This window comes from Hippoglossus hippoglossus, chromosome 6 (assembly GCF_009819705.1).
Source record: "Hippoglossus hippoglossus isolate fHipHip1 chromosome 6, fHipHip1.pri, whole genome shotgun sequence".
In the NCBI taxonomy this organism is placed as follows: domain Eukaryota; kingdom Metazoa; phylum Chordata; class Actinopteri; order Pleuronectiformes; family Pleuronectidae; genus Hippoglossus; species Hippoglossus hippoglossus.
Genome location: NC_047156.1, coordinates 17,386,450 through 17,628,919, shown reverse-complemented (window position 1 = coordinate 17,628,919; position 242,470 = coordinate 17,386,450). Strand labels below are relative to the sequence as shown.

Genomic DNA, 242,470 nt, shown 5'->3' with positions numbered 1-242,470 from the left:
AGAGGAGATGCACAATCACTGTGTTTTAAAATCCACAGAGAAAACAAAGGGGCCTCTTGCAAAGTGTCAGCTGGTGAGCAGCTGCAGTATTTATAGCTCATGGTATCTCACCAACACTAACAACTAAAGTGAAGCATTGTTGAAACCATCTTCCTCACATTTAGTTTTTTACTGAAATACAGTAAAACAGTATTGAATGTGTAGTTTGAAGAAGCCAATTGCAGAGCTCCATGCGGTTTCTCTGTTTGGTTTGAGTAAAACTAAAAGCTACGCTGCCAGTATAACAGGTATTTGTCTCCACTGTCCCTTTACCATGGCCCCTTATGCTTCCTCTGAGTGGAGTAGCCGGTTTCAAGACAGCCACCTTTTACATTCCCACCATTTTATTACCTCAGTTAACTTTTCAATTCTCAAACTTTTTTATGTCCCAATGTGACCGTTCGAATATTGTTGTATGTTTCAATGCATGTGACTCAGCAGGTAGAGCAGGTTGTACATTTATCCCAGGATTTGACCTCTGGCTCCTCCTGTCCACATGTCTACATGTCCTTGAGGAGGACATTGAGTTCCCTTTACATTGCACAATCATGGGCTGAGACGTAAGTTTACAGTTGTAAGAAAAACGTGGAAAGATCTTTGGCTGTCAATCAAAAGGGTGGATGTTCATCTCTGCACTGATTATAGACAGTGTCAGAAATGGAGGGTCAAATTCTCATAAATTTTAAATACCGTTTTAAATAAAGTCTAGGAGAAAACAAAACTCACTCGAGTTTGACTAAAGCCACACGTCCACTTCCTCCTTCTGCTACTCTGGAGTGTCATCACCATGGCTAAGGCCTGTATATACTTTTTGGTATGACTCATTATGGGTTTCTTCCATTATGATATAATCTACATCCTAGCTAGTGCTGTAACGAACAAGGCCTTCATTGCACAATCTGACATCAGATTTACACAATCGTTGTCTGGGAGAGAAACTTGGGTTCAGCTTTTCACTGACAAAGTTTTCCAACAAATTCCCATAAAAACAAATTCCAATGTGTTTATAGGACATACACACACTTCAGTCTAACTCCATAGAATCTTCACTGATGTCTCCTGACTCTGTAAAGTAAACCATGGACAGAGACACCTTTAGGACGGTAAGAAAATACAAACTTATTGGTCTGCGTGACATTAATGGTACAAAAGATTATTGCTAAAAAAGGTCCCTTTGTCTCCTTTTATATATTTTTGGTAAACTTGAGATACACACAAATGGCCTATAAATGCATTCTTATGCTCATGTCTTCCTCTGTTAAGGTAAAAATGTAAAAAAAAAAAAAAAACATAATTTACAAAACAAACATGTAATATGATAAACATTTCAAAATAAAAGGTACACAATCACTGTTTTGCACAGTCTAATAAGGTGACTTAATAAATTCTTAATGTTAAACACACCTTCTCTGGCATCACAATGGTTCTCTACATACCAATAACAACCTGTCAGACTTTTAAGCAGCGGCCCAGGCTGAGACACGTTTTCAAATGAGTCAGACTGAATGAATGTATCTACTTTCCCTGCTTACATCTGACAATCATGCCAGACTGTAGCGGCAGATTTCTCTCCTCTAAACTTCAGTATATATTTTTTTTTTCCTTTGTACCAGGCCACCCTGATGGCTCTATGTCGGGGCTCGGTCATGTGATGAGAACTTCTGTCTGTGAGGACTGTAAAAAGGCTGCTGTGCAGATTTCTCATCAGTTTTGATCAGACCAAAAGGTTTAAGTGACGTTTATTTTTTACTCCTGAACTGAACACTCTCACTTGCTGTTAACATCACAGCCCAGATTAGAACAATAACTCAGCTCAGATTACTGTTCACCTACATCTCATTGTTTAATGATATCAGTGGTGTGCAAATCATCTCCCCATTATTTGAAATGTCTTTCTTCGCATTGCAACCCTTGGTTAGACTCATAATGTAATTGATTGCTTTTTAACTACTTTGTCCCAACAATTATTTACAGTAATTTTGACACTTTGTTCCTGACATTTTCTTTCCAAGGCTCCCTAATTAAGGTCTTGATATCATTTTAAATGAATGAGATACAGTCTTTGTATTTACCTATGTCCCACGTCAGTTTCCAGGTAGAAGGTTGCTTGGAGACCGCATACCTCAACATCCGATCCAACCATGTTAAATAAAATGGGGGGGAAATCCCTGATCTTCCTGTTTATCCAGATCCGCTCCAATCAGTTTTAATAGGTTCTTCCTTAGTTCAAGCCCCAGCCATCCACAAAGGTTCATGTAAACCGGTTCAGATCAAAAAGACAGAATAACAAACAAACAAACATAGAAAATATAACCTCCTTAGTGAAGGTAATCATTTCAATACAAGATGAAAATTAATCAGCAGAAAATTAACTAATTTTAAATTCTAAATCTATAAGTTGAAATACATTAAAATACACACAATAAAAATAGTTTTGTTCTGTTTATTTACACAAATTGAATAAAGGTAAAACCACATTATTTACAAATTTCCATGAAAAATAAATACTCCCTGAATATATACAAATAAATACAATCCTAGTGAGACCACTTCAAGTTCCCTTAAGGTGGAACAAAGTTTTACAGGATCTATGTGGACTTACATTCAAGTTTACTTGGTCATGATGAGCAAGACAAGTACATGTTGATTTACTTCAACCTCCATTAGGCAATATTATATACTTAGATCAAAAGCTGCCCAACATGTGCTCCTTCGTTGTGGCTGATTTTTACACAGCTTAGTTTGTAGGTGAGCTGATCTATGATGGGACAGATCTGAGGTTAACACAGTGTTCTATTAAAGGTGTAGTTTGTTCCGGCGTAACAAGTACGAAGAGCTGACGTTGGTGTGCATGGCCTTTACCGGCCAGTTGTTATGATCTGTCAGCCGTTAAACTGGCCTTACCTCTCGAAACCACCATTAGCAGCCAGTTTACAACTACTTGGCAAGCATGATACTTGATGTAAATAAGTGGTGAGGAGTTGTTAGACCAGAGGTGAAAGGTGAAAAAGTATGAGACTTCACATTAACTTGGTGGACAGATAACTCGACTCCAGTGAAATGTTAAGTGTAGCTAAGGCGTTAATTTAGTCTCGAAATTCGCTGTGGATGTGGGAACAGTGGCTGATGCTCCCCTCCTTGGATTGGTCCCTTTGAAGACGCAAGGCCTCCACCCTATCGCTGATCTTCCCCCCTGCCCTTTCTGCAGCACCTGTAAAATTCGTGGTTCATGTATACCGTTGCTGTCGACACAAAAATTCTACATCTTGTCTATGCACTATTTACTTATGTTAAGGGCATTATAGAAGTGGCTTGCTCATTGCACCTCTTTTTTCTCAAACTGCGACATTTCCCGGACATACAGTATTATTGATGATTCTGCCGCCAAGAGAGGCGTTAGAAGATCAGAGATAGGCTGATCACTGGAGTATTGAAAGTGACCAATCAAAGGAGGTGAGTAACTGCCACTGTCCCCGCCTCCAAAGAAAAAAAATTCAGCTTGACGAGTCAGCGACCGTCGGGTGATGTTGAGAGGTTGCGAGGAACCACATTTCTGCACGTGGAGCAGAAATACTTTCAGCTCGTGGATACTGTTCCTTCCCCTCCTATCATATGCAGGGGTGTGGTTTTTACTTGTGTGAATGTTGAGTCTCTTGTGTTAGTTGGCAGTGGTTTGCATACAGATTTGTCATAATATTGGATCTTGATGAGCTGATGGTGTATCATGGCTCTACTTTCCTTTACCATTAACACATCTGCTAATGTAACATTATTACTGATAGTTAGCATGGATCAACAGCCTAATGACTTCTCTATGCACCTACAAGTCTGGCAGTGTTCAGATATTTCATCTGTGCTGCTCTTCAGCCAGCGCCAACATCCTGTCATATGACTTCCTTTAGAGAGAGATCCACAGCACACGTAACAGGTCTGTATTTAACCTCTTCAGAGCTGCATCCCAAGTTTCTCAAAGTGATAAAAGTTCAATAACTGGAGGTGGTGTGTAAGAAAGAAATCTTATGATGCGATTGGGCAGGCCCAGCTGGGAAACCACCTCACGGGCTCTTGTGCCGAGAGTCCTCCTCACTGTCACTCTGCTGATCTGCTGGAGACTGAGGGGAGTATCTAAGGCAGAGAAAACAAGAGAGGCCATTTAATTTTACTGCTGCTCTTAGGCCCTGTGCATTATCATCCTGGGTATCATCATCCTGTACCCAGAACACACTGAGAAGTGGCCTGGGACACATGTGGCCACATTTTTTCTACTGTGTGAACCCAAATGAGTCATAGTCAGTTGACTTCCTCTGTTGTGACGTCCACTGCAGTTTCAAAAGGAACCAAAAGTAGAGTTGGTAAAAGTAGAGTTTTCCACACACTGAAATATATGTGACCACCACCACTATATTAACATGAACTTCAACCATATATTGATATTATACCTTTTCTCTGGCGCCCCGGGCCACACTGGGTGTAGAGTATGAACGGCGCTTGTGTGTCACAGAAAGTCTTGCTTTTCATTTCGGCGCCCATGTTATCAGTTTAGAGCCACGTGTCTCAGGCGTGTGAGCAGTGCTGCTCTTCTAGGGGTCTCACCTATTTTTCTATATTTACTCTAATGTTTCTGTAAACTGAATCCATTCATTTGTTTAACAAGGGTTTTATTGTTATTGTAAGACCAGAACATCTTCATACCTTAATGTCCTGGCATTTCGTTGAGCACATAGGCTACTTTTAATGTAGGAAATACAGTAGTAGCAACAGAAACCTCACGCAGCAGATCAGCAACGCAGTCGTCACACGCTGCACACGCACTCAGTGTGGCCCAGGCCTCAGCCTCTCCTGGCCCCGCTTTCCCTCTCTCTCTCCCTTTCACACTGACTCACACTAACTCACAGATACACTGACGGAGCCATCTGTATAGTTGAACTGGTGAAAAACAACATCGATGCTCTTTGTAAACAGAAATAATGTGTGTTTGCATGTAGAGCAGGGAGGTGAGATCTGATCACATGTGGTCTCTGAAGTCACATGTGGAGAAACATTGTAATGCCATGTGTGAAGTGACAAACTTCAAACTGTGTACTTGTGATCGTGTCTCTGGAGACGGATGTTAATACCAGTTCTGAACAGGGCCACTGATGATACCGTACATAGAGACATTAAGATATGCAGACTGTGTGTAAACAAACTTACTCTCATAGAACTCAATGCAGAGGTAACAGGGAGATCCCAGACTGGTGTAGTGGATGGGTTTTTTGTTCAGGTTGTCCCTGGCATACACGTTCCCCCCAAATTCCACAAGTAGCTCAACTAAGTCAACATTCTTTGCTTTGGCTGCATGATGAAGGGCAGTCTCATGTAGCTTGGCAGCATTAACGTTTGCCCCTAAGGGAAAGAAAAAAACAGAACGGCATGAGTGAGAAGTACATGAACTATGAATGTCATAATAACTTTATATCATTTAAGGTACAGATGAAAACAAACCTGCTGTTAAACTAAATCTCCCTCATGTGAAATATAAACGTGATGAGACATGTTAACAAGCTGAGCAAGAGCAGGCTCTCAGTTTGTATAACTGTGACAAATAACAGGCACAAAAAACAGTCATATCGAAAGTAAACAACAAACATGCTCCATCACTTCACCGTCCTACTATGAATCTCTACACAATAAGATAACAATAAGATTTTGATATAAACATATTGTTACATTTAATTTAACTCACTTGTGGTTTGCAGAGAATAAAAAAATGGACTCACCTGCACTGAGGAGAACTTTGGCGCAGTCGTAGTGTTGCCTGGCACAGGCTACATGAAGCGGTGTCCCGTAGTGGCAGTCGTGGGCCTCCATGAAAGCTCCTTGATCAATCATGAGCTGAACACAATCTGAATTACCTTTCGTGAGAGAAAGGACAAATTTATTTATTTAGAACAAAATGAAATGTCTCTCTGAGCACAGAAAGGTTAGGAGATACTTATTTCCTGTGGGCTTGAAAGGTGGCTGTGAAATGATTTGTCCTTTAAAGAGCACAGGAGCTGTTGTTTAGCTTGAATAGATTTTGGCTGAAGTTTCACCTTAGTGGATTCTCCTTACCAGTCCATAGCCTGTACACTTTGTTCCATAGTTTTTTCTAATTTCCACATCCACAAATTATTTTAAATATGAATCAAGAGCTCAATAGTCAATCGCTTTTGATCACAGGGACACGTTTTCATATTGTACTGAGCTTCCTCTGTTCAGCTTTGTCTCTACCTCTGGGTAAATTTTCTAAATTTGCGATTAAATCAAATTGTTTAAACTGGAAATCATGAGTAAAATTTATCAAAAATCAATGGGTAACTTTGTGTGATTAAGACCTACCTTAACTATTCTAATTTATTTCAGAACGTTATGAAAGTTTTCCACAAACAAAGGAAAACAATTTTTCCTGATGTTTCTCCTGCACTAACACATTATAAACTCTGGTAAAGTGACACCAGTGAGGCAAATACATCTTGATGCACAGATTCGTGCTTCAAAGTACATTCTTGTCTGATGTTGTACATAACATGACGCACCTCCCATGCACGCCTCGTGAAGAGGTGAGAAGGTAAACAGCTGAGGGTTAACTGTGGCTCCATACTCCAACAATAGCTTGACACATTCAAGGCTTCCAGCAGCACAGGCATCACACAGTGGAGTGCTACCGTCGATGTTGCGGGCATCCACCTGTCGGACACAGAGGTATAACAAAGTCGTACATACAATCAGTCTATCATGCTCTGATGAGCTAAGACATTCACTTGACTCAATTCTGGTGGAACTGTTCACCTGTGCACCAGCGCCCAGCAGCAGTCGGACACATTGGGTCTGGCCCTGTATGCATGCCTCATGCAGCGGCGTGATAGAGTCAATAGCCACGATGTTTACTGCTGCACCTCCCTCGATCAGCTGCTGCAGCTGCAGCGCCCTGCCCTGTGCGGCGGCCTCATGCACAGCTGACCGGTCCGTCCAGAATCCAAGGCCGTGAGCTGCAAACATGTGACACCAAACAAAAACTCTGTCTGTCTGTTTATGTGAATTAACCTTTCTAGGTTTGTGAGTGTTGATTTAAGATTAATTCAATCTGCTCTCCAAGTTCCAGTTTATTTAGTCACTTCAATGTTAAAAAACACAGTAGAAATATTTGTTTGTTTCTCATTTTGGCTCAAACACAAAGTGATATTTGAGAGCCGCAGAAGTTTTTTAACCAATTCTTAACCAAAACAAGAGACAAAAATCCCTTGAATAGGTCTTGATCCTGTTGTACTGCAGTTGAATTTATCAGTATATACATATATTACATTGTCAGGAGTATGTTATTGTTTTATATTACATTGTAAGAGGTTGACTAATGTGTTTTATTACATTGTAAGAAAACACAATGGCTGCTTTACAATTTACAGCTCAAATGAGCTCAGACAAGTCATAAGACCTTCTTGGTCAGAATTGTGACATTTCCTGTAACCATGTAAACATTGAGGTGCAGCGAAGGTTGATCCTTCACCAAAGGAGACGAAGTTGTCACAACTCCACTGTGCATTGTCCAATCAGCACCACAACTCTGTCACATGATCAGTGTCCCGGCCTGAACAGCTCCATGTCAATATTAACTCACGGTCATAGCGTCACCTACTGATTGCCTGTGAAAACAACTTTTTTTTAAAGACTCCACTGTGCATTGTCCAATCAGCACCAAAATAATCACCTATGATCAGAGCTCTGGCCTGAACAGCTCCATATGGGAATATTAACTCAGGGTCATAGCGCCACTTACTGATTTGTCATGAAACGGGAAGTATTTTTTAACTTCACTGCACATTGTCCAATTGGCCCCAAATTGCTCAGGCTTCATCAGAGCCCCAACCTGAACAGAGCTATTAGTCTGTATGTAGCGATAGCGCCACCCACTGGCAACAGGAAGTAAGCCTCCTTTTACAACTTTAATTTGATTTAAAATTGTCACTGTGTGGTCTGAACTTGATGGTTTAGACTGTAATAGTTAGTGTTTGTTTGAGTCTCTCTAGAGTTTGTAAGACACATGTAACGTAACGTGACGCACAAAGTCAGGACTTCAGTGTTAAAGTGACCGAACAATCCGGAGTCATGATCCGACATCATCGATTAATAACTAAATACATGTGATTATCAGTTTGTGTGAAGAGTGACGCCCTGTTTATCCAGCAACATAAATATGAATTCAGCAGGTTTTTATAAAGTTAGTGAAAACATTAGAACAGACAGATTTTATTAAATTATGAAAAAGCAGCCATGTGCAGTAATAGAGAAATTGTGGATATGATACATTGAAATGCATTGCGATGCATTGCGATACATCTTTGTAAATCGAATCGTTGAATGCTGGATCGTAATCGATTCGAATAGTGAGGCTAGTGAAGATGCACACCTTTAGTGTTAAATGGCCAAAATGGACACTAAATCCAAAATGGCTTCCTGTTGCGTTAATCAAATTAGTGGCAGGCCTTTTTTTTTCGTCCGGTCATGTTACACGAGTGTACCGAATTTTGTGAAGATTGGTTAAACCAGACAGATTTGCTGCGTTTTAGGGGGCGCTGTTGAGCCATTTTGCCACAACCATTTCCAATTACTCCAGAATACGTAAATTTTAACCAGGCCTGACGCACCCGCAAAGTTTGGTGAGTTTTCGAGTATGTTCAAGCCGTCGAAAAAGCCGTCAGCTTTGCTTTGACCTCATTGTATCTCTCCGGAGTCATCTTTGTTTCGCAGAGCTAGATATTGAGGTCATTACTGAAACTCTTCTCTTGTACCAGCAATTCAAAGAGCTCCAGATTTTGATTTAGCAGATTCTCTTTCTCCTGAGTTCTGATTCCCGCTCACTTGGCTCTAGAACTATAGTGTCATCTGCCACCTTTTCCTAATTTTTCATTGTCGCCACTTCCTCACTGGGCTCCTGATAGTCATCGTACATGATGAACATTTCTTTCATCTTTTGCAGTTCTTGTCTGCTCTTCTCTTTATTCTCCATTGCCCTCAGTTCTGCAAGGTACAGCAGAAACATATACTTATATAAACATATATAAAATCTGTCAAAAATTACCTGTATTCATTTCCTGTGTTATTTCATGCATGGCTGGGTGTTTCTTTGCTATATTCTCTTATAGCTTATTCTTTCTTCTTCATTTAGGAGAAGGCTCCTTTGATGACATGAAGATGAGTCTTCTAAGTCATCAAAAGAGCCTTCTCCGTTTAGGAGAGCTAAATTCCAAGACACACCCACAACTCCAGCTTGATCCTGTAGAACATTGTCTAGGTCCTCAGCATCTGAGATTTCAGACTCAGAATCAAGACCAAGTATTGCCTCCAAATTTTCCTCATCCTGTTCTTCATGCAGCATCTTTATGGCCATTCAACTCAACCGTAAGTCTGACGTGTTCCGTAGTGAATACAGTATGTGGATGGTTCATTTTTGACCCATGTGTGTCAAAGTGATGTACAAATACAAAATGTACGTTTGTTTATAAAGTAAGGAAGGAAAAAGGAAGATAATGATTTGTGGTAATCAAAAACAAGATATTTAATGAATACTTAGAATATTAAATGATAAAATACATTTATTTCAAACATATAGCGAAGAAACACTCATACATGAAATAAAACAGGAAATGAATACGGGTCATTGTTTACCCATGTTGTGCATTAGAAAGGTCTTTTTTCGCAAAAATATTTTTATTCAAAAAGGAAAAAAGGAAAAATTAAAATAAGGATTTGTGATGATCATAAACAAGTTAATTTGGGAATACCTGAAATACTGAATGATGAAATTCATTCACTGCAAAGATATAGGAAATAAAAACTGAGCCGGGTCAATTTTGACCCATGTTGTGTAAGCCTCGTTTTACAACATTAATTTGCTTTACGTTAAATTTTTACCGTGTGGTCTACACTTGATGTTTTTTTACCGTAATGCGTGATTAGTGGGCGTGGTCCAGCGCCGAGTAACTGACGCAGGAAGTGACGTGTTTATCATTCCATTTGTGTTGTATTGTATTGTAAGGAGTGTGTTATTGTGTTGTATTACTTTGTAAGGATAATTTGTTATTGTGTTGAATCATAATATAAGGATCATTTGTTATTGTGTTGTATTATAATGTAAGGATAATTTGTTATAGCGTTGTAGTATAATATAAGGATCATTTGTTAATGTTTTGTAGTATAATATAAGGATCATTTGTTAATGTGTTGTATTATAATATAAGGATCATTTGTTATTGTGTTGTAGTATAATATAAGGATCATTTGTTATTGTGTTGTAGTATAATATAAGGATCATTTGTTATTGTGTTGTAATACACGTTATTGGCTCCATTGCCCTGTGATATCAATCTCTGTATAAATGAAGTCTGCAACTTTTGCTGTTAAAACTAGAAACTATGTGAAAAATGGTGCAACAGGTACTTCAGAGCCCACTGGCCTCACTCACGAGCTTCCAGCTTTGTGCCCTGCTCTCCATTTATTTACCAACACTTGTTTCTGGCGTTGAGCTCGATATCTACAGTGACTTGCAGCTACTCACCATGAAATGAAAGCTACATGAACCGGCTGATATCACAGCTACCAACTGTTAGCCTTCGTTCGCTGTTTCGCACAGTTGTCCCGGGTTAGTGTTGGTCACCAGCTCTAAGCTACTTACCGATTTCTCCGTACAAGGACGGTCTGGCCCGGGTGACATCCATTTCATGTTACTGCTCCTCTCCTCCGCGAACCACGTAGATTACGCTAAAAGTGAAAGTCATGTCGGAGCAGATCAATAATGACAGAGGGGATATCACCACTACAATAACACGGTAGGCAGACGAGGGGCTGAGGTGTAGTCCTGAAAGAGACAAACAGTGGTGTGGAACTCTGGGTAATGTAGGCGACTGACAAGCAGGAAGTCTCCTCGTTAAATAATTGATTTAAAGAATAGAAAATACACAGAAATATCTCCCAGCCAGGAATAAGAAAATTAATTCAACTTATAAAACTAATTTGCTTATTTATTGACTTTTTTTCTATTCAGCTTGTTCATACTAACACAGATTATATTATAGTTTACGCTAGCTTGTTAACCTGTAACAATAAAGCTCTTAAAATACACAATATAAAATTATGAAAATGCATCTACATGCAGTTTGTGTTCCAGCAGTAACATTTGATTTCATGGTGAGGAGAAGCCATTTTTAAAGTAAGCTAGTATTATTAGATTTGGCTGAGGAAAGTTAGCCAGGGCTCACAATAAATAGACTAACTTTGCATTATCTTACTCTTGCCCAAGTATCCTTGTTTTTGGTGTAATGTGCAATTGGTTAATTCAGAAACAGAAACAATCACATTTTCATGTGTAAGTTTAAAACCTTAACAATAACATTGCTGTGGACATTGTTTCCACAATTATATCACATATTGAAAATGTTCCCACACCACAAAAGATTTTAGAACTATTGATGAACTTTAAAAAATGTTTGTGGTTTGGGTTAAATGCCTGGTTAAGTGATGGGTGTGTTGTCACTGTTAAAATAAACATTTGGTTAAGATTATACGACTGTGCTCAAAACCTCTTTAATGTTGACTCAACAGTCAAACATTAAAGTCAACTGGTTGGAAGTGAGAAACAAAGTTATCTATCCTGTTGCGCAATATTTATCAGAGATGACACCAATTTATGATGAGTCACTGTCCAACATTTCAATTTACAGCTTACTACTGAGTATTGGTGTTCTATTTTACAGGGAGTAGTAAATGAGTGAACAAGGAAGTGATTGTGGGTACAGCAATGGATTGCATACTTTGGTGGTGAGAGCAAAGAGACGCAACCATTTTGAATTTTGTCCCCAGTTTCCATGGTGGCCCCATAAGTTTCAGTTGCTTTGTGAATTTGCCTAGATGGGTTGATGATGGAACCCAGCTAGGTCTTATCCGGTTCTTATGGGTAAAAACAAGTGTATATATTGGGCTACTGTGTTAGGATCCAGAAAGCAGCTTGACGTTGAGTTGATTTGGATAGTTAGGGATTTGTTGACACTTTTGACACTATAGTAACCATAGACTAAAAAAATGGTCAATACTTGATACTTTATTTTGTCATTAACCTCTGATCAGGTCAGTGAAACATAAAAAATGACAGTAAAAACACAAATAAATGACAGTGACAGCATGGGCAGTAATTCATATCCGGTCACAAAAACACACTAATAGGAATAAATAGACCTCATGTTGGTTCTGCTACTGTTCTAGTAGTTAAATATTGACAACCTGAAGTTTGTGGTTTATCTCAACTTTCTCTTCATGGCAGAATCCAGTGTTTAATCCTCCAAGTCGTGACACGTGTTGTGGCACGTCAGTGTAAAACGACAGTTCAGATAGTCTTGCTTATGATGATTCAGTCGTTGAGGCAGGCGAAGCACACACCCGCCTCACCGCCGCCGCAGTCCTGCGTTGACTTTCAAAATGGAGGCTTTCTCCTCCGTAGGTTTCTGTTTCTTTTTCGAGAAGGACTCTACCAGAGCCGATCAGCGGAACAACGAAGCACGTCGGACACCGAGGAGATTCCTCCATTAGCCGAACATCTAACCTGGGAAACGATATGAAATGTCAACCTAAGCGGATATATTCGGTCCTTCGTGGGTTTGACTGGGCTCAATTCTGTAACTTCCTGGTTTTTTCGCATTAATATGTCAGTCGAAACTGCGGCGAAAGCTCGCGTGACTCTGAGAGGTTTAGTGGACACAACAGCACGCTCAGGACCTTTTAACACGTCTGTGGTTATGTGTAAAAGAAGAGACAAGAGTTTTCAGCGAATGGCAAAGGGAGAGCGACAGATTTCCTAAATCCAGCGATGGAAAGTGGACATGTCGGTGCTGCGCGTAAGGGTGACAAACACTTTCTCCTCCTGAAACTTTAACTTTGACTATTGATGTGACTTGAGTGTGTGGACCCCCACTATACCTCACCTGTATTGTTATATATTAAATATATATATGATTAGATATACTATAAATGTCGTTGGATTCCACGGGGAAGGACGTGGCGCTTCTGTCGTGTCTCTCAGGACAAATAGTCCCAGCCTGGTGGAACTTTTCTCGCTCGCAGAAAGCGAAAACGCAACTTAATGTAAATTCGCTCAGTAGCTTGTAGTTTACACGCTGTTGTGGTTTGTGTTCACTTTTAGGTGTTTTAGTCCCTGTGTCAGACTCTTCAGACGTCTTTCAAAGCAGGATTTTGGCTCCCCTTCAAAGTGCGTACTTGTACGAAGAGTCAAAGCAGTCTTTCAAGTATAAGTCCGCAGTGTTGATCAAGAATGAGCAACTGGAGGAGAAGGTTAGTCCAAATCTGATCCCACCATTTCAATGTCATGGAATACTCTGACTTCAATTCATTCACATTACAGCACCGTACAACATTTGATGGAATGCTATTTAAAACAATTGTCAAACTATTTATATTTTGTAAAATAATTGATATTTTTGTCATTGCGTCATCTGTTTTTAATTAAAAAGTTAAGGCAACATTGTTTTTTAAAAATCTTGTAGTATAATGCGTTCCGAGAAAAGAGAAGACAAGCAGGATATTCAGAAGAGGATGTGAAGGAAACCTTTGGGTTTTTGCTGTTTGATGACGTCAACCAGGTACAGATTTGCTACAACGACTCATCTGAGACAGTACATGTTCCAGAGCTCGCTGATTTTCTCATTTTTATTTGCTTAAAGGCTCATTTGTTCGGAGAAACAGGCCTTCTCACAGGAAAGAGTGCTTGCACAACTCTGGGAGATCCCATCAAAGGTAAGTTCTGATTTGCTTCACTTCGTCATACTGACACTTGGTCACCCAGTGGTAAACTCACCACTTCGTATTGAAGAGCTCAGCTATGAATGAACAAGCAATCCGGTTTTTATGCAGATGACGCTCTTGTAAGATTTGTAAACAATGATCATCGGATCATATACAACTAATCCATTAAATCTTTCTTATAGATTTAAATTATTTTATGGAGTTATTACCTTGATCGCCGTGTCCAGGTTATTATCCATGCATCTATGCTGTTCAGAGTGTTTGTAGTGCAGATGAGGCTAAAAAAAATGGTCCAAGTTGAGTGCATGGGGATCCACTGCCTTTAAAAGTGAAAGCAAGTGGAGGAGCTTTATGAATGTTTTGAAATGAAAGTGGAAGAATAGGTGTTGTGAAACAGAAACTGTAATTTGGTGTATAGAAGTGTGTTGGAAGGAGGGGGAGAGACGGTATGTGTTGCCAGTTTCACTGCTTAGTGCAACTTTTTTTTTAAATCTCATTTAACTGTGACATGTTTTGTTAATATATCAAGTTTTGCCTCTTAACTTCCATTTAGAAATGTTGCCAGTCAAAGATTTGCCGTGTTAGACCTGTGCAAATACTCCCACCTGGTCAGACATGTGTACACCAGCATCTCTGCACATCTACATGTGTTTATATTTTCAGAAGACCCCTGCCTGCCCCAGGCTGTTTGAAGTGTGGATGTTGTAAATTGTAAACACGGGTCAAAGTCCCTTTTAATGACTCTGTTTTTCAGCGAACAGTAGTATAATATTACGACCATGAAAACAAGAGCCCTGCTGTGTCACGTGTAATTAAATGTAGCAACGTTGCACTGTTACCGAACATCCGTTTCTGTTTGGATCTGTTTGAGTTCTTGTCCAGATCCCAAACGTGATGTAACAGATTTCCTCTTCTACATTTTCATAACCAAGATGTGAATTCCTAATGCTAGGACCACAAATTTGCTTTATTGATTTTCAGAGACATTTGGACAGGTTATACTTTTAGTATTTTTTATTGTCATGTTACTTACAGCACTTTGACAGGATACTTAAGGTGAGGGTGTATAATAGACCCACCAAATCTGCCAAACTAGTCATTGCCTGTTTCTTCTACCTCTTCTTTTGTAGATCTAATTAACTCTACGTTTTAATATCTGTAAGTTTATTGAGTGGCTTTGTAGAAAATAAGAATTAAGTGTATGGCCCTGATCAGTGTGAAGCAATATGTGTTCTTACTTGTACAGTGAAGCTTAAAGTATCTATAATATTCAACACTTTCCAGATGTAAATTGTTCTTTTAAAGTTTCTTATTGTTAACGATTGAGGATAAAATGATGTCGCATGTAAATGATCTGTCATTCAGTGGGTGAGGTAATTCAGATAGCTGTTAAACATGTGGTGTGTCCTTGACAGTTGAGGCATTCATTTTTAAAGGTGTGTGCTGTTCAGTTGTTTTTGAAAGTCACTGCAAAGTTATGTGTAGTTACATTGTAGTTTGTTATAATGTATTCAAATCTTAGTGTGTCCCTGTGTTTATTTCTACCGGAAAACACATCAAGTGAAAGTTTCCTGTGTCTACTCAGGTGTTTACATATCAATGTACTCTGACTGTTTGGATCTGAATCGCTGGTATCAAGGAAAATCCGGATACGTTGCCATCATCAAGCTGACAAAGGTATTCAAAAAAAATGGGAACTTTGAAATGTATTTATTATTATAACATAATATTTTACGAGCTAAATCATTGTCCTTTGTTGTTTCCACCAGGGCAGAGTTAAGAAGGTTCCAGAGAACTACACCCAGAATTTCACAGCACCCACAGTTGGGTTTGACTGCCATGAGTCAGAAGAGTTGTCCTCAGTATCTTCCAAAACCAGTTCCTTTCTTGCTTTTGAGAGAACCCAGGTAAGCAGAGGCATGTGACTGAGTGTTGAAATGTCAACAGATAGTTTAACTTGGAGATGTGCTTAACTCAGGAGATGATTTGATTCCAGAGATAAGTTGTTCTGTAAGAGATTGCCCACGTCTTTATTTTCCACTTAATTAAAATGGAAAGGAAATGTAAATGCATGCAAGTAACATCGTAACACAGTCTTCTGATTCTTCGATCAGACTCATTCACAACAACAGAAAGATCTCAAAGGGATGGCACAGCATGCACGTATAAATTCCTATATGGATATCACATGTTTTTGTTCACAGCACATCGACACCAGTGTCTGCCCTTATCACCAAAAGCTCTTAAATCTCGTTTTGTACTTCCAAGTTGACACCTTTTTCTGCTTCCGCTCATCGGACATTATTGTGGACATTATCTGGAGTTTTTACGAGGGGGCTGGCGAACTCTGGAGAGTGTCCGCAGCAACTGACTCGGACATTTGCAGTTGAAATTATCCGGAGTTCAGTGCATGTCTGAAAGCAGCTCAAGTGTCTTTATCTCTTCGTCTATATGCATCCTTGTTAGCACAGTATTGCTGAGCACCTTAATATTTGACAAAGTGTGTGAAGAAAGAAAGAATGAAGGTAGCTCAGAAGTCTTTTGTTTTGTATTTGCAGTATTACTTATATGAGCTGTTGGACGAGGAAAGCAGTGAAACAGCTCTATCTCCCAGTGCTGCCGTTCCTTTTGCTATTGTATCATTTTCATATACGGACACAAAAGCAATACGAACACCACAGGCTACAAGGTACTGTAACATGATGGCAGCACAAATTCTGCTCTGCCTATATCAACACCATTTAATACAAGTCAAGAATATTTGATAACTGGTTTCCTGATTTCTCTTTTCAGTGAGAAGAAAAAACTGGGTAAGTAAAATCCAGCAAATCTAGCAAATTCAGTACAATAGCAATTCCATAAGGTTTATTACTTGGTAATTCAGCCGCAGCCCAAGTGTGCCAGTCTTGAAATATATTGTTCATGTAAATAATTTTACACCTTCAAATTTAAATAATGGCAGTCATTTCTTTTGCGATCATTTGCATGTCCAGTAAAACAGCTTTGTCATGGTTTACATGCACAACTTCATGTATAATTTCCCAGGTATACCTGATAAGTGCCCCATGAGTGTATTTAATTTATTAATAAACTGAAATGAGCATGCATATAGCTTTTTAATAGTTGTTGTATGTGATTTTATTTCAGTTCGTGATTACATGGCCTGGAGGGGTCAGCTTCAGATAGGCACCCAGTCCTATGATGTTGGGTTGAGGTCCACCAAAGGGGCACTGATTCCTACAAAACTGTAAGTTAAACGTGCAAAGAGAAGTATATACTGCTCTCTTTATTACCTTAGACTTGAATTTAATGACTATTTTTCTCTCTGTCTTTGTTTTCTGTTTAAGGCCTCCAGTGGTCAAAGTTGAGAGAGCCATTTCCATGATAGATCTGATGCAGCTGTTGCCAAAGGCTGCCTTTGAAACCTGCTTCTCTGCTGAAGGTGGGTTTTCCCGATATCAGAAAAAATGTCTTTATTGTCCAGGAGTTACATTGCAAAGGAATGTTCAACAAAATGCTTGGATTTAATTCATGTATAGTAATGATTTTGGCTCTTTTGCTGTCTTTCAGTCTTTCTTGGTGGCTTATACTGCAGTCTGTATGAGCTGGTTCCTTCTGAGGCGAAAGATACAAACTCACTCTCTCAGCTTCTGCAGGAGATCAAGGAGAAAGATATTGTGAGTCTTTTTATTACAGATCTTTCAGACATTAAAATGCTTTGTCTTTCATTCCAAAAATGTTAAAGGAATATATAACATTGTTTATTCAGTTTGGCGAAAGAACCATACTTATACCAATTGAATTTGTCAAGCAATGTAGAATCCTCCTGTCAATTGACTAAATCAGTGAATGGACTGCATTTATGTTGCGCTTTCAAGTCATGGTTTTATCTCTGGAACTTTCCTGCCTGTCATAAAACATAGTTAAACGATCAAACGATAAACGATCAAACAAACCAACTGAAAGGGCACTCAGAGAGAGCGGAGCTCTCGCCATGTTAAAGAAATCCTGAATCTGCCCGTTTATCTGGATCCTCTCCAAAATTGAATGGGTTCTGTCTCGGGTCATGCCCCATCCCTCCACATAGTTTAATGGAAATGGTTTTAATAGTTTTTGCTTCATACTGCTAAGTATCAAACAGACATGGATGAAAACACAACCTCCTTGGCAGAGGTAACAATTAAATTAAGTAACTGACTTTGTTTTTTTTATTTGCTCAGGCTCTCACTGTTCCACTGAATGATGGTGGTTTTCTTATCCTGTTGCACTCATCCCATTTTTCCCCAATCGATGGTAAGATAAGAAAATTATGATGATGAACAGGGACATATATGATGCAATCTTTTATCAACTACATAATTCAACTAATCCTTTTTTTTTTTTTAGATAATGCTTTGAATGCATCTGAGGTCCTGCAAGGCATGTTTATTTTTCCAGGCTCACGGGTCATAAAGAGAGGTACAGCATGCATTCACTTTCATCTTGTGTTTTTCACACCCCTTAAATTCAATGACAATAACCCAAATCAGTGACAGTTGTAGTTTGTTTTGTTATAAGGCCAAACCAGAGATTTAGAAGTATTCTTTCCTCTTTTTTTTTCATCACAGGCACAAAATCTGGACAGATAAAGGCAACCATTTCATCTGAAATCCTTCAGGTTCTACCAGTGCTAAGTTATGCAGAGGGTGTAGTTGAGAAAACACCCCTCAACTCAACTGAAGAACTGTGTGACGTGTTGAGGCAGCACATGCAGAGCTACGCAGAACTGATAAACCCTGGGTTGGACTTATGTCCATCAAGAGAAGTCAGCCTCTTTCCAGATCAGTATGATGTGCTGGATGACCACACAAACCTCTACTCGTCCCCCGAATGGACTGACAAAGCACAACAAAGCTTCAGGTCATACATGAGCAAACCAGTCTCCTTTCAACTACCAGTGTCCATGGCTTCAGAAATTCTGGCAGCTGACGAGGGGGAGCAAAGGGAAGACCTCGATGACAATATCTACTGTCTGTCATTTCCTGAGGAGGCACCAACCAATCCTATTGGCATGGGCTCAGAAGACCAGTTGACAGACCAGAAATCTCCTGTAAATGCTGTGACATCTGTGGAGAATTGTCTAATAAGCACTGGAGCACAAGTGGATTTCATAACTGTACCTCAGAATGTTGTACCAAATGATTTGCAAGCAGAAGATGCAACTGAAGACAATTCAAAATCTGACCTGACTGCACTGAGCAAAACATATGATACGGGGGCCAAAACTCCCTTATCCTCCCCAACATCAGATGACATGTCAGCAGAGCTTATTGTCAGCATCACATCAGCAGAGCAAACTGTCACTGATGAAAGTTTAAATGTGATCAGTTCTATGACAGCAACAAAGCATGATGACTTTCAGATTTCTGGTTTTTCCGCAGCCAAATTACAAACAGCAGGAGTCAACTCTCTGCATAAGACGGTCAAAATTAAAACTATAGATTGCCCAGAGGTCACCAACAGCTCAGAAACAAAACGAAGGAAATTGCTTAAGGGGCATTCCAAAATCTGGCCAAGTCTGGAAAAGAAGCCTAAAGCTTGTGTTGAAACTGAATCATCTGGCGACTCACAGTTGAACAATCTATTGGATATTGATGGGAGAAAATTAAGTCGAAAATGCAATTTTGGAAAACTTTTATACAAAAAAAAGGTGAGATGCGTTACAGATGGTTCAGCTGTAGCAGAGGAGAAAAAAACTGACCCTGGACAGCAGAGCTCGGAGGACGCCATTTTAATGGATCTTGAACTTTGTCCCCTGAGAAGGAAAACCGAGCGCTGGGAATTGAAGCCTGTTATCAGTGAATGTGGAAGGATCTTGGTTCCTCATGGCTCTGTGGCTTTTGCTGAACAGATTCAGTCTTTAAAGCATAAGTTTCAATGTACAATAGATGAACAGTGCTCTGAGAAAATGTTGGTTGATGCCTCTGTGAACGATCACAAAAAAGTCGAAATGGAGCAAGAGTCAAACACTGTGCCATTAACAGCAGTGGACAAAACGGATGACATAATATCCACGGATGGAAGGAATCTTTTTGAGAACATTGTGGCCAGTTTTACAAATAATGAAAATAGCCTGTTTAGACAATCAGACAATTGTTCATTGCCTTTGCATCCAGTGAGTAGTGAGCATTCCTCAAAGAATGATGGCACTGACACTCCTCCAACAGAGGTTAAAGGAACTGGTACTCTCCTCCCAGGAAAGTGTGCAAAAAAGGGTGAATTTAGTTTGAGTAAACTAAAATCAGTTCTGTTAAAGGCAAAGAGAAAAAACAATGTCCTTGTGTCCAAGGAAACAACGACAGGTATTGCCCACACCGAGCCTCGTCTCAGTGTGTCCAAGGAAACAACGACAGGTATTGCCCACACCGAGCCTCGTCTCACGAAGGGCAAAGATGATGCGGAGGCATTGGAGGCCTTGACCAGTGTCCAGGACACTAATGTGGATGTCAAGGAAGTGACAAACATGCTATCAGTTGACCCTCGTTTTGCATATGCCCTTGGCCTGACCCCGAAAGAGAACCCAGATAAGGTTCAAAAGAGTGAGGGTCAGGACTCTCAATTTAAGGAAGTCTCATCAGAGACACAAGAACAAGCCCTTTCAAACAAACAGTCTCAAATCCTACAAAATCCTCCATCAATCTTCACAAGAAGGGGTAGGATTAAGATGCTCAAAAAGCATCAAGGCATCTCTGAAGACAATATCAAAAAGAAATGTAAGTCATATTTCAAAATTCTGAGATTTGGAATGCATGTTTTTGGTTTAATTTGTGTAATCCGTTGAATATTGTGAAGGACCTTAAAAATAACTGACATTTTCTTGGCTCTGTGGCTTCTGCAACTGTCCTCACAATGCTATCTGTGCTTTGCTAATTAATTGCTTTTGCTCTTCTCTTGCTTTTTCTGCATATTTGCCAGTCCTATCCATCTGAACCCAAAGTATTGCTTGACAAACACGATTTCAAACAGTAGTTCACATGTTGGTGGCAAGTTCCTTACACTAATATATGTACTTTATTTTTTCTCCTCTGTTTTGTCTTCGTAGGGTGGTTGCATTTTCAAACCCCAACTCATTTTCCCAAACTCAAACACAAAGAGGGTTTTAGGGATAATTCTGTCAGGAAGACTGATACGGAAAAATTGAACAATGCTTGCTCATCTACTGAAGCTTTGAACTTACTTGCTGACTTGGCCCTAAGTGCCAGTATTGACAAGGTTCCACCACAACCAGCGCTTGAGGGAAAACCTGAGACGAGTTTCAAGAAGTGTGGCCTTATAAAAGATGTTCCCAGTGCTGGACAAGAGTCACTTCTTCATTCTCTGCTTCGACAGCCTGCTGCTAGATTCATTCAGCCTCTTGAGACTTCTTCACCAAGCCCCCCTGTGGAAGACAGGGAATTGGTTGGTTTGATATCTAAAGAACATGGTTACTCATTGCCCTCGTCTTTCTCTCTGCTGTTGGGTTTGCCAGGTACAACCTTCCGGGTAGCCCCTTTAAGTGGTTCTACCAGATTGCTGCACCATCAACAACACTTGAGTAGAGATCATACTGTTCGCCCCTCTGTTGGTCAGGAAGACAGACATGAACGCAACCACTGCAGGACTTCAGAATACCAGAACAAATGTTTGGTACGCAGGGAAAAGTTCAGTCACTCACGCACCATTGTTAATAAGGATAAATCTGTCAGTGTCACTAGACAATGGAAGGAAAACTATGACTTCAGCAGAGACAGCAAGTTTGCAAGTGTCTCTAAGGGGAGAGCTATCGTCCGAGCCTTGCATGGGTATGTATGTTCTGTTACTTATTTATACAAAGAATGACTTTTCGCATCATTTAGACATGAAGAGATACTTAACTTGAAGAGCTCATGTTTACACATTTCCCATTTTTGATAGGCCGTGGGATTCCTCAGTTCAAGACATCAGTGATGAGTTACGACTCATCGTCCACATGTGGATTGGTCTGTTTTACAGCCGGTCAACCGCCAGATTCTTTCAAGATGACTCGAACTTTACAAACCTTTGTTCAGAAGAGAGTGATTCTTTGGAAATGTCCTGTGAAATGGTATCACCACCAGCTCAGTCTGAGAACAGGGCAAATTCATTTGGTGCTTTCCCAAGTCCAACAGACTCTCAAGACCCTTCAATTTCAAAGGTTTTGGACCTCAGCAAAAATGACAACTTTGTCTTTGACCAAGGATCTGTGATTTTGGACTTGTCACTGAGAAACTCTTGTGCAGAGACTGTCACTTTAGATCCACAAATCAACAGTGACAAATCTTCTGTGTCCAGTGAACTGAAAGAAGCAAGTGACATATTGAATACGCCCAAGTCATCGGTGGGACTACAGGAAGCAAGAACGTTACAGGTTTGTTTCTAAATTTAATGTTGTACTGAAGGCAAACTATTACACGTCATATTTTAACCATGACAGTGTGTGTGATATTTGAAGGACTAGGGGCCAGATGCGCCAAGTGGTCTTTCTCCTGGTCTTAGGCTAAGTAAATCATAACTTGATCATCTTGAATCCAAACTTATCGTTACGCCAGTTGCACCATTTAGGCTTAGGGGAGACATATTATGCTTGTTCACTTTTTCCCTTTTTTTTGCTAGATCGTTGTTTGGGTTTATGTAAAATGTCTGTAAAGTAAAAAAAACAAAGGTCCATGGTAAAGGCAGATCTTCTCCCCCAAAGAAAACAGTGCTCCTTAAGCTCCTGAAACACCTTGTCAGTAATGCAACTGATACTTCCGGGCATCACGATTCCCCACAACATCACATTTGGCCACATTTGCATTATGCATGCCTAACGGCTAGTCTGGCACTCCTATAATAATGTATATTATAATTTGGCACTATACAAATACAATATACAATTGAATTTAAGCCTTCTTTTCCCTAAAGCTGCTTTCAGATATGCACTGGACTCCGCAGATCCTCCGTATTTTCTTCGGAAGAGGTGCATGTGTGAACGCAAATGTCCCAGTGAGACGCTTCACAGTCCCTGCTGACTTTATCCACCCGGTCACCAAATTTTCTAAATTGTTACCTTAAGCTGTTTTCTTGGGTTGGGCATTTGTAGTTGAGATTATTGTGACTTTTGTTTTCATCATAAAAGATCATTATTGTTTGCTGCGTGTCAGGAAACAATTATTTAGCCTCATACTTCTGTTCGTATTGATACACATTTCCCATTATAATTAGTGTAGCTACCTTTTGTAATTATCTTTTACAAGATTCCTTTTTTTAATTGCAGGTGCATAAATTGCAAAATTGGCCTTTTAAAACATTGAATACTGAATTAGCTAAATGCTCACAGCTTTTACTCAATGAAAAATACAATGGGTGTAACATTTAATTCCTATGTTCTGTTTTCTATTTCTTTTTCCAGTGTTACAAACCGATGGTACACGTGACCGAGACTATCAACGAGGTGAATGATCTCAGAAGCAACTATGCAAATGAAGAAACTAGTAGTCCTTCACAAAAAGCTGACTGCCTGGATTGCATTGATAAACCATCTTTTGAAGATGATGGATCACTCACTCACGCACGAGAAGAGATAAAAAGTGTATCAATCTGGACAGGAAATCTTGTAACCCCATTTTGGATCGGCCATATGTTACATGGATACAACAAAGAGAAGACACATGAGAACAATAATATTGAAAATTCACAAACTACAGGGATATGTTTGGTTAAAAAACAAGCAACGGATTCACTCAAATCCATGACTAATGAGGAGACAGAATCAGACGAAGCAGATGATGTGCTTTGTATAGATGAGAATTATGAAAGTCAACCTAAAGATGGTGAAGAATGGGAAGTGAAAGAGAACCCATGCCAAGAAAAGGATATACAACCTTCTCCTAAAGTGATTCACAAATGGGATGACTCTACAAAGCAGCAATTGGGTATTGGTTGCAATGGATATTGTTTTGAAAATGAAAAGCAGTTACCGAGGGAGGGACCTAAACCAGTATCACCTGGCCAGACTGAAAATGTTGCTGAAGAAGATAACTGTGGAAAAGAGGATGAACTTGATTGCGTATCACATGACAGTGATTTGAGTGATCAGTCGTTACCTATGAAATGCGACGGCCTTGAGTCAGTTCAGGATTGTTTCACAGATTGTAGTCGCCAAGCACCATTTGATGAGCAACCACCTCAAGCCTGCCATGATGCACAGTTGAGAAAACCTTGTGCAAATGACAGTGCTTTGACAGATGAACATGCTATTTCAGAAGAAGCTCCTTGCACTCCACATGAAAATGAACCTTTTTGTGATGAATCTGCAGATGAGGAAAACCCAGTAAAATACACTTGTTTGGCAGAGGAGGCACCGCATGAGGAGGCACCGTGTGAGAAGGCACCGTGTGAGGAGGCACCGTGTCAGAAGGCAGAGTTACTCGTATCGGATGAGAGCACTTGTTCTGTAAATGGTTCCTCCGCAGCTGGGTTTATCCCCCAGACAAAGGACAGTTTGGAGATGAGAGGTAGTAAGGATCCTGATGATCAGAAAACCAAATCAGTTGTGTTGGAGAGAAAGGACAATAACGCATCTCATGAAGAATTATTTCATCACCAGTCTCACTCACCTCCGTCTGAGGTTATTAAAAAAGATGAGGCTGAAGAGGCATCGACTAAAGAAACAAATCTCAAAATGAACATAACAAATGAGGAATTGGAAAAAGCTCACAAGGAGGTTGTAATTCCATTTATTGCAACAGATGTAGTACAACTACATATCTCCAACCCACAAGGCAAGATAGACGTTCAAGGCCAGAAAGGAATACCATTTAACAGTGAAACTGCACACCCTGACAAGCTCACAGAGGTATCAAGTTCTTCTATAATGTACCGTAAAGAAGAGGAAGTGAATGCTGGCACAATATCACTTCTTGATGGAAGCAAAACCAATCAGCCATTAGTCTTTGGAAGTGAGGCTGATAACAGGTCCCCTACTCCAACTTTGGATGAGGTGCCATGCGACTGCATACCTTGTTCTCTACCTGGCGGCAGTACTGAAAAAACCTGCATAAACATTACTGCACGATGTCTTAGCAGAAGCTCAACACCTCTAAATCTTGAGAAGCCTCTTGAGCAAAAACTCTGTTACCCATCTAGAGTTCATCGTGATCCCAGCCCTCACTACGTTCAGCATTCTGATGAACAAAGAACTCTAAATGTTCTGAAATGTCTAGAAACGTTTCTCTCCAATTCAAAACGTACCGACAAATCTAACCAGATTGAAACAACTGATACAAAAAACGGTCTTGATCAAAAGCCTAACCTCAGCAGCAAGCACCTCTCTACTTCTTCAGCTGACATTATGAACAATAAATTAGGCAATTTAAAGCCAGTGGTGGTGTCAACCTCTACCTCACAAGAACTGCCCAAAGAATCTTCAGGTCACCTTGTATCATCTTTAAAAAATAAGCTTGAGGAAGTACTTGGTCCTCAACACAGTTTTGAAAGAACAGATATAACAAAGGACACCTCTATAGGGCAAGATGATTGTCATTCCTATAGATCTACTCCCTCTGCTCAGTGTTTGCAAACCATTAAACCAAATATTGACCAAGACGGGCATAAGACAACATCAGAGTCGAATTTAAATGATGGACCTGGTTCATTCAATCAGCGTCCTGTCATGGCTGTGAAACCCTCTAAGAATGATGAAAGTCAATCAGATCATAGCTCTAAAGATGGACAAATTGAGTACTCTCCCACCAACGCACCACCCACCACCATGCCCTTGGAGAAGACAGAATGTTTCATAGAAAATTCTGGACTAAATGATGAAAATCAAAAGCTCAGTGAGTTTTCTACCAAAGGTTATCGACTGTCGATTGTTAATGACGGTAACTCTAACTCAGATGAAGCTACATTTGCACCTTTAGATCCTCCTGATAAGTACCAAAGAGGGAGTATGATTCTTTCATCAGCTCTGTCCAAGCAGTCAGTTGAATTGGCAAAAAGTGATCAACACCAAGGTTTCTTTACACATAGTTTACTTGAGAAAGTTGGGGAAACAATTAAAGAGAACCCTAAAATGGATCAGAAATATGGCTCAGAAGCATCAACTTTATTTGGGGATGACAACGACACCAGCATTACAGAAGAAAGTCTCATCCCTGGACCGCAAACTTCTCTCACGTGCACAGTTTTTAACACTGGTCGGAAAAGACCATATTCTTTTCTGGAGGAGGTTTCTCGAAGATGCCTACAGGATGACCCCACACAGGCGTCAATGGAACAGGAGTGTCTTATCTTCTCTGACCAAATGAAACAGCTTTTGAAAAGTAGTAAGAGAGGACAGATAAGCAAACAGGATACAGATGACACCTTGACATTGTCTTGTGCTAGTCCTTTGACTGTGCACTTTTCAAGCCTGGAGGAGCAGGAGGATTCAATGGATCTCCTGGACGCACCCTCACTCGCTGGACAAAAAATCAAGGTTGACATGTCTGACAGGAAAAACACAGAGGATGAAAAGGCTATGCATCCTCAAAACCTATCCCAAAAAACAGATAACCTCAAGGAACATGTGGATGTATCTGGTGTCACTGCAAAAAGTGCTAGGCTTTATGAGGCAATGATGGATGACATTTGTGGTGTCCGAAAGGCCCCATTGAGACCCAAGCACTTAATGAACAGAGGTTACAAAAACATTGAACCAAGTAACCCTTTCGACTTCTGTGATCAAATGAAGAGAGAGATGGACGAGAGCTTTCGAAGTAAACTGAATTCAGTTGTGAAGAAATCCTGTAAAACAAAGTACAGATTCTACATATTGGCAACGTCAGACGATGCCGTCTTTGAGGAAACCAAGGTAAGACCAAGTTTTCAAAGAAATAATGAAGCAGTATTTCTGTTAACTATATTGTTCTGGATTGTTTTGTTTTTAGCCGGCATTCCTAGAGCCATTAAAGGTATATGCCACTATAATGTATTCTCTGACAATTTAACATTCATTCCCTGTACAAAAAGGGCCTGTCCTGAGTTGTTGTTTACTCCTTGATGGAGATGGATGGTTGTTTTGAATAAGGAAAAAAAACCTAAATGTCCATGCACGTTTCTCAGCTTCTGCAGAACAATCAATTTCTTGGGTACTTGATTTGTCTACACCTCAAATTTCCAACATGTAGAAAAGATATTGGCGTCTTTCTATAGCTTAAAAACAATTTGTTGATTAATTGATGAGGCATTAAACAGAAAATGTATCAACTATTGATAATTTTCTAATAAACTAATTCGATTTGCTAGAAATTTTGGTCATGTCTCAAGTAATAATGTAAACGATTCCCTTTTCTTTGTCTGTCATGAAATGTCAGTTAAAACAAGACATGTGATGATGGCACCTACCACTTGATGGGGACTTTGCAATGTTTTTTTCAATATTGTATGAACCAAAATGAAAGTAATCATTTGCTACAGTTCTAGTCTTTTACTATACATCTCAAACTGACCAATGGATTTAAGCATGGACACTGATTACAGATACATAAAGCAGCTCAGTGTAGTTTGTCTGATATATCTGAAGTTTGGTGTTTGTAAGTTATATCTCTCAGTATCACTTGACAGCCTGTATGAGGAAATGTTCTTGTTATATATATGACAAGTTAAACATGACCTGTTTGCCTGCAGGTCAGGATATGGTAAAAATAGAACTGACCTTCAAGTTAAGTCCCTCAGCGGGTCTGCAGAGGGGGTTACTTAGTAAATGAAGCAACTAGCTTATTTATATTTATTATAGGACACATCACTGATTGTTTAAAAAGATGGATGACTTGACACCTTCTTTAAAAGTAAAACCAAAACATCTCAATTGTGTCATGGCTGGCTGCAGTTTGGGTCATAAATCCTGCCCACTGCGAGTTAGCGGATGGGACATGAGGCAAACTAATTAGTATACAAAGAGTTTCTGTCATTTTTAGGTTGTTCTGATCCCTCTGACATAGAGTATGTGCAACTGTTCAATTCAGTGATACGCTTGGTTTTGATTAGTGTTTTGACGCTAATGTTCGAGACATCATAATTGACACAGGAGATTGACTCATAATCGGTTGTGTTCTCTATGAGACTTGTTGTTGGAGCCTGTCCCCATCACGCCACAAGGTGCACTGAAATATTAGAGATTTTGTAGAGTTTGATTGTATCACAGAATTTTTTTTTTAAAGAAGATTCAGTTGCCCAGTTATTAGGGAAATGTTGAAATGTTTCAAGTTTTTACTGATTAATGTAAAGATATTTCGACATGTTGGCATAGAAGTTTTGTCTGAAGGTTTAGTCTTGACCATGAAATTAGAAAAATGTGAACACGCTGTTTCCAAGGTCAAGAATAAACAGTTGTTGAGATTAACAGGGCTAACAGCACACTTTACAATGCACACTTGACTGTTCTATACGGTTGCATATGTGGATTAAGACAAAAGCAGTGTTGACTCATAGCTTGTTAAAAGGCTAAGTGGGACTGGGTATGATCAACAGAAGTGGGTAGAAAGGTTTCTATGGTCATCTTGATTTGCTTTTTACTATTGCATTTCATTGTAACCACCTTGAATCCTAAGTGATCACCACCTCTTTCTGTTGTTATAGAAAAACTACTTACATACACTTATGATGCAGAAACTCACTTCATACGCTAAGGTTTACACAATGGATGGATGATATAATGTCTCATTCATTGTACCATTTATTGTATTGGTATCAAGAGGTAAGCAGCAAATAAAAGCTGAATTCACAGCTGAAAACACAGTCTCTTAATTAGCCCTATACATGTTGGCTGTCCTAAAATATATAACAGAAAGTCAAGGGAATGTGTTTATTGCAGTGTAGGACTAAAGGAAATTTGCTTCTAACGTTTTGTGATTTCTCCTTTCTTTTTAAAAGGCACAGTTAGAGTCAGTGGGCCATACTTCCATACAGCCATCCAAGTTCTTCCTTGGTGAAGGCAGTTCTTCATCCCTTCTCATCGTCCTCAGGAATGAAGACATTGCAGAGCACATTTGCAAGGTAACCGATCATCTACTGTTAAAGATCACATCAGGACTTTTGCGATAGATAATGAATTAATGACTCTGCCCTCTTAAATCTAAGGTCCCACATTTGCTGGAGTTAAAGAAGTCACCAGGCGTGCAGTTTGCTGGAATAGATGAACCAGATGATGTTGTGAATCTCACCCACCAGGAGCTCTTCACACGGGGAGGTTTTCTAATGTTTGACAATGCAGCACTGGAGTCCCTCAGTCTTTGTAAGTGGACTAGGTTGTAGTGTGAGATCTTATTATGTGAGCAGTTTATACTAGTGTATCTAGTATATCTGTACATGTGTAATTAATCTTCTTAATTTGTATGAATGTTTAGGCGACATGAAAAAATGCTCCGACATCTTGCAAGAGCTGGGCAGAACAGGGAAGTGGAAATGGATGTTACACTACAGAGACAGTCGTCGGCTGAAGGAAAATGCGAGGTAGGGGCAGCTTTGGAATGAAAAGTATAAAAATAACTTGCTTCTCACTTCCCTATGTGGCAGGACACAGCTGTTCTAGAAGACCTTTTTATTTATTTTATATATTAACTTTTTCCATAATCTAACAAAAGACAAAAAATAAAGCAATAAATTAAATCTTGGATTATAGAAGTAGCTAATATTAATTAGAATTTTTCTTCTTTTATGTACATTATCCTTTATACAAACTTCTTCACATAATCACAGGTACATACTTCACAGTTGTAGATTCAAAAGATGTAATGTCAGTCATAATATTTATTTAATATTAAGAAGGGGAACAGTCCTTTCTTCCAAAATTGATCCTGAAAGTCCAAGTCCAACTTTTTGTCTGTATGAATCCTTTGGTAGGAGACACTTGATAAACACAGCTCAGGAGATTCTGGTAATGGTTTATCCAACCAGTCTCCGATGCTTTTGTTGTGTATGTCGCACTTTGGAGAAACAAAAAAAGGCCATTGTTACATGTTCAAAAGTAATGCTCATCAAAGAGCCCTATTGTACCTGCAGTATTATGGCAACCGCAACTGAGCTGACTTTTATTCTCATTACAACATAACAACATGCACTGTTTGTCTGAATATTATTTTCTTTCTCCCACATTCAGGTTGAATTCAGAGGCCAAAGAAAAGAAGTGCTTCTTAAACTCTTGCCAGGACAGTGGGATACTGGAGTTCTTGCCTTACCACAAGTGTGACCACACATCAAGAGATCAGCCTGACTATCTCACATGTTTGGTTCGCTTGCAGGTCCAGAATATATCAGCCCGTTATCCTTTATTTATAACTGGTGAGATCATATTGAATTAATATTGACATTCAATGAGTCGTGTGCTTTTATTTTTAAGGGATTGTTTGCGAGGAGCATCTGATATTTTATTTAAGTGAATACTTTCAGGATAAACATAACATGAAACAACAAAAAAGTTGAGTTTACCTGTGTTTTGGTTATGTAGCCGTACAAAAGGAATAATGTGGATTTCTTGTTCTTACAGATGCAACAACAGACGGGACATTTGGGATAAACGGAATTTTAACAATGACCGTGAACTCTTTCCTGACAAAGTCTCCAAGTGAAACATTGTTATGATGTTTTCTGACCTGAAAACGTCTGATGGACTTTTCGTTTCATCTAAAGTACACAACAATAAATTACTCACTGGATGTGAGGAAAAACTGGTACTAGGGATTATAAGTGATTTCAGACATACTGCATATATACTCACACATGTACTTATGTTCACCTTAGGGTGTGTGCAGCAATACCTCTTGATCTGTTTTAACAGGCTTTTCTGTATGTTTATTTGTTAAGTCAGTTATCATTCAGTTAATGAATTGAGTGACAATGATGCCAGTGTACTGGCAGGTGTGCTGTACATACTGTAATCATTTTGTATTATATTTATGTTGTAAATTATAAAGTTTCAAAGACATACATTTGATTTAAGTATATATCATCTTCTAGCTTATAACTCTGACTTTATACAATCTGTACTCATGTTTGTACGAAGATAATATTTTTGTTGTCAAAAAGTTCACTACGATTTTATCAAAGACTTTACAATACTTTGCTTAGGCCTGGCAGCAAAGCAAATTTGGCTGTTTGGCAGTTGTGTGTTACTACTACACTGTGAAGGTTACTGACAGTGATTCTTAACTCCTGTTGGAGCAAAAAATAACATTATTATTATTAAATGCTAAATATCTTAGTCCAGTGAACAGTAGAGTTCTCATACATTGTTTTGCTTTGAAAAACATTGTGTTGAATGAAGCATCTGATTGAAAAACGCTGTCAATGAAATGGTCTCAGATCAACAAAGCTGTCTTTACTCAACTAAGTAATGAAATAAAAATATGGATTTAGTTTTTGTAAGGAAACTCCAGTTTGGCTCTATCAGAGTAAAATGGTTCAAATGTTTGGTTTCTCTACATTATGTAATTTCTTTTATCATGGATTTAATACTGTAAAATAAACATTACATTTATTGGTTGATTTATTAAAATGACTGAAGCTCTTCTTTAATTGTTGTGGGCATGAGCCAATAAAAAGGTTATACAACGATAGTGAATGCAATGCAGTGTTTATCTGTTTGAGCGGCCTTCAGTTTCTTATCTGTTGTGTATGTTGCACTGTGGAGAATAACTTTTTTTGCTCCCGTCTGTGTTCGACAGAAGTGACAAAGAACTTAAACTTGTGTTTTACATAATCGGCTTTAATACAAGGCAATATGGCACCATCAGAAAATGTGGTATTTGGAGTTATTTTACAGACATTATGCAATGGGAAATTATAAAAAACTATATTTAACCAGGAGAGGGCCTCGCTGAGAATTAAAATCTTTATCACAGGAGTGTTCTGGCTTGAGCACAGACGCACACAACACTGAGGTTATAAGAAACATTTGATGAAACCGATGAAATATGAAGAGCAGATCCAAAAGTAATGTAAACTTGATAAAATAGAGTATTCCAACATTTTCAAATTATTTATGAAATTGATAAATACAATATAAAAGGTTTGTAATGATACTGCAGAATGAGCAGATCCCCCTCTTATTTGTATATACTTAAAGAGTAATAAAAGGAAGAACCTGATTGTTATGCAAATAAGGCAGCAGACATTTTTATATACTCTAGTCGAAGGGTTTGAAGTGCAATAACAAATGTAATACCCCAATATTCTACAAATATATTACTCATTCATTGACATTATTCTGTTTAGCTTATTTCAAGAGGACATCAAAAGAAGAGTTTTTTTAATGGTTCTCACTGAAAATCATGTGGCTGCATTTTTTGGAAATACAGCGCCACAGTATGGACAGTTAAACTTGAACTAGCCTCTCAATCACACCAAATTTGTGTCAGCTTTGAAAATTATTAGAAAGCTTTAAATTGTATTGAAAATGCTCATACATCTTGAAAATTAAAATCTGACTACTTTAAGATTACTCTGATTTTTAAGTCAAAAACTTTTTGGACAAAATAGACGTAGATAAATATAACTCTTGAGGTGCCTTTGGGCAGCGAGCGGTTGCTGCTATAAACAATATTCATGAACCTTGAATAGAGAAAAATTACTTATAATTACTCATTTTTTTCATCATTGAAACTGACATGAAAATAAAAAAAATTATTGTTCGAAATATATGTCAAAAATAGTGAAATATGCCAATTATTATTTCCTGAGCCACAGGTCAATATTCATACTGAAGCCTGGCTTATTGGTATGAGCCTTTCGCAGGCATATCGGTAACTGTTCATGATTACTCATATGCACTAACATGACAACTTTTATTTCACAGAATCAACAATGCAGATGTGCATTTGTTTTTACTTTTCTACATCAACTTCTACATATTTTGTTGCATTTGGTTTTCTTTTTTGTAAAATATCAAGACATTACATTTCTTTGTCAACAGGGTCTGATGACCTTTGGGGAATTATTGTCAAAGTTTTATATATATATATATATATATATATATATATATGTCGGTCAGCAATTCTTCTTTTACTCCAAAATTAGCAGGTATATACAGGTTTATAAATATACGTACACCAGCTAAATTAGGGCGATTGACTCCTTTCCCATTGCCAGTAGAGTAGGTGGTTTTTTCCACACTGTGTCATGTTTGACGCCACAAACGTGTCAGGAACTGAGGCGCTCTCTCACCTCGCTCATTTGCCAAATTATCATGTTCACCCGGGTGTCATGTTTCCATCAGCGCCGATAAAACCCTACTGCATCTACATCATTTGATTCAGGAGTGGGGTTGTTTACTATTGCAGAAACCCAGAAAATCCCATAAAAAAATTGGTACCACTTAATTTTAAGACATATTTACTTGACGATGAAAATTAATTGATCAGTTATTAAAATTGTCGCCACGTCAGCTCTCTGGCCCCGTAAAAACCTGGTATTAACATGTGGTTTTTGTGATCCGATCACAAGAGGACAGTATTCGGAGGTGGTCTAAGCTACTTGTGTCCATATTCTGTCCATAACAGTGTGAACGTAAATCCGTCCCGGGCCACATATGAAGGACTTCCTACTCAGCTGAGGTCCTCTGAGCCGCTGCAGTTTCACTGTGAATCGAACATATTTTTCTCTTCTCGTTGATTTGTTCTGACCACCAGCACAATATCAACACTGATCACCACATACTGATCGATACTTTCCTTAAATTGGTCAAATCTTTATTCACAGAGCAACTGCACGGTATTCATTCAGCGCCTCTCTCTCTTGCTCGCTGGCTCGTGTGGAGACAGACACAGACAGACAGTGACATCGGTCACACTTGTGTACTCAGACTGGGTAAAAACTGCATGACTTGATCTTCGTGAACAGAAATGATGTACATGTTTATTTGCATATAGGGCGGGGAAGTGAGATCCGCTCACGAGACATATGTGGGGCCGCATGTTAATACCAGGTGTGAATGCACGCACCCAGAGCGGTCCACTTGTGATCGGATCACAAAAACCACATGTGAATACCGGGTGTGTACTGGTACTGATTTTCTGGGTGCTGGCGGAAACACAGAACCTCCCGTGTACAATGGGGGGAACAAGGGTGCCTAACCACAAATGGAGCCCCTCAGCGAGGTAACTGATGATTCCGGCCGTGGTGAGAAACCATTGAAGAAACGTGTTCTCTCATTTCAACGCGCCTCAGTGAAAACGGACACAAAAACTGGTTCCCAGGCGAATGGACAGCGACTCCTCTGAATCCGAACCTTCTCTTTGGAGACTACAGGACATTTCCGCACAGATTTCCCTCCATGTGGCGCACGAGCTGTTGTTCTGCGCATAGTCAGGCGGAAGTGAGCTGCGCGCGCACAGCGGAGCAGCGGAGGCAGACGCTGACCTACTGCGCAGGCGCCGTGTGGATTTCGGGGATGGGTCTATCGATGGAATCAAGATGGCGTCTCTGGCAAAAGCGCCAATATATGTACTGAAGTAGATGTTCCAAACTGACCGCGTTGGCGGCTTTTCTCAAGCCCCTCGGCGGGGTCCGTGAAAACATGCAGACCGGGAGCATGCTTTGGAAGAGGAATTGACCGGGTTCGATACCGCTACAAAGTCAGCGAGATGTGCGAGAGCTATGCCCGCTCGCTGCTGCGTGTGTCGGTGGCGCAGATCTGCCAGGCTCTGGGCTGGGATGCCGTTCAGCTCACTGCGTGCGATCTGCTGTCCGATGTGCTGCATCGGTATATCCAGCAGTTAGCCAGGGTCTGCCATCGCTACTCCGAGCTCTGTAAGTGCCGCATTTGTCGCCTCCATTACTTTTTAACCTGAAGTGGTCGATCACGTTGTTGTTGACTGGGCTCTGGAGCTGGCGCCCCCTAGCAACGGTTGATGTGTCAAAAAGTACAGTAGCTACATAGCTGAGATGCTACTCTGTTTATTTTTGTGACCGTGATGCTCTCCTGCTGTGGTGAACACACGGCGAGTGGCTCATGTCACATGCTTTAGTAACCAGCCTGCTGTGCTATCTGTAGTTGAGTCACTATCGGTGTGAAACCTGTTGAGCTCTACTTCTTGCTGTAGCTCGAATGTCAACATCAGCCAGAGCTCCTCCTTGTGTGTGTGTGTGAAGTCAAACCTCTGTCCCAGGTTATCAGTGTAGTTAAGGGATCTGAGCTTTAACGGCTTGTTCTGATGCTGCATTTCAGATGGAAGAACGGATCCGGTCCTGGATGATGTGAGCCAGGCCTTCAGGCTGCTGGGCGTGAGTCTGAGTGAACTGGAGGACTATGTCCACAACCTGGAGCCCGTGGCCTTCACCCATCAAACGCCACTCTTTCCGGTTAGCAAAAATAACGTCCTCCAGTTTCCCCAGCCCGGAGCCCGAGATGCGGAGGAAAGGAAGGACTACATTCCAGATCACATGCCCCCCCTGGTCTCCTTACAAGAAGGTGCGTACACAAATGGTTTACCAGTGTATGCCTATTGCGTGTGTGTGTTTTTCACAGGTTGAAAGTTTCTTTGTGGTGTTTATACACTATACAGAATACAAATTTACATTCAGTTTGCCAGTATTTGGTACATCTAGCTAATACTAATGTCGTCCTGCAATTTATCGTACATCCATGATGGCGAAAGTATTCTTTAAAATATTTTGTGGTTTATTAGTTAAGTTGAATCAAGACCTCTTTAAACTTTATAACTTCCAACTCCTATTAAACCACTTTCAAACATGCAATGTACTCTGGATATTGTAGCTGCTTACAGACATGCACTGAACTCTGCATAATCTCCTGAAATTATAATCAAATCAGTTGCTGCTGACATTCTCTAGGGTTTCTCCTGCCAGCCCCCTTGTAAAAACTTCAGATAATGTCTGAGTAAACCCATGTGAGAATATAGCAGGAGATTTTTTGCTGAGGATTCACTGGGAGCAAGTGGGTGTGTTGATGACGTTTCTCACATGCGAAAGACGCAGAACTGAAAAAGAGGAGCCATAAACGTAGAAGACGCAGACAAAGATATCAACTTGGAAAGGCGACGAGATTCACTGGTGTTGATGTGCTGTAAACAAAAACGTGATCTCCCAACGTACATCATACATTATGTCCTGCCTTCTGGAGGCTGCACCAGCCCTCGCTTGAGCGCTACAGAGATTTTGTTGTGAACTCGTCTGACCAGAGAATCTCCTGCTTCGTTCTCCAGAGTTCAATGTCTGAAACCTGTTTAGACTGTGTTAGTTCCAGCTAGGCACCTAATAACCGGGCAGCTGTGCATGTATAACTTTATCTTGGGGTGGGTTAGGGTTAATCAGTATGGCTGAACCACAAAAATAACATGTAAATATGTAAAAAAAATAGTAGGTCCTGTGTTTGTGAGAAATCTGGTAGATTAATTGAAAATAATGCCTCACAAATTTGTGTCCCTTTACTCTCCAGAAGAGGAAGAGGAGGAGGTCCTTGCTGACATGGGCACCTCAGCCGAAGCTATGCAGGTGGCACTGGAGGAGGATGAGGATGAAATCGAAGAAGATGAGACCGTCAATGATGAGAACTACCCTCTGAAGAGGCACCTGGACAGCCCCGATGCTGCTGTTGGCATGATGCCTACTTCCAAGAGACCACGGATGTACCCTGGCCTCAGCCCAGAATGGGGGGTTGAGCCCCGGGAGCCCCTGACGTCTCTCAATCCACAACGTGTTCCCCCAGGCATCCTGCCTTCCCATGATAGCCTTGATCCCCTGTCACCTGAAACACCCTCTGGAGCCTTGCCCCCCTTCAGACCTCAGCCGGTAGTACCAAAACACTCTGATCAAAAAGGCCTCACCACTCCAGGGAGAAAGCCTAAGGTCTCATCCCCTGGCAGACAACGGACTAAGTCCCCTAAAGGGGGGATTCCTGTTTCGGTGGGTGGTAGTCCCATCCACTCTCCAAAAGCGTCTAAGGAAAGGAAGAAATCCCCGGGCAGGACGAAGAGTCCTAAAAGCCCCAAGAGCCCAAAAATGAGTTCGGTCAAAGCATCTCAACCCCCAAGCAAGACAGACGTTGTGCATAAATTACCGCTGTCTGCGCTGAGTGAGAGGATGGGTAAGGAGAACATCCATATGCGTCAGAACATAGAGGACCGGGAGTTAGCCGAGGGCCCCTTTAAGAAACTAGAGCCTGATAATACAGCTATCGATGACTCAATCGATGCTGTGATTGCCAGAGCGTGTGCCGAGCGGGAGCCCGATCCTTTTGCCTTCTCATCTGGTTCTGACTCAGACAGCAATGGATTCTCCAGCCCCAGGAGACTGACCATTATGGAGCCATCGACACCTAAAGTCCTGATGGGGGCCAGCAATGCTATAACAGACACGTCAACACCACTTCACCTACAGACACACCCAGGCCTAGGAAACTGGACAATGGATGATTCAATCAATGAGGTGATCCGAAAGGTCAACCAGGGGGGTCCGTCTGCACAGCCGCCAAACCAAGGAGTGTATGTGTCGTCGGGGTCGGCCTCGCCACCCACTCCTGAACCTCTGCTCAAGGTGTTTGAGGAGAAGAACAAGATTGTGTCGTCAATAGATGTCAAGAAAAAGCTGAAGAAGGAGCTCAAAACTAAAATGAAGAAGAAGGAGAAAGACAAGCCGAAAGACAAAGACCGGGAAAAGGATAAGGGCAAGGTAAAAGAGAAGAATAAGGATAAGAACAGGGATAAAAACAAGGAGTTTTCCAAGGAGGCCAAGATGCCCTGGAAGGAGTTTGGGGTGAAGGATGAGGAGCACTTCCTTCAGCGAGACTTTTCTCTGCCCGAGATTTCCATCAAGATGAAATCCAGAGATGGAGATGTTCCTAAGAAGGAGAAGGAAAAACACAAAGACAAAAAGAAGGATAAAGAAAAAAGCAAAAAGGACAAAGACAAGAGGGAGAAGGGCAAAGACAGAAACAAGGAGGACAAACAGAAACAATCTGGCTTAGCTTCTTTTGCTCTGGGTGAAGGCCTACCACTGTTCAGCCCCTCCGCCTGCCTGCGCATGCCCCCCATACTCCCTCCTCTGCCCCCGATGCTCCAGGAGAAAGATGTGAAGAGCAAAGAGAAGGACAAGAAGAAGGACAAGAAAGAGAAGAAGAAAAAGAAGGACAAGGAGAAGGATAAGGAGCGAGAGAAGGCCAAAGAAAAGGAGAGGGAGAAAGAGGAGAAGAGGAAAGAAAAGGAGAGGGAAAAGGAGAAACGAGAAAAGGAGAAGGAGAAAGAGAGAGAGAGGATTCGATTGGAGAAGGTAACTTTTAAATTTTATTGGGTTTATCTTTTAATCTCAGTGTTTGTTTGTTACTTAGATTGATCTTATTCTTCCCGTTTCTTCAGGTGAAAGTAGAAATTCCAGCTGCTCTACCGTCTCCAGTCATCCCCAGACTGACGCTCAGGGTGGGAGCAGGCCAGGACAAAATGTGAGCAACGAATGAATGAACGAATGTTTCCAGTGATATTTCCTCCATCACCTCTTTGTGACGTTCTCCTTCTTGAACTGCTAAAAGCTGAAAGGCAGTTTTACCATGACATACAAGTGGGGTTTAGTATCATACCTCCAATATTTTTTTGGCGTAGTCTGAAACAATAACTTTAATAATATCATTATATTATTTTAGTGCCTTTCAAGCTGCCTGAAGCCGCTTTACTAAGTAAGAATAAAGTGAAATATGCGTATGGCTTAGGCCGGATTTTCTTGTCTGAATCTAACTGGACAGGCATTCTGTATTTTCTGTCCGAATCCAACCCAAACCCGATGCAGTTAATACAAGCTGCATTGAGTTTGTGTTACTCTGTCCCTCACACACATGGTTATTGCTCGATTTCTCTGATTACATGCACAGTGGCAAAAATCAGGGGAAACCTCACCACTACATAAACCTTCCTGCGCTCTGATTGGCTAGCGCTGGCCCAAATCGTCAGCGACTCCGACTACATTTCTAGCAGGTTGGAAATCTGATTGGAGTGAGCAACTCGTTGGTGACCTGTCAGCGAGCCTGTCTATGAGCGTCTATGAACAGTTCACACATCGCGGTTAAATACTGCCAATCTGATTCTTTTGTCTGAGACTTGCAAAACTCACTGGTGACTGGTATATTAGCCTCAAAATCGTGTGGTGTGAACTAGGCTAAAAGCTTGCATCAATGTAAGGTCAGAACTGTGTTATTTATTTATTTTTACTTTTCTTATAATATAATTCCTGATTCAAATCAAAATGATGCCAGTTTTCTTATTATATAATCAGGCAACGTTGCTTTACTCAATATTGGAAAACTGTTTCTTTCTTCCCATGAAAAGGTTTTGTTGAAAAATGTTAGAATTTTTTGGAATTGTTTATATATGAAGAAAGTATTGTTTTAGTATCTATATTTAAATTCAGGTATAGTATTGGCACTGATAATAATTATATCTTCACACTGACGTGTATTTGTCTCTTTTCATCACCAGAGTTATCAGCAAAGTGGTTCCAAATACAGAATCCAAGACGCCAACACCCAAGACCCCCACTGCCAAGTCTGGACCTGGGAATCGCCCTCGGACGCCTCCACCTCCTCCAATACTTGTCCCAGTCGCACCCCCTCTGCCTCCACCCGCTTCCCCGCTCCCACTAGCGCCTGCTCCTTCGTCTTTGCTCTCCCTGGCACCCATGCTCTCTCCCACCACTTCCGTCAAACCACCGGTCCGCAGCGTAGTAACTGAGACCGTCAGTACCTACGTGGTGAGTGTTCATGCTCTGGGATTTTTTAAACTTATAATTAATGCAAATGAGAACAGTATTTACACAAAGGGTGTGGTTTGTCTTAAAGGAATAGTTCACCAAAAATGTAAAAGTCACCACTATGACGATGGAGGGGTGGGTGAAGTGTTTGAGTCCACAAAACACTTTTGGAGTTTCCCGGGGTAAACAGCCAAATCCAATACAATTGAAGTAACTGGGGACCACTTCTTCAAACTTAAAAAAACAACAGACATATAATGCCTGCATACTGCTCCAGTGGTGTCATCCAAGTGTCCGGAAGCCCCGACATTCAAATTCGACTTGAAACGGCATAATTTACACCATGTTTATAGCCTAAATGTCCAGTGTTATCTTCAGCCCGGAGCCACGTTCTCGCGCACACAAGCTCTCGCCTCTGTGCTCTCGACCAAGGGGCAAGTGACGACATCAGCGAAAACTCCAGTAAATGATTTTCCCCTAAGATTGAAGGGACTACATTGTTAGTTTTTCACTCATGTGCTTTGCAGTCAACATTTTGTCATTAAGCGGTTTGTCGCTAATATTTCTCTTATTGTCTGTATCTATTCTTAGATTCGAGATGAATGGGGAAACCAGATCTGGATTTGTCCTGGATGCAACAAACCTGATGATGGCAGTCCCATGATAGGATGTGATGATTGTGATGATTGGTATCATTGGTAAGAGAAAGTTTCTTTTCTGGCCTGTTCACCCATGTTGTGTTTTTATAAAAGATCATAGTTTTGCATAGGGGACAATTTAGGTGCCATTATTTACAACCCTTAACAATTAGGCCACTGAGTTGTTGTATGGTCAGTAAGAAAAAAGGTAAATAAATGTCAGTTTTAAGCCATACTTATTACAAAACAATCAACTATGCATATTTGCTAATGTAAATTAAATGATAAAACGTCCTTTAAGATTAGTTAATCATATTAATAATCAAGCAGTACAGTTTTACTCATTTACTTAACTGTGTTCGATGGTCGTCCAGGAGGACGTCCATGGAACAGCAGTGAGCGTCTAAGTAAAGATGAGGATAATTCCTGGATAATGAAATAAAGCTTGTCTTTCACTGAAATAGACATGTAAAGGAACATTACAGCCTGGCTGTGGTTCCTCGTTTGTGTTTGCCAGCGACAGCGACGGCCAGATTCCTCTGGCTGGAACTCTTTGGAAATGTTCTACATTTACTGAAACATGAAGATAATTTGGCATTATTGAGCTAATTTATATATTTTATGATAGTCCAATTGGTTTTCAAATATTTCACACAGTAAGTAAAGTCACAGATGCAATTCATGTACAAATTTATACACACAAAATCTGAATAAAAGATTGATATATAATAAAGAACAAAATGTATATGGTTTAGTACTAAATCAAACTGTCATAATCCCAAAAGAGCAGAATTAGCTGGGTAACATGGTTTCCAAGTGAGGTGTGAAGCATCCACATATGTTTTGGAACAGAGTATTTGTTCGGGGTCTTAAGAAGCCTATGTCAGCTTTTCAATGACCAGTCAAGTTGACGGATGTAACGATTCTGAAACAGACCAAAACAGAATCTGTATCTCGATACATGACGACCGAGCCACAATCCCCCCCACCGCACCACTACAGCTGCATGTGCTAGTTTTTCATTTTGCAATCAACTGTATAGCACCTGTAAATCACAAAATTAATATTTATTAAAAGTTAGGACACACTGCATTTATTTTAAATACAGTATTACACATAACACATGTTTTACTGTTTTCCAAATGCATGTTTCATGTGATTATTTTGGTCCATTTATAATCAAGTGACCACGCAGTAAAACGCAGACTAGTTTAAGTAACTCAAGATGGACACTACCTCAATAGTAATGTAGGTGTAGTTTTGCAAAACATTTAATTAACATTTATCTTCAAATATATGATTCAACACACATTGTATTTCTTTGAATACACTATCCAGTGGCCTGGGATCCATCATCAAAGTTGTGCATTGATATTTTGTTTGTGTCTGACGATGCACTGATCACTAGATGCGCTGATCACTAAATGGAGTTCAACAACATTGTAAGGAATTAGGGATGAGGCCAATTCAGATAAGAAATGATGTCCCAGCAACGACTCAAAATCTCTGGTCTGGAGGTCTTGACCAGCTTTAAATATATATTTTTTGCAATTCAACTGTAATAGTTATTAACCCTCAAAATGCTCATAATATTTTTTTTATATTGAGGGTAACATACTTTAAAGCTTTAGAACAATATGAGCACCATTTCTCATGTCAAAAAGTCAAAGTCGCAGTTAAACTTCATCACCCCATTCTCCCTTAATTAGGATCAGTGGCACTTACAGTTTAGGTTCCATAGGCTTCTCATATGACCGAATCAGCATGAAAATCTTATGATCAGCGACAGTGCGACCTAAAAGTGTGATGATCTGACACAGCATGACCCTGTTCTGTAATTATTTCTGACTGATGCCTGTGCTGTTTCACCTCTAGTAGAAATGTTAAACCAGCAAACTGAACTGTCTCCTCCTCTTGTCCGCTCAGGCCTTGTGTCGGTGTCATGACAGCGCCTCCCGAGGACCAGCAGTGGTTCTGTGTTAAATGTTCCGGCAAGAAGAAGGACAAAAAACACAAGAAACGGAAACACAAACTGCATTGAGACTATGCAAAAAGCACATATCCTGGACTTTTTTTCGGACTGAAAGCCATCACCGAACACACGTGGCACTGCTGTAAAAGAAAGGAAAAAAAACAAAAAAAAAATAGAAAGTTTAAAATTTTGGCTGATACTAACTTCTGATGATTTTTTAAAATGATGTCAGCCATGATGCATTGTGATTGGGTAAGGAGAAAAAAAGACTTTAACCAGCACATAATCTCGCCTTCGTTCTCATGTGGGCTCTGTGGGTTTCCCTTATACACGTGTACGTTGTTTGATTGTTTTGGATGTCCGCTCCTTAGAGATCAAGACAGTTATGTTTGTATGAGGAGACCAGACCACGACAATTTGCATGAGATGAAAACTCAACAAAGCAGAACTAGAGAACAGCGAACATCCATTGTCTTTATTTCTGTTTCCGTCACGTGACCAGAGAACGACCGATCTCGACGTCAACACCTCCCCCTGGTTTTCTGCAGTGTCATTGCAATGTCATGTATATAATGATGATGGCATCAGGCATGTATAAAAGTGTAAATACCAACTTCCAAGCCAAGTGCATTTTGTTCTTAGGATGATTCTGACTTGTTAAATCCATTTCCAGATATTGGTTTTTAACTCAAATTCTTTTCTGTACATTTTTTAAATTCAAAGTTTGTATTTTTATTTTTTTTCTTTACATTGATTTTTTCCCCCGGGGTTATAATGTAGCCGTGCTTGTAATGTAATTAATTTCTCTGATGCTTCAATATTAAAGATGAACAGTCTGTTTGCTCGCAGACTTTAAGACTTTAAACCTCATTGCCATCGAAACTGTACCTTAAATTGTCTGTCTATTGCTTTTCTGCACCTTTTGTTTTATCTTTTAACACTGACAGAAGTCTCTGCTTTTACCCCACTCCCCTTCTTTTTTCCCCTCAGTAGCTGTTTGTTTGCATTTGCTTTACGAAAATAGATTGAAGATATTTTAACAAACTGAGTTGCGGATGTGGAAATTTGTTCCAGGACAGTTTGTTTTGTGTTGAATCATCTTGATTCTGTGTGCAATTGGTTACAGATCTAGTTCAGGATTCAGTTTGTCCTTCCACACTACACCTACATGAGATATGTGGGACAGTGCATGAGAACTACATTTCAGAGCATGACTTATTTAAAACTGTCTCCCGAGCCGTGTGCAGCTGCTGTTTTTTGCCTTTCCCTGAGCGACCACACGGTGTCATTCTTCCTGCACGGTCACTGTGGCACGCTGCCTCTGACATGTGCCGAGAGCACAGCAGGCTTTCGGAACGTGTTTCCCCCACATGCATGTATGAATGTATGCAAGAAATGTAACAGGTGTCTCAGTTGATGCATGTGGAATCTTAAACCCTGCAGTTAGCCCTGAAGGGAAAGCAGCTTGAGACGTGTTGTCCCTCATGAGGGAACCTATAGATGACTGGGACTGTAAAGATGGTTTACAGCCTCTCAGAAGCCTCTTTTAAAGCTCAGATTTCTACAGAGTGAAGTGTGAGATCGTTAAAACACATTTGTCCGAGTTATCACTTATATTTATCATGCAATCTCTTCCAACGGTTTTCAGAAGGAGGAGTACTTGACTGTTACAGGAGCTTTTATTACCGCTCATCTGCTACTTTACATGCTGAACTCTGTATCAGATTGCCTCGTTTCTCTGGCAACAATCAGCAGCCTAGTAGTGCTCACAGGCCTCACACCAGAAGCACATCAGAAATGTATTTTGGTGCAAAACCATTGAATGATTTATAAACAAGCAGCAGCAGCACCACAACATGAATTCTTTGGTAGAGCAGTGGTGTTCTGAATGAGCTGCTGCTCTCTGACAGAGCAATGAGGAAAAACCTGAGAAACAGCCCATTCATATTTTTATCATTTACTGAGGTTAAAGACACAAAGTAGTTTTAATAGATCTTGTTGGGCCATTAATGTTCTTGAGATGGTGAGGGCTGAGTTCTAATATGCTGTTTAGATTAAGATCTGAACCCAGGATTAGTTCAGTTTGTCGACTAGGGCACTAAAATATATTGTATCTATAATAGATCTATAATGATGATGTTTATTACTCAAACTCGGGGTCTAGATAAAATACAACATAAATTTAAAATACATAAAACCAAGATGACTTCCATTTCATAATCATGTGCCGGCCAATGAATGTATACATGAGATTTCTCAGGACAGATTTGGTAAAATAATATATATTTAAAATAATAATATTTCAGTTATGTCCTGCTAAGATTTAGGAGGATTGTGGCTCACCAGATCAACCATTGTTCAATGCATTTATTTATTGAGCATGGTCATTGTCTAAATAAGAATAATCCTCACACTCTCAGATACAACACATTGAACATATACAGATACCTGATATCATTTTAATTTAGAAAGCTCACTTGACTTATTCGCCTTTTAAACTTAAACTTCAACTCTCTCTCTCTCTCTGTCTCTTTGAGCGTATGTCACCCGTCCATGTGTGTTTATGGGAATCTACTCATTGTCTGTCAATAACCCGACATTAAAGAGGAAGTGGAAAAAGTGATGTGCTACCAGAGAAGAAAGAGGAAGTAAAATGTCTTCTGCCCATGCAAAAGAAACTGTCATTTCAATGTGGTGCAGCTTTTTGCCACATGAAATGCATCCACTCACAAAAAGTAAATTACAGGGGGAAATACAGAATGTTAAATATGTGATAAAGAACTTCATGATAAATTAGGTCAAAATTAAATTAAATCTTTCTTGAGATCATAAGAATATGAATTCAAGATCAAAAAGGTCACAGATCCATTGAATAGTGTATCTTGTAAAAACACAGACTTCACTCCTGGTTGCAGTGGCTCCCTCACTCCCTCTGTAGTCACTCATGCTGGTGTCAGATGTCATCTTGTTGTTAGCATGTGCTGGATCATATATGTTTCTGTGCGGTGGTGGTACACAGAGCTCTGGGACTTGTCACATTAAAGAAAATTAAATCTTTATTATCTTACATTGCCTTTTAAGCATGATATAATGCTCAACATGTGCTGCTTATTTACACATACACGGGTGACATGCTTCAAATTGAAAATGACAAACTACTTCTTTACTTTAATGTTAAAACAGTTCTTGACATTTGAGCACGCTACAGTGCACAATGTGCACCCAGTTGTGACTGTTTCAGTTTTAACCCACAAAAACACAGACTGCATTTGCTCGAGCAGTAAGTCCCCAGGGACCCTAAAAGTGGTAAAAAGGGAAAGCTTTCACTTCTCATGAGACCACCTGCAGGGCTGTTATTTGACTTTTTGCACGACAGGCACAAGTGCAGCATGAGCTAAAAGGCTCCGAGATGTGCACAGGATGTGGCTGCATTCACTTCCTGCTTTTCAGAATCTCCCTGTGTTCTAAGTGCATTTCTTACAGCATTTTCTCACCATGTCTGTTGCACTATTTTACTTCTGTAACCGCTTTTCATATAAATTAACTGTAAAACATTACTGCAGAGGGTTCTCAGTGCTTGTACACAGGCGGATCAGCAGAGAGAGAAACCCCCTCTCTGTTACTCTGTGCTCTACATGACGCCTGTGGCACTGACAGATATATTAAGCAGCAACGCATCATATAGAACTGCATTTCAACATCAGTGTTTTAAAATATTCATGTCAGCAGAAAGAAATGTGGGGCAGAAACCAAGAGGATTTGTGCCACGATCGGAGGAAGTGGAGTCCCTTCTTCGCTCAGGCCCTGTCGACTGTTCTGATACCAGGACGCACTGACATGACCCTGTTTCAGATGACTTTCCTACTTAATGTCAGGTTTGCTCTGAAGGGACACAGCACCTATGGGACAGCGAGGCCTAGATTTGATTTCTCCTGGGTTTTGTGCAAAGAATATCGAGACAAATTGCTCTTTCATTTTTAATCGGATGAGATGATGGTGGTGTTTGAAGCGTGTTGGTTATGAGATGATATGTTCACCAGTGATGAGCACGACGGAAAACTATGTGGCTCATGGGATGTAGGCAAATGAGCTTTGCCTAATGCAAATTAACTTTGTCCAAAGCAAATGAATGTGCCTGTTGTCTTTGCCGTAAAAGCTTCTTCACTGTGAACTGAATCCTGCCTTTGGTTGATGGAACAAATTCCTACCCTACATGTTTCTGCAGAATTATAGAGCTCATGTGAGTGTGTGTGCATGATGCTGTGGGTCTACTCACAGGTGAACATGTACCATTGGAACCACAGGCAGTAAAATTAACCTGCAGGGATTTCAGTCCCAGCGTAGATTGACTGCAGCCTGATGGTGAGCTCCAGCGACAGTACGGTTTATATAAGATGCATTCATGCTGACTGTAATGTTTGCTTATGCCCTGACAGGCTATCTTTATACTCCAGAATAATGATGTCATGAGATTGTCATGGCAAGCTCTGTCCCCGTCACCCACAGGTTTATTATCAGCCGACTCACAGGAGCTGGACAGGGGATGGTAATGTTTACCTACAGTATGAGAGGTTGGCAGTTTATTTAATGAGAATATCAGTTATAATAGGCTCAGTTATGAGGTGATCAGGTTTGGTAAACCAATTTCCAGGAGCGTACCTCACTTTGACCTTTATTTTGTAGCACTGTTGTTAACACCCACAGAGACATGCCACAAAACCAGAACTTGTGGATGAGCTCTTGTGGCAACTGCTTCTAATTTTCCCAAACTCTGACAGTGGGAATAAATCATCTACGTCCAATTTCCCCAAGTTTCCCTAATATGGGTGTCAATTAGCGCAGGGGTGCTACTATAGCCACAGCTTTACAGCCTGCAAACTGGGCTGCCGCAGGCAACACAATGCATTAGCGCATGATGAGCTGTCAGAGAGGATTATTTCAGCCACGCCAGTCAGCAAAGGGGGTGGGCGCCGCTCTGCTGCACTAAACCGAGGAGAAAGAGTGGGCGGGAGGCAGAGAAAGAGAGAGAAACACATAGAGGAAAGAGGGAAAGAGAAGAAAGTGTCCATTACACCGGGTGGATTTTTCCAGAGCACCGATGTTGGAACACTCTTCTGAGCTGGCTCTGGTGCAGAGTTTGTATGCCAACAGCATGCGCTGTCCCCCCTCTGCGGCTGGGATCTCTGTCAGGAATGAGGACCTGCCTATGAGGTACGTCGGGGTTGGCCCCTCACTCAAATCTGGGCTAGCTTTTGTGGAGCAGCCTGTATTTGGACTGCCTCTTTGTCTAGGCTGGATATTGTCATAGGATGTATTGTTCCCAGTGGAGGCATTCTTCCTGCTGTGATTGTGACTGTGGGAAGGGCAGAGGGGTAGGCTTCTCCTGGTGCCCCAATATCTATATACATATATATTTGGAATCCAAAAACCCTGTGTTCAAATCTATTGAGTCAGGCTTTTCAAATCAATGACATCTTCACATGATACAAATAATTCATTCAGGTGGAGCTTTAGTTCTTAAATGGATTTGAAAAGAAAAATCAATCACTTTGTGTGTTTGCATCATTAAATTTACCTTCCTCTTCCCTTCAAAGTTCCACAGGGGCTCCGATGTTTGCATCCCCTATGAATGAAGAAAGAGAGGTGAATGTGTCAGTGATGCAGGTGTTTGTCTCTGGATTGCACAGGCCACTGAAAAACACCAACCTCTGTGATACTGAAACCAGCCCGGGGCCTTCGTCAGTCCAAAAACAGCAACAACAAATGATAAGAATTATCTGTAAAAGAACAAGAAGAAACATTCATATCCACTGTGGAATTTGCATGAATGTAGGAGAACCGGTCATTGATAAGAGGGTGGTATCACATGTGCTCAGTACATCTTGACACAGAAGATTTCTTCTAGAAAACATGATACGATGATGTTCCCTCTCTCCATTTTCTCCATTTGTAGTTGGTCGCCATTCTGCAAACGCTGTCAGGAGAGGCAGAGCTCTCACAAAGCGTGACTCCAGGATGATGTTCAAAAATATACACTGCGTGACCCATTTGGGTTTTGACACTGGCCTATTTTTACACTGCGCAGCTTGACATGAAAGGGTGCAAAATTTAAATGCAGGATAATAACGAGTGACCCGCAGGACCCGGGCTCCACTGCACAAGGGGAAAACATTTGATGTAAACAACAAAAGCATGGTACGTGTGGGGGATTATTATAGGATTACAGTAGTAATAATCTCAGATTAAGAACAGGAGACTAGTATTCAAAGGTGCCGGCAACTAGGTATTGGCCACTGGAATCTGCCCCAGTAAACATCTTTGAAGAAATGACAAGGAGATAGATGCCAAAATATGGAAATAAATACTGTTGCGATGACATTATGCACTTCCCTGTATATATTGTATATACCCACGAGAAAAACAGGGCAGCTCTTTACAAGAATCCTGCTTTACTTCTTAACAAATCTATTCAAGAAGGTCCCCTGAGATCTAATTGAGTCAAAGGAAATATGTGGATGCTGAAGATGGGATGACATTATTGTATTTTTCCTCCATTTTAATGAAACCTGATTCTCCAGAGAGGTTTACACTACCTTTTTATAGCATCCCCTCAAGATAAATGGTAATGCATGTTGCATTGTGGGCTTGTCTGCATGTATATGGCAAAATAGGTCGCATATCTCATTATGCATACAAACCTCTTTTAGGCACCATTTAATAAAGAGCACACTCTGCGCTGATGCCAGGTTGCCTTGAAATTGCTATGGATACAAGGATTAAGTCGGATTTCACAAATGGGATGTTTCTTAACACTCGCCATGAATAATATTTTCGGATTGTGCAGCTGCTGGAGCGGTAATGAATGGTTTGATAATTAGGCGAGTCCCCACCACCACCACCACCACCCTGCCTCTCTGCTAAAGGCAAACAGTACTTGACAATGACCCCCCCACCCCCCCTTCCTCTACCTTTCCCCCGCAAGTGTAGAGGCCTCGCCTGCAAGTCCTGCACAACAAAAGGAGACAGGCTCCCGCTCCCGCTCCCCCAGGGCAACCACAGCCATGCACAAAGGGGAACGTGACCTCTGACCCTGGGGAGAAAGCAAGAAAAACTGTTTCATCCATCTCACTTTTGGATTGGGAGAAATTGAATGTTGTTGCAAAAAATAAGCGCACAATAATCTCATTTCTTTAAACAAAAAGGTCAGGTGCCTAATTTAGATTGCTGAGGAAAGCTGGAAACAGGAGCAACATAATTAGTCTCTGTGCTGATGACCTCGTTACTATATATAGTAGAAGTGGGACAGAATATCGAAAGGGAAATTTATCGTCGTCCTGGCTCATGAGATACAATTATCAATATGCTGGTGCCAAGTATCGATATTTAGTTATTCAGTTTTATATTTTGGACTTTGGCCAGTTTATGGCTTTTTTACAATGGTTTGATGGCACATGTTGAAATGTACAAATTACAGTGTGTTTGTGAAAGACTAAAGAGGCACTGAGAGCTCACAGGTTATGTCAAACTTTGTGAAGCTGACATCAAAATGCAGTGAATAAATGCACTTTGCACTGCACTGTACCTCCTTAGGGGCATTTTGTTGTTTTCTTCAGTCTGACAGATATCGTAAATTAGCATTATACGATTGTGGATTATTGCAGAATCGCTGTATCGTGATATTAAGGTCATCGCTGGCCGTGTATCACGTATCGCATCGTACCGTGAGTCACGCTATAAACGATAAATGTCTCTCTAATCAGGACGATTAGATCCCTGACTCATCCACAGGCTCACCTCCCTTCATAGTGAGGCTCTGTTTCTTCTCATGTGCATTTTGTATTTGTCTGGAAATGACGGAGGGCTCTTTAAAAGGCTGTTGTGGTGATGCTGCAGCACTTTAAACATCATAATCTGCAAATAAATCGGCGTGGATCGCCATGTGCAGGTCCCCGTGGAGACATTACAGTGATTTTACGTGGGAGTAGCAGCTCAGTGAGCAGCAGCAGCAGCAGCGTGGATTCAGACTTTTGTTGGAGGGGCAGACCACGCCTCTGGTTTGCTGCAGCTCGCTGTGCAGTCACACTCGTGTCTCTGCCTGGGTTTATTTCAGTCGGGGGACGGAGAGAGGGAGAAATTAGGAGGAAGGAATAAAGGCGGATACCACCGGCGCACATTCCCACCACCACCACCTCTCAGTGGCTCTCTCATGCAGTTTTGAGGAGGACACCCCCTCCCTCCCTGCACCTGTTCTGCCTCGTCTTCTCGCCGTCTCGCAGGAGTTGTCGAGCCGCCTGAGAGCGAGCGGAGCGCACGTCGCCTTTCATTGTTAGACAGACGGCGTTCGGAGCATGACTTCTGCGTTCAACATGGATTTCCACCCCCTGACGGAGAGTCGGCTAATGGCTTCGAGCGATTCACTGTAAGTAACCCAACCACCGAGCTGTGTTGTGGAGGGCAGCGTTGGTTTTTTCGAGAGGAAGCTAAAACACACGCACGCACGCAGGAGACAGTTCAGGGCGAGTTGGGAGTTAGCTAGCGTTAGCTTAACTGCCTACAGGGATGCTAATGTTGCTAATGATACGATACGCTCACCTGGGAGTTGGGAGTAGTTCGCTTCAACTTACCAAATAACACATGTATCCACATTTGAAGTCGACTACATAATTATCACACAACCCACCAGATACGACCGAGCACCCGCGGTGGGGCTAACCCGTGTTGCTCGCAGCGGTTCCGGGGGGGAAACGCAGTTTGCTCGGCGCTACAATAGTCAAGTGACATGTGCTTCCGGACATCACACGTTTCGGTATCGGGCTCAGAAAAAGCAGCATCGATTAGCTTTCAAACGCCAGCAGCCCGGAGTGTGTTCTCTTCGGTGCTGCACACACACACACAGCTCCGCAGTGTTGTCTAGTTAGTTATTTACAAGTGGGTAAGTTAACATGGGCGTCAAACGGTACGTGTTGTATAGGTGGGTAATGCACGGTTTGAAATAGGAAGTGTGTTGAGAGGAGTTTCCGTGTTAACTTTGCTTGAAGTTTGTTTATAATACACAACGTTGCAGACTAGGCTGTAGTTTGTTTTTCGGCTGTATTTGCTTAAATCAACAGCATGAGTGAAGACAACCGCGCACACACTGCCTGTGCTAGCTGCCGAGCTAGCTCCCCTCGTTAGCCGCAGCTCTCGGCCACTGGTGACCCCCCCTCCATGTTGAATGTGGAGTGCTTACTTAACGGAACCGAGCACGTGGTTTCCTACATTATTGAGCCATTAATGGGAATCTTGTGACAGGGCATGTAAACAAGCGAGGGAAAGACCTAGCACAGAGGTCCATATTGTAGCCTGTGTCCTCTCCACATAACATCAACTCATCCTGATTGACGATAACATTTACAAAACCCACTGCTCGCTTTTTACGAGATTGTTTGAAATTCAAATGTTTGCACTTTGAGGACTCGTGTCTTTATTTGGCCACAAAATGGATCCTTGGTCTGTTAAGATTATTTCCCTAGAGTGGTTCTAACCTGCCGTTTTGGTTGTTAGTTTAATTGATCTATAAAAGTCACCAAACAGTGAAAAATACCCAGGATGACCTCATTTATTATATTGTTTTATTTGACTGACAACTCCTAATTATTACTTTATATTTAATGTAGGACCAAGATGTGTAGCTTATCCTCAACCTCAGGTGGTTGTATTCTTGTATTTATCAACTACTAAAATTAACACTTTAATTGTGAGGATTTGTTGTTTTTCTTTTAAGTGACTGTAAATTGGAAAATTTTAATGCTCATTTTCATTGTTTTCACAAATCAATGACACCAGACAATTAATTAAATCAGAAAATACATGACAGATTAATCAGTAATGTAAATATTTTTTTAGTTGCATGCCTGCCTAATACTACAATATGACATTGCAAATCTTGGGGAAATGTATGCTTGGTTTAAACCTTATTTTAGTAATATTTCACATGTTGATGGGTGTTTTTTGAAAAATATCTCATGTGAAATTTGACAACAGTGAGCTGGTTATAAGATCTTGCCCTCGCTGTACTTGATTGATTTATCCCTCTGATTGTTGACAGTGAGAGTGACTATCAGGGCTTAAGCGGGATCCTTTGGCAGCTAACACGGCCATAGTGCTGTGTCAGTAAGCTAAGCGTCTCGGTGATCCCTTTTGTTGTGGCCGGGGAGCTGTTGATCTGTGTGAAGTGTAGGATCTTGGCACAGTGTCCGGGGGCTGCTCAGACCAGCTGTTCTTTTCCCTCGTGAGGGTGGCAGTGGTGGGAGAGTGCCATACAACCAGATGTTGAAGGCCAAGAGTAGGAGGACTCTGATCTAGCCTGTCACCTGTTTCTCTGCTCCTGCTGCTAGCTTGGCGCTGCTATAATTACGAGACTGGCTGTCCTAGAACTGCAATGTGCTCACAGCCTGGGAAGGCTCCTAATCATGTCCCCTATCTGCAGTGTGGGGTGGTGTGATCGAAGGTTGAGCAAATTCTTTTGCAAGCAAAATAATATTCTAGAACAGGGTTACATAAGACCAGATGCACCCACTATGGCCATAAATTCGTCAGTGCTACTTGACTGTTAAGTTATTAACTTATGTCCAGTTAGCAGGGGTATGTTGACGCAGAATAACCGAGCCTGTCATCCTGAAATTGGATATCAATGGCATAATGTTATCAAGATAATTCACTGACCAGGTCAGTGTGCTTGTGAGCCAGAAGTCTGTGGCTGCAGTTCACATGAGGTGGAATCAGCTGATTGGCTTTAAAAAAGGACTTCTTGAGTGGGCAAGTGAGGAGTGGCAGTAATGGATTAGGGCAGTTGGCCGGACTGACCCCGTTGCTAAAAGGGGTAACACTGCATCATTTTCAGCAGTGGGGGATTATAAAGGAGAAAAATAATTTAATTTTTGCAGACCTACAAAAAAGAGTATCCGTGGCACTGTCCTACAGTGTATGTCCAATTTTTATACATCTGAAAATTTAATTCTAGAGTTAATCTGAATCTAGATTCTTTATTGATCTAGAGTGAAATTTCATGAAAATCATATTCACTGCTCACTTTAGTGGAAACTACTGAGTGTCTTTATAGGAAGTAGGGAATGATGGAGGGATTTTTTTGGACACAACTATAGAGAAATGTAAGGTATTTGTTGACATAAACTGAAAGCAAATAATTATGTTTAGTAAGTGGGGTAGTGTATTATAGATCTTCTGCCCTTAATAGGTTAGGATAATGGATGAGTAAGTGTGCAGTAAGCACTACTGTTAAAGTAAGCAAGTCTAATTGCTGCTTTTAGTGGACTTTGTCTCTTTATTTGAGAAGCCTTGGTAAGGATGTTGGTGAGCTCCACCTGAACAGTTACACTCATGCTCCATCTAATGCTGACAGAGGTGTAAGCAGAGTTTATTTAATTGCCTGTAGACTGTGGATATAAGCCTACCATTGGGTGCCTATTCTGGGCTGTAGTCTCTTTCCCTGTTGCTCTCCGGATACTGAATTTAAAATCCCCTTCTTTATGAGAAACAAGACCAACCCCCAAGCTGGTAACCTACACGCTAAAAATAGACAGATTTGATGAAGCTTGGGATCATGTATGGGGTTGGGCAGTAACATGGTATCCCAGGGTATTTGAAAATAGCAGTGGTGTCCGTTTCATTACCGCCATGAAAGAATTCTGCTGCGTAATGTGTGCATGTATCTAAGAAATGCCTTGAGTGTCTATCCAACGCCACTGTTTGTGTGGTGGAATATGCTATGAAAGTAGCTAGACTAGTTTAATTAGCTCAAAACGAATATTAACCCTGAGATTGCAGACAACTCAGGCACACTGAAGTGATGGGAACATTTTGGTTATTCCTAAAACCAAGGTGTGACACAAACCTTGCCTCAAAAACCAAGGTCTGAACTGAGTTCCACTCGTGCAAATGCTCCACCAAAAGACGTTCCCTCACAACACCATTTTTTTTGCTGGCCAAGACATTTGGAATTGGTTTAAAGAAATACAAGCAAGCCATAGCGTTTTTCCCCTCGCAGAATAATGGGTATAGTCGGACCTATTTCCATACCGCTGATGCTGTGGAGATGCGAGACTACACTGTTCATTCACACAAGCTTAACTTTAGCAACGTCATCTATAATCACCAGGGACACTCGGTTTGATTATGGGGCTAATGGGGCGGACCTCGTCATCAGATGCTGTCTGTCTGTTAACATGCTGCCCATTCAGAGGCTGATTGAACATGTCTGTCTTCATCAAACAGAAAAATTCAATGAGGAAATCAAGCCATATTGAGCTGAGTTGGAGTTAACACCAGGACGAACAAATCTTAATAACTAATGATCAGAACCATAGTGTGCTGATTAGGGCAGACCACTATGTATGGAAATCAAGTAATGTATAGTCTTCTTTTCTCGCCTCAACCGATATCCATTCTTCATCTTTTTTTCCCCCCAAACCTTGACCATGAGTCTCAGTGATTCTTGCTCAAGGTTCCTACAGAAAATCGGTCCTTTTTTCTGTGGCCAGTTTTCAAGTCACAACGTCAGGTCTTTCATGAGGTTTTGTTTATTCCTAGCTTGTGAAACCTTATTTAACTTAACAAATACTGTTTGTGCTGTGAAGAAAATACATGGAGTTAGAAGAGAAAGCCTTTACATCGTGCGTGACAGATGTCAAAGATATTACCAAGGCATTAGAGTCATTCTGTGTCTTGGTGAATCAGATTATAAGGCCATTGGTTTCCTGAAAAAAGAAACATCTCGTTTATTTTTTGAGAGTACTACTAGCAAACAGCTGTTTCATTTGACAGATTTATTTCCCAGAAGCATTACGTGTCCGTGCGATCTTTGACATTTTTTTATCCTCAATAAAGCATTACAGCAGTGTGCTGTTGCAGAAACAGTTCAAAGCAAAGAAGCAAGTTTCACTCTAACTCAAAACAGGAAGCGACTCAGCAATGTGTCAACATTACCCCCAAAAAAGGCTTGTTTGATCAATATTTTAACTAAAGCAACATGTGATAGTTTAGTTCACATTTCATGTGCCATCGTACATTAAAAAGGCAACTGCCCACAAACAGTGTAGAGAATCAAGAAATTGTTTGCCATCAGCAGTGGTGACATAACAAAATCATGTGATGTGTTGTTGGTGTGACGCCTGGAGGTTTAAGGTTGAGTATCGTCCAAGCATACGATGCTGAGCTTTCAAAATCCATGTACATTAGGAGACAAATTAGCTGGCTTTCTATTATGGGCACAGCAAAGGTGTCGCTGACATGCTTGCGCGGTCAGAGCTCAACAGGACAGACACATGGTCCAAATAAATCACCAGTTTTTAATGGATGGTGCAACAGTAAGCATGCAACTGTCGTGGCTCTAAAGAAGTCGTCAGCTGCTGCGGGGTGTCTTTGAGCATGATGAGCTGCCACCTCGCAGGGCTGTTTGTGGAAGCTCAGAAAGAGGACTTCATCAATATTGTCTGTGAGCACCCTGCCGGCTGCTGTAGGGAGCAGAACAGCGCTTTATTGACAATCAGTTGTAGGATTTTGGAGTTGGTACAATCTATTATGTGCAAACATGTACAATGTCTGAGGCGAGTAAAGATTAATTTGTGGAGCCTAAATCTTTAGCGGGAAAAATGAAAAAGCGACCCACACAAACATCTCACTGAACCCACTGTGTTTTCAACAAAACTATCAAGAGTTTCAAACACCTTTTTATACTTGCATAATTCTCTATTGACATAATAATATACTTCCTAAACAGCTCCATAGCTCCACGGATAGATATTACTTCTTGTCTGTCACTGTCATCTTCCTGCTACCTAAGTTAGCAGAACTAGTCATAGGTAATTTTAGGTAAAAGAATCACTTACTTGGTTTCATAACATTTCTTGTGCAGGCTCCATATTTTTCTGAGCTTTAAGATACATGGATTTCATAACCTTCAGAGTTGTGCTCGCCATTACTATTTTGTTTAAAATTCCAGAAATGTTGAACCACTTGTTTTAATTCAAGAGCAGCAGCATTCGCACCTTTTACTTGTCAAGCCTAAGTGTCTTTTTTTACTTTTAACCATCCGGTCACTTTTCTCTTTTGAGGTTCAACTCAATACAGCCTAGAGTGACAGTTCTGTCTGTCCACCTTGTTAGCATTTTAGGCAAGCAATTTAAATAAATGATTTTTTAATTGAAGTTCATTGCATAATGTAAATTTGACTGAGGTAATTTTTTCATTTGTGGGGGTTAAATAGGTAGGCCCAAGAATTTATTATTACCTTCACCGAGGAGGTTTTGTGTGCGTTTGTTAGCAGTATTACACAGAAACTACTCCTTGCGGAGGAGTGGGGCATAACATGAAGAATAATTCATGAAATCAGGCATGTTTGAGGACTTTTATAAATCAGTAATTTTCTGCAGCTCTAAATAAAAATCCAGGTCTAGTGAATTTAAATGTGTTTTCACAAGAGGAATGTTGGTTCTTTGTGGAGTTAATGCGCTCTGAGCACCATTCTAGTTACATTTACATTTGTTTTTAACTAAAGGGACAGGGGGGCTGGGGCACGTTAATTAATGTAAAAGTGGGTTTATTTTGAGCCTTCGTGTTTTTGAATGAATCCAGTTTTTCAAGTGAGATTTGCCATTTTTACTGTGAGCACTCATCAAAGGGCACTCAGCAAAATGGCGTCGGGAGTGTCACTGGCAAAACGGGATAAATGGTCTCACTCAGTACTGTGGCCTTAGCAGATGTAGGCTTCTATCTGTTCCGAAGCATCTCTCTGACTCGGCCCATTGTGTTGTAGAGGAACGGTGAATAGTGTTCTCCAGCATGGGGGAACAATATGTGATTGTTCCCCTGCTGTGCTGAAGAAGCTGTAGGTTACTCTCTGTACCATCGCCAAAGCGCCTGAAGAGAAGATGTACCGCAAAATCGGTTTCTGCTAACCAGCGATTCTTGGAGGTTTAGAGCTCTGCTGTGCCTTTTTTGTGTAGCTGTCGAAGCTTGTGGGAGGAGGGGGCACTCACCCCTTTTTTGGTGGAGAGGCTTTTGTTTCAGTGGAGGGATTTTTCAGTTTATATCATTATTTGAATGTATCGACGGCCTCCAGGAAGAAAAAGCTGAGGAAAGGAGTTGGATTAAAACAAAAAAAAAAAGGAACCGAAGTGTGATTTGTTAGCATGTCATTTAAGTCCCTCAAGGAGTTCGGTGTTTCTGCGGAACGACTGGGATCAATTTGTAAGAGATGGATGGCTCGTGTCCAAAGGTCTGTGTGTTAAATTGTCTCTACCTTAATGTATCTTTAGTGTTATCTTTTTGTCACTGGACTGTGTATTATAGTCGCCACTTTCTGTCTTATACTTGTGAACAGTGGTCCTTCTTGATCCTCTGTGGTACTTCACTGAGTAATGGAGTGATACTTTATCCTTAACATAATTTACATGCATCAATATCTGTCGATGGCTGCTGATGTGGCCTCACTGTTTCCAGCATCTTTACCACTGTCAGGAAATATTTATATGCTTGATTTTGTGTTAGATAAAGATCCTTTAGTCCTAGGTAAACTGGTATTGATTGTCTGTCTCAAAGGCTTCCCTCAATGTTAAATGGCACCATTTAGTATTTTAAACATCATCATTGCTGTACTACCCACCATCACCCAGATTGTTGCTCGATATGTTGTTGACTATGCAATTCAGAGTGGTTTACACCATCCATTTCCGTGAACAATATATTGTTTCAGCATCTACTTGGGTTTAAACATCAAACAGTCACACTGCTAAGGATTTAGAAACCATTGAAAAGCGCTCATAATGATTTTTGGGTTTCCCCTTTTTTGTGCTCGTAAAAGTTGCAATGCGAGTCCTTCTCTCACAGAATATACTGCTCCCGAAGTGCCTCACATGCCTTGTATGCATTCCTGGCTTTTTGCCGTAAATCACCTTCAATATCTAGTATCATGCAACTAGCGTACTGGCTGCTTCAGCTTGAACTGGTATGGTATGTTGCCATTGTTAACGTGCCTACACATGAGTTTACAGGTGATCAGGAAGTCTCTGTAAGGAACTGGGCTTTTTGTGAGGTCACACAAAAAATGAAATGGAGAGACAGAGGGTGAAAAGAGGAACTGTATGGAACAAATAACGCTTGTATTGAACATTACAGCAATGGGAACATATTCTAATCCACCCCCAACTTAAAATTATGGACCTTTTAAGTAGCCATAATATGGGCACAATGACATGTAACGGAACTATCATAGCTTGGTGTTTTTCATTAAAGACAGTCTAACCCATACAATAAATCACTATAGAATGACTCAGTATGTTTTGGTTATTGGTTTCACACACTGCCATTGAAAGATTCATGCCCTATTCGTTCAGCAAATTAGCTAAAACAGTATAAAAATGGGTTTGTGATTAACTTTTGAAAGAATGGTTCTAAAACCATAATTGGCTAATTCCAATGTTTACATTTTTAAGAGAAACAACATGATTGTTGTAACAACAAATCTATCCATTTATTTTGTAAACTGATGAAACGAAAAGACCGAGCTATAGTAGAACCGGTTTTGTGTGTTTGTGATATCTCCTAAGCCTCAGGGTAAAATCTGGAGAATTGGCCACCTTGTTACCTGTAGTCTGCCTTTCACACATGCACAACACGGCGGGAGGTTCTCTGTCACATTAGTCTTTGTTATTGAAGTGTTGGGTCTCCCTGTGGTCCTTATTGATAATTTGTCAGTTTTGAGTGGACTTGATACAACACCACTGATTGATCCCGAAGAAATGAATTTTCTAGAGACTATATTTATTTATTTATTTTATTTATTTATGTATTAACTACAAATGCCTTTTTGCTTGTTTCTCTTAGCAACGGCAGCAAGATGAATGGGTCGCTGGAGCATTTGGACCAGCCAGACCCTGACTCCATCAAGATGTTTGTGGGACAGATTCCACGCTCCTGGTCAGAAACGGAACTTAAAGAGCTTTTTGAGCCCTATGGAGCTGTGCATCAGATCAACATCCTCCGTGATCGTACACAGAATCCCCCTCAAAGCAAAGGTATAGTCAGCAAAAATGTTTCTCCTATAATTCATTTTTTGAATATCTAATTGATTAGTTGGCTGGATATAAGATGTATTGAGTCACAGCAATAATAAATAAGGAACATCTAATTATTGGTTTGTTACCTGCCAAAGTGTCCAGAACTACAGATAAACTTAGGGCTACTTGCATTGCTTTAAGTGGGCAAGCACGATACACAAAACCCTCTTATTGCCACATCGTCTACCATCACATTTCAGCAAATTCCCCTTAGGCAATGTACAGCATTACTCGTCTGCACACGCAACCCAGCTAGATTTGTGCTCACAGATGAGATCATTCAATAGTCTTTTTGTTTCAGGGTTAAATAAATAACACCTTTTTTCATAACCCTGCTTTATAGAAGACGTTGCCATTCGGCTTTAAAAGCAGCGTAGTATGAAGGAAGTGTTACTCAGCTGCAATTTTCCATTAAGCCGTCCATCGATGGGCTCACCTTTAGAAATGGTGCTCGAGTTGAGCAATTCAGTTTAGGTTACAATTAGAGGAGACTGAAGTGGAAGCCTGCTGTCTGCAGAGTGCTGCAAAGTGCCACTGGAAGTGCTCAGTCTCCCGTAGCTAACTGCAGGTGAATAAAGTAAACTGGTTCCCTGATGTAACTGTCCTGGGTTTACAACATCACCCAAATTTCAATTCCCCTGATGGTTGGATGATTCACTATGACTAAAGGCACTAATCCCCTCTTTGGCTTTCATGTGGTGGGACCATGTTTGATGATGAACAACCATTTCATGACCCTGAAATACCACCATATCTGACCATCATTGAAGGTGTCAAGCCAGCCATTGCTATTACTTTTTAAGGTTTGTCCAAAACCATTGGCTCTATTTAGCCCTTATCGGCCTTTAAGTCTAAAATTGGTTTAATAACCAGGTGAATCAATGATTTTACACACCGAATAGTTTATCCTTATTTTAGGTCAGACTGTGGGGCCAGCCCAAAAACATCAATGTCCGTGACTGACTGAGTTCGTGACAAAGTTGCATCATTCGTCAGTGTGCTGAGTGTTGGACTATTCACATTAGCCGTAGAACTTTTAGGTTGATTCGTTTCGAACTCTTACGATTGTGTCGTCAACCGTTGCTGTTAGCCAATCCGACACTTTCAACTCCGGTGTCAGTTGTTTGCCCAGTTTTTCGTGCCTGCAGAGAACTGCGTGCCCATTCCCGTCAGGGGAATGTGTACAGCTATAGCACGAACTATCGGTGATACGCCGAATTAATACCAGCTGACAGCGATGTCAGCAGCCCAGCAGGAGAGACACTAAGCGCTGCGGTAGGATTTTATAACTGAGCTGTGACCAAGATGCCAACTTAATATATATATTAGAAAAGGTACAAACAGTTGAATCTCAAATTTATCTCACCCATGCTCCATGCAGCCATATCCTAGGTTTTTTCCCAGTTTTGTATGTGTGTCACCTGCAACAGACAGACCAACCACAGCACTACTTCTGAGTCATGAGCCTTTCTTGCTTTTATAGTCCCTTTTTAATCACTTATCTCTCATGCCTGCAAACATTGGTTGAACAGCAGCACTTTACATAGATGTATGCAAAGATGGAACTTGTGGTTCCTGGTTTAAATCTCAATGTAGTACCTTTGGTTTTCCACTTCACCATGGCTATTTGACTAAAACAGCCTTTCATTTGTCAGAGCCCGGACAGCAACACACCCTGAGTTCTTTTACCACACCTGCATTAAGACAGCACTTAGATCCACATTATCAGGCTTTTTTTTTTTATCCAAAAATGTAAACATCTGACATCAAACAATCCTGAATGTGTTCAAAGGTATACAAGAAAATCTCCTGGGTGCTTTATATGCAGTGTGTATATAAATATACAGCCAACACTGAGTAGTTCATTGGGAGGCTAAGGAGTTCAAAGCCTCCTTTTTAAAGAAGAGCCCTCCCCTGATCTGTGTGGAGTGTCAGCTGTGATGGCCTATTGACATGTTAATGCATGTTAATGTATTCTAATAGATAATCTGGCCTGATCACAGTGGTCTTTGGCTCTTCCAGCCTGTGTGAGGTGAATTAGTTTCAGTGGCACCCCCACACCCATGAGTTTCACTCCCGTCTACCTTTCCCTTCTAGCCAAACTCCTGCTGGGAGAAGTGATGGCAGGTTTATCAAAGCACAACAACCCAATGCTATCAGGCTTATGTTTATTTGCATGGCAGATAATACAACCTTCACCTGCTTTTTATGTCATCAATCTTGCTTTTGTTAGCTTTGTTCTTTGAAATTGCTGTAATCCCACTTCCGTTTTGGTTGGCTGTTTTTAGGTCGCATCTACTGCAGGTCATGAAAAAATCATCTGATAACTATCACGCCTCTCCGGATGGTTTATTTAGCTCCGGTAAATCGGAGGCAGGGCTAAGCAGCAGCAGAGAGAGAGAGAAACTCAGCTGGTTGAGAGAGAGAAGAGAGCAGCTCGATGCATATTAGAGTTCAGCCCTCCCTGCAGCCTGGGAGCTCCAGTAACAGCATAATACACACTATGTAGGTCAAAGACGCTGCAGTGCTCCACTTCCCCAGCCCAGTGAAACTGACAGGCTGGAACGCCACTGGCAGTCTACTGGGACGGAAGGATGAGAGGCTTTTTTTCCCTCCCCCGCTTTAAAAAAAAAAAAACCCCTCCCCCACTATCTCTTTCTTCCTCTTATTCCTCTTCCTTGCTCTTGCTTCTGCTCCCTCATGTTTCTTTGTGCTGTTTTTAGGGCTCTGATATGTATGTCGAGTGTGATTGGAGCTTTATGCAATGCGGCACGTCTCTCCCTATTGTGTTGGTACTGTGCCCTGACTTGCCCAAGCTGTGTTGACCTGCGGACTGTGCAACAGTATGTCCTGACAGCAATCCAACCTTGTTGTCCTCTCTATGGCCAAGTGACAGAAAAACAATCTCATTACTCCAGTGTCCTCACTGCAAGCTACTACACGAGCGATCAAACTGTTGGCATTAAGAATATCCAGTCACGTTTCTAACGTGATATATGCAGAGAGAATACTTTCATCCATTTAGCTTCTTACCTGCTCTGAAGTAGTTGTCATATTACATTTACTGCCTGTATGGGTTGTGTTTTAATGCTGTTTGCCTCCTTCCCCTCACCTATTGTTTGTAACTGTGCTTTTTCTCCGCAGGATGCTGTTTTGTAACTTTTTATACAAGAAAGGCTGCACTGGAGGCCCAGAATGCAATGCACAACATAAAGACTTTAAGTGGGGTGAGTAAGCACAGTATGGGCTGCTTTTAGCAGCTTGAGCCCCTCTACATCTCCGGTGCAGACTGTGAGCGGTGTGCCGGCCGATAATGAGCTCTCAGCTCACCAAACGCCAGTATGGCCTGTGAAATATCTCAGCTCCCACTATGCACTAACATCACACCCATACACAGGTATCAGGAAAAGGGTGCCTGACCGGGCAGTGGGTTATTCAGGCAAATGACCCAATTGCCACAAAGTAGAGCAAATTATGAATGCTTGTCTGCATGAATCACTGATGCACTTCTACACTTGTTTCCTAAATTCAGAGGTAAAAAGGAGAGTTAAAACCTTTTTTACCAATGGAATCTGGCGTGAGTGAGCATGATCTCTTAATTCCTCACCTGATTTATCTGGTTAGATTAAAGCCCAGTCAACTGGAATAAGTGCAGTTGCTTGTTAAACCTCAACAAATTAGCAATGCCTATACACCACTCTAAATTACTTTCCTTGCAATCAGTTCAATCTATACCAAACAACTGGTGGCATCGATTAAATCAATAGCTCAGTCTATTGGAAAAGGAGCCACAGTCAGTGAGGTCACAGGTAAATATTGAACCAGGTTGATAAATGAGTGTAGCGGGCTGAGTATACAGGCCCAGCGGTCTTCACCGAAGGACTATCAATCAGTCAGACGTTTCAAATAAAGTGTGGTCAAACAGCTCAGCTCTCGAACCCCAATTCCCGCTCATTCCATTACTTGCATCGACTGCAGGTGACCGAGTTTGGTTCGCATGACAGTGGAAAAGCTTGTTTCCCTTTCCCTTTTTTCTCTCCCTTCTGTGCCTCGCTCGCCTTCGTCTGTGACGCTAGCCAGTACCCATACCGAGCAGACCATCTGTCTGCTTCTCTTTAGTGCTTGTCAAAAACAAACCCACCACTTCTCATAAGTACAACCTGCTCAGGCATCTCGCAGCCAGATTTATTTCTTCTTTCACATGGAAGGTAAATGTGCTAAAAATATATTTGCTTGAAGTTGTGTGAATTGCCTTGGACAAAAGTTTTTATCGAACGTCTTGCAGTGACACATCTTTTAAGCATTCTTTATTTTTTTCACATAATGAACACGGCTTTAGAAGCGGCAATGTGCTCAGAGATGTTAAGCTGACTTGAATTAGAATTTTCACAGCTCAGTGTGTACATGTGTGTAATATGATGATTTGTAGGGGGTCATGACAAAAGTATTGCATCAAAATCTGAAAAAAACTCCCTGTTCATTAGAAACCAATACAGGAATAGCTTTCTTGTCAACCATCTCTTCGAACCATTCTAAAGATGATGAGGGATGTTGACCGGAAGAATCGATAAGATCATTCACAGTTCTGCACTACAGCGAGAAGTGAAATTAGATACTAGAGAATTTGATCCCTGCCATCAAGCCAGATACTTGCAGTGGTGAGGGATGATGGTCTTGGAGTGAGAACAAAATAAGAAGCAGAGAGAAATGCTTGAAGATGGGGGGGGGCTAGTGTGAAGGTATGATATTTTAGTGATGAAAAATAACAAGGCCCTGCGTACACGGTGTAGAACGGTAACAGATTTGATGTTAACTATTCCTCTACCCCTTTTTCTTTTTTTTCTCAGATGCATCATCCTATCCAGATGAAACCTGCAGACAGTGAGAAAACAAGTGGTGAGTGGATTCATCTGAAAAGCATGGTGACACCAGCTGAAGGATTCTTAATGTTGAGGCAAAAGTTTAGCCAAGAAAATAGTGGTGAGTTTTTAAAAAGGCAGGGGCTGGATTGTGTCTATTAAATGCCAAAATTAAGACCTGAAAAGGACTTAGTTCTGGGAATGTGCTGCAATACACAATTCCCATATGGTGTAAAGGGTTAGGAGGATTTAAGGATTTTAAAAGGCACTAAGGGTTGAGGGATAGACCAGGCACAGAGGATCTGGAGGACAGCACAAATGGATGATATAGTCATCAGTCTAGAGAAGTGGACACAGGGAAAACAAAGCTGCAAGTTGCAGAGATTTGCTCAAGATCCTTGCACCTTTGGTGAGAGGCAGAAAATGTGTCAGCACGACGAGGAGTGAGCTTGAACATTGAGAGAGGTGCAAGATTTTGCGCTTGACGTAACTGCTGCTTTCATAGCTCCATAATCGTCTGGCTATAACTGAATTTTTTTTTTATCCCTCTGCAGCGGTAGAAGACAGAAAACTCTTCATCGGAATGGTTTCAAAGAAATACGGCGAGAATGAGATCAGAATGATGTTCTCGTCTTTCGGCCAGATTGAAGAGTGCCGAATTCTCCGGGGACCAGATGGTCAGAGCAGAGGTAGGTGTAGGCACTGTGTTCTTGGCTTTGCAGCCGCCACCTTCAGTGTAGCCAAGAACAAATTCTCATCAAGTATTTATACAGGCCCCACCCCGCTTCTTCATTTCAACCCCCTCCGCCCCCAAATCAAGTGCTATTCACCTCCACTAGCACCCATTCCATCCCCACAGTCTTCCCTCCCCTCACTGTGACACTCAGCCTCCACATCTCACAGTGAAGGGCCGCTGCACTCGCGGTCCGGCACAATGGCCCGTTGCCTTGGCAACCGCTGGCTGCTGGTGTTCGTGGGCTCAGCTGGCAGGCGGCTCGGCTCAGCTCCTCCTTTACCGCCTCCTTCATCACACTCCACAAAGGCTGGAATTAGCCTGTCGTCGCATCTCCTACATAATTCTCTGCTGCAGAAAAGCTTAGATAGCGGGCGGCTTCGGGCTCTCGTGTCCATGTGTACACGATAAAACCTCATAGAGACAAGGAGCCATGAATTTAGGCTTTTTTTTTCTGGTAAATTTACGCAGCTTAACCACAATTTGAAAAGGACCATATATGAATGCAGATCTTGCACATTTCAAAAACCTTTCAATGTTTATTTATGTGTGCATTTTATGTGTATATAGTCACTGTTTCACCATGACGCCACATAGTCGAGCCTCTGGGTGGCTATTTAATCCGTCGATCACTGTGCTCATGTGACACGTGTTACTGTTCTCCTTGTTGTGTACCTTCTCTGTGTGCTAACCAGTGAGGGTGATTCTGTGTGCTTGGGAGTTGCCATTCTCTGTACTGTAATGTGTTTTTTTGGGGTTCATAACGAGTTGTCCAAACCTTTTGTCTTGTTTTGTTTCTTCTTGTCCCTCCCTCCCTCCCTCCTCTCCCCCCCCCCTTCCTATTGTTCCCCCCCTACAGGCTGTGCGTTTGTCACATTTGCTACCAGGGCAATGGCACAGAATGCAATCAAAACCATGCATCACTCTCAGACTATGGAGGTACTGTACCCCTTAGCACCTATTTCTCACCCCCCCCCCCCTTTACATTCTGCTGCCCCCTTGTGTTTGAAAGATGAAGAACCTGTCCAAGCAGATGGTTGCCATTCATCACAGAGCACAAGATATTTCCAAAACCACTCTTGTTAATTATAAAATTACATTTTCATCTGCAAAATAATCAAATAAAACCTGAAGCATTGCCTTGCACAAAGTGTTTACAGGACACGACAGGATATGACAAGAATTGCCGTCATCTCTAATTTTGGGCTGGACTAAATGGATCTCATTTATTGATTCTGATAATTGTTGAGAGCCTAGCCATCCGTATGCCATAATCAGTCTATATTTTGGGCCACAGGGAAAATAGCCCACACCATCAAATATAGGTTAACAAAGAATTACTTTAGACTGGAGCAGCCACCCGATTAGATTTCTTCAAAAACTGGGTCCATGTCCTGGTGAAGCCAGTGGAGACTTTTGGAAGTGGAGCAGCAGTAATTTGACAGCTAGCAGGTCAGAGGCTCCCCAGTGAAGCATCAGGCCACATCTAATTAGGAGCCCAACCAAAAACATAACACTCCTCCTCTCATATAAAATGCAGGCCCTAGTGGTGGTACCGCCTATTCCTCCCATATCATAACTTACCCAGTTTTCAGCTGCCATGGGAGGTGCTGCTGGTGCAGAAGCCATTTTCCCTGTCCAGCCTGGTCCCTGTTTGGCTCTCAAGTATCAAAATACTTTTGCACCGCATGCCTCGTGTCCATACGTCTGTCTCTACCGTATGTGACTGTCTGTTTGCGAGATTGTGTGTATTGTAATGCATTTTTCTTGTTAGTGTCTGCTGACATATCTTTGTTTTAAATGTGTATTTTTTATATGTTGTCTCCATCTGTTGTCTGCTTGTCTGTGGACTCTGTTCAGCTAAAAGTGCTAAAAAGATTCACTGACTGCAGCATTGTCCTGTGCCCCGTATTGGAATGTGGCCTGGCTCAGCTATGCATGGCAGATGTCCTGTGTGTTAGTTTTGATATGAAGATTGTCTTGAGGCATAGACGATACCCTCCTTTTTAAACATCCCTTGCAATGACTGCGTCTTTGCATTGGTAAATTAACTGATGAATTCTTCTGTGTGTTTCTGAACCGGTCTGACTCCCTATGTTTTCACTGCTCCAGGGCTGTTCCTCACCTTTGGTAGCGAAGTTTGCCGACACACAGAGAGATAAGGAGCAGAGGCGCCTGCAACAGCAGCTAGTACAGCAGATTCAGCAGCTCAACAATGCCTCCACCTGGGGAAACCTGGCTGGCCTGGGGACCCTCACACCACAGTACCTGGCTGTAAGTGTTACTCAAATTTGCAACCCGGCTGAGCTTCACATTATTCATGTATTATGGTACAAGTTTAGTTTCTTCAATATGTGTTCTTAGATTGGACATATAATGAATTTTCATGGGACTCCCAAAACACCAAGGTAGTAAAAAACTACAGCTACCACTGGACATTTAAACCAATACGTACACATAAGGCAGTGAGTAATAATTGCGGTGCTTGGACTTTTTAATAAATTTGTGTAGATGGAGTCAGATGGAATTTTGAGGTGTCAAGATTCATGTATGAACAGATCTCAACCAAAACCTAACGAAATAAAAAGCTTGACAAAAGCAGGATTCTTCTCAGCGATGTGTATTTAATCATATCATTATTATGTGACCCTGTTCTTGTTTAATGTTGTTTGAATAACAGACTGCACTGGATGGGAATGCAGAAGCCAGTTTGTTTAACAGATACAACCTTGTAGGCTGTAATACTGTAAACTTAGTAAGTATCCAAACTATTAACTTATTTAATAACTAGTACATAAAAAGCACAAACAAGCTACAAAATAATTCAAAATACCTCCTAGTTTTCAGACCTGAATAGATGAATTGTCTCAGTTTGGGTTCTGCCTGAAGAAGCCAGGCATGTGATTCACATGTGGCTTCTCTGTATTGGAGCCTGTAAACATGTGACTTGAGTGTGTTTACAACATAAACAGTTGAACTGTTTGTTTACAGTCAGTGGGTTTTTTTATTTCTCAGTGTCAAAACATGGGAGTTAAAAACCAATCTTCCCCTAAATTGTTGGCGAGCCTTAAAGTAATTATCACCAATATATATCAGTTTGTCAGTCAGATCATTACATATGTTATCAGAAGACTAGATAAAAGTCAACATTAGGATTTTTTTATCTTCTTCCTGCCACAAATGTGCAGTATGCTGTAATGGCAACACAAAATTGTCTGTTCTGAAATTAAATGATAAACTAGTTAATTTGGTAACAAGACCTAATTGTGCATTGCCTGTCTGATTATTGATCTTTCTTTCTTTCTTTCTTTCTTTCTTTATCAACAGTTGCTCCAGCAGGCCACATCTACCAGTAATCAAAGCAGCTTCAATGGTATGCAGAGACTAGGAGGTGAGTTAATTTTTTCAGACTTTGTTCTTAATCTGTTCGCTCGTGTCACAAGCAGACTTTTCATGTCACCAACCATGTGACTTTTAGTACCATAAATCACATTACTGTCTCAGATCAGTGGCACATAAAGAATCAGTGCTGCTAGGTACAGGTCTTTCTAAAGACAAACAGCCTGCACTTCACCATGAAATTAAGTATCAAAATATCTTAGAGCACCATGTTGCTTTAGAAATGTAACATTACATAACAAAATTAGGCTGGCTTAAAATTTTGGGCCTTGAGTAAGGAAACTAGCAAGATCCCTTTCTTATTATAAGGGAGATTTAAGTAATGGAGAAATTCAGTTTTCAGTCATATCGGGTAAAATTGATACAAAATGCTGTTCGGATGTAAATAATGGACTACATTTCCCTACATTAGTCTTCCAAATGAAATAAATAAATGCCTTTTTTCCAACATGTTCCCTACACCTCCTTATTTCCAAGTTTATACTTTATGTTTTGCTTTTTAGCTTTGTTTGTTTATAAATCCAAATGTAATGCAAGTCAAATGACAGAGACCCATGATGTAAAAATTAAATACTGACTAAAAATATTAGTACCAAAAATGTTTTAAATTTCTTGGAAAACAAAAAGGTACTGCACACTACAGCCAGCCTTAGCTCAGGCTAATGTTTCCTTACCTGTTTTCTGTGATTTTACTTGATGTGGCCCTAAAAGTATATCCAATCTTAAACTGTAGCGATATATTCTGGAGTAGCTGGTTCCCTCCAAGTCTGTTTGCAAAGGTGTTTGTGTGCAGGAACATGAGCATACTGTAAATGTGTAAGTCTTTGATAATCACCTGTTGGTTCGTCCTCTCAGCAGGTGTGAATCCCCTTCAGCTGCAGAACTTGGCCACATTAGCTGCTGCGGCGGCTGCAGCTCAGAGCTCTGGCAGCCCGAATTCCAACGCCCTGTCTGCAAGCGCTGGAGCCCTGGGAGCTCTGGGCGGTCAAGGTAATTCATCACCAACTAGAGCTGAATTTATAGTATGTGCATGTGCTGTACATTCAGGGTTAAGCACCCAAGAGTTGAACTCTGTGGCAGCGTTGATGATCATTTGTTATTTCAGTTGAGTGAGATTATTTGTTTATGAATGTGTTCTGCATCCACAGCTTTTGACCTTATTTATTTGTAATTGATAAATTAACCTGTCCGTTTTCTTGGTTTATCTTCACATAATATTTAAATAGAAATTCCTCACCCATTGATATATAAATGTCCTCAAGTCAGTGCTCCTGCTGCTGTAATGGTACCTACCAACTGCTCTTCAAACCTCCCTCATCCGCAGCGGTCATCAGCCATTCCTCATTGATTTTATGGGAGTTAATCACCCTCATATAAAGCTTTATGAGAGGCCCCATTTCCTTTTTAATCTGGAGCCAGTGTATATACATTTGCTCCATCTGTCTGAGTTTAGCATATTGCTGTTGTGCTAATGACCACTCATTAAGAGACAGATTTTTAACTGCCCCTTCACTGCTGTTTCATCCTCTCTTAACTATAACAACTTGTGGCAAAGATGCCAGGGGTTTAAAGTGTTATGGCGTGTTTTGAACAGGAGCTCGTCACGCTTGTAGTAACCCATATTTCCTCTTTTTTTAATTGTCTCTCAACAGTTTGTTCATCAGCCTCCAGCGCTGGTGCTGCTATGAGCACCTTGGCATCGCTGGGCACCCTGCAGGGTCTCACTGGGACCTCTATGGGCCTCAATAGCCTTAACGCTCTCACCGGTGGCGTCAGTGGTGAGAATCTGCTTTATACTAAACAGATAAAATCTACAAAATGTCACCTGTACACTTTTGCTAACCTGAAAGCTGCATTAAATGATTTATGTCACTGCTGGATGTACAAGCAGCAAGTTGTTTGCCAAGGGCATATTCAGATGGATGATAAAACATTTTTAAAACTGTAGCATTTTCTATTCAACCTAAGGCTATATGGCAAAAAGTTAACCTAGCTCAATATTTGCCACAATGCAGTGTCATCTGATTGAAGGTGCTTGATTGAGCATAACCTTCTTGGTAAATAAATGAAGCTGTTTTCGGAATTAGCTACAGACTTTACCCATAGTTTGCCTTTCACACATGCACAACATGGGAGGTTTTCTGCACAGACGAGAGGTGGAGCAGCCGGGTGCAGCAGACAGAGGCAGGAAGTGACGTATTAACTCTGCTGCATGTATATCATGATTTTGTTAACAGCACCCTAACATGATGCCGCTTTTGCACCAGGAGATATTTTTTGGAGTCTGTCGCATTTTAGAGGCATCATCAATCCCCCCACTCGCCCGTGTTGAATCCAGTGGGGGATACCCTGCTGTGTTCACACCGACTTCTCCTGGATTTCTACAGACATTATACTAGGAGGCCAGGCGGATAAAAATCCATAGAAACTGCAGAGCGTCTCACTCAGACATTTGTGTTCACCACCTCCGGAGAAAATACGGAGGAGCTGCAGAGTCCAGTGCATGTCTGAAAGCAGCTTGAGGGAAATGCCTTTTTAGCAAGGCTGCTGACATGTTGAGTTTGGGACAAACCTGACAAACTAGCTAATCCCGACACAGACTGGACAAACCACACTTAGTCCCTATTCAGACCTGGCATTAACTTCCGTCCTGAGAGATCTGATTACAAGTGGACACTTCTAAGTTCATCTGTTCACACCCGTCATAAAATGTGTCCTCTGTGACCACTTGTGATCAGATCCCATTTCCCAGCTCTATATGGGAAATGTGTGAAAAGAATATGGACAAATGAGTCCCAGTCCACCTCCCATTGTGGCGTGAATGATCAGATCTCAGGATGCATTTGGGTGCGCTCAGATCTGAACTTGGCGCTAATCACTTGATCTGATCATGCAGGGCAGATGTTGATACCAGGTCTGAACAGGGTCATAAAGACAAACCAGAATCTAGGTAATAAACACTAAAGGAGCATTGACCTTTGGACTGAGTAAATACATCTGACAAAACATGAACGACAGGTCACTAACAACTGGTGGTCTGGTGTTAGATGACCACACAGATTCTGCGAGAACACCAGTTGTTGTTTTTTCTACTAAAATACGGCAGCGCAGTCAGTACTACAAAGACAGAGAAAAACAGTTTTGGTGAATCCTGTGTTTCTCTTGTCAAGTCTTGGTTGCCTGTCTTCCTCTTTTGTTGATTTACAAGTATTTTCACACATATTCACAACACACAAGTGATTTCTATAGTATCAGATCAATCTTTACATATCACACACTGAGTTTATGTGCCGAATGACAGACAAATAAATTCTACTGTCCTGTGTCCCCTTCTTAAGTCATAACAACTTGAAGGTTATATTTCTGAGTTTGTCTTTCTGCCCCCTTGTGGTCAAAATCATTTAATGCAGCTTAAGTACATGTTAGATATTTTACAACTTGCACCAAACATTTGAGTTGTGATTGTTTATACAACACATTAATTTGATTGCGTTTCACAGGTATGGCGGCCATGAACGGCGGCCTGGGAGCCTCCATGGCTAACGGGTCAGCAGCCAGCTCCATGGACGCTCTGACCCAGGCCTACTCAGGGATGCAGCAGTACACAGCCTCCGCTCTGCCCTCCCTCTACAGCCAGTCCCTCCTGCAGCAGAGCATCGCTGGCAACCAGAAGGAAGGTGAGCAGATCCTCAGCACGTACCAACACACTCTGGCTTCACATATTAACATTGGCTGCGTGAACATATCTTTTTCAGATGTGTTCTACATAATTTGACTTTTGCATTGATAAAAAAAAACTGGTGCATGTGCCTTTTTTAAATGTAATCTAACTTGAGTGTTTGGTTTTCTTACCAAATGGAGTAGGGCCAGAGGGCGCCAACCTGTTCATCTACCACCTGCCCCAGGAGTTTGGGGACCAGGATCTTCTGCAGATGTTCATGCCTTTTGGAAACGTGGTCTCTGCCAAAGTCTTCATCGACAAACAGACCAATCTGAGCAAGTGCTTTGGTAAGTTTTTAGCCTTCTGAACACCTACATATTATGACTGAGAATACAGCCTGGAGCATTGTGTCACGAATATTGTCATGGTAAATTTCTGGATTGTTTTACAGGTCTCCATTTTGAATAATGCAGTGACAGTAATAATGTAGTCCAAGCGACAGCCCTGCACATTTTTCGTAGAAGAAGCAGTGTATTCAAAGTGTGACACACAGCATTAAAGTATCACATCTCGGACATATTTTAAGACTTATAGAAATAATGTTTTTTTTCCTACACGATGTTGCAGACTATATAAATGTGAATATATATATTACTTCAGAAGTAGCTTCTGTCTGGGTGATCCATGCTTGGAAATATGCACAAACAGAAATCAGTTCTCAGTTGAAGAATTACTTTTCTTTCTTTCTCTGGTGGTTATTCAGGAAAAACCCTAGTTGTATCCATAACATTTGTTTGATGTTTTGGTGTAATTTTACAAGAATGTTTGGTTGAGGGCATATTTATGCTAAAGCACGACAATGAAGAGTTTAATGCGTCTTTTACCTTTATGTCCTCAGGGTTCGTCAGCTATGACAATCCAGTGTCTGCGCAGGCTGCCATCCAGGCCATGAATGGTTTCCAGATTGGAATGAAGAGGCTGAAGGTTCAGCTGAAGCGCTCCAAGAACGACAGCAAACCCTACTGATCCTAGCCCCGGGGCCTTACCCCCTTCCCAGCTCTAATGCTAGCACTGCTAGGGTAAGTTCACCCTCCAGCCAAGGTCACCACAGCAGAGACTCAGTGGGGCAGGGGGAAAGGAGCCCACTACAGGAGGGAGACTTGCCCTATTACTAAAAAATGATCGTTCCACTTTTTACTGTTTCATTCCTGCGGTTTTCTCATGTAATTTGAGTCTGATTAAATATTTTAATGTGTATAATTATTTATGACTATCACTGGAGTCAGTGTTCGCTGGAGGTATTTTGTGTCACTGTATTTTAGTGGAGAGCATCAGATGTGTTTCCATGCCATTTCATTGCCTTCAGGTCAAGTTTGACAGGTTGACTAAGGATCAGTTGTTGTGTTGAAGGGCTGAAGCCCCCAGGCCACGTAGACCCCGGGCCCAGAGCTTCACCCTTTGTTTGGCTTGTGTCTCGTTTGTGTCGTGAAAATTTCTTTCACTCTCAATCCTTCAGTCTTTGTCTCCTTCCCTCTATCTGTTGCTCACTCGTTCTCTCCCCTCCCTGTCGTTTCATTATCTAGGCCATGCGGAGCTAGCCTACCTCTCTATCTCTCTATTAACAACCTCTTATAGTCCTTCCATCCATCCTCCACGTCTCTCACAAGGGACTGGCTCTAGATGGATTTCTTTGGGGGCCAAGTATACAGTTTGCATGTTGGAGTCTCTGCCCATGCGTCCCTGGTGGTGTCACTTCCTTAAATCTGTGTATTGTTTTTGTGTGTCGGGCGAGATAGGGGTGGGGTCGTTTACTGCACTGTCCTTTACTGTATGTGGTGATTGTTTTTGTTGGTTTTTGTGCCTCATGGCTAAACGATTCTTGTGCCGTGCCCCTAACTTTCTCTTCTCCCCTCTTTGTCTCCTCTCTCTCTCTTCCTTTCGTGTTTTTGTTCCTTTTTTTTAGAACAAATCTCCATGCCTGTTTGCTCATCATTAGCCTAGCATGTCTTCATGATGTTGAAAGCCAAGCCAAACTCCTGGCCTCATCATCCCACCATTGTCTGTGATGTCTCTCTAAGCTCGCCTGACCAATACCTGGCCACCCACTGACCCTTGACCTTAGCTCAACCTGATTTTTTTTGTTTTTCCTGCATGAATATTTTTTGTTTTTTCTCTGTATCGAAATGTGATAGATGGGAGAGAGGTCAAGCTAATCAATGTGAAAACTTACCTACGTTTAATTCATTTAAGAGAACTTTTTTGTGTTTGCGAATGTTTAAAAAAAACAAACCTGTGGGATTCCTTATTTTAATTTAGCTTTTTTTCTTTGTTTTTTTTTAAGTTGCTTTCGTTTTACCTCTCAGTAAACTTCACTTGAAAGTTGAATACAGGGATTGGCACACAGCTGTGCTATTCGGTGCCATTAGCAATATGTTGGTTTAAAAAAAAAAAAAACTTCAGACAACTTTCCAACACTTTTAAAAGTCTGACCAGTAAAACCCCTCTCAGTGCTCTGTGATGATCTCTACATTTTGCGAGCAGTGTGAAGATTTACACCAAGGCTATTTAAAAATTTATTCTTTTCATTTACAAAAAAATATCCAGTGTATTTACCTTTTTTCTTTTGAACTATCGATGGCACAATAACAGGTACATTTGCTCTGTTTAGAGAAATGACTACCTACATGAGTCAACTTTTTTAGAACTGATTCACAAATAGACAATCTGTGGTTTAAATGCACACTTAGATTACCTATATTTTATACCATTGAATCTATAGAAGTTTAACTAACAGGACCCAGGCAAAACGTTGGGTTTTTTGTAGATTATGTTGTAATGTCATCTGTGTCAGGGGGTTCTTCAGTGTATTACATTTATAAAGAGGACTAAATCAGTTGTAAAATCAGCGTGACCATTTAAGGGTCATTTCTAGAAAATTAAAAACACTGAGTCAATGATTCCTCTGCATTACTTGTAATTTCAACTTCTTGGGGGTGGGGGGAAGTACTTTTTTTTTTTTTTAAATAGTCACATTTTTGAGTATGTAGGCAATTTTCTTTTTTCTGCATTTAAAGAAAACTTAAAAAGAAGTGTTATTCTCCATGGTACGTCTGGTTGACTTTCTGTGAATTTCTCATTAATAATTTAATTAATGGATGTTTCATTTTGGTTTAGTTCGGATGCCTCATGTTGAAAGATGATTTACAATGTCTGTTAATCACACAGATGCCAGACATGTGTTTTTTTTTCTTTGTTTTGTTGTTAAAGTGCCCATGTGTCAAAACTCAGTGTTTTTGATTTCACACATTTCTCTCATGTAATATTTCCTGGTTCTCCTAACACGCACACATGCACACTGCGACACACAAAAACACTTTCTGTCATTGCTAACGTGGGAGCCCCTGAAGGAAGAGATCACCCGGACACAACATGCGACCTGTGGGTCTCTGCACATTTATTTAGACACACACACACACTTGCTTTTATTTTAGTTTTTTGCTGATTATTCTTTTTATGTGACTTCCAGTGTAATGTTTGAGTCGTACACCGCAGTATGCACAGCACATTAACCACTAAACCACTAAATCGACCACAAAAGTGTTGGTTTACAAATACATTCCATTTTTTTCAACACAAAGTTTACAATTTTTTTTATCGGGGTGGTATTTTGTCTCTTGCACCACCATTCTGGTAAAATAACAACCACTTCAGCCCCTAAGGGAAGGGTTCCCTAAAACTGCGTACCTGATGGCGCTTAAGAGTTGTCAACTCAGGGGTTTTTGTGTGTGTGTTTGGGTGAAACTAAGACACACAGGATTTTACGACACAATGCACAATTGTCACGTTTGTCCTTGTTTCAGTTAGGATATTTTTTTTCTCTCAAAATACATAAATGTTCCAAAAAAAGTAATAGAAAGGTACCAAATTTTAAACAGTGCTTGAGGAAAGTGTAGTTTTGTAAGGGAACGTTAAAGCACAATTTGTGGGAGCTAAATCACTTTTTGCAGAATGTTGTGTGTGATTATAATCCCAAAAATGTCACGGTACCACTGATTTCACTTTTGAATAATGGGCATGTGCTTTTTACAGTGTTTTTTCTATCCAAATGCAATACAATATTCAAAGTGCCATATATACGTCTATAGAAACTGCCTACACATCCTTATTAGGCCTTGGTTTAGAGATTGCTGCAGTTTGCCGTTTTTTCTTGTCTATTTATGCCAGTGTCATTAAAGCTCTTGTCACCTGCTCATGTTCCCCCCTCGCCTCCCGCTCCTCCCCCACTCTGTGTTGAGTTACTGGTTAATGTGTATTGTGATGTACTTCAATTTGAACAGTTGGTTTGAAAAACTTGTAGATAAAACAATAAACTTCCCTATACATTTGAAGGTCGAGTGTGAACACATGTATTTTGAGAAACTCAACGATCAGACATTTTCTTTTTGGGGGGGGGTGGTCATAGACGATGACTTTGGGATCCATTTCTAACATCTTATAGTGATTTAAAGTCGTGTAGAAAACGAATGCAGGTCTTTAGGGACATTCAGTGTATGTTGAAGTGTTCCTGTTAATGAATATATATATTTAAAAAAGCACAATGTACAGTCCACAGTGGTCCCGACAAGAACTTGACTCACTTCAGGGGCTTCCATCACAAATCCCGTTCGAGCTCTAACAATCACTTATTTCTTTTGTTTTCATATTCTCAAGTGCTACTTTTATTTTCTTCTTTGACTTTGTGGTAGCTTTGCATCACTAGATATTGTCCTGATCCAAAAGAAGAGAGAGAAATATCTTTTTCCTGTTATTTTCTTGTCTGGTAATCGGTAAGACTTTGTTCATGTTCCACCAATAATTTAATGGATGTTTTTTCTTGTCTTGATGAAAGCCAAAGTGGGTGCATCTTGATGTGATCTGTATCATACACACAGTAGTTATTCTTTTTTTCTGTTTGGTCAATATCAATTTTTTGAAACTGGGGGGGGGATTTGAAAAAGATAAAAAATAAAAGACCTACACAGGCTTTCCAATTTCTACAACTGGTTGTTCATATGTATTTTGTACCAGTGAAGCTTTTTATATTGGAAATTAAAGGATAAAAAAATCTATATTGGGAAAAAAAAAGTTGTCTGGCCTATCTATGTGGCCTCGTCTTGACCATATCTCGAGTTCGGGCTCTTGGTGGCGTCAAGCAATTTTTGTTTTGTTTTTTTGTCTCTAAAAATATAAAGATGCCTGATTTTTGGTTTGACTTGGATCTCCACGTGTTCCTCACACTTCATTGATCAGTTTTTTCGGTGGTGGGGGGCTGGGATCCAATAAATCGTGGTAAGTTTCCTGTTAGTATTTGTGCTGTCCACATAGTTTAATGGTCATCGGGATTTCGACAACTTGTGTGGATAATTGTCTTAGTTGAAGAGTTAACTATCTGTTTAGTTTGGAGCCTTGCTTTTTACCTGTGTAGAGATTTCTGTTTTGTTTTTTCCCCATAGAGGTGTGTAGCAGAAAGACTGTGTTCTTTTTTTGGTCAATGTTTGTTCACGTGTGGTGTGTTTCTTTGCCTCTGTCTCCAAATTAAACCATTTCCCCTAATATGGACTGTGTGTCTTTGTGCGTTGTGCTCGTCCAGTGTTTGTTAAAGACATTTTACAAACCACCCCCCCTCCCCTCCCTAGTGTGTCCTGTCTCACTGACGCATTTCTCTCGTCATGCTTCTCTTTGCTGCTTTCTGAGCAGGGACAGGTGGGTGGGGGGGTGGGAGCAGGTTCATGTTACAGTCCCTGGTGTCTGATGGGCTGGGCGGGGGGGTGACACGTGTTTACTCCTGGGGCTTCAATCATGAAAAATACCGATAGATTTCTTACATGCATCAGAAATTGAAAATAATATAAAATAATGGATTCATAAAAACACCTTAATATGTAACAAAGCCCACTTCAAATGTTTTATATGTTGTAAACTTAAGCTATAACATTTTAAGTTGTACAGTGGAAATACATTATTTTGTTTAGACAAAACAGGCAATTTGAAGACATCACATGGATCTGTGGTAGATGTAATGGGTGTTTTTTATTTTATGCCATTTATTAACAAAATGCCAAACAAATAACCAGCTTGATAAAACCTCCAACCAAACAGTAATCCCAGAAAATCCTCAGTTTTCAAGTAAACTGAAGGCTGTTTAAAATTTGAGCAGAGAATTATGTGAAATCTTTACAATTTGTAGCTCATTCACTTGCCTCAGCCACTTCAGATAGTTAGTTATTTCTACGACCTTCTAGAATTAGCTTTTACCATCTGTTGGTAAAGAGCAGTTAGAAACCTTGGTTATTTCTGTTGGCACAAATATATCCTCACGCCACCCTTTAAACAAGATGAGACATATTACACAACAATGCAACCATGATGGCAGAGGCGGGGCAGGAGTAGCTGCATCTCTGCTCCTTTCATTACACATACACCGTTTCCTCTGTTGTGTAACATTCGTACATGTTAGTGAGAAGCTCGGTGAAGCTGAGGCAGCGAGCCAGGACTGACTGAAGGAAAGATGCTGAGGATGCTGTGTTATCAGAAGACACAGTCGGATGTGACTATTCCCTGTGCTCCTCTACCATGTGTATGTTTCTGTGATGTCCTTTTAGATGAAGTGACTTTGAACGAGAGACCCCATCTCAAAATCAAATTTCAACACATTCTATGTTTTGATTTGTTAATTTGTTGTAATGCTGTATGGATTTTAACTTTCACATCACTTTAACCATTGATGGCTCTATTTTCATTCACAGTTTGATTTAAATTTAGGCAACAAATCAACTTTGTTTGATTTTTAGAAACAATCGTCAGGTTAAAATCACAATGTATTTAAAGATGGACGACATGACTGCACCCCAAAAGTGAAGCCAAAGCATCTCAGTCTCCACCTGGTGGCTGGCTGCAGTATAGGTCACAAATCCTCCGGCCTCCCCCATGTTAGTGGACAGGACACAGAACAAACTACAAGAGTTAAAGTACACATTAGATTCTTCTCAAGTGTGGTTTATGTCAATGTATGTCGTTTTTATCACACTGATTCATTCTTCTGGTTAGTTTGGTTAAAATTAGTTATTTGATGCTATAATAATGGGTTGAATCATCATGATTGAAAGAAGGCTCGAGCTTGTGTATCGGTGGGACCTCGCCATCGCGGAGGAAACCTTGAAGGTGAGATCCACCTTTGTTCGGCCTGCAAACAAATACAAGTAAATGGAGGAGCTGAAGTGTTTCTGGCCCAAAAATATCCACTTTAAAATATAAAAATGGAGAAAAATTTAATTTGGTGTGATTACAGTGTAAGACGTGGAACAGAAACTGTGTTTTCCTCTGGTACAGTTAATAAGTTACGTTCACTGTGAATACAGAAGAGCTGAGTTCAAATTCCCAGTTGAGCAATTCTGACTTACCAACAGTTAAACAAGTTATAAATGGATGTCTCCAAACACTAAATCAAGGTCATTATGAAGTTTTCCTAGGTCACTGCATCAGAAACCTAAATAAATGGATAGTTCACCCAAAAATTTTAATTCACTCATTATCTACTCACCACTATGCCGATGGTAGGGTGGCTGAAGTGTTTGAGTCCACAAAACACTGAATGAGTCTCAGGGGTAAACAGCTTGGAGCCAATGTTCAGACGTAATAAAACAACAGAAAAAAGAAAAACATGCCTCCATACTGCTCGTGTGGTGTCATCCAAGTGTCCTCAAGCCACGACATTCATATTCGACTCGAAACGGCTTCATTGACACCATGTTTTAGGCCTTAAAGTCTCCTACTGGAAGTGGCGATGATAGCGGACGTAGCGATACGAACGTGTACCCCGCGCCTGCCCTTTTGCGAGAGCTCGTGTGCAAGTGTGTGGTTATCCGGTGTGTCCGTGAGGCTTAAGTGACGCCGTTTTGAGTCGAATATGAATGTCGGGTCTTGCGAACACCACACGAGCAGTATGGAGGCATGTTGTTTTTTTTCTCTAGTTTTATTACGTCTGAGAAGAGGTCACCATTGACTTCAACTGTATCGGATTGGGCTGCTACAAAGTTTACTTCTGAGACTCCAGAAGAGTTTTGTGGACTCACACACTTCACCCACCCCTCCATCAGCATAGTGGTGAGTAGATAATGAGTGCATTTAAATTTTTCAGTGAACTATCCCTTTAAATCACAGCTAAAAAATGTTAAAAAAATTTGAATATAATCTAAAATAAGTACTGAAATGTGCACAATTTTAACCAAGGGTGGGGTAATTGTTATTGTTACAATTATATATAACCCACTTTTAAAAACTTGATTTACTGTTGTTTTGAAGCTGTAACATCCTATAAACAGTATTTAATGGATCTATGTTTGGTTGACTTGCCTCCTGCTTTTGAACGTGTTGTTCAATAAAGTTGAGAAGTTAACAAAAAGTATTCAGCCAATAGGATTCCCGCGTTGCGTGTCCTCCCGTCACGTGTCAGCCGGCAGTATGGCCGCCGTCCTGTAGCCGCAGGGAGCCGCTGCTGACACACGGGAGGAAAAGTTTGGTGCAAACATGGCGGCGGTGTTTCTCCTGAGACAGTCTCTGAGCAGACTTCCTCCGGCCGCGGCCCGACAGCTGCTGCGCCGCCACTACCACACGGAGAGAGGGGTCTACGGCTACCGACCCAAACACACCGAGCACGAGCTGCACGGCGCGGCGCTCAACCAAGGTCAGTGAGGAGTTAACTGTCTTCATCACCTGAGAGGAAGAGGAGGCTGCTGCTTCCGTGTGTCTGACTGAAACACGTGTCTTTATTCTTGTTTGTTATGTCCTTTTTAATAAGCACTTTACAGTCTCATTCTTTTGTAAACGTGTCATTCATTCACTCAGATGGAGTTGTTATTGTTAATGTTGTTGTTTTGTTGTTGTTGTCACTTTGACACTGACAGCCTCTCGCTCTGTGCTCAGATCATGGTGTTGCTCGGCTGGTGGAGGCTTACAGAGCACATGGACACAAGGCTGCTAAAATCAACCCCCTACTGCCTGTTTCTGAAAGTGTCCCAGAGATCAACATGCTGAGGGGCAGCATGACAGGACCACTCAACACCTCAGGTACATAACAGCTGTGGATGGACACCTGCAGAAAACACACAACTCACAGTAGGATAATGACAATATCCACAAGTTATGTTTCCTTATACATGCAGAGGCCAAAAGGGTCAAGGGACTCAGGGGACTCTGGGGCCAGTAGTGTATGAGTGTTGTATGATAGAGGTGCTGCACATAGATGCACAATGTGTGACTGGCAAATCTGTACTGGAAAGCCTTTTGAGTGGTCATCAATATTAGAAAGGTGTGATATAAATACAGACCAAGTAAACCTATTGGAAAGCCAACTAAATAGCTTCAGAGAGAAACATAATGAGCATAAGGAGACACAAAACAACCACAAAAAGACACAAGAAGATACAAAGCAACCAGAAAGACAATAGAACCACAAAATGACACAAAACCACCACAAAATACACAAAATTACCAGAAGAAGACATAAATTGACCACAAATACAAACAAAACCACAACACAATGACACAAAGTGACCAGTAAGACACAAGAAGACACAAAGCCACCACCAATATACACTAAATGACTAAAAAATTGAACAAATTGAAAACAAAAAGACGCATTGACTCAAAATAACAACAAACGACCGAATAAACACACAAAATGACCACAAAATAAACACAAAGATGTAAAAAAAAAAAACACATAATAAATATTGAGTACACCTATTGAGTATATTGTGTATGAAAAGTAAAAGTACTCGTCCCTTTGTTATATTGATTGTATGTCGTGTCCTGGTTGTGTTTGAGTAGATGCACTTTCCAGTGCTGCTCGCCCTCTGTATTCTTCTCCCATATTTACTCGTCATGCACAGTTAGAGCCTCACGTGTTGGTGTTACCACAGCTCACTGTGTGTGTCTCTGCAGGTCTGAGGCACTTTGGAAAGGCTGAGGCTTCACTGGAGGAGCTTCAGGCCTATTTAGATGAAGCCTACTGCGGCCACCTGTCAGTGGAGACCAGCCAGCTGAGCACCCTGGAGGAGAGGGAGTGGTTCGCTGACCGCTTCGAGGAGCTCAAGAGGAAAAGTTTCTCCACGGAGGAGAGGAGGCAGCTGGCCGAGATCATGCTGGAGTCTCAGGTCGGTACAAGGACAAAGATGAGAATAAAAAAATCCATTCTCACATTTCATATTGAAGAGTCTTTTGTTTTGTTTTTTGTGGATCAGCTTCTGTCCTTTTCCTCCTACCACCTGTAGGAATTAGACCACTTCCTGGCCACCAAGTTTGCTACTGTGAAACGTTACGGAGGAGAGGGAGCAGAGAGCATGATGGGCTTTTTCTACGAGCTGTTCCACCAGTCAGCCCACTGCGGAGTCACGGACATTGTCATCGGTATGCCCCACAGAGGCCGACTGAACCTCCTGATAGGCCTGCTGAAGTTCCCACCTGAGGTTAGACACTCCCATACAGTACTGTAACCGGCAGCACACGTACAGTGGCAAGAAAAAGTAATCGAGGCTTTTAAAATGATCTGTATTTATGTATAAATGAGTCAGATCTACATCTAAGTTTCACTTATGAACAAACACAATGTATTTTAATCAAGACCATTGATATAGATATATAGATATATATAGATGGAAGACGCGTCTCCACGTCCTCTCAATATGCGGTGGGTTGAAGACGCTTCTTTTTGTTTTTGTTCTCAAGAATAATAACGGAAGACTGGATCAATAATTGTTGATTAGCATGAAGCTGGAAAGGTTAATGCATTGATCTTAAAGAGTGCAGGTACTCATCTGTCAGACAATATGTCTGTACATAGAGAGGCCGGCTGAGATCACTGAGTTTATAAAAGCACATGGTGGTTGTCATACTTTGACTCAGATAAAGATCAGGTCAGATTTTATGGTTAATTAATTCAGAAAACCATTAAAATCCCACAGGGTTCCCATTCTTCCTCTTGCCACTGTAAACACGTCACAGTTCGCAGCTAAAGAGTAAACACGGGTGTGATAACGTCAAACAACAAACTTCTTCCACCCCTTTTATCTCTCCAGCTCATGTTCCGTAAGATGCGTGGCCTCAGCGAGTTCCCCGACAGCTCGCCGGCCATTGGCGACGTGCTCTCCCACCTCACCTCCTCGGTGGAGTTGGATTTCGGAGCTGGACACCCTCTTCACGTGACCATGCTGCCCAACCCTTCTCACCTCGAGGCCATTAACCCGGTGGCTCAGGGCAAAACCCGAGCCAGGCAGCAGCTCAGGAAAGAGGGCGACTACTCCCCGGAAGACAGCGCCCAGCCAGGGGACCAAGTCATCTGTCTGCAGGTACCTGGTCACAACAGCCAATACACACCCACAAGAAGGTGAAGAGTTCTTACTGATCTGTTGTCTGAAACCATGGATCAGGGTTGATCCTATGATCCTACGCTGCTCCATGATGTCATCAAACTAGGTGTTTTGTTAATGTTTTAAATGAGAGACCCCTAGTGGCTGAAGTTACATACTGTAGCTTTCAATGGTATCAAACATGAATCATCATTTTTGTTTATCAAGATCCAGGATATTTCATAACCTTTTGACAACAGTGAAAAAACCTTTTCCCTTTTGAATGGAAAAAGAAATGCACATGTATCCCAACATCACTCCACTATTTTGATGTAGATAAAGATGCTGTGTAGAAAGTTTGTATTTGTGGAGCTCACATGAAATAGGGGGAGATAGATGTGGTTGTGGGACTAGATCCAACAGAGATTCCTGGATTGACACAAATCGTGAATGTTGCAATTGGAAGGTCGTAACTTGAGACCACCAGGAGGCCCACACACATCTTCTGTTGCAGTACACTCCCTCTTGTGATAACCATCTTTTTCCAGCAAATAAACTGATATTCTCTTTAAACACAACTAATCAAATGCAACAGCTGTGAAATATAATTTGAGTCAAAACAACCTATACCTTTCTCGAGCTGTGAACCTCCTACATGACGGCAGTTGAAAGCTTTCTTTATTTCCCACTCCTGATCCAGGGTTCATCTCTGAGTGTAACAACAGACCTCCTTGAACATACTACAGACGTTAAGATTCTCTGTTTCACATTGTTTTATGGCTGAATTAGCACAAATGTAAAGCAGTGGGAGACTTGTGCAAAGCAAGGAACTGTTAAAGACGTTTTCATCAGACTTCCTGTATAATTAAAAGTTGAATTAAAACTTTGAGACCATCTCTGTTGTTCTCTTTTTACAGGTCCACGGCGACGGCTCTGTCTCTGGTCAAGGGATCGTTACAGAAACCTTGACCCTCTCCAACCTGCCTCACTACAGAGTCGGTGGGAGCATCCACCTCATAGTGAACAACCAAGTGGGTTTCACCACTCCATCAGAAAGAGGGAGATCATCTATGTACTGTAGTGATGTCGGTCAGTGACACAGATTCAGTATTCATTAATTATTATTATTATTATTATTTATACACTATTTCTGTGGTTGTCAAATATTATGACATCTCTTTTAAATGTCATGTCACAAGTTTTCGATCTTGGAAGCATCTTACAATCGCAGAATTGTATTTGTATCCCAGGTAAGATGGTGAACTGTGCTGTGATCCATGTAAACGGAGATGATGCAGAGGAGGTGCTGCGAGCCACTCGGCTGGCTGTCGAGTACCAGCGGCGTTACAGGAAAGATGTGATCCTGGACCTCATCTGCTACCGTCAGTGGGGCCACAACGAGCTGGACGAGCCGTTCTTCACCAACCCAGCCATATACAAGATCATCCGGTAAGGTCAATTTCAATTTACCTTCTTTACTTTGCATTATAACTCATTTTAAAAAATGTGTGTAACATACACTGTATTTCTCAGGAGTGGAAAGTTGATCAGGGACTTTTTTTTACACTTCTCATTAAGAGATCTTTAACTTGGGGGTTTGCTCCATTGCTGCGGTGTTCTTGGAATATTATTGGGTAACTGTTGCTTTATTGCAGCTCCCGTAAGAGCATCCCTGACTCCTACTCAGACAAACTGATCTCCGAAGGTCTGATGACCGAAGCCGAGCGCGACCAGATCAAATCAAAGCTCTACGGCATGCTGAACGACAAGCTGGCCAACACGACCCTGTACAGCCCCTCGCCCACCAACCTGCAGGGCCGCTGGGGAGATCTGGTCGAGCCCCAGGAGAGAGTCACCACCTGGGACACGGGCGTCCCCATTCCTCTGCTGCAGTTTGTTGGAGCAAAATCAGTGACCATCTCCGAGCCAATCCAGCTGCACAGTCACCTGGGAAAGACCCACGCACAGGTAAGGCTGTGGTCTCTTTCATATCTGTTGGGTTGTGCTGCTGATGTTGCAGCAGCTGGATGATGCTGGGCTGCTCCTTTTGTGAACTCAGGCTCGGTTGCACAAGTTGGAAGAGGGCACCAAACTGGACTGGTCCACAGCGGAGGCCCTGGCGTTTGGATCTCTCCTCAGTCAAGGTAAGTGTCGAGCAGAAAATAACATCAGATCAAATGAATGAATCATTGAATTTTTATTGCTGGCATTCAACTGATTTCTCTATGTGTTGTTGCTGCAGGTTTTAACATTCGAATCAGTGGGCAGGATGTTGGAAGAGGCACATTCAGTCAGCGTCATGCCATGGTGGTGTGTCAGGAGACCAATGACATGTACATCCCTCTCAATCACATCAGTCCTCAGCAGACTGCTTTCCTGGAGGTAACACTCTTACCCTCTAAATAATGTGTATTTAACACAATATTCTCTAAGTATAACTTTCTTAAATTACCTTTACATACATCTATTGGAGATGTTCCGATACCATTTTCCCCTTCTCGAAACAGACTACATGGATCCCTGTATGGAAGTTATTATTGCTTGTTTGGCCTGACTAAGGTTTAACCCTTTGAAAACTATATATACAGAGAATGAATGGCATATAGCTACTTTTATTATATAGTTTGAACACAAATAAATAGTCCTGGAAAACACAACAATCACTTCCTTTCAATAGCTTGAGACTAAATACTTGCATTCAGTACTTGTATCTATTTTACTTGTTTGACCTTCCACAGAAATATTGCCAAATGGCTGACATTTTAGCTAGCTCTGTCTAAAGCTACACTGCCAGAAATCACTTCTTCCTCACCGCTCTTAAAACAGTACTTAACCGTGGCAGTACAATGCGACTGTTGTTTTGTAGCAGCGAAGAATAGCTAGTGATTTCTCGGAAATGAAAACCGCAGCTTTATCTGGGTGAAACCAATATACTGTAAAGATGTGGTATCTGATTGGTACTTAGATTTGTGTACTCGCAGATGCCCAACCCGGTATTTTCAGCAGTATTTGAGGCATTTCTGCATCTGGTATCGTAATCAGAACATCTCTAACATCTATGATAAGAGTGCTTCCTTTCAAGTAGCATATTGTGGTGTTTTGTGTATCGTCAGGTGTGCAACAGCCCTCTGTCTGAGGAGGCGGTGCTCGGGTTTGAATATGGTATGAGCATCGCACAACCAAAGCTTCTTCCAATCTGGGAGGCTCAGTTTGGAGATTTCTTCAACGGAGCACAGATCATCTTTGACACGTTCATCTCTGGAGGTAAACCTCTGACCATTCTCACACATCTAGTATTAAACTCACATTGTCTAACATCTTAGAAGCATTTAGAATCTTCATACATTTGAAACTATGTCCCCAGGTGAAGCAAAATGGCTGCTGCAGTGTGGGATGGTGATCCTGCTGCCTCACGGCTACGATGGAGCCGGACCAGAACACTCGTCCTGCCATATGGAGCGCTTCCTCCAGGTCTGTGGAAGTGTCATTCTGCCTCCATCTCATATTGAGTAACTATTGAGTAATATTCTGTGTTCACATTAACATCCAAATATCAAATCTTTTGTTTTATTTATATTGGTCAAAATCACAATTTGCCTTTTAGGGCTCAACAATCTGTACAAGGTTCTACATTATCTGTCCAGAAACTCTCGACTAGGATGAGGAAGAATTAACAAAAAACTAAACATTTATGAAATATGAATTATTGAAACCAAACAAACTTGGATGCCTCACATTAACCACAGTATGTCAACCCCACATTTTATGGATACTGTGCTACTGTGAAGGACAATTTCACAATTTGTCAGGTGTGTCTGAAAACGTCAGTCAGGTCAGGTGCTTAGTGTCTTCTCTCCTCTGGCCCACTGGCCATCAACAGATCATCATGCATAATGTGCTTTGAATTGAAGTGACGGTGATAAAATCCACAGTCGTCCTTCAGTGCAAAATACATGCAACAGTTTGACTGCAGATAATCTGAGGCTTCAGCTGATAAATCGAGTGTATCTGCTAAAATTCAATAGTGATGTGATGAGGGACAAAATCTGTAGCTTTGTTCAACACTGTGTTGAATAAATGAGGATAATATGCAGCTTCAGGAGCCTGGTTTAGACAAATCGAGCAGATCTCTGCCACAGCTAGTCTTTTTCCCTCTTTGTGTTTCTTTGTTGAGCTGCAGTAGAAAGATGTTAAATGAGGAGGGAACATTTTAGTGAAAAGGCTTAAGCTGTGGACAATTATCTGCCTGATCTCTTTGACCCAGATGGCCTCATATTATTATATTATCCTCACAATAATGGGAAAAAAAATGTGAAACCTATTTTTGAAGCTGAAATTCCATGGATCTGTGTTCCTTGGTATAAATATTACACTGTGTCCATGTGCTGGTGTGAAGATCTAAATCAGAAAACATGCACCTGTGTATTTGGAATGAGAAATTATATTTAAGAGTCATAATTCAATTTAAAAAGGGTAATTTTAGTCCAGGTCTCCTCTCTTCAGAAATGCAGTGCAGCTCAGATCGTGTTATATACAGGAGTCTAAGCAGGTATAATCAAGAGCAAGTAATGGAGATAATGGGTCTTGATTGGCCACCAGACAAAAGACATCACACGTAGGTTGTGTCCAATTGCACTTCCACCTCCATTTCTTCACTACTGTCACTACAGTGGACACGGTCTTTTACTCTGAAGCGAACAGTAATTTGAGATTTCAGACACTTGTGAATCATCGTCATTTTGTGTCATTACTCAGATGAGGTGTCCCCACAGTGGCCATTTTTGAATCTATAAAATGTGATGCTTGATTTCCTATTGTGGGAGTGTTAATAGTGTACACACCACGGCAACTGTGCTTGTTACTGCATTATGGACATTTTTGTGGACACTAGAGAGCATACATTTCACACAAAAATAGAGTGCACTAATACTCTTAGTGGGTCTTTTTATTAGTTACACCTGCACAATAATAATATAATAATAACTTTATATAGCACCTTTAGAATAAATAAACAGGGTTTACAAAGTGCTTTGACAGACAAAGCAGACACAGGAAACTCAAAAAATACATTCACACCAATAAAAGCAGTTAAACAAAAGCAATAAGAGGACAGGATAATTTAAAAGAACATACAACTAAAAAGAATAGGAACAATAAAAAGAAGACGACATTACCGAAAACCAAATGAGACTTAAGCCTTGACTTTGAAACGACCGTCTGAGGATCTAAGGCTGCGAGTTGGTTCATCAGGGGTCAACATATCTGCTAATGTAGTTTAAGGCCAGCGAGCTTTAAAAGTGATTGGTAAAATATGAAAGTGAACAGCGAGCCAGTGGAGAGAAGCCAGGATTTGGATGATGAAAACCAGTAAGAAGTGGAGCTGCTGCGTTCTGAACTACAAACACTAAAAGCACATCACCAACAATGATCTCAGTGTTGAAAGGTATAATCAACATTTCTATGATGGTGCCAAAAAACAAATAATTTTAGGTTATTATAAAAGTAGACATTTTCCATAATACATCAACATACAGATCCTGTAATTGAAAATTACAGATTCATGCACAATTAGAGCAAGTAGACAGGCAAATCAGGAAATGTTGGATAACAGTCTGTTATTACCATCTTCACCAAGATATTTTCAGGAGGGAGGACCACCAGTCCGTTTGTTGAGTGATGAGGGGGAATGTCAACATCCTATAGTTATTGCAGGTTCTGCAGTTTATTTTTAAAAACTGAATGGCATTGAAAATAGCAGCGCTCCCTCACAGACACACACACCGTCTTTCACAGTCCAGATCAACAAGACCACCGCCCCTGGTAAAAATGATCACCGTCTGGGGAGGTTTATTCAGAAAACTAATTCCCACTTTTATTACTGACCAACACACAGTACCGGATTTTGAAGGAATGTTTATATTAATATTTTAGTGCAGATTTGAAGGCACGACTCTGTCTCTGCTGTTACATGTTAACTGACAGGAAGGTGTTTACATGAGTCTCTGTTGCTGAATCTCATTACATTCATCCCCTGAGACCCCAGATTTACAAGACTGGATGTTTCTTAATCTGCTTTGTACCAGCAGCAGTCACATGTTGGTGTTACACATTACCTGAATTGTAACTCATCCTCTCTTGTACTTTAGTTGTGTGACAGTAAAATGGAGGGTGTGGACAGCGACACCGTGAACATGGCCGTGGTCAACCCCACCACTCCCGCTCAGTACTTCCACCTGCTGAGGCGACAGATGATCCGGAACTTCCGCAAACCTCTCATTGTCGTTGGACCCAAGACACTGCTGAGATTTTCTGTGAGCGTGGAAACCACCGTGAAGAGCATGTTCAACATTTTGTCTCCTACTTCTTTTATTGTTGAAGTGGGTGAACTGTGTATTTTCATTTAACAGGGGGCCGTGTCCAGTCTGACCGAACTGGCACCGGGAACATCTTTCAGACCAGTGATCGGTGACACTTCAGCCTCTGCAGAAAGGTACATTTTTAATAACTGCACAAACTTCAAGGACTCGGCTAAAAATTATTTTTTTCAAATGGTCTTTGATATGTGATTTAAGGTACTTACCTAAGTTAAGATCAGTAAGAGGTCAAAGCTGACAATTGCAGCAGGAATTAGAATGTCTCTTACACCCACTAAGGCCCAACAGTCGCCTTATGTAACCACATTTAAATTCAGTAGATCTTGATTTTTATTTGGATCTGCACCAAATTGCACACACTCATAAATATCAGCCTAAACATGTCTGATTATTTTCAGAAGATCAAGAAAAATCGCACAATGTTACAGATAGTGAAAGAATAAATCCTAGATCCACACTAAAATTGAAAGGGTTTTTCCCTGATCCGTAACGCATGCTTCCATCGATTCTCGTGGAATGCCATCCTGTAATTTATGTGTAATGCTGCTGACTAACAGATGCATTAACAGCTGCTGAAGAAAGCATAACCTTCTTCATCCATGTGCATCACCTCCACAGCTACAACACCATGACAATTAACAATGTCAACTATCAGTAGGTGAGAACATGTTTCAGCTTTTTGGCCCTGAATCGTTATAATTCGATTAACTTAGTGGATCTCGTAACTGTTTATTAGTCTTAACGGTTCAGACCGCTCTGCTGATGAAGACAATGTGGTGACATTCATAAACAGGAAGTTTCCTCTGCAGCAGTGAACACAATACACAGTCGCCTAATACTGTTCTGCTGCATCCTAAGCTCACCTGGACTATTATAAGTCTCTACCTTACTGTGGCTGGCAGCGGTATCATCCAGGTAATCCTCTCTCCAAAACTCAAGTGATATCCACTTCCTGCCGGTCACCCACAAGGTCACCGTCCTCAAACATGAATTAAACTGGGGCTCGAGGATTTTGACTATTTGTTGTTTGACACGGATGCAATAAACCTATGTTGTCTAATCCCCCTCAGTGTCCAGAGGGTGGTGCTGTGCTCAGGGAAGCATTACTACGCCCTGCTGAAACAGAGGGCGGCATCAGCAGCAAACCAGAACACAGCGCTGGTCCGTGTGGAGGAGCTGTGTCCGTTCCCACTGGGGGCTCTGCAGCAGGAGCTCAACAAGTACCCCAACGCCAAAGGTAGAGCTACCTCGCACTGAGCAATACACAGACCTGCTGTCTGACTCACAGAGCTCCACCTTCACACCAGCACACATAGTCAGTATACATGCACCTTTACTCCAGCAGTTTGCTTTGACACAACACTTCTCTAGTTCATTTCTGTAGGTTTTGTTATGGTTTCGCTGCTATCTAATTTAGGTTTCAGGCAGCTATGGGTTAAGAGGGAGAGCGGGTCGTTGACCGACCAGGATGTTGGTGGTTCAATCCCTATCTCCTCTAGTCCACATGTTAAGAACCACAATGTCGTAACAGTTGTGTCATCAGTGTGTGAATAAAATGATTTTTAAAAAAAACACAGCATGCAGAAGTGCTGTGTTAATGGGGGAAAGTGACTTGTGGTGTAAAGCCCTTTGAGTGGTTGTTGAGACTAGAAAAGCTCTAAATAAATACAGTCCATTTATAACAAGTAAGCCCAGGCTTCAGTGTGTGGAGACAGAAACATTTGAGTGTAGCTTCACCTGAGTGATATGATACCATTTTGGACGTCACTTAACCATTATTTAGTTCTTTATATAAAACTAAAGAATCTAAGTGACATTTAAAAGACAGGGGGAAAGAAATTGTTTAATTTAAAGAAAAAAAAACACAAAGCACCAAATAGTAAAAGAGAAATAAGTGTGAACAGAATTAGGATACAAATCTGATGTAGAAGTTTGTTCCGAATATAAATGTAAAGCAGAGAAACAGATTTTTCATGATGGGGTTTATTCCCTCCCCCTTTTTTGGAGAAATCTACAGATATTATTTTAGACGCTTGTCTTTTAATTCTCATTTTTCATTATCTTGAAATCCTAAAATATGTTTTGAATCCAGAACAGAGCCAAAGTGATCAATCACCTTTGAGGAATTATTCTTCAGTATCTTGTTATGAACTGAGAGGAATTTCTGTCTCTTGCTTTTGCCAGCTACAGTTGAGTGTCAGGCAGAAAACCAATTACAAGCAGCTACACAACTAAGTCACACTAAGTTTAATGGCATTTAGGAGAATGTGGCAACTTCAATAGAAAACCACAGTCACCACTATCATTGTGACGAGTCTGGAAGAGGACATTAAATAACCAGAAATACTGGTAGATCATTGTAAGTGACATCTAAACATCTAAAGTATGAGCCAAACTGGTATTAACTGCAGGACGAGTGCTTCTGCTGCTGTACCAGTTATCAGTGGCTGAGTGAGTTTCAGGCCAGACACTTGTTTTGCAGCACATTCCAAGCTTGATGAACCACTGCCATCAACATCCTTCTCTTCTTCACCCACTAATCTTTGTCATTTCTGGGTTCTTTACTGTAGTTTTCTCTTCTAATGAACTCACCACAACCACTCTCCATTAGAAGAGGAGGATGCATTTACAGGCAGTTTTCACAAATCCTGAAACAAGTCCCCTCTGGACCTACCACATGTCTGTCTGGGTTTTACAAGGAAGTAGTTTCTATTTGTGTTGATCAAAATGTTATAATGCTCATCTGAGTCATGTGCTCACAGCAGTTAAGCTTTTAAAACACAAACAGTAGTGAGGGATGTTGAGACTTTTTTTAATGCAGATTTAGCTTCTTGAGTAAAATACAAGCTGTCAGACATGAAGCAGGTTGTGAAGATGTTTGTAAACCCAACTCCGAGCTGAAACGCCAAAATGTCTTTTCTGATTTATTTTTATTAGATGTTTTTATTGACAGTTGATTACCCTAAAAAAGATTGAAGATGAAAGCAACTTAAAAGAGTGTTCTAAAAGTGTTCCTGAATTTGTTTATTTTCTGAAAACCTTTGCTTAAGGTTTTACTTCAGCTTACATTGTTCTCCGATCAGGAAAAATGAAATGTATTCAACATATCACTACATGTTTGGTCTGATCTCCTTCTGTAAAACAGTGAATCACCTCCTTGTTTACTGTGTATTATAATCAGTTTTCCCTTTGTTTCTCCACAGAGTTTGTTTGGAGTCAGGAGGAGCCTCAGAACATGGGCCCCTGGTCTTTTGTGGCTCCCAGGTTTGAGAATCAGCTGGCCTGCAAGGTGAGCAGAGTTTGGAATAACACAATCAACATTGTAAAGCCTGATGGTTTGTAAACAAACCGTGTGTAATAAACTCACAGCTCTTACTCCTCTATCCTTCTCAGCTCCGGTTAGTGAGCCGGCCCGCTCTGCCTGCACCTGCTGTCGGCATCGGGACCCTGCATCACCAGCAGCAGGAGGCCATCCTCACCGCTACCTTCTCCTAAGACTGGGAGCTAAAACAACCAGTACACAAGCTTCAGTACCACACTACACCACACTACTGCTGTGGTTTTTCCGCTTTCATCACCAAATGCATGAAGCTGCTGCACGGCAGATACATCGGACTGTTCGAAAATGTGAATGGCTGTGAAACTAATTGGTCAATAATTTAAGGAACAAATCAAAGTGTTAGAGAGAGGAAGTTTTTGGATTGTTCTATTTGTACACGTAGTCAAACAAAATTTTTAATTGTTGTGGTTTGAAGGCAAGGCCTATTTTCTGTTTACTTCTTTTCCCCTTTCTCTCATTTAACTTGACAGTTTCCTTTATTTGTCCAAAATGTAAGACTCTATGGTAAGAAGAAACACACCTGCTAACTAAGTTTGGATCTGAATCAAGGCCTTGTAGTAAACACACATTTAGCCGACCATGGAGTTTGTAGCACTGGGGATTGTTGTATCGTGCCCGTGTCAAACCTGTAACACCTCAGGAATCTAAACCATTGAATTGTGTCATGCATCTTAGCTTGAGTTGTTAATTTTTTTACTGTTCTGAACAGAAAGATATGAGTGTGACTTGGTAGACATCTCAGAGCATTACCCTTAAACTATTTATATAAGAATGGCAGTATTTTAACTGGATTAAATACTTCAGGAGATGAAATGTTTCTAAAAATAACAAGAAGATTTGTTACCCCTGTGGTTGTTAAATGTTTATTCTATCATGAATTAACATTTGTACATTTTATGGTACAAATTTGGGCTAAGAGGTACTTGATTATTTAAATTATTTAATCACAGTTGAAAGCGGGACTTGAGTTCAAAGTACTGGCATTAAAGGGCTAATGTAAATATACTAAAACAGAATGATCAAATGGAAATATTTTTCAATAAATCTATTTTCATGTTTGTGCATTGTGCTTGAGTTATTTTTGTCTCCACCAGTCTCATAAACCCTTGACCTGAAATAACCGCATATAGTTACAATCGGGGACATACTGAGGGATCAGGGGTGGGAAGTATATGTACTGAAATACTGCAGTTAAATACATTGATGAGGTACATGTTGAATTGAGTATGTCCATTTTCTGCCACTTTATACTTTCACTCCAATACAGTACAGTGTCAAACATATCACTTTTTACTTCTTTATATTTATCTGACATCTCAGTTACTCTGAAAACTCAGATTTATAAATCAAACTATAATCCAAGAGATTTTGAATTAAATCATGATTACACTTATTTTTCATATAAATTAAGACTTAAGTAATCCCCAACTCCACTCACCTGTCTGAATGTGAGAATCTGTAAAAAAAATAAATATATATATAAACGAAGATGTTGAAAAAGGCCTTATCTCACAATGTTAGAGAAAGTTTTTTAAAAAAGTGTTCCATAAAACTTCATAACTGTTGAGTTGTTTTTGCGTAATCCTGCTAATGAAAAAGACAAACAAATGGAAACATAACCTCCTCGGTGGAGCTAATAAGGGCGAAAGAACAATAGCATCACATTAGACTATTGTCAAACCAATTGTGAACATTTATACTGGGTTCGAAGCAGTTTGGCGTCAAGCACCTCTCTTCGGACTACACCTTGGCTAAGAAGGTGGTCTAAGTCAAGTTGCTTTTTTGAAGCTAATGTACTTACATGATTCATTGTTGTTCTTCTGTTTTGGGTTTGCACCCTCATGGTTGAATGCACTTCTTGGAAGTCGCTTTGGATAAAAGCATCAGCTAGATGATATGTAATGTGATGTGAATCTTCAGCCAAAGTCAAACTGAATAAAGTGGAAGGGGGCCGGGGGGACAGGGGGCACCTGCTGCACATGAGCCTCCATAACTCCTGGCTACTCCCCTGCCTGTACATTTCCCCACCTGTTAAAATGAACCCATGTTTGTTTACAACACGTTAAACCAGACCTGGTGTGAACATGTGAACGTGCATGTGAGCAGAGACCGACCCTGACACCGGTGATTTGGCGCAATGCGAACACTTGAGTCGTTCATGTATCTGTCACACACGCACGCACACACACACACACACACACATCCTCATCCTCGTATCGCTATAACAACCACGGGGACGTCCCTGAGGCTCCACGGTGCAGCCCGACCTCAGATCACCGCGTCGCCGCTTGACTCTGACTGAACCCCGGCCGGGAGGAGCTAGGAAGAGGAAGAGGGGGAGGAGGTGGATGAGGAGGAGGAGAGAGGAGAGAGGAGAGGCTGTGTTTCCCTCCCTGTCACAGTGATCTGAGCAGCGGGGAAGCTCAGGCTCGGGATCCGCTACGTCAGGCAGATTAGTCAAATAACCCCTCAGACCTCCCTCCCCTCCCCGGGCTGGGCTGCATGCAGGGGGCCGAGGAAGCGACACGGTCTGACAAAGAGCCAGGAAGTCTGTGAGCTGAGATACACCAGCGCACCACTTCTCCTTCCTCCCGTGGCTTTTGTGTTTCTGGATGAGGGGACTGTGGTGATCGACCCCAGCCAGCGGCGTCTCCTCTCTGCTCATCCCCGCAACCCCCCCCCCCCACCACCACCACCATGGCGAGAGAGAACGGCGAGTGCGGCGATGGATCCTGGAAGAAGAACGTCGACGATATCAAGAACATCTTCGACTTCAAGGAAGTGCTCGGGACGTGAGTAACGCAGAAACTTTGAATGCACCAGACAACACATGACACCACGCTGCAGCGATCCGCGGGAAGGGAAAAGGTTCACTGACAGACAGACAGCTGTTGAATATGTGCAGAAGTAACCGAGCATGGCTCCAAACACAGACTGGGCCTGTTTAAACTTCAAATCACAGCCAGGACCATCATCGGTTGATTGTTCACGGAGGGGGGGGGGGACATTATGCAGCAGTCACAGTTCATTAAAAAAAAACTATACCGCAGATCGGGGGCTGAAGCCACACAGAGACCGGTGCAGGCAGCCATCCATCTCCTCCACAGTTCATCATAACAAGTGTGATAGAGAGAACAGGGCTCATTTGCATGCACACACGATGGAATCAGCTCTGAAGGGCCATCTGTGGTGACTCTTCTTATTCCAACAAGGAAACAATGGGTCTGGGGTTGTGTCTTCATCTTGGATTAAAAACTGTGGTCATGAGAACTGTCCTCCAGCTCCGTCTCATTTGACTTGTGGTTATAGTTTTTAGGGACCACTGTGGTTATAGTCGTTCTCTTGCCCTTGGCCCTCAGAGGAAGTGAATTCCAGAGTTGTTATTGGTCCTCTGTAGGGGCTGTAATACCAGGTTCAACGCTGGTTTGGAGCCAGTGACTAATCTCAAACTGGTTCCTTGTGTTTCTCCGGCCGAGGAACATGGCTCTAGTGCCAGAAAAATTGGTTCGGCTCTGGCACCAACGCTTGTTGATCTAGAAGAAGAATTGCTTACATAAGGGGGTGGGACCATCATGACCAACAAGACCAATAACACAAACCAAAACATTAGCTGCTTTCAGACATGCACTGAACTCCGTTTCTCCGGTCCACATAAAGTCCACAGAAACTCTGGAGGAGCCGATGTGAGAACACAGCAGTAGATCCCCCGCTTGACTCACCGTGAGCTAGTGGGGGGGTTGATGACACACCTCACTTGAATCCTCCGGAGGATTTGTTGCTGTTTGAACGCCTGTGTGAGTGAAGAATCTCCCGCTGCGTTGTGTATGTGTGAAGGAAACCTCTGGAGAAAGTCCAGACCCAGGTCTCCAGAGTTCCAACAGAGGTCATGCCCGAAAACGGCTTAATTGTCTCCTTGTTTTGTAGTCGTCGAGTAATGTGCAAATCGAAGAGCAACTCTAGCAAAGAGAAGCTGTAGTCCACCACTGTCAATGTTGTGCTTGAAGTGTAGTGTTGCCAAGAAATCTGAGATGTCTAGAGTTACGCATTGAGTGACAAAGTGACATGGCTCTAGTATGGCTCTAGCCTTAGCACCAGCCCAGCACTAGCACCAGGTTCACCTTGGTCAAAAAGGGAGCTTTGACTTCATGTCTCGTCTTCTTTGCTGCAGAAAGAGATTCCAAACGTTCCCTGAACAGAAGACCCCTTGGTCTAGATACGGTCAAGCTCTCAGGCTTTCAGACTTGTGATGGATTGCTTGTTGCTATCACACATCTAATGTGCATTTCTCTTTTCCCCCCTCTGGTCTTCGTCCCTTGAAGTCATGTCCCTTCTCCCTAGACTGAGAGTAATTTAATGTGGTGATGTTTGTGTTGTTAGGGATTCAGGGGGGAGGCCCATGTCTCCCTTGGGAAATGTGTGTTTTTCCTTTTTTTAAATTGGCCTCAGAATCTGATGTCAAGCAGGGCCAAAAATGGCCTCCATTAGTCACTATGATATAGCTAAGCCGGGAAGGAGGTATTTCACAAACATTCAAACACACTCGCTGTTGTAAGAAATGCAACCTTATCTTGTGTAAATTTAGAATATTCAACATCCTCTTGGCTTTCCTCCCCATCCCCTGATTCCGTGAAAGTCTACCCTTGCTCAGCAGGACCATGCACCTGTTTTTCCTGAGCGGCAGCGGCATCATAATGTCCTCGGGCAGATTGGTGATTCATGAAGTGCACTCGACACTTCAGCTGTTTCTGCTAAACAGTCAGACATTCCTACCTGGAGGCTCTTCTGATTTCCCCAAGGCTTTCATTTATGTGCGAGGAGCCTCTGAATAACAGCAGTGAATCATCGTGATTTACTGTGTCCACACACAATGGCCAGGTTGGAGGAACACGCATCCCTCGCCCACAACACATCTCTGGGGGCCAGTTAGTCTCAGCTCGGCCCGTATGTTAGATATTGTACAGCGTGTTATCGTGCTGATTGACTCGACCTAAATCCCATTTACTAGTTCCTGTGTGCCTTAATGAGGGAGTTCCTTGTAGCTGCACGCTGGTGTTCGCAACAGGTCACCACGGGTAGAAAATCCCAGCAACTCAGCAGCTTTACCTGAGGATTAAAAATGGATGAGGAAGGACTGTTGGTCAGAGGAAGAGCGATAGATTACCCTCCCCCTCCTCCTCCCTCTTGTCCTCCTCTTCCTCCCACTCTAACTCTCTGTAGATTCCATGTCGGGTTTCCCCTCAGTGTCCAACAGGGACCGACCCTTTGCAGAGGCCTTGAGTTAAAGGAAGCTCTTTCACTGCCTCATTGGAAAGTACATTTAGAAGTGTACCGTGCTTTCAGTTTCATTTATATTCATTTGTACTTGTGCTCCACTACATTTTAGAAGTCTTCACTTCTGTAAACAGATTGTGTTTGTGAATCAGCAGAATCTGTAGGTGAGAGACAGTATTTGCTGGTGTCTGTTTCTAGGTTGACCAATCCTGTTTGAGCAGGCTTTGGTTGCCCGCAGGTAATGGCCCAGTCACACACACATACAAAGACTACTTTGTTTTCATGTGATGGCCGATTGGCTCAGAGATTGCGGAGGTGTATGGGCGATTACATGTTTTACAGCACTGCATTTATCAAACAGATTTTGTCCTCAGTTTTTTTGCTGATACAGTTTTGAGTCACTAAACCTTCAGGTTATTTTATGGGATCTAACACATTAGATGTAAACTACCCAACAGTTTAAAATGGTTCAGTTTAGCTCCAAGTCCTACAACCATTCTGCTGCGTTAAGCTTAATTTACTGATATCATTTATTGATACCGTCACTCTTAATATTTCTGTATTATTGTCTTTTTCCATTTTCCAACACTGCTGCAAACCTCAGCACTGACAAAATAGGGCTGAATAGAAAGTGAGAGGTTCTATTATATTAACTATGATTTTTTTTTTTTCTGAAACATTTCAATTTGTGGTTTTAAAAAAACAAAATGCACGTTGTTGAGAACATTCAGCAAAGAGCAAAGACTGGACTTGGGCAGCAGCTGGAGGCCAGTATCTCTCTCTGTGTGTGTGAACGTTATGACTGATCAGATAATAAGAGGAGCTTGCGAGCTGAACACCTGCAGCGGTGGCGGTAATGCTTCGGCCTCACACCTCCGCCGTGTGTTCTACTTGCTTTAGATGTTGTAAGCTAATGAGATCTTCACCAGTGAAGCCAGTCCTCCCTCCTCACCTGCCACTCGCCCTGCAGCTAATTTCAGACCCGTAAGCTGCTGACACTCTGAAGCAAATTAAGTAACCTGACCACAAGCGCCCTCGCAGATCCCAGTTGGCAAAGTGTTGGAGTTACCAACAGTGGTTGTTGTAATGTGTGTCTCAGGTTACAGCTTGATGCATGATTAAGCATTCATTAATCCAACTTTTTCCAATTCAATACCCATTACAGCCTTACTGATAATTGATTGGTTTGATATATGATATTGATACATTTCTTTCCGTTTATATGCAAAGTGACTCGAGATAATGTTCAACCCTTTTTCATTAAGTCAACCTTTATTTTAACTTTAGTACATACATGTAGACCTCATTTCCAATATAGTACAGAAAATAAATAAATCAAGATACCAAGAAAACACAAAATAGCAAATGCCTTAGGAGTAAATACATTTAGATTTAAAGCTAAGTAAAACAAGAACAACTGGAGGTCAAATAAAGTGAGATAGATAACTTAAATTGCCCTTGGGATAAGAGTTGAGATTTAGATTGTAAAGAATGGTATTCCATGTTTCAGGTGCATGATGACAAAACCTGTAGCTCAGTAAAAACAGTTGGCCCCTGCTGGCTAATCCAGTCATTTGAGTGTGTTGGATGAGACACTTTAAAAGACAGCAGTGAGGTGGTGTTAAGGGGTAAAAGACCAAAAAGGGCCTTATCGATATATGTCGTATAACATATGTTGTGACTTGGCACTATACAAATAAAGATTTAATTGAATTAGCCAATAAAGAAGTAGATGCTGCAGAGAAATGCCAAAGATATGTTTTTAAGCTGATTTAAAAATAGTCTGAGACTCAACCAAAACAGTGAAGTTGCCAACTGGGCAACCAAAAGAATGAGCTAAAGTTGCTAAAACAGGTTCTACTGGCTCATCATTACAAAGCTATGCTCACACTACAAACCTTAGTGCTCAATTTCAGATTTTTTTCTAGGTCTGATTTTTTTTTTTTATGTAGCTGTTCACACTATCTTGTAAAATGTGGCCATTATCAGATTCCAATGTGAACTGGTCATGGCCCTGATGTGCACAAGAACAACAAGACGTCACACGCAGAACACTTTGTATGGAAGTGAACGAGGAGAAGAAGTTGGTAATAAACATGGAGGCCACAGATGTGAGCGTTTACGGTTTCATTTTCTCTTGATACTTTCAAACACAGACCGGTTACGTGATGAACCCCTCAAGTTTTGCTTGTACAGATGTGTCACCCCAAGTACTCATGAGTACTCCCCCCCCCCCCCCACTGGCTACCTCTGTCGCAGCTGTCTTCCATGTTTGTTTTCACCGGGTGACTCCTGCCCGCCCTTGAGCCTGCGCTTATTTATGAGGAATATTGATCTACAGTGACGTAAAAGTTGCTCTGAATTCAGATACGGGTCACATGGCTTTTCAGACTGAGGTCACATTTCAAAAAAGCTGATCTGTGTGTGTATATATATATATATATATATATATATATATATATATATATATATATATATATATATACAGGGTTTTTTTTGTATCTTCCTCAAATTCCAGTTCACTTCACTACTGAGAGGAACAAATAACAGCAGTGGTTTATTTATTAAAATGTAGTAGCTTAAAAGCGATGCTGTCTGATTGCATCCTGTCTAAGTGCTTTTCCATGTATTTGCAGAATCCCACATTTTGAGATTAAAGTGCCAAAGTTGTCTCTGTCAGCTCCGAGCCAAGCAGAGCGGAGCTGCAGCTCACTCATTCATCTCACTGTTTAACCACTGAAGCTACAACCTTTTATCGTTCTTTATTTCTTTTAACCAAGACGTAAATTTCCTTTCCTGAGTTTGATGTTAATGAAAGAAGAGGCCTCTACATCTGATATTAAACCGACCCTGGATGTGACTAGGCCGGGGTCAGCTTTGTCAGATCTGCTCATTCCTTCGAGTGTTGATCATTCTCTGAAACAGTCTGTGCGGAGAATAGTGGGATCCTTGAACGCTGCCTGAAGCGGGCAAAATGGCAGCTAGGCAACAAGGATGGTGGAAGACCTTGGTTGCACCCTTTTGAAGAAGATTCCACACCGACCACTTTGCACCACCACTGTCCTCCAGCTCCATTCACTGTGGGAGGACATGACTGTAATGATGGAAAGTCAAATAATTGTGTGTGTGGTAATTTCCTGAGTTCCCATTTGTATTCATGCCCATTGGTGTGAATGCCTACAGAGAGAAATCTGCTGTACTCTGAGTGTTGAAGTGCACTAGACTGTCCTGTATCAAAGCACAGGAGCCAGTTATCACCCTCATTAACATAATGCAGCCTCTCTCTGACTTACCATGGGTTTCTGCCAAATATCTACCCCCACTGTCTGATATTCCTTTTCTTTCCATTTGTTTATGAGTGATGTCAGCTCTCGCCTGTAAACTGACCATCTTTCTGTGTTTGATCAACAGTCTGGTGAACACAAAGTGCACTATCCTGGAAAGCTGCCATAGGTCCAGAGTGTGTTTAATGGTTGTCAGCTTCAGTCTTTGGAACTGAAGCTAAAATATCCTGGATACGGGAGTCGCCATCTTCCCTTATGATATAATTTGCAGCCTGTGTCTGTGCAGTACTGATCGTGGTGTGGAGCCATGGTATTGAGGAAACATGCTCTCGACCAATCATAAGTCAGTCTCAGCTGTCAGTCATGACGTTTCGCCCCCTTTTTTTAATAGCATCAAATAACTATAAAACCAAATTTACTGGAAATTATAACACTTTTAACAATGACAGACATCATGTGAGAAAATGTTATTTAACATTTATTCAGATTTTCAGTTTGGTCCATGTCCCATCCACTAGCATTTGAGGCAGGGTTTATGACCAATAAGGCAGCCAGCCTTAACATGGTAAATCGACAGATTATATTATAAAATATGATGATGAATTCTTCATGAAACTTCCTGACAGCTAGAACTTTAAAATGCTAATTGTTAACACACCAGCAACAATATTCAGTATTACACAGACAGAAAACATTGTGTCTGCATCATTAGCACTTTTACTGTTTGATACTTTTGACTTCACATTTTTATTAAACATTTTGTATTTAATACTTTACAGCTTTCTGATGATTTAAAGTCGCAACCTTTACTTGAGTGATGGATTGGCCTATGGATCAATACTGATACAAAATTAGCTTATTGCAGGTATATTGGCACTGCATATAAACCAATAAGAAACAGAAATAGCAGGATAGAAAACAAAAGATAGAGATCATATTGTCATAGTTACATGATGTTGTTTTTCCACCAGAGAGGTTTTAACAACAGATTTTTTTAAAAAACGTAATGCTTTTTGATATTGGAATTGGCTTCAATAATCCTGTATCACCGAGGCTACACTGGAGCTTTACTTAAACGTCAAACTTAACTAAAGGATCTAAACAGTTCGTCCGCTGCCGCTAATAATGATTCTTTAGAACCCAGAGAAACCCAATAGTAAACCGAAGGAGCAAAGCCACTATTGCAGTTGAACATCTGGAAGTATTTTCCAGATGTTGCTGATGAGAATAACACTGAAGTTAACTTAGAAGCATTTTGTCCAGCTGACAGTGGAGTTTACAGAACTGAGTAGACAGAGTTGTTTATCACAGCCGAGCAGATGGTGCTGTGACGCCTGTTTAAAAAAAGTGTTTTGTGTAATTGTAAAAACGATCTGCTGCCAGTACAACTTTGTGATGAATCTCAGCTGAAATGTACAAAAGTGTGTGGTTTGTCATTCCAATCATCCAGTATCTGCCTGTAGTCACATTATTCACAAACTTCGTGCATCAGATTATTTTGTATCTTTTCAAAGCACTGATCAAATCATGTTTCAGATTAAAGGGCGACTCTGACCACTCTGGGTCACAGAGGCAGCAGCTCCACCTGGATTCCCACTTTTCCTCTCCATACATTGTGTAATGAGCCGCTGTAATTCATCTTACACAAGATGATTCAGTGTGATTACTCAGCAGCAGCACAATACACACACCGCTGCTGAATGTCAATAAGGCAGCCTCAGTCGCAGACACCCCCACCCCCTAAAAAACACGCTTCCTCCATGGAGAGCACCCTGCATTTCCATAATCTCCAGTGGTGAACAGCTGAGGTCAAAGCCTGAAAAAGTTTTCTGGAGGATTATTCAAAACGAGGCTCCACACTCTTGCATCTGCAGCATCAGTGGCTGTTTTCACAAAGACATCAGCCCACGTTCTCACATGAGTCAGCCCGTTTGGCTCACACACACACACACACAGCGTGGTGCTGGTGTGTGGCGGCAGAGCGACACACGCAGCTCATCCAGGAGCTCTGTGGAAGAACACCATCACCACCATCCAGCTTTTATCATTATTCAGCAGCATGAGTCAGTGTGCTGAATCCTTGGTGCAGCCTGTGACACTGGAAATTTTTTTTTGCAGCCATTCAATCATCTTCACCTTACGTAAGAGAATGAGATGTGCATCAATACAGGTGGAGCCTTCTGTCATTACTTAGCGCTCCCCCAGATCACATCGGGGATTAGTGTGGAGATGAACTGGGTGAGACAGAAGTCAGATAGGTTGTTACCTCTAAGGAGGTCATGTTTTCACCTCTGTTCGTTGGCTTGTAAACAGGATTATGCAAAACAGCTAAACAGATTTCAGCCAAACTCGGGGAAGGATGCGGCCTGTTTCTGGGAAGAACCCATTTCATTTTGGTGTGGATGTAGATTAAGAAATGGATACAAGAATCCTTTTTTTCATTTTTACAGTTCTGGCACACAGTCCCCTAATGAAACCACATTTAAATTCACTAGATAAGGATTTTAATTGGGTTCTGCACCAAAGTGCACACACTCATAGATATCAGTCCCCTAAACATGTCTCTTTTTTTCTTTCATCAAGAGCAATGAAATATTTTCTGAGAAATCTATGAAAATGTTGAAAAATGCTCTATCTCACAATGTGAAAGAAAGTGAAAAGTAAATTCCTGGATTCCCCCCCGAAACTGGATGTGCACCAACATTGAATGGGTTCTTTTCTTCCTGAAACTCGATCTTCCTTTGCTGCTAAGCCGCCCAATAGCTTAAACTTTCTTACAAACAAACCAACGAACACACTGACAGGGGCGAGGTAATAAGAACTAGACAATCATGTGAAAGTTCAGCCTTGGTGGAGGTGTGCACTTTACTTCTAGTTTAGGTATGTAGTTTTCCCACTCACTATTTCTTTGATTTTTTTTCAATTTTCAAATAATCTACGAATAATATTTATGATTAATCAGTCATTCTATGAAATAATAGAACTTTGAGCCAGTAGGGATGTATTCAGTCTGAGCAGAAATACAAACTCTAAACAAATAAAAGCATAAAAACAATGAAAAAGAAAACACAAAATTATATGAATTAAAATACTGGAACCAGCAAATGTCTTGGCTCAGGAACAACAGAGAGGATTAATAATTTATCAAAGCAGTTGCTGATGAATTTATTTTCTTTAGATGCACTAATCATTTCAGCTCTGGAGTGAGGTGTGATGGTGGTGGATGTGTCACCACGGCTTTTATGTGTGTGCAGATACAGCGTGTGTGGGCGGCAGCGTCACCATATGCACGTCTCCAACAGACATCGCACCTCTTTCTCTTCTGCGAATTGTGAATTGATAGAGTGAGAGCTCGCAGCAGCGTTGTTGTCGAGCCGAATGCAGGGAGAGAGCGAGGGAAGTCACAGGCTCGGTTTCTGTCATGATGTCTGTCATACACGGAAAAGGATGCTGCTGCTTGTCAATGTGGTGAGCACGGGGACAGAAATGGTGCTCGAACCATGCTCCCTGTTAGTTTGCAGGTTTCCTGTGGTTTTCAGCTGTGTGTGTGTGTGTGTGTGTGTGTGTGTGTGTGTGTGTGTGTGTGTGTGTGTGTGTGTGTGTGTGTGTGTGTGTGTGTGTGTGTGTGTGTGTGTGTGTGTGTGTGTGTGTGTGTGTGTGTGTGTGTGTGTGTGTGTGTGTCCTGCAGAGAGGAGAGGGCGTGCTCTGAAAATGTAAACGTGCATGAGAGCTCACTTGCTGGTGGTGGAATTTTGCTCTACAATGTCCACGCAGCTGTAGAAGTCGGTAGCATGCACTGAATAGAAATGATGCTCATTGTCCTCAAGGCAGCAGCTGCAGTTTGTGTGTGTGTGTGTGTGTGTTGTGCACCATCTCCTTCACATGAGCCCTTGAGTTTACATATTGTCCCAAATGTCAGAGCGAGGTCAAAGTCAGAAGGGCGTTTGCTCCAAGCCCCTTTCAGTTCTCTTTGTTTGCTGTAACATCTTCCACCTCATCACACCTGGGGCTGGGCTTTGTGACCAGGTAGTGTGTGTGTGTGTGTGTGTTCTGGCTCTGACTGACCCTCCCGGTTCCTCCCCTGCCCCCCCGTGTCGTGTGATGGTGGAGTGAGGGATTAGCGTGGATTTGATGGCCACGTTAGGATTTAGCGAAGCAAGAGGCGCTGACTTTAGAGCCCGTCAGGGGAAACTGAGAGAACATAATGGACCTTTTGATGTTGGGCCCGTCTCGTGAATCACTTCAGGTGTTTATCACATCACTTTTATTTTGGTTAAACTGAGGATGCTCCAATTTATAACTGCAGGAGTCAGTATGCTTTCATATTGTTATAGGTTTTAATTTCAAACATGTTAAAAATACAAATATCAATATATGCCAGTGAGAAAAGGGCACAGCTTTAAGAACAAATCAGGTCGTAAAAGTGGAAGGAAGGAGTGAATACTTATTGAGTCCTCCACTTCTCTTTTCATATTTCATCAAAACATTTTCGTGAAATACCGCAATACTCCAGCTTTCATCATAAACAGCTCAATTACAATCAGCAAACATGAACATTCATGGCTGACTGAGAGCAGGTAAGCAAATCTAAAGCAAATGAAGCATTTCCACATCCTGTTCCATGTCTAGCTGTGCTACCTCCCCTCCTCAAGCATCCATTTCATTTGTATTCATGTAGTTTATCTGTTTAAAGTGTTTTTAATGTTGGACACGTTTTTGTTCTGTGGGCTGATCCTTTCATTTACTTAAACATTAACAAGAGAGCTCTAAATAGATAATGAAATGATTTGGAATAGAAGTTTATTGCAAGACCCTGTTGCTGTGTCAACACACTAATTTAGCTGTAAAATATGAATTGAAGTAAAACTTTGTGAGCAGCTCAGTTTGTGTTAAAAAACAAACAAATATAATGGATAAGACAAATAAATAACACATGGTTTTATGAGCTGTGGAGCCAGTCAAGATAATCCTTTTATTTTCTTGTCCTGACACATTTTGCTGAGCCTTCACCGTGGAGCCATCAGTTCATCAGTAATAATCAGGGATTATTTTATTATTTTAGATCGTACGACCTGTTCTGGTCCAGTAACCGTGACCCTGAGCGAATCAAAACACCAATCCTCTTTTAAGATCTTCACCTCAAACCATCCTGGGGCGGAGGTTAAAAAAACGCTTTTTGTGAAGATGTGTAACGAAAACAAGAAGTGGGGGGGGGAGCGATCATGCCGCGTGCTTCGCAAGATTTAAGGTGGACTGAATGTGGTATCATAGCAACAGATACAGATTGCTCAAGCAAATATTCGCTTAATTCAGTATTTGTTTTTAAGGCTCTCGCGTACAGAGACAGATGGCCGAGGCGGACACGCTATCTGCCGATCTAAATGGGTGTTTTAAAAGTGTTTGCCATGCTTTCGGCCGCACACGAGCACCGAGCGTAAGCCAGTGCGGATGGCTGTTGGCTTTAGTCAGGGACTTTAGCCAGTTCTTAGTAAATATTCCCAATATGCTGTTTGTGTACTCTGGCCTGTCTGCCTCTGAGTGCCCTGTATGTACTCACCCACGATAGGTTTTCTGTGTCAATATTGCCCCAGCGCATGTGAAGGAGGACTAACACGTCTCCTCTGTCTATCCCGCAGGGGCGCGTTTTCAGAAGTGGTGATGGCTCGGGAGAAGACCACGGGAAAGATGGTGGCGATCAAGTGCATCCCCAAAAAAGCACTGAAGGGGAAGGAGACGAGCATCGAAAATGAAATCGCCGTGCTGAGGAAGTAGGTGCCGCTTGACTGAGCCTGTGGGGGAGTTTGCAGTAGAGGAACACCACTTTTAGAGAGGGTCACCAGTGTGTGCTTCCTCTGGGGGGGTAACGCTTGTGTGTCTGTCTGCTCTCTGAGTTGAGATGCAGATGCCACTCAGGCTACATCCAAACTACTCCGTTTTCATTTGAAAGCCCATCAACTCTGCTTGTGATACGCCTCCCATCCACACTACTCCAGAGTTTTAGAGCTGCTGTTCCTGTTTCAGGGGTTTCTGTTGTGTGGGGCTGTATTTTTCGTTTTGGTTTGGAAACAATGACGTAGACACTCACAACCACTTGCTGATTGGGATTCATCAAGCTCCTGTCACATGACCCCTCTCCGGAAAAAAACTGTTGCCTCAGCTACCAGTGTAGAACACAACATGGATAACTAATTACAAATGTGCTGTTAAATTCTGCCTTTTAGAATCATATAACTGCCTACATGCTTAGGAGACGAGCTATTATTCGAACAAGCTGCAACAATTCTGCAACCAACAACCAAATTCTTCTTGTGTACATTGGCATGCACATTCCCAGTGTCCATGAGTGTTTTCAGGTGCGTTAGTGTGGACAGGGATTAAAAATGATACAGTGTGGACTGGGATTGTTTTGAAAATACCATTTTCAACAGTCATTGTCAGGCTTGAGTGACGTCCTTGTGGAATCTCATCTATCCACCATTTTGGGTCTTCACAGCGTGCACACTCACACACTCACACACACCTACACGGGGTATGACAGGATTGCATTGACAGTAGGTGACACCCCATCCTTCTGCAAGGCCTGATTCTGTAATTCCACCAAGGAGCTCAGTTATCAGTCACTCTTGAAGTGAGCACGCCAGTTGTTGGGTGTAGTTGCCTGGCTACAGTTGCTATCCTCTGACTTCTTCCTTTTTTCTGTCTCTCTTTTCTGATGTGTCATTCCTTCTATTTCCTCTCTGTCTTCATTCTCCTTCCTTGTATCTGTAACGTCCCCAAAACTGCGACTGGGAGGAAGTTGTGAACACTGAGACGCTCCCCACCACTTCCTGCCTACACTACCACCCCCACCTATTCTTTATCAGCCACCTGCCCATCTGTCATCTGCATATCTCCTGGCAGAGGCTGCTTTATTTCTTTTTTCTTTAGCTTAAACCTTACATGTTGGTTGCCTGGACACAGACTCTTCATGACTCATTGATTAGCATCCTCCAAGAACAACCCCCGCCCTGCTCTCCATCACTCAATTAAGATTTTCTCCTTTAGGTGAATGATAAGCTTTGCCAGGTACACACATGCACAAACATACACAGAGAACAAAAGAACAAAAGAGGCAAAGAAACATAGGGTTTGAGGTGGAAGGGCATGGTTTTAACAAAGGAAACGGCTAATTGCACCTCATTAGGGGCCTGTTTTAACGAACATAGGCCAAGAGCAAACAAAGTGATTTTGTTTTCTCCTCCCTCCTCCAGGATAAAGCATGAGAACATTGTGGCTCTGGAGGACATCTACGAGAGCTCAAACCATCTGTACCTCATCATGCAGCTGTAAGTATATCAGCTCACCTCTTTGTGTAGCTCAGCTCTTTGTCTCCCATTTGTCTTGTATCTGCATTGTGTAAAGTCCTCGAGGGATTTTTGTCCTCACCTGCACATCTGAGTGAATACAATGATTGGTGGGAGATTGATCGTATTACACACACAAACAGAGGGACCAAATAAAGTTAATGATGACTACCATGCTGGACCAAAACTTTGCATTAGTGAATACATACATTAAAGGCACAATATGTTACTTCAGCCACTAGGGGTCTCTCAATAATAACAATAACAAATGCCCACCATTGCCTTCCTGACGCAACTTATTCACATTACGCAACGGGAATATGTAATTGTGATCCATTAAGAGTGACAAATACAAACGCTGGAAAGAAAAACTGCAGACTGGGTAACTGGTGAACTGGCTAGCAGTGTGTTCTTCCTTCATCATATGTTGTTTGCTCCGGACGTTATAGCAAAGCCAGGACATTATGAAACGTCCTGTTTCCTTTAATGCAATTGTGGCTTTCTCTGGGTTTCAACATTGTCACTTCGCAAGTCAGCAAAATACATAGCATAGGTCTAATTGTGTTTATACATTTTAATGAAGAAGTGTTGCACGTTGTATCTTTAAAGTAAATCATTTAGAATTTTAGGAAATTAGCGTATTTACTTTTGTAATGACAGTTGATTCACGAGATGATTACGATATGTACCATAAGTACGAAGCTGGAGCCATGACCAGTTGGCTTAGCTTTACTGACGTCTGGAAAGATAGGGAAAAGTTTGACCAACTTTATATTAAATAATTCAATTTAAATTGTCCTATAGCATCTATATCTATAGTATGATAACAAGCTGATGTTTGAGACCAGCTTCTGGTTGTGTCTCTCAGGTATTATAATGACATGAGTCACTAAGCTAAGAATCTGTCGCACACTTATTGTTGTTCTAAAAGTTTCCAGACTCCTCACAGACTTCTTTCAGCATCTGGATGAAAAAAATATTCTGTCTGGTGCTTGAAAAAAACAATGTTTTACCAATTTCACAAGTTACGTCTAAGATAGTTTCCTATCCAGGTAGTATGGTGGCGGTGAGGGTCAAAACAAAAGCACATTTCACAAAACACAACATTTGAAGAAACACTACAACATTTTAAGTGATAATATAATAAGTGATTGTGGCTTACAGGAGCTCATAGGCAGATTTTGTTATCAATAGACAAACTTAGGTGTTTCCCCCTGTTTCAAGCATAGACTGTATATAAATAAGGACGACGCATCTCCACTTCCTCCATTTGTCAGTTGCCTGACTTTTTGAAAGCACTTCGTTATCCCTGATTCTGATTAGAGCGAAATAAATCAACTTCTTCATTGGTTTTACCATTTTATAAACCTGACTGTTGTTTTGTGTGTGTGCGGGCAGTGTGTCTGGAGGTGAGCTGTTTGACCGCATTGTGGAAAAGGGCTTCTACACAGAGATGGATGCCAGTCGACTCATCCGGCAGGTTTTGGATGCGGTCAACTATCTACACTCTATGGGCATAGTGCACAGAGACCTAAAGGTATCAACAGTATTTAATATCACAGTTCCTCACAGAATCACCTGCATTTGTTGTTGATGACTTCAAAATGTTTTACATCTTACAGAGAAGAGAAATCCCTGTCACCTGTGTGAGTGATTCACTAACTACTGTATGTGGATCATCCACAGAGGTTAAATGTCAGGGGGTTTCAACCTCAGTAAAAGTGATGAACCCGTCTGGATGAACTTTAAAACTTCCCCAGACTCATGAATGACAAATCCAGGGGGATTTTGTTTCACATTTTGTCTGCCATCTTACCGTCTGGGCGACTGAAATTAATCCACACAGAAACAAAACCCACAAGCTTGACAGACTCTTTCTTTTTGTTGTTTTCAGCCTGAGAACCTGCTGTACTTCAGTCCTCATGATGAGTCCAAGATCATGATCAGTGACTTTGGCCTCTCCAAGATGGAGGGAACAGGTGACGTGATGGCCACCGCCTGCGGGACTCCGGGATACGTGGGTGAGGATGCACTTTGAGCTCTTCCCTGTGGTGGAAACTTGCCCTGAGATAATTAGCTGCTCTAGTTGACTAAACATGACCTAATCCAAGTGGTCACCGGTTAACCTCCCCCATCTGCCACAGGCAAAGCACCAAACATTCACATTTGTCTCCAGCCTCTGTGTCCTGGTGAATTGCATTGGTCACAACATGAATATTAGTGTTTCTGATCATTTACAACAATATTTCTTTGTTCCAGCTCCTGAGGTTTTGGCTCAGAAGCCCTACAGCAAAGCTGTGGACTGCTGGTCCATTGGGGTCATCGCTTATATTCTGTAAGTGCTTCATTTAAAACATAAATACATATACTTTGGAATGACCTGAATCTTGTTTTCTGTATTTGAACATTTTAAACAGGAAACCTTAAATCAGATCCGAAACAACCAGGGAAAGCTGACTGAGAGGAAAAACCTCTTTATCAAAAGCGTCCTAGCCATACATGAATTTAAAGTTATAGATGAACATCACAAAGTGGATAACCAGATTAGAATTGAAAAATAAACAAGTCTCATATACTACACACTGATTCTAAGCAGGTTTTTATCACATGGTTTGTATTAAATCATGTTTGTTTAGTGATACCAACATCGCAGTTTGATTGACAACCAGCATCACATGTTATTATTTCCTGTTCGTAGAAAATGGTTAAGTAAGTCTGATATTGTGCTGATTTATTAAAACAATATATTCTGATGATTAGTTTATTGTATGGATTTGAAATACAGCTTATTTTATTTTATTTTTTCCTTATATTTTCTTATTGTCTTTAGTTTTTTGTAGGAATTTGATCTTGAATCAAATTAATTATTTTTGAAGGCCCTAGATTAAAAGTAATGAACATCACCAAAGGGTTAAAAGTTCATCCTTTGGGAACCATGAATGTGTCCAAGAAATTTTAACAGCAATCATTGTGATCATTGTTGAGATTTTTCAATCAGGACCAAAGTGAAGGACGTACCAGCAGACCAACTCTTCTCTGGGTCCACATGATAACGTGGCTAAAATTGTGAAACACATAAAAACATCAGAGAGAATCACTTATGCTGCTCATTTTATTTTACACAACCTATAAAGTTTGTAGTGGAAAGTGTTACACAAAGCCACTCAAATAATTAGATAAAGTGATGCTTCACGTTTGCAAAAAGAAAATCCCAGGTCTCATTTTCCACTTAATGTCATGTAGTGGAAGAGTTTCTGATGCTCCCGCAGATAATTCTTCTCTCTGATGGTCGTTATGCAATAATGTCATACTGTTTCATTATCAGGAGACGACTTAAATGTACAGGGTTAGGGTTGTGTTATGGATTTAGGTTGCATATCTGCAATTTGCATGTCCTGTTTTTTTCCATATCATATGGAGTGTTTTGTCCTATTTCTTCCCCTCTTAGACTCCATGTAGTCTCTATAATCCCCCTGAACCATCTCCTGTAGCATGCTGCATGAAATCAAACTGCCAGTGAATGAGATTAGGCCCACAGCAAATCCTGTTAGATTAGATTTGGGTTAAAGTTTCTAACACCAGCTGGATGACAGTGCTCACACAGCCTATTGTTGTGCAATCATCCATCTTCATGTTCTCAGGCTTTGTGGTTACCCACCTTTCTACGACGAAAACGACTCAAAGCTCTTTGAGCAGATCCTCAAGGCAGACTACGAGTTTGACGCACCGTACTGGGATGATATATCAGACTCTGGTGAGCTTCGTCGGACTGTTGAATATGTTGAAATATATTGTGACTCTGAATCACAGGTTCTGCAGTTTCCTTGTAAATTCAAGGAAGCAAATTTTAGTTTGGAGCCCCGAAACTGACAGTAAACAATAAAAACAAGAGACGTTAGTCTATAATCTTGCAGGTGGTGTCAGTGTTGAGCACAGACACTAGATTGTATATAAAGAATGAATGAATGATGCCTCACAATGTAAAAAAATGAAGCTAAAATATCCCGAATACGGGTGCTGCCATCTTGCATTTTGACATCATTCTGAGCCAGAGTAAAGACGGATAGAGCCATTATATCAAGGTTCAGTTGATACACATGCAGCCGACCAATCATGAGTCAGTCTCAGCTGTCAATCATGAAATTTTACCCTGTTTATATGTCATTAAATAACTAATTAAACCCAAACTTACTGGAAAAATGAACGCTCGAACATCAGTGTGATAAGAGCTACTTAAATGCAGCATTACTGCAATTATAATTGTTTCTATATATTTATAGATTAGTGCCAAGTTTATAGTAAACCAGATTTTTTTTAGAAGATTATTCCTGTAATTCATTTGGATCTCGGTTTTTCCGGTCATTTATTTATTTTTGCTTTTTTGGTTATGTTAATAAAATGAAAAAGGTTACACATGGCATTTCCCACTTCCTCTTAAGTCAAGTTAACTTTTTTATACATCACAAGGCTTTACAATCTGCACAGTATTCAACTTCATGGATGTGCTCTTGACCTTTTCGATTGCTTTCATAGCCAAAGACTTCATCAGCTTCCTAATGGAGAAGGACCCAGAGAAGAGATTCACGTGTGACCAGGCCCTTGAGCACCCCTGGTGAGTAACCAACCGCGACACACTGCGCTCCGCCCAGACAATCACAGGGAACCACACGTCCCGGTGCAATTAAACAGCAGTATGACGCAGATAGCCAGGCTTGCGCATTTGTCATAGAGAGCATGTCCTCCCACTGTCATCTGTCGCCATGGCTCCGAGCCGCGAAACCCACCTCTGCTGGCCACCGGCAGCCCTCAGAGAGAAATCTGCTGAATAAATGGCTGCCAATTAGCGTCCGGTGTCCTGAAGGATCCTTAAAGAATGTAAAAGCTTTAATGAACAATTAGGATGTTTTTCCAGGCCTGAGCTGGAGGTAATGAGAGCGAGCTGCGAGCAGCGTGGGCTGCTGTCTCCGGCTGAAGCGGCCAATATGAATACGTCTGTTAGACAGTAATGGGTCTTTCGGGTGCTGGGCAGGTGGTCCCTCTGATCCAAATATGTGGCTTGTGACACCGGTAACAAGTGTTCGCAACAGAGAGGAATGGGTTTCATTGACAAGGAGATATTATGATGAATGTGGGAGAAAGTGATGTGGTGAATGAGCTCCGGCAAAAAACACATTGCCCCATCAGTCAAACATGTTTAGGGAGGATGAAAATAAGTGATGGGAGCAAATAGGAAAACAGAATGAGGATGGATTCCCAGGTTATAACACATACAAATATATATCAGTTGTGCAATGCCGTGCTTGTATGTGTGAATTGTTATTTACATGATCTAAAGGGACTTGACTTTAATTTTCAGGATTGCTGGAGGCACAGCTCTCTGCAAGAACATACATGAATCTGTCAGCCGACAGATTCGGAAAAACTTCGCCAAAAGCAAATGGAGGGTGAGTCCTCGATGTGGTCAATCTTGGTTTTACCCAAGAAATGGTAAAACTGAAAGAAAACATATATCTCAGGATGAAAAAGTGGTGCCACACACTTAAAAGACACAGGCGAAGATGTCAAGAGAGTCTCTAGTGATAAGGGTCGACGCCGGAGACGATGTACTGTAAACAAAAAGCAGCAGAATTAATACGTAACTTTCTGCCTCTGCCTGCTGCACCTCCGGAGATTTCTGTGTTGTTGTGAACGCTTATTAGCGGAGAATCTCCTCCAGCGTGGTTCGTGTTTGAAAGGAAACCTCCGGAGAAAGTCTGGACATAATTCTCCGCACATCCCCGGGAGGTCATGTCTGAAAATGGCTTTTTAGGGTTGCAAATACATGCAAGAATCTGTCTTTGGTATCACACTCTTCTCTTTACACTCTCTCTCCTCACAGCAAGCCTTTAATGCGACGGCTGTGATCCGCCACATGAGGCGTCTGCAGCTGGGAACCAGCTTTGGCAGCAGCATCTCCAGCAACAACTCCGAGGCCAACCCCCAGAGCCGAGCTCCAGCCAAGAGCCAGTCTGTGGACTGCGCCCCGCTCTCCCCGAAGGACTGTGAGTGATGCTTCAGACGCTCTCTGTAGATATGGTCATGTCCAACTTGTTAGTGCACTCAGCTCAGCTCTGTTCACTCTGCTGCCGTCTCCATTCAACTCACTGGCAACTGTTTGAAAAGCTCTTGAGGCTCTTCAGTCCAAGAGTCTAAACTGGGCTTGAGATGAGCCATATGTTTGTGTTTCTGGTGAGAGTTTAGTTTAACACAAGAGCTTTTAAAAATCAAGCTCACTCAGTAGTGTTGTATCTCTGTGCTTCAGTAGTGAAACGAATACTTGACAAATTAGTTGATGTGCAGAAAATGTATCAACATTTGCTGGTTTCAGTTTTTCAAATGCGAGACTTTGCTGCTTCAATTTATTTAAAATCATTGTAATTAAAAACCTTGTGGCTCTTTGATCAAACAAAACATGCAATTGGAAGATGTCACAATGGAATTTTCACCAGTTTCTCACCTTTTTAAAGTCTTAATTTAAATTATTTTATAGATTTAATTGATCTTAAATCTATTCTTTAGGCCAAATTATAATGATTATAATCATTGGTTACAACTGTTGTGTATGCTGTAGTATGTCACATCTGCTGAGTACTCATGGGTCAGAAGGCTTAGCAGCTTATATGATCCCATCACGAGATGGTCTCTACCAGGTATAATATTTACTATGTCAGGAATGACAGAAAGAAAACTGTTAAAAAACGCATCACTGGGCCACATTGTAGCAATGTCTACATTAGCATATTGCATTCTGTATTAGATGTGTGTCAATCCGCTGCTGAAAATAGTCCCTGAAATATTCACTATTTTACTCCTGTTTGATCAACATTGGCTGAAATCCACAGTGCCCAGCTGTTTCAGGAATTATTTGGTTTATTTAGAAACAAAAGTACGTGTGACATTTTTATTGAAAGATCAATATCTTCAGTAGGAACCAGTGGGCTCTGTGCTGCGGAAAGGCCAGTGAAGTGGAACAAATTGAGACATAGGATTTGTTGAAAAATAATAAAAAATATAGAATAATCATCATTTTAACTTGAATCTCTGCTACTTTTTAAACAAACTTAAGATAGTGACAATTCCTTATGTTGCACATATTCTGTCCCATAGGTCCTCCAATAGCTCCTCTGCCATCTGCGGTTAAAGTGCACAATCAGGACTCTGACATCCCCTCTCCTGTACGAGAGGAACCATCCGTGGTGGCCGAGCCGCCACGGCCCCGACCCTCCACCGTTACTGTCATTAACACGGGGACTAAATGACGCCAGGTTCCGCGGGAGGTGAGCTGGGAGACCACGGAGCTTTGAGACAGGATCAAACCATCCCAGGCCTCGTGATTCGATGTCGTCGCCCAGTTTGCCCATCCCGCGGCCTCCCACCTGTTTCTGCCAAACACGGGAGGAATTTAAGGAGCGTTCGTTTCAGCTCCATTTACCATGGCTGTAAGCCCGGCACCCCGCTGCCTGGCTTCCCACTGTCATACAGACCCCGAAGTCAAAGGGGGAGAAGTTGAGCAGAAGTTGTTGAGGGAAGCCATGTTGCATCATGGTTGGACAAACAACCTGCTGGTGTGCAGTGCCACACTAAAGGGAAACTCTTCACTGAAGCTGCCGTCTTTCTGACTGAGCGTCTTGAGATTGGACGCTCCTCTGTATGCCTTGTGTAAATATCCTGCCTAGAACTATACTGTGGAGTGGAGTGATAAGTGAAACATAAGCTTCAAGTTGTGGTGAAGTAATCGTGACATCATCTGCACTCTGAACTTCTCGTCGTTTTTGACTGCGCGTTCATTTGCTGTGGTATTTGCGCCAATGGCTCACAGGGTCATGACCCCCCAACTGTGTGATGGTGTGTGTAACCTCTTTGCTTTAAAGTGTGTGGACGAGAAAAACGAGCAGGGTGATGTGCTGTGTTCATGGGGTGTGAACGCTGAGGGTGCAGCTGCGTTGCACTAAATGCATCGGATTATTTATTTTCTTACATTACGACTTTTCTAAAAATATATCACTTTGAGAAATGTGTAAATGTAAAAACCTTCAAACTGAACTGAAAAGTTATGGCTTTAAATGATGACACAATATGTGATAGTTGCTTATTTGTAATCACTGTTATGTTTGATTGATTATTTTTAACGTGACTGTGAAGTCCTCCTCGACCACAGGAGGGCGACCACGTGTTGTCGCTCTGTGAGCAGTTCTCAGGGATGTGCTCCGACACGAATCTGTCCAAAACACCAGACGCTGCTGCTGAGGAGCAAAGTGAAAGAGCTGAAAAGAAAAACCCTCCAAATCCTGCATGTTATTCTTATGTGTCTCTGGGTTTGGCATCATTGCTAACATATGAGCATCATGTAACCCTCACTGAATGAATTGTTTCCCCCAATGAAAACCTTGAATTACAGATTTAAAGAGCATTTTCGTGTTCACATTCATGTCTGGGGTTAAAAAAAAAGGGTTATATTCAGATTGTCTTTCTTTCAGTTATTATTTTTTTTTAATTTTTTTTTTTTTACTTCTAATATATTTCTTTATAAACAGATTTTTCTGTTTTTCCACTTTTTTGATGTTGCCCTTGTTATGTTGAGGACATTTCGTCAAAATCTTTGATTCCTTAAGTCCATCATTACTCCAAATTGTGCATATTATTCTAATGTGCCATTGAGGCTGACAAAAGTCCCTTAAATCCATCATTACTAATATATGAACATCATGTATCACACTGAATGGTGAACGCCCAACGACAAACCTTAAATCACAGATTTAAAGAATGTGTTTGAAGTGTGAATTCATGTCTGCAGTAAAAAAGGAAAATGACAAATGAATGCAAATGTATCAAATTTGCTCCCATGGTCAGTATATTGTACAGTTGAGTGGTGAAAATATCGTGCTCTGCTTCCGCTCATGAAGTGTCAGGTCTGGAAACAGGTCACTTTCTCTCTCTGTGTTTAATCACTGTGCTTTCATACCAGCCTGTTGAATTTAGCAGAAAGACTCGTTCTCCTGCTCTCTCTCTCTCTCTCTCTCTCTCTCTCTCTCTCTCTCTCTCTCTCTCTCTCTCTCTCTCTCTCTCTCTCTCTCTCTCTCTCTCTCTCTCTCTCTCTCTCTCTCTCTCTCTCTCTCCGTCGTTCACACAGAAAAGAGAAGGGGTCTGTCTTTGTGTTCTCTCTGTGGATCCTGTATTTTCATACGAACGAGGGGGGGGAGAAAAGGAACTCTACACCAGAACATGCCCAATATCAAGGGCTATGCCATCTTGAATTATTTTAAAAAAATGTTGGATAGTGAAAATGTGTAAATACAAATCTCAACCACACAGTTTGCTTGGGTCTTGAGTGTTTATTTTTTTGTCTTCCCTCTCAAAAAAAAAAACACCAAAAGAAAACATCATATGGTGCGTTTAATGCCCCTCAGTATGCATGTACTATATATTGTTCTGTGGAGTTGTAGAGATCATGTATTAAAAAAAGAGGCTTGTTCGTATGTGTCGTTGGTTCTTTGATAGAGAGTAAATATCAAGTTAGTAAATGTATGAACACATCTATTATATTAGAAGTTGTTATTTAATATAGATGATCTATTCTGATCTAACATTTATCCTGCAAATTTCAAAGTCAACAGACACTGGAATGTAGTGTAGTCTTGTTTTTTTGCAGAGCTGTATATAGACTCAAATGATTTAGTTGTTATTTGTATCTAATGTCATTACAAGTGAGTAAATATGTCACAAACATATGTGAGTAATGTGGGTTTTGAAAAAACCCTGTATCTATTTAACTCAGAACTCCTAAAACAGCTACAACAATATACTTTACTAACGTTTTATCAGGCTGATATATAAGGTTTTTTATTTAAACGTTAATTGTATGAGAATTTCTTTTAAACATGTTGCAGTAAAAGACACCCTGGTTTCATAGGTATTTGGCCTATACTGAATATCTGTGGTTAATGTTGACATTACTGTTCTTAGCAACACATCCCCATTATAATCCTGAAAAGGTTTAATTGGGTTTCTTTTCACTTCAGTTCCTTTAAGCGGAAATGCCGAAAAAACAAAAGAAACCCTGGTTCCAACTCCTGAGATGTGACTATTTGCTGGTTGTCTTTGTCGACTAAACAATAATTGACTGTCTTAGCTTTTGGGGCGGTTTGTTGGACCAAACAAGAAATTCAAATAACTTCACCCTGGAATTTACGAAACTGTGATTTCGCACTGCTTTCTGACATTTTCCAGACCAAAAACACATCAATTAATCATGAATATAAACACTTAGTTAATCAATAATAAAAATAATTGTTAGTTGAAGCCCTGAAAAAAGGCATAACTATTGCTGCTTTGGTTTTAAATGGTAAATCACTTCAATAGTTTTATGCTCATTTGTTTGTTTTTTTAGAAGTTTAGAAGAAGAATCATTACTATTCCTTTTATACAATAAGCCGTGATGTCAGTGGGAGCCCAAACAATGAAGACATAAAGCCAATATCAGCAACACAAGGATTAAAAAAGGATTTCAAACATTTCATTCTGTGTGTGATGTCTTTACTGTGCAGCTGTCAGGGTCTGTGGTGACAAGCATCGCTGTGTAGTTCAAGACGTTTCTTCTCAGTCTTGGTTTCCTTCAAGCTCACAGCATCACATCTCTCCTCTCCTCACTGTATTTCAGGCAGAGTGACGGTTGTACTCTTGGGGAGGATGCATCCCGTCGTAGTGAAACTCCCTCCACTGCTCGGTGCTCTGTCTGGTCCTCTCGTCTTGCTCTGGAATATTAGAGATGATTTTTGCCAGATGAATGAACTCGATACTTGGAATGAACTCATCCTCCTCGTCTGCATGCATCAGACGTGAGGAGTTCACGTACCATCGTTCTCCTCCTCAGCGTAGTTCTCAAACTCGTTCCTCTGCTCCTCGTGAAACTCTCTTTTGCGCTGGTCTGCAGCCAAAACCAGCCTCTGCTCGGCTGCAAGCACAGAGGAGGAAAATATCATATCATATCATATCATATCATATCATGTCACATCATATCAAGTTAATTGTCACTTCAGCCCAGTTGCTGCCTAAGACAGACCAGACAAGAGTTCAGAGGTGAATTATTTTGAAAGTATTTGAAAATGTAAAGAAACTCATTGCATAATTTACATATTATGTGTCAGTGTTAAAAAGGCCTGACATGGATTAGTTTTACAGAGGACAAGGTAACAAAAGGAGCTAGAGAGAACCAAACAATACATGCATTGATCCCTAATTAATCAATCAATCATAACAATGTAGAATTTAAATTGATAATGATAAATGAGCCAAATTGTGTGAGGAAATATTTCTAAAATGGAAATACTCAGTTACAGAGCTTTCCATCCCTGGAAACTAGAACTCCATTCAGAGAGCACAAAAACCTGCCCAGGCCCAGCAGTCCCCTTATGAAACCACATTTGAATTCACTGGATCCAGGTTTTTATTTGGATCGCCACCAAATTGCACACACTCATAACAATCAGCCCCTTAAACATGCCTGATTTTTACCATCAAGATCACGAATTATATTCTGAAAAATCTATGAAAACGTTGAAAAATGCCCTACCTCTCAATGTTTGATTAAATGACAAAAATAAATAAATAAACAAATTCTGGATCTGCACTAAAACTTAATGTGTTCTTCTTTGGGTCTTGCCCCACCCATCCCCTGAAAATCATTTGAGTGGTCTTTGCGTAATCCTGCTAACGCAAAACAAGAACATAACCTCCTTGACTCGGCTGATAAAACTGCAACAATTTCAATTCAACAAGTGGAGACACACACGCTGAAAACACTACGACGCTAAACTGAAACCTGACAAAATACCACAGACCTGAATCAGTGAATGTGGAGAAACAAAGCCCTGAACTTCATACAGCTTGAATGTGTGTTGAAGCTGTGATTCATAGACGGTGATTGTGTCCAAGGCCGACACACAAAACCTGGATCCCTGAGTGTAGGAGAGAGGCTAATGACTCATGTCTCATCTTTTCATCCTCCATCCAGAAAGATTTGTGTGGGTAGACAGCAAGGCTCAGGGAGAGGTTCACGGTTTTCAAGGCAAAATAAAAGACTGTCTCTTTGGAAGGGACCCACCGGGTTCATTTAACTCAGACTGCTTAAGCCCAATATTAGCTTCAGCTATAATTCAGTATTCATTTTGCACAGAATGAGGATTTTGCGGATGTTGTTCTTCATCTCAAACATTGGTAGTATTTTAGGACTGGACATCTACACGGTCAATATGACTCTTTCAACAAACTGCGGAAGTGAGTATTGTTTTAACACAGACTTTAATGAACCCATCGTTTGGCCTAAAGTGTTACAACTTGGTTTAGGTCTCATACAGATACAGAGAAGTGAGGTTGAGGACTGTGGACGGCCATGTGACCTCTGAGCAGTGAGACTGGACACATGAAGGAGACCAGAGGGCATTTAGAGTAGTCGTTATGTCATGTGTGGGCACGCTAGTGTCAGTGAAAATGACAGGCTGACTGCAATAACATTAGAAAGAGCCATTGGCTGAGATTGCAGAGGTTCCAAATCGCCACGCTAACCTTTTCCAAAGTCCAGTGGTGACCTTTGACCTTCAGCCAGGATTCCCTACACAAGTCTGTGCATGAGCTCATCTTGGGAATTCCAGCCACTTGGTCGCATACAGATTATAAAGTCTCAGGTTTACAGATTAATTGCTAGAGAGTATTTACTTGCAGATTATATTAAATAGAATTTATGTCACCTTATCTACCCACTGAAATAGATAATACATACATCAAATATTTTCCTTTCCAAATTTCATCTACCTGCAAGAGTGTTGTTGTGCTTTTGTGTCATTAGGCAGCAGAAGAGTGAGCACTGTTTATTTCTCTCACTTTTTTACTTGGTGTCTCTCTGACCCCTCTCCGCCTGCGTGTCGGCACATTCCAAATGCTCACCCACTCACTCGTCCGTCACCGTGTTCTCTGCTTGGTGTTCATTTGTTTCTCCTTTAACTGCACAAAGTGTCTCGTTGTTGTTGCTGCACACAACCCCACAGCCTGTTACACAACTCCAATTCAGAGCGGCAGTGTGTCGAATTCCTGTACTTCTATCTTTGTGAGGGCCATTTTAAGCATAGACCCTACAGAGTGAGGACAGTTTGACCAGGTTAAGACTTGGTTTCAGGGTTAGGGTAAGGGTTACAATTAGGTTTAGGTTATAGGGTTAGGGTTAGGCATTTAGTTTGGCTGGTTAAGGTCAGGGTAAGGGGCTCGGGAATGTATTATGCCAATGAGTGTCCTCACTAAGCTAGAAGTGCAACGATGTGTGTGTGTGTGTGTGTGTGTGTGTGTGTGTGTGTGTGTGTGTGTGTGTGTGTGTGTGTGTGTGTGTGTGTGTATGTGTGTGCTCTCACCTTCCTGTTGGTAGAACTGTACATAACAGAGCTTTTAAACCCCCTGAGAATGTCAAACACTGTGCAGCATGTGAATTTTCACAAAACTTTTTAGGAGAATATTGACACATCTATTCCGAGTCTGTGTGAGTCTGTGAGTCTGTGAGTCTGTGTGTGTGTGTGTGTGTGTGTGTGTGTGTGTGTGTGTGTGTGTGTGTGTGTGTGTGAGAGAGAGAGAGAGCTCCATGCTGCCCTGTGGCTCCTGCTGCAGCCTCCAGCAGAGGAGGAGGCCGACCTCAGACAGGTTGGAGGTGGTCTCTGGTGCGTTCATTTGAAAACAGCTGCTGGACGCCACAGACAAACATTTAGTCCACAATAAACCTGTTCAGACTACAAAAGATCTGTATTTTAACAAGTTATTTAATTTATTACTGAGCAGCTAATTTACGATTTTTTTAAAGAAGAGATAAATCCATCACTGGGGTCATAATATCCGATGCCACCTGTCTTTATTATCGTACCAGTTCTATTAAGAGATTAAAAATCTGAACTTTCTTTTGGCCTTATTTAAGAATCCATTGCGCAAGACAAATTCCTTAAAAGGACATTAAAAGTTTCTTCCAGTTAGGAATTTTGTTGATACTTGTACAGCAGTCTGCCCATATGCAAACATTTACGAGGAACGCTGGATTTATTTGATGTATGAATTTTTTATAGGCACAGTTCACATTGATCTAAGCCAGTTTAAATGTGCCAAACTAACTTGTATGTGTTGTGCCTGAGCAAGCTGTTAAATTGTCTATTAAAATTACAATAAATCAAACAATATGAGAGAAAAGCAGGCGAAACATAAAGATTTCTTAAAGCTCTTTGGCAGATTTTTTAGTTTTAAGAGGTAAAACAAACGTCTTGTGCAGCATAAAGTTTTGTAGACAGGTGCGTTGAATCAAAAACTCTTGACTGAGAGAAATCCAAAGAATTTCGAAGTCATATTCAGTTTTTCAATCATAATAATAATTTTAAAACTGAATGATTAAGTAGGATAAATGATTTCTTGTGAGTCATCATTGATAACATTATTTGGATAGTACAACATGATGACGTCCATTCTGGCAAATAGCAGTGTGGAAATTAGTGTTAGAGTACATCTGTTGCCAAAATGTGTACTTATATAATGACAGATGACCACAAACACACACACACACACTCACTCATCTTGGCTGGCCATATAAAACCTGAAGTAAACTCACCGTTAATCTCATCCTGGGACTTCGCTCCCCGTTTGCTGCGTCTCCTGAAGAAGTTTGAGGCATCGGCCTCCTTCATGAAAATCCTCTTCAGCGGACCTGCAGTGGAAGCAGGAGGAGGTTCAGCTCACAACATAAAGACAGAGAGAGGATGAAGGGATGGAGCAGTGCAGCTGATGCAGCTCTTCACCTTGTGGATCTGTAGTGCTGCTTGTGCTGCTGGGCACAGCTGCAGACTCGGCCTCTGGAGACACTGGGTCAGAGGACAAAACATGAAAAAACACACAATCTGAGCTCCTGTGTATGAAAAATGAAGACAATAAACAGCTGTTATAAGTGTGTCTAAACCTAAAGGGGAAAAATCCACATGTCCACAAAGCCAAAAACCCAAATCCAACATTCTCCTGCATGAGACTCACAGGAGAGTGCGAGGAGCACGGCGAGGAGAGCGAGGACGGTTGCATACGTGCAGGACATCTTTAGCTCCGGGTCTCAAGTGTTGAGGTACAGGATGTGGACCAGGAGGGAGAGAGGTGAGTGAGATGTGTGTGAGAGAGGTAGGGAGGGAGCCCTGAGGATGATTGAGAGCCTGTCAGAGGAGGGAGGGAGCGACCGAGCAGATCTGATAAGAGGATGAGTCCAATAAACTGGAGGCAGCTGAGGATTCAATTCTGACTTGATTATCTTATTCTGCTCCTTTGACCACTTATTTTGTTTAGTCATTGCACGTCAGTTAAAGAAGGTGAGGTGACACCATGGATCTAACATTTGCCTTTGGCCAGGTGACATGGGCCTATGGTGGCCTGTTTTTATAGTTAAACTAAGGGCTCACTATTGAGATTACACAACAGGCTGAACATTAACCACTTGTCTGGTTGATACATGAACTAAAGATGGAGGCCAGACAGCAAAAACACCGACATGTCTGGGAAAAAAGTGACATGCAATAAACCAGGGCCCAGAGCCAGAGCAGGGTCTTCTTGCCAAACGTCTCCTGCAGCTGAAGTGGGCACCTCAACAAGGCCGTCTTCTCTACCACTGTGTAAAGTTTTGCCGGAAAGTATGCAGCCTTCTGTTTGCTCGGGTTTTTTCCCACTTGGATTTTGGCCGCAGCCCCAGAAGAGAGTGAATGTTTAAACTGTTTTGTGAGGCGATCCGAAGGTGGAGAGATTGTTGCTCAGGAAGAGTTTGAGAAAATGTGAAGGGGGAATGTTTTGCTCAGGTAAATGAGGAAGGAGGAAAATCACTCTCACATGCACCAAATTAATATCATACCTGAAGTGAAATAAAAAATCACGTTTGTTCGTCTGTTTGATTACATTTGGTGGGATTTGAACAGTGTCACAGTAAGTGATGAGTTTTTGTCTTGGATCTGGATCCAGAACTTTAAAATGTATTTCTTAACATTGTAAGAACATGTTTTGTATACTGTAGTGCTCAGTACCACAGAGTCAGTACTACAGGTCAGTAGATAATCTTACTCACTGAACACTGGTGAAACTAGTGTTAACTGTGCAGAGAACACACAAAATCTCAAATCTTGAATGAAAGGAAGCAGAAAGAAGAATAAGAAAGAAGAGTAATCTTATATAATCTGCCCCTCTTTCACAAGACAATGTTATTAATCAACAAAGCAAATAATTAAAAACAATTAAATGGATGTATAACTAGAACTACTGGTCTGGGAGTGTTGCCCAGGGCAAAGACTAAACTAGGAGAAGCAGCCTTTTGTCACTAGGCAGCACAGCACTGGAACCACCTACCTTATGGTCGTAGGAAAGTCCCATCAACTTTTAAATCCAGACTGAAATCTTTTTTAATCACAAGTGCCTTTAACTAAACAATTTTTTCAAGGCCACACCCTCATTGTATTAGTCTATTTCTATTTTATTATTTTACACATCGCTATCTATTTCATTTGTATTATTTTACTCCTTCCACTTATATATAAACACAGATTTTGATAATTTTTTTATCATTTACCTCTTATAATCTCTTTACCTCCTTTATTCTACTATTTGCTTTTGCTTGAAATTTGTTTTCAGTCTTGCTTTCTGATTTGAAACTATGTTTCAGGCATCTTCCCTGAACGACGCCTTGAGTCCACCTTTGTGAATTGTGCTTCATCAGTAAAACTGCCTTGCCTTATGATTACACGTGTTCCTATTATTTTGTCAACTCCATTCAGATCAACGAGTGCAGAGAGTTTCAGCACAGACTGAAGGAGGGATTATCACAGGCCTGCTTTAGTTTTAGTTGGTGTATTGGGAGCAGAGTTTTACGAGTGGACCGTACTGCGCTTCCTCCAGTAGGGGCCGCTGTGGGGCTGCAGTGGCCGCCTCCTTGTCGTTTCTCGCAGCGACAGTTGGGTGGCGCTGTTTCCCGCCAGGCACTAGGAGGACTGTGGTGGCAGCAGCTGAGGACTCACACTCAGACCAACATCTTCCACATCGTCCGCCGCACTGCCGCGGTCTCCCCGGGTTCGAACACGCTCTCACACCGAGAGAAGAGCAGCGCAGAGCGGGGCCTCCTGTCTGTTCCTACCGGGAGGGAAACTTTAAAGCCCGGAGAGGAGCCATGCTGCCGGACGACACAACAACAACCCCGCGGACATAAGCGACACCGAGGAGCAGAAAGTAGCTTCCACCTCCGCGACACCACAAAGAAGAAGGAGGGGGAGAAGAAGAAGGAGAAGAAGCGGCAGCTCACCCGCTTTATTGTATTTTTTATTGAGGGGAACACCGGTGGGAAAGACGGCGTCTGGCCTGAGGAGAAGCTCCGAGGTCGGGGACTCCGGTCGGAGCAACGTTCATCGTTTCTGGTGAGAGCCCCGGTTCTTGTTTCACATTGTCGGTGTAGCGTGTGTGGTTGTAGCGCAGAGAAACACGGCTGAGCTGAGTCAAGACACAATTTACAACAACACGCACTCAAAAAAAAAAAAACACACACGACACAACAACGCAGTGGTGTTCACTTCACAGTGTCTCGGTTCACTTCGTCCCATTCACCGGTCAATGGCCGCAGCTCAGCCGCACAGGTTAACTGTGAGGTTAGCTCCACCGAGCAGGAAGCCACGTTCACTCAGGCTGAGAGTTTATCTCTGGCGAACCCAGGAGTTAAACATTAGTGTGAGTCGTGTTGTTAAATGTCTCACAGCAGCACAAACAGGCTGCTTGTCACTAAAGTCAACGAGGCTGTTGTAAAGGGGAAGAAGAAGAAGAAGAGGGAGGACTGCTGCTGCTGCTGCTCTGCGTGTATCGTCTTGCATAGTTGCTACCAAAACATTCAGTGACCCACATTTCACAGGGTGTCCTGTCTTTCAGGTCCAAATAGTTTCACAGGCCAGTCGAAGCACCAGCGAGTCAGTCTCTCTCTCTCTCTCTCTCTCTCTCTCTCTCTCTCTCACACACTCACTCTCTCTCACACACACACACACACACACACACAGCTGCAGGCAGGTATAGTACTGTACAGAAAGGCAGGCAAGACTCAGCGGCTTCCACAGGAAACAGTGTGAGGAAAGACAGTTTCTAGCAATCCCAGCTTTCAATGAATCACACAGGGTTGGTTCTCATTAGGGAGTTCATCTGCCTCTCTCTCTTTTTGAGTTGGTGTGTGTGTGTGTGTGTGTAGGCTGCAGGATGTTCAGTAGGAAATCAGCATTGTTTTGGAGTGAGGCATTTTCATGGCCAACTGGTGAAGGAAGTTCATTTCAGTGTGAGACCATGTTTATTGGCACATATGTTGTTCTCATGTGTTTATGGCTGTTTCATTCTGAGAGCCTGTGTTTATTAAGAACTATTAACCCAGTCTGGCCAGTTTAGGTTGAAATAACTATCAAGGTTTTCCCCCCATTACCTGCAGTTTATCGGGTACAGCTAAAGCTAATGCAGCACACCTGCTATCAATCCTTCTTTCTCAAAAGCTGTAAAGCCAGTTTTTGTTCATGTTCTTTCACAGAGGTGTCGGTTTAATATATGTTAATTTGACAGGCCGTAATTCATGACACTGCTGACTCGTGTTGTGCTGTGAGGAGTTTCCAATATGTAGTCGACCCGAATCCTGTAAAAGATGGACACCATATTAGAAAAATCTCTGTTTGATGCAGCTCAGTTCAACAGCATTACTGACTAATAAGTTGAACACCTCTCCAAAATCAAAATTTGATTAACAAAAATGTCCACATCATCAACAATAATAAGGACTGTTGAGCAATTACTTGGTTTACAGGTCAATAAAAGTCTGAAGAAACAAACACCATGCCCATCAGAATTTAAAGCTCAATTTGATGTCTTCCGGTTTCCTGTTGAGACTCACCAACACAAATATTTAGTTTGCTGTCACAGAGGAATAAGAAATTCTGCAAATATTCACATTTCATCAATTACAACAAGAGATTGTTGCATTTTGGGCTCAAGTTTCTGATTAATTTCCTGTGGATTGATTAGTTCATTTATCATTTAATAATGTCAACTGTCAATAGCAGTTATATCATTTAGACTTGACTGTGCCGAAAGTCCCCAATTTATGATATTGAATAATTTCCACTCTCATGAAGAAACTGTTACTAGGATTATTTTATTAAACTTTTGTCTCTGCTGATATGATATCAGTTTCATCACTGAAATCAAAACAATGTTTTTTAAATACCTTTTATCTTATACCATTATATTAGTGCTTTCTTAAGTTTTTTTCATTTAGCTAAAGAAAGCAAACTTCTTAAATCAAACATTGCCTCGCAGCAGAAAGATGATTATAAGTGAAGAACCATTCAGAGGAAGCTCTTGACAGGATTTGATACCGTGCTGCAGAAATGTTTTGGTCAGAACCAATATAAGTACTGATGTTCGATAATGCTGTCATCCTTGTCACTGGTTATAGTTGATTTTGTTTTGCTGAGGGCTGAGTGAAAGAGCTGTCAAAGCACTTTCTCTCATTTCCTGTGAGTAGGTTTCAGTTTGACAGCCACACGCTGTTGAGCTTTCCTGCAGTAAGTGAGCTTCAGAAGGCGTGTGTCCGTGCTGGGCTCAAAATACCTTGTGTTGAGCCTGGTACATGCAGGAGGGCAGGGATCTGTGGGGTGGGTGGTGGGGTATGTGACTGTGGCTGTGTGTTGGTTTGACGTGGGGTCGTTCCCTTGGTGAAGGCCTTGGGGATGGTGGTATCAGGGTAACCTGACCCGCTGTGAAACAGCTGTAGCTACGTGGGGCTGATCCCCCGAGTCACAGTGCAGATCAGATGATGGTCCAGTATGTGTATGGGTGTGTGAGCATACACACGAGTGGCCGTGTTTTTGGCAGAGCTTCACATGCAGTGACAAAAACAAAACTTCATTGACTTTTTGGCTACTTTTAATTCCTTGTCCTTCCCCTCGTTTACTAATTAAGTGTTTGTGTGTGTGTGTGTGTGTGTGAGAGAGAGGTCAGTTTGAAGCAGCGGGCCGAGACAACTGGCTGAAGGTTAATGTGTCACCACTCTCTGGGGAGCAGCTGCTATGTCACAGGCACCACTCCTGTCTATAGATAGCCATGAATACAAACTCTTCCTCTTTTCTCTGCTGCATTAACACAAGAATCCTGGCACCGGCATGCAGCCCGGCCCTCACAGGCAGTTGCCTCGCGAGACAAATGCTGCTGCTGGCAAGTTTTTCCACTTTCACCCCCGATTCTCTGTCTGCGTCTGAATCTGAAAGTGCCTGATGTGGTGGTACCAATGACCCCCGCGTCCTCCGTCCCTCCCTCCAGCGTTGAGCCAGCTGGCAGAGAACCTTTTTGATTGAGTTATACAGTAATAACCCGTCACCACATATCTGGGTTATCTGCAGTATTAATGTCTGAAACAGGTGAGGGACTAATATTGCCTTTTTCCCGTCACTCTTGGCAGGATTGGCAGGACGCAGTTCGAACACTTGTTTAGTCTTTATTTGGAAGCAGACGTAGTCGCCATCCACTCCAACGTTATTACAGCTGCAGTAGCTTCACATATTTTCGGTGCGGTGCAGTGTTAATAATTAAGTTGTCCCTGGTTTAATAAAAGAACAAAAGTTTGATCGTAGTGTTTGGTTTTTTAATTAGCTGAATTTGGAAACCCCCAGGCTCGCTCCACTTCAGGCTCAGCGGGTTTGCTTCTTATCAGGGACCGAGAAAGAAGAACGCTGTTCAACAGCTAAAATGATTGTCAGGCTCCTTGTTTATGATATTATCAAATTTCCATTTAATTTAAAGCTTGGTGACTTTCTCACCACTCACTTGTTTGAACAAAAGCATGATGTAAGCAGGTTTTCTACAGTTCTTTCTTTTCTTCAGACTCACCGTATAATGGGAAACTGCAGACAAGAGTAGAAACATATAGTTTAGGTGTTTTAAAACTAGTACAACGGCTTCTGAAAGTTGCTTGTGTTAGCAGTTTGATATGGAAACTGATATTCTGATATCCTCAAACCCGTCCTGCCATCTGCCCTTGCTAGATAGCAATTTGGCCCATTATTCCCTTTTAACTGCCATGAAAGGCTGTCAGGACCTACTGGGGCTGCTGGTGCAAGGACGAGCACAGACAGACAGTGAGTGGAGGCTAATTGTCGCTCTCTCTGATGCTAATGCTCTGCTCACGAACCAACAGCAGGTGACATGATGTCCAGGCACAAATCAAACAAGTGCGCTCCTGGACGATTATCTCTGTAATGAGCCAAACAGAAGTTTGTGATAATCATGCCATCTTTTTATTTAGAATCTTACTTAAATGTGCTACTACTCGGCTAATCTGGTCTATATATGCAAATTTCCAGAAAAGCAATTAACACCCAATGTCTAGTTTGACTGCAGTGTCCATGATTCAGTCTCTACCATTGTTTGATATGACCGTCATTTAATTCACTGAAGATTCAAACTCCCACAAAACTCTGATTTTCAAAAGCAGGATTGTGTTTATAATGTATTTCATCATCATCTTGGAGTGACAGTATCCCGCCGCCGGCTGCCAGATAAAATCAGGCTCTTATCTGTTGATCTCAGTACCCTGCTATGAACCAGCTGCGTCCACACGGCTTATCTGTCACAATTCATGCTGGCTTTTCATCCCATTCATAAACTCAGCTGTGTTATCACGTATAGTGTAAGTGATGTAAGTCAATTCAATGATGTTTTTAATTTCAGAGACATTGTTAAGCCCTTCGTGACATATTTCTGAAGGGAAATTAGTTTTGTGGTTTTTTATCAATAATAATTCCATGCAATTCTGGACGCACTTGTATATTAAATCTCAAACTTTCCAACATTATGCACATATGTGAACCTACAATCATACAAATTGCAGTATTATTTATGTGACAAATGTCTGTGACTCAGTAATAACTGTACTTGTTTAACTCATTGCTCAAACCAAAAATGCCAAACATCAGCCTGGTACTGTTCCTCACATGTGATGTGAGTATTATGAGTAGTTTTGGAAATTACCAGGGTTTGGTGTTTTCAAAACGAAAGACGAGGTAGAAAGCCACCCACATCTTAATGCTTATCCTCTCTTGATCATTTCTGTTAGTGGATGATGGCTTAAACAACAGTTAATCTCACTACATATCTGGAGTTTGCTTTGAGAATTACTGCGTCACTTGATTTGTTGAACATTGGTAGATGTGGTCTAACACTCTGGCAAACCCTGCACAGTTTGTCTGTAACAAGCAGAAGATGTAGCAATGAGATTTGGAAAAAATCCCAGTTACTTTAAGGGCTTCAACTCAGTAACGGCTATTACCTCTTACAAGGAGGTTGTGTTTTCACTGGCATTTGTTTGTTTTTTAGCAGGATTATGCAAAAACTACATAGATTACACAGATTACCATGGAACTTGGTGGAAGGATGCCATATGGATTAGGGGAGAATTTATTAAATGTTGGTGTGGATCTGGATCATGCGCCTGATCCAGTATTTTTTGGGATCTAAAACAGGGTGTTCTTTTGACATTTTCACCAATTTCCCAGAGAACAATTTGTGTATCTAGATGGAAATAGAAAGTCAGGCATTATTAGGGGTCTGCTTTCTATGAGTGTGTGCAATGCTTGAGGTGACTGTTGGGATGCACTCTACTGAGTGTTCAAGTTTTCATTGATGATTGAGCCTGCAATTATTTTCTCGGTTGATCTATTGATATGTTTAATCTGAAAGAATAACCTAATCAAAATCTTATTTTATCAGAACTAATTGGCTATAAGACTGAGAAAAGCAGTGAATCCTAACTCCTTTGAGAGCCATCTAATATTTGGTATTTGACACTGACATTAGTGATCAGTTGATTTTAAAAACCAGTCAGCCCTAATTACAAGAACATTGCCTTCACAGTACAGTTTATAGATACTTTCATGCTGTTCAACAGTAACACCTGTTCTTTCTGAAAACCATACTATAGCTCAGTATTAAACTTCAGCTTCTAACCTTCACTATTGAACTTGGTTGTCTACTATCTGACTGCAGGTGGAGCTTGGCCGCAGGGAAAGCTTAGAGAGGAGCAGGGCTGTCAGTCAAGCTGCTGTAACCATAGCAGCAGTGCTAATCAGCCTGCATTCTGTCTTATTGCCTGTAAGATGTGTTTCTGTGTCACCTGTCCTGACCTCTTTAGGCAACAGGCTCTGGCTGAGGTGTCTGTTGTCCCCCCTCACACACACACACACACTCACCAGCACTGACCAGTCTGTCATCACTGCTCAGCCCTTCGGACACAGGTGACATGTGTTCTGAGCGTAAAAGAAGGGTGAGGAGAGAATGTGTGTCAGTGCAGATGGTAAAGAGCAAAGAAAATAGGCGAATATGACGAGACTCTTTGTGTCGCTGCCCTTGATGAGGTTCAAACAGATCTTACAGTGGAAGTAAAGCCTCACCTGCTGCAGAGTGTGTGGGTGATGCATGCCTGGTTGTCATGCTCAGCACTGCTCAGCTCAGCACCACACAGCACGGCGCTACCGCCTGCGTCTCCTGAAAAAAGCCCACTTTATACTGTGCACAATGCAGCCTTTATGCAAGGCCCCCATAATGGAGCCAGCTCCTTCACTCATGTCCTCATTGTCTTGGCCAGGATGAGAAAAGGCTGCTCTTTAGAAAAGCAAGGCTGAGCTCACCCGTGAATCATGCCAACAGTCACGCTTGTTCTCTGCTGCCTTCTGTGAGCGAGACAACCAGGGGAGGGGAGACGGGAGTTTTCTAGGACCCCTGTCCTCCCTTCAGGCAGTGATGTCCGGAGGTTTACTGGACCCTGGAGGGGTCACGCAGCGGTTGCGACCTTGCTTTTCCTGTTTCTGTGTGTGGCCCAGACAGAAGTCACCCTGTAGCTGGGCTGTGGTGTGATCGGTTCGTCCAGCAAAAGTGGGACAATTGCACAGGCTTCCGCAGTGATGTTGGCGTGTGGAGCAATAGTCTGGCATTGCAGGGCTGCTGTGGGGGTGGTGGTTCTTCACAGCAGGAGCTCTGCTCATACCCTTTTAGAAAACCTCTTGTTTATCATCGACACAGTTACTGTCTGCCCATGGCTACGGCAGGAAAAGGACAGAATCCATATGAAGCATATGTCTAATGTCACCACTGCAGCATCGATGATGCTTCACTCCCCCCACCTCCCCGCTCCTTTTTCCTTAACATCCACCCCTCTATCTCCTGCTTACTGTACTGCCAGGAAAACAGCTGTTTAGCACACAACTGTGTCAGGGCTACTCTGTGATGTGAGCATCATATTGTGCTGGGTGTTGATGACTGGTTTAGGGGCTAAAAGATCCAAACTCACTGTAGGTTTTGAGATGGAAAAAATCAGCATGCATGTAGTCTCCTGCTGTGCTCTGCATTTTCAACATGGAAAAAAGCAGTGGGGTTGCCGTGGCAACAAATCCCGAATCAGTGCGATGCTCGGACCCTTCCATTCCCCCTCAAGTTCCCCCTCTCTCCATTCTGCCACCTCCTCCTCCTCCCTGGCCTCCTCCCAGTGGATCTGGAGCTCAGACCTCAGACCGGCCTACTTAGGAGAGCAGGCATGAGGCTGAGAACAGGGATCATGTCCAAAGCTCTGCACTCGATCCCAGAGCAGGGACGTGGGCCAGCGGATACGGGTCCACATTAGACAGCCCCCCTTCTTCTTTCTACTGCCATTGTTAACTTTCCATGGAGTTCTCAGAAAGTGATTTGTATCCACTAAGTCTGCTGGATAATAGATCATGTCCCAGTTATTTATGAGATGTTAATGTGCCCCCTACTATATCCTCATCGTATACATTATTACAGCAAGAGGGGGTTCGGGTTATTACCAGGGAAATAGCACGTCGGTTTATCTTAATCTATTGGTACTTAATCCTGATTTATCCTAGCGATTATAAACACGTCAAAGTGTTTTCGTTCAACCAGAATAAAATCAGAATTATGGTGTCAATTTACGGATGTGTTCATTATTGAACATGGCTCTCAACGCCACCCAGTGTTTGAAACCATCTTGGACCTTGCAGGGCCGCTGCTTAGGTAAAGTCAACTGTTGATATCTGAAAAGGTTACACCCTCTAATCAATGGTAGACAGTACCGCCGACAGCGATTACTCATGAGTGGGTATCTGGAAAGCTGCCCTCATTTTCAAATCAATGCTGAAACCAAGGGTTGTCTACCTGCCCCTCGCATGTCTCATACACGTTTGAATGATGAAAAGTGTGTGTGCTGCTGCTGCTGGAGTTGTCGCTCATAGCTGGATAACTTTGCGTTTACCAAGCTAATTGGCATTTACTACGTGGCTGTGAGTTTACAATGTCCATGTGTGTGTGGGGGATAAAGAACGGCGGGATAGGTAGACATGTTTCAGCACTGCGTTCTGGAGGAGTTATTTGGCAATTTCCATGGAGAGACACTTCAGCCAAAACTAAAGGTGAAATATTTTACTTGCAATGATATATAACAGCAAAAAGCAGCAAATAATCGCATTTTAAAGGCTAGAACAAGCAGATAATTAGCATTTTTGTAGCGACTGAAATAACTTATCAATTTTCAAAATGTTTATTTCGATTACTCTTCTGTTTATTAAATAATCAATGAATTGACTGTTTCAATTGAAGTTCAACCAGAGTGGTAAGAAAATGTATATTATGGCTATTAAATCACTGATGCTTTGACAGGTAAGTCGTCTTCTTCAGTGCACCCGCAAGCAGTGGTGAATAAATAGTTTTCAATCAGTACTGAGTGTTCCCATTCTATCCAGTGTCAGCGTTGCAGGCTGTGTGCACGGCTGCAGCAGGAGTGTGGGTAAGGCCGATGTGTCATGAGGCAGAACCGACTGACGTGAAGCCGTTATGACAAGCTAGTTGACACTCTGTCTCCTCTTAGTTCCTAGAATGATAAGATTGATTGGTGAAGACAGAAGGGAAGAACGTATGAATGTGGGATAAAAGCCGCACAAGACAAGATTATCATGTAAAATTTATAGTCTGACCAGTCTGAAGAGGACAAATAAGGCTGTAGTGGAAAAGAGTGTCATCTGTTTTACATGAAGAGCGTGGGACAGTCAAAGGCACTTCAAAGCTTGTCGACAGGGCCTGGGTGTATGTGACTTGAGTTGCATAAAGCCATTTGTGAAGTCTGATAAATTGTGTGATGTAACTTCAGTCGTAGACTTAAATTTGGAATATATCGAAAACCTGGCAGTGGATTTAGAATGAAATGATGTGACCAGAGCTCTGTAGCGGCTCCAAATCTCTGGTTGAGGCTAGTGACTCAAAGATACATTAGCTTCTACCAGCACCTGAATCTGTGACCCAGCTGTCTGTGGTTGAGATGCATCGTGGGTAATGCAGGGGGCGGGTTTGGACAAGGACGACCTGGAGTGAAAAAGATGATATCTCTGGTTCAGCTAAATCAATTAAGATCTTTTCTTTTTTCCCTGACTCCGCCGATGTTAGAGGAGTGCTATGTTAAATTTGTGAAAGTGAAAGTTTGTGAAAAAAATTTATGTTTTCTATTGTATATACCCTAACCAGGTAACTGAAACCAGTGAGTTCACAAATTTCACAGTATGTGGGTTTTCCAGTCCACGTTTTTTTAAGGTATCTCACTGTTATCTGAAGCTGTGCATATTGTATGAAGTTTCCTTCTGCATTTTACATGCTCCTGATCTTCAGTTTAATATTTTGTCCATGCGCTGTCCCAGTTTGCTTTGGCCTCTGTCCCAGTTCAGACCAGACGCTTGCTGCTGTCCACTCAGTGTAGGGAATAGGGACAAGCTCTCTGCCTCATAAAACTCTTTACACGAACTTTATAAATTTGCAGAGGATTCAGGAGCCGCATGTCCTATTTTTCATGGCAGGTTTTTTAACACACAGATTCTAATGATCTGTTTTTGTGAAATCAAAGTTTTAAATCAAGCCCATGCGTTTGAAAACCCTTTTAGTTAAGGCTGATGCTTTACTCAACCTCCACCATCTCCTATAGTTAACTGGAAGTTAATGAATTCAGTCGTCTATCAAACATTTATTACTTTAAAGCTTCTCAAATGTGAGAATTTTGCCGCCTTTCTCTGCCTCATCTCTTTGTCAATTGGATATGTTTGGACACTGTAAAGAATAAGAACTTAAAGATTTTAGACAAAAGAATTTATACTGACAATAACCATCTATTGCAGCCATATTTTGAGAATAGAACTGTTTGTCCGTGTACTGTTCACCTTTTAATAATCAACATTTAGAGAGCATCTCTAGTTCTCAGTTAGACCCTGTTCTCTTACAGTGTCCATCAAACGCAATCATCCCCACCTTTCCTCTGTTTGATTGTGGCTGATTTGATGCGTTGCTGGATATAATCCATGTCATGAGTCATGACGGACATCGGGAAGACAGAGGGCTGTCACTAGGGACTAGTTGACAGGCAACGAACCCTGAAGCCCTGCTCTGCTCATGTGTTTTCATGTCTGCTTTTACTCATTATCATCGTCATCATCATCATCATCACCACAGACAGACAGACAGACAACAACAGGTCCAAACTTGCAGTTGTAGTGGAGTCATGATTTCTACATCGAGGTCACAGGGAGAGGCTTCTCGTAATCTGCTGCTGCCGCCGCCAAACATTCACAAATATCTTCCGTCTTGATTCAAACTCCTTTTCCTTTCCTCACAGTGATTCTCTCTCACACACATAGAACTTTTAGCTCCTGCACTCAGTCACACTCGTGCACACAGTAAATGCAGCTGGAATGTGTGATGTGGACTCAATGTGGCCCAGGCTAGTCCTGCTCCATTCAGCAGCAAATCCCTCCGGTTTAGGATTTGCTTTTACAGTCCGCTGTGCCAGGGACCGAACTCTAAACTCACCCGTAAGAATCTCTCACTAACTCGTCATGTTTTCCCAGGGGGGAGGAATGTAAAGCAATGTGCCTGAATGAGCTGAGTCATAATTATCATCTGGGTGCTGATTTGTCTCTGTCTTTGTTCACACAGTAAGAGACCTAGTGATCTAACCTTGTCTTTGGTGTCAGTTTGGCTCCTGATGAGGGATTGTGAAACATGGCTGCAGGCGGATGAGGTGTCGTCTTTTTTGAATTAACGGCAATTTACAATACAGACCTTGTCAGTGAAATGTCAAGAGCCACATCAACACTACAGCTTTCAGATAGTGGGTTCATTATTCTGTAACTAAAACATGCAGTAATGTACTGCCCTTTTGTCTTGCATGGATTCCAGCCCAATTTCTTTCTTTTTGCCTTCCTCAGGCCTCCCCTTCCCGAGAGCTCCATGGAGAAGATGAAGCGGTTCAAGAGACGTCTCTCTCAGACATTACGAGGCAGCCACACCATTGACGAGTCGCTGTCTGAGCTGGCTGAGCAGATGACCATCGAGGAAAACGGCCTGAAGGACAGCGGTGAGCTTTAATTACAGTTACTGTAAATGTTGGTATTCAGATCTCCATAGATTTCTCAAAGTTTCTCTTCATAATATTTCATGGCTCTGAGATTAAGTAGTTTCAGTTTAGATACGTTTTCTTCACATTACTTATGTATGGCAAATGCCTCTAAATACTACAGTGTCCATGAGTCTCAGCATACCAAGGTCAGACTATGCGACTTTCAAAGTCATCGGATCCCTGTGCAGTTCACACTACATGATGCCTTGTGATTGGGAGTCTTGCAGTCTTTGTGCATTCATACTACTCGATTGATTAGCGACAGGAGGCTACACGAACCTTTACCACCCAAACCCCCTGACTAATATGTCTGGTGTCCAACTACGTACATAGTTGTTGCAAACTTCTCTAGGTGTATAGCCTACTAGAAATCTAATCAGAGGAATTGACATGTTAGTGAGCCTCTAAAAGGCTTTGATGCTTTGAAGAGATCACACAAAGCCATTGGCGACTGCAGTTTGAGCACTGATTTGGCTCAGATTTGCTATTGTCTCTTGACTTCCAATAATTGTCGGCGAGTGGAAAATTGGGCTAAAAATGAGGAGTTCTGGTGCTAAGAAGGTGAGACCAGTCAACGGTGCAAATTTAGAATGTCTGTGGTGTTAAAGTAATGGCTTTTTAAAAATTCATATCAACTATGAAATGCCAATTTAGACAGTTATATGTTTATACTAGGGTGGTAGCGATTCTCCAAATCCAAGGTTCAGCTCAGTCTTCGGTTTTTGAGACAACTTAAAGGTGACTACAGTTACAGTGCTGTTGAATTATCACATTATACTATGAAATGTTCCTAATATTGTTGTCTTCCTCATTCAAATCAAATAAAGACTAAATATTAGAGACACTATATAACAGTCCAATTCAACAGCAACGCATAAAGCAACTTTTATGGAGGGAGGATATACTGGAGGATTGTTGAATTAGACTCCATTAGAGCAAGTCATACCTATCTGGCAGCTGAGTGTGTTCCTGAGTGTGTATCTCTGGGTCTATCTGGTCACTGTGGGCTGTGTTGCTGATTAATACGAGGGGCTTAGTTGAGTTGATTTGAGGGCCCAGGTCACACACATCTACAACAAGTGAAGGATAAACATAGTCGAGTGGGCATTTATTCAAGCACCGGGATAATGTGTAATACCAGCACATTTACGTAATGAAGAGCATGTCCGAAATGGGATTTAGTCATTGACTTTTAATGGACTGCAGATATAATGTACTTTTTTATCCAAAGCCAAATCCAAATTTGATCTAACACGGACCTAGAATCTGAAAGAGGAACTGCTGAATGTTTTATTAAGTTAACAATTGAAGCTCACATTTAGCAGCATGCTCAACAGAACACAGTGGCCCTCAATCACCAATTTCTTCTTTATAATTTTCTTAAATTTGTTCTTAAGAAGTTTTCTAAGAAAACTCTACGTCAGATTAATGACGCGTTCTTAAACTGCAGAATTGTTCGCATCTTTGTTTTTATATTGATGAATGCCATGTGTTCTTAAATTGGAAGCGCGTGTCAGTTTTTCCTAATTAGTGTAGGTAAACCCTCCGCTAATACCCATAAAAGGGCATGAGACTGCAGTGCCGTGTGCACACACAGAAACCGCAGAAACTCAAAAGAACATTTAAGAAAGCAGGAATGATTGAACAAAAATCTAAAGATGGCACCGCACCGGACTCAAACCGTAATTTTTTTTAATATTTTGTAGTTTCAGCAGTGGACATAAAATACCCCAAAAACAATACATGGGATGTAGTTACATTTTCAGTGAAAGCTGTAATGGGAGAAAGTGGCATAATAAGTAAAAAAAATTGTTAATATAAATATTGTCAAACACAGAAGAGAGAGGGGGAATGAAAAATAAAAGGATGGAGCAGCTTGTCATTGGAAACACAGCATTGCAGGTGTGGATACTCGACCTGAGCCTGACGGGACCCATAGGGATTGGACAATGTGGGCCAGGTTCAGACAAAATGTAATGATTGGATATTTCTTACTGAAAATGCACCTCAGGGGTTGTGGTTGACCTTTTTCATTAGGCTTTAATATAAGTTGTTACTCTTTACAGAGAACCAAACATTTTCTAATAAAGATGCGCTTCTTTCACACTGACAATTCAGTTTTATTTTTCTCCAACTGCCACTCGCTTATTGTCGGTTTGTATATAAACTCTGCTCCGCGCACACACATACTGTAGATGGTTACATCATACATTTGGATCCCGTTGAAGGCTGCCGCCTTCAAGGCGTCAAAATATAAAGCAGAGCGGCACAGCAGCTTATCTCTGCAGATATTCACAAAATCTGCAGGGAGCGAGGGAGGGAGCATGCCTCAGTGTGCCACCACGTCGTTACCATGGCACTCGGGGGTCTGGAAACATTCTAGAGTTTCCATGACATTGCCACAGCAACTTGGATGACTTGGTGAGACTAGTTAGGAATCTCTTTTTTTAATGCATCTTTCAGCTCTTCCCTAAATTTCATGCTCTCTCTCTTCCAAGCCTCTTTCAGACTTGTCCTCAGTTTTTTTCCCTTCTTCAAACAATCAGATCGTCCTAGACTCCCCCCTTCACCTCCCAATTCTTCTGAGAACTAACTGAGCTTTGTAAAGAGCTTTTTGTGTAGTGATTAACACCAGGTTTGGCCAGAGTGTTCTGTGCTTGGTGTGTGGGGACACAGAATCATGTTCTGTGTGTGTGTGTGTGTGTGCGTGCGTGTGTGTGTGAGACAGAGCTTGCGTGTTGGGATTGCTGTGGCCTGTGTAACAGTAAGTAGGGTAGAGAGGAGACAGAATGGAGTAGCCAGATGAGATGTGATCTGAACTCTGTGATTGGGGAATGTGTTCTGGTTCTGATCTGGTTATGTAACGCAACATGACTCAGGCCAGCGGCGGTGGCAGCAGCTGCACAGAGATAAGGGAGCGGTGGCATAAGGACCTGCATATTATCCTTGGGGGCTGTGTATTTTTCTGTCTTCATATAGGGAATATAGGAAATTCTTAACAAACAGCGCAGTGCAAATGTTTTAGAGGAGGCTCTCAAATAGAAGGGCAATAATAGTTTCTATTTTCTAATTAACACACACAGTAGAAACAACAGAAAAAAGGTCAAATGAGTTGGTGTGACCATCCTTGGTGTTTAAAATAGAGCTTTGTGGAGGCCACATCTTCTGGATCAGATGTCACCAGATCTGCTGCAAGACTCTTTGTTCTTCTTGTCACTTCAGATACTTCTTCATGACTCTGGTTGTGTGTGGGGTTGTCACAGGGGGACTGCAGGTCCTTAAAAAGTCTTAAAATGTATGAAATTCAGTTTTACAAATTTAAGTCCGTAAAAGTCGCTGCAAAATGTCTCTGCTCTGCCACACAGAAGAAGGATTACTAATTCAGATATGCGTTTGTCTGTTTCTAGTTGAGTTCATGCCTTTCTGACCAGCCTGCTAGCTAGTTTATAAACATTTTGCTGTGAATCAGCTTAGAAAAGGCAGTCTGAGTCTTGTGAACCTAATTTGAATAATGAAAAAATACACAGCACCACAGAGTTGGTTGACCCTGGATACCTGAGGCCAGACTAATCATTGAGCTGTGGGGGTGTTTCAGGTGAATACGTGGCTGGCTTACTCTCGAAGCTCACAGATCTTTGTTTACTATTTATTATAGACGTTGTAGATATAAAATAAAGCATGTTGCTACTACATGTCTAACTTCCTGCCTCTAATTTCGTTTAAGGAGACTTTAATGTGCGAGTTGTTTTTGTTGAACTGCCCTCCCTGTACTTGTTCCCATCGCTGTTTCATATGATCTGAGTCTTTTTCCGGGGGGGGTCATCATCAAGATGGCACCCTGCGTCTGTTTGCATGTTTGGGTGGAGGGTTCACCATGTTGAGAGCTGTCAAAACCACAGAAGTGGGAATTACAAGTGGGCCGTGAACTGTGACTCTCCGTGTATTATCTTGTAGTATTTTGATCATGAACTGATATAAACTATTATTTCATTCTCTCTGACCTTGTTTATGTCTGAGTGACAAACCAATGTTTACGCTCCATAAACATCTTTCTCTTGTGTGATGGAATTATTTACTCTTCATAGCTGTTGCTTTGTGTTACATCCTAATCCTCACTGCCCTCGTTGCACATGTCCTGCAGTGTCCGTCTGTCTGGGGTCCGACTGTCCTGCTTAACTGCTTCCCTGGGACTCAGTGTTTTCCCCCACAGTCTGTGTTTCAGTATGTGCTGCTCTGTACATAATAAATCCCCCTAAATCCTTTGCTTTCTGACAAATGGGACTACACAATTTAGACTACAAGGCCTTTTGTTTACATGCTAACCTCTGTCACTTCTTTACTTTTTATACCGGCTATTCACAGTATTAGAGTTGCAGTGGTCTCAAGAACAGAAGCCTGAGGTCGGCATCTGTTTACATTAGGATAACCACAGTTTCAGTGCAGGAATGTTATACTCAGTTTTGTTTGAAACAAACAAAAATATGGAAAAATTACACTAAACTGTACAGCACTAAATCTATTTTACAACAATTCACCTGTTTCTTTCATCAGTCCATTTACTTTTATTATCTCAGTTTCTTTCTTTGTCTTTTTCTTCTGGGTGTTTTCCTCTGTTTATCAGTCTCACCCTGCTTCTCGTGATAATTACAATTTAAATTGAGTATCCTTACATAAAATCCATTTACACAAACACATGCTTATTGTGCTATAGTGATGCAATAGACTGTCCTACTAAGTCACGGCAGTTCTTATATCACATGCAAATCTATGCATCAGTAGGTTAGGACTTAAAACCACTTATGTAATGATAGTGATTATTTTATGCAGTCTGGTGTTATGCTATGGTTTCGCCACTGCATCAGAAAGCTGTTAGTCAGACAGACAGAAAATGTCTGTCTGACTAACAGTATTGAAGTAACGTATTGAAGTTTTAAAACGTTTAACTTTTGCATGTCTGTACTTCACTTTGCCATTTGTAATTTATTGTCTGACATGTAAACCCTCATATACCTGCAATGACAATGAACAAACAATCATTATATCCATTGTTTTTTGTGTCTTCTCCGGCAGAGCCCATAGTAAGGAATGGTCGTCCTCCGTCTGCCCACAGCGTCCACTCCTTCCTCCATCAGTACACAGGATCCTTCAAAAAGCCACCGCTGCGACGACCTCAAAGTGTTATCGGAGGAGGCCTCGGGTCTCTCATGGTCATGCCTCGCAATGGCAGTCGCCTTGGTGAGACACGCACACACACACAGGCTGTGGTCACATTTGATTTGCGTCTTTGTGACTTTAAACAGAGGTTTAGTGCAGGAGATTTATTTTGTGTTGAATTTGTAGAATGTGTGTAGATGCTCCAGTGGCAAATTTTATTCTCGTTTTTAATTTAAATATAAAGCTGTTAGATTTAGCCGTCTAATAGCCACACGTAGAATATCTTCAAAACATGTCAGATGCTTGTCTTACACTTTTCTTCTGAGTCAGCTGAGCCTTCATACACTAAGTGATATATCATGTGTGAAATTATGCGCTGAAACAAAGATTCCCGGAGGCAGATGTCTGTGCAGAAGTATCAGTTCAATCATTCCAGATTTTACATTCAGCCACACTGTAAACAGTTTGTTAGAAAATGGAGCCATACCATAAGGATTTCAGATGCTCTAAAGAAAACTAGTCGCCTGGATTGTGAGCCCAGGTACAATATTTAAATCCACAACAGTTTCTATGCTATAAACATAAAGCCTGGATAAGATAGCAGTGTGTTTCATCCTGTATGAAACCTGAGTTTGTTTGAGACGTGGGGAAATGAGCATGATATATGGATTTGTCTAAGGCCCTGTGGCACTAAAGTATATTAAATATATCAGTCAAACTTATTAAATCTAATATACTTTCTGTGCACGTCATGTGTTCAACACAGCCGAGGGCGAGATAAATACAAAGAAGCTGGTAAAAGTAAATTAAAGTCAGTAATTTACTGAAAGTCTAGTTTATTTAATGCATCACCTTTCACAGGGCAGATCACAAAGTGCTTCACGAAACAACAGTTTTTACAATTAAATAATTAGACAAAGCATTAGCACACGAAAACACTATGAAAACTACACAAAGGGCTGTTTGAATAAATTGGTCTTCAGCTTCTTTTTTAAGTTTTTTTAAGTGTCCACAGAGACTGCAGATCTTTTGCATGGTTGGGTATCCTTTGGGTTTTTTTCCGATACCAGTGTTGAATTGACTGGTCAGAGATGTACATAGCTATCTGGATCCAAATGATCTGGACCATTTGTAGGTGGCCCAGAAACCATCTGCTGAGGGAGGTGAAGTCTAAGCTGTTGCTGAGCCCTGACCTGTTTCCACACAGACCTGCTCCATCTCCCAAACTCAACCCCTCATCCTTCTTTCCACTCTCTAACTTTCTCTCTCCGCTCCAGACATCGTCCACGAGAACCTGAAGATGGGGTCCGATGGGGAGAGCGACCAGGCATCAGGGACGTCCTCTGACGAGGTGCAGTCGCCCACGGGTGTTTGTCTGAGAAACCGAGGGAACAGACGCATCTCTGCAGAGGTGAAATTTGAGTCTCTTGTGTTGTCACACTTTCTTTGTCCTTGCGCAGACTTCCTGCTTTTTGAAATAGTAATTATGTTGTGGGGTGTGAGTCACCGGCTACTCTTTAACAAGCTCTGACGTTGGAATATGTTACTGTTGTGAATCACAACACATCTGTTCATCCTTGTTATACCTGGACTAGCGGTTACTCCTCCACATTGTCATTGAAGGTCGGGTTAATATATTTCAATGGGAAGCTAATGATTCTCAGTATTTAACAATGGACTTTTTTTCCTCTGTAAGACACAGTATCTAACGATGTGTGTGTTGCAGCTTCACACTTGGAACCTGAGCATTTTCCTGTTTTCATGAACACGCAGCTGCCCACATAATCTTAGCATTATACATTAATACGCACACATACATAAGCACATACATATGTACACTGACTCCACATACTGTACCTCTAAACATTGTTTTGAATTTCTTCACTACCACCTACACCCACTAACCTTTTTCTGTTTCTCTCTCTCAAACATACACACACGCAGTGGTAGTTATATAATGTCAACACATTATGGAAAGACTTTTGCTGTGATTATTTTTGTTGTTGTTTTGTCTTTGAATTTTTATTTCATACCACAATAAGGATGTTATGCAGGTTGTTTTATTTATTTATTGTATTTATTAAATACAGAGCAGCATCATTATTCCAAAATAAAGATTCAACATTTGAGAACAAAAACAAGCCTCTGTAGAAATAAAATGGTCGTGGCTCCAGTCATACTGAGGCTGATTTAGTGGAGCATATTTGAAGGCAAACACGCACACAAATGGAGAACGTGATCAGGAGTGAAAGCTTTAGTCCTGTTGGGCCATAGCGACACAAAAGGCAGCATGAGGCCATAGGAGAAATGACACTTTCGCAGATGTGTTTCCATAGTAATGACAGAAAATCCGATGGACAAGATGACATCAATCATTTTTGTTTCTGTCATTTGTTTAGTGTTAAATATGATTTAAATAAGACTTAAATTTGAAGTGTATATATACACACTTTCATATATATATATATATATATAAATGAAAGTGTGTTTTATATTTTGCTGTAACAACAAAACAGGGAAAACCTTATTATTGTAGCATAGTATCCACATGTCTTTCTCTACAACAGAGCCAGGAACATGGACCTTTTTTAAAGGTTCAGTGTGTAAAATGTAGTGATATCTAGTGGTCAAGTTGCAGCTGAATAACCCTCACCTCACCCTCCCCTTCCAAACATGAAAGAGAACCTGTTGTGGCCTTCAGGTAAAAACTCAAAATGAGTAGCTTGTCCAGTTTGGACTATTATATTTGGACATGGCGGCCTCCGTATAGAGGACTAGCTCCCTATGTAAATATAATTTTTTTAAATTTAAAGGGTCCATTTTAGGGTAAAGAAAACAATAATTTGTACAATTTTAGATGAAACACACTAGTAAAAACATCACTAGGCGTATTTTATATCCAATTTCTGCCAATAGATCCCTTTCACCTGAATCTTACACCCTGGACCTTTTTTAAATCCATCTTAATGACTACTAATGGGATTTTAGGGATGTACACCTGACTGCAGTGTCAGGGTGACTGTGGGTTGGTGAAAGTGAAATGTCAGTGAAGGTTAACCCTTACATGTTGACGTTTTTACTCATTTTAACATCCTCAAACATACAAAGCATTTGTTTTGGAAATTGATTTATGATCATTTATAATTTTTACAGATTAAATTACCTTGTCTGTGTGGTAGATGTTGACAATTTGACAATCTGTCAGTGAAGCACATCTTGCTCAGCACCTGCTGGTTCATCACAGGAGGAAAAAATCTTGTGATTGAAGAAGACACACTTCTCCTCCTCTTACAGTGTTTATCAGTCACTTTGATTGCAGCAGGATCTCTGGGGGTTTCTGATTTCTGAGCGCATAACCTACACAGACAAACCAAGCAAGCGACAGACTGCTCGAAAAAACAAACAACAACCTGTAAAAGTGCAGTTAAGCAGCTTACACCATTTTGGGCGATACCCACAATCACGCACACACATCCTGCCTCCACACACATGTTCACAGACATTACACGTCACATCTCACTGTGCCTTTGCAAGCAGCGTACCTCACACTTCCTGTGACTGTTTCACAACCAGAGAATGTTGTACACGTACACAGTTAAACTCAGATTCTTTCTTGCAGCCCAACAAACACACTGTGCATTGATTGTGCTGATACAAGCAGCATGATTGAGCGCAGAGTTGCTGTTGATAAAGTGATCCAGCAACGAAATCACTGTGTGGCCTCACTCACTGTCTCTGTGCTGCAGTGACTCTCAAAGGAGGGACAGGAGAAGAGGATGAGGACGAATGAGGAAGTCCTTCCGTCTGTGGTCAGGTAGCGGATTGGTGGATTGTCAGTCTCTTGCTGCAGAGGAAGCAGTGCTGTTTTGGGATTACATCACAAGGATTACTGTAATACGGTCCAGATGGGCCCCTGTTGTAACAGATTAGGCCTGGTTGATTGGACAACTAGAGGAGGGTGGGGGGTGCAAAGGTCAAGTGATGGATGGCATCACTTGCTCCGATGACAAACCACCAATCCTGGTCCTTCACACAGACACTACAGAGCAGCAGTGCTGGATGTAATGATCAAAATTAAAAAACACAGATGCACATTGTGGCAGCATGTGCTCAAGCTGAACGGCTGTTATTTACATGACTTAATGTTTTTTTATTTTCGATTAATCTGCCATCAAAAATTGTATACAAAATTAATAGAAAGTAGAGAGAACTTTCTGTCACAGTTTCCCAAAGCCTGTGTTTTTCTTTTTTGTTTGCTTGTTTTGTCCCAACACAACAAAACTGAAAGACATTATAAGAACATAACAGCAAATATTCTTATTTGAGAAGTGAACACAGCCCCAAATTTATTATTAAAATAGTTATGGATACATTTTCTGTCAATCAACAAATACTTTTTTATCAACTATTAATTTCAGCTCTACATAAATGCATTGTTAGAGTAAGTAAGTAAGATGCAAGTTCGTTATATATCTAAAAAGCTTGTGGTTCAGAGTACATCCTTTTTATGTGCTTGAAGTTAACGTAGGATTTTTATTGGTCCTCCACAGATTTCATACAAATATATCTGAATATATGCAAACAGAATAACAAATCCACACAGCAGAAAAACATGTCTAATCAAATTCTTTGTCAGTGCATCAAATGCCACCTCAGTAGGATGCGTTCTACTGAGTGCCATTCTAGTTGATAAATATAATTTTTTCTATTGGTATTATATGGGATTATTGCTGGTAAACTGTTCATGTAATTTGACAAGTAACAATATCAGACATGCGCTGCATCCAACTCCTCAAGTGTGAGGCCTCGCTGCTGTCATTAGTCGAGTCACTGTCATGGTTCATCTGTCCCGGATTTCTCAGTTTCACATTCATCAGTGAGCTTGTTGTTCAAATGTGGAAAGTTCAGAGTTGCATATTATTGTATTGCAGTGAGGGGGGCAGAGCAGTCGAGTGTTACTAAGTGTCCAGTGTTACCTCGGGGGGTTTTAGATTTATAGCAGAGAGAGAGACCGGATTAACAGTAATCTAACAAATGAAGGAAATGCATGATGGGAAGGATCCGTGTGTGTGTGTGTGTGTGTGTGTGTGTGTGTGTGTGTGTGTGTGTGTGTGTGTGTGTGTGTGTGTGTGTGTGTGTGTGTGTGTGTGTGTGTGTGTGTGTGTGTGTGTGTGAGATTTTTCTATAAGAACTCATTAGATTCATGATTTAGTACTTTGTTGCTCTGGGAAAGACTTTACCCTGAACTCTTAAAGGGCCCCCTACAGGGAGCCTTTCTCATGTGCACAGTCTGCTGCACAGAACTGTATGGAAGCATGCGGCTACACGTGTATTTATACACATACACACTGCCCTCTCTGTTGACCAGTGGAGGCCTAAAGCTGGCTGTATAATGCTGGTTCTTACAGATTCTACTTGTTTACTCTGGATCTCTGCCATTTTTTGCTAATCAGTGGTATTTATTCAGAGCTTACACTGTTTACTGAGAGTTAACTCCGTTTTCTCAGGGTTTTACACCATGTGGACACAAATTGAGTCTCTGTTGTGTGTCTCTCTTTGTGTGTCCAGGACCTGAACAAACGTCTGTCTCTCCCGGCCGACATCCGGATACCTGATGGTTACTTAGAAAAACTGCAGCTGAGCAGCCCGCCCTTCGACCAGCCGCTGAGCCGACGCTCCCGCAGAGCATCACTGGTGAGAGAGAAAGAAAGGGAGAGAGCGAGAGAGAGGGATACAGAGGAGTAGTCATATTTCTGAACTAGGTGAAGTAGAGAATAGAAAAGTAGATGTTAAGAGAGGAAGTAGTTAAGAGATATACATATATAAATAACAGCATCAGTATATGATGACCAGAGAACTACAGATAACATCATTTGACACAGTTTTTAATGAAATTATGTTTTCCTTTGAAAGTCTTTTTCTGTTTTTGGTTAAACCAGCAAATTAAATAATCAAACAAATCATCACATAAAACTAAATCCAATATTGCCATGAAGAGGTGTTTAAGATCTCATTGTCCAATAATGGAGGCATTAATAGAAATGTATCTTTTGCATGTTTTTAGCAAACACAAGAATACAATACATAAAATGAAAAGACCCAATATATAGACGGAATAACATTTCTGAGAAATACAAAATACTGTAACATGAGTAACATGAGTAAATTTAGAATCTAAAGTGTTTCGATCACACACAGCCTAATACACCTAACATGTTTTAACTCAGGTCTACATCAGTATGAATTGTATGGAAGATGTGTATCATCTCATGATGAACTCTAAGTCATATCCTCATCTTATCTTACATTTAGTGGAGGAAAACGTGTGCGTACCTCCACACTGCAATGTAAATGTAAACTATTTGTTGCCCACCATTGAGCAATTCTGATATGAGAGTCGTGTGTAGAAGAGTGTGACAGAATCAGAAGGAAACGGAAACGGAGTGAATGGCAGGGAGGAGCTGCAAACAACAAGAGGATCTCACACCTCGACCATTATCTGTCTAACCTCATCCTCTCAGTCTGTTGTCACGTATTAACATCACACTCCAGAATTCACTTCATCAGCTGCCTCAATAATTAGCTTGTGATTTTACTTCCCGTCGAAAGGAAAACAGAGGAACACTGAGCTTCACTCATACACGCTCCCCTGCAGAGTGGTTTATAAAGCAAAGTCCTCGCTTGGCAATATTCACAATGTTCAACACCCGGTCCTATCAGCTCATCTGGTGCTGGTCCCTCTGGGTCAGTTAAAAATCTGGTGACCCTGCCTTTAGTTTTTAATGCTCCTAGTTTCTGGAAAAGCTTTTCTCAGGACTGAACATGACCTCCCACTCTCACTTAGAAAAACAAAAGCTGTTGCGTTTTATTAAAGAGCTTTGGATCTTAGTTATTAGATAATCTCTCTCTCTGTGCATGTAATAAAGTGGCTGTGAACTGTGTGTGCAATTTGTTCTCTCATATTAGATTTTTAGCACATTATGGCTTTAGCTACTTTTAATTTTTATCAATTAGTGCTGATTATTTTCTGTCATTACACAACTTATTTAATTCGATTAACAGCCCAAACCCAGATATATTCAGTATATTCACTTATGACAAGTGTCAAATCCTCACATAGGAAAAACAGAAACCAGCTGTTTTAAAAATGACTAAAATACTACCAACCAGACCACAACAGTTTTCAGTTGTATATTAAATCTGCTTTATAAATAAAGTTTTCCTTTGCATGTCTTGCCTATAAACAAACACTTTGTAAAAGCCAAAAGCCAACGGTCCTTTGTCACAACACATTAGAAGTGATGATGGTCGGGGGCGTGTGACCTCCTTACATCCCCCTCTGTTGCTGCGAGGCCGTCACAAGGATTTCTCGTGGTGTCTGTAAGCTTGTCATCGCTAATTCAGACGCCGCCCTCATTAATACGGTTTGTCCTTTTCTCTCCTCCAGTCAGAAATAGGATTTGGGAAGCTGGAAACCTACATCAAACTGGACAAACTGGGGGAGGTACGTGAGTGTGTGTGTGTGTGTTCAGTGTCAGCCTTGGACTCTTTGCTGTTTTCCACCAGGTGCTAATTCTCAGTGGCACTTGGTGACATATCGTGCACAGGCACATTCACAGATTTAACTTTTGACCCCTGATGGCTCAGACTGTGCAGCATCAGTCCAATCTCTGAATCATGTCCCCACCTCTGTCCTTCTGATCTTGTCCTCCAGGGCACGTATGCTACCGTCTTCAAAGGGAGGAGTAAGCTGACGGACAACCTCGTGGCGCTGAAGGAGATCAGACTGGAGCACGAGGAGGGGGCACCGTGCACAGCGATCCGAGAAGGTACGAAGGTTGACCACGAACCCTGCAGCAGTCCCACAACTGACTTCACTTAGATTAGACGATAGAAGATTATATTTGTTTATGATAAAGTGCCTTCCACCACAGGGCATGTTTGAAGACGTTGATAAAATTCTGGTTGTTGTGAGTGTTTGAGAACAGTGACACTTGAACCAAGGTTCACTAATACAAATAATTGCTCTGTTACCACCACCCTCAAAAAGAAATGAAATGTGCTCAATTTGGAGTGACAGTGATGCATCAGCTGAAGGCAACAATATGTCTTCCATTCACTTTCACTGAAGCCGGCACGTCTGACACATTCAAACATGTCTTCAATTTTGCTGGGATCATCTTTGGACAACTAGATGTTAATGTTCAAAGATGGAGGATTAAGTATTTTGCCATTTCACTATGGGACTAAAAGATGTACAGCTTGTAATCACCCTAATCAATATTTATATGTATTAGTCATGTGACTGTGACATCACCTCCTAAGTGTGGGGTTGTTTTGTTGAAAGCAAGATGAGTGGGACATTATTTGTGTGAGTCTGTTTGTCCCTGTGCTGTAGGTTTATGTAGATACTGTTTACTTTGTAACTACTTAAATATTAGTTAAAAGTCAGGTTGGTTAGTTGTTTTCAGAACACTTTCTTTATTTTATTTGTTAAAATCCTCCTCCTTTAAGTCCCCAAAGCATCACTAAATAAAGTCGGACTAAATTAAATAATTGGTCGCCGTGCTTGTCTGTCACTGACCGACCTGCCTGCCCGTGTCTCACTGCGCAGCACCTAAGTCTTCAGCAGGAGGAACAAACAATGCTGAAACATACACGATGAGTCACGGAAAAGTCGGCTGTGAGCAGTTGTCAGTCAGTGCATGTTCATGTTTTGGGGGCGTAGCTTTGACAAGAGGGCTGATGGGAAGGGGTGGGATGTATCTGTTGTGTTTTTGCAAATGCACCATCCCAAAGCCTGCTCGCCTTTTCTGGATTTTCTAACTCTTCCACGCTTTCATTGAAAGTCTGAGACATTTGTGAGGGATGTAAGGATTTATAATACACATGACTGAAGTTGATCAGTGTAAACCCACCTATATGAGCGTTTAGTTTGTGTTTTAAAAAGTAATTGTTATTATAAAGTAATAAAAGAGGCAAGATACTTAAGTAAATAAAAGGGGATTGTACTGGTGAGATTAAAAGCTATCCCAGCCAAAAGAGAGAAAATCTTGTCTAAAATAACAGCAAATAACATATTACAGACAAACGAAGACAATAAAACTGAAATGTTTTATTCCGTATGTCACTTAATGCAAAAACAAACCACCCTTTTCACCTTTTTCTTTTCCTCTAGTGTCGTTACTGAAGGATCTGAAACACGCCAACATTGTGACGCTGCACGACATCATCCACACAGAGAAGTCGCTGACACTGGTCTTCGAGTACCTGGTGAGACCAACACATCCTCTGCCCTTCACTTCCTCCATGACTCACATGTTAAAATATGCTAAAACAAATATATTCTACATCTTTAATATTCATGAGCCTCAGGAGATTAGAGCTTGCTTACCTGCTGTTTCTGTGCCTGTAGCCTCTGCACTCCTCTGACGTCCATTCTCTCTCTCTCCCCCTCTCTCTTGTCCAGGACAAAGACCTGAAGCAGTACATGGACGACTGTGGGAACATCCTGAGCATGCAGAATGTCAAGGTGAGCTGCCGCAGGCTGCCTGCTGGCCCAGCCAACTTCAGCAACTTCCAGGACTTAAGTGGTTACTTACACTAACAAGAAACACTGTTAGTGTGCCCCCTGGTGGTGGAGTGTAGAAAGTAGCACTTGTTTTCTTAACCTTTTCCACAAAAACCTGTGTGTAGAAATGTTGTTACATTTCCTTTTTTGGACTGAAAAGATTTGAAGACATATTGTTATTTAAACACAAATGAAGAAAAACTTCTTGGATCAACGTGACACAAAACATTTGCTACTTAATCAACAGAGTTGCCCACAATTTCCACAAAAGGTCAAGGCACAAGGTTCAACAGATAAAAAGCTTTTATTATTGTGGCTACATGATTAAAAACAAGACCAACGCATGCTGACAACACACCGGATCAAACAGTCATGCACACAGTTAAGTGAATTAAGTCACAGCTTCTGTCACACGTGAGTTTACACAGCAACATCTGGCTCCCTCATTACCCCTGCACTCAACTCTCATAACCTCCACATCACAAATTATAGTAAATAAATCTGATATAGGAGTAAATTCTGTCAAAACCATACACCACTATTACCACTAAATACTTAGATATTATTGTAGTAATATAAGTAAGTAAGGCTTGGGTTGTTAAGAGCAGTAGTTCCTAAATTAGGGGCCGAGATCGCCTAGGGGTGTCACAAGATGATTTCCATAAATTAAATTTAAATCATTTGAAATAGCATATTTTAGGTCTATTTGTAACAAAAAATTACAATATATAATATTTAAACATAAAATAAAACCAACCACCTTTGGGGATAATGGGGCTCCCAAGTCTCTTGCAGCTTTATTTTGGGGTTTAGAGGGACCATCAAAAGATTGTGTTACCATAAGCATTTCATTTAAACCTGGTATTCTCCTTAATAATATTTCAGAAATAACATTCATAATGTTTAGTGTTTTAATTCACAACCACTGCATGAATCTGAGTTTGACAATAAGATCATGGTTACTTATCAGAAATGTCTCTTTCCTCAGATTTTTCTGTTCCAGATCCTGCGAGGCTTGGCGTACTGTCACAAACGGAAAGTTCTTCACAGAGACCTGAAGCCCCAGAATCTGCTCATCAACGACAGAGGAGAACTCAAACTGGCCGACTTTGGTAAATGACAAGAACTCACATTAAAGATTGAATGGAGATTTGAAATCTGCTTTATCTATATTTTACTACTGCATAACACATTGTTTATATTTCACACATTTCTGCTCCACAGGGCTGGCGAGAGCGAAGTCTGTGCCCACTAAAACATACTCTAACGAGGTGGTGACACTTTGGTATCGGCCTCCCGACGTGCTGCTCGGCTCCTCTGAGTACTCCACACAGATAGACATGTGGTGAGTGGGCCTCGCGCGCCAGGGGCGACTACAACTGTTACAAAACACGTATCACAATCATGGCTACTCTCCTCTTTCTGCCCATATGCCTACAGAAGATCCAAATATTTCTAATTTCAGTAAATTGTTTTACGTCTCTAACGAACACAGATTTTTAGAGGTTTTTTTTGTCGATGCTCTTCAGGACAGACGTACACAGAGACCTTGATGTGCACGTGCTGCTGATGAACACACCCTCGAGCTTTTATGGAATTTGACTTTCGATGATTTTTCCCGCTGCTTTCTCCACTCACAGACACAAAGCAGTCAGTTACTGCTCGACTCTGGGAGTTCGGTCTAAAAAGTTCATGCTGGTGTAACTACAGACGACCTGTAGAGTTAGATTGTGTTTGAAGCTTCATTCAGACCTAATCCCTCCTGTCTGCGTCTCCCTCACAGGGGTGTGGGTTGCATATTCTACGAGATGGCCGCCGGCAGGCCCCTGTTTCCAGGCTCCACGGTGGAGGACGAGCTGCATCTCATCTTCAGGCTGCTAGGTGAGTGCTGCCCCCTGTTGACCGGGACGCGATGGAACTTTGAATATGAGCCTTTAATCGCATTAACCCTGGCATGTAGCCCCTGTGGCAGCGTGAAAAGCCCCCTGCAGCTGCCGCCGCAAAGCCCAACTCTGACATGGTCGATTGAATGTCCCTCCACAGGCACTCCGACAGAAGACAGCTGGCCTGGAATATACTCTATTGACGAGTTCAAGTCCTACAAGTTCCCCAAATACAAGCCCCAGCCCCTCATAAACCACGCACCCAGGTAAACAGGGAGTATTCATACTCTGTTGTCATTTTATCTTTCTCTATCTTTTTACACCAGACATAGTGAACTACAGATTCTACCATGTTCTGGTTTTATTACATTTTTCAACTGTAAACAGCCTTTAAGTTAATGAACACTTCCCCTGACTTCTCTTCTCGTTAGCCCTCTTGTCATTGGCGATGGAAAAGAGCAAATGTTTCTGATCAGACCCAGGTATCAGAAGAGAAGGGCTTTTTCAGTTTGTAGTGAATGAGACATTAGTATTTGAGGTTTGTTTTGTTAGCATCTGGTGCTTTTTGTTGCTTCCTGTAAGGACATCCTGTGGAATAGTTGACTGTTTTCCTTCCTTACACTCGCCAATATCTGTGAGTGTCCCCCACTGCCACTGACCTCCCCTCCCCTTCCCTCTCTGCAGGTTGGACACTGATGGAATTGACCTGCTGATGTCATTCCTAAGAGTGAGTCTCTCAGTATCTGGCAGCTATGTCAGGACTGTATTTATAGAAGGAAGTGTATCCAGGCACATGCTCATTTGTATTCAATCACACACTAACTGTTCCTGTTCTTTTACTGACTCTATGTTTCTTAACTTCAGTACGAGTCCAAAAAGAGGATCTCTGCCGATGAAGCAATGAGACAGCCGTACTTCAGGAGCCTGGGGCCACGTGTGCTCCCGCTGCCAGAGAGTGAGTAATGAAATGGCAATGCAGTAATGCAGACTTGGCAGGCTCCACTAGGTACAACTTGAAGGATATTGCAGCGTGCAGCGGGGATCAGTTACAGCCTCGTAACATAAGGCACTATTCTCCTGGCAAGATGTGATTTCTGTCGCACTGACAAAATAATGCTCTACATGTTTGGCAGGCATATCCATATTCACACTGAAGGAGGTTCAGCTGCAGAGGGATCCCGGCTACCGGAACTCATCGTACCCAGAGTCAGGTGAGTTATAATATTAATGCCAATAATCAACACTCACTGGCCTTCAGGCAGCCTCTCTTTTTTTCTATAGTTTTCATGTCCGACATCATAAAATACTGTCTCGTTTGACACGGTTTACACCAGGGTCTCCTCCATCTTGGCTCACTATAGCTGCTTTCAAACATGCACTGCACTCCGGATAATCTCCTGACTTTCTTCAGAGGGGCTATATTTGTGAACCCAAATGTCCGTCATGCCATCCCCCGAGTAAAAATTCCTGACCATGTCCGACTGAATATATGTGGGTAAACAACAGGAGATCCTCTGCAGGATTCACCACTTGAGGACGTTTTTAACATGTGACAGAAGCAAAACTTCAAAAAACAAAAAGAAAAGAAATATCTTGGCGGTGCCATACACGTAGAAGACATGGACGGAGATGTCAAGAGATCTTTTGGTGATAAGAGCCGATGCCAGTGTGCTGTAAACAAACAACATGTGACATCTGCAGTGAATGAATACGTCCTGCCTGCTGCTCCGGATCCCACCCGGACGCTCAGGAGATTTCTGTGTTGTTGTCTCTGAGCAGAGAATCTCCTGCTGCTTTATTCATGAGTGAAAGGCAAACTCTGGAGAAAGTCCAGACCTCGTTGTCCTGACATTCTCTGGAGTTCATGTCTGAAAACAGCTTATGAAAACTACAACCAATGACGGTCAACCACACAAATATTGTGGCTATTGGTTTAGGCTGCGACGCAAAAGCAAATGTTTCATTCACCTCCTGTGCTTGCACAGAATAGCAGGATTTCTGCAGGTTTAAAGAAGTTAAACTCTAGACTTTTTAAGACAGTAATGAAGGAAATTTAAAACATATGTCAAGTACAACAGACATGAAGGAGTATGAAGTCCCAGAGTTATACACTTTTCCATAATTTAAAGATATAGTCATGAAGCCAAGTTGAGAAGAACCCTGGAAACACCATGTAATCTGTCAAACTACAGGCAGAGACAGTAGGTATCTATAAGTATCTATAATCTCTGAGTGTGTGTATGTTCTGAGTGTTTCTAGACTCACGTCAGTTCCACGTAGTTTTTTTGTTAGTTTTATTACAGCATAATAATAACTGTAAGAACTACAACACACAGAGACATTAAAAACATGCATCCCGCCAAAACTAATTTTAATGTAGCGTTAAGTGAATGTTAACATAATTAAGACCAACATAGTTTAAGACTCAGTGGAAACCCTGCATAGGGACGACGCTCAGATACTAATTTTGTTTTTTTTACTTGAGCCCACTCACCAACACTGTTACAGCTCGTGGAGATGAAAGTGTCTGATTATGAAAATCTCTTCTGTAAACTATATCAAATCTATAATTTATGTTTCCATTGATGTTTTTTCTCTCCTTCAGGCAACGGAAAGAGCAGAAGACAGAGTATGCTGTTTTAGACTCGCTGGACTCTTTTTTGTGACCATTTGGGAAGGATCTCCAAGCTGTACAGTCTCGCCAATGGATCAGAGATCTGAGATGGATGTTGGCGTGGAGCAGTACCTTCATCGTCCTCATCATCCTCATCACCCCCTCTCAAACTTACTTGGGAATCTCATCCACAGTGCGACCCCCCCCCCCCCCCCCTTCCCCTCTAGAAGAGACGTTTATATACTGTACATCTATATTTATTGAGAAGAGAATTTGCTGCTAAATCCAACTACTGTCTAGAATTCTAATGGGCTCAGTCACTTTAATGAGAACATGCAATGTATATAGATTTCCTTTTTTTTTTTTTTTTTTTTTGATGTGGTGGTATTTTCAGTGTTTATTTTTTTTTCCATTTCCATTTTCATACATAATGACTCCTCCACCTCAAAGCTCCTCCTCGGTGTGAGTGGATGTGTACAGCTCATGTGTACAGCTCAGCAGACGTCCCTCCGTTCGCAGCATGAACGGAGGGACGTCTCTGTAGCAGCTCAAAGTGGTTTGATTCTGTTGCTACGGCGCCGCACAAAGAATTTGCGACCATTTGCTCTGAAGGTTTCTGAGGCCAGCTCTGATTTAATAACTGATCATTTTATCCTAACTGGAGGCTAATCCGAGAGAAATGCTGCCAAGCTCTGTGGAAAAAAATAAGAAAAAGAGATTTTGTTTTGTCAGATACTGGCAAAGAGTCATTCCAGGATGCTGTGGTCTCTGTTGTGACCAATGAACAAATGCAGGAGGGAAACTGGCAGCGTAGAATTATTAACAAGGGCATTAAAGGATTAGATCCGCCTCCTAAACAATCAAACTCGTGAACAACCTCCCTCATCCTCGTTCTTCCTCGCCTCAAGTCGGACACATTTTCTCCTCCACTCAAAGAGGAGAAAGCGCAAAGTGAATTTCCAGTGTCGGAATCCGTGATGCTGCCTTTCCAGACGTGTTCTCCTCCTTTCTGCCATTCCCATCTCCATCAACTGTAAAAAGAAGAATGGCTCAAATGGCTACCTTTTTATTTCTCTGGATTGCCTCTATCGTTGTGTTGCATGTCTGTTCTGTCGTAGGAGGAAGCACACGTTCAGGGAGCATAGCTGTAGTCCTGCCCCCCCCCCCAGTGAATAAGAAACTAAAGTCAAATCTATTTAACAGTGTTACAGGAGATGTTTTGTATGATATTCTTTAACTTTATTTGTCGATCATTGTTATCTGTGTGGGATTTCACTGCAGATGAACTCCCATATTTGAGCTTTTTTTTTTTTCCAGAGTAAAGAATATTAAATCTAATGTTTAAACAGAATCCATGGGTATTGGTTTTGATTTTCTTTCCCAGACACTTCATATTTTGTTTCAGCTAGACTTTTTAAAACCATAATAAATGACATTAAAGAACTATGTTAACTCTCATAACTCCAGGTAGATACAGCAGGTATCCATCGTTCACTCAGCTTTTCAGTTTTCTTACAGCGTCTTACTATCTGTAAGAACATCACACTGAGACATAACAAAACTCACATCTTACCAAAACATTCTCTTAAAAAAGCCAAATTTAGCAGTAGCATTAAAATAAACATTAACGTAATTAGGACTTACCTGAACATATTTAAGACCTAGTATGTAATAGTTTAACATGACGTTTTAAGGCCTAAAATTCACATCGTTAAATTTTACACCTTTAAGACCCTGCAGAAACCCTGGATAAGGGGTTAAGAGATTAAAAAAATTAAAACTAAAGTTTAAACAGAATCCACATGAGCATCCACGTCTGATTTTTTTCCTTCACATCTTGTTGTAGCCACAGTAAAACCTGAAGTCGTCAGTATTTCAGCATTCAATGCTTGGTTTATTGAAAACGACATGACGTTCTTCACAATACAAAAAATATACAGAATACATACTATATACCAAGTCCATTATAAAAAAAGAACATTACAAGCGTTACAAAGGCTTTTTTCATTGATTTGAAATCTCGTCTTCATTAAAAGATTTGTTTGAAATAAAGAGGAAAAATAGGACAACAAGGCACAGCCGGTACTATCGGAGAAGCATAGTGCATACATTACATACAATACCACACAGTGTGAAACCACCTGTTTCACACTGTGATGAACATTTAAGGAAAAAAAAATATTTTTTTTATTTTTAATTTTTTTCTTACAAGACTAAAAAACAACTGAGCTCTCTGCGCAGAATGAGTGGACGACTAGCCTTTTCTTCAGCTAGCTACACGTCACTACTGTCCGTGTTGAACAGGGTCAAGTGGAAATGTGCTATACTTTATCACAAAGAGCCCGACGCCTCACAGACATCACGGCGTATGGCTTTTTTTTTTACCAAGTGCTTTCAACCACTGTAATCTGAAGCAACTCAAGTGCAAAACAAAAAGGTGAGGTCACATACTGTCACAGGACTTTACTGAAGCAAAAATATTTAACAAGATGGGGGGAAGAGATCGCTGCTGCTACTGATGAGGAGGAGGATGATAAAACCTTCAACAAGAGATGGATGAAGATGGGAGGTTTTTTTTCTTTCGCAGACCCTGGATCAGGATTTGTAGGTGGTGGGGGACAGGAGCAGGGAGGAGGGTGTTCCTTCCAGGTTTGGCAGGGGGACAGGCATGTGTCCGTTGATTAGGCTGGGGAACTGTGGAGGAAGAGAAAGGGGCCGAGAGTTAGCGAGGCGGGGACGGACGCTCTATGAAAGCTGCTTTCCGCTGAGGAACTGCAGCATTGTCACCGCTCTGGTTTCCTGTTTTTTTTTCTTTTTCTTTTCATTGTACCTCTTCCTTTTTAGTCTCTGTCCCCTGCACCTCCACAACAGACGAAGCAGTCAACAGTGTTTGTGCACAAAGAATCCGGTATTGTGTGTGTGTGTGTGTGTGTGTGTGTGTGTGTAGGGGGGTGTGGTGTGGTGCATGTATGTACGTTTCTCAAATGAGGAGCAGCTCTCAAACCAGTCCGCCCTGTTCAAACCGGCTCCCCTGGGCTCAAACAGGAAGTATTCACAGGATTTCCTCTCCAGCTCACAAGCGCTGAAACAGGACACCTCTGCTGGACCTGCTCACTAACGCAAAACTAGTTTCACCACCGCTGCTATTTTTGCAGATCTCAAAAAAGTCTTGTTTTGTAAAGTCTCTTTGTCAAGTTAATAGACACAAATTTGAAGGTCGAGACCCAAACTCCTCATTTTAAAGGACAATATAGAGGCTTCATGATTATTTCCTGTTCGATAAAAGAAAAAAATTGTTCAATATCTGTCCAGGCTATAAAAACTGGTGCCAATCCTTTTATTACCTGTAATAAAAGATAAACCAGTTGTGTGTGTTTGACATTGGTTTATTTTAATCTGTTACAATCGTTATGCATGTAACTTAACAACTGCTGGGAAGAACGAGGGATTTTAATTTCACCTGCAAAGTCTCACAACTTCCTGCTGGGCTTCCAGTAAACAATTATCCTTTCGTGCACATCCTCTGTTCTCACCTCCTGTGTGTCCGTTGCTTCATGCCCACACCTGTCAGAGAGTGTGTGTGTGTGTGTGTGTGTGCGGGTGTGTGTTTGTTTGTTACCTGGAACAGCGAGCTGTGGCCCTGCAGCCGGGCGGGGCTGAGCGGGGCGACTGGGCTCAGGCTGCTCCAGAAGTGGATGCCCGACAACAGCGGACTGTGAGCCAGCAACAAACCGGAGGGAGTCTGCAGAGGGGGGGAACACAGGAGGAGGAGAGTGAGGGAGGTTTCTTGTAAATGAGAAAAAAACTGTGAAGACAACATTTTTCTCTAAAGACAAACAGAGACCCACGGGTTGCGGAGCATTTCTCTGAGGTCCTCGGGTAATGCGAAACATGCTGAAATAGTAAATGGACGTGTATTGGCGTTTGGAAAAACAAACTGGCGGAGCAGGAAGGAAGTCTGTGCGGGTTTTATTTTTTTTTCCTTCCAGAATACTGGGGTGACGTGGGGAGGCATGGTGGACAGTGGGGGTTGTTGCTGATCGGCGAGGTGGAGGGGGAGAGGGGTCCTCGAGCACTTGGAACGCCAAGTCGAGAGAGAAAACATGTGAAATCAATTTCTCCCTCTCTCCCCTGGTCTTCTTTCCCCCTCCCCCCCGACTTTCCCCCGTGTCACCTCAGAAGTGAGCCAGTGTTGCGGAGGGACCGGCCCCGCTCCCATTATTAATGGAATTATTGGAGCATATGGCATCACTTAGGGCCTCTTCCCTGCTCTCATAGGTCGAGCTCAGGGAAGATTTCTGTAAATCGCTTGTTTTCTTCTGATCCCACTTTTTTGCGCTGCCCAATAAACAGATGTGTAAAAGCAAGTTTGTGAGTTCGTGGACAAACCTCTGATGTGGGAGGCTCAATTTCCCCTGACGCACCTTCAATGTAAACATATTGTTATTATTATTATAATACCTAAACCAAGGAGGGACAGTTTCATTTTGTTGGCTCGTTTCACTGAACTGATTATCACCAAACATGGTAGAAGGATGGAGCCTGGTTCTCAGGAGAACCAATTATATTTTGGTGGGATGCAGATTAACGGGCAGATCCAGTTTTATGATAAATAAATAATTGTAATTTTCAGACCACCTCCTCCTAGACGATCATGTGTTGGATTATTCGACCTTGGCGGAGGTTTGTGGTCTACTGACACTCTAGTTCTTCTTATTATATTAAATTGAAATAGATCATTAAATATACAAATTGAGTAATGAAAGATCAAAATGTCTGAAGTGGGTTGAATTTAGCTCAAACTTTCTAGATTTGTGGCAGAAACCAACCGTCCTGTAATCTTGAGTCCACCTTCTATTAGTGGTCAGTTGTTTATGACTGGACAGCTAAAGACACTGACCGCTAACACACTGAATGAGCTGCACTACTCAGACATATTTCGACCAGAGCTTCTATTTGCAACACATTCTCGCAGTAATCCCCTAAAATAAAAACAAACAGTTACACATTATATTCATATATATAAATCTAAATTTGCTGAATTTGTTCAAACAACGTAAAATGCCTTCATAACATATTTTAGCCTAACATACCACTTCACCTTTTTGTTACCTTCCCCTTTCTGATTCTTTAAGCAACTTCTCATGACTCAAGTGATTTTTTTTCCTTCCAGCATCACGCGCCGGGTTTGTGTCGGATGTTTGTCGCTGTGTCTCTCAGAACTAAAGGACACTGACGTCATGCTCAGGACGGATCCCATCATCCCCCCATCGCCAACCAGACCACCGCACAGAGGGGATGGAAACAGATAACATCACTGAATTATTCTCTTTCTTTGTGAGATTTGATTATTATCGGACTAACTACTTCTGCTGTGGCTGGCACAGAGACATCATCTCTAGTATGCCTTAAATTATTGAGAGCAGAAATGAGAGAACTTGTATTAATGTGTCCCTGGGGAGTGATGGGGCGGATGAACATGAGCAGAGAGAGAGATCAGGTTTATCTCAGGTGTGCGCAGGCCGACCGACCCATCAGTGACTGAATTGATTTCATCTCTGAAATTAACATAGTGAAATGTCTCAGTGTACACTGATTAAAAAAAACTGGACAAATAAACAAGATTTAAAACAGGAAAAAAGAATCAGGAAATCTTAAATTGAATCTGATTTCTTCCTCATCGTGCAGCTGAACACACTCATGACGTTCATTCAACAGTGGAAATCAAATAATGTTGAGACAGTTCGTCCCAACTCTGCAGCAGAAGTTCCCACTAATATGTTGCACTTGCAGTTTGCTTTTGGGTTTGGTCCTGGAGACTGTGCTGCTCTTCCATCATGTGCTGCCTCCGTCTGGTTCTGTTTGTCCAGTGTTTTGGATCATTATGTTGCTGTAGGATGAACCACTGACCAACCAGTCAGTCGTGGTTCTGTTATTTTCCCTCCCTGTCCTGCCGGTAATATACAGCACTACTTCCTGCAGCACAGTATTGCCCTAATGATCCATCAGAGGGAGTCGTGTTCCAACACAGTCTTTGGATGTAACCAGCCAAGAAATTGTTTGCACCTACATTCAAAGCTTCATTTACAGCAGCAGAGAGGCTGCAAGTTAACCAGTTTCTTAATCTCTGAAAGGTTCATTTGCACGATCTTTCAGTTTTTGCTTCCGTCTTTTTTCCCAGTACAATTTAAGGTTATTCATTCCTGGAATAGTGGAGGTTTTCTAAAACATTTCACTGGTCAAGTATTTTGGGAAACATGTGCTGGGAAACACTTTGAACTGCTGATCATTGTCCAAATGACTAATACAGTGAAAATGTGGAGTCAGTAAATTATCTGAATCATGTTTCTGGAAAAGAAAGAATCAATCCTCTCATACCTGCGTCCAACATGCTGCCAAGAGGGAATTTTAGATGAGTAATAATTAGAGATGCTCTTTTGTTTGCACCAACCTGAATCTGGATATCTGCTGTTACCATGATTATGATCATTATAAGCAGTAGTAGTAGTATTTGTAAGGTTCTACAGTAGTAGTAGATCTCCAGTTCCACAGTAAGAAGAGAATCAGGACTGTTTAATAACTACTTATGTCTGTGAAGTGATCCATAGTATTTAATCCATTTGGGCTGAGACATTTAGGCTACGTGTTTAAAACTGCATTATTACGTATTTACAATTCATCAAATCATCAGGCTTTCGAATCCGGATCAGAACTGTGACGTCAGTCCGATAGTGAATCGTGTTACTATCTGCACTCAATACCAAAACTGGATCAGTTCTGTCCGAACTGAAACCATCACTGAGACGAATCATCTCACCTGTGCAGTGAAGAAGGCAGGAGTGAGGGAGCCGGACGGGAGTGCTGGGCTGTTGAGGGCGATGGAGCCGATGTCGCTCCCGGCCAGCAGCAGGGACGGGGCGGAGATCTCCAGAGCTTTGGGCTTTTTGCTTTTTGGTGGGAGTCCATCTCCATGGTTACTGTGACTAACAGAACTACTTCTACCACTGCTGCTGCTGCTCCTCTTCTCGGGAGGCTGCAGGGCTCGCTCCCTGTGCCCAGAGGAAAGATTGAGGGGCTGGGCGCTCTGGTCAGAGTCCTCCTCCTCTAACTCTTTGACAGCGGGGCTCCAGCTTCGGCCCGGCTGGGCGTGGGGGGAGGGCGGGGAGTGGGAGTGGGAGTGAGAGGGGAGCCTGGATGGCCTAGGGGAGATGTAGGACTCGAGCTTGGCGGAGGGAGGGGAGCTCCTCTCATTGGCGCCAAAGCGAATGACCGAGCGCGACTCGTCCTGACGCTCCCGCAGGGCGCGCAGCAGCTCGGTCTGGTTCTGCAGCGAGCTGATGCTGAAAGAGGAGTAGAGACCCGAATGGAGGTAGTCATTGCGACACTGCTGCACCCCAAGGGCAGCCAGGGTCCTCCTATGCACCTCCTCCTCCCCTTCCTCTTCCTCCTCCTCCTCTACCTCAAGCTCAGGGGCCTCTCCTTCCTGGAGGGGAAACCGTCCAGAGGCCAGGCCCATCTCCACCGCCTGCGGGTCCATCTTCAGGATCTCAGGGAAGGACACAAACTTATACACAAACTTCTGGCCAATCACCTTCTTAATGATGTTCTGTGAAACAAACACACATCAGTAATAGTGAGAACGTTATAAACAATATACAGTTATGTAAAACATGATGACATTAAGATATTAACGCATATTGATTATCAATGTTTCAGTCCAGAGAAGGTAAACGGCCTCACTAAAACAGTTTGTGTGTGTTCCGGTGTGTTAGAGCTCTATTGTGCGTTTGATGAGAAAGAGGAAGTGGACGTGTCTGTCGGGTTGACTGTGGTTTCAAGAGAAGCATAACAACGGATCTGTTGTTGTTCTACACCATTTCACATGCTGCCTTCAGGTCCCACCACCTCTAAAAGCTGCTGTGACATGATTTGTTGTACGACCACACGGTTCTACTTCCTGTTCTTGATCAGTGTTCAGCTTATTTCACCTTGTCGTAGTAGTAGCGCAGGGCTCTGCTCAGCTTGTCGTAGTTCATGTTGGTCTTGTTCTTGCGCAGGCCCCAGAGCTTGGCCACTTCCTCTGACTTGAGGAGCTTGAACTCGCCGTCCGTGGACGTCCAACATATCAGGTGCTTGTGGCTCTGGTCAAGCAGCAGCTGCAGCAGGAACTGCCACAGGGTGATGGCACTGTCCATACCTTCAGGAAGACAGATCAGTGTGAGCAATTGGACTCAGGCACAGAATATGCAACATCAAAGTTCTCACTGGTTATTTTTTAGGTAGTTTTCTGACAAAAACACCAAAACTACATGTGTAATACTAGTTCAAGCATCCAAGAACAAGAGGAAAGCAGCTCTTTGCATCGCCTATGCCAGTTATTATCTATGTTTTATAATTCAGTCAATTAACTGTTCACTCCTCAAACATATCGCGTGTTTGAGGAGTTGGTTTAGAGCAAGAGGAGCTGATGTTTCGCCTTAATTAAATGTCTCTTTACCTGATTTTCCGCACAGACTAAATTATGCGAGTGGCTGAAGAGGGACAAGCCTGTTTAAGCTCTAACATGTGGTGTAAGAAAGAGTAGAGTGCTGATGAATAGAACAGTGTGTGTTAAAGACTGCAGTGTAATGTAGCAGCAGCGGGCAGAAGAGAGAAAAAAAAACACACATATAAGGAGGAACAACAGCTCAAGCCAGAAATATGCTGCGGTTCAACCTGGCCCTCTCTCCACAGGAAGTATGACTGGCCCAGGGTGGGTTATTCCTTTAATAGAGGAATGTGCAGCCTCGAAGCTCCTGTCTGCCTGCTAGCAGCTCACATATTAATAATTTTGTTTAAGAGAGGAGGGGCTGTTTCCGCCACCGCAGACTGTAGCACCACAAAGTGCTGAAACGGTTGGTGGATTAATCGATACGTCAACAGACAGATTGACTGGCTCAAAGTTATTAAGCCAATTGGTCAGTAAGTCATTTATTGAGCTGAAATGCCAATTTAATATGTTTCACTTTTGGACTTTCGATCAGACAAAACACGCAATTTGAGCCAAGACATTTGAGAACCGCAGAGAGATGAAAACTGGTCGGCTGCAAACTTCAACCCTGTAATGAAAAGCACGGGTGATGCATACCCTGCATGTGCACTGTATATAACCCATTCAGCCTTTTTTGTATTGTAATAATGCCATTTCATAATGAGATCCTTATGAAAGCATTTATACCATATAATGAAAAAGGCTACGAGCTATAGATTATGTCTTATATGTTGGCAAAAGTAAATGTATTGCTACGATAAATGAGATCATTTTCTGACTTCCCTGTGATAACATATGATGGGGAATAATTGTATAGTCACAATTTATTTCTGTTGAGCTTTAACCTTTAATCAGCTACAAAAGTTAATCATCTGGAGATAATGTCCAAAGTACTATTACCACCAAGTTAGGTGCAAACGTATCCAGGCATTGTTGAGTTCTTTTGTACGCACACACATACACAGATGGGCAAAAGCCCTGCTTCCAGCTTTGCCCATGGGTAGGTCAAAACTGTTGAGTAAATGCTTGATCAGATTCAGTTTGTGGAAATTGGGTTAAAACATTTCTCCTTCGAGGCGAATTTGCACCTAAAGACATCAGCTACTGAGCCACTACAGTCCTCAATCTACCAAATGAGCTATCGAAGGGATTTGACCACAATTATAGTTAGATCGGATTAGTTGGATTGATAGACTTTAGTTCTACTGGTTCCTTTATCTGATATTTACTGTTTCATCTGATAGTTTAGCAAATTTTAGACTCAATTGAATTGATCTAATGTTCTTTGTGTCAGACATCTTGCTTCTTTTGTTAAATACAAAAGGAAGCAAACGTATAGTTTTTTCTACACATATAAACATGTAGTTTTTTTTATTTCACAATATAAAAATATTGTATTTTTGATGTTATATAAACATATTGTTGTCTTTTTTAATTTTATACATATGAACATGTTTAATTACTTTACACATATATAAAAATATGGTTGTATTTTTTGTATTACACATATTTTTGTCTATTTTAATATTCACATAAAAATATTTATGGTGTGGTTTTGGCGACAGTATTGAAAATTGTCCCCCTCCTCACAGTCCTTCATATTGATGAATCGGACCTCTTAGTCATCTTGTGTTCTCTTCGGTCTAATCTGTGGATGTGCCTCTGCAGATAGTAACAGATTAGTTACTGATGCTCACAAAAACAATGATAACAAAGTGTCCATTCAACCACTTCATACAGTATCTCTGTCCAGACAGGAGCGAGAGGGAGGGAGGGCTGAACTCACTTCCGACACACGCTATCCCCTGAGTTTTTTATCTGCCATGTGAAACTACAAACCTGTCAGAGTCAGGACTTCCTCCTATTCTACTTCCAAGGACAAATGGTGAGCAGAGGGGACCCCACAGCAGGGGATCGTTTCCCCAGTCCTGCCACACTTCCCACTAAACCCCGGAGGAAGAGGGGTCAAAAGATCCAATCATTGTCCGGTTTTCGCAGCTCCACCCTGTAACCCTCTCTGAACCCACACTTTGGCTTTTCAACCCTTTAAACTCCAAAAGTGAAGCTCGCCAACACAGGGCCAGTGAGCTGACAGGTCTGCAATTAGGCCAGAAGGACTTATAAACATTCACCTTTGCAAGATGCTGCAAATAGCACAGTGGAACTTTGAAACACCCTGCAGTCAGAAATACCTCAGAGAGTGACCAGCAGGAGATGTAAGGAAACAAGGTGATAATAACCTCACAGCTGACACACTACGTGGATATTAGAGTGAGTGGCCCAACACAGGTCACACCGTGTCACATCATCACATTTTGGGCTGCAACAACACAGATCGTGATAAGATAAGTTGATGTGATGCTGATTGGGTCATATGAGAAAACCAATGGAACCAACGTTTTATGCGTCTTGGATCATAATTAAGGGAGATATGGGAGGTTATAACTTGTATGGGTACTCAGTAACTTTGGTCCTATCTTCCTTATTAGAAGTCACAGAGAAATTGTTCTTATATTGTTTTAAAACCATCTTCCAGCTCCAGCTGAACACTATACTGCCCAAATCTAAAAATAACAGCATATCTATATTTCAAAATTGGTCAAACCTTCACCAAAGTTAGTTGATGATGTCACCAAGACCTCCAGAAGGTTTGGCCTTTGAGTCATTTCTGAGATGTCATTACTCATCTGAACCTCTTCCAATGTTATGAGTGATCAGTGTGTGGTCAGGTTCATGCAAAATAACAATACACTACTTTATCAATGGGCTCCCAAGACATACAACATCTCTGGCATCATCCATTTTTAAGCCAAATCTATTGCAAAACTGAACTTGTGAATGTTGAGGTGCTGCTGAGCCTCTAAGAGTGATGATGAAGTATAATGGACATATGTACAGAGACAGCCCCAATTATACCTGCAGTCCTCCACAGATCATGGAACAACTCATCCCAGGAATATCTCAGGGACACTGTTGGTGTTCTGCCCGGGGACGAGGAGCCCTGCTGCGGATGCTCTGACTGACGAGCCTCGCCGTGCGCACAAAGCCGTCCACTGTGTTGGCTGAGCGGAAACTCCTAATGAGATTAGATGGTGTGTGCAGACATTACTTAGCCATGACTAAATCTGCTCTCTTCCTGTTCGCAGACGGTGGAAAACCCAACATTGGCACATTAAAATGAAGCCTCGAGGACAGACTCCGAGGCTTTGTGCTTTCTTTGCATCGCGCTGCGTCTTTTGTTTGTTTGCTTGTGTGTTTTGTGTGGCGAGGTTTCAACACTCGTATCCGGGAGCTGAAAGTTGCGGCGGCTCTTTACGCACAGCTCAGCGGTCTGGATCGCTGCTCTGCCCCACTGACTCATTTTCAAGATGTTGCTCGGACCGGAAGACGAACACAAACCGTGCGTAAAAGTTAAAAAACGCGTCCAGGCGACCCAAGTAGCTTAACACCAGCTAAACATGTACAGTCGAGATGGCTCAAGGATAAACAAAAAAACAAAAAAACGAACACGATCGCGTTATTTCACAGTTTACATCCCGCAACAAGGCACCAAAGCGCAGTTCATCACACAGAAAGAGTTGATTTTACCTGATCTCTGACGGTGTGTTTTCCCCCCGAGAAGCGTTACGGTGAGCCCTGTGTGATTCCTTGTTTTTCCATGCTTTACTTCTGCTCCTCACAGTTGTGCTGCGCTGAAATAGGATCCTGGGCTTTTTCTCTTTCTGAGCAGGAAGTTGGAGCAGGCAGACACAGAGCCGGCTCACTTCCTCTCCCCTACGATTCCCCAGGCAGTTTGCCGTCTGTGTAAACACACTTTTCCTCCCCTCCTCTCCTCCCGTGCCTGCCCGCTGACCGTGCGCCAGCAGTGGGCCTGCTCACACAGGATCGGCACACATGGTGATACAGAAACTCCGACTGCCCATAAACTGACATCATCACCATCGGTCCGCAGGCGAGCGCGCTGCCTTCACGTACGCCTCGTTTACTTTCAAGTCACAGGCCAAGAGCAGAGTCGTGTGGTTTGGGGTCTATTACACGTTCGCTACTGCGTTATTGTGTGTTACTGCACCAAACGCGTATCAGGATAACTCCATTTGAAACTAGGATGGCCCTCAGTAGGGCTCATACCGCCGCCAAGGCCCAACAGTCCCCTTAAATTCAACCAAGCTTTCAAAGTCCAAATTTGACAGACTCATTGATATTAATCCTTTTAATGTGTGAGATTTTTTAAAATTAGGATCTGTAAAAAACAATCATATCTCACAATCCTAAAGAAAGTGATAGGTGTCCAAGATCCGCCTATTTGTAGAAACCACTCCAACATTTAATGGCTTCTTTCTTGGCTCTTCCACCAAGTTTTGTGGAAACCAACCAACCAACCCACCCACCAACCCACCCACCAACTAGACACAGACAAACAAAAACTATAACAAACCAACAAGAGTTAAAAGATAACCTCGTTGGCAGAAGTGAAAATGATGCTTTTAATTGTCATGTATTCCTGAGGATAGGAAAATACAGTTTGACAGGGGTTTGGGGGAATTAACGCTACAAAAGAGACATTTGAATAAAATGTATAGCAAACAATCTAACGTATATATATGCTATATAGACGACAATATCTTGCATAATGCAAAGGATTTGAAAAATATTTGTGCAAAAAATAGACATCATTATTTAGCGAACTGATATATAATGTCACTTATACTATAATGTCAGCCCATCTATCCATCCATTATCTATACTGCTTATCCTCTGAGTGTCAGGAGGGCTGGAGCCAATCCCAGTGTGTATTGGGCGATAGGAAGAGTAAACCCTTGACAGGTTTTTTATCCAATAATAATAATATAAAAAAATGAACATTACTTTTTGTACTTTGTTTTTAAATGTTTTATTGAAAAATAATAAGTATACAGGGTTTCATTTGAAAAAAAGTCTGCTGTGATTTGATTTATTTTGTTGAGGTATTTTGAATATGTTTCTCAATATTGACAAAGACTGGTGATTAGCTTTTTTACACAAAATACCAAACATCTTGATTTAATATTTTATTTATTGCTTCTGTGCAGGCCAGACACACTCATTAGTCTGATTAGGCTTCCAAAAACTGGGCCTCTGCAGTAAGATTTTGAATGTGATTATATTTTGGATTTTGGAGCATTTTTGCCTTTATTGGATTTCAGGGACAGGCTGGACGAGCAGAGGGAGATAACATGCAACATAAGTCTTCAGCTGGCATTTTGCTGGGGATATTGCAAAAACAAAGCGTGAGCCTTAGACTTGGTCCAAGAGATGGTTACATTTAGGCAGACAAGTTTTAAAGTAACATTTCATCTCCCCCTCATATTTAATTCAGTGAATATCAGCTTTTATGGTCCTATTTATGGTCTTTGATTCCTCAAATCGTTTGTTAAGTCAGAACACAGTTTCTTAGTAGGGGTGATACCACACCAGAGATCTGCTGTAGGACACCAATTCATGTGTTTTATGATGTGCATCCCTGTGTAGGTCACGCAGTGGAAGTGAGGCAATGAAACTGATTCCACTGCAGCTGCAAGTCTGTAGAGCAAATATTTGTTTGTTAAAATATTTTGCAGACTGACTGACTGAACTTAGATTTTGTAATGTCTGCTTGGTTTTGTTATGAAACAGCATTTAGTCTGTGATGCAAGAACAAGCCTATTTAATCTAGTCTAAAAGAGTCTTTTGAGATTAGCTAAAGGTTTAAGTCAAGGTAACGCTGTCGGTCGGACAAGTGAGATCTGTAAAGGTGTAGTAAGCAATTCTGGAGAGTGGCTTGATATTTGAACTTCACATCAAAACATATGCACCCCCTCTTATCAGTGCTCCTTCATAAGCTATCTTTAATATAAAAACACAAACACTCGGATACAAATCATCAAACAAATGACATGCACACAAACACAAAATCAAAACACAACATAGAGTAAGAACTGCCAAGAGGTAGCCGTTTATATTCTATTAACAAGACGACACTGAGAGGACCACAGGTTTATAGCTAAGCCAATAAGGAAGATGACGTTACCTTCCACAATATTAAATTATCTGTGTTTGCAACACTTGTGAGTTTAAGTCTTCATTGCTTGTTTCTTAGAGCCAGCACACCAGCTGCACACAATCACAACTCTTCTGCTACTTCTCATTTTGTTTAAATTGACCTATTGTGTATTTTCACAGCACACAATTACAATAACTAATTGGACTAAAGTTAGCTGGAAGATTATTTGCATCTGTTGTCCCTGGGCAGACAGATAATAACATCAAACCAACAGCATAGCATAAAACTCAGTTAGGACTAGCTATAAAAACAACAGCAAATGGGAAAAAAACATACTGATACCTTTTAGCTGGCACATGCTCGCAATGACATTAAAGGGGGCTTGAGCCCCTGCCCCCTTTCTTCCTCGAGGGAAAGTGCCCTTTTTCTGGGGTGCTTTAAAAAAATATAAAAATAATATTATACTCCTGTTTGTTTACTTTGTGTTGTTTGATTCGCTCCAGAGTTTATGAGACACGTTTAAACCTGCTACACAACACAAGACGTAACGTGACGCGCACAGTCAGGACATCAGAGTTAAGATGCAGCGCGTGTTTTAACTTCATTGTTGCAGAAGAAGCGACGTTCCGTTTATCTAAAAACATAAATATGAATGAATCAGGTTTTTATTAAGACCAGTTCCAAGTGTGATTGATTAGAAAGCATCAGAGGAGCAGAATCTGTTGTTGACCAGTGCAGAGTGATGCACCTCAGTGCAGGGGCGCTGCTAAGGGAGGCCAGACGGGGCCACCTTGATACAGTAAAGGCTATAATCAGAGTTTGTACTTTTAAGCCTTAGCTGCAGCACACAGGTCTAAACTGAATAAATGTTAAATGAGTGTGGAGAGCACAGACCACTGTCATGGACTCACTGTTGTAGTCTGATAATTGAAAACCTTATTTTGTAAATTACAGCACACATGTAATAACAGTAACAGTCTATAATACTTTCAAAGCACTTTGTAAATAAAAAGGGAGTTCATATTTGTCTGACTGATTTTATGAACTGATATTAACTGATGAAAAAGCAGCCATGTGCAATATTATAGGAAATTCTGGATGTGATTAAATGCATTAAAATGCATCGAAACGCATTGTTGTGCATTTGAATAATGTTGACTGCTGAATCCTAATGGAATCATGAGGCTGGTGGAGGTATTTTTGGAAGTTTTCTTTCCATTAGAGTGAAAGAAGACATGGAAGTAAAATAGACCAAAATCTCAAAATTGACCAGTACATGAACAAGCAATGCTTTTGCCTGTAGTGTCCTGCTTTAAACTGCATTATTTGGATTGTAGGCTCCTCATCTAATAACTATTCATTCTACTACTGTTCAGTATTTAACAAGTGTGTGAGTGTATTAAAATAAATTGTTAAGTAAGTCAGAGATGCGATACTATATTGAACGTTTGGTTTTAAAACAATTTTTTCAAATAAATAATTATGAGAAGTGCCCTTTTTCTCACTTGAGCCCCTGCCCCCCAAAATGTCTGTGCACGTCCCTGCGTCTCAGGTAGGAACAGAGCAACCTCTGCATCAGTCTTCTTATCTGTGAACTCTCTGAAGTCTCTTCACCTCCTCCACCAGCGCATCAGTAAGCGTTTGTGGACCATCAAACGGGCCGCCGCATCTGTTAGCATCCAAAAAATCCATACATTCTTTACTGGCCCATCAGTCTGGTGGCCCTTTGCCTGTTGTTGAGGCTGTGGGACGTCCCCAGTGGAAATCCAGGGCTGAATGTCTCTCAGAGTTTGACCATTCAGTGTCTCTCCTCTTCTTTATTTTCACATCTCTTCTTCTTTTTTTAAGTGTGTTGGATTAGAACCAACCTTTTAGAATGTGCACATGCTAAGATTTCATCTGAAACTTAGATAAATTGAAGTCGATGTAAATAATTGTTTCCATCACAACAAGCAAATACATAGATACTTGATTTTGTTGGCAATAAAACAATAATTGGTTATTTTGTTACACTTGCAGTAAGGTTGTTGTTGTTGTTGTTTTTAAACTCTTTTTTTGTCGTTGCGTCACCTGAACGCACTGAGGTCAGTGTCTCCAAACATCCGTGTGACTGACCCGTGGAGGTCAGTGGTCCCCTGGAGGTGTGCACCGGCGAGGCGGGACTCTCCAGCGGTGCGTGTGATTGGTGGCACCGCTGTGCGCGGCTGAAAGTGATGGCCTGCAGAGCGACAAGCAGCGCTCAGTGCAACAGAGTCCCGCTGATGCGCAATGCCTCGTTTTACTGTCCACATCCGCGATGAGTGGCTGGCGGTGCCATGCCGGGATACCGCCAACACCATCAGGTGGCTCGGACACGAGGCGCTTAAACGTTACATTAAGAACAAACCGGACAACGGCGGCATCACGGCGGTGAAGGACACTCGGTTCGTGGCGCGAAGGTGCCAGAGTTCGGGTTTGCTCGACGCGGATGACACCATCGAGGATGTACTGGAGGATAACGACTTTGTCGAGCTGGGTAATGACAGAATGACCGAATGCATGCATTAAGTAATGAACAAGTGCATCCATCAGCACTAATGTTATAACATTGGCTGTGCGTAATTTGTGCGTAATTGGTGGCATGGTGACGATAAGAACGTTGAATGACAAAATTAAAGATTAAGAGGGAATACGTATAATTTGTATGATTTCTTGTTCTTCCAGCCATAGACGGAGATACCATGTCTCCTGACTTTATCCCGTGTGAGCGTGGAGTTTCTCATCTGTATCCTCAAACTTGTGAATTTGTGCCATATAGTTATTATTGGGTACATATACTGTAGTGGGTACTAAATACTGTTGGTGTTTTGTTTTCATCTCATTAAATTTGTTTTGTTCTGGGTAACACTGACTTTTGAATGGAATCCCAGTCTCTATTGAATAATGGAGATTTATCATTTCTGTGTAATATAATCTCCCTTATTTTCAGTGTAGGGCAACACTGTGTTTAACTGAATGTTATCCTTGATAAAACTATGTGATACAGTACAGCAGCATACAGAGAACCTGAAGACGTAAGTGTTCGTTATAACCATCTTCTGCTAAAATATTATATTGACTACATCTATATAACATGCATCTTCTTGTATACAGTATCTCTCCCTGGATGGCAACAGCCTGACATCCACAGATTTGGTCAACCTAGGCAGGGGACTGTACAAAATAAAGGTAATTATCAACAACTTGTATTCGTTGTCGGGTCCAATTGGATAATCTTTTACTCAGTGTAATCATTCTCTTTACTGACATTTCCAGCTGACTCCAGAGGCAGAGAAAAAAGTTGTGCAATCCAGAGACCTTTTGGACCGCATTGTCAAAGAAAACAAAGGTTGAGATCAATTTCAGGATAAAGACCTTAAATGTCTGTCTGCAAAGACAATGAGTGCTTTAAACACAGTGTTAACCAGCTGCTGCAACGCTACAGCCTCCACAAAGAAATTATTACATGTTTTCAGTTCTCTGTATTTCTCTCTGTGCCATCAGTTGTCTATGGAATCACAACAGGATTTGGCAAATTTGCCCGAACTGTCATTCCTGTCAGCAAGCTCAAGTAAAGACAATATTTTATTATCTCTTTTCTTTGTCAACTGTTGAAGAATCATCCCTTTTTTATGTGCTGATTTAAGGCTGATCATTTTTTTTCCTCCAGGGAGCTGCAGGAGAACTTGGTGCGTTCACACTCAGCAGGTAATAACAGTCTCTACTGTATAAGGCTCACTTTCTTGTTTAGCGCTTAACATTTGCAAGACCTCCAGAGCTCCAGGCTGGATGTCAGGTATTTTAGGATTTTCTTTTGTACATACTTCAGTATTATCTGCTCTGGTGTGCAGGTGTGGGGAACCCATTGAGCCCAGAGAGAACCCGCATGCTGCTCGCTCTCAGGATCAATGTCCTGGCCAAAGGGTACAGTGGAATCTCTCTGGAAACCCTTCATGCAATGATCCAAGCCTTTAACGGTGAGCCTCACTCGGACCCACCTATCTCACTTGACCTCAGATGACCTGAATTATCTATTAGCTACTGTTAACTGATATACTACTGATTACTGGCTTAATGGATATGTATTGGGGAATCTGACTGTTACGTGACTCTTCTTATGAATCTTACATTGCCTCCCTCAGCTTCCTGCCTCTCCTTTGTCCCAGAGAAGGGAACAGTGGGTGCTAGCGGAGACCTGGCCCCACTCTCTCATCTGGCTCTGGGGCTGATGGGAGAGGGTAAAATGTGGTCTCCAAAGAGCGGATGGGCAGATGCCAAATATGTAAGATGAGGATGAGTTTTTCATAGTGGTAAAAAAGTGGGAAGTTTGCGTTTTGCTTGTGAGAGTAAAAGGTCACAAAGGCCAAGAGGAAAACATGTTTAACTTTTGATGACCCTTGACCTTTTACAATGTTTTTTTCTCTTTCATCTTTGGCCAGGTCCTGGAGGCCCATGGACTGAAGCCAATATCACTAAGGCCTAAAGAGGTAATGTTTAAGGCCAACCACACACTCTCCTATTTGTTTGGAACTGATTACATAAGAAAATCAATCCAGGGTTCATCGGGAATCCTTTGTGTTTTCTCCGGTACAGAATTTAGAAGAATATGAACAGTGTTTACATAACAATTACACATCTTGATATAGTTATAGTAAGGTGGACCTTGCTCTTCTTTTCCTTCACAGGGCCTTGCTCTGATCAACGGGACCCAGATGATCACCTCTCTGGGGGCGGAGGCCGTGGAGCGAGCCCTGGCGATCGCCCGTCAGGCTGACATCATCGCTGCCCTCACCCTGGAGGTGCTAAAGGGAACCACCAAGGCTTTTGACAGTGGTGAGCAACATCCTCTCAAAACTACAGAAGCATTTTCCATCAAATGCAAGATCCTGCATTTTGTCCATCCTTTCTCATTTTTTAATTTTCTCCTCCCATACAGACATCCATATGCTGCGGCCTCACCCAGGACAGATAGAGGTGGCACAACGCTTCCGCTCGCTGCTGGACTCCGATCACCATCCATCCCAAATTGCAGGTCAGAGGACCGACCTGGTATTTAAAACAGACAGAGCATGATATAGTAGTTGCACATCATTATCATTACACTCTTTAACACTGGTGCAGCAGTGGCTCTGCCCCTTCACAGCAAGCAGACCACGTGTTAGGACATATCTAAAGGTTACAGGGCCACACTGTGTCAAGGTTGGACGTTATCTCTGCGTTTGTCAGGGTGTCTGACCGACCTCATACATCTATGAGGAATGTTGCTCCTGCTGCCCTTGATCAAGGTTCTTGTTACAGAGCTGGAGCACTCTATAGTCCTCCACCACACCACAACTCATAGCTTTGGGTGGGTCAAATGTAGAAGGTGTTAATAAATTAATAAACATGTGGTATTTAATGTTTGTCATCTGGTGGTGTTTTTTTTCAGAGAGCCACCGTTTCTGCGACAGAGTCCAGGATGCCTACACCATGCGATGCTGTCCTCAGGTAACTTCAAGTCAAGTTTGTTCCAGAGGGATTTAAATTCAAACAGGTTGTTTGTTCATATCTTGAGCATAACCATCTCTTTCTGTGCACAGGTTCACGGAATCACCAACGACACAATCAAATTTGTCCAGAACATCATCAATACCGAAATCAACAGTGCCACTGACAACCCTGTATCCTCCTCTGACCTGCAAACAGGAAGTCTGTTACGTTAATTTAAACGTGCCACTGTAGTCACTGCACTCCAAACAATTATCAACCATACAGTTTAGGTTCTGCCACAAATTGTGTGTTGGATTTTCACTAGATATCAGTTTGTGGTGTCATTTCCTTAACAATTGTACAAGATGGTGTTTGCGGAAAGAGGTGAGACCATTTCAGGTGGAAATTTCCATGGAGAATATCCAGCAAAGGTTTGTGACTCATCAAACAAAAGTTTTTTTTGTATTTGCTGTAGATTTTGTTCTCCTCTCTTTCACTGCTCTTCTCTTTTCTCTTAGGCTCTAGACTTTTTGGCCATTGCAGTCCATGAGCTGGCATCTATCAGTGAGAGGAGGATCGAGAGGCTGTGTAACCCCTCCCTGAGCGAGCTGCCTGCCTTCCTCGTCAACGAGGGGGGACTCAACTCAGGATTCATGATTGCCCACTGCACCGCTGCTGCACTGGGTCGGTGTGCAAAAACTTAACATAAAGTAGAGCATGAGTAACATTCTATGTTGCTATTTTATTCATTTCAAATAAAATGTATTTCCGATTGAGAGTTAAAGAGGTTCTAATATTGAACATGGATTTCAGGTGGGATAATTTGACAAAAAGGAGTATTTTTATCATTTTAACATTATATTTATCCATATTTCTGACATTAACATAATGTCTATCTTTATTCTGTGTCCAGTTTCAGAGAATAAGGTTTTGTGTCATCCATCTTCTGTGGACTCCTTGTCCACCAGTGCTGCCACAGAGGACCATGTGTCTATGGGAGGCTGGGCTGCCAGGAAGTCCCTGAGGGTCATCGAGCATGTGGAGCAAGGTTAGATTATTTCTTTTTTTTAAATACATGTCATTAATGGTTTATTAATATCAATATTATGACAGACGTTATCAGACGTTTCCATTAGAGTAATTGTGTGTAACTTCGAGGCACAAATAAATAGTATCAGTTCATGTTTATACACATTACAATTTTATCAACAATAGTAGGCACTATTTGCCTTCAGTGAAATATTGGACATGGAAATCAACTAATTATCAGTCAATAAAGTGATTTTAAGCATGAATCATGACTTCAAAGGAATAACTCACAATGTGTGCGTCATTGAGTTGCTGTGTATGAGTAATAACATCTTTTTTAAATTATCTAAAAACAACCCAATTTTATGTGAGTTTTAAAATCCTGACAAGAAAACTGTTTCTGGTATCAAGAGGCTCAGAGACCAGCTCCTGATGATTCTGTCACCAGTGCAAAGGTACGGTGTCTAAAAGAAGGGCCAGTGTACACCGACCTGGATAGAGTTGCCTCAGCAAACATTTGCATGGTCGTAAATCAAAGCTCATCGAGTGGAAACCGTGGTTAACCATCAAACCACAGGTTTCAAACGTTAAAGTTAAGAACAATATATACATGACTACTCTCTGAATTATTCCCAAGAACAGACACAGTAACAAACACTAGTTGTTGCATGTAATATTTAAGCCTTCAGTGTCTGTCTCTGTCTTTTAAACATGGAAGTGGATCTATACTGTTATTTTTGTAGTATTGTGAGTTTTGATGCATTAAGTGGTTTAACTGCTCTACAAGGACACATCTAATTTATGTGATATTGTCTGGTGATTTTATTAAATACATGGAGATTATATCTTTCTAAATTAATGGATATTCTCTGTGATTAGTTCTTGCCATAGAGCTTCTGGCAGCCTGTCAGGGTATCGAGTTCCTCCGCCCACTTCGTACCACCACTCCACTGGAGAAGGTCTATGAACTCGTGCGCAGTGTGGTCAAGTAAGTCAAACAGATGTGGCCAAGGTACACAAGCTTTCCCTCCACCGAGATGATGTTCAGGATGGTTAATATTTATCCACTGTTCCACTTCTGACGTTCTCCTCCTGTCTGTTCTTTTGTCATTAACAGGCCGTGGATGAAAGACAGGTTCATGTCTCCAGACATCGAAGCCACTCACCGTCTCCTACTTGACCAGAAGGCAAGTCCGACTATAAAATGTGCCCACTGTCAATGTACAATGCCGGTCCACTGGTTATAAGATTAAATGGAAACATTTTAATTGTATGTTTATATTTTCAACTCAGGTGTGGAATGTGGCCAAACCTTACATTGACAAGTATCAGTCGGAGTACATCCCCGAGTCCCGTCCCGTCTCCCCCACTGCCTTCTCCCTGGACGCTCCAGCATCGCCGAGGAAGCGGGTCCGACATGAGTAAATGCCTGTCCAATTCTTTTTATTATTATTTTACAATTGGGAATTTCAATGAAAACCAACCAAAGTATTTGATTTGACATTGATTTGAAGATGCAATATTGGTTTTCCCCCTGTTGACTAAGTTCATATTTTGAGTTTTGACATTTGAGTTTTCAATATGTTGCTAAGATAAGAAATGGGTATAATATATGTACACACACTTAGTGGCCACTAATAATGACACCAGTAAAATTTAATCCAACAGCATCATTGTGAATGTTTCCTTTACAAAGATTATAATGTTCACTTTTCATTGACACTGTCAGCGACGTGTGAATTGAACTGTATATTTATAGTTTAGAGTCTGGTTTGCAGTAATGGGGAACTCAACAGTTTAACTTTGAGGTGTTTGTAATGTAAATTAGATACAAGAAAATGGGGTCAGAATATTAGTAGAATTAAGTCCACTAACTATGACCTCAAATAAATGTATATAATCAATACTTAATACGGAACCTGGTCATTTTAATCTGTGTAAAGGATGAATATGTTGCAACGCTGTTTCGGCGGATTTCATTAGATTGTATGGGTGTAGTTAATAAAGTGGCCACACAGTGTATGTTTCTATATAGTAATTGTTAGGTGTTGAATTTGCATCCTGTATATCCACTGCCCTATGCCACTGTGCATTAGAGTTTTACCTATGTACACTTGTGTTGTCCCTTTAACTGTTTCTAATTTAGTTATTATTGCCACATTACTACCTCAGCCATTTTCATATCAAATCTTTTTAATGATGTAACATAAACATTACTCTGAAATTTTGTGTTTCTGCTATAATCATATGAAATCTTAAATGATTTTCATCTATATGTTTTCAAACATACATTTTTTCATCTATATGTTTGGATAAAAATAAAATTTTAAGCGGAAATGTTTTATTGTTTGCGTTATGATCCTGCTTCTACTTGTTAATATTTATGTCCATTTAGGGTGTTTGTGGCTGACAGAAGTTAATTCAGAGTTGGAGGAATCCCTTCAGCTTCAACCCCTCTTCAAACAGAGCTGTGCTCTGAAACACCAACTATATAGATTTCATTTTTTGGAGCAGCAGAAGGTAGCCAGACTTTGGAATGAATCTACTGTAGCTCTAGCGACTTAAGTCAAAACACCCACAGAATTCGAGGATTATCATTTAATGTTTATTCCTGTGTGTCATACCTCAGGGAAGTAAGTTTAACAGTAACTAGTCCAGTTAAACAGCACCTGTTTGTCTGAGAAAACACTCTTGAGAGGCCCTGAGGAAAAACCTGAGGAGGATAAAATGTTGTGCCACAGACATGTAAAGGCAGATGGGTCAACAAATTCAAAGGTTAAACAAATAACTCATTAGAGATAGTGGGACAGGGGGCAGAAGTCTGTTGTACACAGAGACAGCACTTTGTTAAAATAAAGACTTCGCCATGTGCTGAGCTGAAAATAATTTAGGGTGACCAAATTCTCAGCGTCTTTCAAAAAGAATCCTCAACCTCTCAGTTTAGTTTTCTGCAGTGTCTTTGTGAATATTTATCATTGAATAAAAGACAAATATGTGTCCACAGAAAGCTCAAACATGGCTGACTGACAGTAGCTCCTGGTTAAAGGTCACAGATAACACCAGGGCTAAAACCAAACTTATACCTGCACCGTGGGTCCATGTTGGAGGTATTTACATGCAGACATTTATTAGTTTAAGTATACAAGATGTGCAACAGTTTAAGGCACTTTTGATGTTCAGATTATTATCCATCACAAAGAACTATGCTCATGGAGTCAGTGCAGGATTACACGAAGAGACACCAAATATTGATTCAATGTTGGCATTGACTTACTTTGTATGCAAATAAATTAAAACTATCACGGTCACTTTTTGAAAGCATCCAATCAAAAAGTTATCCCTCCTGACTAAAAAGAATCTGGAAGTGAATTTAAACCAGATATGATTTATTAAAATTTTAAGTTTTATCTAATTTTTGTTTAAAAAAGCTACTGCAGAGAAGAAGCTATTCAAATAACCAGTGACAAACCGAAACAAAAGAAATTTCAAATCAATTCTACCTTTCCAGTGAACTTTCAAGATTTTACTTTGAGCGCAGTGAATGTGTTTTCTGCAATGATGATACTGAAACAACAGAGAATTGCTTTGTATCCTGCTCTTGTACGCAGTTATATTGGAATCTATTCACAAAATATTTCTATTTTAAGATTATTCTATTTGGTCTTTAATTATTAGAAGATACACAATTTTAAATGAATTCGATTTTTGCCTCTATTCTTTAATCATGAGACTACATTTTTTTTTCAAAAAAGCACCTTAGTTTTCACATGCATGGTAATGAAATCCAACACAACACTAAATTCTTGGGAATAAATAAAAAACAAATGTGCCAAAGACCTCTATGTATTATTAAAAAGTGATCTTACTTAGATTTTGATAAGTTTTTCCTACTTACACCTTATTTCTCTGTATATTAGTTTTCTCTTGTGTAGTGTGTATTCTACATTGTAATATTTGTTATGAATGACTACCTTAGAGTTCATCTAAGAAAAATATTAATAATAAATAAAATAAATAGTGCCTGACACCTTTGCACAGAACTGTAGTCGTACCAGGATGTACGTTTAAAAGTTATTGTATGGTAAAGCCTGTGCAAGTACTCTTAGGTAATAGGGATGTAGTCTGAATTTACTATAACTACTGTTTGAGATATTCCTGTGTTACCAACCACATGATGTAGAATGTTAAACACATTCTACCTAGAGTCTAAATGCTAACAGAAAGTATTGCTTTCTAAATAACCTTACCCTTAACCTAACTCTTAAGGCTAAATATGTTAACTACTGGAACAACGACACTGACGCTACATGTGTTGTAAAACAGCAAAGATCAGAAGATGTTGTTGTGACGGACATAAAGAAAAACAGGTATCCTTCGAGCCGGATTCGAACCAGCGACCTAAGGATTTCAGCAACAGCCACTACAGTCCTCCGCTCTACCAACTGAGCTATCGAAGGGACGGTGGACCCCTACATATCGTAAACCATTTTTATTCCTACGATGCTGATATTATTCTCACTTTATTTTCTCGTTTTATTACATAGTTGTTATCTGTTATACGAAGCGAACAAACACGTGTCGAAAGTGTTGCTGATGACCTCACGTCTGCTGCCCCCTACCTTGCTAACTGCATCCTGGCTAACTACACGCTAACTGCAATGGACGTCTTTTATTGGAAGTACTGAAACGCTGCGTCGCCTGAATCTCTTATTAAAGCAACAAACGGATCGTCTGTCGCTGCAGATTGAAGCAAAAGTAAGTTTTTAAAAATGACCTCGTGTTGTTGAGAAAGCGAGTAAACTAATGTTCGCGGTAAACCTAAAAGTGGATTAGCTAAATTACCTAAAAAGCTGCGCACCTTCAGCTCATTGGAACTATAACAGTGGCTGGAAATGCTACATTATAACGTGTTTTTCCAAAGCTACACACTATTTACTCCTTCACGTTTGAATAATGTGACAAATGGTCGTCTAGAGATGGCAAAGTAGTACATGAAGAAGTTAAAAATAAAACATGACCCACCTGTGTCCTGCGCACAGACTCAAACCAGCCTGATGGATGCTCCTCTCTTCTTTCCAAGCAAACCACATGTGTACAGATGTGCAGAGGACACACACACACACACACAGCACTGAGGTCTCAACCCTGAGTCACACGAATGAGGTATTAAACTGCATACATGGAGTTGTGTGTATTTGCAAAGGTAATTGTGTATTTAAGGGACTGGTATTTACGCGTGTGTGCAGTTTGGTGCAAGTCCAAATCACAAATCCTGATCTCGTGGATTTAAAAGTGGGACTGACTGTTGAAATCCAACTTTAACCACCAGATGGCAATATCCCCCCATTTTGACAAATTTAACCATGCTGCCACATGTTGGGTCCGTCACATCATTTTCTGCTTTGTCCACACAGGAAAGTGCTGCATGCAAATACAATCTACACCAAGACAATATTTCCAATTTTTACCAAATGTACTGTTTCATTCTGTCTCTGCAATACAAGGGTTCATGTGAAATCCATTCAATGTCGGATCCTCACATTGCACATATTTGTACTGTTTTTACACTGTATATATTAGTTTTAATTCCATTCATATTTTTCTATATTTCTTATTCTCCTTACACTTAAGTATTATTATCCTTAATCTTAAGTATTGCACGTTACTTATTACTTAGCGATGCCTTTTTTGACTCTTGCTGCTGTAATATTGCAAATTCCCCCACTATGGGACTAATAAAGGATTATTTTATCTAATCTAATCTAATCTTATTTTACCTTATCTTATCTTATCTATGGAAAGCTCATCGTCAAGGCACTAGTTTGAGTTGCTTGTTGAGGTCCAGGTTTATTTTCATCTCCACACATGTGCTTGACATATAGATACAGGGAGGTAAAATGTTGCCCCTCCTGGACCCCACTGTCCCACATTACGAACATATAACACCACACACTCTTAATGTTGTTAAGTGTGAGCAAACACAGTCTTTGGCACAACCATAGCATTTCAGCACTTGTCCTTGTGGATGTACTGTAAACACACACTCCGCCACCAACGAAATGAAACGAACGAATATCAAGCAGTTAAATTTAATCAACGCATAAAATGTTGCTTACACATAAATGCATCAATGTAGGCTATTATAATAATTTGAATCATAAAACAGTCTAATTCCATAAAGGATCACTAAGTATCATGAGTACTTTTACTTCAAGTATTTTTCCTGATAACACTTAATACTATGACTTTCAAAGTGTAAACAATCTGAGAACTTCTTCCACTGTCATTGAGAGGCAGAAATCAAAGTGTGTGTCGAACACCAGAGTGACAACAGCAATTACTTTCAGTCTGGTTTATTAAAGGCTCTTCAATGATAGAAATGACCAGCAGTCTCTGTGCACCTCCACTCATGGGATATTCATCTTGTCCTGACCTGTCGCACAGCGGGGTAACATGTTACACGTGCTCCTACATTACATCACAGCAGCGTGGGGACAGACATGGAGCCTACAGCAGGTGAGGCAGCAGACATTCCTCACATAACACAGGCAGGCTCCAATACCCAGATCTTCTCCATCCTTTACTGCGATTATCATCCTGCCTGCCTCCTCTCAGCTGAGCATACAGGGAGAGCTAACCCAGCTACACTCCCCCTTCTCCAACAAGCTAAGGTAAAGGTTTGAAGGGTGAATCGTCAAGACATGTTACCGTCAATCAATCTCATAGATGGCGTAAAGCACCAACTTACAAATGTTTTGTGACTTTTTGCACAATCTACCTCACTGAAGTGGGTTTAAATCAATAAAAACATGGATTCACGAGCTTGACCCATCACAATCAGATGTCGGTCATGATTCACTCCGTCTTTATAGCATCCAATAACTAATTAAAACCAATCTTGCCTGATAAAAATTGCACTTGAAGTTAGTGTGACAATAACAATCGAAAAATGTCACCAAACATCTTTGATAAAAATGTATTTGATGTTTACTTTGACTTCTTAGTTTGGCCCATGTCCCATACAAGAACATGGAAGAGGTGGGCGATCCATACATCTTTATGTACAGTTTATGAATTAGTCATAGACAGACTTGACATTTAGTGAACACTGATTATAAATCTTTATAGTGTAATGTTTGGAAGTCATGCAAGAATAAATAAATTCACTGCACAATTTTTGCAGTGAACGTCAATTGACCTATATGAACAATTTCATATGTTAAAATATCACATATAGGAAGTAAAGTGTTTTTCCTGCACTCATTCAACGTCATATTTACATCTATACATAAAAGATAAACAACAATGAATCATAAAGCTACATAGAGTTGTTACTGATGCTCACCATCAAACACATGATGCTACATAGCTGTCATGACTCTCTGGACTTTGCCTCTTAGATGAAGAGTATTTTGGATTTTTTTGTTTTGGATCTGTTTGTGGACTCTTTGGTTTGTGGACTTTTTCCTGTGTTTCCTTGTGTTTGGATTTGTGTTCAGTTGTTTCATTCTGAGTTCTGTGTTTCCTGTTTTATTTTGAAGTTTTTCTCCTCGTTTGTCTCTGCCTTGACTTCCTGTCTTTGTCCTGTGTCCCGCCCCTGTGATTGTCAGCAGCTGTTCCTCATGTGTTTCACCTGTGTTCAATCAACCCGGCCTCCCCGTGCATATAAGTCTCTGTGCGTCCCTTTGTCTGTCTGTTGTCTTACGTGGTTACATTTCACCGACACCTTTCATGTCATCCACCAACAGAGCCCTCGCTTGTGAGTTTTTCTTGTTTCTATGGAAGTAAATCGGTCTCATCAGATTTTGACATTTTGAAGTCTTTGAATTTCTAGCACTGAACTTTTTAAAGTTGTAATTATGCATTTGTATTTTTTGCTGCTGAATTTCAGTATTCCAATTTTCAAAGTATAATATTCAACTGCTAAAATTCTGTTGCAAAAATTCTGATGCAAAAATTCAGTTGCAAAAATTGAGAATAAACACCCGGGATACCAGGAAAAGCAAACGATTGTCTCACATCGAACCAAACCTCCGACCAATCAGGTCATGTGTCAGTGGTCATGTGACGTCAGGTGATGCTTGCCACAACGAGAAGCGCCATACTGTCAGCTACGCTACTCGACCATCCATGGCATCAAACCAGCATGAGGTTTGGTTCGATGTGAGACTATCGATTGCTTTTCCTGGTATCCCGGATGTTTAGCCTGAATTTTTGCAACTGAATTTTAGCAGTTGAATATTATACTTTGAAAATTTGAATACTGAAATTCAGCGGCAAAAAATACAAATGCGTAATTTCAACGTAGAAAAATTCAGTGCTAGAAATTCAAAGGCTTTAAAATTTTGAAATCTGATGAGACTGATTTACTTCCATATGTTTCTAGTGTTTTCTTTTGATCAGTGCTTTTCTGTTCGTGGATTTTGTTTTTGTAAGAACTTTACCTTTTAATAAAGGACACCTTGTGTTGGTTTACTTTGCTCCTGCCTTGCTTCTGCATTTATGGGTCCACCTGCTCCCTAAACCCTGACAATAGCAAGTAAATATCAACCAAAAAAAACAATAACTTCAATTTCCTGTTTAAAATTACAATAAGAGTCAGATTAAATTAAATGTGACATTGTATTTGGCTATTTTTGATTGTAACAGAGAAAACCCTAATGAGTTTATGCAACAGGTCCCATCCGTTATAACAATGTGTGTTCATGATCTCTAACATTAGACTTTTCCACCTGTTTGGCACGATTGTTTTTTCACTGTCACTGAAGTGTCACTGTTTGCTCTCTCGCTGTTAATGACACTGTATGTCTTCTTCTCTGCAGTTGCTCACACCATGGGGTAGATGACATGACACAGGTACGCTCCAGCCATCTGGGGACCTTCAGTTCCCCTCCCACAACTCTAAAAAGTAAAATGGGACACATCCGCCCGCCTGGCTTTTATGAAGGTGAACCCCCCCCCCCCCCCCGGTTCCCTGTCCACTCTTGCTGTTAATTCAGGCTTTGTGCTCAGTCATCTGTTGAGTCTTTCCTGTGCTGTAAGACAGCGTGTCAAAAGGTGGCATGAAATATAGAGTATAAGCTTCCAGAGGTGTCTGGATGGTGGAGGCTGTGAAGCAAAATATTTTTGTGGAGCGGTAGGGAAAGGTATTTGCTGTGCTGCTGTCTTTCTGTAAAATAAATGACTCATAGCAGAAATGCCAAACGATTTACATCATGGGAATACTTGGAGTGTAGAACTAATATTTACATAACTCAGATCCTTTTTCTATTTTTTGGCATTCCAGATTAAACCGTCTGAAATGTGGGTGATGTCATGGCTGCGAGCAGGCAGACAGATAGCAGCGATAAACGTCATAAAAGTGGAAGCAGTGATAGCGGCGACGGAGCATGTGTGGGGCCTTCTGTTTAACGCCTCGCCTGCGGGCATGGCACCTTCCCTCCTTGCCTGGAGCATGTCTGGCTTTTTGTCTGGATTTTACAGGAGAGTAGACATATTACTCGCAAGGGTTGAGACGGTTCAGTGAGCTGAAGGTACTAGGGGACATGGCAGCATGGGGGGGTGGAGGGGGACCATATCCTTTTACAGTCTGGAAATAAACCAGGCCAGAGGTGGTGGAACAGCCCAGAGTCTGTCGTCTCATTGGTCCATTAGATGACACAGCAGAAGCACCACTGCGGATGCCAAGCACAGCAGAATTCAGCAGAAGTTTTATATTTTTGGTAGTATGCTTTTTTTCCATTCTTGCTGAAAGTTGGATGAGATGTTTGATACTACTCTTATGGTGCGTGCAGTTTCACCTAGCAGCTTGTTAGCTTTGCCTCGCATAAGCTAGCTTGGCTCTGTCAGAAAGTAAAATTCCCGCCTAACGGCATCTCTAAAGCTAACCCATTACCACTTTATGTTTTGTAAATTTAATCCATATGTAAATGGAAGGGTAAAAATGACAAGTTGTGGCTTTGCTGGGGCACAACGTGCAGGGCTACTTCTTGAATGGGTGCAGTGACCTCCTGGAGGCTCCACTAACAAAAACTTCAGTACGTCACCCCCCCATATTGAAGCAAAGCGGTAATTCTTTGCCTTTTTTGTATGGGTTAACAAACGAGCTGTTTTTATGCAGGAACTAAAAAAAAAAAATGTCCCGAAAATCCGGACATTTTTCCAAATTTGTATCTAACCTATGAAGAACACAGCAGGAAATTGTCTGGGTCAGGCGTGTTCACAACAACAGGAACATTCACATGAGTGGTGGCACCTGAGTAGACAGGAGGCAATACATGTTTTTGTTTACAGCATGTTGTTGGCGTCAGCCCTCATCAACTAAAGCTCTCAGATCTAATTTTCCTTCCAAGTTGAATTCTTCTTTTGCTTCTTCCACCTGTGTGGCTCCTCTTTTTAAAACTGACATATTTCTATTCTTTTAGTTTTGTGTCCATTGCAGGCTAGACACATCTTCAACACGCCCACTTGCTCGCTGTGGTCTAACATGGACTTACTCAGACATGGGCAAAGGTTCTAGAAAATATCCGGAGAAAGTGACATCTGAGTTCTCAGATACAGCCCCTTCAGAAAGTTCTAGGAAAATGTCCAGAGTTCAGTGCATGTCTGAAAGTAGCTAAGATGTAACATGTTTTAATATGTGCGCTTTGGAGGTGCCGATTTAGCTTGACAGAGCCTCTTTCCGCCTGTTTCCATTCTTTCACCCCCATTATCGTGTTACTTCTTTCATGATTCGGTTTAGTGTTCAAGTTGTAACAGAGAAACAAAAAAACGCTGGACATAAAGAGAGTAAAGGAATTTGTTTATGATTTGCCTTGCTTTCATCCTGCCAGGGGAATACACCACCGACTGGCCAAGATTAGACATCCTTTCCTGCAGCATTTTTCATGGTGACTCCTGGGATTTGAGGATCGAAAAACACAAGTGATGTACAAAGAGAACAACTCGAGGTGCATCACCCCTTGCCCTGGCAGATCGCTGGAAAACAACTAAAATAACCCATGAAAATCTAAAAACACACACAGGCATGAACCCTGTCCCCTTTAAAGGAAGAGGGGCCGCCACTGTGACGAGAGTCACAGTATTCCAGGAATGTCCTGATCCGTCAGGGCCAGGATGCCTCAGGGAAGAGACTGAGAATGCTTATGAGTCCTCTTCTCCTTCTTTAACATGTGCACGCACACATAAGAGAGGATGATTCATATGACAGGCGGAGTGGGAACATATTACTTCTGACCTTATGTATTTACAAATATGATATACAGTCTCACTGACCCCCTTCCCTTTTCAACTTCACTCATCATCAACCTGTTTTCTCACTTGTCTGCACTTCTACATCAAATCAGTATTAAATGGCTATGAATGCCACAGGCAAAGCTGCCTGTAGTATCACGCATACCATTTCTTTCTTCAAATGTCTTGAAATGAGATGATGTCACTGTTAAAGTAAAAAAAAAGGTGTGAGACTTGATGGGGTCAAGGGTTTTGTGACCCCTCAGCTCCAGAGCTGATGTGTGTCTGACGAGGCAAGTAAAACACAGTTAATGAGTGGCAGTTAGAAACAAGTGGTGATATGTGGCAGGAATGCAACCCAATGACACACTTGTCAGTCAGCGCTCCGGTGCTTGGGTGGTTCGTGGAGGGAAATTAAATCTCTGAGTTATTGTTTTAGACCATCAGCAGTTCTTTTCTCCTCCACCTGATGACAGCTAATTTCTTCAAACATGGGTGTTTGAGGAATGCAGAAGGAAAAAGGTTATTGCTGGTCTGTATAAGCATTTATTGATTTGAGGCTAACAATCTATAGCACTAATTAATTACCCACTAACACAATATATTCAGTATAGGTAAAATTGGAATAAACAGGCGACCAGCAGCAGTCAGGGGGACGGGGCAGTGTCCCTTCAGTTAGTGGACTGAGTTGAATCTTTTTCTACGTCCTTAGATAAAGTACAGCAACACTGGAAAGTGTCAGCCTGTGGCCGATAACATGACTGTCCTTCCAGATCATTTTAAGGATTTGATTATTTATATTTCTCCATATCAGATTGACACAGACATTCACATGGGTGTTGTGGGTTCTGATCTCCGTTACGTTAACTACATTCTGAGAATCACCTCTAAAGTAAATGATCATTAAAGTAAAAACAATGATTATTTTGTTGCTGCAATGCCTTATATCGAGCTGAATTAGAGAGCTTTCATTTAGAACAATTTTGAAGTTTGGGTTTTAAGATTATGCTGATGGATTAACAGACCTCTGAAATAGCTGACATTAAATGTACAGAATATAAAATCTTCACCGCAGATAAACCAGGTAGGATGAACACAAAGTTTACTAACTTCACTCTGCACCATAGGCTGTTTGTAACAAGCTCTGCACACAACGTCCAGCACACGGACAATAAAAAGTGACACTATATTGTAGAATTGTTAGAGAATGACTCATTAATGACAAGGAATAATTCTGGAGTAGCTCCGGAGAATTAACACAGGTCATTGCAAACAGGCAGGAATGGGCACTGCACTTGTGTAATATAATGTGGGCTAATACAATAATCCTTCTCATCATTGCAGTCATCTTCTCATAGATGATGAAAAGATGATCAACATTTTCCAAAATCATGATCTTGTCTTACCTGCAAGAAATGCTTTATATATCTATCTATATAGATAGATATAGATATATCTATCTATATATATATCATTGCCATTTTTTAAAGGGAAAAAAAGTCTGATTTGAGGAAACACAGAGGGAGGGGTGTGTTGGAGACGACCAGACGAGGGCGGTGCTAACCTCTTCTTATTCCCAAATGTCAATGAAGTCTCCACAGTGACGCTGAACCCTCAAGTGTGTGGGATGGAATAATCTGAGGATAATGACTGCAGAGATCTTGGATAATACCAGTTAAATCTGACCAGGTGCTTCTCCACCATGACAGACAGGAGGAATCTCACCTTTCAGTCTCTTGTGCTTCTTAATTCCGGTGTAGTGTACGTTTGCTGTTAGATTATTTTATGTCGCAAAGCAATACTGGATAACAAACAAATGGATACGCGTTCCCCTGGATCAAGCTGTTGAATGCGCCCTCTTGTTGTTGCCATACACAACTCAACTGCTCCACAATGAGACTGTGGACTTTACTTGTCACTTTCCCGGTGATGTGCACGTCTTCTCCTCTTTTAACCGGTGAGTTTGCTTTTATTTGACTGACAGCTTTTCTCACCCCTTTAATGAAGATGTGAATAAATACATCAAGGATTGGGTGGTTTTATTTTGGGGAACTCGCGCATCCACGTGCGTCACAGCATCGGGAGCGCACTGCGTGGACCAAACTCGCAAAAGCCTTTAAATCCACTGAGAAAATACATCTGTTTACACCTGCGGTTATTCTCTCACAGATTATACTTGTTATACTTCTACTCGTTTTATTTATGTATCATATGAACAAATGTTTTTTTTTTTTTATTCTTACCAGAAACGTCACGAGGCAAAGATCCAGCTGTGGTGAACAGCTGCTCCGGTCGAGCCTGCAACCCTCGCATGGGCAACCTGTCCCCGGGCAGAGTGCTGAGGACCCAGTCGACCTGCGGCTCCAACTCCTCGGAACCTTTCTGCTTCTACAAACAGACCTCTGACCCCAGCAGGAGAGAGTCCTGCTCCCCGGCCAAGTGCACCAAGTGCAACTCCGCCATCCCCGCTCAGGCGCACCCTCCCTCCGCCATGAGCGACTCCTCGTTCCGCCACCCGGACACCTGGTGGCAGTCTGCAGAGGGGCCGGAGGAGGAGACGCTCCAGCTGGATCTGGAGACCGAGTTCCTCTTCACCCATCTCATCGTGGTGTTCCGCTCCCCCCGCCCCGCTGCCATGCTGCTGGAGCGCTCCCAGGACCACGGGCGCACGTGGAGGACCCTCAGGTACTACGCCCGGGACTGTGAGGGGGTGTTCGGCCTGGCAGAGGCGTCATCGGCCGGGGAGAGTGGGGCCACATGCACCTCCAAGTACTCTGCAGCTTTTCCTTGCACCAGAGGAGAGGTGAGTGGCTGTAGTATGGAAAAGTTTACTTCTTAAGGCAAACAATAACTGGGCCTACAACAACAGAAAAATGACTAAAACGAGGGAATACACATTATTTTACTGGATTTCATATAATGAGAGAGCAAAAAAACAAAAACCCTGTAATGTCTACATTATCTATTTGGGTTTTTCTCAAAATCTCGGCAAAGCTACCTAGAAATTACATTGTTTTACTACAACACCTTTAGGAGCAGGAAAACTTGGGAGCAGCCCTCATTGTCAGGGCGGCGGCTGCCCCCTCTGTAGACCCACCCCTGAGACTTGTGCAACAACAGTGTAATGGAAAATGCAACTCATTATCATGAATCATGACACATTGTAAGATTAATATGATCCTGTAGGTCTTGAAATTATTCCTACTAATATATTGTTGGCAATTGCAAAACATATAATCTATAAAATTATCAAATTAATACTCAATGCAAGGAACTGTCATTTACAGTTTCTGTTACATAAGAAAAAACGCATTAAATACAATGCAATACAATACAAGACAATTTCTTAAAAGAAAAATAGTTATCATAAATAAAACAAAAAATATAGTTCACATGGCAGACACATTTATATGTTTTTTCAAATGAAAGCACGGACATTTAACATTAGCTTTTGCTAGTTTTTAGTTAAGGTTTGTACATTTCATTCAAACGGCAGAATTTTTATATCGATATCACCATATGATAATTTTTACACAATATGATTTCCTCATAAAGTCTGTGGCCAGTCATTCCCACCCAATCGCAACCCTCACCGAATTAAAGCTCTGTTATTAATACATTTGATTCATGGTTAATAATAAATAATCCTCGATGAATGATGCTGCTGATCAGTCGAAGCTTCAAAGATCAAAGAGATGAATATTGAATATTGGACTGTGATTTTTATTAAAACACGCTGCCAAATATTTACTTAACACTCACCATCTGCTCCACTCTCTGATGTCCCTTTACTGACTGCGAGACGCTCCAGAAGATGATATTACTCACTCACTCACTCACTCACACACTCACACACTCACACACACACATACACACACACACACACACACACACACACACACACACACACACACACACACACACACACACACACACACACACACACACACACCATTAAACAGTGGACCAAGTGTTGTAAACTGACCTTCTCTGATAAGCTGTGGGAGACTATTTGTTTAGTACTGGGAACAATATCAATGTTCACTTTTGCCTCTGATGGTCTTCCAGAGCATTTCTGGAACTGCTCTGTGTTCACTGGGAGATCTGGGCCAGATAAGCAGCTACAGTTAATTCATGAGCACACACACACACTCATTGACACAGATGGTGTCAGATGGAGACTCACGGTCCAGGATAGATTTATTTTAACTCACAGACCACGTCAGGAGGTTCTGGTTGAATGTCTGAGTGAATATATAGTTTTGCCTGATCTCATAATTGCTGTGTATATGAGGCAAGTATGTGTCTCTCTACAGTTTGTCGGGTTCCTCATGTAAGCCCCTCAGCCAGTATAATTACTGTTTCTGTAGCTGAAGCCTTAAAGAAATCCCATAAATAAAGGTTTTCACTGTTGAAACAATACTACAGATATACATACATACATACTCAGTTTAAACGTGCTGAAGGGTACAAAGACACCTTTTTTGCACAATGAGTTCACAGTAAATCCTGTCATTGTTGACATTTACTTACAAATCAAATTATGTAATTTTACAAAATAAATAAATTATGATACAGCAACAACTTTGTCCTTGTTGACAGGACAAATGGACGATGCAAGATGTTTTAAGTAAGGACCAATTAAAAAAGTTAAAATAGCATCTTTTCATTTCAGTAAAGATTCAGTTAAATGATAAAAGTTTGATTCAGTTCATTTAAAGGTGAAAATAAAATGTAAGTAGTTCCCTAAAAAGGGAATTTTACTTTTCTTGAAGTAATATAAAGAGAGATAAAACATCTATTTTGTTTAGACACTCTTTTGTCCTTTTTCGTGCTTTTGGGACATAAACGTGCCTTTTAATTGTTGGATTATGGGACAGCTTGTGGGACACCAGTAGGGGCAGCACTTAGGGTGGCAGCTGACCCCTCTGTAGATCCATCCCTGGGAGAGGCATTATAAAGTCCCACCTACATGCAGATTTCTGAAAGATTTAATATAGTATCACTGGTACTTTTTTATTTCCCAAGACATTATGCAAGATAATAGTAGGACAATTCAAGTATTTTCACCATTCAGTGGCGATGCACAGAACTGCAGTGAGAATTGGATTGAAAAAAGCACGTTGCTTTGTGTCTGACAGTTTTTATTTGTGATGTTATAATGTTGTAGGAGTAGAAACTGAAACTGAAAACATCAACATTGCAATAAAGTTAATGAGAGTGAACAAGAACCATTTGAGCATCTTTACATGGTAACTTTTTAAAAAACATAAAGGAAAATCAGATCCTGTCTGTTTTTTATTTGGCAGATCACACACAAAAAGAAACGTACATCATTTACGTTTTTCATCCCGGTGCGTCTTTAAGATAATATTTTTCACGTATTAGATTTATTGTTTACAAGTGAAACAACACAGGGTTTGTGAGATTTCTCATCATTTCCTTTGCAGGTGATCTATCGAGCCTTGTCTCCCTGGCAGTCAGTGGATCCCTATGGACCATCTGCTCAGGACCAGCTCATGATCACCAACCTGAGAGTCCGCCTGCTGCAGCGCCAGCCGTGTCCCTGCCAGGCCAAACATCCCGGTGCTGCTGCACTCCCCACCGACCACTACGCCATTTATGATTTCATTGTCAAAGGCAGCTGCCTTTGCAATGGACACGCTGACCACTGCGTTCCAGCCAGGAGCTACCAAACCAACCAGCAGAGGACGAGTAACATGGTGAGCAATTTTCAGCTGGATTCTGTGAACGTGCATCGCACCAACAAAACACACTTCTACGGTTTGTTCTTGGGTAAAAATTCATCACACTCAGATGTTGTGATTTGCTGACGGTGTCTGATTGTCTGCATTTCTGTTGATGTGGTTGGATTGGGAGGAGAAGGGTTTGGGTGCTTTTATTCCCACCACGCCCGTGTTACTCAAGTGAGCTCTCGTGCGTCCTGCTGAAGCTGAGGGTTGTAGTGAAGCTACTGGATATTAGGCCATAGATTTACCTGCCACTTCAGGGATTTAAGGATGTGAAAACCTTAATTATAGTATTCAACATAATGCTTTAACAACCCTGAGCTGCTGTCGTGTTATTCTCTTCACTGTAAATGGAGAACAGGAGAAATAGTGTAATTCCAACATGACCTGAGGGGGTGTAAATAAGTTACACAGGCAGGAATAAGCTTCACAGCATGTAAACAAAGTGATTATCTATATAGATGTTGGTATGTTGCAAATACGAAGCAGGGTTGTTATACACACATAACATGAGTGCAAGGCTGTTTGAAATCAATATAAACTAGAATGGCACTCAGTCGAGCACGTACCTCCACCAAGGCCCAAGAGTCTCCTTACATACAATCAAGCTGCACCAATCTATACACCCTCATAGATACCAGTCCTCTGAATAATCATGATTTTTTCCATCAAGGTCCATGAATTGTTTCCTTGGAAATTGGTGAAAAACAACATATCTCGCAATGTTAAAGAAAGTGGATAACAAAATTCCTGGCTCTGTCCCTTTGTCTGGAGCTTTGCCAAATTTTAATGGGTTTGTTCTTGGCCCATATCTCATCCTTCAACAAAGTTGCGTGTAAATCTTTTCAGTGGTTTGTGCATAATCCTGCTGACAAACAAAGAAAGAAACCAAACAACAAACACACAAATGGACAAAACCATGACCTCCTTGGCAGAGGTAACTAGAATGGCACTAGAGCGCATACCTCGTCGAACAATCCCACACATGATTATCTAGCTCTCATAGTAGAAATGCAAATGAACACAAGGAAGTGGTTTGATCACATTAAAGAGAGTGAAATATATTCTGCCTCTTAACCTGCACCAAATGTTAATGAGTACTTCAAAAACCCAGGCCCAGTCCATCCACGGCTGAAAACATAACCTTGATGGCAAGGCATATAACTTAATGAGGTAATGAAAAGAGTTACATCTTCACACTGACTCTGAAACACAAATATAAAGGATCCTATTTGGATCTTATGAAAAGCATAGACATCCAACCTCAAGGACAGAACCCCTTTTCTTTCTGTCTGTATGTGGAGCGCATATCTTCAGAACTGTTCATCATATCCACTTCACACTTGGCAGATGTGTTAAGGGCCCAAGGAAGTGCGAGTCTGGTGCGATTTGGACAGGCGATAGCTCAGTATAATATAATACAATATACAATAGGTTGCAATACTTGCTGAGAAATGGAAGAAGCAGTAAAATGAAAACTGAAGTAATTGATTCTTTTCTTCCTGTCGTGTGTGCCTGGCAGGTCCATGGTAAGTGTGTGTGCCGACACAACACGGCCGGTGACCACTGTGAGCGCTGTGCACCTCTCCACAATGATCAGCCCTGGCAGGCTGCCAACGGCCTCATAGGGACGCCACACGAGTGCCAGAGTGAGTGATGGGGCAAGAGAGTCAAACGCAGAGTAGGACACACAGCATGTGGACTTATCTGCTAAATGAATTTAGTCATAAATCACCTGTAACCTTTTGAGAAACCGATACTTGATGAATAACAGAGCAGCTACTGCAAGAGTTGTCACTGCTCTGATAAGGTTTTTGCAAAATGTGCGAGGTAGAGGGAAGTATCTCATTCTTTCTTTCGTGGTGTATGTCTATCAAAAAACACAGGGTGCAAGTGTAACGGCCACGCCAGGAGCTGCCACTTCAGCCGTGGGCTGTGGCTGGCCACCGGACGGCAGAGCGGCGGCGTGTGTGACAGCTGCCGCCACAACACGGAGGGCCGCCACTGCCAGAACTGCAAGACGGGTTTCTACAGAGACCCCACTCGTCCAAAAACGGCCCCTGACTCCTGCAAACGTGAGAGCCTCTGTTTCCTCAGAGTGCACCGTTGCTTCTTTATAACTTTTGTCTCCATGAACACCAGCTGAGAATTCAAATTAAGAGAAACAACCTTTGAGATATGTAGGACAGCAATGTAGATCAGATTTGACCTCTGACCCTCCACCTCTGACCCTAAAGCAGATTGATTTCTCTTTGGGACGCGTATCTCCCCATCAGCACCTTTCTAAGTCACTTGTCTTGTCGGTGATGAGATAGAGAAACACAGTTGAGTCTGTCGCAGGAATGACGGAGAAGACGTCACTGTTTTGGAATGTGCCTGTTATTGCAAACAATGAAGGAATTTCCCATGGTCCATGTGACCCCCCCCCCCCCCCAGCCAGACACGCTGCAGCATTTTTTAAGAGCAAACATACCGTTTTTGGAAAAACAGTTCTAGCAAGTTTGTAACAATTGGAAGCATCGGGCTGAGAGTCTGACGGTGCAGACAGGCTCCACTGATTTATTGCGAGTTTGTTTTTGCTGCTCAAAGCACATCCAGTGTATATTCCCAGCAATAGGATGATGAAATATATTAAACTTTTATACTGTCGTGGGAGTAACTCATTAAATATGTTTGTTTTCCTTCTACAAGTGCGTTTGCACTTTACATACATGCATGAGCATAATGTCTGCTGCTGCGACGGCGTCACAGTGATGTTAACATGTGATCCTGTTGTTCCGTCACCTCTCTCCTCCGCAGCCTGTTCCTGCCACCCTGTCGGCGCCGTCCTCTCGGGTGGGAGCCCTCTCTGCAACCCTACCAGCGGGGACTGCACTTGCAAGCCTGGCGTCGGCGGCCCCCGCTGTGACAGTTGCATGATGGGATACTGGGGGCTGCACGAATACGGCTGCCGCCCATGCGACTGCACGGGGGACTGTGACCCCTACACTGGTGACTGCGTTTCTGGGTGAGAGCCAAGACGCAGCCGTATGTATTATATAAAGTTATGTATGGTGGTAGAGGTAGAGTGCATTCTGGGTTATTAACGCTGAGCGGAGCCCTGAACCTGACTGGTTTTTTTTACCTCTGCACCACAGCTCAGATGTGGAGGTCTTCTATACAGTCACTGGCCACATGGGACACAGCAGCAGTAATAGTGAGACGGCACTCTTTAGGGCAGAGGAGCTTTTCTCTGCACTGCACCACTCTGGTGAGTCTCAGGTCATCTCACAACTTAATACACTGCACACCCATCCCACCCATGCTGCTGTTTTTGTTCTTGAAATCTATAACGTCACGATGAAATGATTTATATACAAAGCTTATTGATTTTGTTTCACTCTCCTCAGAGAAATGTGAATGTGTTGAAGTAACGCTCAGCAGCCCCAAACTCTTCTGTGCTGCAGAGTACGACTATGGTAAGAGCTATTTGACACAATGCATTGATTCAGTGTTGTGTGAGCCGGTCACGACAGTCATTTATTGTTAGGCCATTCAACGACACAATTAAGTCAGTAGCAGCTTAAAACCACCAGGTCGGTTTGTTATAAAGTTAAAAAATACCCCTGGTTGTTCTATCTGATATATTCTGCATTGGTTTCCTCTGGATCTGTGATACTGAATGTATACTGCACATTTTTTATGTCACGTGTACCAGAGCACAGTGTCTAACAAAAATGTAGAGGTTTATCAATGTTTAAAGTATTTATGCAAAAGAAAATGTCTGATGATAGCGGTATTGCCATTAATAGTAGTAAATGTGAGTAGGCATGTTGTGTATCTAGTTGTAATCTAGTAGTACTTTTGTGGTAATCATTAATCACGATCAGCTGCCAACACCTCAATCATGATTATACATCTTTACCATATTATCGTTCTTTTTTTTCTCTATATATTGTTGAATAATGCATACTAATGTATTTATTAGGACAAATCCCTTGAGATGTACCTATATCACGATCACTACATAACAAAAAATAGATACAGTTATAATACAGAAATAATACACTTTCATACTTACATTATTTAGGTCTGTATATTTCTATATGCTTGTCTGGGATACATTTTCTGATTCAGATTTACCCCCCCCAAACCAACCTACTTGATTTTTAATACTCACAAAGATTGTATTTCCTTCCTCATACAACATTTGAAAATGTAGCAGCACAGTGTTTATCTGTGATTACTTGCTAGCAGTCCTCTTCTTCCCCGCCTCTGTTGGTGCATTGCTGCATTGAATAAATCAGAGTATAGATAGTGTGCCTCATGACTAGTAAAGTGATTTTGGATTGTAAAACATATTGAGTTCCCCTTTATCCTCATAAATGTGATATGAAAAGGGTTTACCGTGCCAGAAGTGTAAAATTACTAATGATGGTGTTTGTAGATGTTGGCGCTGTTTTTCTACAGAGTTGCTGTATGAGTGATGTATCGATGTTTTTTCCTTGGCAGTGCTGGTTGTAAAGGCTCCCACGCCGAGGTGGAGGTCAAAGTGAAGAAGGTCCTGTACCAGAGTCGTCAGATGAAGATCCAGAGGAAGAGCATCACCCTCTACCCAGAGTCCTGGACCACCCACGGCTGCACATGTCCCATCCTCAACCCAGGTTAACTGCAGCAGCCACTTCCAATCAGAGACATTATTGCTCACGATGCAGAATCGTATAATTAGTAGAATCTCAAGTCGACAACCTGCCAGCTTTGTGTCGCTCCTCAGAGACTTCTGAGTGGGCGCCAGGGTCCCAGCATCACTCATTTTGATTTGACGTTTACAGCGTAAAGATTAGAGCCATCTCTCTGTTATAAGACTATTTCACATCTAACTAGCAACAATAACCCAAGCCAGTCCATCACAGCACAGTATTTAACTTGTTAATTACAGTTGTACAATAGTGTGCTTGTGTAAATGGTGGAGTCTCGCCATGTCTGTGTTCTGATTTAATGTGAAGGCCGGACCATGAATGTCTTGACAAGTTTTTTCTGACAATAAGAGCCAAAGAACAAAATCCTCAGGTCAATGTTGTACATATGTGGAGCCCCTAAACAAATGAAACAACACAAACATATCACATTATAACTAGTGTGTAAACGTACAACATAATAACAGAAAGGCTACATATGGACAATGGAGGGCTATACATGCCAGGTTATAACTATTTACACCGATTTTGTGGGGCGGTTATAGCTCAGGAGTTGGAGCGGGTCGTCCACTAACCCGACGGTTGGCTGTTTGATTCCCGTCTGCCTAGGGCAAGACATTGAACCCCAATTTCCCCCTGATGGCTGTGTTGGCAGTGTGTGAGTGATGTGTGATAGAGAAAGTACTGCACATAGATGCACTGTATAAATGTGTGTGAATGGCAAATCTGTACTGTAAAGTGCTTTGAGTGAAATAGCTATAGAAATACAAATTATATTACAAATCATAATGGACCCTGTTACACGTTAGATCTTGTTTTGTGTATTTTTGTGACGTTCTCAGAAGAAGTCAAAGTCACAGATCCTCTGCTCTGTCTTTCTCTCCAGGATCAGAGTACGTAGTGGGGGGACACGAGGACTGGAAGACCGGCCGACTGCTGATCAACACCAAGAGTTTCGTTAAACCGTGGAAGTCAAGCCTGGGACGCAAAATGCTCCACATCCTAAGGAAAGACTGCGGCCGCCGATAGAGCGTCGGTGAGGAGCGGACCGGAGACACGGACAGAGGGATGGAGGGGATCAGCTGAGACGTGCAGAAGATTTTACTGCATAAGTAATGGACAAGATAAACACAGGAGATGTCTGAATTTTGCTTGGACACTAAAGTGAAAGTAAAAGTCACAAGAACAGAACACTACAATGCTGTGGATGTTGCAGAATGAAATAATATGAAATAAGTAGAAACTGGATTCAGTTAGATCGCCTGCAGTCACTCGAGGATCCGAGTGAACATAGCATCACCTTCGTCCCGACAAAGCTGATCCTAGAATTTCCTTCTTATTTTATAATATGTCTCAGCTCATCTGTCCACATTACTTATACAGCAATAACGAGTGCATGTAAAATACTCTGTTAAACTCTATTTACTGGGCGAGGAAGCTGTCAGAGTTGATGAGCCTAAATCATCACGTCCTGCTGTATCTATTTCATTGAGAGCTGTTTGGAATCTTGCAAAGGTGCCCAGACTGAATCCTCCTTGTCGTCGCACACACATTGGTGATAAATCATAGGTCATCATCAGAATCTGTGTGTGTATGTGTGCGAACGTGCGCATATGCTCGATGTCCTTGGCAGTGGCTCTGGGACAGTGCAGGTCCCAACAAGTAACTCCTGGATGAAGAAAACAGCATTAGAGGAATCAGGCGGCTTAATCTGAAGAGCTCTGTGTTTCTCTGGCACACTCGCCCGCCTGCTGTCCGACAAGAGAGCGAACACACACCTCCGCGCCCTCTCTGGTCTCTGCGGCACAGATGAGCGGCTGAAACGCTCAATGATTGAGTTTGCTCTTACAGCTGCTTCAGTTACAAGAGTGGATCCTTGTCAGGCCGCTGGAGTCAGACTCGATTCTGTGGAGGATTTTTTTGCTGTCCTCAAAAGACCTACTTCTCGGTGAGGAGGCCTCTCCTGACCTGACTCTGTGGGAGCCAGAGAGTACACTCTATCTTAACATATGTTCCTCTATTCGGCCTGTGACTCTCGCTGCCCCCAAAATAAATATGTATTAAAAGCCCCGGTGCTCGTTGACATCACCCTGTATCCGATCCAGAGTCCACAGGCCATTTTGATTAGCTGGGTCTGGTTAAGAATAGGCCCGCTCCGCTGTCTCCAAGGAGACTTACAAAGTGCGTGAGGAGACATGATGCATTCCTCAGTCATAACATCACCGCCGATGTCCTTGTCCCAAAGACTTTACCAAAATAAGAGAAAATTAGCAGGAAAGGTTTTTTTCTCTTTAAGGACAAAGTGGTGATTTAGGGTGCACGAAGCATCAATGTGACATTTCTAATGCTATTTCTGTGTGTCCTATATGTATTTTTTAATCAAAACTGCATAAAGTCTGTGTCAGTGAGCTCATTCTTAATGCTTCTGGGAAAAGTCTCTTTCATTCCATGGTCACATTATGCTGAAGCAAGAGGTTATGAATAGCCTGTAACGTCTGAGTAAGTGGAGGTGGCGCACTCATGTTTGACCCATGTTTTAGTACCGCCCTCCTTTGGTTAAAAGAGAGAAATACACTATCCCACTATGAGGTGGTTAAAAGTTTGACATCAAATCACCTTTTTATTAGGAACAGCTAGTTCAAACCAATGCTGCTTAATGCAACAGTCCCACCTTCATGAAGGTTATAATGTTCAGTCTTTATTATAAATATGAATAAAAATAATATACGCCTGTCATTCTAACATGGATCAATCCAACAGTACTAAATGGATGGATAGACAGACAGACCGACAGATAGATAGATTGATAGATATGTTAAGCTCTTCAAAAATGGACACAGCATTCAGTGCAAGATTTATAACAATTTATTTTTTTATAAAAATTGCCTCAAATTAGTAATAGAGCAAAGAAATATAGAAATATATATATTTCTATACAGGAATGAAGCACAGCATTCTGGGTAAAGTGTTCACCAAAAACCTTTTTGCATGATTCTCTTACATATATTTATATATTTTGCATATTTTCTAAAAGCAACACGTAACTTAAATGACAATCACTTCATTTATTAAAGATATGTCCTTTTATCTACTGGCTCAATAGTTAGTTGGAAAAACTAAATACTAGTAAGCTGCTGCCATGACACAAGTCTGTTGCTCTTGCTAACATTTACCTAAAGGTTCTCTAGCAGTGGAAATTTAGTTCAGAGAAATATTGCATAATTGCTGTCAGTCTGAAGAGGTCTGTTGTCTTTGATCAGTCGTGCTCCTCCTGCTGCATGCCGCTCTAGTAGTCCTCCCCCCGGCTCACTACCTCCTTGCAGGTGGGCCTGAGTAGGATGGTGTGCTCATACTGGGCGGTGTAGCTGCCCTTGATGTCACAGAGGGGCGGGTACGGGTCTACGATGCCAAGGTCGCACAGATTCTTCAACGCCATCAGGTACTTGCTCTCGCCCAGGCGGTCCAGCCAGCGGCGGCAGAACGCCAAGGTGCAAAAGTTCTCATTGATCACGTTCAGCAGATGTTTAGCCCTCGGGAGTCTGCGGCACAAGCGACGACACAGAGTCAACAGTGAAAACAAGCTTGAGGACGAATCTAGAGATGTGAAGTAACATGCAGATATGATGCTTTTTTGTTAAAATGATGGATTGATTATCAGACTCAATATTTTGGATTCCAACACATGGATGAGATGAACCTTATTGGCACGTGTCCGACGTTGAAGTTTTTCATGTAATGTGAGCACTCCATGTCATCGTGGACTGCACCTCTTCCCGTGCTGCCGAATGTCTCAATGGCGTATGCTTCACCTTCCTGAGAGGCAGAGAAAAGAAAGACAGGAACACAAAACTCACCCATCTTAATCTATAAACAGCATATATACCTTTGTGTAGGCCTAAATGCGATATGACACTAAAAAGGACAAAAACTCCTCAGGGGTCACAGAGAGTAGATAACAAAACCCTAAAGTTGTCAGTTGGCTGCGACTTTCACATGCACTCTATTAAGGACAGCAGTGTCCTTTTTTGTACGTTGATTGGCGGAGTTTCATTGGCGTTTGTGCGTCTCTATCGGAGCGTGGCTGTTGTTGGAATGCTTGTGGTATTAGCTGATAACACTGCGACACCCTCTGTCCCTCCACGATAATCAGTCAAAGTGCTCGCGGCCCCGTGGCACGCCCAGCTGCCGCTCCAGTTGTGCACTCGCTCTCTGATCACAAAGAGGTTTAATGTCCCCGTAACACAAAAGAACACTTCAGCTAAAAATACCACACGCAAAGCTGCCACATCAGCAGCCACCACTCCACCTCCCCTCTCCTGGAACCGTCAGGTAAAAAAGCTTAACACAGCAACTTGCCAATTAACATACTCAATCCTGTCCAAATACACTCACACACTGCAGGCATGCCGTTGTGACGCAGGCACGCATCTCCATGTTTCTCCTTGGTGAGGCGGCGGCCTGTTAATGAACCCTGGGCGCCCACATTACAGTGCTGCTAGTGAAATGAAGAGCCGGGGTTTTAACATGTGTTGCTACGCGATGCGGCCGGTAATTCCATTACAGGCGTAATTAAAGTGCGGACGAGGGTGACTAAGAAGCCGTTGGAGCAGAGCATTAGAACATACCTCCACACCTCATCATAACCCAATAACCAGCCACAAGTACCTGCAATTACACTTAAGAACTGAAAAAGGGTCCATTTATATGCAAAGTCGAGCAGCTCCGAATGGTTTCATTTCAGACACTCAAGTAGAAAAGGCTCCTGTCATGTTTTGTGCCCGAGAATCAAGTCAAATAAACACAATTTAAACTAGAATCAGTAAAGTGCATACCTCAACTTATGAAACCAAGTTTTTTAAATTCAATATCCATGAATTATTCTCTGAGAAAATTAAGAAAAATGTTGAAAAACGCCATCCATCCATCCAATATCTATACCACTTGTCTTTTGAGGGTTGTTGGGGGAGCTGGAGCCAATCTCACCTGACATTGATTAAGAGACGGGGTACAACAGAAACAGGTCGCCAGTCTATCACATGGCCAACAACCTTTCACACGGACATTCACACCCTAGGTAAATTTAGAGTCTCCAATCAACCTAACCCCCGTCTGCATGTCTTTAGACTGTGGGAGGAAGCTAGAGTACCTGAAACCCACAGACACGGGGAGACCCTGGCCAAACTGATGCGATTACCACACCAAGAAATGTGTGTATCTGCCCCCTGATCCGGATCCACAACTAAATATGAGTTCTTCCCTGATCTTTTTCACATCCTTCCACTAAGATTTGTTGCGTTATCGCTTAAAAACAAAGAGACAGGGGTGAAAACGTAACCTCTTTGGCGGAGGTAATTTGAGGAACAAATTACATTATGTTCCTCGCGCAAACACAATAATGTCACCACCGCCTGAAAAGTTTTTTTACAGCTACACAAACTCCAGAGGGCTGTAAGCCATGTCCAGTGATTGATGGTGTACAAACCTCCATCCTCGTGGCCTCTCCACCTTTAACAATAGGGACTGTCTTCCCTGAGTGTATCCTGTACTGTCCAATGGAGTGGCCGTTGAGATTCCTGATTGGCTTCACTGTAAAGAGAACACACACACTGAGGTTTAATAACTAAGCAGCAGCACTGAACCTGCGTGTGAGGAAAAGATGACAAACGACTTCACATTACCCTGATATGTTTTCCCATCTATCTCCACTTCATATGACTCCATGACCTCCTGGATCGTCTCACCGACGTCGCAAAGGCGCACGTCGATTCCTGCAAACTTGGACAAAGAGGTGTCCACACTCACGTCAGTAAATTACATTATGTTCCTCGCGCAAACACAATAATGTCACCACCGCCTGAAACGTTTTTTTACAGCTACACAAACTCCAGAGGGCTGTAAAGTATATCATATAAGGTTACTTGACAGGTAGATAATGTGGAAATAAACCAGCATATGAGTTTGTAGGTATGAATGATGTGATGAACAAAATAAGGAATCGATCCTGAGCTCTGAATCCAGTTAGAAGTAGCATCAAAATCAATAAGTTAATGTAAATGGGGAGTCACTGGGTCTCTGTAAATGATACCTAAATGTGTGCAGTCTCCACCTGCTCGGAATTTGTTACCTACACCAAGTTTGTCGGTTTGATTGTGAACAAGTGTGGGGCCTGGAAAGGGACTGTTGGGCCTTTGCGGAGGTATGTGCTCCACTGAGTGTCATTGTACTTTGGATTGTAAAATACTCCCTACAGGTACTAGAATATTCAACCTATGATAGCTGTTTTTAATGCTCCTTATTTTAGAGGAAATAATATACAGAGGATTCAGTGAGATTTAAAATGTAAACGATTGTTTCTGTGTTTTTTGTGCCATGTAATGGCTGTATCTGTGAACATAGTCCGCATATTGACTTATCTCACTTGATTTGCATTCACTGGTTAACTGTATAATATATGTTATCTCTACTATATATATACCCATTAACCCTTTTCTGTCAACCACTGCATCTGGTCTTCTAGTTTTGATGCAGTGACAAATGGTGCTGTGTGGGAAGAATAAAAAATGATCTTATCTTCATCATCACTCCCTCATTATCTATATATTAGAAGCTATTTGTGTGTCCCCTCCTATCAAGTTGAACATCATGTTCAAAGGAATCCACAATTGCTTTATGATGACTATTGTACCATTTTTGATACTAATACACTGTGATCTAGACAAGAGAAATGTGCTCAGGATACTTGTATAAGGATTCTTCTGGATGTTGTGTATCGTGTAAGCTTCCTGTGTGTTACCCTGATGCCAGTGTCTGTTGCGTCTTTCACAGCCTCCAGCAGCCGGTCATACTTTGGATTGAATGTGACGGTGAAGGCACAGTCTATTATCCGACCTGAAAGAGCAAACCCTTTGATTACTCACAGCAGTTGCCATGAGGTGATTCATCTATGAGAACAGCTTATTCCGGGCAGTAAGATCTATAATGCAATCATTCATTTACCTAGTTATAATAAATGCCAAATGTGAAACAGCACAGCTTAACTCCATAAGCACATAGAAAGTCATTAGTGGGCTCTCACCGTTGATGTGCGTTCCAAAGTCAATTTTGCAGACGTCGTCGTAGCGCAGCACGGTGGGGTCTCCTGCGTTCGGGGTGTAGTGGGCAGCGCAGTGGTTGATGGAGCAGCCGGTGGGGAAGGCCAGACCGGCCTCCAGTCCGTTTTCTTTAATGAGCCTCCTGGAGCAGTCCTCCAGCTTCTCACTGCCAGAAACAGAGAGCGGCACAGAGGGACAACAGGTGACAGGAACGATGAGACTGTTGTCAGGACAGATAAAGCACCGTGAAGCGTTTGAAGAGATACAGCAGCTCTCCTGCTGGTTTCTAAGACAAAGAAGTGCTGAAATCCTATCAATGCCAGTCCAGGATCAACATGAGGAGCCAAGACTTGTGTGTCTTACAAGGGGCTTGAGGAAGAAATTTCTGTTTATGTCTCACCAGATGTCAATCATGGCCATCCCCGGTTCAATCCAGCTCCTGACGTAAGAGCGGACCTGTCTGTGTGCCTCGGCCGCCTGCCTGAAATCACTCCACATCTCCTCGTTGGCCCTGTCCAGCACCCGCTTCTCCTCGCTGGTGGTCCGCCATGCTGCACTGCGCCTGGCAGGGGGGGTAGGCACATCACAGAGGGTGGTGGCACTCATTATTTTCTCATTATACAAATATTCATAATGAGGATGTGACATACTCTGCACAGGTGAGGACAAATATGACAACATTACCTCCTCCTGAAGAGGAAATTAAACACTGCACCTCATTATGATGTCCAACGTGAATAAAGTGCAGAGCAAATAAACACTTGGCATATCACACAGTGGACAACCACTGCTGAGTGTAAGGGGACGACATAGAGGTCAAACACACCCGTCTTTTGATGGGGGGTATTCACACTCCTCTCCCTTTGGAAAGTCTCCGTTGGGATACAGCTCGCAAATGGGGACTGAGGGAGGGTCAGTCTGTCCCTTCACTGTGGCCCAGATAGAGAGGAGGAGACAAGAAAACACAAGTTATCCTGCCTGTGTTCATGACAGTGATATTTTACCTTTGCTGAAGAAGAATCCTCCAGTCCCTGACTTACAGATCTAATTATGTGAAGCACCCTAAAGAATCTAAATCTAAAAAAACTGTAAAAATCCTGTAGCACTTGTATTATACCACAGGTAGGAATGATAATTATGTGGCACATATTTAGGATCACTTAATTTCAGTTCTCTCAGTCCAAACTGTGACTCTTCTCGACTCTCGCTGCATTAGTCTGTTAATGTCAAACGTGCCGTCATTAATTTTGTCCCGTCTGCTCGACATGTAAGTCCTGTCGCATTGTGTCCTACACCTGAGTCAGTCCTTCACCGCACAACTATCCTGACACCGATTAACCAGGTCAAACTGCTTCTGTGCAACTGTTGTAAATGTGGAGCTGTGTATTCAGGAGATTGATTTAGTTTTAGAGGAACAAGGTTCTTGCAGAACCTGTGGTCTAAAAGGTCAAAGAGAAATCTGGTATTGTGAAGATCTGTTGCAGTAAGAGAACAAAAAGGTCTTACATCCTTTCTTCTTTTTCTTCTTCTTCTTCTTCTTCCCGGCAGAGTTCTCTCCCTCTTCCCCATCTGTTGAAAGCATCATTAGTTTCAATTCAGTTTGTGGCACGGCTCCAAGTGTGCTACTGAAAAATCGGATATCTCATTGCAGATGTGACCGGCTGAATTTCACTCGGCACTTTCTGGGACTTAAAAGTTCAGCACGATCACCACAGCAGATGATAAGGATGATGAGGATGATGAGGAAGATGATGAGGAAGATGGTCAGGAGTTACCTTCTTCTCCATCCTCCTCTCGCTCTTTGTCCTCCAGCATCTGCAGCTCCAACTGTTTCGCCACATCACCAACACATAGGGCTCCTCCATCCCCCTCAGCCTCATTTGTCCCTGCTGCAAAGTCACACACACACACGCACACACACACACACACACACACACACACGCACACACACGCACACACACACACACACGCCGTTTTGCATGCATGTGCAGATGAACACGTGCGTGTGCACCATTGGCACGACATGCATATAAATTTTGACATACAAAAAAACTCAGAGTAAATGATGTTTTTCCCATTCATTTAAAGAAAGTGCATCCACCAACGTCTCAACTTGGCAGAGTGTGTGCATTAATTCTTTCTATACATTGGGGGTCAATATCCTCAAGGGCACGTGTACCTTGCAGCATTCTGACATTTAGCCTTCCAGAGACACTGCTGTGTGGACCACACTTGACTTGGGGCAGGTTCAAATACCGAGGCTTTTATTTTTCCACAGTTTGGAGCAGTAAAGCTGAATTTATCATCGTGCAGAGTGGTGGATCTTGTTGCACTAAAACTGTGGATACTTCTATTACATCATTTCATGCAGCTTAGAGGGGGATTTGTAGGATGGAACATATTTTAATCTGGAGTAAATGTTATTCAAACGGATTCTTTCAATCAGATCTGGTGTTAATTTTTCAGATTGTCCCGTCTCCAGATGAGCAGCAGCAGCAGCAGCCTGTCAGAGTTGGGACAGTAAAACCCTCTGACAGGTTGAAAACTCTCCTGTCCCGCATATCTGATGCCTTTACATGTGGCTCTATTGAGGAAACACATTTGCGCTATTTCCCTCAATGGTCCTGTTTAAGTGATGCCTCCTACCTGCTGCAGTGGTCCTGCTCCTCTTCTTCTTCCTCCTCTTTCTCTTCACTGACTCCGGCGCATCCGCATCTTCCCTCTCCTCGTTCAGGTCCGCGACCCCGTTGAGAAGTTGCGGCTCCACTTCTCGCTGTGGCTGTAGCTCCGCCATGACCGGCGACCGACCGACGGAGAGATGAAGTGACGCATAAGCTGCTGAGAGCCTCCAGTGGTCAGAGCAAGAAACAAGCGTGGAGCAGCTGGAGGAGGCTGAGCCAATAACGGAGCTGATGGACGATCTCCGCGCAACAGCTTGACCTGAACGGAGGGAAGACGATCCTCTCCTCTGTGCAGAAACTTTTTTTTATTATCAGTTGTCTTTCTCCTGCAGAGGAAGTCTCATTTGGGAGGAGTGCAACATGATCCCTCTGCAGAGTGTCTCCTTCATGCAGTGCCCCCCCCCCCCCCCCCCCCCCCCCCCCCCCCCCCCCCCCCCCCCCCCACACACACACAGAGCAAAACTTGGCCCAAATCCACAATCCCACACTGTCTTATACTGGGTGGAATGATGGCCCTTGGTCAGTCCGCTCCTGGTTGCCAGATCTGGCCCAAAAGTAAGCCAATACTGTACCAGGGTGTCAAGGGTGGCCAAAAATTGTTTTGTGCTATTTGAGCCTTTTAACAAACGGGCCACTTTTAGGTTCACATCCAGATTACACCTTTGTCCGGGACACAAGAAGTCCAGAAGAGCTGCATCAGGTGGCCCTTATCCGTATGCTGTCTGGGCCGAGCTGCACAGCATAGAGCTGAAGTTGTCCTGCAGCAACTGTCCGTTTGCCCTTTTGACTGCGCTTCCCCTCTGAAGAAAAAGGGGTATTATTAATCTGGCATAAATATAATTAGCCCAATACTTTTACTTTTACATTTTACCACTTTAAATTGTGATCCAGCCAATAAATAATAAAATAAAAAAGGAAAGCGATGCCCTGTAACCCTCATCATGACGTTTATGTCGTGACTACAAGTCTGAGTTTGCTAAATTAACATTCTTCTTTTTTTTGCTTATGATGTACACAATGTCAATTAATGCATTAAGAGTTTATTTCTCAAAGTTTGAATATTGTGGTTTGCAGTCACATAGATGTCAGAGTTAAGCTTAAGATGCAAAATCATATTGCTGCTTACACTATACTTCACAGGAAACTTACAACATGATGTGTTAATTTACACTAGCATGGGGGGGTGAGGGGGGTGATGCTCTTTTTTTCCAGGTTCGAGCAATGCTCCCCCCCAAAATGTCTGTGCACGTCCCTGGCTTCAATCAATCATTTCCTCCTGAACATCGTGGCACCGTCTGAGGGTCATGTTACCTGCTGCTGCTGTGCGCACCTGTGACACACGGCAGCTCCTCAACACAAGCCGGACGTGAGTGTCAACATTTACCAGAGGCTCGATACCTTATTTGTTCTTGTGAGCGATGTTGTGTTGTTTGTATATTGTCACGCAAACAACTCGTAAGTGTGAGAAGTCGATCGCTGCTGGTGCGTAACGGAGGTTACAGGTTGGAGCTTGGAGCCGCGCGCGCCTATAGAACTATGTGTATCCAAGCAACCAGCTCAGCGGTGGTAACGAGAGGTGCATTCACACAAGAGAAACGTGGATTTTAACGCTCTTTAGTTGTGTGAAGTGTGTTTTTCGGATGGCTGGGAACATCTGGAACTAATTTGTGGATTTTGGGGGGGAACAATGAGTTCTTGTGGTGCGCGGACAGAACTCAGAGCTGGTCCTTTGTATTTCTTTGACCAGGTGAGTTAATGAGTCATTTTGCTGACTGTAAAATTAGGAATAAACTGCCGGACATTAACCATATACTTCCCTACAGCCAACAAGACGAAACAGGGTTGAAGGTACACGGAGCCACTTTTACCTTTATAATGTGGCACCTGGAGGAGGAGCGCATGAGGACACACACAGGTATTTCATTGTTGCTATAGGAAATGATCCGTTTGTACTTTTGTATTTTTGATGAATAATTTCCTCCTTTCCTCACAGTAACTGGGAGGATGACAGTGCGGAGGCGGCCAAGAGGCTGACAGGTGAACCACGTGGTGAGGGTAAACCTGAACCTGACACCTCAACATCACCTGCTGCACTGGACAGAAGGAGCCAGGAGCCAATAGACGTATACAAGCGAGCAGCCCCTCTGTTACTGAGTGACCTGGCTCTCCTGCTTTCACAGTACGACTGGGCCGAGGTGGGCCGCGTCCCACACGGGGTGGCAAATATTCTGTGTCACTCCTGGCAGGATCTGACCTCAGGGGCGGCGCTACTGAGCAGTCCCGAGCAGACTGACAAAAGAAGAGGGTCCAAAGGCTCCCTGAAGTTGGGAGGAAGTCCCCATCATGTGAGCGACGATGGCAGGAGGCAGACAGGACAGGGAAGTGCAGGTCCCTCTGAGAGTAAACCACAAGTTGGCGCCAATCCACGTGTTAAAAAGCGCAAACAGAAGTCCAGAGGTAAATGAGCCACATGGGTCGCATAGGCACTTGTAAGAATATACTAGAAAAAACTACAACTTTTTGAGGAACACAATGTGCTTGAAAACGAAACAATTTTCAAAATATAGCCAATGATGTATGGCTTTGTTTAAAGTTATGGAGCAATTGTAATGACTTAAACGTGCACCTTTCTGAATCCGGAATTCTGAGTGGATGTTTGACATATTATTGGCCCCTCTGTGTAACTGTTGGCCCCTAAATGGCCTCTGAGTAAAATCTATAGATCCATCAGTGGTGGTAGTATCTGCCTGATCAAAGCCTTTCGCAAAATTTTGACTACACATCACATGAGTGTGTAGCTCATAATTTTTATAAATCATGCACTCTTTTTATTAACAATCTTTATCGACTTGTCGTTTTCCAACATATTGATAAACTCAGTGGGCTTCCACACTTCTCAGACTGCTGTAGGTTTTAAATTATCTGTAAGTAGTTATTTTTTATTAATGTTTAACAATTCATTCATGAATGCTTTAAAGACCAATAACAAATCCCTAATAAGAACATCAGAATCCCAGGTATTCCAGACTTGATGTGAATGACTTGAATTTTCAAATCTTAAATAACAATTTGTTAACATGCTTTATGCTTCATGCTGTCTCTCAGTTTACAGGTCAACAGGTTTACCGGTACAAAGTTTGGCAATCATAATATAAAGTTCTGAAACATTTTTTAAGTAAAAAAAGTTTTGAATCCAGAAGATGCTAAATACAAGTCAAAACAACAGCCAAAGGGCTTTTCCACTATCTGAAAACCCCAAAATAGATTATACAGTTGGCTCATTACCAATCTATAAATGATTAATAAAAGACTTATTAACAATTAATGAAGCCCTTAGGTACAACATGCACCCTTTATGAGGTAGGCCTATACTTAAAATGCTTGTCTCACATCATGGGTACACATCACAGACTGTACGATACATGGAAAACTATAGGAATTAGACAGCACCGTCCCCAAGTGAAACCGCTCCTCTATATGTCAGAATTAACACAGGTAGGAGACAATAACAATGAGAATGACAGGAGTGAACAGGTTATTCCTCTTGACCTCTGGAGTCTGACAACATCTTGGGTTGCAAGCTTGTGGAAGTGAGAGGATTTGTTTACCAGATCGGACAAGGTAGCTGGGCCCAGTTACTGCTGTATGTTAATCAGTTACAGGCTATTGAATAACATTACTAAGTTTTCTAATGTCACTGCAGCAGCTTATATAGAAATAATTAACGAAATAATAATCCAACTTTATTTCTACAGCACTTATATAAAAGAGGTTTAAAATTGTTTCACGGGGTACTTCGGAATAAAACCACACAGAACAAGACAAAGCAAAAATGAGAAAGATAACATGTGAGAAAATGTTAAAAACAAGCAGCATTCTTTAAAAATAGTTAAAATCAGACATTAAAAGGCTTTTCTATAAAAGTTTATTTTAAGCAATGATTTAAAATACAAGCTCTGGCAAGTCTAATCTCCTGAGGTGAGGAGTTCCAGAGCCTCAGGGCCCTGATGGTAAAACCCTGGTCCCCTCTATAACAGCTTTGAGTTATAGGAACTATAGTAAGTGTTGGTTGGAAGATCTTAGATCACAGCTTGGAGCATAGAGAGTTAGTAGCTCCGTAATATAACGGAGGGGGGCTGAGATTCAAATTTATTAAAATAATATTCAAATCAGTTAACTAGTAGCAAATGAAGGGAGGCGAGAATCGGAGAGATACTGTATGGGCCCTATGGTTGTTGTTGGTTGAAATGGGAACATATAGATATGATATATATAAATATCAAGGGACATAATGACTAAGTTACATATTCTCTCTTCCCAGCAGCTTGTAGCTCCTCATCCATCAGTTTCTCCATCTCATCCAGCAGCCGTAAAGATCCAGGTACGAGGTCGGAGCTGCTTCACTGTGTTGATGATGTGGCTGATGTGACTCTGTTTGACTGTGTGTCACTGCTGTGCCTCTGCTGCCTCAGCTGGATGTGACTTGTGTCCAGGTTGGATCGTTCAGCCGAAGCAGCCCTCCCACGTCGAGCCTCAGCAGATCAGATTGTATCAGTGGGCGGTGGAGCGACTGCGGGCAGCAAGAAATCCTGAGTGCGTCGTTACTCTGCTCCTCTGCATTTAAAATGAGAAGTTTGTCAATGAGGGTTTACATTCCAAAGGATTACATCCTTGATAATCAAATGAGCAAATCAGATTTGTTTTAGCTCTGGAAATGTCAGCTCTATCAGGAAAGACTTTTAGAGAAAATTCAAATGAGTAAATTAGAATTAAATTACATTTATTGTGAACAAGAAGAATTGACTTTGGTGCTTAGACCTCAGGCAGAGGTAGAAACCAAGTAATAAGACCTATGAATGAGGTGTTTTGGATGGAGGGAGACTTCCACCCAGAGTCTGGACACTGGTGGTGGTGATTGGATTATTATACTTGGGATGTTTCACAAAGGTTATGATTGGGTGGTTGCCTGGGAAGAACACAGTGTTCAAGACTGAACTTTTGCTTAGCTTCATTTGTTTGGTCAGTCCACATTATTTTGCAGTGAAGAAATATCTATTGGATAGATTGGATCGAGTTTTCTACAATGGGTCCAATGACTTTATGATCATTCCTGTAGCCTAGCTCCACCATGTTGCAATTTGTGGTTTAGATTAAGCCTAACGTGTCTTTGCAAATATTGTACGGATCGGTAATATATTTGATTCAAACATAAATGCCGCATCTTCACTGTTTGAAACTGTATCAGTCCAGTACTTTCTGACACCTGCTAGACATCAGCCTCAGCTGTACTCTGTGTTCAGTACTCATTAAAAAACAGAAGGCTAACATATGTGCAAAATTTTACATTGGTTAGTAATTGCAAAAACATTTTTTAAAAACAACTTCATCTTCACATAGAAGACAGCAAACACCGAAGCTGAGCAGTCCACTCAGACTGTGTCACTATGGAGAAGCAAAAGCAAAAGTGAAGAGCAGCAGAGCCAGGAGGAAGAGTGGCTCGTCCGTCTTAGTTAACGGGATACCACGGATACCAGAAGTGAAGCAGCCGGATCCAGCACAGAAGAAACTACACTACAGGATCGACGACGGCTCCTCGTTCATATAGTATCCTTCCCGCAGCAAGTGAAGCAGTTTTAGGGCATATGGTAAATGTGTCACTGCATCTGATTTTTTGACCCTTGACCCTGCCTCTCAGCTACCCGTCTGGTTGCACAGCAGTTTGCCAGAGCCACTCAGCTCTGCCCTGTGGAGGCTTCTATACCAACGTGTTCAGTGACAGCGACTGTCCCGTCATCCTGGCCACTATCACTGCATTTGGGCACGGGGCTGTTACACACCCTCACAAGTGAGTTCCAATGTGATGAATTCATTTTCAGGAAATCTCCTGTAATTTCTTTACACATGATGTGCAGTTTGACAATCATGAGGGTCATTCTGTGCAAACCATAATGTCCTCTTTGGCACCATGAAGAAATAATTCAGATTTTCCCATGATTATGTGACATTTACAATCTCAAACAGTTATAACATCTCTGCCTTTGTGGAGATATTACAACTACTGTTGGTTTATAAAGCTCTGAATGATTTGGGGCCAAACTACATTTCTGATCTGCTGCTCTGCTGTGAACCATCCAGACGTTTTACGCTATTGCACTTCTGTCCGTCCTGGGACAGGGATCCCTCACTTTCTCTCAGGTTTCTACGTATATTTATCAATCCCTATGAGGCTGACTTGATTCGAATTGATTTGATTCAAACATGATCTATTTGTTCATGTCTTGCTCTGCACTGTGGTTGCAAAATGCCTCTATACTATAAAAATGTTTGTGTGACAGCTTTGATGATGTGTAAAATATAGTTCTTATTGTATATGTTTCTCCAGCTCCTCTTTAGTAGCAGTGTGGGACCAGGATGGTGGATTCATGAATGACCACTACGGGAGGAAAAGTCAGGAGTGGAGCTGGCAGACGCACAGTGCACTTAAAAAGAAGGTCGTTATACAGGTACAAAATATGACTATAAATTACAGTACCCGCATGTCACATATACAGTTATAAAAGCTTATGGCCACTTTCTGTGCGTTAAATAAATGACGTTCCCTTGGCAACAGTTTGGAGGAAATCTCTCTGTGGAGTCTCAACTTCCCTTCAGTCTGTCCTCACTGACAATGTGTCAGTGTTTATATCTGCATTCAGAACATGTCAGAGGTGATGGTGATGGGGTGAGCCTGTCATGTGATGTTTGACGTCTACAAGGGAGATGTCACTGTAGGGGAAGAAAGCAGGGTATGATGCATGACCCACTGAGGAACAAACACAAAGAGTCTCTGACACGTTTCATCTGGACTGTTTGGTCAGCTTGTTGATGAACAGGGAGTTTTCATGCAGAGTAGATGAATGAATTCACTGTAGCTTAAGTCAATTTGCTATTTTTCTCCCTCTTCGCTAGCGACACCCAGTGGCCGGAGGAGTTATGTTTTAAGGTTGTCAGTCCGTCCGTCAGCTCCATTCATGTGAACATGATATCTCAAGAACGCTGTGAGGGAATTTCTTCAAATTTGGTACAAACGTTGATTTAGACTCCAGGATGAACTGATTCGATTTTGGTGGTCAAAGGTCAAAGAACAAGGTCACTGTGACCTCATGTTTTTGTGAACATGACTTATCAGAAACATAGAATATTTGCCTAAATCTGGCACAGATATTCACAAAATTATCTTTTGCCTCGTTAAAGCCTTCAGAGAATGCTTTAAAATTTGGCTTAAACATTCACTTAGACTCAGATTAACTGATGTAGATCAAAGGTCAAGGTCACAGTGGCCTCACAAAACATATTTTTGGTCTCTTGCAAGTGATATATCAAGTCTGCATTTAAGGAATTTCTTCAGATTTTGACAAAAGATTAACTGATGAGATTTCAGTGGTCGAAGGTAAAAGTCATGGTGACACTATATCATTGTGAATGTGATATGTCAGGAACACCTGGAGGGACTGAAACTGGCATAAAACCACAGGACTCTATCTAACCTAGTTTAACATTGTGTACATTTTAAGTAAATCAATCAACATGTCTTTCTGTCTCCTCCAGTTGTCAGATCTGATCAGTGTGAAGCTCCTCAATGGTACGTCTGCCACTCTCAGCTTCAGGTGCAATGATGAGAGTGTTCAACTTCCTCTTCCTGTCCTGTCTCACATCAACCAACCGAAGGAAATGGTGAGATTATGATTATTTAGTAGATTTTAGATTTATGATTAAATAAAGGTCATATGATTCATATCATTTACTCTGTTTTAACAGCTCTGCTTGCAGACAGATGGAAAGTTTACCTCTAATTTTGCTCAAGACCTGCCGCTGGCGAGGAAGACAAAATCCCCTGTTGTGGTCCTGGAGAACAAGAGGACCCTGACTCCTGTAAAAAACGTTTTATGCCAGTGTGATGTTTGAGTGCTAAAGCTTGTCTTATGCTGAAGTTAAGGTCAGGTTAAGATAGGTTAGGTTAAGGTAAGGGCAAACACAAATCAATTGGGAAAGAGACTGTAACGCGATGTCTGTATAAGAGATTGTGATTATAATCAGCCGTAACTGTGTTGACCATAGAAATGTAGATCATTCTTTAGATAATCAGGTGTTTTCTTTTCTCGTATAGAAATAATGAAAACCTTTGATTCCTTCCTGAACTTCTACAGGTTCTGCAGACACCTTCACTGAGTCACTTTGTATAGAAGATCTTGCTAAATGCCTCCTGTTGTTCTGCCTCATATATTCTACCATGCAAGTAATGATGTATGGCAGGTGTCGGTGGGCACCCAGGAGATGCTCCAGATGGTCAGAGAGGTGGAGGGGCTGGAGGAGCCGTCAGCACGGTGGAGGAGAGCAGGGCCTGCCGGCAGGGAACTGAAAAGGCTGCAGCAGAGAGTTCGAAACACCCTGGACGACTGGCTGGATTATTATCGTGCAGCTGTCGGTACGTACCAGCTCATAGTTTGTGAACAAAGCTTTTCTGAAATATGTAAGATGTTCTTCACTTTTTCCCATTTTCAAAACTGCCCCCAGTTATTTAAAGTAACAATGAGCCGATCTGAGTTTGTTCCTCAATGAAGCAAAAAATAGTTCCAGTATCGCCTCATCATGCAAACTCAACATTATTGAATAGTTCCGCCGGGATCCTGTTCACGGTCAGTCGTGTCACTGTGGCGTTTGTGTGCATTTCTGACTGACCTCTTCCTGTCCTCCAGGTATCAGGTGTCCTGACACGGAGCAGATGCCTGACGCCCTGCTGAGGACCCGGCCGAGGAGAGAGGTGCAGTCAGCAGCGCTGCCCTCTCTGAACCCACCCGAGCGGGTGGAGGCAAAATCGGTCTGGCCGGAGGAGAGCGGCGACAAGCCACAGGAGCCGCACAGACACCTGTCAGTCCGAGCAGAGAGACCTGCTGACTCATCTGTCAGGCTGCCAAGGTGCACGCCACACACAGTCCACTGATTCAACATGTCACAGGAGAATGAATAGCCTTGAGGAGAGCTGCAAAGTAAACAGCATGTGATGTCATCAGGGCTCGAGGACAATACATTTGAAAAAGTAAACCTGCATCACAAACTCAGGGTGTGGAGTTTGAAAGACAATAAGAAAATGTATTGGTTATGTTTGAAGAGGTTAATATTTCATCTGCATTTGTTTGTCTGATAGTGAGCAGGACTACGCACAAACTAGCAAACAGTTTAACACAAAACATGGTTGAAGGTTGTGGTTAAAGAACTTTTTGCTCACTTTGTGGATTTCTCAGAAAATAATTTATGGATCTTAATGAAATGTTGTTGAGTGTGTGCAAGTTGGTGTAGATCCAAATAAAGTCCAGATCCAGAATTTATTATGTGCTCTCTCGCTCTGAGTGCCATTCTAGTGTTGAAATTGGGATTCACAAATTGAATCACATTAAACCTTCAGTCAATTGATTAGTTAATGGTTTGAGGAAATAAATGAACAATTATTAAATTGAACTAATGGTGTTTAAGTGAGGAGAATCACTTAAACACCATTACTTTTTTCACATAGAACCAAATAAACTTGTGGTTGCCCTGGGTGTTAAGTCTGTCACCTCATCTATCCAGCTATATTACACCGAAGCCAGAGATTTATTTTGTTAGGGTGATGGAGTTTACTGATCAGTTTCAGTGCTGGAGCTTGCTTTGCACAGATGTATGCTGCATTATGTTGGCAGTAATAAGGGCCTTTTTTTACCTGATTATTTTCAGGACACCTAAAAGGCGATCAAAGGACGAGCCCCGTGTGACTCAGATAGGACCCCTACAAATTCACGGCAACATCCAACTTGAGTAAGATCCACGTCTATCATTTACAAATGCTATCATTACAACTCATTCGAATATTACTGTGTAGAAAATGACATCTGCTGCAGTTTGGCTTCTTTACAATGACAACTACATCCTGCCAGGTCAGTGATTATTTCAAAGAGTCCAGAGCAGCAGCCCGCCGACGTGCCCCGCTGTCCAGCCCCGCCGCCGCTCACCCCCTCCGTCCTCCTCTCAGTGTGCCCCGTGCTGCTGAGAGCTGCCCTGCTGGGGGAGGGGGTGCGGAGGCGGTGCTGCTGCAGTGTCACACTGATGCCTGCGGTGACGGACCTGGAGTACGACACCTTCGTGATGGGCCAGCCTCCGCACAATCAACAGATCCTGGTGGTGTGTGTGACTCTGCCTCACGAGCACGAGGACGCACTGGAGCAGCTCTACAGGAGGAGGAACAAGCACAGATCCATGCCATGCACTCAGGTGTGAATGCTGCCTTACAGACAGGGGGAAGACAAAATAATCTAAACACGTTACAATACAATACAGAGGAACACATTTTACATGAGATGTGCACATACAGGCAAGCCTCATTACAGTCTCTGATACACACTCTGTGCATCCTTCATTTGCTGCATTCATGTAGTTTAAACAGCTTTCCATTTAGTCAGCAGTGCACCTGTGCACATGTGTAGAATTTTTCTTGATACTGATTCAGGTTTTGCAAGGACAGCAAAGTATTGTCTGGCTACAAAGCAAAAGAAACACGTCATGAAAGACATCCTATAGTCAGCAGGCTATTATACCATTAACACAGCATGTTTTTTTCCTTCAGTGCCAGATGGATTCATTTCGCCTGGTGAGGTATGAGATGTCAACAGGGGGGACGCCCGGCTGGGGATGTGCCAACATGCTGCTGCAGCAGCGACACAACGCTGCCCCTGGGATGATCCTGGTCAGTAAACCTGCTGCAGGCCCGGCCTGAGGCTGCAGGCTCTGCTCGGTGCATGTCTCCATGGCTGCCACAGGGAGGCAGCAGCAGTGCTTGTATAAACACAGACTGTATATATATATATATATGTATATACAGCTCTCGAAAAGATTAAGAGACCACTCCACATTTGTCTTGAATTTGCAATCTTGCCTTTACATGTATAGCTGCCATTTCATTGCCATGTCTCTTGAATTTGACATTTGGGTGAAATGTTGTGGGTGGTTTAAAGAATAGAGCGAAGATGTTAATTTTATTTTAAGGCATCAGTGCAGTGCCTGTTCTAAACCTGGTTCTCTCAGCTCGAGTTAATGCTCCAGAGCTACTTCAGAATTATTCCTTTTCATTAGCGAGTCCTCCTTAAACAGCTCTACAATACACTGTCACTTTGTTATGGTTTGTGTGCTGGACGTTGTGTGCATAGCTTTTTTACAAACATCCTGTCTACATCCTACCTGGTTATCAGCAATGGATATTTTATAGTCAATGTTTTTCATCAAACAAAACTGAATTTGCTTTAATACTATTCAGGTTTGTGGCTTTTTTTAAATTTTTTACAAATTTGAATGATTTACTGAACGGCTGCTATTGTTTCACACATAACATGTCGGCTGTTTCCAGAGCTGTATTTACATGTGTATGTGTCTAAAGCAGAGGAAGACTTATAGTGAGGGTCTGCCTCGGCACTACAGTGGGCTCACGTGCAGTGAGAGAAGACAAAAAGAGAACAGTTTTGCAGTCATGACAACTGCTGAAATTATTATTTTCTTTAAGATGACATTTTTTCCGTAAATTGTCCATAAATCATAACATGAAACAGTGTTTGTATTGAAATCAAGGTTTTGACACAATAAGCATTTATTATGATTGACAGGACTGTGAGTACACACTCCGTAGGGTCCTTTATGAAACTTAAAATAACCCTGTGACTGATGCGACTTATGTTGCGGAAAAGATAACGTGCTGCTCCAGTCCACTTCTCTGTAACCTAAAAAAAGACATGCAGTCAGACGAAGGCTTCTTTTTAAATATGACAGTTAAAGTGTTTCATTGTGGTGATATCACCCCCCCCCCCCCTTCCCGTCTTCACACACATGATGTCAAATCCTCCTTGTTGCTGTGGCAGATGTACATCAGACGGAAGCTGCTGTTTGTGGGCTACATGCACAGTGGTCGCGGCTGCTCAGTCGGGGACCTTCAGAAGCAGATCTGCAGAAGCAGGGGAGACTACAGATTAGGTCTGAGCCTCCCACCACACTACAAGTTCAGGTACTGCTGCGCCAAGCCCCCAGCAAATCAGATTGACTGTAACTCACTTCAACAGTTTGCATTGATCATCATGGAATTTGTAACCATGGATAAAATTAAACTGAAGTCATCTCCGCGAAGCACAAAATGTTTTATTAAAATATAAATTAGAGAGAAATACTCTGATATAATTATGATTATGATAATAGTTTTCTGTAATTTATTTACAGTGAAGCAGTGAATAACTCTGCAGCCACAGACCCACACAACTCACAAGATGCAGCAATGACAGGAAGAGATGACGTAACACTGCCTGCTTCAGTGGAAAAGAAGAAGGCCAATGAGAGGTTGTGACAGAAATACTGTTTTAAATTTAGATTCCTGCTGTTTTTCTGCACGGTAGCTTATTGTCGTCACCTTTTGACTCTCATTCTGGTTGTGTTGTTTATTACCTCGACAAAGAAGGTTTTCATCTGTGGTTTTTGGTGTGTTAGTTAGCGGGATTATGTAAAAACTACCAAACTGATTTCCATGTGATTTTGTGGAGGGATGGGGCATGACCCAAGGAAGGTCAAATTAAATGTTGGTGTAGATCTGGGTCAGTGGGCAGATCCAGGGATCTTTTTTTACTTTCTTTAACATTGTGAGACCCTTCAACATTTTTGTTTCTTTCTTACAGGATAATTCATTGATCTAAAAAAAAAACCAGGCATGTTTAGGGCACTGATATTTATGTGTGTGTAATTTGGATCAGATCCAATGAAAAATACAGATCCAGTGAATTTAAATGTGGTTTCTTAAGGGGACTGTTGGCAGAGGTATGCACTCTACTGAATAAGATTCTGTTTTTAAGACATGTGGGTGAATTACCTGTGTGATGTCTTCTTCCTGAACAGAAAAACCATCGAAGTTCGTGAGGCATCGCAGCAACGACAGAGAAACTTTTGTGTCAAATCAAAACAGACATTTCCGCATGTTCCTTTGACGACGCATTGACAAGATTACCTCTGTATCTCCCTCGAAAAGTTATCAAGTGCACTGTTGGTTCATACTTAAGGTTAATGTTGGCAAACACCTAATATATACGTAGAATGCAGGTTTGCACCTATATGGGACTCCAGATACAACATTTCTTTCCCTTTTGACAGTAAGGAGCATGTGCCGGTAACTCTTGCAGCCATCAGATGATCCAAGATGTTAAGATGAGATACAGATGTTTCACTGTGCTCTGAATATTCTAATTTTATATAAATATCCATGAAAAATACATGTGTTACTTGGATTTGTTATCATTTTAATAAACACTTAATTTTCAATCTTTTGTTGTAATGTCTCTCGCACATACATATGTGAAATTGTTCTCACGGCCTTGCCAATTGCTGTTATTCACCCAACTTCCTTCTTTACAGCCAGTAAGAAGATCAGATTTCAACATGAGGATTATTTTTGAGTTTTACTTCCTCAACTATCAGTTATGGCTTACACAGTATCAGCTTGACTCTTAGTCATATACCAGTGTTAGTAATTTTAGTGATGATGATGTATGTGCAAATAAATGTGTGTACCCCACTCAAGAAAGTTAATGATGAGCAGGTTTTAATTCAGATGTGGTGGACATGTTGATCTGATTGGGAGTATGTTGTAGTTTACACAATAATAACTTGAAATTCAAAAGTCTTGTGTTTTCTCTCACACGTGTTAGACTTATTTAAAATAACACATAACTTGTATTTATTATGTTTATATATAAAGGAGTTTTTAAATTATTATATCCGGCAGTCTGTGGCCGCTGAGGACCTCTAGTGGTGGTTTGGTGAAAGTACAAACTCCCTGGTTCATACCGCAGGCAGCCGGAGGTGCTGCAGGGACTCTGAACTGTTGGCAGCGGGACCACAAGTGCGGCTCTCGGACAAACTCGAAGAAACAATGTCGGTAACTTAGTTTGAGTCGTCGGTTCGCGATGTGACGACCAGAGAAGGTTCGATTCCTCTGTTCTGACAGAAGAAGAAAGCGAAGAGAGAGAAGCGAGGATGAACTCAGGTGAGTGAGAGAGAGAGACAACTGTTGTTCTTTGATTCGTGTGTGTGTCTGAACCAGGAAATTTTGAAAGCACTGCTTTAATAACCATTTGATTTATTTCTCAAACATAGAAACAATCAAATACAATAGATGTTTATATATTTATTTCTTATTTATACAAATAAACAATGCTACAGATATTTTATGTGGCTGAAGTTTATTGCGACTCCAGTCCCTGGTTAGACCTTTAAATTTAGACTGTGTGTGTGTGTGTTTTGTACAGGCAATGCTGCTTTTAAAAATGTATTATTATTTAGGGCATTTAACTTGTTTGTGCCAACAACCTGCAGATTAAATGACTTTAGAGCAGTCATTAACAAGATGGGGGAAGCAATTTATTAAATAGGATCCCAACTGAGTTGTAGTGAGGTAGAGGTCAACACCACAGCATCGTCAAACTTGTTTGTTTGTTTTTCCTACATAAATCATATTAATGGTGTCACTCTATGACCCCACCCCCCACACATACACACTCTCAGGGGAGACCACCCTCCACTTTGAGAACCACTGCTGAGTGTTTCTGTAAATTTGTGTTGTGTACTACTCCATAGTTTGCTGAGTAGGGAAATAAAAAACCATCAACATGCCTTCCCATCAGCATGTTACGGTTACAGTCTTCCACAGAAGATTTTGGGGCACTAGTTCAGACAGATGTACCAGTTTGCGTGACTGTTCCCCAGTCCCTGTGACCCCCTCACTCTTCATCTCCCATCTGCTGCTCCTCCTCCTCTGCCATGTTGACACGGGCCATTAGCTGGATTACTGTGCTGCTGTGTGCAGTGGCAGACAAAAGCCATGTGATATTTGACCCCCCACCCCCCGGAGAGGTGCTGTAGTACTTTACAGTTTTACACTAAGCTGTCAGGATCAATGCTGCAGAGAAAATTTGACGAGTTAAGGAGTGAAGCCCCATTAGAGCAACATCTGTCAGATTGAAAATACATCTGACATGCCGTCTGGATTTTGAGAACATGATTCTTACATTGTGTCAGATTAGAGCCATGGTCATTTTCTGGGCGGCTTTTTGGGGCGGCTGTGGCAAGATGCTGAACCCTTGACGGCCCTTAATGGCTGAGCCAGCAGTGATAGGTGAAAGTGCTGCACATAGATGCACTGTATGAATGTGTGTGTGAATGGGTGAATGGGAAAACGGTGCTGTACAGCACTTTCAGTGGTCATCAAGACTAGAAAAGCTGCCAAATAAATACAGACCAGTTACAATTTTCAACAATATTTTAGATTTAGCTTGACTGTGGTGCTGCTAAACTCAAAATCTCAAGTGTGTGTATGTTTTTTTTCTTCTCCTCAGGCATGCACAAACCACCTCTGGCCCCGAAACCAAAGCTGGTGCAGGCCCAGAGGCCGGGGGTCTCTCCCTCCACCACCAGAAGAGCCGGCCTTTCTCTCCCGTCTCCCGGCATGCCAAGGAGGGTCAAACCGGTACTGGCCCCCAAGCCCTGCCTCTCCAAACTCACATCCGCCACCGTGGGAACGAAACCCATCGCTTCGAAGAGCCTGCACCAAACATCTGTAACAGAAAACCCTTGCGCCGTTGGTCTGGTGAACTCTCAGAATGGAATACAGCAAGAGAACAAAAAGCCAGATTGGGATTATATTATTCCTATTTGCTTGTGTAGCCAGGAAAACTGCCAATGCGTCAGGAGCACAGCGGCAAGCAGAGACAAAACGGAGAAAGAGTTGCAGAAGGGTAAAAGTGAAGAAAAACGAAAGATTCCCCAAACATCCAGAGGTGTGGTGGAAAGTGGTGAGAGAATTGACGCTAGTAAGAGCCACGTGATGAGTGATAAACCACCACAGTCTGCTTCTACCAATACCCACCTCACTCACCATAAACCTCTACAAGAGAGGCTCAATTTGGACAAAAATCCTCACACAGACATTACCTCCAGTCCTGTGGTGAACGTTAGGCCCTCTCTTCCTCACAGTACACGCAGCGATGAGTCAAATGGTAACGTAACACCTCAGGGTCCACCGGGGCGTGGGCCGAAGGAAGATGCTCTTGGCTCAGGGCAATTATCTTGCGTGACCCAACCCAAACCAGTCCCAGTGCCACGGAAACCCAGGGCAGCTGTTCTGGCTGCTCAGGAAAAGGTGGAGGAGCAGAGGGAAGAGACTATGAGCATGCAGGAAGGGAGGGAGATGAACGTCAGAGAGGTGAAGGTGTCATCGGAAGGGAAGGACAGCGCACCCCTGTCTGTCAGTGTACCTGTTAGTGAAAACAAGCAGCCGATTGTTCTGACTGTGAGAAAGGTCAGTGCTCCGCCCGCCCCTCCACCCAAGAAAAAGCCTTTTCTGTCTGCACCTGAGAGCGTGCCACCTGAGATGCTGCCAAAGGATGTGGACGAGGAGGACCTGGGCTGGGACAGCAGCGTTTATGAGATGGAGGTGTCGGTTGACATGGAGAACGAAGAGGTGGACAAGGAGATGGAAGGAAAGGAAGATCAGGAGAGAGTCTTCACGCATTGTCCAACTTCTAGCTTTTTGCTCAATCAGCCGGATATCAGCCAGCCTCCTCCCGTCACCGTGGCAGCCCAGAATGTTGCGCATAGAGCGCTTCCGAAGAAGCCGCAGAGACACAGCAGCCACAAGACGTTGATCCAGAGGAAGGAATCCTCTGAGGAGAAAGAAAGTGGGAAATTAGGAGATAATGAGAAAAGGCAGGAGGTGCTTCCCCGACAAGATTGTGTTTTGAGGGAGAGAGCGATGAGGGAGCTGCCTCTGCCCCCAGATGAGAAAGCAAGAAGAAGCCTCCTACCACCTGGAATCATGAAGCCCCCACGGTCCAGCCTGGGCAAACAGAGAGCCAAGTCGTTCTCCGGTGCCGACCTTGTTTGCTCCGACACACCGAGGAAGAACTCCTTCCGGAAACTGCTGGACTTGAAGCTTTCGGTGAAGATGCTGCCTAAGCGGAAAGCGAGAGGAGGCCAGAGCCTGGACTGCACTGCCAACGACAATGAGCAAAGTGTTGATAATCACCAAGATGCATGTCAGAACCTCTCAGAGCATCTAAGATTGGAACGTAAATCATCCTGTCCTCTGATCGGAGTGGAGCAAAGCGTGGATGGAGATGACGTCCCCCCTGGGATGGATCACTATGAGAACATCCGTCACTATGAGGAGATCCCAGACTACGAGAACGTCTACGTGGGGAAGGCAGGGTCGTCTCCTGGGGCCTCCTTCTCGCAGCCTCCGGCCTGGCAAGGCGACATGTACAATGATGAAGGGATTTATGAGGAGCAGGAGCCGTATATGACCTTTGAGAAAAACACTGGAAACCAACAGTGTCACACACCGACAGACTATGAAAGGTAGATTGTGTTGGCTTTAATTTCTGTCTCTATATAACCTCACATATGAATTTCCTTTGAGGGAATAGAGGTGGCTGCTCTTGTTTTCTGAGTCCTGAGGCTTCTCGAAGCGGCAGCACTTATGTGTAAACGATTTCATGACAGAGTGTGACTGTGGATCATTTGTAAAAAAGGAAACACAGGTCACACTTTTAAGCAGGTCAGCTGAGTCGCACTATAATGCCAGGTATGAACAGGGCCATTGTCTTTTTTTTTTTGTTGTTACAGATTCCTGTCTGGGGAGTTTGACAAGTACGGCGGAGAGTTGCTTACAAAGCCTCTCAGGTGTTTGTGGGTTGGCCTAAGAATTCAGATGGCTCATCTAAACAATGCTTCTTTAAATATACACTTCATGCAACAGGTTGTGATCGAATGCAACACTGGAGAACCTTTGGTCTTAAAGTGCACGACAGCTCTGCAGCTTTTTAGTCTGAGGCTGAGAAGACACTTAAACTAAAAGTGTTTCAGTATTTAAAGGGTTATCATCCGTTTCCACTCAAGGTGTTAAGATGTAGGTGATTATTTTGGTGTCACTCAAACACAATGGAGGAGAAAGATTTTTATCTGTGAGCTCAAAACATTATTGTTAAAAAGCGGAAACCAGGTTTCTGTGACTCTGCGCAATCACAATCACAATCTAGTTTTGATGATGATGTTTACACAAGTTGCTCCATTCATTTTCTGATTTACATGTTACAGAGAATAGTCTGATTATGACATTAGTTAGTAACTGCTACACATGCCAATGTCAAAAGGCTGCAAAAACTCCAATAGGATGTTACAATGTGAATAAGTAAGTAAGTAAATAAATGTTATTTATAAAGCACCTTTTAGAACCAAAGTTACAGATTGCTGTACAAAACAAACATTAAGATAAAAACAGGAAATAACTGAGTAAAGCACAAACAACAGAAGAATAAAATCTACACAGAGGACAAGCAAAAACAATGGAACCATAAGGACTAGACCAAGTTAAAATATTTATGCAATAGCTGAGTTTTTAACAACCTCTTAAAACTGATGACGCCTCTGCATTTTTTATAACTCAGGGAAGACGGTTCCAGAGGGTGGGAGCCATGACAGGAAATGTGAGGTCACCATTAGGTTTTAATCTGGATGCCTTAATTATTTTTTATTCCAAGTATGACCTTATTCTGGTTCGAGTAATCAGACAATGCTGTTTACATGACTGTGTCTTATTCGGACTTTAACTTAATCAGGTTAAAATCTGAACATTACTGTCCACGTTTCTGGAACAAGAAACTGGTTCTAAATTATCCTAAATGCTCAGATCATGCAATCATAAAAAATCAAATATTCGGATGCAGTTGCTGGTGGGAAGAATTTTTTGGTGAACTGACCCTTAAAATATGTATCTACAGCAGCTAGTTTGAGGATTAAATAGCTCAGTTAAACTTTTATTAAATTTATATTCCTTGGGAGGGATGTTTGTAATGTTCCTCATCTTGTAAAGAATGTATGTTATGTTATGAATGACCGGTGAGCAGAAGTCAGTGGGGAAAATAGGATTACAGTTTGTGTAACTGTGCACTCTGCCTCCTGTGGCTTAGCGTGTCGCCCGCTTTAGTTCCACAATCACATGTCGAAAACACGTTGAGCAGCTCACAAACACAGACCAGTTACATTTAAATGCAACAGCTAATGTAGACACCTTATCATAAGAAAGACCCGCTGACAGGCTTACTGGCTTTGCTGTTTTTTTTTTAGGTCTTTTTCATTTTCTGCAGTTCAGTGCAGGGAGGTGCTGTTGTTTTACACGTGGTTCTCCCTCAGGGGATTCTGGTATTTCAGATATGAGGTTTGTCTTTGGTGCAGTTTCCTCCTCGCTCTTCACATCATCATTTTTCCGCTGCAAGGTTAAACGAACCGTGTGTATGACGACTGTGACTAGTGGTTAGTGTCTGGTTTGGACTTTGCTTCAGGTGGACTTGGCAGTGTTTTTGCTCTGTGTGTGGAGGCATGCAGCCGGACCAGGCCTTGTGTCATGTGACAGTGTTGATGATAATCATTGAATGTTTTTTCCGGCTGCATCATGCTGCCTTTCCTGTGTGCTTTTATTTTTATAATTCCCTCTTGATCAGAGCAGGAAATGTTTGAATACTGCTGTTCTGACAAAAATGCATGCTCCCACAGATGACATGTGCTGACCTAGGTGCTTTTTATTTGGGCCTCATCTCTTTCGCCCACTTCTTTCAACAACAACATCCTTTCTTGTGGCCTTGTTTTATATTCTAATCATGTGCCATTAGAATGACTAAGGTTTGTGTCACGTTGGGCTGCATTCAGTGTTTTTGATAAAAGCCTGCAGCTGCTAGCGTGTATCCACAACACCTGCACAGTTCATGCTTTGGCATCTGTCTCTTTTTCTTCTTTCAAACATTGTGCCCCTTTTAACAGAAGCTCTGCCAGTGAGGAGGTGGAACCCCTGGGCGACGGCCCGTCCGATGATGATTATATGGTAAACACCTTGTCGTCAGATGAGGAGGATGAGAACGACAGCAGCTCCATCTCAAGTAAAGGAGACGCTGAGCAGTCAGAGGAGAGTGCGGTGAGGAGATGCTGTTCATGATTTATGACTTGTCTCACAGGTCTGTTAAATTGCATTGTGTTTTACTGACAGGTGTTTTCTATTATTTTGTCCACCCACTGCCCATTTAAATGGCTGCAGACTTATTCAGGATGCACATATCTGTTGTAAGTAGTTATTTTCTAATGAATCACAATTAATATCTGTTTTTGCTTTTTTGAGACGCAGAGTGGACAGAAGAAGAGCAAGATTCACCACATCGCTACTGAAATCATGAGCTCTGAGAGTGTGTAAGAGTCTTCATTTTTTTCTTAAAGCTTAAGGTCACTTAAATTTTCCTCTCTTACTACAATGCAGCCATGCATTTTGGTTTTATTTGCCCAGGTTTTGAAATATCTGTCTCTGAGATTTGTGCCTTCACCCCCATTTAAAGTGAAAAGACACCTCAAATATACTGATAATTTGGCATTTAACTAGAATGGCTCTCAGTAGAGTGCATACCTGTGCCAAGGCCCAACAGTTCCCTTTGGAAACCACATTTAAATTCAACAGATTCAGGTTTTTATTTGGATCTGCACCAAATTGCAAAATGACACTGAAGAACTGAAAAGAGGTTTATTTATATGCAAGGTCACACACTCAGGCAGAAAAGGGTCCTGCCATGTTTTGTGCTCGAGAATCAGGTCACATGGACCCTTTTTAAACCAGAATGTCACTCAGTAGAGCACATGGCCCTGCCACGGCCAAATAGTCCCCTTATGAAACCACATGTCAATTCATCCAGACTTTTATTTGTATTTAGCACCTATATTGCAAACACTCATAAATATCAGTCCCCTAAACATCAGTCACATGATTGTTTATATCAAGATCCATGAATTATTCAAGTTATAATATTATAATAATCCAAAAATGTCATTAACAGTTTAAGACGATTTTTCTTTTATGAAATTAAAACTCACAGGAAGGTCTTTACATTATGTGACATACATTTAAAAAAATATTAAGCTGCAAGCTCCGAATTGAATTTCATTCAACTACATTGTATTGGGTGGAGACAGAAATCTGAAAACATTGGCAAATAAAACTACAATTGTCAGTATGACTATACAAAAGAGGTAATTGAGAAAATATTTTGTTCTTTGTACTAACCCTCTTTATTGCTCTACTTATCCATCATAACTAATTAATCTTTTCCCATTTGTTGTTGTTCTAGGTTTGTCGATGTCCTGAAGCTTCTTCATGTCGTAAGAACTCTCCCCACACACATCACCCCTCACATGAAAACATGGCCCCATGTTTGATGTGATCAGAGCAGATAGGCTGGTGTTTTTCTGTATATATTGTACTTAGTGCTTGTCTACTGAGAGAGCCCACATTCTCCATATGTGTTTGATTTGCAAACCACTGGGTCACACCCCATGCAGCAGAAAAGAGACCCAACTCCCCTCAGTCTCATCCCCACAGATCACATTCCTCATGGTTTTCCCCTGAATTTCAGCAGTAGCGTGATCTCACGGTAACATTACACTCATCTGGACTTAAAGAGTTGCATCATCTCCTTGTGGTTTATGGGGACATTTGATATTTAGTGGCTCAAAGGCACAAACATGATATGATGATGTGGTTTCTTTGCTAACTTCCCTCAAAATGTTCGGGAAACATGATCAAATATAATATGGAGTAACTAGTACAACAGTAAGTAGTATTAGTTTCTGCTGACAGACCAGTATTAGTCTTATTCTCTCTCAGTGAGTATGTAAACTTGATGGCTCTTTCAGACAATTACAAAACAAAAGCTAAAGCAGTGTATAAAATTGGGACTTAAAGCAACACTATGCAAAAAATGTACGTTAAAATGGCAGCTTCAGAATTAGTTTGATGGTTCACTGACTTGGAATAAGGAAAGTGGTGCTGCAATATTCAGCATTCAACTTTAATACATCGATAATTCTAAAAACATTTTGTTTTATTTGTCACAGCGGCTGCTCCTCTGGTTCAGGAAGCCGGGGATCATGGGTAATATTCAGCGGGACTACACAGTCAGAGCTCCACTTTACAGATAAATTGGCAACATTAAAAAACACATAATCGCTCGGACACGGAGCACAACAGAATTAACTACAACATGTGGCTGAAGAGGGCGCTGTTACATAGTCACATAGTGTTGCTTTAATAAGTAGTTTAACACAATTCCCAACATGTCCACAGTGGTGGGTCATTTGGCGCTTTGAGCTAAATGTTAACATCACACATGCTAACATGCTCATGATAACTATGCTAACTGGGCTACGGTAGACAGGCATAATGACCATGTTTAGGTTTTTGTGCTAGCTTGTGCAAATAAGAAATACCGTAAAGACAACATAGGCTCCAGCTGCGGCTTAAAGGGTTTACATTAGGTTTAAGTAAATGTGCGGCCATTTTATAGAGATATGAACATTTTGTCCTGATGATGGCACCTGATACCAAAGTTATAATAGTTCATCCTGTGGAGAACAAGAATGTACTGAATGTATTATATTTCACAGCAATTATCCATCTCGTGGTTGGCAAGACATTTCAATCAAAACCACAAAATACCAACATCATGAATATTAAACAAAGGCAACAAAGAACAGTTGTATTATGTAAGCATCAACAGGGCTGTGATCACACATATCTTACACACAGACAACTGATGAATACCGCTAACAGTCATTTAACTCATGTATCTGTGTTTGCGATGGTGCTTTAACTCAAAGTTAAAGGCTCACATTTGATAAGATGAACCGTCATATGAGCAGATGTTTGAAGAGACGACGGCCGTGATAAAAGAAACGTAGTGGGGCTGAGTCACAGGCGATGGTCAGACAGGAAGTTATTGAGTCTCTGTGGACCAAAGGTGAATGGCGCCGGTAATGAGGATCAGTCACAGCAAGAATGTGGAGGAGACTTAGTCTTTGTTCATTCATGGTAACCAGGCAGCCAGCGTTCCACAAACTGATGGCCATGTTAGTGCTATGCTCTTTGTACGGATGCGTATTGTCTCTAAAATGCTAAACAATAGAAAAAGAGTTACAGCTGTGACTTGTAGCTCTATAAAAATGTGAAGTTAGTCTTACAAATCAGCTTAAGTCAATAAGTGACAGTGGCCACTTCACTGTGGGCAGTAACAAAACATAACTCACAAATATTCAACAACTCCTTCTCTCATGAATCATCCATGTTTTTTGACTAATATCCACATGATCCACCTCCGTCACTGTCAGCTGTTGTAGAAGGAAGAGATCACAAATGTTAACCACAGGAGCTCTCTGCTGGGTGCCCAGTCTGTAAGCACTTTTATTTGCCATGTGTCCACATAAACCACCAAAAATCCTCCACATCATCAGAAAAAGGAGCAGAAACGGTGCCCTCAGGCTCCTCTGTGCTCTCTCTTTAGTCCTGATTCACTAGAAACTGAAAATGTGAAGATAATCAGTATTTATTTTTCTTGAACTTTTCTGCTTTATGTTCCTGGACTTTATCTAATAAGATTTGGTTTTGGACTTTGTAGAGAAGACAACTTTTAAATCAGTGTTACTTAGTCTATTTCTTAGACTGCGGTACATTTTCAAGAAAATATAAAGAAGAAGTTCAACAAGAAACAACTTAAGAAAATTGTGCATTTTCTGAATTTCCCCACTGTGCCTTTTAGTTGACTTCCTGTATTTGTCCCTTCTGACACTTTTTTTCTTTTCTGCCTCTCTTACATAAATAGGACTTCCGAGATGTGGTGTCCAAATCATCTCGTCAGAATGGGAAGCCCGTGATTGAGGAGCGACTTCTCAACCAGATCCTGTATTACCTCCCACAACTCTACGAACTCAACCAAGACCTGCTGAGAGAGCTGAAGCAGAGATTGGCCAAATGGTACAGTAACAGAATCACAAAAAAAAGATACTGTTACACCATATGGCCAAAAATATGTGAACAGCTCTGTCGCCATACATTTGTTATGTTTCAAGATTTGTCACATCCGTCCATCTATTTGTTTTTTATACCACTAATCCTGCAAGGGTTGCACGGGGGCTATAGACAATCCCAGCTGGCATTGTGTGTGAGGCGGGGTACACCCTGGACAGGTCGCCAGTGTACCGCAGGGCCGACATGAGCCGTTTTCAGACATGAACCACGCAGACTGGAAGAGAACATGCAAACCCCACACAGAAAGACCCCATAGCATTTAAAGAACATTCAAAAACTCGCTAATTGACTTCATGAGGAGTGTGTGGATGTGATTTAATTAGCCTTGATTGACAGTGAACAAACAACATACCAACTGTGTCATCAGGCTCTAATGATATGCTGCCATTACTTTAATTACCACTTTCAAACTTGAAAACAGCATTCGTGTCATCTTGCAAATCAAAGTTACGACTGGGAAAGTCAGTTTTTTCTGAAAACTCTGACGTAACATCTGACTTAGCCCTTACAAATATGGAGGTGCCTTTAAACAAAACGATATGGATGCTTCTCATCAGCCAAAGAGCGTTGTTTGGTGTAATTAAACACACATTCAACTCTCACACAAGCATCTCTTTAATCAGGCAATAGTCTTGAGCTGTCAAATAATACATCGTTTTCTTTGGAATTGTTACACATGCATACAGAGGTGTCACATGGGTCTGGTTAATCTCACGCCATTTCATTCTGTGCACAGGGATGAGAGTGCACAGCTAGCGGATATTTTCCTGAAGAAAGGGCCCTATCTGAAGATGTACTCCACTTACATCCGCGAGTTTGACAAGAATGTGGCTTTGCTGGAAGAGCATACCAAGAGGAACCCAGCATTTGGAGCTGTAGTACGGGAGTTTGAGGTAACGAGGCCTGTTAGACCTGTCTGGGGGAGGTGCGTGTTTTGGGTCGATATGACGTCATTGTTTCTGTATGTGTGTGTGTTGCTGAAAATGATTAATGAAGTGTGTCATTATCTGTACAAGGCCACTCCACGCTGTGCCGGCTTGGCCCTGAAGCATTACCTACTGAAGCCTATTCAGAGGATTCCTCAGTATCAGATGCTGCTCACAGGTAACGTCTTATGAAGTCAGGGGCGGTGCTAGGAAGTGTCCACATCATGGGCCATAGAGGGGCCACAATTTACACAGAGAGGCCAATTATATGTCCAACATCCCTGCACTATTTCTGGTTCAGTAAGGTGCACATTTAGGTCATTCCTTGTTTACTGTAGCTTTGATTCAAAGCCACACATCACTGAATATATAAAATTGTTCCTTGTTCAAGAACATTGTGTACTTCAAAAAAAAAGTTATACAAATTCTGAATGAACTTTTGTATTGTAAGTATTGTAACCTTATGAAAAAAGACTACTGACAGGACAGGGGCACTGCAGGGGCCAATCAGATTTCAGCTGGGGCCAGTGCACCCCTGCTCCTCCCCCTACATTCGCCCCTGAATGAAATGTCAGTTTCACAGCATTAAATGAATCTGTTAATTTCTTGACGCATCATTTTTAAGTCAAACTCAAACTTGATCTAAATCAAGATCATTCCTTAAAATTCTATTTCCTAAACAGGTACGACCAGCCTGTGAAGTCTTATTGTAGGCGTCATGCTGCCCCCTGGTGTACATAAAAACAAACACAGTGTACGGTTCTGTCTTGCGTCCTCTGTTGACATATAATAAGATTTTTGAAGTACGGTCCAAATCTTAGTGACATAACACAAGCTTTAACATGAGGGGGCTTAGAGTGTCATGAGTCTAATGCACCGGGGTCGATCGCTCGGTGCCAGAATGTGAAGAATGTAACTCACGTCACTCTTGTATAATTGCATTACATGATTTACTACACAACACTGAGCACTTCATGACACTGAGTCGAATTTCGTTTCAGATTATCTGAAGAACCTCTCTGAGAACTCGGGTGATTACAAGGACACACAAGGTAAATCAAACACCTTATTGCACATGTGCACTTTTCCCGTTATGACTTCAGTGGATTTGAGACTTTATCTGTCTTGTATGTGATTTCCTTTCTACTCAGCTGCCCTTGCTCTTGTGAAGGAGGTGGCCAATCATGCCAACGACATCATGAAACAAGGGGTGAGAGCTGATTCAAATATGAAAATCAACATGTTCTCTTAAAGTTGCAGTGTGTAGAATTTAGTGACATAAAGTGGTGAAGTGTCATGTTGCAGCTGCATCCCCCTCACCTACTCCTCCCTTTCCAAACATGAAAGAGAACCTGTGGTAATCTTGATGTAGTGTGGTAACCTTGGACTCCCCCTGATGTAAATATAAAGTATTTCAATATAAAGGGCCCATTCTAGGCTAAATAAAGCAACAATTTCTATAATTTAGATGAAACACACTAGTGAAAACATCACTAGGATTATTTTATATTCAATTTCTGTCAATAGATCCCTTTCACCTAAATCTTACACACTGGACCTTCAACATGATGAAATGCTCCATACATGTTTCTGATCGCTAATTTAAAAAAAAAATCTCAGGATAATTTCCAGAAGCTGATCCAGGTGCAGTGCAGTCTGAACGGCCATCATGAGATAGTCCAGCCTGGGCGGGTAAGACCTGATCGATGTCGCTTAATGAGTTATTATTGTGTGCTTATCATTTAAATATAAGCTATTAAAAAGTGCATCTAAAGCTGTTTTCAGAATTGAACTCTGGAAAATGTGCAGACAGTTGGGTCCAGACATTATCCAGACTTTCTTTGCCTGAGATTGTCCGGGTCAGACACGGTCACACAAACAGGAAAATGTTTTTAAACATTTTTTTTTAGGTTTTGTCTGTTGTGTGTTAGAAACTTCATCAACATGCCCACTCGCTCACAGTGAATTCTGCAGACTTTATCTTGGTGTATTCTACATTCACTGCAGTTTTTACCAGCGGGCTGGCAGGGAAAGGTGCATGTCTGAAAGCAATTTAAATTACATTTTGTTATTTTTATTTTTTTTCTGATCAAACAATACTAATAAAGTCTAATTTAAGGTCTGTTGTGGAGCTTTCAATTGTATCACACATATCTTCTTCAACAAATGCACATTGCTCTGTTGTCTTGGATTAGTAGATGTTTTAATTTCCATTTTTCTGACACTTGAAGAAGTTATTGTCCATGTTGAATTATTAGTTTATAATAGTTATTGTAATAAATTCAGAGTTCACTCTTGACCTTGTAAATAACAGCAGACATCAACCAAATGCTTTATTGCCTTTAGGACTTACAAAATATTTTACTTTAAGAATGAAATTTAAACAGAAACAGAAAAATATCTAATATATATATGTCTTGTTTCATAAAACATGACTTGATTTGCTCTTCTGATATGTTTGTGTTGTAGATCTTCCTGAAGGAGGGCGTCCTGATGAAACTGGCCAGGAAGGTCATGCAGCCCAGAAAGTTCTTCCTGGTACAGTTCACATCTGTCTCTTACTTCTCTTTGCTTCACGCTTTCAGAACATGATCATGGCAACACTGTAATGAATGTGTCGTCGGCCCAGTCCACACTCTCCCATCTTCCCTTTCTTTGCAAATTCTTCTGCAAAGAATCATTATGATCAGATGTCCAAGAGATACTCATTCTAAAAACATTTTTAGTTAAGCACTCCTTTTCAAGCAGTTATTTAGTTCATTCATCCATGTCTCGCAATGTTTTTTATGCTGCTGTAAAAATCGTAAGAAAATGATAGATCAGAGGTTCTTGACTGTCTTGGGGTCAAATCTATACTATATACAGTGGGCGATTTGTTGGGGGTGAGGGGGGCCATCCACTCCAAACCAAAGTGACCCAAATTCATTCCCCTTGATAACCTGCCAATTCTGCCATCCCTTCTCAGGGTCTGACCACCCGTCTGGTAAAATGTAACAAATTACCTATCCACATTATATGTACTGTAGAACAGTTTATTTCTTCCCTAGCACAGAGCCTAACCCCTGGTTATGTCAACCAAACCAAAACTTTGGAACTGTCTTATCATAATCTTTTCTCATATGTGATTTCTCCTTTAGTTTAACGACATGTTGCTGTACACCACCCCTGTTCAGTCGGGTCAGTACAAGCTGAACAACCTTCTGTGTCTGGCTGGGATGAGGGTGAGAACTCTTGTCATATCAGTATTATCACAAGATACAGGATATATACTGCCACCGCTGCTCACAGTGAAACCCCTTACAGGTTAGCAAACCAAGCCAGGAGGCCTATCAGAACGAGCTGAACATTGAGAGTGTGGAGCGCTCCTTCATTCTGTCTGCAAGGTAATGATCCGAATCAAGAGATACTGTGTCTTCCAATAGTGCATGTGTTTCTCATTGCTGAGCATAGGTGTGTTGATGCTGTGCAGGGTGTGCAGTAATTCTTTGTTTTCTCTTCCTGTAGTTCAGCCAGAGAGAGAGACGAATGGCTCGGGGCCATTTCCACAGCGATCTGTGACTACACCAGAAAGAAAATCAGTTTTATAACTGGCAAACCTCTAGAGGAGGTAAGACAACCACAGAAAATACACCCTATATGTTTCCTGTAAACATACACTGTAGATTAATGATAAGGTGATAAAATCCAAAAACGTGGTGTATATGAGCAGTAAGTGAGTATGTTGTTTCTTTTACCTATTCACAGGTAGAACTGACGGACGGTGGTGATGGTGCTCCTTTGGGATCCAAAGCCCCGATATGGATCCCTGACCCACGGACCACCATGTGTATGATCTGCACCTGTGAGTTCTCCCTGACATGGCGGAGACACCACTGCCGAGCATGTGGAAAGGTGAGTTGACAAAAAGTTGCCTGTAAATCTGACGAAATAACACTGGACATCTTGTTTGTTTCAAACTAAACTAAACCTGGAAATCTCACAGTGGGACTCCACAGGTCTCGATCACGCATACGCAAATGTTTCAGTGGCGAACCTTCACCACCCGTTCACCATCCAATCTGTGCGAGTGAGGATGAATAAAACATTCGCCTCCTGTGGCGAGGCAAATTGTGCAAATTTCTCAAAATGTTAATTATTACCTCCACCAAAGAGGTTATGTATTCACCCCTTTCAGTTTGTTTGTTTGTTTGTTTGTTTGTTTATTTGTTTGTTTGTTTCTTAGTTAGCAAGATTACACACAAATTATAGGACAGATTAGCATGAAACTAGGTGAAAGGATGTGGAATGGGTGAGGGAGGAAGTGATTTAATTTTGGTGTGGATCCCGAGCAGGGGACGGATCCAGGAATCTTTCTTTAATATTGTAAAATAGGGCATTTTTTGATTTCTCAGAGAACAATTCATGATGAAAATAATCAGACATGTTTAGGAGACTGATATTTATGAGTATGTGCGAGTTGGTGCAGATCCAAATAATAACATGGATCTAGTGACTTCAAATGTAGTTTCATAAGGGAATCGTTGATCACAAAACCCACTTTCATTGCTGTTGTAAAACAAGAGAAAAGTTTGTATGTTATACTTTATCATCCAATCAGGTGGTGTGCCAGTCCTGTTCCTCCAACAAACACTGCCTTGAATACCTAAAGAACCAGTTAGCACGGGTGTGTGACCAGTGCTTCATTGTTTTTCAGCAGCAGAAAAGTAAGAGGAGCTGTTTTCAAGCTTTATTCACAATGACACTGTCATCCATATGTTTTCATGTTGTCTCAGGCTGAAACTTCACTGTGAATGTGTTTTATTGTCTGCTCATCAGGTGAAGGCTCCATTTCAGCAGCTTTGTCCCCTGGAGGCAGAAACACCTTTGCTTTTTCCAGAAAGCAGAAGAAGAAACCGGCTGCACTCAAAGAGGTGGCTGACATAGTTGTATACAAATGACCTGCAGTCTCATCTGATGGATCTTTATGCCTCAGTGCTGGTGACAACTAGTGGCTGAAGGAATAATGTTTTTGAGTTGTCCGTCTGTCTGTCCCATTCTTTTGAACGCAAAAAGAATGGGGACGCTTGAGAGAAATTTGGCACAAATGTTCACTTACACTCACAGATATGATTCGATTTCAGTGGTCAAAGGTCACGTTGAAATCATGAGTCTGGAAAAAGAAATGTTTGTTGACTTAAACTACATTGGGTGGTAATTCTAGTTTCTTCTTGTTTCAGGTGTCAGCAAACACAGACAACTCCTCCATGAGTGGCTATCTCCAGAGGTCAAAGGGCAATAAGAAGCAGGGGAAGAGGCTGTGGTTTGTCATTAAAGACAAAGTCTTGTACACGTACGCTGCAAGTGAGGTAAAGTCTCCCACTCATCTCAGTGACAATCTGTAGCATGTTATAGTTGGACTAGTACAGTGGTCACCAACCCGTCGATTGCGATCAACTGGTCAATCTCGACAGTCTTCACTGTCGATCCCCGTAACGCTCTGGACTCACTGGCTGCGGTTGCTCCGCAGAACAGCTGTGTGTGGCGTCTGTCTGTTGTTCATATTGGCAGTGTGTCCACTCCTGGCATTGGAGCTGCTTGTTTATCTACTGCATTTCCTTGAATACACGTCAGATTATGTGCTAAACTAAATGTCAGGACTCTTAAGGTATGAAGACGTGCATCTTCCGGTCTGTCGATAACAATCAAAGCCCCTTTAAAACAAATGAATGGATTCAGAAAGTGAAAAGCTAGAGTGCTTTCACTTTGAAACGGGTTCGGGAAGTGTTGGAAATACATACATTTGTGACATAGACAGATAAACCTTGTGGTTCACAGCAGAATAAACATAGAAAATTATCTTTCACCTGAGTTTTAATGTTTATCGGTTGAATTTATGTCACAAACATAAATGGTTGCAATACTTGCTGTATGTGTTTCAGAAAAAATCTGAAATCTGAAAAATCTTAAAAATTAATTTTTAATTTTGAAATATTTGCAGGAGCGGAAGATGCACGGCTTCATACTGTAAACTACTGTGCATTGAACACATGCTGTAAATATGAATAGATATTAATATGAATATTGTGCATTGAACAGATAAACTTGCATAACTGCCTTTCTTTGTGTATATTTATGCTCCTACATTGAGCCTTCAACAGAAATTGCAGGCATTATAAATATGACCCTCCTAAGTGGGATTTTTGGAAGATACTGTATAAGGGTGGTTGATCTCTGCCTATGTTTGGAATTACAAAGTGACCTTGGGCTTGAAAAGGTTGGTGACCACTGGACTAGGAGTTGATTTAATTTCCCTCTAACGTGTGTGTCATTGTGTCTTCATGCAGGATGTCGCAGCCTTAGAGAGTCAGCCCCTGTTAGGATTCATGCTGAAAGTAGATTCATCTCAGAAGTTACAGTTTAAGCTCTACCACAAAAACACGCTGCACCACATTTTTAAAGCTGATGACACACAAACAGCTCAAAGGTACAGTATCAAGAGAGATGCTACTAGATTGCACTACTCATATCTTTTCTACTTCATGCCTTTTGGCTGCGTACTGTGTTGTGTACCTACATGTCACTTGAGTACTTGAAATGTTGTGTAATTATAAGTGGTGCTACTTATATCTTGAGTGTGTTCTGTATGTGCTGAGTGTGTTACATTTATGTTGAGTGTGCTACTTGTATGTTGAGCGTGTTACTTGTATGTTGAGTGTGCTACTTGTATGTTGAGTGTGCTACTTGTATGTTGAGTTTGTTACTTGTATGTTGAGTGTGTTACTTGTATGTTGTGTGTTACTTGTATGTTGAGTGTTACTTGTATGTTATGTGTGTTACTTGTATGTTGAGTGTGTGTTACTTGTATGTTGAGTGTGTGTTACTTGCATGTTGAGCATGTTCCTTGTATGTTGAGTGTTTCTACGTCTGCTCATGTTTACACTGGGGATTAGAGAGAACTGTCATTTCAGTCCTGTCTATGTCCTGTACATATAGCAGAATTGACAATCAAGTTCACTTTGATAATTGTACAATAATTATATTTCTATTTTATTTTTATAGATGGATCGACTCATTCAAAGAAGCCACTGTACTTTAACACCTTCAGTTCATCAACAAACTTTTTACCTCAGTTCTACAAAAAGCTGCTGGAGGCACAATATTAGTTGCATTAAAATGAAGTAAACACATTATTTAAAAACTTTTTCAGTTAAGATTTACTATAGTTGCCATTTCCATTGTTTTTAGAGCACTCTTGTGGTGGTGAAATTTACGCACATACATTTTTTTATGTTATTGTAAATGTTTTCCACCAGATATTATTTTAGCTGTGTTTAAATGTTACATTTTGATTTAGTCACATTTTAATTTAATTGTCTAGTTGCCTGTTTGGATCTACATAGCACTGATTTGTCAGTTAAAGCCCATTGTCTGTAGATTTTTTATAAATAGTGTAAATTAATTTGTATCCACATTTGCCTATTAATAGTCAGAGATCAGAGGTCAAAACAAATCTTGCAAATGTTTTCTGCTATTAAGGGATAAGTACTTAATTTCACACTTATAAATGTAGATGTACAGCACTCAAGACACAACTCTTAATACTTGTATAAGAAAGTTTCATTTTCACAAGTCTCACTAGTTTATCTGGGAATAAATATTCACTGTTTGGACATTCATTAACTGTACTTTGACATAAATATACTGCAAAGTGTTCTGCACTAAAGTCACTTAAATGGTTGTACATAGATTATATCCCTGAACATTTATAATCTGTAAATATAGATAATTGTAAATGAAATGTTATTAAAGTTCCATGAATTTTGTTTTTACTGTGTTTTTGTTATTTTCAGTAGAACTAACAGAAACAATGCCTCCACATTAAAACAGCGGAAAAGTCGTGTTTTAAATTGTATTAGTACTTGTTTGGCTGTAGCCGAATTGCTTTTTGTTTTGATTATATTTTTACTTTACTAATGATGTACTGAAATACTTTGACGTTACAACCATGTCAGTGTGAACCCTTGTTACTGTTGCAGAAAGACGATAATTTTTTAAGTTTGTGGAGTCTTGAAAAGCAACTGAAGAGCATCAGGTTGATTGGGCATTCTTAACTGAACATTAACATAAACATTAATGTACCCAAAAGATGCCACATTGTGTTTTTGTGCTAAAGGCTTAAAGCATTGGTAAATAATTTCATGAATAAAGAATAAAGCCCATAAACTATTTTTTAAATGTCTTATCAGAAAGAGGAACTATACAGCATCCAGTGATATTGCCCTCTCCTCTCTTTTTTGTAATTACATTTTTTATG

The 242,470-nt window shown here is 41.6% G+C and overlaps 14 protein-coding genes, 2 long non-coding RNA genes and 1 other non-coding gene across 39 annotated transcripts; 10 read left to right on the top strand and 7 right to left on the bottom strand.

The window, feature by feature from the left end:
• Window positions 1-2,468: 2,468 nt before the first annotated feature.
• asb13b (ankyrin repeat and SOCS box containing 13b) lies at window positions 2,469-14,195 on the bottom strand. Of its 4 annotated transcripts, none has more exons than XM_034588159.1 (7): window positions 14,076-14,195; window positions 10,730-10,912; window positions 6,850-7,049; window positions 6,597-6,747; window positions 5,799-5,933; window positions 5,233-5,424; window positions 2,489-4,164 (listed from the first exon to the last, which is right to left on the bottom strand). In XM_034588159.1, the coding sequence occupies exons 2-7, from the start codon at window positions 10,770-10,772 to the stop codon at window positions 4,007-4,009; spliced, it is 879 nt and encodes a 292-aa protein (XP_034444050.1). In that variant the 5' UTR covers window positions 10,773-10,912; window positions 14,076-14,195; the 3' UTR covers window positions 2,489-4,006. The 4 variants fall into 4 exon arrangements, with proteins under 4 accessions (XP_034444051.1, XP_034444050.1, XP_034444052.1 ...); XM_034588161.1 differs by having other exon boundaries at window positions 3,594-4,164; window positions 10,730-10,815; window positions 14,076-14,183; XM_034588162.1 differs by lacking the exons at window positions 10,730-10,912; window positions 14,076-14,195 and adding exons at window positions 7,714-7,720; window positions 8,352-8,363 and having other exon boundaries at window positions 3,594-4,164; window positions 6,850-7,076.
• On the top strand, window positions 12,486-31,611 carry tasor2 (transcription activation suppressor family member 2). Its single transcript, XM_034588144.1, has 23 exons — window positions 12,486-12,941; window positions 13,247-13,395; window positions 13,608-13,703; window positions 13,785-13,857; window positions 15,452-15,543; window positions 15,636-15,773; window positions 16,425-16,555; window positions 16,660-16,676; window positions 17,014-17,113; window positions 17,214-17,308; window positions 17,437-17,543; window positions 18,087-18,159; window positions 18,253-18,324; window positions 18,474-20,618; window positions 20,948-21,686; window positions 21,799-22,270; window positions 23,294-24,241; window positions 24,287-26,737; window positions 28,798-28,920; window positions 29,005-29,158; window positions 29,271-29,376; window positions 30,023-30,204; window positions 30,410-31,611. Exons 1-23 carry the CDS (start codon window positions 12,914-12,916, stop codon window positions 30,502-30,504), a joined length of 8,586 nt encoding a protein of 2,861 aa, XP_034444035.1. The 5' UTR covers window positions 12,486-12,913; the 3' UTR covers window positions 30,505-31,611.
• A 2,636-nt stretch (window positions 31,612-34,247) lies between these two features.
• Window positions 34,248-43,263, top strand: taf3 (TAF3 RNA polymerase II, TATA box binding protein (TBP)-associated facto). The gene is made up of 7 exons (XM_034588145.1): window positions 34,248-34,668; window positions 35,087-35,329; window positions 36,317-38,145; window positions 38,232-38,314; window positions 39,342-39,612; window positions 40,204-40,310; window positions 42,177-43,263. The coding sequence occupies exons 1-7, from the start codon at window positions 34,503-34,505 to the stop codon at window positions 42,289-42,291; spliced, it is 2,814 nt and encodes a 937-aa protein (XP_034444036.1). The 5' UTR covers window positions 34,248-34,502; the 3' UTR covers window positions 42,292-43,263.
• A 3,938-nt stretch (window positions 43,264-47,201) lies between these two features.
• On the top strand, window positions 47,202-77,580 carry LOC117763198 (CUGBP Elav-like family member 2). 11 transcript variants are annotated; one of them, XR_004614123.1, is made up of 14 exons: window positions 47,204-47,433; window positions 59,104-59,294; window positions 62,481-62,563; window positions 64,184-64,316; window positions 64,750-64,884; window positions 65,788-65,867; window positions 67,041-67,202; window positions 68,256-68,319; window positions 69,183-69,317; window positions 69,980-70,105; window positions 71,828-72,004; window positions 72,189-72,335; window positions 72,887-73,067; window positions 73,952-77,084. XR_004614123.1 is itself a non-coding variant. In XM_034588150.1 (13 exons), exons 1-13 carry the CDS (start codon window positions 47,321-47,323, stop codon window positions 73,012-73,014), a joined length of 1,671 nt encoding a protein of 556 aa, XP_034444041.1. In that variant the 5' UTR covers window positions 47,202-47,320; the 3' UTR covers window positions 73,015-77,580. The 11 variants fall into 11 exon arrangements, 8 of the variants coding, with proteins under 8 accessions (XP_034444041.1, XP_034444040.1, XP_034444044.1 ...); XR_004614124.1 differs by having other exon boundaries at window positions 47,221-47,433; window positions 64,184-64,232; window positions 73,952-77,092; XR_004614125.1 differs by lacking the exon at window positions 47,204-47,433 and adding an exon at window positions 50,147-50,641 and having other exon boundaries at window positions 64,184-64,232; window positions 73,952-77,092.
• LOC117763204 lies at window positions 47,660-50,978 on the bottom strand. The gene is made up of 4 exons (XR_004614127.1): window positions 50,815-50,978; window positions 49,191-49,312; window positions 47,929-47,999; window positions 47,660-47,845 (listed from the first exon to the last, which is right to left on the bottom strand). It is a non-coding gene; the product is annotated as an uncharacterized LOC117763204 (long non-coding RNA).
• Window positions 77,581-80,470: 2,890 nt separating the features above from the next.
• On the top strand, window positions 80,471-94,144 carry dhtkd1 (dehydrogenase E1 and transketolase domain containing 1). The gene is made up of 17 exons (XM_034589329.1): window positions 80,471-80,710; window positions 80,950-81,093; window positions 81,970-82,181; window positions 82,299-82,493; window positions 83,103-83,372; window positions 84,290-84,461; window positions 84,623-84,821; window positions 85,028-85,340; window positions 85,432-85,516; window positions 85,615-85,754; window positions 86,486-86,636; window positions 86,737-86,843; window positions 89,519-89,683; window positions 89,780-89,862; window positions 90,817-90,983; window positions 92,950-93,035; window positions 93,140-94,144. The coding sequence occupies exons 1-17, from the start codon at window positions 80,554-80,556 to the stop codon at window positions 93,239-93,241; spliced, it is 2,748 nt and encodes a 915-aa protein (XP_034445220.1). The 5' UTR covers window positions 80,471-80,553; the 3' UTR covers window positions 93,242-94,144.
• Window positions 94,145-95,278: 1,134 nt separating this feature from the next.
• On the top strand, window positions 95,279-117,825 carry camk1db (calcium/calmodulin-dependent protein kinase 1Db). Its single transcript, XM_034589331.1, has 12 exons — window positions 95,279-95,720; window positions 95,761-95,878; window positions 107,278-107,409; window positions 108,892-108,966; window positions 110,383-110,521; window positions 110,879-111,005; window positions 111,244-111,319; window positions 112,626-112,738; window positions 113,518-113,596; window positions 114,341-114,428; window positions 114,863-115,025; window positions 116,131-117,825. Exons 2-12 carry the CDS (start codon window positions 95,784-95,786, stop codon window positions 116,280-116,282), a joined length of 1,239 nt encoding a protein of 412 aa, XP_034445222.1. The 5' UTR covers window positions 95,279-95,720; window positions 95,761-95,783; the 3' UTR covers window positions 116,283-117,825.
• An 884-nt stretch (window positions 117,826-118,709) lies between these two features.
• ucmab (upper zone of growth plate and cartilage matrix associated b) lies at window positions 118,710-132,694 on the bottom strand. Of its 2 annotated transcripts, XM_034589333.1 has the most exons (6): window positions 132,516-132,688; window positions 124,066-124,235; window positions 123,837-123,899; window positions 123,650-123,745; window positions 119,876-119,974; window positions 118,710-119,774 (listed from the first exon to the last, which is right to left on the bottom strand). In XM_034589333.1, the coding sequence occupies exons 2-6, from the start codon at window positions 124,121-124,123 to the stop codon at window positions 119,677-119,679; spliced, it is 414 nt and encodes a 137-aa protein (XP_034445224.1). In that variant the 5' UTR covers window positions 124,124-124,235; window positions 132,516-132,688; the 3' UTR covers window positions 118,710-119,676. The 2 variants fall into 2 exon arrangements, with proteins under 2 accessions (XP_034445224.1, XP_034445225.1); XM_034589334.1 differs by lacking the exon at window positions 124,066-124,235 and having other exon boundaries at window positions 132,516-132,694.
• Window positions 126,014-158,124, top strand: LOC117763867 (cyclin-dependent kinase 17-like). Its single transcript, XM_034589330.1, has 17 exons — window positions 126,014-126,467; window positions 137,361-137,509; window positions 142,622-142,786; window positions 143,983-144,116; window positions 148,274-148,399; window positions 150,153-150,209; window positions 150,420-150,534; window positions 151,884-151,978; window positions 152,175-152,237; window positions 153,265-153,388; window positions 153,501-153,621; window positions 154,060-154,157; window positions 154,320-154,425; window positions 154,844-154,886; window positions 155,024-155,114; window positions 155,293-155,370; window positions 156,765-158,124. The coding sequence occupies exons 2-17, from the start codon at window positions 137,383-137,385 to the stop codon at window positions 156,800-156,802; spliced, it is 1,581 nt and encodes a 526-aa protein (XP_034445221.1). The 5' UTR covers window positions 126,014-126,467; window positions 137,361-137,382; the 3' UTR covers window positions 156,803-158,124.
• On the bottom strand, window positions 157,184-158,432 carry LOC117763871. The gene is made up of 2 exons (XR_004614229.1): window positions 158,195-158,432; window positions 157,184-158,160 (listed from the first exon to the last, which is right to left on the bottom strand). It is a non-coding gene; the product is annotated as an uncharacterized LOC117763871 (long non-coding RNA).
• A 211-nt stretch (window positions 158,433-158,643) lies between these two features.
• LOC117763869 (ETS domain-containing protein Elk-3-like) lies at window positions 158,644-169,210 on the bottom strand. Its single transcript, XM_034589332.1, has 5 exons — window positions 168,892-169,210; window positions 164,762-164,970; window positions 163,591-164,379; window positions 160,393-160,515; window positions 158,644-159,467 (listed from the first exon to the last, which is right to left on the bottom strand). The coding sequence occupies exons 2-5, from the start codon at window positions 164,966-164,968 to the stop codon at window positions 159,369-159,371; spliced, it is 1,218 nt and encodes a 405-aa protein (XP_034445223.1). The 5' UTR covers window positions 164,969-164,970; window positions 168,892-169,210; the 3' UTR covers window positions 158,644-159,368.
• A 4,271-nt stretch (window positions 169,211-173,481) lies between these two features.
• hal (histidine ammonia-lyase) lies at window positions 173,482-179,780 on the top strand. The gene is made up of 20 exons (XM_034588882.1): window positions 173,482-173,837; window positions 174,026-174,086; window positions 174,348-174,375; window positions 174,455-174,529; window positions 174,617-174,689; window positions 174,845-174,911; window positions 175,011-175,048; window positions 175,192-175,317; window positions 175,483-175,622; window positions 175,780-175,827; window positions 176,026-176,173; window positions 176,277-176,372; window positions 176,769-176,827; window positions 176,920-177,000; window positions 177,175-177,240; window positions 177,328-177,493; window positions 177,723-177,857; window positions 178,718-178,826; window positions 178,956-179,025; window positions 179,132-179,780. The coding sequence occupies exons 1-20, from the start codon at window positions 173,591-173,593 to the stop codon at window positions 179,261-179,263; spliced, it is 1,965 nt and encodes a 654-aa protein (XP_034444773.1). The 5' UTR covers window positions 173,482-173,590; the 3' UTR covers window positions 179,264-179,780.
• A 2,428-nt stretch (window positions 179,781-182,208) lies between these two features.
• On the bottom strand, window positions 182,209-182,295 carry trnay-gua. The gene is given in 2 exon segments: window positions 182,209-182,244; window positions 182,259-182,295. It is a non-coding gene; the product is annotated as a tRNA-Tyr (tRNA).
• Window positions 182,296-190,573: 8,278 nt separating this feature from the next.
• Window positions 190,574-202,092, top strand: LOC117763462 (netrin-4-like). 2 transcript variants are annotated; one of them, XM_034588595.1, is made up of 10 exons: window positions 190,574-191,027; window positions 191,317-191,873; window positions 194,521-194,793; window positions 196,343-196,469; window positions 196,707-196,895; window positions 197,620-197,827; window positions 197,958-198,070; window positions 198,210-198,278; window positions 199,284-199,463; window positions 200,383-202,092. In XM_034588595.1, exons 1-10 carry the CDS (start codon window positions 190,964-190,966, stop codon window positions 200,523-200,525), a joined length of 1,923 nt encoding a protein of 640 aa, XP_034444486.1. In that variant the 5' UTR covers window positions 190,574-190,963; the 3' UTR covers window positions 200,526-202,092. The 2 variants fall into 2 exon arrangements, 1 of the variants encoding a protein (XP_034444486.1); XR_004614169.1 differs by having other exon boundaries at window positions 190,575-191,027; window positions 199,312-199,463; window positions 200,383-200,529.
• Window positions 202,093-202,096: 4 nt separating this feature from the next.
• On the bottom strand, window positions 202,097-209,565 carry LOC117763463 (methionine aminopeptidase 2-like). The gene is made up of 11 exons (XM_034588596.1): window positions 209,234-209,565; window positions 208,363-208,476; window positions 208,094-208,156; window positions 207,414-207,516; window positions 206,988-207,149; window positions 206,572-206,753; window positions 206,290-206,384; window positions 205,175-205,271; window positions 204,979-205,082; window positions 203,194-203,309; window positions 202,097-203,035 (listed from the first exon to the last, which is right to left on the bottom strand). Exons 1-11 carry the CDS (start codon window positions 209,379-209,381, stop codon window positions 202,783-202,785), a joined length of 1,437 nt encoding a protein of 478 aa, XP_034444487.1. The 5' UTR covers window positions 209,382-209,565; the 3' UTR covers window positions 202,097-202,782.
• Window positions 209,566-210,326: 761 nt separating this feature from the next.
• Window positions 210,327-222,616, top strand: LOC117763714 (uncharacterized protein C3orf20-like). 6 transcript variants are annotated; one of them, XM_034589079.1, is made up of 18 exons: window positions 210,327-211,015; window positions 211,092-211,183; window positions 211,262-211,725; window positions 213,590-213,649; window positions 213,762-213,861; window positions 214,669-214,872; window positions 214,964-215,113; window positions 215,651-215,771; window positions 216,856-216,981; window positions 217,066-217,179; window positions 217,561-217,732; window positions 218,004-218,223; window positions 219,019-219,099; window positions 219,219-219,552; window positions 219,905-220,024; window positions 221,187-221,329; window positions 221,539-221,655; window positions 222,205-222,616. In XM_034589079.1, the coding sequence occupies exons 1-18, from the start codon at window positions 210,956-210,958 to the stop codon at window positions 222,302-222,304; spliced, it is 2,778 nt and encodes a 925-aa protein (XP_034444970.1). In that variant the 5' UTR covers window positions 210,327-210,955; the 3' UTR covers window positions 222,305-222,616. The 6 variants fall into 6 exon arrangements, with proteins under 6 accessions (XP_034444970.1, XP_034444968.1, XP_034444967.1 ...); XM_034589077.1 differs by having other exon boundaries at window positions 214,666-214,872; XM_034589076.1 differs by having other exon boundaries at window positions 213,741-213,861.
• Window positions 222,617-223,154: 538 nt separating this feature from the next.
• LOC117763331 (FYVE, RhoGEF and PH domain-containing protein 6-like) lies at window positions 223,155-241,978 on the top strand. Of its 3 annotated transcripts, none has more exons than XM_034588358.1 (22): window positions 223,155-223,348; window positions 224,697-225,982; window positions 226,013-226,716; window positions 229,174-229,324; window positions 229,532-229,593; window positions 230,520-230,550; window positions 233,046-233,197; window positions 233,988-234,144; window positions 234,268-234,355; window positions 235,179-235,229; window positions 235,329-235,387; window positions 235,798-235,869; window positions 236,647-236,715; window positions 237,315-237,398; window positions 237,481-237,560; window positions 237,682-237,784; window positions 237,922-238,068; window positions 238,775-238,880; window positions 238,993-239,087; window positions 239,394-239,522; window positions 240,501-240,640; window positions 241,216-241,978. In XM_034588358.1, the coding sequence occupies exons 1-22, from the start codon at window positions 223,339-223,341 to the stop codon at window positions 241,250-241,252; spliced, it is 3,813 nt and encodes a 1,270-aa protein (XP_034444249.1). In that variant the 5' UTR covers window positions 223,155-223,338; the 3' UTR covers window positions 241,253-241,978. The 3 variants fall into 3 exon arrangements, with proteins under 3 accessions (XP_034444249.1, XP_034444248.1, XP_034444247.1); XM_034588357.1 differs by having other exon boundaries at window positions 224,697-226,716; window positions 241,216-241,283; window positions 241,340-241,978; XM_034588356.1 differs by having other exon boundaries at window positions 224,697-226,716.
• The last annotated feature ends 492 nt before the right edge of the window (window positions 241,979-242,470 follow it).

What these genes read in the sequence shown, in the direction of transcription:
- dhtkd1 (XM_034589329.1), top strand. Translation starts at nt 80,554, where the DNA reads ATGGCGGCGGTGTTTCTCCTGAGACAGTCTCTGAGCAGACTTCCTCCG. An exon ending in TGCTGAAGTTCCCACCTGAG is followed by an intron (nt 82,494 to 83,102) that starts GTTAGACACTCC and finishes TTATCTCTCCAG; the next exon opens with CTCATGTTCCGTAAGATGCG. An exon ending in AGAATCAGCTGGCCTGCAAG is followed by an intron (nt 93,036 to 93,139) that starts GTGAGCAGAGTT and finishes TATCCTTCTCAG; the next exon opens with CTCCGGTTAGTGAGCCGGCC.
- LOC117763867 (XM_034589330.1), top strand. Translation starts at nt 137,383, where the DNA reads ATGGAGAAGATGAAGCGGTTCAAGAGACGTCTCTCTCAGACATTACGA. An exon ending in TCCACACAGATAGACATGTG is followed by an intron (nt 153,622 to 154,059) that starts GTGAGTGGGCCT and finishes TCTCCCTCACAG; the next exon opens with GGGTGTGGGTTGCATATTCT. An exon ending in TCTCATCTTCAGGCTGCTAG is followed by an intron (nt 154,158 to 154,319) that starts GTGAGTGCTGCC and finishes GTCCCTCCACAG; the next exon opens with GCACTCCGACAGAAGACAGC.
- LOC117763463 (XM_034588596.1), bottom strand. Translation starts at nt 209,381, where the DNA reads ATGGCGGAGCTACAGCCACAGCGAGAAGTGGAGCCGCAACTTCTCAAC. An exon ending in AGAGGAGGATGGAGAAGAAG is followed by an intron (nt 208,157 to 208,362) that starts GTAACTCCTGAC and finishes TGCTTTCAACAG; the next exon opens with ATGGGGAAGAGGGAGAGAAC. An exon ending in ATGGCCATGATTGACATCTG is followed by an intron (nt 206,754 to 206,987) that starts GTGAGACATAAA and finishes TGTTTCTGGCAG; the next exon opens with TGAGAAGCTGGAGGACTGCT.
- ucmab (XM_034589333.1), bottom strand. Translation starts at nt 124,123, where the DNA reads ATGTCCTGCACGTATGCAACCGTCCTCGCTCTCCTCGCCGTGCTCCTC. An exon ending in CGTGCTCCTCGCACTCTCCT is followed by an intron (nt 123,900 to 124,065) that starts GTGAGTCTCATG and finishes CCTCTGACCCAG; the next exon opens with TGTCTCCAGAGGCCGAGTCT. An exon ending in GTCCCAGGATGAGATTAACG is followed by an intron (nt 119,975 to 123,649) that starts GTGAGTTTACTT and finishes CTGTGCTTGCAG; the next exon opens with CCGAGCAGAGGCTGGTTTTG.
- tasor2 (XM_034588144.1), top strand. Translation starts at nt 12,914, where the DNA reads ATGGAAAGTGGACATGTCGGTGCTGCGC. An exon ending in AGATCAAGGAGAAAGATATT is followed by an intron (nt 17,544 to 18,086) that starts GTGAGTCTTTTT and finishes TTATTTGCTCAG; the next exon opens with GCTCTCACTGTTCCACTGAA. An exon ending in TTATCCTTTATTTATAACTG is followed by an intron (nt 30,205 to 30,409) that starts GTGAGATCATAT and finishes TTGTTCTTACAG; the next exon opens with ATGCAACAACAGACGGGACA.
- LOC117763869 (XM_034589332.1), bottom strand. Translation starts at nt 164,968, where the DNA reads ATGGACAGTGCCATCACCCTGTGGCAGTTCCTGCTGCAGCTGCTGCTT. An exon ending in TGCGCTACTACTACGACAAG is followed by an intron (nt 164,380 to 164,761) that starts GTGAAATAAGCT and finishes TTTGTTTCACAG; the next exon opens with AACATCATTAAGAAGGTGAT. An exon ending in GCCACAGCTCGCTGTTCCAG is followed by an intron (nt 159,468 to 160,392) that starts GTAACAAACAAA and finishes CTTCCTCCACAG; the next exon opens with TTCCCCAGCCTAATCAACGG.
- LOC117763714 (XM_034589074.1), top strand. Translation starts at nt 210,956, where the DNA reads ATGAGTTCTTGTGGTGCGCGGACAGAACTCAGAGCTGGTCCTTTGTAT. An exon ending in GCGCAAACAGAAGTCCAGAG is followed by an intron (nt 211,726 to 213,589) that starts GTAAATGAGCCA and finishes CTCTCTTCCCAG; the next exon opens with CAGCTTGTAGCTCCTCATCC. An exon ending in CTGCCCCTGGGATGATCCTG is followed by an intron (nt 220,025 to 221,186) that starts GTCAGTAAACCT and finishes TTGCTGTGGCAG; the next exon opens with ATGTACATCAGACGGAAGCT.
- taf3 (XM_034588145.1), top strand. Translation starts at nt 34,503, where the DNA reads ATGTGCGAGAGCTATGCCCGCTCGCTGCTGCGTGTGTCGGTGGCGCAG. An exon ending in AGAGGATTCGATTGGAGAAG is followed by an intron (nt 38,146 to 38,231) that starts GTAACTTTTAAA and finishes CCGTTTCTTCAG; the next exon opens with GTGAAAGTAGAAATTCCAGC. An exon ending in AGACCGTCAGTACCTACGTG is followed by an intron (nt 39,613 to 40,203) that starts GTGAGTGTTCAT and finishes ATCTATTCTTAG; the next exon opens with ATTCGAGATGAATGGGGAAA.
- LOC117763198 (XM_034588149.1), top strand. Translation starts at nt 47,321, where the DNA reads ATGTTGGAACACTCTTCTGAGCTGGCTCTGGTGCAGAGTTTGTATGCC. An exon ending in GTTTAGCCAAGAAAATAGTG is followed by an intron (nt 64,317 to 64,749) that starts GTGAGTTTTTAA and finishes ATCCCTCTGCAG; the next exon opens with CGGTAGAAGACAGAAAACTC. An exon ending in CAATCTGAGCAAGTGCTTTG is followed by an intron (nt 72,336 to 72,886) that starts GTAAGTTTTTAG and finishes TTATGTCCTCAG; the next exon opens with GGTTCGTCAGCTATGACAAT.
- asb13b (XM_034588159.1), bottom strand. Translation starts at nt 10,772, where the DNA reads ATGGATGTCACCCGGGCCAGACCGTCCTTGTACGGAGAAATCG. An exon ending in TGCTGGGCGCTGGTGCACAG is followed by an intron (nt 6,748 to 6,849) that starts GTGAACAGTTCC and finishes TGTGTCCGACAG; the next exon opens with GTGGATGCCCGCAACATCGA. An exon ending in CTGCATTGAGTTCTATGAGA is followed by an intron (nt 4,165 to 5,232) that starts GTAAGTTTGTTT and finishes TCTCTGCCTTAG; the next exon opens with ATACTCCCCTCAGTCTCCAG.
- LOC117763462 (XM_034588595.1), top strand. Translation starts at nt 190,964, where the DNA reads ATGAGACTGTGGACTTTACTTGTCACTTTCCCGGTGATGTGCACGTCT. An exon ending in AGCAGAGGACGAGTAACATG is followed by an intron (nt 194,794 to 196,342) that starts GTGAGCAATTTT and finishes TGTGCCTGGCAG; the next exon opens with GTCCATGGTAAGTGTGTGTG. An exon ending in TGCTGCAGAGTACGACTATG is followed by an intron (nt 198,279 to 199,283) that starts GTAAGAGCTATT and finishes TTGCTGTATGAG; the next exon opens with TGATGTATCGATGTTTTTTC.
- hal (XM_034588882.1), top strand. Translation starts at nt 173,591, where the DNA reads ATGCCTCGTTTTACTGTCCACATCCGCGATGAGTGGCTGGCGGTGCCA. An exon ending in CCATGCGATGCTGTCCTCAG is followed by an intron (nt 176,828 to 176,919) that starts GTAACTTCAAGT and finishes TTCTGTGCACAG; the next exon opens with GTTCACGGAATCACCAACGA. An exon ending in GTCTCCTACTTGACCAGAAG is followed by an intron (nt 179,026 to 179,131) that starts GCAAGTCCGACT and finishes TTTTCAACTCAG; the next exon opens with GTGTGGAATGTGGCCAAACC.
- LOC117763331 (XM_034588357.1), top strand. An exon ending in AAGCAGAGATTGGCCAAATG is followed by an intron (nt 233,198 to 233,987) that starts GTACAGTAACAG and finishes TTCTGTGCACAG; the next exon opens with GGATGAGAGTGCACAGCTAG. An exon ending in GTATCAGATGCTGCTCACAG is followed by an intron (nt 234,356 to 235,178) that starts GTAACGTCTTAT and finishes ATTTCGTTTCAG; the next exon opens with ATTATCTGAAGAACCTCTCT.
- camk1db (XM_034589331.1), top strand. Translation starts at nt 95,784, where the DNA reads ATGGCGAGAGAGAACGGCGAGTGCGGCGATGGATCCTGGAAGAAGAAC. An exon ending in CTGTACCTCATCATGCAGCT is followed by an intron (nt 108,967 to 110,382) that starts GTAAGTATATCA and finishes GTGTGCGGGCAG; the next exon opens with TGTGTCTGGAGGTGAGCTGT. An exon ending in TAGTGCACAGAGACCTAAAG is followed by an intron (nt 110,522 to 110,878) that starts GTATCAACAGTA and finishes TGTTGTTTTCAG; the next exon opens with CCTGAGAACCTGCTGTACTT.